Below are 267,518 nucleotides of genomic sequence, written 5' to 3' on the forward strand. Positions count from 1 at the left end.
CTTGAGGCCCATAAGCAGATCGAAAGGATGGTCTGTAGCAAAGAGGTGTAATAAATAACAGCTTTGTGAAAAGCCATCGGGCCTGTGTGTGCTTAGAAATAAAACAGTAAAATAGGATTTCACAGCATGACAAATACTGTCAATAAAAGCTGGGCGCACCCCGGCGCCAAGGCAGCGCATGAGGAGATGCATCGTGTCTCGCGGGCTGCATCTCGTTTGTAAGACGACGGTATTTCATCGGGGTGCAGCTGCAGGCAAAGCTCAATGGAGTGGAAAAGGAGACGGCGTGAGCCACGGCACAGTTACCATGTGGTTTAATTTTCAACTTCAATAGCTGTAGAAGGTTTTAATAGGGATAAAATGTAGTTTTACTTAACCTCAGTCCAGTGGAGCTGTTTTTCACTGCAACTAAAAATAAGGAAAATATAAAGCAGTTGGAGGCAGATAACGGGCATGAGAAATTTTAGCCCAAAGGGTTAAAGCCTGATAAAGGTATAAAGCAACAAGAATCAGTTTAGTAGTGCAGTATGTCAGAAAAAAGCTTAGCTGTCAAGGATGCAGCAATTCCACATGTCTGCAGATACGTTTGAGGGAGGAAGATGCACCGATGACATCGAAAAAACACAGAAACAAGAAAGATTTCAAAATACGTCCAAATTGGAAATGCTACTGTTAAAAGCTTACTTAGACGCAGTAAAATATTGCTGTAGCTCTTTTTTGAAGTCCTGAAGTGCTACTATAACAAAAATAAACATGCCGATAAATTATTGGAGAACAGCAATGCCAAACGCCCTGAGAAGTGAATGGAGGATTTGCCCGAGCTGTGCTTTAGGCCTGGCTCCAAAGCTGGCTTCACAGCCCAGGATCCGACGTTAATGGGTCACAGATGTTCTCCTCTAAGACAAAGAAACTGAATGTGTTTATTTCTTTCGTGGTACAGGCCAGAGGGCAGTTAGGGGAGCAATTGGAAACCCGCGAGTTGCAGTTACTTGATCGAATAACCCATTTGAGAAAAAGATGTTGCCGAACAAAATTATCCCCTCCCAGTTTTGACAGCAAGTAAGAGTTTCACTTCCATCTGAAACCAAGGGGGAAATTTAGGTAACCTAGAAAAACAACGTAATGCGGGCAGTTTGTGAAGTACCAGGGATTTTCACAACACGGGCTTAAGGCCACGTCTTTTTTTACACTCTTGAAGAAGCCGATGGGGCTGGCCGCTGCCCAGCTCGGTGCCCGGGCACCACGATGCACACGCAGGTCGGGCTCTCCAGCCCGGAAAGGTTCGCTGCCTGCTGTGTGAGAGCTGCAGTGGGAGGCATCGCCTCTCAACGTGATCAGTCTTCTTAGCTCGCTTACTTCCAGACAACTAGCGTGGCTGCAGCCATTGGTTTCTCACCAAGTGACCATCTCCACCACCTTGCTCTTTCAGTAAATTAAGTGAGGGGCTAATCCTTTAGGGAAAAGAAAAGCAGAGTATTAAGAGAGGGAAAATAAATCTGTCCCTGAGGACAAGGACCGCTATTACAAAGTTGCCCTGACCACCCCAAAGCGTTGGCATTTGATTTTACTGCTGTCAGGGCTGGTTTTAATGGGAGATGAGGAGAGGCACTGCCTCGCACCTGGGTTGCATGAGGAGCAGTGGGGTGGGTGGCAGGCTAAGATAGATGTCTGACGTGGAAATGGGAAGGATGACGGGACCCAAGCTCAACCCACAGCATCAACAACAGTCCTTGCTGTATGCCGATATTGCGTAGAGCAGTAAAATCCTAGGCAAGAGTTGAGTATTTCATAACAATCCCGCCAATCCAGGGTACTGAAGTCCTCTCCAGGGCCCCAGTTCCACCACCACTGAGGTCAAATGTCACACGTGAGCATGGGGTGCTTTTGCCAGGGGTGGCAGGTGTGGGTGCCCAGCTACAAACAAGCATTCCTCAAAGGGCACAAAATATACATGAACGCCCACACCCTGCTGACCTACAAGGGAGCGGTACCCCACGGGCGGCTCAGCTGAGGAAAGGTGGGGAGGTAACATCAGAAGCCACGTCAACCCCCGTCACTTGAAATGGTTTGATTTCTGGAGGAGTTTCTGCAGAAACCCTTGCCATGTGGCGGACCCCAGAGCACAGTGGGGAGCAGGGAGGTGTGGGCTGCCCTGGGAAAAGCCAGAAGAGCAACTTTTTTCTCTTACTTCTATAGCCAGGGATCAGCCTACATACTTACGACTTTCGAATCCATTTTCAAATGCTACCTAGAGAAGCGTTGCAGAAAAATCAGATGATTTGGACATTTTGAAGATTATTTTATTTCACAGAAAGCAATTTTAGGCTTGTTCATTTCTTTTCACAGAACATCTGCAGTTCCCTGCAACTGTAATTGCTGTCATTGTCTTCTGAAAATGACTTGTATGTTACTTGTACAAGCCTCCTTCCAAATAATTGCAGGTACTTTCAGTTCCTTAGGGGACTGCATTTTTGATGCGCAGGGCTTTACCTCACAGCACCTCTGCCCTTTCCCTAGGGATGTGCTGTGCCGAGCTGACATCCCAGGGGCCGTAGCCCTTCGCTCACCAGCTATTCCCAACAGCACAGCACTCACAACGGCATGGGAAGCGGTACGGCTCCAGCACAGTCTGGATGAGGAGCCGTGCAAATCCCATCAGCCGCAGGAGCCGGGTGCCTAATTCTCTGCATGCCATGCCAAAAACGTACTCTGCCGGGTGCCTGAAGGCCACGCAGCGTTGCTTTTCCAAACCTATCGTGTGTGCTGGGTGATGCTCAAATAAAATGCAACTGCGGTGTTGCTCTAAAGGGCTTGATAAAACATTAAACAAGTAGACCTCTGAAAACAATGCATCCGTCCTAGGAAATGCATTTTGGTTATTCTAATGAGTTGCATGTTTACATCCAAAATCTGTTTAGTTTCCAGCAAGAAATCAGAAGATGGCTAACATGCAGTATTTCCATAGATTCTGCCAAAACAGCTGTCTGGTGGCTGGGTAAATGCAGAAGGGTCGGGACGTTCTTTAGGATATTAAGAGTAGCATACAAACAGGTTACAAATAATAGGTTTTGTTTCTATGTAAAACTGTTAGCCTTTTAACATTCAACGCTCCAGCTTTGCTCTCTGCTTTCTGAAGCATTATTCCTTATGTTGCTGACTACACACTTGCACTTACATGTTTTCTTATTTTTTGGCTCAGTGGAGCAAGCAGTCAGCTTTTCCCTCATTCCTGAGGGATATCAGGTTACAACGAATGTTGTTCTGCTCTTATATACTTACCCAGTGGCATATTAAAAATGCATATTTTCCAGTTGATTTTCCTCCTTGCCAGAGCTGGGTTTAATGCCACTTTTCTTCTCCCACTTGCTAGGTACTGTTAACAAGCTACTAGCTTATTCCCAGAGGTAAAAAGGCAGGCAACACCACGTGCCCTGTTTAACCCCAGATGGGGATATAGTCCCTGCAAGTCACAAAAGTGCTAGTTCATCTTTAACTAAGGAAATTTATAGTGCATCCCTGCAGCTAAACTATTTTTAAGTATATTAGTTTTTTGAGGAGGTAGGCAAAAGACGGATATAGGGAGGCTGCCTGGTAATGCAACAGCCTCCTGCAGCCGCGTGCATTCCTGCCCCGCTGATGCACAGCACGTGTTCCCGTCGCAGGCCCCCAGAGGGGCTCCAGTCCCTGCTGGTGGGTACCACACCTGCCCCTCTGCCCTGCCATCGGGCCATGCTGGCCGGCACGTGCACAGCCACAGATGAGCACCTGCTGCTGAGCGATGGGGAATGTTCCGGGCCTTGTTGCTCTCGGCTTTGTTCCAACTCTGAGATCCAGTCAGTTATTAAAATTGAGCAGCAAGTTCAAAGAAAAAATGGTCAGAAATATGGCGCAGGCTTGTTAGAGCTGTGTGCTGAGGTCTGCGGGGTGGTGAATAACATAGAATCATAGAATCATTTAGGTTGGAAAAGACCTTTGAGATCATCAAGTCCGAATGTTAACCAAACACTGCCAACTCCATCGCTACGCCATGTCCTTAAGCACCACATCTACACATCTTTTAAATACCTCCAGGGACAGTGACTTAACCACTTCCCTGGGCAGCCTCTTACAGTGCTTGAAATGCTTTCAGTGAAGAAATTTTTCCTAATATCCAACCTAAACCTCCCCTGGTGCAACTTGAGGCCATCTCCTCCTGTCCTATCACTTGTTACTTGGGAGAAGAGACCGACACCCACCTCACTACAACCTCTTTTCAGGTAGCTGTAGAGAATAATAAGGTCTTCCCTCAGCCTCCTCTTCTCCAGACTAAACAACCCCAGTTCCCTCAGCCGCCCCGCAGAAGCCTTCCGCTCTAGACCCTTCACCAGCTTCTTTGCCCTTCTTTGGACACTTGCCTTTTTCCTTGCACACCGCTGCGTGGCTCAGTTTAGTAGTTTCATCTAAGCCCTGGAAGAAAAAAATCAGTAGGAAATCCCGTGGTGTAGGTTTGACTCCCCACAGGCATTATCCAGTACTGCTCCAGCAGCCTGCACCACCGTTCAGCTGCCCGAAGCCCGTTACCTGACCTGAGGGGAAGCCCAAATGCCACAAGGCCAACACCTGCCATTGTCTTCCCTTCCTGCTCTCCATGCTATAGAGGGGTGGTTCATCAACCCCACGCTCTCAGGTCAAGCACTGCAAACCCACCTCATGCACATGTGGTAACTGTGGGATCTTGTTCTCAGTCTCCAAAGCCTTTAGGACCCGTAGCAGGCTTACTGTCTTGCACATGTGTGTGCATTCATCAGTATAATAAACAAAAAACCCAAACACCTCACCAACTGATTTTTTTTCGTGTTTACAATTAGGTTAAACACTTTGAATCATTAAGTAGGACCAATGCTAATAATATTATTTTACAGATGTACTAGAAATGGTTAGTATAGGAATCTCAAGAGGCAATTTATCACTATCTTCATTCCCCAAAACACCAAGAGGAGGGCTGTAACTGCTTTTCTTACAGCAAAAAAACAGTGAAAGTTTCAGCCTGAAAATATATTCGTGACTGGGAAATTACCATGTTTGAAGAGCATGAACTAGAGGACTAGATAGACAGAGACAGTAAATCATACGGATGTAAAAGCACATTACTGCTCAAGCTAGAAACACTGCTTGAAGGAATAGTATTGTCTGTTGGCATAATATTTTCTTTTATGTTAATTGAGCATATAAAGAAGTAGATCACTACTTAATGCAAACTTCTGAACCGGTGCCTCACTACTTGTGGCCTTACAATTATGGACGATCAAAACCAATTAAATGCATTCATTAAGTAATGATCTTGCCCATGGAAAACACATGAGACCGAAAAGTAAAAAAACCACATAGGAGCAAATGTTCTAAAATTATTTATATATTTATATTCTGGTACAATGTACAATAGCAAGGAGGACAGGCTGGTATTTCTGAAAGGTCAATTTTTTGTGGAAGTAACCAGCAACAAAAACACCAGAATAACATATTCCACATGATTCATAGTCCTAGCAGCCAGAGGTAGAGAGTTTGCACAGGCACATTGTAACTCTTAACCTAAAAAGGGATACATCTAGGTTTTATGGCAACTCATGACTCTTCAGCAAGAGTCCTAGATTATCTTTCTTTGCTTTATACAGATCTAAGCATTTTAATTCCACCTATTTGGGAAAAATTCAAAAGATTTTTTTTTAAGTCTATTTAGCATGACCAGGATGTGAAAAGAAAACAGAGGATGCTTGATGAAGCTTTCTCAAGGAAAAGGAGTGCAAACTCACCACTAACTCTCCTGGGAAACCCTCCCATTCCAAACAAGAAAACGAGGAGGGAAGGGCGTAATGGACTAAGCCTGAAACTTGGTTTGTTTCACTTTCTGTTTTAAGTTGTTGAAGATAATGCATCCATCCTTCAAAAGCATTGAAAGCTGAGGAGACTGATTCTCAAACTGAAAAATGACATGAGACTTCTGTCAATTACAAAACAGTTATTCAGGGAAAAAAAAAATCTGCTTTACTGCTGGTCTCTGTTGAGACCCCAGATCCTACCCAAGGTATTTAGGCTCCGAAAACAGTAGTAAGCAAAATGACTTTCATCTAGATTGCATATTCCTTCTGTATTCAGAACCAGGCTCAATTGCTCCTGCAGTAAAGGATGATTTACAGTCCTGCTGTCTTTGACAACAGAAAGCTTAAGTGGAAAAAAACCTCACAAAATCTCCTTTATTTACTTGAATTCATTTAGCTACCCTAGGGAAGAGACCTGAGACTAACTCAGGCAGATTTAAGGCTCCCAGTGATTTCAGTAGAACTTGGTCTCCTGAAAAGCTCTGAAGAGACACAGATTCACAAGTGCTTTGCATGGCATTTAGCAAAGCTGTACTCAAAACCCCTGGGGATGTCAAGACAGATGCTGAAAAACAGGCAATAACCTGCTGAGGGGCTGGAAGGAAAAGAGGCTGTATTACGCTCAAAGCACTTCAGGAAAGCTTCTGCTGGAGAAATTGCACTGTGGAGTATGATCTTTTCCTTATACCTCCATTTTACCTGTGAACTAAGGAAAAATAATCCATTTAAAGGAAAAAAAAAAACAGCAATACTTTTCATGATGCTCATGAAAAGATATGATCAGGCTGGTCTGTTCCAGAGGCTAGGCTGCAATACAGCTGCACTTTAAACTACGTTTGCCAGAAGCACGTTTTTTTAACAAAACCTCTTCAGTCTCGAAGCCTTCTGATGCTGCAGAGAGAGCTACAGAGGCTGAAGCTGCATCTCACATCTCATTTGGACACAGGACAGCTGTTTCTGCAGCAAGGCATTACAAAACACGTAGCATTCAAGGCTCGTTTGCAGAGACTCTTTGCGTGACTAATCTCTAAGCAATCACAATTTTTCCTCGACCGAAGCTCCACAGCGTACAGCAGATTGCCAGGCTCTGCCTTGGCATCAAGTGCTCCTGCTGAAATGCGTCCTGGGGCTGAGATGGCAGAAGGTATCAGCAAGGAGGGGACGGCCAGAGGCACAATATCCTGCATCATCTTGCATTACGCCGCAGCCTCCCGCTGCAGAGAGGGCTCCAGAAAAGTTAGTCTGTTTTGATAAAAATTGGGTGAAATTCAAGAAGCTTTAGCCAAAAGGTAAAATGGAAGCCACGTGCCGTGGAATTCTGTAGCACAAACCTCCCAGATTTTTATCCCTGAAGCAAAAGCTACTGATTTCAGCTCAGAAGGCAGAAAGGATTGGGAGAGGGAAATTGTGGGGGTGAAATCCAGGGCAGACTAGGTGGAGGTATATGGAGACAAGAATCCTGATTCCCTAGAGGTGAATAGGGTCCAAGTAAAAAGGGAATTTTACTAGGCTGAGCAGAGGATTCCTAAAAAGGAAATTATTTTCCTCCTTTTCATCAACAAGAAGATTGTTCCAGTGACAGTTACCATGGAAACCGATTTTGAGAGTTACAAGAAAGCATTTATGGTACAGAGCTTATTTTAAAAGATGGCGAACAGCAGCATCCCATTCCTGTAACAGGACTGATAACCCGATCAGATGGCCCAAAGAACTAAAAAAATATATTTAAAGGTGGCATGGAACGGCAGTGCTAAATGGAACTATCACAGCTGCATATCGCTGTGCCTTTATGACCTTCACAATCGTGAACAGAGGACTCAAAGTTTCTCCCAGGACACAGCTTTAGCCAGGCTGACTGGCACCACATCTCTCAACGATCGAAAGCCAGTCTGGTGAGCACCTCAGTTAATTCAATTAGCCTGTCTCATTCTTTTGTGTCATTCAGTTTTACTGCGAAGGAGGGATTTATTTTTTTTCAGACTGAAAATTTACACTTGTCAAATGCAAGGAGGCGTGCAGCTGACCGGAGTGAGGAGGGCAGCACCCCTGCCCGCCATGGTGTTTCTACATTCACATATTCCCGTTTTGTTTCTTCCTGCGGCTGCTGCATGGACAAGGGACACTGAGAAGTGCCTGCTACCCCAAGGGCTGCCGTGATGCTGGCTGCAAACCTTGGTGGCAAATATTTTCCTCACCAGCTATGGGTAACCTGCTGACAAAAGCAACTAACATTACCCGTAAAACCTAGCATACATTGAAACAAGCACATAGCCCCGCACTGGTGAACTGAGCTAAATCCAGTTGGCAGCCAGTCACGAGCGGGGTTCCCCAGGGCTCAGTGTTGGGGCCAGTCTTGTTTAATATCTTTACCAATGATCTGGATGAGGGGATCGAGTGCACCCTCAGTAAATTTGCAGGTGACACCAAGTTAGGCAGGAGAGCTGATCTGCTTGAGGGCAGGAAGGCTCTGCAGAGGGACCTGGACAGGCTGGATCGATGGGCCGAGGCTTAACAAGGTTAATGAGGTTTAATAAGGCTTATGAGGTTTAAAAAGGCCAAGTGCCAGGTTCTGCACTTGGGTCACAACAAAGCCATTCAACACTCCAGGCTTGGGGAAGAGTGGCTGGAAAGCTGCCCATGGGAAAAGGACCTGGGGGTGTTGGTTGACAGCCGGCTGAACATGAGCCAGCAGTGTGCCCAGGTGGCCAAGAGCGTCCTGGCCTGCAACAAGAATTGTGTGGCCCTCATACTCAGCACTGGTGAGGCCACACCTTTGAATATTGTGTTCACTTTTGGGCCCCTTGGTATAAGAAGGACATTGAGTTGCTGGAGCGTGTCCAGAGAAGGGCAACGAAGCTGGTGAAGGGTCTGGAGAGCAGGTCTTCTGAGGAGCAGCTGAGGGAGCTGGGGTTGTTTAGTCTGGAGGAGTCTGAGGGGAGACATTATTGCTCTCTACAACTACCTGAAAGGAGGTTGTAGTGAGGTGGGTGTTGGTCTCTTTTCCCAGGTCACTAGTGATAGGACAAGAGGAAACGGCTTCAAGCTGCATCAGAGGAGGTTTAGATTGGATATTATGAAAAAATTCTTTACTTAAAGAGTGGTCAGACATTGGAACAGGCTGCCCGGAGAGGTGGTGGAGTCACCATCCCTGGAGGTATTTAAAAGCTGTATAGAGGTGGCACTTCAGGGTATGGTTTAGGAGACATGGCAGTGTTGCGTTGATGGTTGGACTCGATGATCCTAGAGGTCTTTTCCAACCTTAATGATTCTATGATTCTTTCTGTGATTTACTCCAGCCAAAGCAGAAACAGGTCACCCCTTTAAATTAAGCACGAAGGGGTTTTCCCATTATCCCAGTCCATTGATCTCTGAAAAACCAAGAAAAGCTGTGAACTTTCAGAAGGGCTCATCACCTCCTGAGTCTGCTCTTTACAAGGAAGGGGTTAATTTCTGCCAGAGTAGCCAAAGTCCTGATGAAGGAGAAGATACTGCCTTGCACAGCTGGAGGTATTCTCAATGAGAGAGCATCAGCGGGGAATAAAAAGCCACCATACTAATGGTTATTGCAAGTGTGAAGTCACTAGCACCAAAAATTTTCTTTCCCATTAAATGGAAATGCGAGCTAATAAAAGCTACTTTTATATACTGCCCGCAGGTTTCTATGATCTCTCACACACAGTATTAAAATGTTGACTTTAGAATAGAAGTCATGAGGTTTTTATTCTTCCCTTCATCTGCAGACTTTACTGTTTTGTATTTACTTCCTATTTTCATTGCCTAGGACTTCGAAGGCTGAGGAATGGGAGGCTGGACACGTGCATTATGTCTGTTCCAGACTTCAAAGAGAAAGAATACACGGACATGAGCTTTAAACTAACAGGCATAATGCTCTACTAACACTGCCACAAAATTTTTCACGCGAGGCTATCAAGAGCTTTTCAGCTTTACAGATACGAGGCTGTTCCCTGCACACAAGTAACCGAGGAGCAGTATCTCCTCTCACAGCCACACGCAGCGCTGGAAGGAGAACCTCGGAGCCCAGACTCCTGGGGCCAGCCTCTAATGGCTAAAACCCAAGATAAGACGACACTTGTCAGGTGGAGCAAAGACTAGAGGCAAACCCCGGGCTTTTGCAGGATGTGAGCGCAGAAACGGATGAGAATATAAATTAACTCAATCAGATCTGGATGCTTTTTGAGGCACTCAGAAATCAAGCAAGTCTGTAAAGGCACATGCTGCAGAGACGTTTCTTTTTCAAGTAGACTGATGCTGCTCAGAAGGTTCTTCCTCTACTGGCTTCTTGGCAAAACTTCTTTAATTTTAGTAAAAGCTGAAACCATGTGTCCCACCATCACTGCCATCATGCCTACAAGAGGTGACAGAACAGTTGCATTAGCATTGACTTGGTCAAAAAAATAAAGCCTCTAAAATATATTATTTTGAAAAAAAATCACATTGTCAGGTAGATAGCTTGACATCAAATGGTTTCTTTCAGTAACTGCATAGTAAACTTGCAAGTTTAGTCCTCTGAATTTTTTAATTTCATTGTAAATGGTTGCATACACCATTGCGTACTAGTTTGTAATGCAAAAGCACTTGCATTAGAGTACAACTATTCACCACTCACTTGCCAAGATAAGCATTTGTTATGGTTACTATGTCCAAAAAAATGTTGTCTAAAAGAGCTGAGAGGGGAACTTCTATCAGCTGTAGATCTAAGCGCAGATCTTGGTAGTGCTTTTTAAGCAGCGAACCCTCCTTCCTCTGGCCTTCATTCAGGACAGAAACATACTAACCGATAATAGTAGCCACGGAAAGACAAAACTTTACAAAATCCTGTTGCTATCGTTTTCTGTCTGCTCCCAAAAGCTGGATGATGCATCTGGGGAGGTTCGTGTGGGAAATATGTGCATAGCAAGTCAAGAATCAATGCTTTTCATTTAAGATTTTTCTAATTTGGGAAGTCAGTCCAAAACAGAGGTCAGACAATGCCCACTCCCTTGGTTCAAGACGGACTGAAAAGAACCCAAAATCTGCAATTAAATTCCGCTTTTTCATTTCCCAAGTTCCTATCAACTTGACAGCCAAATTTGCATATCAGTAAAGGGCACTTGACAGAAAACTCTATTTCAGTAACCAGCATAAGCATTGAAGAAAGAATAAGAACGAAAATACGCAATCCCAAAACGCAGATTTTATATCATGCCTACTCAAAAAGAGTGAAGACTTGTGTCCTACTCAGACGTGCATGGTTTTCCTAGGTTTGTACAATCTTCTAACAATTTAGTTAGTAATAAGGAAAGGGCCCATGACTTACTTTTTTTTCTGGTAAAGAAAAAGCTTCAAAAATGTGATAACCAATTTTGAACAAAACAGTTTAAATTCAAGGTTTGGTTTTGAATTATTTTAACTCTCTTAATTTTACCACCTCCAATCTAAGGACAGATCAGTAAACCAGTACTTCTATAACACCTTTACTTGAAAGGACCAGAAAAAGTTGATGGACCCGGAAGATGAATCTGAATCTGGTTTGTTCAAAATAGCTGTTAAAAAAAAAAAATATTACTCACTCACTGAACCTTTGACTGTAGTTGCACCCAAACCAGAACATATAATCCAGGCTTTTTTCTCCTTTTTTCTCTTTTTTCCTTTAATAGCTGAAGATGCTAATGATAAATAGCCAACTGAAATCAGAGCATAATGGAAGAGGAAAAATAAAGCTTCTTGCCTTTCACCAGACGATACTGAGACTGGTGTTTTGGAGCTCTTGGTATAACTCTCTTCGACGTTATTTCTTACATACCCTTCTTAAACAGATACGATGTTAATGACCACGGAATAACAAACAGGTCTGCTACAGAACCTTGACTTTTGCTTTTTAATACTGATCTCGGGAATTAACTGGCTTTTTAAAAACACAGGGAAAAGCATGTTCCCTAGAATATATTTTAGGAGGAAAGAAAACCCACAGAGGAATATAGTTTCTTATGAGGATTAATTGATGCCTGTGCAAAAAATTAATCAAAAAGCATTTCTGCCACTGGGGGTATATCTTTGACCAAGTACAGCATAATGGGGGGGACAACAGGGGACGACGGGGGGGGACCTGACTCAGTATTCAGTTAATTCTTCTGCAAAACTGAAAACAAGATACAAAAAAAATCTGACTTTCATCTTCATTCAGAAATCCTCTAGAATGCTAGAATCAGCCAGATGCATTATTTTGCATGGCTAGTAATGGAAAGGCAACAAAATATGATGGGACCGACTTTTTTCTGGTACTTTCTCTGGCTTTTTTTAAGAAGGCAGAAAGGTGAGGGGGGAAAGAAAAAAAAAAAAGGTAATTTTTCCCCGTTGTAGATTGCAGAAAGGAGAAAAAACAGCTTTTGCACCTCAAGATAAAAATCTGATCTCAGAATGCCACCGAGGCACAGCATAGATGCAGGTGACGCGAACGAAGGCAGCCAGGGAAAGTGGTGGATCCCTGTAAGACATGGCTTCTGTACGCGTGCAGTAACTCAGGCCCTCTTCGCATCAAACACAACTTCTTCCTCCACTGGCTTTCTCTAGGAGCCATAATTTTTAACAGCTTTTCCTTCTGAGCTTCAGCAGCAGCAGTTCAAATTCATCACCTCACCTGAAAAAAGGTACCCCTCGGACTGGTTATAGGATTTAACCAGTAGGGCAGCTTGACTTTTTGAAACACAAGGATGGACTACTTTTCTAAATGAAGTCTTTCATGTGGAAAGGCTCTTCATTTCTCAGAATAGCTTGAGTTTTCTTCAAACAACTGGAAACAGAAAATTGCCCAGCAGGTTTTGCTTGAAATCTGTTCTTTATAAATACTTCACCAGGATTTGATTTTTGTTTTTCAAAAGGAAATCTTTTTCAGACTAGATTAGGTGAAGTAATGACCAGAAGACCAAATTATCCATAATATAAAAACTGTTCATTCATTTGTAGTGCATTATACTCTTTCTGAAGCGACCCTGAGATGTTCAGCAGTGCTTGTGGTGGCGTTCACAGACGTTTTTGCCCTCTAATCTTCTTGACTTGCAGCCTTCGCACAAACAGTTTAAAGAGGCAAGTCTAATGTATAGATGCTTGCCTTCCTATATGCTTTTGCGCTGGAAGGTGTGCGCTGACAGGCGTGTCAGCAAGAGGAGTAAGACAGACAACCATCTGTACAGACTGCAGCGTGATGTTCGTTCAGCCTACGTCGTTTCTGTAAGCAGATCTGAAAGGGAGATGACAGTGGAGGGATGGGAGAGAAAAAGCAAAAGGAAGAAGGAGAAAAGGAAGCTGAAGAGAAAGGCTATCCCTGCTGTGAAGGCAGATCCCTAAGCACAGGAGTATTTACACAAGCACTGTATCCAGACAGCAGCTAATTGCACACGGAAGAACCCAGCCACTGGCACGACACCAAGGATTAGCCAAGGACTCCAGCTGTTGAAGCCACCAGACGTGCACTTCTGAGGTGTGCTGATTCTGTAGTGCAGGAAAGATATCTAATTGCTGTTGCAGTAAAGCCTTGTGTAAATTTACAGTGCTACAAACCCCCAGACTAATTATCACAGCTCCATAAGCAGCAGAAGTAACCAAGTCAGGCTGCCAAGACACCGGTTTTCTAGATCCCTGTTCCTTCCCACTGAAGTGATGCACACACCATCCCGTCTCATCCCCAGCAATGCTGCCAACTCCTCCACCAGCAGGCACCAAACGCTTCCAGGTCTCTTGCAGCCATCTTCCGTATTTTTCCTTCCTCCTCCCACCCCCAGCATGCTTTACCCCTTCTCAGGTCCTTAAACTGGCAGGTGGGAAAGGGAAAGCGAGCCAAGCGGAACAGATAGATCGCAAGCTCACACTGCAGCCCCTCAGACTAAATTTGGCTGAAATCCGCTGTGAAATTTAAGAACGCTGGGAGGGAAAAGAAGGAAAGAAATGACAGAAAATTGTAATCCTGTAAACCTCACCTCTACAAGAATCAAGGTGAAGATAAGCACGAGCCAGATCGAGTGGATCAGACTAGTGGATATACGTCTAGGCAACAGGAGGGCTCTGTACAGAGCTCTTGCATCAACCTTCTTAGTCACTATCACAGGTTGGATTTCTTTTCTCATCATTCTCCCAGTCAGTTTCAGTTCCAGCTTTGCCACTTGGTCACAGCATCACTGTGCCATTTGCTGCAGAGCCTGGATTTTCCCTTTTAAAACATGTAGGCTACTACACCCCCCCAAAAATTAATGATATTTCAGAGGGTGCATTAATGAGAGGTTTAGCAGCTGAATTATGTCAAAACCTAAACCCTTGTGACTGTTAACATTTCAGTGCTCTGCAAGTACCACAAAAGGAGCCCTAGCGTCCACGTTTGGCTAGTTAAAAGAAAAGCTGAGGAAGAATAGGTTGTTTCAGGGCAGATACAGTCAGCAAACGTTCTTTAAACTGGTAAGGTTTCTAAGTGGGTCGGGTACAAACAAATATTTTCTCCTGTGTCTATGTTTGCTTCACAGTAGCTAATCAGCATCAGTCCCAAAGAGGTTTACCCAACACCTCAGCCTGGTACTGCAGTGATAAACTCTTCACAAGATTATTTTGAAAAGCTGGACCTGATAGTGCTCCTGTAAGAGCTGCAGACCTGGCTAAAAACAGCTGCCTTTGATTTTCACACTTTGCACTAGTAGCTGCTTTAATTATAAACCTGAATTGTGATAAGGACCTAACCTCCTGACTTAGCTATAACAGCCGAAAATATTTGCCTTACATGGGCAAAAACCTGCAGGGCAGAAGGAAAAAAAAAAAAAAAAAAGAGGAAGACATATGAGAGAGATACATAATATAGCTGTGACATAACCACAAGAGTGACAGCAGAAGTGAGCATTTAAACCCCACAATTTTCATATTAGTTTCTTTAGAAATATCCCAGACTCTGTCTCAGGAAAACTCTGAAGAAACGAACTGGGGCACAAGATCAGATTGATTGTTTTCATTTTTGCTATAGGCTAATAGCCAAAAACATCTCTGAAATAAAATTATTTAACCGTTAGTGATTTTTAACTCAGCAGAAAACAAATGTCTTAGCTCCTTTTAAAAATTAAAGTGAACACACATCTCAAACCACATAATCATACATGGTTTCATACTGTGGGATTTAGCAGTCCACTGCATATCTTTTTTAAGAAAAAAAGCTTCTATAAGTGAGCAGACGCAGCAGTCTGAAAGTGTCTTGGAATATTCAAGACAAACAAATTGCCTCTTTTTGTTTCAGAAAGGGCCTGGATTTGCTTTTCCCATTGAGAGTCACCTACACTAAAAAGGTAGCATAAAAATACACCGACTCCACTAGAGGAATAAGCATCAGTTTCTGATTAAAATGCGCCTCTTCTTCCCTGCCTCTCTTTAGCTGAGAAATTTCTGTTCTGGCTGTTCCAGAATTGTGTCCTCACAGGAGGAGACGCATTCTTGCGTGCCAGGCTTGCTAACCAACACCAGAAGCAGAAGACAGGAGCGGAAAAGAAAGTATGATTGCATGTGTGTTCTAGTCCGTACCTGTAAAACAAAACCAAAACTCGACAGAAAATTATATTGCTAGAAATTCCTTGTGCTTGAACTGAAGTTTTGTGTCCAAAGCACAAGGGCTGCATTTGAGGTTTTAAAGGTATTGCTCGCGTTGGCTGACCGTCGCATCTCCACAAAAGTCTACCTCAAGTGCAGTTACTTATTGCTGCAAGTTGCTATTTATTACTTAATGCTATTTATTATAGTTAATGATAACGATATTTATTAAACATTTAGTTAAATAACTATTAGATAATTTATTTAATATATTAAGATAACATTTAATGCTATTTATTATATTAAATAGTTTTGTTGCCGTCTGCAATGCTTTCACCCTACGACAGGAAGCCACAATATTGCAGCTAAACTTACATAGCTGGTCATCTTATAATTTCCTTCTTGAATTTGGGAAGTAGCCAAAGCAATAGAAATCTGTAAGAAACCCTCATCCCCACAGGTACCAGAGGGAGTCTTTGTGCCCTAACTGCCACAGGCCGTGAATTACCAGAGACTCCTTGAGGGGTAGAAGCTCAGCCACATAAAAGAGATTCTAAGAGATAAGAACCATCAGCAAGTTCATGTGCTCAACGTTCCTTCATATAAACAAGCCGTTTGAATCATCATCATCATCTCTTGTGTGTGGCAGATACGTGCTCTCCGATGTATATGTACCAAGGAGCTTCTGGCACCTGTCAGGTGGGACAGAATAGATGCAGAGAAAAACAGCATTTAGCAAAAAAAAAAAGTTACTTAATTCCACAAAGAACAGAAGCAGCTCTTTCTTTAGTGTTTCACAGCATAAAATCCAAGAGCAAGAACAACCACCCAAGCTACACGTGCATCGGTACTTTGGTTTGGCACTGTCTCTTAGCTCTGGTGGACGGTACTCCAGTGCTGGGGCAACGCCAGGCCTGGTAAGAAACCCGGCATTCAGCTCAGTACTACCTACTTGCATTAAGCTTTTACCAGCCAGCAGCTGATAAGCTGTACTCAGTTCATAACACGTTTATGTTAAATACTGGATATATTAGGAATAAAATCTTTCCACACGCATAGAAGGACGTCTCCCTTTCTATTGTAAGCACAGTGACATTTTACTATGTGCCAGGCACCCCATACGTTTTCCTTAGGCAACACATGACTTGCTACGGTGCCTCCACGAGGGGAAAATCTCACACTTGGTATCTTCCCAATAACTTTTCTGTCTTCATAGACATGGAACGACAATAGCCAGGGGGATGCCTAAAATGCTTGGATTTTAACACATGCTGAACTGTTAGGAAACATTTTAATTGGAAAGGTCACAGGAGACAGACTCCCGAGTGTATCTCCAGCTGAATGTCACCTTTTCAGCAATACTCTCCTGAGAGGTTACATAAAAGGCAGGCAGACAACACACCCATCTACCCTGCAGCAGGCTCACCTGCTTTGTAAAGGTAAAGCTCATACCCTCCAGAGCTGTACAGCAGAAATACGGTCTTGCAATCTATAGCTGTGGCAGGTAGCAGACCAGTCTGTGCTCTCCACCCCCTTTGTAGCCACGCACTGATCGGAGCTAGAAACCAGAAGCTGATAAAAAGCGAGGAGCTTGTGAAATTTCACCAAACACAAGTGAGACATTTTGAAAATTGTTATTATTCTGGTTGGCTGCTTTTTTAGTCTGAAATTGAAAAGTGTATATGAACCCAAAGATGTTCAGCATCTTCAATTCAATTTGAACAGCAAATTTAATTTGGTATCCCAGATTAGCACCCTAAGTCTTGGTGCACTGTGGCGCGAATGGATGGATGCTCTTTGCTGCCGCTCCTAGGCAGTAACAATCTTGATCAGGGAAGCTTTCTTGGTGTCAAATCCAGTACATTGGGCTGGAAAAGATTTAGCTCTGATGAACTAGTATTTTCCAACAACAAACAAAATTTTGTCACTAAACTTACAAGTAGCTCTAGCAACACAATGAAGAACAACTTGAAATCAGACCTCAGCCTTCCTACTCACATCCTTACTGCCTCCATGTTTTCCATTAATGGTTACGCATCTTTTGAATTTCATTATTGAGATGAGGGAAAAATTCATTCTATTCCATATTGTCCTGTTATTTCCACTCCAAAGTCTTCAACATATTTAAACATAAATCTCTGGAGCTTCTAGCTCTTAGCACTGCTCCCAATTAAGCAAAAGGGGAATGAAAACCAGTCTTAGGACTTTGTGATAATTATTCCCCATAACCTCTGTTCATTCTTAGTCTGTCTCACAGAAGTAACCAAGTGATTTACTGCCTCTCTGGAAGTAGAAGGAAAAAAAAGGAAATGCAACAAATTTTTTTAGAATTTTATTAATGAAACCTGTAAGTGAAAGAATGGTCAGTTGTTTGGAGAGGATTCAGACAGACTTAAATGCCAACCAAGAATATTTAACAAACTATGTACAACTGTGTCAGCTATCAGCTGAACACTAATCAATGTAATCCAAATCTTCTGGGATTCCAAAACTTTTGTCAATTCTGCTTTCTTCAAATCCAAATTTACGTTTGGCCCAGGACTTTATTGAAAAGATGTTATCTGTAAACAGAATTAAAAACATTACAGACTTTAATGTTTAGGAAAGCATGGATTATAGCCTTGGCTACAACAAAATCCTTCCATTTGCACTCTCTCTGTGTATTTGAAAGAGGTACGGGGAGGGGGGAGGTGTGTGGAGGTGCGGGCCGGTGCGTCGTTACTACGTAGATTTAGAACAGAAAGTGGGAGGAGGCTTTTGCTGATGACATAATTTTACTCAGTACCAAGTAAAATGTCTTCTTTTTTTGGGGGTTACCGTTATCTTTTCTTGCTCCTCCTCTATGAGGAGACTGAAAGCTACAGTTACAGCGTAAGCCTGCTATAGAGTGATGAGGAAAGTGTGAATAGGCATAGTAAGTATTTCATAGGTGCTTTTTCAACGATATCTTCTGTGTGACTGTCTCCAACTGGGAAAATCAGACTGAAATTAACTAAAGGTCCTTTCTAGTCCTGCGTATGTTTGTTCAGATAATGTACATTTTGTCTGGAAGTTAAAAGACATTCAAGTAGCTTTATTTTAGTCAGCATTTCTCTTTTAGCATCACATTACTATTATTTTAGCATATACATTCTCTACAATGTAACATCATTTTTCACTGCAGTATTGATTGAAACTCACTTCATTGCTAACACCCATAAACTGCAGCATTCCTTAAAACAGGAAATGTTCTCTGTGAGCACACCTTAAATATTTTATTTTCTTTAACCATCAGACGCTTGGTTTAAAAACTGTCTTTTCAAAAGAAAAATATGCTACAGCATATAACCTAATTGTCTAATTAAACAGCAAAGTACTTTCTACAGCCTGTGGCATAGTTTTTAACTCTCAAGACCTTGAGAACATTCTGTCATCGATAGTAGAAAGCCCTGACAAGAGTACTCCCAGAAGTTATTTTCAAATACATAATTTTATTTCCCCATACACAGTGAACAACCCAGTGCAAATGAAGATATAAAATAATCATAGTCAGAAGACTATGACAATGATATCCTGCTGCACTTGGCATAACTGATGATAGTGAGCAGTCCATCAGTGGTAGATGAATTCTAAACAAAAAAATTACAAGCAATATTCTAAAAAATTTAAAACAAAAATAAGGACATACATACCGCTTGCTCTGCGAAATGGAAATATATAGCAATATAGCAAAGCTGAGCAGCAACAGAAAATTGAGTTTAACTTCCATACAAGTGTAACCTTCCTCAAAACCGTGCAGCATTTTTCCTCCATGTCAAAGCTGATGAATTAGTTTTAGAAGTACCTACTTTATATTAGCAGCCATCATATGGTAGCAGCAATAAGATCCCACAAAGAATTCTCTTTAAAAACAGATGAAAAATCAGAAAAAAACCTTACAGTTTCTGAATACCTGGACACCATCATTTCCAGTCTCTTTCTTTTAATGTTTTCCTCCTCTTTAGAGGTTTTAACTCAACCAAGAAAACGAGCTGCAGGTTTTAACATGGTGTGCAAGATAGCACCAGAACAACAAATATGTTATGTGAAGTACATTCAGTAACTAAACTGAGAAAATGTATTCTTTTTTCGAATCATGACCATTTATAAGCAAAACATACTTCTGTGTGTTTTTGTAAGTGAGGGCTATCCTACATCAAGTCTTAATCAAATTTAAAATTCAAAACAATGAGTTGTCTTTTACTGAAGTCGCACTAGCCTGAAGCTGTGTTAAGCAATATAAATGCATACATACCAGTCCATCTATTGGCTGCCTCCTTGGCTATTTTATTTGTTTGGCCTGAAATAGAGAAATAAAACAAACAAGCAAGTATACTGTCAGAGCAAAATCATACAATAGTTTCAGGGCACAGAGATAAAATTTTTCTTCTAAACCCTTCTTCTGTTTTAAACTTTGAAGGTTCCAGCAAGCACGAACCTATGTTAAAGAAAAAGAGGAGCAAAGGAACATAAAAGCTATGACAAGAACAACCGTAAATTTATTTTAAAATAAAATAATCCTAGTTTGGTTTGCCTGGGGGCTTAATTATCTGTACCAAGACTGGAACTAGACACACTGCCTGAAGATACTAGAGGCAACCGAGATGGAAAATATTTTATAATCCTCTCTATACATAAGTAATCCATCACATAGGTATGCACGACCCTACACAGATAAGGAAAATGACAAGGGTAGCAGTCTATCCCATTAATCCAAAAGTTTATCATACAGCTCTGGAAGGTCTCCCAGGCTTTGAGAAGCCCCTCAATGAAACGAGACAAAATAGTGCTCCTGGTTATTAAACTTGGCTTCCCTCCCTTACCACTGCTCCAGATCTAAAAACATAATAGTAAATTATCATTGCTACAAATAGCTTTAATATAGTTTCCATGAGGCAAAACAGTATCAAGAAAAATTCCTCTCAGATCACCTTGCTCCCATTAAAATAAGTACTGAATCAAATCAAGCAGGTTGTTTTGCAACGTGGGAATTTATCAGAATCATTATGGTTCTCACGCCTACACATAACTTCGTTATTCCTAGTCAGTCTTGTTAGTACTTGCATGATAATACTCATTTGAACGGTCAGCATGAAATTTGTCTCCAGGGGTACTGAGAAGTGAATGTGTGATCAGGTATCCATTGTTATAAAGATTATACTTGAGGCAAAATTAAATTATGTTGAAAAATCATCTGCTAGTACACAGGAAGATAAGCACTAATTATTCTACTCTTAATACTTCTGCAAGTGACCTGAAAAATGTTTTAATCAGAGTAAAACAATGTTTCAAAACCAGTCCAGTTTCTAGAAGTGCCCTACAATTAGAAAGCCTGGGCATAGCATGAAGAAAAGTAAAAAAGAAATATGGGCAAAAAAACAGGAGTGGGTGAGAAGATGGCATTTTTTCTCATTTGCATGCACCAGAAATTCAAGTTATTCCTAGCTCAAGAGAGATATTCTTTATTTCCTTCACTGACTGCTTGTTGCCACCCCCACTTGTTCAGTTCTGTGACTAGCAGCACTGACAACATACTGGCAGCCAATGGCATTTGAACAATACTTTACCTAATGCTGCATAAAGCAAGTCTGTGGAGTAAGGGCTTCTGCTGGTCAGGATTTTAAATGTGTTAGCTATGATACCTCACTCAGCATTTTTCTGAAACTCTAGAGTAAAATTGGAAAGCCATATTTGACTCCAAATAATGAAGTCTGAAACGAAGGCACAGAAACCAGATTAGTATTAAACTCCATGGATCCAGAGCTGCAGGGTGCCAGCATCCTGATGGCAGGTGAGCCAGCCTAGTCTGGACAGCACTTGCTAGGTCTCAGCAGAAACCTCTGCTTTGCTGGAAGCAGCTAACCAGCTGAGTCCTGTGCTTCTGCATCACACAGCAGCTCAAAGTTCCTGCAGCTTTCAGCACACAGCCCTGTGCTTAAAGCACAGTGACTGTATGGTATAGTGCATTAAAAAATATATAGTGGCAGCATGGTGCATTGTCACCCTTCAAACATTGCTTATGAATGTTAAAATACACACACGCAATCACATGCTTTTAAAACGTGACTTCTTACCTATGGCAAAGAAAAGGCCAAGGTGACCAACAGATAGAGGTTGGGCAACAGGGTGGTTAGAATGGTGGTGGCTGCCTATAACTGAGCTGTGGCTAGAAATGAAATCATGGTAGTAAGAGCAGGAAGCTACAATGGGGAAGTCCCACAATGGGCAGTGCCTTCCATGACTTAAGTAGCAGAGAAATAAAAAAAAGAAACCCAACAAAAGAAACTCCTGAGAGTAAAAGTTATACAAATAAAATGAAGAAATGTTTTAACCATGTCATTCTTTCCACGCACCACCTGGGACTGATCACAGACTGGCAGCAAAGTGTCATGGTAGAAGTGTGGAAGGATCACAAGTGGAGGCAGAACTTCAGGATGGGGAAGGTGACATTCGGACGATCTGGCTGAATATCAAAGGGGAGGCTGCCTCAGTCCCTCAGAGGCTGGGAACACACATCCCCCACATTACTCTGTTGCCTGGGGGCTCAGGTTTGGGGAAACAAGAGCCACTTGTAAAACCTCAGGCATGTGACACCTCCAGGAAATGCATTCACAAGAGGCCGGGGCAAGCGTTTGCTGCTTGCCATTTCCCATTTACACTGGCTGGCCCTCATGCCCATATACATGATAGCACCATAGGGATGTGGGTATGGATTTATTCTGCCATGTTGAAAGTTGCTTAGACCACCAGGTATATTGTACCAACAGCAATGCCAGCTAGCTTGGCAAGTTGCAAGGCACCCACGCATTCCTCGTGCTCACATGAGCTTGCTCAGGCTGGCCAAGACAGCTTGCACTGCCTCTTGTCATCAAGTGAGACTGTCACTGCCACTGCTGCAGGATGGCACTGCAGTCTGCTTAACCACTGCTTCCTTCACTTACATTTTCCCCTCACATTTCATTTTTAATTTGGGGGTGAGGGAAACACGTCATCCATTCTCCAGAAACTACTGTGTCATCACCTCAGCTATTGCTTCATGGCTGAGAGCTGAGTGTATAGATATCTAAAGGCAACATTAATCCCTTGGGATCAGGGTCAACTCTTGCCTACAATTCCACTGAAGGATCTTGTCTACATGCTGTATCCAACACCAGGCCTGAAAGAGGAAGGAGAAACAGGTATTGGCAGTTATGGACCTGCATCACCTAAAGACACCAGCTACATCTGCATCATTGCCAGCGTCTTCCAGAGGCCCCCGACTCCATCACAAGAACTGAGAGAAACGAAGGGATCTGCACCTTGACTACTTTCTGGAAACCTTTTACAGTTTCTTCTTGGAACTTTCATTGGCTGTGTCATCTGTACGTGAACAAGCATGGAGGGTGAGAGAAAGGAGGAGTAGTAAAACAGACATCCCTCAGACACACCTACTTTATGTACTGATGTTACTCAAAGTCATGCTACTTCTGATTGCCAGTTCTCTAGCTCCACAGGATCATACAGCCATCAGCTTCATGGTTTTTAGATTGCACTGAAAAAGAAAGTTTAAGACCTAAAGAAGGCAATAGCATGGGAACTTAAAAATGTATACACCAAAAAAGAATCAGGACACAAACTGTGTGAACTGTAAAAAGGAAAAACTCAGAGACAGAACTGAGGGCAAGTTGCCAAAACCACCACAACCACTGGGTCCCAAGCTTAGCTGGAGTCCCACCTATCCTCCTGCGGACCACAGCTGCTCTATCAGAACTTAATTTTTTGCAGCTACTAAATAGTACTCCAGTATGGAAGCTGTGCAAGACAATGGAAGGGCCAAATGTGCAGAAGAGGTGAGCAATACAGGAGGCAACACATGTTCCAGATGCTTCCAGATGTTCTCATTACCACTATCAGGCACTAGTTACGCTCTACTTTATATCTATATATCTGTACGTAGGCTGACAATATAGATAATTGCTGCCTGGAAGCAACAGAATAATCCATTTGTTCTGGACATTACATATTTGTTTCACCAATCCGTGTGACAATGCATCAGACTTTCTCGCTCCCATGCCTGCAGGATACAAGTTGTTCACTTGGCCGAGATGCACACCTGTATCCTCCGCTGGCCAGTTTCTGGCACACTTGATATTTTCTAAGCAGGAAAAACAGAAGCTTGCGTTTTCTCTCCAGAACTGAGCAAAAGCAACCACTGTGTGTACAGCAATGCAGAGCCCAGGAGCAGCATGGCTTGCAACACTAGTCTGTTATGTTAGCAAAACACACGTGGAAATATGCCCTAAACAGAGGAAGGCTAAGGGTCAAAGAGTTAGTTTTGACCAGTCCTCATGGAAGCCTCTTTTCCCCTTCAACTCCGGGTGTCTCTGGAGAACTGCAGGGAACTCAGAAAGCCCAGATGCTGGGAACTGAACCACTGTCCTAAGCATCTGTGATTGTCCTTATCACAGGGACAATCCCCTGTACCCCCTTAGAGGAAAGCAAAGGTAGGGAAAAGAAGACCCAGCAGCAGTGAATGTCTAAAAAGAAAGTGAGGGAGGGTTGGAAACATGCTTTTTAATGCAGGCAACTGACATTCTGCCATCAACCTGCAAAGATTCAGGAGCAGACCAGGAGACAGCTGACAAAAGAGCATGTGGACAGCTACAGGAGGTGCAGCAAGAAGCAAATGGACAGCATATGGTCAGGAGTGAAGGCCAGCAGCACAAAAATGTTAACACAGCAATGTTTCTGCACAAATCTGAACTGGCAATATATGCTGGCTCACATCTTAGCATTGTCAGGCCACATTGCTTCTGATCTGACCCAGGAAGCCCTACAGTCATTCTCAGCATACTGCAGAACTATAGCCTCCTCCTCTTATCTTTCCTCCTTCCCCCAGATTTGCTCACTGTTTTCCTGGAAGGGGTTGTGGTGAGAATTAAAGGTCCTACTTGCATTCCAAAATGGAATGGCCAAAACCTGTTGAAGCCTCAAATATTTCCACAGGAAGGGAAGACCACTACATGCCTCATCAACACAATATATATGCTCCAGGAAACTAAGCTAGTCTTTCTATCAGTCTTCAGACACTGCCACGGGTGAAAAACAATTGAGAGTGCAACAACCACCACCATCTCCTCACAAACATTTTCCAAACCTACTTTCAGGTTCTTTAAAAAAGCTTTTTTTAAGTCCTGCACATATTAAAGGAATACAGAGGAAGCAGTCACTGAATCGTATTCAAAATTGGACTGAAAAGGTAACATAGTCCAGCTCCAACAGCTATACTAAAAATATCTCAACAGCCAGCTCTCAGAACCAGCTCACAACCACCCATACACTTGGAAATTTAGAAGGAGCTGTAGTTATATTTCCTCTCCTAGCTTCTATTCCGGCATTTTCAGGATAACTAATGATTATTATTAGTAATGTTTTTATGTGTAAACAAAATTTTCAGTTCCAGGAGCCTCTATTTCTACGAAACAACAAAATCTAGTTACATTTATAGAACTAACACAGTCTGGTGCCAGTTTTGACCTACCACAACTAATGCCACAAGAAAACTGTATGGATTTCCTCACTTAAAAGATGCATGACTGCAGAGGGAACTAGCACCTTTTCAAGGAGACAGTCACCCACCAACCTGCAGGACTGATAGCAGATACATGCAAAGTACAACTGCAGCCTTCAGCATGTGTGTGAGGGAATAGTTTTACAGTGCGAATTGCAATTCTTCTGCATGAAATGCAGAGAACAGCTGCAACTGTTCTCACGGGCCAGTGAGGATTATTAGCCCAAAGATTCCCAACCTCTGTCATGAAACTGGTCAGGGTAAATTAATTGCATTAGGTGGATTTGAATTCCAGTAATAATTCTGCATCCACTTAAGAGTGAATTTAAATATGAAAAATGGCAACTACCATAAGAACAGTATGTGAACTTGCATCTCCAATGACTCTGTTTATCTACTGCCTTCTGCAGAGTTATCCATTCTGCTCACAGACTGCCCTCACTTTCCAGAAACCCTGATTACCTTGCTATCACCACACTGTGATAGATTTGTGTTTCCCTATCTCTCTGGCAGGAGCATCATTATAATATCCTGTGATGCACAATTTTCAAGATCATTCCCATTAACAAAAACATCTCACACAAATAAAGATCCCATCTCTAAAGGCTAGGGTAGGAAGGGTAGGAGGTGAACATAGAAATTATACACCTGTCACCCACAGAGAGTACAAGAGCTAACTGCAGAGTAACTCCTATACTCACGTCCATCCACAAACTGACACCAGAGATGATCAAGAGACTATAGCTTGCCATTGGAGACTCTTCATGGCAATGATGTGATCAAGTGGCTTCTTTAAAGTCTGTCTTTGAGTATCCTTAAGACCAAGTAGTCTACAACACCGTCAACAGGGTAACACACAACAGAAGAACAGCTTTAGAAGAATGTTTTATAACCAAGTATCAGGCAGAGATACCACTACACTCTATGCAATCTTTACCTTCCCCCATGCTTCCCAATGAGGTGTTTCCTCGTATAAGCAGAATAAGGAGCTCTTGTGTAGAAGAGTGATAGTGCATCAGAATTCTGTCAACTCCTTTGAATCCAAAATAACACATAATTCTTCCCCCATACTCCAGTATCCCACGTAACACTTATCCCCATGATATTAATCAACAAGTCACAATGCTTCAGAATTCATGACTAAATTCAACTCAATGCATAGATATGATTTCTCATTTAAATGACATCAAATGTCATAGATTTATACTGACATAATAATAAAGAGTATCTTTTTACATTTAGACTCTGAATAAAGTTTCAGAACTACAAGAAAAAGTGTTAATGATTACGAAACCTACCTACTGATCTACAACTATTTTGAAAAGCACAGAACATAATATAAGCCATTTCTGATAGAAAATACTCAAGAAATTTTGATATACGAATGAATTAAATCAGCATTTCTGTTGCAACAGCTCTGTGTGTGTATACATATAGATATGTATACATATATGTATTATTGGAAATAAACCTGAGCAAATACATAATAGTGTCAGTCTTGTCTACTGTGAGACACAGCGGTGCATAGTAAAGCTACTAATCAGCTGATCCACATCTCTGGGAATATGCTTTTAAAGGGTCTGCGATATCTGTTAACGTGTTAGAAAAAAAGTGTCAAGTCCCATCAGCAAAAGCTCCCTCTGTCCCACATGAAAAGGTCACACTGTCAAATTTCATCAGTTTGTGCACAGCTTCTCTTTGAAAAACGTCCAACAGAATTTGTCAGAATTGCTACCAAAAGATTCCTCTGTGCAAAATACATGCTCTTAAGTTTACTGCATTCACATACGCACACAAAAAGACCATTTACCTTTCAAGTATTCTACCTGAAAGCCCACACTGAAATCCTAGTTGCATAACTAAAATACATCTATTCTTATCCAAAGAAGAGAGGGAAGCTATGTGCTTATAAAAGGGAAGCAAACACACTGGCTTTCTGGTTCAGGGCTCCCTAACAACACTTTGGTTTTCTTTCAGCAGACAACTCCTCCTTCCCCACTTCATTTACTAGTAAAAGCTCTCTACTCCATACCCACAGCAAAGTGCTGCTGAACTGCATTTCACAAAGAGGCCCATCCCAGCGCACTATGGTCTTCACCCAGATTGGGATGTCACTCTGCTGCACACCTCCTGCGGCACAGAAGTTGCAGAGAATTGTCTGGAAGGCATCGCTGGAAATCCTCTGGTCCCTGTACCCGTGACTCAATGCATGTCTAACCTTACCTATGCCATTTCTGGTTTTAAGGTTTCTAGTGTTAGAGCTTTTACCACCTTCTCAGGCAATCCAGTTCTGCATTTGATTATTGTCATCACTAGAGTAGTTTTTCATCTAACTTCCCTCTCCCCCCTTGCAATTTAAGGCTATTACTTACTGCTGAGTTCTGCATGAACCAGAAAAATAGGCTATTCCTTTCCTTTTCTGAAGGAGACATAAGTAAGTGAAACTCACCAGAAGCAATCTTCTTTTGAGCCCTATTTTTGTAAAATTTTTTCTCCTAGAATGTGGTTCCTCAATGTCTGTCTTTTTGTTCTCCTCTGAATTCTCTCTAGTTAGTTATATACCATTCAGGTAGGATATCCAACAGTGAGACAGTGTTACAGCTGAAGACTCACTGGTGCCAACTTGGGTAGAAAGATATTTCCGACATCTCATTGCTGGCTATACTTCCATTTCTGTATCTTAGTACGGTGGTTTTGCTTTCTGTTACAAGCATGTCTTACATCCAACCTGTAAACTACTATAACCCTGATGTCTTTTTCAAACCCTCCCCCCATAACTATCTGTTCCAGATCATTTACCTAACATAATACCCTTGAATATGTATAAATCCTTGCGCTTGCCACTACTGGATTTTATTCACTGTTTTTTAGACTATCTTTGCAATTTGTCATGCTCATTTTGAAATCTCACCTTGTCCTTTGTCCATGCAGTCTCTTCTAGTTTTGTCATCTGCAAATGGAACAGCATAGCTTCTATTATCCAGCTCATTAATGTAAATACTGAGGAGATGTACAGACACGACAGACTGTTAGAACTTCATCAACTCTACCTCCCTTTCTGATACTGAATTACTAATGAATACACCTCAAATACAATTATAAAGTAGTTTGAGATTCACACTACTACAGTTTCATCAAGATTGTGTTTCCCTAGTTTCCTCACCACAGTATCATGCAAAAATGAGTCAGAACACCAAAGACAAACTTCTCCCAATCGACCAAGGTCTCTTAGAGTGGCAAAGACAAAACCTCTGTGTCTTCTAGGTGTTTCCAAATTGTTTTTCTGTTCCAATTTCCTTTTCTTCCCTGATATCCTGTTCTTTCCAGGGAAACTAGCTCACAAGATGTTAAAGTGAGCAGGGAAAAAAAAAAAAACAAAACATTGCAAATACTCTCAAATATACTACCAGTGCCAAGATAAGTCTTGCACTCACACAACCTGCCCTGCAAAATGTCTGCAGTTAAACAGCACAGAACAAGGTATCTACACTGATAATACACAGTCCTAATCTAGATAAACCCGTAACAAAAACATACTGTACCATCCCATAACATATGGGAGGTTTCCTAACATATGAGATTGGCAGCACATTTCTTTAAACAAGGCCATGGAAGACTACATTTGTCTTTCCTGCATCTTAGCACTGAAGACAACAAATTAAAAATCCACAATACCTTTCCTGACAGAAAGTCATGAAAAGATATAAATAAGTAATTCTTTTTAAAAAATCCCTTTGAACATCCCTGTAAGTTTATGAAAACAGTTTGAATGAACAGCACCATACATAACTCACATAGCAGGCCTAACACTGGGAGAGAGAGAAGCAAAATAATCACCCCACAAAAGCCTTTTTGTTTCTTATATAAATGATCTATAGATTACTTCTATACTACTAGTAGTATTCTACTACTTTGATGCTCTCTTCATGGCTTTAAAACATGGCCAAATGGGTTGCTGCTGATTCATTTCTAAATCAAGGAATATCATAAATGTAGTCATAAGCAGCCATTTTCCACATCACAGATTTTATTAAGTGTCTACCATTCCTAAGCAGCTCAACAACTTTTGCCATGAAGATTTACTAGCCCAGACAGTAAAATAATTCCCACATATTTAATCCATCAGCCTCTCATCCTACATATTTTTTCTGCTATTCCAGTATAAACAAATAAGAAACAAAATAAACAGAAAGAACAAAATAAAGCCTTGTGAGCTTTCCCATATAATTTTGAGAAAAGGTAACTTGCCAGGGTAGTCAGTTTATTTAAGCAGGGTGTTACATATATTAGCTAAAGATTTGATCTTCCAGCTGCCCCTTTTCTGAGTGTCCAAGTAAAACCCTACTGGCAAAAGACAAATGATTTTAAAATTTGTTTGGTGGGGTTTTTTTGGGGTGGTTTTTTTTTTTTTCTTAACCAGCTAAAATGCAGCTTCATTTTAAAGCAAGTTGGCTTAAGTTGTAGGTCTCCAAGAAGAATAATCTTGCTAGAGTCTGTTTGAGGTATAAAAAAACCACACATGAGTGTGTCTAAACATTTATGACAGTTTTTCATTACAAGGTAACCTCTTAGCTTGAATCGAAACTTTAGGCCAAACAGAGACAGAGAAATTCTCTGAAACACAGAGAGTTAGGGCCTTTTGCTGAAGGCCAAATGACCCTTCTGAACTTCAGCTTCCGAGCTTCAGTCAAAAGCCCCACATTTCACTTCAAGCTTTGCGCCTCAGAACTATATGTGCTGATGCACCTTAAGCTGCAGCAGTCTGTCCTGGTGGACCGTCACTCATTACTCTTTGTGGCTGTTATATTCTCCTTTTTTTCTAAGCGCCAGAAGCTGCTCACCCATTTATCTACCCCTGTCCCTCTCATTCAGTTCTTTCCAAATCCATTTTCTACACAGTTCGACTCATTGCAGAGTTCGGGAAGATGTCCTTTGAAAATCTGTCACCTGATGTGCTGATGTCACCTGATGTTGGTCAGAGGATCCCTGGTTGCTCTTCAGGGCAACTACCGCAAGACAGACCATCCTGGGAGATGCATGACAAATTACCACATGTACGAAAGCCTTCTGAAGAAGGTGGCAAAAGACTTCATCAGACAGACTGTTTGGTGGAAAGAGAGATTTCAAAGACCTGATGAAAGCCCACCACAAGACAAGGATATAAATACCATCAGTTCCTAACTTGAGCTGACAACTCTAACTCACTTGCTGTTATCACTGGTGAACTGCAGTGCAGGAACGAAGGGCCAAGGTGGGAATTCTTTAACCTACTTTTGTCAGGGAAGGTCCTTAAACCTACCACATTATGACGGCCCGTAATCACAGCTAGATTCTGCTCTGCAAGTGTTTGCTCCATCAAAGGACCAGCAAGTGTTTTCAGTAACTGAACTGCAAACGAGCCTCCCTTGATTTTCAAGGGAAAAATAAAATTGGAAAGGATGAAGGTAAAGGTGCAGAAATACTGCTTAAACTTGGAATTACTTCTCACTTGCTATGATTACCAAAGAACCCTGGAGCATTAGTGATCAGGTATATATTTGTAACTCCACTCCTGTTCCTTTTTCAACTTAACAGTTAAAACTTATATTTGCTGTTACTACATGTAACTATGATTACAAACAAGTACATTTATGATTTTCATAAAGAATTAGCAATAGTTATGTTTACTTTTGGCAAAGCATTGTGTTTTGTCTTTAAATGTAGCTTTTGAACGGGTAATTTAATTTGCCAACCTTCCAACCAAATGACAAGACATGCAAAGAAAAATATAGGGAATGGGGGAAGCATAAAAAACCCCTTAGCTTGATGCAGTGATGCAGTTCGCGAAGTAAATGTGTTCTTTCATTACTGATGCATATCTACATAGATTCTGGTACCCCATGGTGAAGGAGAAAAAAAGGAAAGAAAAAAAAGGTGGGCTTTGTGGTTTTGGTTTTTTTTCAGTAGCAGATAGGCCACAAATTATGTACCTGAACATACATTGTGTATTTCCTGTCATTACTCAGGAGTTGAATATATTAAATACACAATTCTCAAAGATGAGACTGAGTAAAAAAGGAATGCCTGCTTTTAAATCTATTATTTTTCTGTGTACTTTTAAGCAAGTGTCTGGTTCACTCCAAAGAAAGCTCAGTTTAACCCTAAGGCTAACATAAGTGTGGGTGGAGACACTAATCTAACTTCAACAGAATAACTAATTTGTAATTATAGACTCTTTGTTAATCATACTGATATCTAAATCAGCTTGTCTCTCAAATGCCAGGTGCATATTTCATGGTCAGTAGCTAGAAAACATCCTCTTAACTGCAAACTGAACTTATTGGATCTATAGGTGATTAAAAAAACCACTCTCTATAGGCTTGATCTGTACCCTATTCATCTTGGTGACACCTAGACCAGGCTTAAAATTATTTGTAAACATTCACTTTTCCAAGTGAATCATTACATTTATAAAAGTAGCTACTTAATAGTTCATTAACTGAAAACAATGACAAGGCTCTTCAGTTTAAATAACCTTTCTGATACGTTTTCTGAACAATAGTCTTTGCCACAAAATGTAAAAGAAACCCCATTAAATAATTTTTTTAATGATCAGCGTTTTGATGAATTTGGAGTAAGACTGATGCAACTTATTTTAAAGCCTCTCCATTAGCCAGAATAGTCTAATCTTCATTTCCTTTCTTCACTACTGTTCCCCCTCTGGGAACAGGAACTATTCCCATTATTAGTAAGAAACTCCCCCGAAAAATTTAGCACTTGGTACTAAGTTTTTGTAACATTAAATACATCTGTATGCATAACACATTTTCAAACTGATTTGAACCTAACAGTTAGAACGTAATAGCTGGGTGTATAAAAAAAACCAAACCAAACCAAAACCACCAAACAAACACCCAACCAAAACACCCAACCATAACTCAAATTATCCACCCACAAAATCCAGCAGCTAAATCAACATTACCTTTTCAGCATTCAGTCTCAAGATAATAAGATGAATTAAGAAACCCAGAACTATTTTCTCATACTGTCTGTATACCCTGATATAATTCTTCACCACAGTTTGTCAAGCTGAAATTTTCAGTATCTAGACACATCAGAATTAGAACTTTTTGAAGCATCTACAATGAAGAGAGATACTTTCAAGTACATACTACATATAGCATGACGTTTTCATGGTATTTAGTAAAGTTTGGATGTTTTCACAAAATTTATTTTCATACAGCCATGTGAGTATTAGTTTTAAAAATAATGTAACCCTGAACTGGACTGGTGGTGGTGCCTCTGAGATCACACTCCAGAAGGATAACTATCTGATATTTGCAGTTTGAAATCCTATCCATTTGAGCCTCTTGCTTATACCTCTTGCTACAGGGTAAAAATAAACAAAGAGAGCAAAAGTAAAAAGGTTGACACCAAAATTGCTACATTACATGTGTTATGTCTGACAGTTTGCTAATTTTTGAGAATACAGTTTGTCTAGACACAGTCAGATCACTGTTTTAAAGGTAAAAGCCTAAGACATGAAAATTATCAGTAACTGGACATTCTAAAAACATGCTAAATAAAACAGGAATGCTGACAGGCAACATCTAAGACCAGCCCCATAAATATTAGCAATCACAGCACAGAGAAGACACTTGCTTCAGTCAAGATTTCTGAGATTACTGTCCTATGCAAAGGCACAAAGTAACTGCAGCATGGCTACTGTGAAAAAAAAAAAGCTAAGATGCAACAATGTATTAATATAGTATAAATCAACATTCCTCTAATTACAGTGGAAGAACAAGTTGTTTGAAATTCTAGAAGTGCTTATTTTACAGTGAACACTGAAAATCTTTAGCCATTTCCAGTTACAAGATGGCCAACAACTCTGAGCAAAATCCGGATCTTTCATATGCTTAGGCTGCCAGACCAACCTTTCTATAAAATTAATTGTCAGAAAAACTTCATTAGCTGCCTAACATCTCTCTCTGGCAGGCAGCAGGTTAATCTTGACATTACTTGAAGATTTTTTTGTTAGCCTTATGAAAACCTGGATAAATTATGAACTACTAAAAGCTTGCCTTCTCCAGGCCCCTGTCCTCTACAGTAATCTTTAGGGAATCTTGCAGCACCACATGTATCCAACTTTGCATAGATACATGTTATGTCACATAAGCCTTTCTCCTGGAGGAACAGAGAATCTCTTCTCTATAATGGCTGCTTTCCCATGAGAATATCCTCCAGCCTAAGAAAATCTGCCTCGAAGCTGAGAAACAAGGGCTCTGTAATTCTGCTTCAGCTAGCACAGGATTACAAGTTTGAGAGAAGTATAAAATCCCAGTATTGATTATTTTTTTCTTTCACTTCCAATGACTATTATCAGTTTTACTACCTTTAATGTTGAGGAAGTATTTATTACTCAATCCTAACTCACACAAGATGGCTTAAACAATATTTCCAAGTGGCAAAGACAAGCTTCAACCATTAAACTGCAGTGGTCACTAGAAGAAATCCATTCTTTTGCAATTCTAGATATATTTTTACAATACCCTACCTGTAAAATGGAATTATCCAAATATATCCACAAGACCAGACTATTATGTAGCTTCCTCTAGTGGTCAGTCCCTAAATTTTGTTTCTCCTGCTATTTACTGCAGTTAATTGTTATACACAAATAGTGACATTCTGTGTGCAAATGCTGTAAACTTGGGAAGGCAATAGAGTTTATACTTCAGCTCTCCAATACAAAAGCCAAGGAAATTAAGCCAAAACATATAGCAAAACATTTGTTACTGATATTAAAAGGACAAGCAGTGGAGTCAGCAAAAACCAGAGTTAGTATTTTAGTATTCTGGTTTGCCCCCTTGTGAATATGCATTATAGTATATTTAGTTACATGGTAAAACATAACTTTCCCACCACAAGACTCAGGAATCAAGACAGATGTTCAGCTTTTAGTTGAGTCTTCAGATAAGATATTTGTTATGAGTCATCCAAACTTTTTTTTCACCCTGTAATTAGTGTGTGTGTGTGTGTGTGTAATGAGGCTCATCACTGTACCATAGGTTTGTTTCTGCAATATTCCTTTGAGGGAAAGGACAATTAAAAAGGCACAGCAAAGCACTCACCAAATTTGAAGGCCACTGAAATCGGATGACAATGTGATACACTGCTAAAATAACACAACAAAAATCAAGGCATCTGTATGCTATGGGATGGGAAATTAATAGAGTTAAATTTTAGACTGAGCATCAGATAGATTTCCTTACAGGTTGAAGTCATTAAGGAAGAAGAGGGAAAACGCGAATGTAGAAAGTGACAACTGCCCATTCCAAAACATATTATATTGAACAAGCCAACTCTTCAAAAGAGTGCAATTATATAACATTACAGCCATCTCTGATTTCTTACTCAAAATTAAAATAAGGTAATTTAGAGTTAGTAATCTGTTCAGGTGATCTAACAGAAAATAATCACAAGCTTTGTTACCTACATCGTACAGCTAGTAGAAAATTTTATCACTCACATGCAGTTTGAAAATGCTTTAGAATCTGAACCAGTAACTTTAAGCATAAGGTTATTCTGTGAAATAACGATAGTAACTTTCACATCTAGCTGAACATCTTCCATTGCCTGAAATTCTTTATTGCCTTCTTACACTAAAACCCATAGCTTCCTGCATCTTGTTTTGCCTTTGAGCTTCCTTGCACTCTGCAACAAGAGAAATGCTCCCCAACCTTCCCCCGCCGCTTAGAGCCTGTAAAATCCTGTTCAGCTCTGACAAAGACATTAAGTCCCAAAACAGCCATTGCCATTTATTCATTTATACATTGCCAGATACAATGTGCACTGCCAGTGCACATATAACGAAGCAGAAACTTTTTAATCAAAGATCACGGACAAATTATTTTTGAAACACTACTGCATATTCCCCTTGGAATCCTACAGGTAGCCCAACAAGGCTAACCTCACCAACTGCCTTAAATGCTCATCCCTCTATTGCAGAAGCTCACATGGAGCTTCCACACGTTTTGATAAAACTAAAGAGAAGGGCATGACTGAAGCAACTAACGATTACATTTCTTTCCCTTTCCCTCTTTCCAGGATATTAGTCTGTGTTGCCAGCTAACGCACTTTGCCCTAGCATTCAAGCTATGATTTGCCCCTTTGTGCCTAGTATTTAGGAACGTGCTCACTGCGTCTGCTTCAAAAGAGAGGCTCCTCAAATCATTCAGTGCAACACTTACAGTAAGAGTATTTCAGCAGTTAAAATACCTGGCACTAAGAACCCCTCTGCTGTCAGTATCTGCCTAACTTCATTCACTTTTACAGCTGGAATCAGCTGGAATGTGTCTGTTACTTGTCCTCAGGAGAGCACACTGCAAGGGATTTACAGCACAGTAACTAACATCGGGTCTCGGGTTTGCTTATTCCCTGGCATACCATTACATCCTTGGGGAAAGATAACGCAGCTGACAAAAAATGTCACAGCCCCTCAAAATAAATAATATCTGTCTGATTTTGGAGCGTGCTGCCAATTCTGTTTATGTTCCTGGCTTTCTCTCAGCACATTTCTAAAAGCTGTGGACTTTGCTAGAAGAATAAGGAAAGAGAAAGACTCAGCCAGCTATCTTCTCAGAAAAAGGTCTGTGCCTGTTCCTCATCACTCTGCTACGACATATTGGCATTACAGCAACTGAATATGCAGTGATGTTTGGGTAGCCACCTAAGAACCTAATAAATAAAACATGGAAATTGAAGTAGAGAAAATTCAATAAAATTTCATGCATGCTTTTCATTTTTCATGCTAAGGATCAGAATATTAATACAGAATTGAGCACTGAAATGTACTTGAGTATTAAAGTCACTCATCATTCCTCACATTCCATTAGCATTAGAAACTCCAACCAAAACCCAAGCATGTCAGAGACAGTACCAAGAGTAAGTCAACAGTGTAACGCCATACTTACATCTAAGTGACAATTAAGTGTCACTAATGAAATGCTTATGTTCTAAACAGACAAGACAAAGCAGAATGATACCTGTTTTGCCAGCACGGAATTGAAGGTAAATGGGAGCCAGAGACTACTCTTCCTACACACATTCTAGGGTTCAGCACACTTAGAAGCTAAAGAATTCGTACGGTTCTAGAAAGAATGGCCCTGATATTAATTCTAATGCACCAGTGTATTTCAATTTTAGGATTGTTTGTTAACTGCTCAGTTGCTGGTAGAGTAAATATCAGTAAAAACCCCCTTATATAATACAACAGAACATGAAAAGAAATGGTCAGTCTACCTGTATTGTATTGCTTACAGCTTTAAAAAGAAGAGCAGCCACCCTTTGGCTTATCTCTGCATACCAGATTTTAAGCTAAAGTAGTGCAGACCTTTTTGTGCAGAAGTTCACTTTAAACAATATACAACTTACGCATTTCTTCAACGACGTCTGGATCACATTCTCTGTATTTGTCTATTTCTGCCTTTAGCTGCTCTTTTTTCTGTCGAAGGGCAGCAAGCTCCTCTATTAAAGCTGCACGTTCTGCCTGAGGATTCAAAGTATATTGGGAGATATAAAAAAAATACAAAAATAAAAATCAGTAATTATTGCACAGAACATTTTTATACAATATAAAGCTGTTTTCACTACTGCTTTCTGTCAATGAATCAGCTGAGCATTTTATGCACACACAAAATGCCCAGGGAGACAAATGATATCAAGTACAAACTGGAAGGAAAAAAATTTAGGGCCAAAATGGATAAACAAAAGAACAATTTTCTAGAACCTTTGAACTTGACATGGTTTGGGAAACTCCAAACAGATCTCTTAATTGTTGGGCTTAAAGCTTAAATGATATTTAGGAGTGCTAGTCTTGTAATTAAAGGCAGTGTTACAGAAAAACCTACCATTCGCAATTCTGCAAATTGGGATGCTATGTATGAACACCCTCTGAATTTATTTTTCTGCTTTTTTCCCATGCCATTTAAGAGCAGTGGTCTCAAAAATAAACTCAGATATTTATGACATGGTAGTCTTTGCGGGGAGAGTATACAATATCGACCTAAAATATTCTATTGATCAATAAAAATCTGCAGACACTGACTCAACATAAGCTCTCCCATAGCCAACTCAGCACATTCAGTCTGTAGTTACAGCCAGACACTGTAACTGGCTGATAATCAAAGAAGTCATGCTAGGGCACTGGGTAGCCTAAAAAGCCAGACAGCACGAGTTTGTAAAACATCAAGTTTTTTAGCCAGTGGCAGTCTCCACAGCAGCCCAGCAGTCTGAGGTGGTTTTAGGACGGGTTTGATTTTTTCTCCCTCAAATCTCCATATTCCCCGTGCTTTTGCCAACCGTCTGGATTCAGCACATTCTGAAAATGCTGGCTGGGAATCAAAAGCCTCCAGATGCTGGGCTATGGAGGCCAGATGCTCAGAGACCTACATCGTGATCTAGATTTCTCAGGACTTCTTCCTGATGTGTAACCCAGAACCAAGACGTTGGAAGCACCAGCCAGAACAGAATTTCCAAAACCAAGACCTTCTTGTGATGAGGGCAAGCCACCTGGTGTAGAAGCCCAGGTCTCAAACAGTCCCAAATCTGCCTGTGATTCCCTGATTGCAGTCAAACCCAGAGCATTTCTATAGAACATTTCTGATTCTAAGATTTGGCACTTTCCTACAAAATTCAATTCCACCTGAAAGCTCCTGGCCATCCCTGTTTATGAATTTATTTGAGCTTTAAACCACTTTAGACTGAGCATCTCAAAACAAATCAGCAACTCAGAATACTATATGAAATATTTCTAACTAATATGCCACTTCATGTGTATGGTAAATATGAAGCCTAAGTAATATTTTGCAGTGTTAACAGCTTCAGCCTGCAAAGAGCACCAAGCTTACATGGCTGCTCAGAATAGTAATTTAGAAATCTAGATAATAAATAAGAGGGAAAAAAAAGCCCCCAATACCTAAGTTTGCAGTTACTTGATATGGCAGTTCAGCTAGCACTGGCAACTTTGGTATACACCTCTGCGTAGTTCAAGTTTATCTGAAAAAGCCTGGAAAATTACCAGACTTTAGGCAGTCACACATTTTCTCAGCCTTGGAGCAGCCAGTTGTCAATATTTTACTCATCAGTGCATGATGAACTAAGGAATAATATCTTTTTTTTTTTTCCTGTTCCTTTCTCATCTCCAGTATTTAGATCTCTTAATGGATTTCCAACAGCTATATTAGTGTTTATAAACCATGCATACTTTTAGCCCTATTTCCTGGTAGGAATGCCTTCCCCCCAAAGCAACTTACAGTATCTTCACGTCCAATTTTTGATTTCTCAATGCTTTTTTGTAAAGCCTCTTTTTTCTGACTGCTTTCAGCAAACTGATAAAGGAAATAAAGAAAAAAATCAACCTATTTCATTAACATATATTAAACATACCTATAAAATGTGTATACATAGACATACATTTAAATAAACAGGTAGATATACACTTAAGTACATAAACTTATACATATTTATAACTCATGTCATAAAAGCAAACACAAAATAAATACAAAAGCACCCCAGCGTAAGTCTGAGGCTCTGAACCACAGAAAAGAAGTACAGGAAGCAACTTAAATTCGAAGAAGTTTTCACTCTTGTGGCACATAATCTTGTTACGTACTGCATGTTCAACAGGGGACCAAAATCCTGTTTCATACCATAATCTGGCATCTCTATGCAAAGGACTCCATGACATGGAGGCTTTGGATTAGATGATTGCCTTTGGTCTTTTTCCAGCTTTCCTTATTCAATGGAAGCAGTGACAAAAGTTGTAGCAGATCCACCTGCTCAGCTGCTGATACCAGTCTTCTCAAAGTCTGGTATGCCATTGGCATGGCCCCAACCCCTTTTGCATACTGGTGAATAGAAGCCTCTGTAGCTCAAAGACATGTAAAGCCATGGCCCCCTTTTTCTGTGCTGCAGTCACACTGCTAGACCTCAGAGTTCCCCTCCTTCAGGCCTGAGGCAGAGGAATCTCACAGAAGTTGCACCTCACAGGGCTGGTGTGAATATTCCCTCCATTTTCCTGTTGCTCTAGGAGGAATTGCTTGTAAAGAGAGATCTGTCTCCATTAACCTACCACCCATCTTGAAGCAGGCCCTCCCAGTTTAGTTGGAAGTTTTCCAGCGACACTTTGGAAACTCTTATGCTGGGCAGGATGTATGACTTGCCCCTCAGGGACACAATGCTCAGCATTAGCCAAAGCACCTTAAAATATTAAATGAGATGAATGAGAATGCAAAAAAAATATTCTAATAAAATAGAGTTTGGAAACTAGTTACTGCATTTGAAACCAACACAAAAGAAAAAAGACAAAAAAGAAAAAATTGTATGCTTTGTAAGTACTTTCTTCAGTTTAGCTTTCAGATGTTCTGAGCACCAGACTAGCATATCAGACTAATAGTGAAGATGATGAAGGTGACTGTCAGAGCCCAGGTTCCATTCTGCCTTCTCCCAAAAACTCTTACATGAAGCCTCCACTTCTACATTCCCTTTCTCACTGAGGAACCCACTGAGTGGCAAAGTTTCCCTAGACATTTCTTGCAATCCCTAGCCTTGATAATTTAACCATACCATTTATATTCTTGTGCAGCTGAAACACCAAGACCACATTCATACAATGCAAACAGAACTGTTTTGGGGCTATAATCCCTTCTCAGTTCCTATTTAAACTCATGTTCAGTCCATATTTTCAGAAATACATATGAAATGTAAATGCATGACAAATATCAGGCAGAGCTTACTGCCAAGTCTTGGAGATCAGCCATAACGGTAAAAAGAAACTCCGTACTGGTGGTCATATAGATTAGGACCCAGACCAGCTGCAGCACACTGGGTTTTGGGGTTCCTTTTACAGCACAATTTTTTCAAATTAATCACTCTTTCTCAATAATACATTTACGCATGCGTGAGCATACATACAGACAAGGTGGTCTCCTTTCAAAAAGGATGTTTTAGTTTTTCTTCAATTTATATAGAAATTACACTAACGGCAAGGCATACATAATTTGGGGAAAAATATGTCCAGCTGCTTAGTCATTGCTCTCAGTGCAGATAACCACAGAGGCAGTGTTGGTTTCAGTATGCGGCTTGAAGTACACCAACATCTTAATGTTGGTGGATAGTTAAACAGTACTCTTTCTGGGATTTCCACAAAATTCTTTAAAAAAATTGTGTTAGTCCCCACGTTACGCCGTACTAAACAGAAGTATACAGTTCAGAAGAGGACAAGTACTTAGGTGCAGTTTGCAGTTCACAAAGCCCAGGGAAGATAAACACCAGAGCACACATCATTCAGTATCTCTGAACAAAGAATTTTTCTGGAACAAAACTGGCAGAGGAAGCAGAGAAGCCAAGGAGCTTACCTAGGCCCACATACCGCAAGTGCAAAGAATAAGCTGCAAGAGAGGCCATAAAGGTGTCACTTTCTCTGTTTTTTTTGTATTGATGAAGTTCTTTAGGAATGTTTCTGCATTCTCTAAAATGGAAGCACAGAAGGAGCTCTCGGGGAATTGCAATAAAATCATAAAAGCTAGCTTCCAGCTTGGAAGCACGCTTCCTAGTATGGCATCGTCTTATTTTCTTGGTCCCCTGTATTCCACAGCATTTAATCATGAAAGAGACAGTAATGAAAAACACCGATAACTACAGAAATTTCTTAGATTCTGACCTACATAACTTAGAAGGTTGCCGTGCCACAAGGTTAGAAGATTAGATGATCTTCCTCTGTCTAAAAGCAATGATGTTTGATAAAATTTTAATCAAGATTTTGCTTTCTTCTCTCACAGATTTTCATTTCTTGAGTGTTTTTTTTTAATTCTGTCTTCACAATCAAGAATTTACAAAATAAAATGAAACCACAGCTCTTTGTATATTTTTTAGAAATTACAGTGGGTATTCTCTTGACAACAAATAAAAGATAAGGATAAGGAAAGGAACAGCAGAAGGAGGCGAGATATTTTAAAAAACCAAACCAAAACCAATGAAAACCAACCAAAACCACGGACAAAGATGCAAAGGGCAAGGAACAGATGGCCCAGGTCCATGCAATGACTCTATGACAATGGGAGAAGCAGGAAGGCCTGGATATAGAGGTGGGTACACAGCTGAAAATAACTGTATATTAAAGAAGGAGAGTCAGCAAGGATAAAGGAGTTGGAGGAAGGATGAATTCAGATGATACAATACTTAACTGGCAGGTAAGGGCAAATGGCAGATGACAGGGCACTAAAAGAAAAAAAAGTGTTGTGTATGTATGACAGCAGAGGATCATATCTGGCCAAATACAGTGACTTACTTTCCCACTCACCAGCTGTAGAAAAGCCTGATAGCAAAGGAGCACAGTAGCAGATGGATAATTTCAATCCGTGGAGCAATCTTGGGACTTGGGAATTTTTTCAAGGGAATTGGCAAATAATTTCTCAAGGAACATTAACCACCCTGAGAGAAATCTGACTCCTGCCAATAGCAGTGATATTGGTCTGGAGAAAAAGATACTTATTGTCTCCCCTCTATGTTTAAGAGAGATGTCTGGTCTGACACAACCTTCTGTCACAAGTGTAACGGATCAGGTGTGGAAAACAAGCACAGAAATAGATGTTCTACTGTACAAGAAAGCTTTGTGTCTCCAGACTGTCTGACTGCTCTGAATCAGCACATGATTAAGCAAGATGCAAGAAAGCAGGAAAAATGTCATCTAGGGGAATGCTGCTCAAAGAAGGAGGGGAGACTAATTAAAAAGTAAAAAAAAATTCTCAACAAGAGCATTTTCAGTGTTTGCAAAACATAGTGGTAGCCTACAAGATGACAGATTAATGAAGTAACTAACTAGCAACTATAAAACAGGAGCTTTGGGAAACGGTTCCTTTAATTTTACAGACCACTGTGGTCAATTAACTGACCACTGGCCTAGCTTCAACACTAATTCAATCCAAAGTCCCCCAAAGGGATGTTCCTTCTTACTTTACTAAAGCCTCACAATGTTTAACTATACATTCGTGCAGCGGTTTGAGTGTGCTAAGTGCTATGTGCTGATGATAACCATCAGTTCCATCACATGCCTTGGGGTCTGGTTTGTATCAAAGGATACAGATTAGATGTACGCAGGTAATTTATAGTATACTATGCATGCATTATTGCTAGGGTTCCACTTTGGCAAGTCGGTGATGTACATCCGGAAGAGGAACGTTTAACCCTGACACAACAACAGCAGCACATTTCAGTTCTCTTCCTTCTCAAAACGTGCCTGATGCTGTCCTAGCTCTACATGGCTTGATTTTCATTCTCTAGCAAAAGTTTTTGTTGGTCGTATTCCTTCTGGTTCCTCGTTCATAACCACTCTAACCACCAATATCCCACCAAGCATGCAGCTGGTCTCCCTAGCATATTAAAACATCTATAAACCTGGTGTGAGCCATGCAAACACAGGCCCTAGTATGTACACTGGACAAGAATCAAACCAAAGTCTCATACGCTAACCACCAAGAGCACTCACAGCTGTTATCCCAGTGTCATTATGGTCTTAAAGAGAAATATCATGTGCTCAGTTTTCCTTCAGCCAAAACACTCAACCAAAAATGGTATTTAAAACTATTACTATTGTGAACACCACTCATTGTGGCACTACAGAAGAATTCAAGGCATCCATTTTTTAATTGTTTGTAACTTTGCACAGTTACTTACTCTGGGTTTGACACTCAGTATGCTTTGTTTCAGGCCAGAGGCAAGGGCTTGTTTGCTTTCAGCTTAAACAAAAGCAGTTCAAGAGTTTTAGGGTGACATTTGCAGTAGATGGGTGTATTTCTTTCCTATGTTAAACCTAACCTACCACTGAAAAATTTAAATGGAATTGACAGAAGGCATGGAGAGAAAGTACTTCAAAGCATTCCTTTAGATTTTAAAGAAAGATAAAAAAATTTGAAGCCAGAAAGCAGACTAGTAATATAGAGAGAGTAAAAATGCAAAGATTAACAGCCAAAGAACAATCTGAAAATATTGAAAACAGGCCTGTTATGTTAAAAGAAAGGCAGAGAACATTACTTAAAGAAACAGCTCAGCAATCACTGTTGACTGAAACAATAAAACTTAAACGGCAGGGGCGAGCACATCGATGTGCAGAATTGCTTTCTAGAAGTACTACACAAAGCGAGCATACAACTACTTCTTTTACAAACACGGTCACAAATACACACTTACCAGGGCCTCCAAATACACAGAAGTAAACTTAAGTTAGCTAATTACACTCGCAGCAGAGTAGAGAATACAACCGTGAGCTGCAGTATCATCACTTCTGCTCTGCTCTCAGTATGCCTGCGTACCACTCGTGAAATACCATTTTTGCATCTAACCCACCCAGTGAACTGACCCACAGCAGGAGCAGGTCCCACGTTCACTGGGACTTTAGGCAGGGACACGGTGTACTCTTAGCGAAGCACAGGCAGAAAACACACACTTGTTATGTAAATACAACTAAAAGATCTTCTTTTAACATTTGTGAAAGGAAGAGAAAAGAAGCATGCAATATCTTACCCCAAGTCATTACAAGACACTTCAGCAATATGAAGTAGGGAATCGCATTCCTGGGAATTAGAAGGAGCATGAGAGAAGCAACTAGGAGACTGCAGTGGTTCAACAAATACAGGTGAGAACAAGAATAGAGATTAAAACAATATAGAATAAGATTTGTTAACTCTGAAATCAAAGAATAGACAAGATTTTTCAGCAAAACAACACAATAAAATGGGAAATAGACTGTAGAAAAAGAGAAGAGACAGTAGGGCCCACCATAATTCTGTACTCACAGGAAGGCTTTTTTTTTTCTTAAATACTGCACTATAGGAATACTGGAGAAACATTCAGTACAAGAACTCTCTTCTCTTTATGCATGCTACAAATTTTACCCTAAAAAGATTACTTCATTTTTAACACAATCTTTGAAAAAGTCAATTCAAAAACTTGAGAGAAGGTAGGGAATAAATATAATTTTCTGGAGAAAAATTAGTCCCAAACCAAGTCATTTTTGCTATTCAAAATGAAAGGCTGGTGCACTGATTCTTTTAAGTGAGTAACACTTGTTCCAAAATATCATGCTATTAATTCTGCCAGTGTGCAAGTTCTATCTTTTTAAAGTACTGTAGAAATAACGAGTGGGTACTTTTTAAGTTTTGGATTGTAACTTATATCGGTGATAAAAAAAAGTATCAGACACTCAAGCTAAGTGAGCAAAGGTTTTTTTCAGGGAACTAACTAAACAAATATCTGACTATACAATTGTACAACAAAGCACTATAAGGTTCTCAAAAAAAAAAAAAAGAATTCATTAGATCTCCACCCTTATTAACCAGTATTTATATGTTTTGCTAGAGTATTCATGTGGGTAATCCTAATTTATTTCCCCCTCCCAAATTTTGTGTTTCAAGATTACATTTAGGCCTATAATCCTGACTTATTTAGCATGCTTAACATGCAAGAGTGAGACTGAAACATCACATGGTAAATTAGGCATGGCTCTATTCTCAGGTCTCGTTGAGTATGAGATGAGTTTTTCCTGCAATTGCTTTTGGATAAAGAAAGGAGAGCGTGCAGGGTATCCAGAAAAAACAAGTTAAGAATCCCTGCTCCATTGGAACCTTCACCCAATCATGTACAAACCTTATATTGCTAGCTGCAGTTATTTTAAAGACTATTACTGTATGGTAAACCCCTCTACATGAAAAGTAGCTTTTAATTCAATTATTTTCCATCTTTTTAGATTTGCCATAATAGTTAAGTTAAAGTTTACTTAGAGAAGATGTCTTGCTGTGAGCTTTTGTTTTTTCTTCATTCATTTGCAACACCACTTGGTAGGTTCTAGTTATGCAACAGAAAATACCAACCCAAGGCCAATCTCCTTAAAAGACAAAAGGTGAAAGAAACAGTTGTGCAGACTGAATGAAGGAACTTAATTTCTCTGGCTGCTTTCAGAGTTGGCATAATTGGCACGACCTGAGGGACAGATGGCTGTCTACTCAGATACAAATACCAAGTATGCCCAATCAACCTAAAAAAAAAAAACCCAAAACAAAACAAAAAAAAAAACACAAAAAAGCTGAAACTCCTCATTCTTCAGCCCTGCTTCACAAATAAAAGCAGTCTAACAGGGAAAGCTGAAAGAGCCAAAAGGCATTTGCATGACTGACAGAACTATAGAAAATATTAATACCTGGACATGAAGGATGTTTGTTACTGCACATTAGTGTATTTACTAAACCGATGAAGTCCAACGTGATAGTTAACAGGTCTGTTCAAGGCAGAAAGAACACCAAAAAAAAAAATTTTCCCTTGGAAAGAAGGGGAGACAAAGAAGTTCTAATTTTTCCCTAAAGGGCTTTTAAAGATTGCCATCCTAACCAGCTGGGCCATATATTGACAAAGCCTTCAGGGACTAAGCACAGACAATCCCAAGGTAAAACACAACATATATCTGATATTCCCTGAGCTCAAGTCCTGCCTTAAGAGTTCAAAAAAACAAACCACAACAACAAATCAAAACTTTATTCCACAGACTTTTAAAAAATGCCCAAATTCTACACTGAGATATTATCAGTAAAATAAAAAGCTTCAGTAAATTACATCTATCAAATTTCAGAGTTTTGACAGCACTCTTACATATTCATTCTTTATGCCAGTTTCATAATTTTTAAGTAATGCTCAGAGAGATAAACATGTAATCTCAAATTCCTGATAAAAAGAATAGTCTTTGATGGAACTACCATGTGTTCAACAATAATAAGCTGTTTGACTATGATGAGAAAAAATAAAGTCTCCCTGCTTCAAGCTAACTTCACACATTTTGGTTTTATACTCTGGTTTTTATCGTTTTTATTTCATTCCTTTCAGAAGGGAAACATGCTATGAAGTGAGACTTATATAATTGCATGCTGCTATTTTTATTTCTGCACGCATGCTAATTTTCTGAAATAAAATATGCTATATTAATTGAATGACAAGGTCTTAAGGTGAAAGTCAAAGTTCAAATTAAGCTTACAACTTGCCACCAAATCCAGCTTTGAAAGCAGTATTGCCTCCACCTTATCGCCAGGCTGGAAGCTCCTGGCCTAACAGCAGAGCCAAACTTACAGGGCTGCCAGACAGCACAGAGCATCTAAGCCTTTAAATTTCCCAGAATGCTGGGTTTCTGCCAATATACTGAACTGCCACTTACACCTGCCATGCCTTCTGTGGGCCATGGGGAGATGTGCAGGGGTGCACCTGTGACAGATTTGACTGGGCTTCTGGAGCGAGCACCCCATGTTTATTCCTAATTTCTTTGCATTTCAGATCAACAGTTTCATTGCAATGTCAGGAATGGAGCCAGCAGCCAGTATGCAAGCCTCTTTGAAAAGGAAAGGCAAACTGCATGATGACATTACCTAAAAAATTCAGTTTCACAGAAAACACTGTTTGAAAAACCTAGTATTTTTTCCTGCATTATATCGGAATGAATATATAATGTACACTAATGGGACACAGCAACAATACATCCTTTTTAATGTAGTAGGATTATTCCTTCAAACCCACTTTATAATCTTTACAGCTACTACAGAGCCAGCTTTTTAAAAAAACAATTGCTCTTAAATCATGCCAATTTTAGCTTGTGCTCATCAAGAGGGCAGGAAAGGAAAACCTACACTTCACAGTTGCCATCAATCTAGTTACATATTAACAGCTAGTAAAAGGAAAAGCATGAAATTCAACTAATGAACACCAAATTATGAGGTTGCTTAATTCTAACAGAAGCCTCCAGAGCACTGTATTTTTAGAAGTCTGCCATGACAGCAGTAACTAAGCATACCCTCCAGGGCTTTGTAGCATGCCATTAAACATAATTCCAGAAGGCTCTAATAAGTTACAGCATTAGAAGAGTATTCTCTGCTGGACATTTTTAGGACTTACTAAATTCAGAATCATTTCAAGACATCAACATTTTTTAAATGTAAGATGCAAGGAGGTAACAGAAACCCTGGACTGCTTCAAATAAAACTTTATTAGCGTCTTCCGGGAGACTGATCCAGAGAATAAGTTTTACAGGATCAACAAACAAACAAGCATTGATATAATCAACATTCTCAATGTTTAAATGATGCAAAACCTCACCTCTTGCTTTTAGGATACTTCTTACTGCTACAGCTCCCGCTGGATGGTATGAAGTTAGCTAGTCATACCATATCAGCTTCACAGCTGGTCATTTCTTTACGTGTCTAGTCCTTTATTTCAAAGAAAACATACACATCTGTGAAAGGCTGCAGGCTGAAAATAGGGAGGGGTCACTAACTGCCTCTGTTGGGAGAGTCATTACCATGCAAGGCGGGGGCAGGGAGGAAGCAAGCCAGAAGGGAATGGAATCACCCAACAGACTGGGGCTGCAGATTATCAAAATGGCCAGGCCAATCCAAGGAAGAATAAATAAATAATGCAGAAAGCTAATGTGATGCCCTCAAATATGAGGGGGAAAAGGGAGGTCCAGTGTGGACATGGGAAGACTGTTGTAACTGCTTAGTCAACACATTGGGATCCTCCGTATATATTACAATGGGCATTAAAAGAGAGAACACTTCAGCAATTAGACTTTTCGTTTTCCTGGAAAGGGACAATTTATTACTTTTTCTGCAATCTAATAAAATTATACTGTAAGCATAATATTAGAAAAAGTCTAAATAAATAATTCCTAACACAAGTCACATGCATTAGTTGCAAAAGTATTGCTGTACTCTGGTTTTAGAGGACAAGTCTTTAACAACACTATCTATTCCCTAATATTCATAAAACTCATACTAAAAAGACAGTCCTGAGTTTTCTAAAACATATTTCAGCAAAGCTTAAGACCATGATAAAACTTAAGACCATGATAAAACTTAAGACCATGATAAAACTTAAGACCATGATAAAACTTAAGACCATGATAAAACTTAAGACCATGATAAAACTTAAGACCATGATAAAACTTAAGACCATGATAAAACTTAAGACCATGATAAAACTTAAGACCATGATAAAACTTAAGACCATGATAAAACTTAAGACCATGATAAAACTTAAGACCATGATAAAACTTAAGACCATGATAAAACTTAAGACCATGATAAAACTTAAGACCATGATAAAACTTAAGACCATGATAAAACTTAAGACCATGATAAAACTTAAGACCATGATAAAACTTAAGACCATGATAAAACTTAAGACCATGATAAAACTTAAGACCATGATAAAACTTAAGACCATGATAAAACTTAAGACCATGATAAAACTTAAGACCCTTTATGCATGCAAGTGATTTATGTTCAATAAATGAAAAGTTTTTTTAAAAAAACTACTGAATAATAAGCTACAGCTATTCAATTGATCATAATGCGAAAATTTTGCACCCAAAAATAAACTGTTCTGTCAAAAGCACTAGGCCACAGATTCCAAAGGTGTTGCACATGTACCTCTAGGGATAGTCCATCCCTGCCATTAGGAGAAAAAGCAGTGAGACCCTGCTTTCAAAGCCATCAACAGAGGCTGAAGATTGAAATAGAGATCTGAGGTGTGTAAGGAGCTGTTAAAGGCCGGTACACCATCTACTATGGAGGACAATGCTACAAAGCAATGCAAAAAGCTTGCATCACAGCACTAGGTCCCACAGGCGCTCCCCAGCTGATTCAAAGCTCCAGCCAGGGTACACATCTTGTCCAGCATTTTCAGCAATGTCACCTGACTCCAGGCACCATCAGGCCTGTTACCCCTCACTGAACATCTGTCAACTCTACGGATTTGTACCTCAGTTAGGACTGATTACTTTAAGCCAGCCACCTCTGAGCAATTGTACCTACTTGCAGTCCAGAATCAATCTCTAACTGTGTGGAAATACACTGAGTGAGTCAGCTGGATCAAGGAGGAGGCTGCTCAGGCTGAAACAATGTGGACAGCAGAAGAGTCTTGTGCTCCAGTGAGTGGTCTCAAGCAGTCTCTATTCAACAACTTTCCATGCAGTAATCCAGTCAGAGTATGAGAAGGAAAAATCTCTCTGTCTAAAAGGATAGAAATCAACCAAGCAGCATCTTGAAAGAACCTTCTGATGGTTAAAAGTCAAAATTGTCTGTATGCATTCTGAACAAATAAGGTTCTCTCCTGTTAGTTGTGTTGTCAAACATCTCCAGGAGGCTTCAAGCCAGATTACTCACCAATATTATTATTTCCCATTAAATATTTTCAAACAATGTGCATTCCTAACAAAAGCATTTCCTAATATAGCATTCCCTGAGCCTTTATTTTTATAATAAATCCTTTCTCTTTTCATATTTCAATGCTTATAGGTACAAACAATTTGGTATGTGTGAAGTCACTATTTTGACAAGTTCAGTCCTGGGGTTTTGCGGGGGGGAGGTTGTGGGGTTTTTTTGGGGTGTTTGTTTGTTTGTTTGGCAGGGTTTTTGTTGGTTGGTTGGTTTTGTGATGGGTTTCTTGTTTGTTTGGTTTTGTTTTTCAAGCTAGCTGCCAAAGGAGAGTTAGAATGCACTGACTTCTAAATTCTTCCCCCGGTTCAGTATATGAGTCACAGGAAGTGAAAATCCCTCCTCTTACCAACCCTAAGGCAGGGATTTAAGGCATGAAGCATCAACTAATCCCTTCTATTTTAACTAACACTGGCCCAGTGCAATGCTTAGTGGGAGAAAAAAAAATTGCCAGAAACTCTCTCCAAGTCTCTGTTGTTCATGTGGATCTTGAGCATGGCCTAAAAAGTCCATCCTGTATCCTGCTCTAAAAAGACTGTTTAATCTTTACAATCAGTACAAGGTGACACCACCCTGCTCTCAGTCCTCAGAGGGAACAGCAGCTGTAATACTGTTTGCTGTTAAAATTTCTCTTGCAAAGCCTAAAAATACAAAAGAATAACCCCCCGGAAAGCAACGTCATGAGAAATAAGGTGAAAAAATTAACAAAACTGAAATGAACAGTTTTGAACTAAACAGTGAAACGAACTGTCACAAAACCAGATGTCACAACTGTTAGGCATGATGGAGCCCTGCCTTCCTGGAGATGGCTGAACACCTGCCTACCCATGGGAAGGTGATAATGAATTCCTTGGTTTGCTTTGCTTGCGTGTGTGGCTTTTGCTTTACCCGTTAAACTGTCTTTGTCTCAAGCCACAAGCTTTCTCACTTTTACCCTTCCAATTCTCTCCCTCTTCCCACCATGGTGGGGGCGAGCAAGTGGCTGTGTGGGGCTTAGTTGCCAGTTGGGGTTAAACCACGACACCAGACTGGGGAAAAGGAAGTAAAATGGTTGTTTCCCGAAGTTACTGAATTACTGTGCTCACAGTACTGTCAACAGTTACACTAATAACTGCAAGATCTTTGAAACACTTGGTATTTCAGGTCCCCATCTCTTAAAAATATATTATTCTGTGGCAATCCTCTATGACCCTATGGTTTGAGCATATACCCCTGTCATACTGAAAGCCAGACACTCTTTGATGTCAGCAGGGATCACTGAAATTGCTTCTGCCTCCCTTAAGCCCTGTAGTGTCAGTACTAAACCTGCCCTGTGCAACTCCAGCTGAGATGACCCTAGTCACACCGGCTATGGCAGACAACATGCTGGAGAGGTGGGACACTCCTTATTGATTCTGAGGGTTGTGGTCTGCCAACTTGTCAGCCCTTGGGTGAAAAAGGCCTCGCTGTTACCAGTTTCTTTTAATTAAAACTTAATTCAAGCCACTCTAAAGCAAAATACAAGCAAGCATTAATTCACGTTATCTAAAACAGACAGCACAGTTGCAAGTGTTTTACCAAAGATGTAGATGAAAAAATTAAAGAAAACCTAAGCTAAATCTGTTTATACTGAGGTTACATCAGAAAAATTTCTCTTTTCCTCACTCATTGATATGACATTTTCTGCCTGATAAAACTGTTATCAAGGTTTTGGTTGCATACGTGCCTTCTCTTCTTCAGCAGGTAATGTATCCTTCACATCCATATCCCTTCTGTAGCAACACATACATCAGAAGAAAACAAAAATCAAACATGCAAGAGGGCTAATTGTATGAAACACGTTAGCAGTTCCTGCCTGAGATTGAACACGACTGTGGTTAACATGCTGGAGTGGTTAATCTCCAGTCTCCTCATCTTAAGCGTGCTATGAAATCAACAAAAGGCAGCAGAATCATCAATAAATTACCTTTCTGCTTACACTGCATAGGTCAAATTCTTTGTTAGTTTAATAAAAACCCTAAGGTTCCAGAATTCTTATGCCAAGAATAAACATCTCATTTTGTCAGAATATAATTGATCAAATGTAATTCAAAACTTCAGAACCTGACTGTCAGGAAAATATTGTTAAAGAATAAAACAGCATCTTTCCATCTTTTCTTATGGAACGAAAAAACCAAACCCCGTCCTCTCAGTAAAGCTTCCACAGTCCCCTTGACAAAGGTGAAGTCCTAGTAAAAATTTCTCCGCTTGCAAACCTTGTTAAAACAGTACTTAATCCACGCCCTTGCTCTAAATTCACCACCTCATAGCTGTACTGATGCAACTACAAACCCATCTAACTAAAATGCAACTTCCAACATTTTTTACTTTTTCAGTGGTCCAATTCATAGCATCCAGCAGAAGGCATAAACCTTTAAGAGCAGCCATACCACTGCAAAGCAAATCAATTAAAAAAAAAAATCCATAAGGACCTACTTAGCAATTCTTACTCTGTGAGCTATTGGAGAAGAAAACTGCAGCAGATGCTACACTGAAGATATTCGCTGTCCTTGCTTTTCAGAAGAAACCAGAAAGAAGTCCAAACAGTAACTGTGTGTTAGCAAGCAGCGCCAAAATCCTGATCAGATCAGCACAAGATTAGCCATATATGTGAGTTCTCCAAACACTTGCCCCCCACAAAAGCAAGTTGAAAGATGGGGAATGGGGGGGAGAAAGCTATCTCAACAGAAACTTTATTTCAAGCATTGTTTTTAATCGCCATCTCTCTGCACAAGGGGATCACACTGATGGCATAATAAATCCTTCCTGAAAAAAATCTAGGGTATACACAACCACTGTGAGGTGTAACTTCAAACATCCAGACAAAACTGGCTTGATCGTCATCATAAATACTGGGTCAGACTTCTTTGCTACTGAGTCTCCAAGTTGGGGTGTGGCCCAATAATTGCGAAAAAAAATCTGAAAAAAATATTTTGTTTTGAGAACAGTTCCTAAACCAGCCACGATCACAAGCTCTGTAAGATGCAGAGAGCTACGAGCAACTTCGCTAATACATTATGAAGTACCAGAGTACGCAGGCAAAAGGTCCTGTAGCAAGCCCAACTTGACAAACATAAGCCTCGGTGCTATGAATTAATAGGAGGATTTGCATCATGGAGAAGCTTTTCTGCTCTTCCACATCATTTTCAAATATCTCAGTTCAGCATTTGGGATCACCCGTTTCCCATCACTACTTACACATGCCCTCAGTAAACAATGATATTGCCTCCTGGTAAAAAGCTGTAATTGCAATATGAGCTGAACTACTAGGTTTTTAAACTTTTGCTTTAAGTAAGGCAGCTTGATTCCAGCTTTTAGCTGCTTGAGAGAACAACTCATATAGTTAACAAACCGTCTGGACAAGACACAGAAAGAAAACATGTCTCTCAGCATGCCACAAGCTGTAAACGAGAGTGATCAAAGGCAGGCAACATGTAATAGAAATAGTACAATAGCTGACTTTTTTCCCCCCTCTGCTTTGCATGTTCTGACAAGAAGTTTTGTCGTTCTCAGGGCTGGGTTTAGGAACCCTTAAGAAAATCTATATGTGTTCACATCAAGAAGAATAAAAACACTAAAATAGCTAATTTGAACTCACAGACAGAATCTGTTATCATCTTGTAAAAATGTTCAGAGTGCTATTCATTGAAAATGCCACCTTTCCACTGTGTCAACAGAGAAGTTATTTTCAGCTCGTGGAAATGTTTTTCCCTGAAATCCGGAAACGTTTCCATTCTCATCAGAAAAGCAAGGTAACAAATATAAGTATTTTTAAGGATTCATAACATGGTCTAAAGAGAGCTCTTACATCAGTAAGCCCATGTGTTAGGAGCCGGACTTGGTGTGCAAATAAGGGTCTAGTAACAAAACTATTTCTTTCAAGTGGAGCAGTTCTATATTGCAAAACTGTTTATATCAGCATAGTTTATTTCCTACACAGAAATAACCATAAAATAACATTACAATAACTGCATGCCTATTATAAATCTATAATAGATGGTTTTATGTTTAATAATGTAACAGTACATTTAAAGCAGTGCAGCATAAGTTTGTAGATTATCCCTAGATACTTACAGTGGAGCACATTAGGCAGATTCTGCAAGACATTCCAAGGAAGATATTCATCAGGGTATGCCAGAGACCTGCTGCTTGATCAAATATCTCTAAAATTCATGATGGGACCGAGCCCAAGGGCAAAGGCAACAAATATCAACTCCTTCATTCAACTACTTGGCTAAAATATGTAGGATGAGTGAAAACAAAGTATTGAAGAGCAAATCATTTGCATTCAACAAGACAGTGGCACCAGGGTGTTTGGTGAACAAAGCCAGAGTTTCAGCATGTATTTGTTCGATTGCTCAGTTGGCATTCGTGTTCTGGCAGAGAAGCAGCCTGGTCTAAATCTTGTGGAAACTCAGTTCCAAGTCAGTGCAGAGTTAAACCAATCTCCTGTTTCAGACAAATCAAACTTCACTAGAGTAGGGATCAGTGCATTGCTATTACCAGCCAATAAAAATTAATCTAAGCCCAGTCATGCCAGACTCTAAGCCCATGCCTGAAAATAGTACAAGTGTATCCAGCTAAATCAAGGAAGTTTTTAATGTCTGGACTCATTCGAGTTCTGAAAACAAAGGCAGTAAGGGAGCAGACAAAATTGTCAGTGGGACAACTTAATAGTAACCAAGTCTCAGTACAGACAAGGTACAGTTTATATCTGTGATCCTAACAGGTCATCCAAGATGCTGAGAAAGGTACTCAAAACACAGAGCAAGTCAGAACCTGAAATTAAAGACAAATTTTGATGGCCCATGCAGTACCACAAGAGCAGTATCTCAAGCAGCACCTTCCAACTCATCCAAAACACCTGCCTGAAAGGTTGTCAATACACAGTTCCAGTTAATGATGGGAAGACCTGCAGTACTTTCTCCTTACTGCCACAGACCCCCGAACGTATGTATCACTGGCTCATAAAAATGAAGTGAGTTAGTGCCTAAGGAGAAAGGAAGTCAAAGTTCTAGGAAGTCTTACTCTTGATCTTGAGAACTGCAGCAGACACATCAGGCATGCAATAGAGTACCAATACTCTCCTCCCTCTGCCACATCCATGCAAGCAGACACACAAAATGCCTTTGGACAGCTGTCCAGAGCACCCAGGCCAGTGACGAAAACATTCAGGGCAAGGGGAAATGATCTTATGTTGGTTAAAACAGAACAGTGGACTGGAGTCCTTCAGTTTAGTAGTGGCTGAGATTTACAAGCTATGACAGCATAGCAAGAGATAACTGACAAGATTACCTCTCAGCTGGTCACACTACATGCTATGCAAAACCAAGCAATTTCAACTGCATTGATCAGGCTATTCGATTTGCTTTGGTGAAGAGCCTTCAGGTTCACAAACTGCTTTTTCAATTCATGTTAGGGAAAAAAACATGCTTTTATACAATTAATTTGGAGCTTTAAAGAAGTAGCCTAAGTTGACAATGCTGTATGTACATAAGGTAGCAACAACGATGCCAGAGCTATATGCCTGAAGAAAATAATGTCTGTAAAAACTTTCAGATGCTACCAATAATTTTGCATTAAGTCGAATGATTCTTTGATGAATGGACATAATGCTAAATAAGCATGGGAAAAGTTGGCAGTGTTGTGATGCAATCAGACCATAAAGCTAGTTTATTGATCTTGTTATCGTGTACTCCAGTTGCAAATAAACTGATGAATAGATGCTTTCCCACTCCAATTAGAAGAAGCAAGAAAGACAATTCCTAAAGAGTAAGAAAGAACCAGATCAATAGAACAGCAGTGTTGCAACAAAAGATGCTTTGCTCTTCTGCAGATGATCATGACCAATTTGCTCTTCCCTCCTAACAGAAGTGCAATATGGGATTATGCAAGTGCTCACAAATTAAGCTACTGATCAAAGCAGACAGGAAAGCACAACGGCCATAAGTAGAAACCATTGGCACAGTTACTTGGGATATCCATTTCAGTTCTCTCAGGGCTTTTAGGTCATTACCACATGATGGTCTGTTATATAAAAGACACATAAAAGCATATGCTGCCTAAATATTTAGACAAAGTCCTGAAATGACGTTTTGCATCATGAATAACATGCTTCCAGCAGCAAGCAGACAAGAAGGGTTCTCAAGCTCCAACAGGAATAACTTCCAAAACTTTTCTGAAGTGACAGCAAGATAATGAGAAAGAATGTCACACTACACATGCCAGATGATTCCTACAGTAAAATCTGTGTGTGCATGTGCGCGCACATACGCACACGTGAGACAGCATGATATGAAAAAAAATTACAAGAGGGTATAAGGAAAAAGCAAACTCATTCAGTTGAAGAAGTACTTTCCTTAAAACAGATTTACCTGAGACTCCAATTCTTCCAGTTTTCGTTTCCTGGCATGAAGGGCTTTACTTGGAAAAGCCCAGAAATAATTGGAAGTTCCAATTCTATCAGTGTCCACCATGCCATCATCAACTAAGCTTTGCAGAATCTCTTTCACTGACATTGAGGCTAATAAAAGCAAAAACACCAAATTAGAATTGCATAGCATCTGAACTATGGAGAATTATGAATACCATATGCCATCATTTACAATCCTCTCTATGAATATTTTACTATAATGTCAGCTAGCTAAGCTATTTCGAGAGGACACCATGCCTGATGCTTCACTTGAAGGAAAGAATCCCTTCAAAATCAGCAGCTTATACATAAAGGCTATACAGTCTATACAGCCTATTCTATACAGTCTGCTACCAGATGTTTGTAAAACACCGCTCATGAGTATCATAAAACATACATGCACATTACAGTACAACACCAGAACAAACTCATGAGAGGGTACTTCAGAATTTTTGCAATCTTAATTCTAATATGGATTAATTTATTTCTTGGTTAGGAGTGTAATTACATTTCACTTTGTAATGCTAATCAAAGCGTTAAACAGTAGCAGAGGCACTAAAGCCATCTGTCTACACTCAGGAAGGGCAGATTTTACTTTTGATTTTATTCAGTTCCAATACAGAAAGTCATCTGCACTCAGAGGGATCCAAAACATTTCTGAACATAATTGCTCATATTCTAGCAAATGTGTGGTATAATTCACCATTTTAAAAATAATACCTGTTCAACAAAGCAGATGTAAAGACTTTTGAGCTAATTAATGGTTTTCAATGTCTTTCAATTTCAAGCCTAAGGGGAACTGGATCAGGAACATCCAATCTTTTGGAAGCTATGGGCTGGATGCAAGTATGGGGGCATTTCCACAGGCTGGGTGTTTTCCTTTTCGGAGTAACTGGGGCTTGGGTTATGTGGCCAAATGCCTTCCTATTCAGAGGCAGGATGAATTTGGACTATTCAAATGCATTAATGGTTTTAGAAACTCTACGCTCCAGATTTTTAAATATGAAATTCCATTGCCTGCATTTACTCTTTTGCATCCTCTTCTTGCAAATTACAAGTAAGCATAGGCATTGACGAACGAATCAAGACAGCTTCACATCTCTTCAGAAGCCTATGAGTGCCTCTGTTAGCTGCTGACATAACAAAAACACTGCTTTGTCATACTCACCTTTGTCTGCAGTTCCATCAACAAGTCCATTTACTCTTGCAGCGCCACAAAGAAATGCTAGTCAAGGACAGTGGCAACTACACAAACATTATGCTTCATCCCCCTTTTGTCAATGAACATCGAAAGAAGCAGAATGAGGAACATCTAAAACAACTCAACAGCATAAGATAAACCCTCTGGGACCTGATCTGAAACCAATGGATCTCATCAGGAAGGCTTTCATTGAAAAGACAAACCGCTTTCATGTACAGCTGTCCAGCCATTTTTTTTTGGGGGGTGCGGGGGGGAGGGAGAAATCTCAGAACATTGACCATGTACATGTAGACTAGTATTTTCAGATATTTGTGGCATTACAGACAGACACCCGGATCTTCAGTTCACCACCTGAGTACACACAACAATTTCGCAGACTGAAAGCCACTGCAAGTCTGGCACCTCAGAGCCTAGGAAAAAACCCATCCCATGTCTTGGTGGTTAATTTGGGAGATTACTAAAACGTCACAGCTAACTCCATTTTGGCCCTAACAAAAGTGACAACATGAGAAAATCAAGGTAGGAGTATGCTGTTGATATCACTTCTAACACTACGGCCCTGCTGCCATTCCCTTTCTAGCTGTTTCTTCCATTATTATTACAGTCACAAACCTAAAACTGTAGCCCAGAAAATTTACACTGTACAACCTGTCCCAAAAAATGATTAGTGGCTCAGGAGAAGCAACTTTTGTAAACACTTACTAATCCCTTTTTCTTTTGGAGCAATCTTCTCTATATCCTTCAGCTGGAACACATCTTTCTGTGCAAAACATAAAAGACACTTTAGTTCCAAATGACAGCATCATCTGAGCTTCATAGTTTTTACACTAAATCAATGTGAACAAAAGCAAGTAGGAAATACATTGCATATTTGTGCTTTCCTAGGGAAATAGGCTGCATATCCCTCAATAGAATCACGATGTTCTGACAATTAAAAAAAAAAAAAAAAAAGACTACCGTTGTAACAAGTCCTGTTCTTTTCTTTGGTACTCTAAAGTCACTGTATTTTGCCTGAAGTTAGACTGTAAACCCCTTAGGGCAGACAGAGCCAAGGTTGGATTGTCAGCACCAGATGCACCACATTGCTCAAGTACTCAAATGTCACAGTAGTTTTTTTAATAGGCAAAACACTATGAGTTACATATGTCACCAGTACAACTGTAGCTCTGCTTTTGGATCTCCAGGTTTCTTCTCCACAGTGACCTCTTCCACGTCTGCTCTCGTTTTTTCTAACACGTGGATTTCTTCCTCCTCCCATAAACAGCAGTGAGACACTTCCTAATCTCTCTTGCTATCCCCCTTATGGTAACAGACTCAAAATGAGAGGATTTGAATAGGGCACACGTGAAGCATTTAACACCACCTGTGCATCTCCATGACTTGGCTCCACCTAGGGATGAGCCACCTGATCAGAAGCTACATGAATCAAGCTCTGTCCCAGTAATTTATACACTGATGATACAGGGCATCAGTGAATGCGTAGCAAGATATACAGAGTTCATCTACAGTTAAGCTCCTTTTAGGACCTGTTTTCCCACCAATGTGAATGCAGGACAATTACAAGTTACTTACTGTTTCAAAAAAGATCTCCATCATGCGAACCCTCTTCTCCTCAAAGCTCAGACCTTTTTTCTTGGACTAGAACAGGGTGGGGAAAAAAAAAGCCACCACATTCAGCCATTTGAATAATTAACATCTGCTCAGAATTCAAATCTATTTACCTCTAAGTTACATTAGCCATGCTTTAAAATACCTTACAACTAACCTCAGAATTTCAAATCAACTACTTCCCAAAGAATCATTACACCAAGCTAATCCACCTGCAAACTGTTAAACTGATCGATCTCTACTCTAAGCTTGAAGCTGACCTTTCACACAACCTAATCCAGCTGAGGCCTCAGTGTTCCCTGGCATACCCAAACAGTTCCTTGTTTTACCTTACTAGAGTAAAAATGTGTATTTATACCAATTTTCAGCAACTCACCCAAAGGTTTAATAGCCCTTAAAAACATAAGAAGGAATATCTTTTGGGTTTTTTGTTTTAATCTTGTGATATAGAGACACTAGCATGAGATGCAGGCCATTTGGGTTTTTTTAAGGCAATAAAGTACATTTTGAGGTACTACCTCTGTCTTCAAATTTCCCACCCAACTTTATAATTGCAAGGTCATGTTTCAAAAACAGTGTTTCTTTTATTTCTTTTCTCTGCACTTGCATGACCAAGCAGTAAATAACATGGATTCAAACAGAAGCAAAAGGCAGAAGCGACTCCTCACAAACTGCTACCAGTAACACCAAACTGAGAAATATCCTCCTCTGATCACTTTCAGAGACACTATTTTGACACGACCCTTGTAAAATCAAGATATAAAATATTTCACAGAGACTCGGAGTTTCATTACTAGTGTTTAGCAGAGCCCTCAACAACGCAAACACATGGGCCACAAGGTGAATCAGGGATGTTTCCCCTTGCCCCACTCATGGCTTCGCAGGCTGTGAGACCCTGCGCTGCTGCCTGCAGCTATAGAAAACCGAGAGCGAGCTAGAAAGAGCAAAATAGGGTGCTGGCAGAAAAAAAAAGCTGCCTTTAAAAAAAAAAAAAGGCTTAAATATTGTTGCCATTGAGTCAATGGAAGCAGGGAGTCTAAAGGTGCTTTGAAAAAGACAACACATGTTCTTTTCCAAGCCCAAAGAGAAGCAAGTCAATACCATTTTTCACTTCTTGCCTCCTGCTTCCTTCTGAAATAAATCACATGGCAGGGCAGCATAAAATTTAAAATGTGCATCAAGAGCAAAGTGGCCAGACTGATTTAGATTTTTAAAAAATGAATTGAAAAATTGGTTTATACAGCTACAATAACACAAGAGATGTGAACAGAAGCAATTTAGAATTACATTTAACATAAAGCACTACTAATGTTTTTTTTAAAGACTCCTCCCTTCTGCTTTAACCAGAGATGCCCTATGTCAGCACTGACATCACAGCTCTCTGTCCTTTGACATCAGTTATGTCCTAGAATTAGAAGCTCTAGCTGCCACGTACATGCAAGTAGAAGCGCAAACAGAAACCGGACTGATCTTTAACTTCTCCCTCCCTGCTTCCCAAACAGCCCAAACCCCCATACGTGCACGGTGTGAAATTTAAGCAGCATTTCTAAAAAGCGCCTGCTTATTAGCTACATAACCTCGGGCACCACGTTTCACACCAGCGCTCTGACGGAGCGAGAGAGGTAACAAGTCAATGCGCTTCCGATGGAAATTTTATTGATTTTCACATTGCTCGCTCGCTCTCTCCCCCCTACCTCTTCGCCAGGTGTTCCACACCACGTACATAAAACACCCATTTCGCTGTCGCTCAGGCTCCTGAAGGCAGCCAGCGGTAGGCACTGCTGTTAAGCACACCCGGCCAGGCTGCAAGTCCTTCTGCTCGCACAACCGCGGCCCGGGTGCCGGGGCGGGGGGCGACCCTCAGTGGGGCGGGGTGCCTGGAGGGGGGCTCCCGGGGGGGGGGGGAGGGTGGTACCCGGGCGGCCGCTGCCGCCTGTTCCCCCCGGCCCGCCCCGGGTCTCGGCGGGACCGGCAGGCACCGTCCCCACCTCACGCTACAGTGACAGGGCCTGCTCCGCTAGGTGCCAGGTAAATTTACACCGCTCTTCAAGAAACCAGGCACAAAATGCCCCAGGCCATGGTGACGCTGCACCCCCAGAGCCGGCATCTTGGGGGTGCGTGTACCGAGAGTCCCCGCCCGGCGGCGGGCGGGCGGCTCCCGCCGCTCCCCCTCAGCGGCGGAGGGAGGGCGAGGCGCGGGCGGCCGCTACCCGCAGCCACGGCGGGGGGCGCCTCCCCGCAGCCCCGCCGCGCCCGCCCCGCCGCTCCCTCATTCACCGCCCGGCCCGGGCACGGCACCGCGCCGAGGAGAGCGGGAAGAGGGCGGGCGCCCCGCCGCCGCTTACCATGTCGGCTCCAGAGGCGGGCGGGCGGCGCGGTTTGATTTCGGCGCCGCCGGGAGGGAAGAGGCCGCCTGCGCAGCTCGCGGCGCCGCCTGCCGCCCGCCCCTCAGCCCCTCAGCGCGGCTGCGCCCGGCGGGCCCCGAGCGGCGCGGAAGCAGAACCGGCCGCGTTGCGCCGTAGGATAACGGCGTTAAGGGGGAGTTAAAAAAAAAAGGCATAAAGCTGTGTTCTGGGTTTTATACCTTGTGCAGTCAGTCCAGAAATAGACCTTTGCGTTTCTATAAAGCAGTCTTGCCGTACCAGAGAGCAGGTTGTCACTTCTCTCAAATCCTGTGTTCAGTTTTGGGCCCCTCACTACAAGAGGGACGTTGAGGCGCTGGAGCGTGTCCAGGGAAGGGCAAAGCAGGCGGTGAAGGGTCTGGAGAGCGGGTCTTATGAGGAGCGGCTGAGGGAACTGGGGCTGTTTAGTCTGGAGAAGGGGAGGCTGAGGGGAGACCTTCTGGCTCTCTACAACTACCCGAAAGGAGGCTGTAGTGAGGTGGGTGCTGGTCTCTGAAGTAACTAGCAATAGGATGAGAGGAAATGGCTTCAAGCTGTGCCAGGGGAGGTTTAGATTGGGTATTAGGAAAAAATTTCTTTACTGAAAGAGTGGTCAGGCACCGTAAGAGGCTGCCCGGGGAAATGGTTGAGTCACCGTCCCTGGGGGTGTTCAAACAGGTGTCACGTGGCACTCCAGGACACGGTTTAGGAGGCATGGGGGTGTTGGGCTGACGGCTGGACTTGACGATCCTAGAGGTCTTTTCCAACCTTAATGATTCTATGATTCTCTCACTTCACGTATTATAATACTGAGGTTGTTTTTTGTTTGGTTTTTTTTTTAAACATCTCTCATAGGCACTCATGGACAGGTGAAGCTAGGAAGCAAAACTCAGCTTTTGTCACCAACTACCCATGAGTGACATGTGGTGCAAGTTACAGAGAATGTGCTAAGATGTAGGGGCCATACTTAAGTTTTGCATTCGGCGTCGCCCAGGCTTTAGAGGAAAATTTTCTCAAGTTCTCATTCTGTCTTCATGTGATTCTCAATACCTACCCATTTTATATTTTGTGTAGAAAGTGCCATTTTCTTGACAGATGTCATATTCAATATGTATTTGCTGTATTACTGAAATGAATAAAAATTAACAAGTTTTAAAATATTTAATACCCACCACTATTGGCTCTCATCACCCGGCGAAAAATACTTGTTTTGAATCTCTGTCTACGGCTGTGAGTTTGAGAATCTGTGGGATACATGCTTTATGACTCCAGGTAGCTACACCTCCAAGGTGAGGCACTGGGGCTCCGTGCTAGCGCTGTGCAGTGTGTGCATTGTGCATTCATTTTCCTCCAAGGCCCAGCAGCACAGGTAAAACATGAACATATTAACAGTGGTCTAAAACAACGGGTATTGTACAACTAGCCTTTATAGGGGCAACAGGACATGGAGAAACAAAACCCTCTCTGCCCATTGAAGCAAAGGACCTAGGTACGTCTGGTGCTGCTTGGAACAGTTCTTCATGACAATGACTGTTCTAATGACTTTAATTACTTATAGTTTGTTTTAATTATTATTTGTGCTATATATTACTTTCCTTCAGCTACAGGAGTTCTGAGAAATCGCTTTGCAGTGTAATAGCAGTGGGTTCATACTGCGGTACTAATTCTAGAGTCTAAATTCAAGCAAATGAAAGTGTTCAGGCAGTCCCCATGAAGGTTTTCCATCGCCTGTGCGAGGTGCCCCTGTTCCTGACACACGAGGTTCTCTTCCACACAGACCTGGCTGTGATCCTTTTCCTCATTGTGCGTCCCAGTGTATTACTAAAAATGAAATGCAGGTTAGAAAGGACGTTATTAATACAAAGCTTAATATTAATACAAAACACATAGCTGCTTCTTTCATACTTCCTTGTGGGCTGCATTTTCAGCTCACTGTGATGAAATCTGTCGGCCAGCCTCCTCATCTGTTGAGAGGGCTCATATTCTGTCCCCCCTCTTTTCCCTTCCTTTGGCCAGTCCTCAAAGCAAGTATGTCCCCACGCTCCCTCTGACAGTTGTTTTCCTCCCGTCACCATGACCTCCTCTCCCCCAGGATGTGGGCCCCTTCCTGCTCCTTTACAGCCTGAAATAAAGCCAAGCTCCGCTCCTTTTTTTACCGCTGCCAAGCAAATGGTTGCTGCAAGCACCTGTTGTGGCGTGGGTTCTCTGACACATGTGAGCGGCAGAGTGGGTGTGAGAGCTGAACATGCTGCTGGGAGAATAGGAAAAGGAGAGGGAGGAAGGGGTTTCAGGAGTGTGCTCACTCAGAAGCGGGCCTGGGGCACATACCTTGTGTCTTCTTTGCAGCACGCGTGAGGCAGCAATGCTCCCATTTCCCCATCACACCTGAAAGTAGACTGGCTGCAAACACCCAGGCCTCACCCACGGATGGAGCCAGCACACGGCCAGAGTACACACCTGGAGCCACAGCTGGAAGGTGTTCTCAGTTTCAGCAGTTGAACCAAGCAGCAACCAAGCCAGCCCGGCACATCCGCCTCCGAAATGTTAGGTCATGCTCTGGAGCAATGGTGGGGCAGGAGGCTCAGCGGGTTTTCTCTGCCCGTGCCCCCTGGGGACAGCCCTGAAGCCCTTTCAGGACTAAATCATTTGGCCTGATTTACTCTGTAATAAAAGGCTCCTTAACATTTCCCAAATTTTGCAGCACCAGATCAAGCCTAGATAGTTTGAAAGACCACAGGGTGGAAGAGGTCCCAAACAGAGGGAGAATACACAGGAGTATCTCATGCTTTGTCATGGGAGGGTAGTTTTCCATTACCGGGTAAAGTGGATCGATGACTGCTAAAATACATAAATGTCTGACATTTTTAATGGGCTTCAGAATGTCTAAATGTGGTATTTCACAAAACTTCTGATCATATAGAATTAATATAAAAACAATAAAATAGATGGAAACACTGTGGAAGGGGGACTTGTAACTGTGCCTTTCTATTAGAAGATTGTTCTCATTTCCCTGTGATTTTCTTAAACTTTAGCAGTTTGGGATGGAATTTTCTATGCAAGGTGTCTGACTGAGATTTTAAGTACCAGCCAAAACAGTTTTTCGCTGTTACGTTATGCTTAGATGAGATGAAATTTGTACCCTCCTTCATTTTGCTCTTACAAATCTGTAATTGAATTATATTCATAGATTCTGTTGTGAAAGGATATTAAAGCGACAGTGCCCGGCAGGAAGGTATGGAAGGAGGAGAATGAAAATTGTCCTACTTCAATGTTGTTCCTTTCGTATATATGTGCCATACTGCAATTTTTATTACATGAGCTTTTTTTTTTTTTTTTTTTTCAGCAGGAGGGAAGAATTCAAGCTGAACAGCAGATCAGTTTATTTCCAGAAAAGTAACAGCAAACCTTCTGAGTCCTGTCGCTATCTCCCCCAATATCTGTATGACTGACAGCAAAGAGATGCTCCAGCAGAGCTTGAGGATGGAGGACAAGGAAAGCTCTAGGAGATGCTCACCCGTGGGAGGCGATACCAGCTCCTCTGAGGTCCAAGCAGCCTGCGGTGGGATGTGGCTGCATATCAGGAAGCAATATGATCCACGAGTATCCCACACAGGCTGGTCTCTGCAGCATCTGCTGCCTCGTTTCCTCCTCGGGTGAGTGTTTGGACTGGAAGCAGACGTTCCCCCTACAAATATCTAACCCGCTGAGAAATGCTAGCTGGCCCTCCTCCAAAACTTACTGCTTCCACAGCTTTGCTAGCAAAGCTGCTGAAGTAAGCACTTACCAACTCATTGAGGTGAGTAGCTTAAATACTAGGTTTTTGGTAATGAGGCCTTTCACTAAAAGAACAAGTGAGCATTCACACGCCCTAGCTCAGCCAACAGATCCAGGGGTCAGCAGCCTTCAGCTGGAGGTAGGAATGAGCAGCAAGTGGTGGGTATCTCTTCCACCAGCACAGCTGGGGCCTGGGGAGAGCATCTGTCCACAGAAATTATATTGACTCTTCCAGTTCACTGAGATAGTTTTGTCTGGTGCAAATTAGGGAGCATTCACATGAACTGTCAGCAAAACTATGGGGATAGTCAGCTCCAGAGCAGCACAGCTGGATGCGAAAGAAAAGTTCAGCCTAAGGAACAGTGAAACGTTTTTGAACATGCGATGACACATTAAGTGGTTAGCACTCTGAAGAGAGAGATCCTGGCTAACGACAGGTGCCCAAAATACAGACACCTTTAGCTATTTTGGCCTTACTCTCCCTGACATTGTTTCTCATCGGTGAGACTGGGCTCTGTACTCCTCTTTACAGAACTTCTAAAAGATCCTGCTGCTGCATTTGGGTCAATATTCAAATAAGTACCACCGGAAGGCCAAAGAGGAAGTTGGCCATTTGCTGCAGAATTTTCCTGGTAAAGGGTAGCGTTCCCCAGGCTCAATGTCCTGCCTGCCGGTCTGATTTTGCTCAGTGATGGAGAGCCTCTGCTGTAATCATCCAGGGGACAGAAAAAAATTCTAGCCTATCAGTAAGAAAAGACTGGGAATGCAATGAGAGTCTTGCCTACTTAGCCCTGCGGCTTCAGGGTATCCTGTGCTGCTACTTCTGTTCTTCTTCACGGCCTTTTTGGCGTGGGAAGGAACAGGTGCTCCACAACTCTGAATGTCAAGCCAACACTGCTCTGCTTCAAGCTGCAAGGTGGTCTTAGCTGGCAGCTAAATAAAGCCTCTTGTAAGCATCTGAACTTCAGCGCAGATAGATAATATACTCCAGAACATTCAGCACCAAGACTGTATTTTCTGGACATACATTCATCTGGAGACTGACAAAGAAAAACAAAACTTGTTTTTCTGCAGATGTAGTGAATTTTGTAATAAGTTTGCCTCCAGGAGAAAACAAAGGCCTCAAAATGTGGCTGACGACATTCCCTATGACTTGCAAGAAAGAACAGAACAGAGATTCCTTTAGAGGGTTTGGGCGCAAGATCCATGAAAAAGGATAGCTGCTCTGTGTTTCAGCTGTCTTGTTTCTGAGCACCCTGCCACTGACCAACCACACACAACAGAGTCTGGCCTCTCCAGTCCCCTCCAGTGAGATTGTTTCCAAGCCAAACGATGCGCCTGAAGATTCTCTCTCACTTCGTGAGCAAGTTCCCAGTCGCTTCATAAGCGAGTTCTCAAAGGATCCAGGTTTGGAGAGTTTACCAGTGACCAAGATGACATAAGTAATATGTAAGATGAAAGGTAACACGAGCTGAAAATTTATGCTTACAGGAAAGGAGTCAAATCAAACTCCGAAGATAAATTTTCTGTTCTTCTACAATAATTTATATTTGGTTTTCTGGAGCAGTCCCTTGAAAGATTGGAGCACAGCATAGCTGAAAGGTACTGTATACTTCCATGATGCAAATGGAAAAGCTTATGACTCATAATTTTACTGCCACCAATTAAAAGGTTTATTTTAATTACTGAACTGAAGAAGGAAGGGAGGAGACAAGGAAGCTTCAAGTCCCCACCTTCTTCCCAAGAAGAACCCAAGTCCCTCTTTCCTCTGTGTCTACATAAAAGCTTAAAGCGTATGAAACAATCACAGTTTTCTTGGCTTGTGACCTGTGGTGTCAGGGTTTCCTTTTGGAAAAAATTACCCATCTTCCTGCATTATGGGGCTGTTTTTAGGGACAGTGAGTATGAGATATCTGAAAAATAAATCCTCAACCATGAAAATAACAGAGGAAACAAGCTTTATTTTTATTATTTGAAATTTTTGTGCGTGGTAAAGGTACACATTTGACTCTGGTTTTCCTACATTTCCAAGACAGAGTAATTCTTTTTAATTGTCGGCTAAAGCATCAAGAATACCGTGGCACACAGGAAGCTAAAACTACACACACACACACAAACACTTTGATGCGCATCTTTCATCCTTGACCTTAAGGAGACAAAGTTTGTATTTAGCCTCACAGGGATTTAAAAAAACAAACAAAACAAAAAGTGAGAAGAATATTTCATTATGAGTGTCAAGAGAGTGCAAGGCTTACATGTACACAAAACATACGAGATTGATTTACAAAGATGGAATGTACAAAAACTTTAAAAAAAAAATAAAGAAAAAAGACAGACTGACTCCTAGAACTGGAAAGCTGCAAGGTATCAACTGGTAGAGATTTCTAACAGGGTCTACTGCCGTACACTGTGCAGCGTAGGGAACATTCCCGTGTCATAAAGCCAAAGCAAAAGTGTCAGGGTTAAGGCCGTGTTGCTCACAAACATCAACTGAAGTGCTGTACATTCATCAGAAATAACACAACCCGTTAGGAATCTTCCTACCCCGTAGCACAAATACCTTTCGCGCGCTCTCCACAAACAGGCCAAAACAGTCACTGCTCACAATTCTTGAAGAATTATCTTCCATGTACATCATGACTTCATAACTAGCTGTCACCCACAACCACAAGCCATTTCCTTATAACAAACACAACATATTGGGCACTTGTAGTTCTCATTATGGCAACACTAGATCCTTAGTTATAAAAAATATCGACATAAAATCAAAAGCCCACTAGCTTTTACAGAAGAGAAGAGCATTTACTAAAAAATAGCTCTCCATCTACATTAGGCAAAACCTTGCCTAAACCATTTTCCTTTTCTTTTTCAGCTACATTGCTGATGGTTTAGCCTATGTAAAAATCCCCTACTGTTTATATTGGATTTTTCTGAAGAGATCCTTTTTATTCTATTCACAAAGCAATGAAAATACAGTTGGCTAGTTTGTCCTAAAATGCTCCAAATTACACAAGATGTGATAACCTTCTGAGATTACTCTTGAGGTGAAGATTAGTTAAATGAAGCACATACTTTCACCATTCATGCTGAGCTGCTAGTCAATTAGCATTCCAGGGAAGTCAAGGGAACATTTGGTTATACCTGAAACCTGGCAGCAGAATGCCCGTAAAGCCTTTAATAAATGCTAACAACTCAGCAAATCAAGTAGTACGATTCTGGCACTCACTTAATTGGATGAGAAAAAAATCTGCCAGTTTTTTAGAACAGAATTTCTGCTTTGGTTGCTCTTTGTAAGTTTGTAAGCCAATCATTTTAGCAAAGTTGGCTTCAGAAGCACACCGTAAAAGCAATGTGTTTCTCGGTTTCCCGGTGCCAGGCAGATAAGGTCAGCCCTTGGAAGGGAATGCCCAACGCCACTGAATATGAAAGTGTAGTTGGCAGTACTTGCTGTGAGAAGGAACTCCAAATTAGTGAAGTAAGTGCTGCTCTGGTGATAATGTCTGAAAACCCAAAAGGCTATTCAGTCTCAAGAAAAAATCCACATCCCCCCTAAAAGCTCTTAGCTGGGTTGTAAGGGGGTTGTGTGCAGAATTCCATATTTCATCAGGATGCACTGGGTTGACATAGGTTATATAAAATCCTGGTAAACAATACTGAGTCAAAGGGACTGGAAATCTTCTGAAGAAAAGTGTACGTATGTAATAGTACAGTCTTAAGTATATGTTTTGACATATAGATTAGAGGCTGACTTCTGTGCTTCTCAGAGTTCCTGGCAATAGAGGATTTGGCAATGTTTCCTGAGCGGAAACCATGCAAGTTTAGTAAAATGTTATTATAAAAATCCAAATCTGGAACTAGGTTCGATTAATATTATCCATATCTGACAGCAGCAGCACATTTCTCATTTTATTTGTACGTTTTTACCTCAGAGAACCCGTGCAACCTCTTCTCTTTGTTAATAAATACAGTTAAAATGCTGCATACCTTTTCTTCATTGATAAATTTGCCATTTAAGGGCATTCCAATGTTAGAAATTGTTTGCCAGAAGGTTGTTTATAAGGACACTTAGAAGGACTTTTGATCTTCAGAAAATTTAATCTACAACTTTGTTAAATTTTGGTAGGACAACGTATTGTGTACTGACTGAGATACCATCTTCAGAACTTTAGGACAAACTCACTTCAAGCAGAGGATATTTTGTTCTCTTGGTAATAACAAACTTGAGTTTAACATTTCAAAAATGTTACCACCAGTTTCTTAGATGCATTATATAGTCCAAACCTTAAGCCTTATACACAAAGTATTTATTCCAATTAAATAAGGAAACTTATCTTTGCATGAGAATTTGTAAATTGGCTCTATGTGCAAAAAAATAAACAAAGGAAAGAAGAGGAAAAATCTTTTAAGAAACAGTAATTAAAACCCAGGCAAACTCCACATTTACGAACCTTGGGGCCTGCATTTTTACAAGTCAAATGTATCTTTACAAAAAACCATTAATTTCTCTCAAATTCATTGAAACAACAACCTTAACCTTTTAGAAATAAGACAAATACTTATAATGAGTAATTTAACAAAGATTTCTTTCCATTTTGCAAACATGTTTAAAATACTCCCTTGCTTCTGACTCAATGCCCTTTTGTTTCAAGGCCCTAAAAATGAGAAAAGAAAGACTTCCCAGGCTATTGTAGGCATTGGCAGCAATCTCACCCGCTCCTCCAACGAGGTTTAAGAGTGAGCACCACTCTATATTAGGCTACAGTAGCAATTCATCCTTTGACCACTGGATTTAGAAGTAAGAACAAAGCCAATGCTACTTTTAAAAGGACAAGTTCACTCTTAAAAACAAACAAACACATTAAAACCAGAACCAAGTCATATGATTGTAAGTATTTCCAATTAAATTAATACTTCAACAAAGACCACAGTAGAGAGATCCGGCAGGAAGAAGGACATTTTTCAGAGTACTGCCATTGTCAAATGGCATACCTACGTTCCAGTTTGCTGAAATAACCTACATTTACTTTTTTTTATTTTTGCGTCAGTCAGTCGTACATACATACATACTAATAAATCAGAACAAATCTCACAGTCCTTATTTTGTGTTCTAACAAAATTCCCTTTGATGAAGGACTTCAGGAATTGGTTCAGATTCATTCTTATTTGTAATGTATTTTTTCTCATGTAAAAACAAGTAGCTTTGGTAACCCTTGGCTTTCGTATACAACCTCTGTTTACCACAGTTCCTTTGGTTGTATAATGCAGGCCCTCCATAGGGGTACCTCTCTGGCTTTTGGCCCTGTGTGATGCTGCATTTTATTTTATTGGTTAATACAGCGAGTTGCCTTAAGGAAACATGGCAATGAACACATACAGAAGAGTGGCATACATGAGGTTAATTGAGTTGACATTGTAATAACCCTGATCCTAATGAACTAGTTTGGTGTCAAAAGGTCTGTCGTTATACAGAAATTCAGCTCTCACTAATGTATCGCTACAATTAAGTTTTTCCAGAGCTTTAGAAATGTCAGGTCTCTGCAAAGTCCTTCCAGCACATTGAGCAAGGGGAAGAGTGAAAAACAAGCACATGAAACAATCCTTCGTTAATCCCACATGAGTAGGGATTGATTCTCATGGTGCTAAACATAGAGCGGTGTTAGGTCTGAGGGTTCGAGCTAGACAGATTTTGTGAGACTTAACCTTATACTAAAAGGACCTACTTGTTATAGATAGTAAGACTGAAGAATGTTAAAAGTGTCATACCTACCATGATAATGAGATCTAGAAGATTCCCAGGATTACCTCTGGGTTAAATAATGCATAACAATGATACTTCTTCAACTTTGGAAGCTGTGAGCAGGAGCTAACCTTCGCAGTCTTCAAAAAGCTTTGGGGACTTTTCCCAAATTTTTCTCATTTTTGCCTAATTAGTTAGTTCCAGTTCCTTAAGTTGCAGTTTGCATTTAATATCACATCGTCTTTATGAATTCAGTTAAAGAGTATTTTGTGTATTAACCCTTACAACAAAAAGTTCAGTGAGAAACGTAAGAGGTGCGAGTCCTATGTAAACAAGGTAAGTTTGGAAATTAACACGAGAAGTCCATAAGAGACTCCTTCATTATTAAAAATGAACTCAAAGTAGGAGATATCCTGCATTGGATCTCTAGGACCAGTCTTTTCTTACAGGTGGACGATTATCCAGCTCCAGAGCTCATTGCTACTGTAAGTATCGATAGACCTTGAAGCAGTGATTTCCAGAGTCTGCAACTACAACGTGGCCATCTGAAGTAAGGGCCAGACCTTGGGGACCATAAAGTGGGTCAGCAGAGGTGTTAATATAGGATAAAAATGATCCACTTCCATCAAAAACCTTTGAGGGTGAGAAAGCACAGAATAATTGTTATAAATAAAAAAGAAAAATAGCGGACACAAGTCTGCCTTCAGTTATACCATTATACTTCTCATTTCTGAAACAATTAACATACACTAGAATAAACAAAGGCAGAATCTGATCTGTTATTCACAAAATATACAGGTTTATATACAAATGTATTTTCTTATTAAAAATAACTAATTAAAGTTGCCAGGATCTTTGGCAAGAATTAAACATGCAGTGAAACAGTAATAAAAAGAGCACCTTGGCTGTTCCTTGTTCTAAAAACGGCCAACTACAATAAATCAAATTCAGTCAGGAACTCAACCAACACCTTGTTTTCCTAACAAATATTACTGTTGTGGCTAGCATGACTCTCAGGTTCCCACACAGCGAAAACCAGGAATTGGTTTGCACTGCTGACAGTGCTTCCTGAGAACAACTTACAAGCAGCTCCCTCATTCTTATATTCAGTGAAAATAATACATACACTTAGCTATTTATTAGGTATTCTTTGGCAAATAAGACGACTTTGTGATTAGCACTTGAAAGATAAAAAGAGTGTGACTCTCATAACATAAAAGCAGAATATTTTCTCAACATTTAAAAAAGATGATAAAAATCCTGCTCCCTTTGCCTCAGGGTCTATAGAGATCGTTTGCTTTTTCATGTTTTCCACCATGTCTCCAATCTTCTGTTATGTTGATTTTAAATTACTGTCATCTCAGCAATGCTTGTAAGCCTCCTAAGTCACCAATTAGCTTTTGGGGAACTACTTGGAGACACGAGCCTTGGTCACAGCAACCATCAGAGTTGCTAGCAGTCACACTGGGAAGCCCACGGTCAGACACCACCACTTCCAAAAGTGGACAGACAGCAATGAGGCATATAAAAGGCTGTATTAGAAACAACATCGCTTCTAATGCTGCTATCATGTTTCTTGGGAAGTCTGAAAACTTCAGTGGCCAGAGTTATCAATCCATTAGCTTTCCTAATCAAGCCCCTCTGAAATACACAAATCTCTACCTGTATTCGGCTGTTTCCCCAATCTGCTACGATAATATTTCCATTAGAATCTACAGCTACTCCAGTTGGTGCATTAAATTGTCCGTTTCCTTCTCCATTTGATCCAAACTTCAGTATGAATTCTCCCTCCTGGTTAAATACCTGTATGGGTTAAAATAAAAACCTGAATATGGCATCATATCAAATATTAGTCATCTGCCACTACCAGTTCACCTGTTACCAAAACTGGGAATTGAATTGTTCCCAGAAACACACACAAGCACAGAAGATGGGAGAAAAGGTGCCCATCTCTCCCTCCAGCTCCCATTACACCATACAGTATTTCCCATCTCACTTAAGGTTCAGCTCGGACACAGAGAAGGGCCCCAGGAACATCTCTGCATCTTGTGCATCTTCAATTAAATAGAGCTGAGTGCAGATACGGCACTAGGAGTCAGTCCTATGGAAACACATCTGAGCAGATGAACTCTTCTCCGACTTCCATAATCTAACACATATTGAGAATCACAGCATGCTGCTCTCTGTATAGACAGTTCAGCAGCTGAATTCTCTGTGATGGTGAGTAACAGGTTTAGACACCAGAAGGATGGAAACTATCAATGACTATTCTGTCAGTGACTTGGATGCACCAATGGGCCAAGTGAGATACAGGATGTGCCATTCACATAGTACCATAGCCATCTCTATTTGGTTTGGTCCATCTTGGACCCAGGCACAGCTGTGCCACAAGGTGCAGCAGCATTCTTAGAGACCGGCCGTGGCTTGCACAAGAAAATGCAAAGACCTGACAAATGTGGAGTGCACACTGCGGTGCTAAGAACAAGGAAGGTGGGAGGAAATCATCCTATTCATGAACACCCACAGTGAACAGAGAAAAAGCATTTGGGGGAGGAAATTAATGAAGTACCATGTTGGTGCTTCAGACGATGAAAGGAAGTAGAAAAAAGTTCATTAATAAGAAAACAAACAGGCAAAGATATGTTGCTCTGTCCCTGGGTTAAAATGGGGATGGTGAGTGACCGAATGAGAGAGAAGCCTACATTGAGCAGGATTTTCCATAGAAGATGCCTGAAGGAAGGAACACGCTTGAAGGTTAATGGGGGAGGGAAGATAATGTTGCTGAGCGAGGATGCTTAATTCAAGACACTGGTGGCAGGAACAGGCTTTGGGATGCACAAGAATGAGATTTTATTTATTTCTAAATATATTTATTTTTGAAAACAAAATTTACTCTCTGCTCTTTCCCCACCATCTAACAGAAGATAACAGCGCCATCCAGATTGTAAATTACTCTCCAAAGTGTCAACAATTATCTGTACCGATTTAGAGAGCACTCAAAAATAATAATCTTTTCCAGTTAGTACCAAACTGTAACAAATAACATTTTTATCCCATTGAGTCACACCAGAGACAGACGGGAACGCTCTGTTCTCATTAGGAATGCAATAATTATAAATCTGCTAAGATGCCACACTTCTTACATCTCTTCACTTGCTTTTTTTCATTTCGGTTTGCCCTTGTTGTTAACTCTCTCCAGGCATTTTTGTTACCACGGTAAGCCCCACTGGTGGAGGGGTAATTTATGGAGTCATAGGCCTCCTGCTGCTAAACCAGGTAAACAGTCTGCTTTAGGGCTCCTGCAGCAATATTGGTTTCTTTGTTGTAATCTAAACCACAAGAGTTTCTACTTCCTCTCTAATTCCAAAAGGATACAAGAGCAAGGTCACTACTCAAAATCTAGATGATTCAGCAACCATCAGGACACGAGGGTGTCTATCCTCAGACAGTGATTTTCCATTTCAGATGAGTACATATAATTTCAGTTATGAACACTGAAGAACTGGACCGAGGGTTTATCTTTGTGTTCAATCAGGACAGGCAGCCATTAGGTGAAATCCCAGGGATTTCACCAGTGTGTGGGACTGGGTAGTGCAGCATTCTGCTGCCCATGTTCTCTTGCTGCTTCTTCTGCGTGTTGAGGGAGGGAAAAAGAGCACAGAAAGTGACTGAAAGGGAATGTCACAGCCCAAAAACAAACACAGAGAGGTGAGTAATTTCTGAAACAGCCTGTAGCTCCTTCATATACTTTTTCCACCACATGACATCTCAACATGTATCCTTGTTTTGGTTTATTACTGGGACAAACAAATATACCACCCTATCTTACCGTGACTGTTTAACAGGCCATACATCAGGACTTCCCATGGGTGTAAGGACTAGTGGCCAGTTCTGCCCAGTGCAGGAAGTACTGGATGAAAACCGATGGTCTGTGTTACACCCTTCTTAAGAGTATCGGGGTTGTAAATGGATTCAGTAATCTTAAAGCTTACAGGTATGAGATTAAAGCTTGTCAGGTATCTTTTCTTCGTTATAATTTTATTCAGCTAGAAATGTGGGAAGCTTTTATTGGGAAATTCAAAAGCAGTTACCAGACTTACTTAAAATAGGAGAGAACATAGGGTAAACAACAGGTTTGGCAGAGAGCTTATAAAAATAACTAAGTTGATATTACTTATCTCAGGTACAACTTATGTTTAAGCAATTGAATTAGAGAACATTACAGTGGCACCAAAAGCAACAACAGATTATATCTTCATGAAGCAATGCACTGCATGCAAAGGTCTCCCAATGTGCAGTCCTTGTATCAGACTGCCTACATACAGAGTGGGATCTCTTTGGTTTTAACAATACTTTATTTTCCCCAAGAAAGTACCATGATAAAATGAAAAGCTCTCCAAGTCACCATTAATTGACAGTACCTTGACAGAATGGTTATGAAAATCTGTAACGATAATTTCATTGTTGCTGTTTACAGCTGCAAAATGAGGACCTGCAATGCAGAGGAAGAAAAAAAAAAATAATACCACTAAACCAAAGAGTTTGCTTAAATTAAAAAAAAAATTATTCAGCCTGCCAGAATATTATATTTGGCTTCTGAGTCAAATTGGGAATATCAATTTCAAATTAAGAGTAATTTCATTTCATATTTTAAAAAGCTCAGCATGCCTTTTTGTAAACACAAATAATTTTTTTCAACCAGTTGTCAGCTAGCATTATCAATAAGCATTGTTCATTCCTTCTTCTCTCATATACAGATGACTATGTAGATATTTATGTGCTTAATTAACAAGACAAAACATGTAGTGCTTAGGCATAAAGTTGTGTATACACTGAAAATAGTTCTCAAAAATGTCCATGTAAAGTCTTAATTGAAATAACCTATGCTTTCTGTGCTCACTTCCTACAACGATTTACGCACGTAAGTTTTAGGATAAATAGAAAAGTTACTTCTGAGAACACTGTCAGGGGAAAAAGTGCATTCTTTGCTTTACTTTGTATATTGAAATATGTGTTCAAACTTGAATAAAAAGGAAATGGTAGCTTGAAAAGAGGCAAGTGCCTGAATCAAAATATTTGGTGCTATTTTTAGTTATTAAAGAGATCAGAACTCGGTTTCAATTTTCACAGTACATCAGTGTATACTATAAAAGGGTGAAAACCTATACACTGAAAGCACTCGAATAATGACAAATCACCTGGTTTATGTAGCCTGCCACCAAGAAGAGGTGATACATTTCTCAAAGGCACTCTTGCAGAGTATTTTCAGGAGGTATTCTTACAAATTTTAAAATGAAAGAAATTTGACATATCCAGAAAATTTTGGTGATGCTTAGCTGTGTTAGAGCCAAAGCTCTCATAAATTATATATATGGCACTTGTGCCATAAGACATTGCAAGAGAACTCAAGTAAGATAAAAGCAGTTGATGCTATTTCTCTCTTGTGCTATGAAGCAGTCAGATCAGACCAATCTATAACTACTAATTCAGAGTGACCCAACACCTGCAAAATGACCTGCATATGTAATTTGACATCTTCATTTCAAATTTTCAAAGAACAGCTATTCACTGAAAATACATCAGTTTTTTTTTTAAACTTAATTGCGTCGTCTAATTGAAAGACACCATGTGCGAGCAGTCATTTGAACGTAAGTGGCAATTTCCCCAAACTGGCATTTTCCGTTTGCATAACTGCATCTTCCTGATCTCAATCTTAACAGTATCCCATTACACTAATTTTCTAATGGGAAGATACCACTTAGGGCATTGGTTATTTTGTATCTGATCATTGGAAACACAAAGCATGGTGTTTGAGTTGATTATCATGAGCAGCTGAGTGCGGGCATTACAAAGCATTTATAAAATGCTAGTTAAGATCAGTCTGTCTTGGGTCACTGATCTGAAATGCTTCCAGGCACAGAGGGGTAAATAAAACAATCTGGTTACAGCTACATTTGCAGAACAGATGTTGCAGTCTTCCTAACCAATTAAACAAATGGTGAAGTGAATAGGAGCTGTATGTTTGGTAGAACCTTTCCACCCCAGGAAAAATGAGTAGGATATAGCGTCTTCAACATGCTCAAACATCATGCAAATGTGAGCAGAAGAGGCAAGAAAAGGGGATTTACATATTACCATCAAGTGTACCTGCAAACTGCTTGTCACCATTTCCTCGACTACCAAACCTGGTGACTATTTTTCCGTTTGGCTGGAAGATGAACACACAGCATGCTTTATTGTCCACTACAATGATGTGTCCGTTACGATCCACAGAAACACCTTTAGGGCCCATGAGCTTTCCAGACCCAATTTTGGCCTGAAAAGGAGAACACAAGACAGGAAAATATGTTAGCATGATAGAAATAAGTTAGTACAGTTCAAAGATTGCATTATAGGCACACAGCAGGACAGAGAGACGTTTTTGTCATCAAAGGTTTCCCAGAGGGAAGTGATTGTTTTTATCAGCTCCATCATTTTTTCTTCAGCTGAAAATAAAGACTGCTTTCTGTATTGTCCTTTCTAGAATGGAAAATCTGCCATGTCAGCAGCTGAGTCCAGATAAACAACTCATGACAAACACAATCATCAGATTTTTATGTCTTGATGAACTACAGCATCTATCGGAAACCATCACAAATGGCTGTATAGGCAGCACCAGTGTACCAGTAGGACAGGCAGACAGGCATAAAGGAGTTCTGCCTCCTATTGCATACTGTTCCTGAATCCAACGACCACCTGGTTATGGACGGGGAAATATGCCTTTACCACTGCCTGCTACATGAAAGCAGTTAGAGCTCACTCTTGGAAACTCAGAGCTGGGTGGCATGTAGGCTATGATGTCCTCTGTTGCCTGCCTTGGGTGAATGAGACACCATGCAGCTTCTGAGTGCACCTGGAAAGAATTTGAGCAGACCTAAAGCTCAGGCTAACCTCAATACCTTCCATCAGATCGACATGAGATTGCTTCACGTGCTGCTTAGACACATGAAGTGTCAGCTGAAACCTGGAAAGGAGATAGGACTGTGCTGCCAAACAGCAAATAAAGTAATCTTTGAAACAGTAAACAAATCAAAGCTTGCTCCTGTCTTAGGTAAATAAAAATATTTCCATCATTTTAAACAGGCCTTGTGACTACCAAAACATCTGCCAGCATAATAAGCAACAGCAGGGGAACTGTAGAGTATTCCATATTGTATCAATGGAAAAAACTTCAGTGGGGATGAGATGGATCTTACACACAATGAATTATCTGGAAAGACTAAAGAGCTGCCAAAATAGATCAGAAAATGTTAGAACCATTGTTTAGTAGGATCAGAAAGAAGGTAATCTAAGAAGGGGATCTACGAAACAGCATCCCATTCAGCCCAGAGCAAGCAGAAATAGAGCCAAACCGTTCAAAGACCCCATGAGCTACCTGGGCATATACCCAAGAAGATTCTAGGATCACCTTGCAACCCATTTCACACTTTTTACCATTCTGCTCTTTTTTCAGGCAGAGATACTAGAAACTGGTTTAATCTGCATAAAATCAGTTGAGTTTTGACCTTTCAGTTTCAAAAAAACTATAAAAATACCACCTAATTGTTTGGGGGGCGTGTTGTTGGAATGCAGCAACTTGATTTCTGTTTGGTTTGGTTTTAATAATGGACAGATTTGGAAGCAGTTATCCAGGCTGGCTCCAAAAGCCTGGTCTCCTGTGAGCCTCTCTACTGTGCTGGACAGGCTACCCACTGAACAGACTGTGCTGAAATTATGGATCCCAGAACTTTCAGATCCTGTAGTAATTTGCAAGGCAGATGTCCTACAAACTGAGGTCCATCTCTTTGGTGGTGAACATAATTTCCTGTTTCCATAGGAATTTGAATTAGATACTAAGATATTTGTCTTCTTTATGAAACAAGTCCATTTTTCCTCCTCACTGCCTTTGCGGGGTGGGACAGATCACCACCTAGAACAAGCAATGATTCTGACTTCTCTGCCCCCATCCCTTCCCTCTTGCAGGTGGTGAGGAGTAGCTGAAGCTCTGTTAGTCTGTAACTAATTATCAATGTGGGACAGATTACAGGGCATGGAGAAGATCCATTACCTAACTCATTTCTCTCAATTCCCTAATGTTTTCAAAGCAAACAACCACATTAGTATCTGAAGGAGCTCAGCTACCCTTAGTAGGCCCCATGCTCATGTTCCAGAGTACCTTCATGTGGGTGGAGTTGCAGGTAAAAATAGGAGCCATCCCAAAATAGAGCCATCCCAAAATAAAGCCATCTAGGTTCCCTGAGGCTGACTGGTAGAAAGTCACCACTAGACAACGTCTTTCAGTCTCAAATAGAGATAACTCCAGAGAGTAAATCTTGCATCTTGAAGATTCAAGACTATGCTTAGCCAACATGCAATGATCATGCGTCTGTTTATGGTCAGGTACATATGTTCTTATAAATTGCTAAATATTTAGGCAGAAACCACGTAACTAAATCATGTGAAAACAGCCGCAGGGAAAACTATTACAAATGTCTTTGTGTTCTCCAGGAGAAAGATATAAGCAGACCTACAAAATCTATTCAGGTTTTCATAATAACAAAGCATCAACAACATAAACCGAATGCAAATCAGTAATTTATTTCCTTTGGGGTGATTCCTTCTTTCCTCTGGGATGCCCGTGTGTTTGTCTGCTTGTGCCATGCACCAGCTCCTTACCATCCTTCCAGGATTCCTATAGAAAAATGACTCAGTCTCATGAGTACAGTATCTTCCTGCTCATGTAAACACATGTAAAAAAAAAAAATTAATAAATCATGTACTACATTAACGGGCACTCAGTGCTGAGAAGAGTAATAAAAATCACTATTCTTGGGCCAGGATTTAAAATATAATTTGCAGGCAGCAATAAATTATGCCCAGCTAGAGTTTGCAGTGCTTTTTATTAAAAGTCTCTGTTTCCAGTTTAGATCAAAATATGCTGATGACACATTGCTGGGTCTGGCTGAACATATGCTTTGTATATTTTTATTTCAGAAAGTTTCTTAGAATTATAGGTTTGATTATTTAGAACAGAACATTATGAAACCCAGTCACTCCTGTTAAGTGTATGAATGGAAGTATTTTCAAACTTTTCTGCCATTAGAAATGAATAAAGTGTAATGAATCATCTGAACCCTTAATACAAATAATGTGTTTAACTGAATTCAGTCAAGGACATTATGTCCCTTATTGGCTCATATGAATTTAGACTGGTTTTCAAATACATGTTTATAAAGTCACCCTACCCAGATGGAAAATACTCCACTGTGGATTATTCCTGGAGCTAAAAAAAAATCAGCTAGCCTATATAAAAATTTATAAAGACTTTTCCACTGTAGAAGGAGGTGTGTTAGGGCTTTAAGTTTAACGCCACCAATGTTGTTGCTGTGTGAAAGGTTCACAATTGTCAGGAATTAACTTACAGACTTTGAGCATACCTTCTTTTCCTGTTTGAGAACTTCCCTAATGTGGAGATACAGCTTTGTTACACATTGCAGTGTCGCACAACAAATGGATTTATCATTCATGTGACTGTCTTAATTCAACTGTGACCACTTAATCACACTCCACAGAACTATTACTATCTGAACATGCCATCAGCTTCAAGCAGCTCCCTTCTTAATTCTTCTAATGAGACAAGAAAAAAAATAAAAATCTGACAGATAAAATGTTTCCTTTTGTCTTTTCCCACTCATCTAAACTTGATCTTGAGTTGCAGCCCTGTTTGGCTGATAACAAGCTATCTTATATAGAACCCTTCAAGACTAGAAAGAAAGTCATTTTCTCCAAGAATTGTTTTCTTGGCCCTGTTTTCCAGTTCCTTCACTAGGTTTGAGCACCACCACAGGCACAGAAGCTGATACTGCTGCTTCAGCATGTGTTCTCTCTGTAGCCTAGTAATGTCTTCTCTAACAGTTTTCTTATGGAGTTTCAGAGTAATTTACAGAGGAATCCAGCACTGTTATCTGCCTTTTATAGATGAGGAAAATAAAGCACTGGGACGTGAAAAGGAAGATCACTAGTCACCTGTGAGACTCGTGGCATAGCCAGAAACAGAAGCCCCAGCTCCTAAGACCCTGTCTAAGGCTGTATCATTCACAGGATAATACAGCCTTTCATTTTAAGAGACTTATGTTTTGGGGTTTAGGGTTTGTCCAGCTCTGGATTATGCAAATTTTCCAGCCTTGAGAAAATGAAGCTCTGCCTCTGTTGCTACCAGCGACTGAGGAAGGTGACACTTTTCTGCCTGGCAGTGGAGGTTGCTGGGGTGAGTCAGCCTGGTGCCGTAATCAGGGAGATGCCTGGGCCTGGCTCCAGGGGAAATCTGCCTTCTGGCTCACAGGACTATTAAAATGCCGCTAAGGCAGAGTAAGTGTAAGTAAATACAGAAGGAAGGGGACAACAACAAAAATAGTTAGATTAAGTTCAAAACAGCCCCCTGATAATGCTGAGTTACCAACTATCAGACCACCTGCATCAGACATCACATACAATGACTTGCAAGCACAGTCCTTTGAAGAGAAACACCATTATCCCTTTATCTATCTCTCTGTGTATCTTAGCAACGTTGCCCAATTTAATCTGACAAAGCCCCTGTAAGAATTACCATTGCCAACACACAAGAAATTACATGGCTTTGCCCAGATGCCCACGGGCTAGATCTGTTATATCCATGTCCTGTGCTTCAGCTGTATGATTATGCCTGCCCTCCACATATAAAATGCTTCTACAAACAGTTGTGTATTTTTCTCTCATAAATAGAGCCTGTTGCATTCAATCCAAAAATAGTATTTTATATCATTGATGTTTCATCTCTCATTTAATCAGTCTACTCCCAAGAACTATAAAGTCCAATGCATTAACTTGTATTAAACCACACAAACATCGCCAACTTTACCTAGCTCTTGCAATCCAACAAAAACCTTGACTAAAACCAAAGCTAGGCTCCACGTCAGAGGAACTACCTTAATTCATTTCTTTCAATACCTGTCTCCCTGCTGGTAGTGTATAGCACATAGGGTCCCAGTTCCTCCAGAGCCATGGCTTCTTCCTCCAGAGCTGGCACCATCCAAAATGCTGGATTTACAGCATGTCTTGAGAAGGAACGAAAGCGAGCCCTCCATGCTCTGTGTCCAGATCAAGCCAGCTCACATTAAAGATGTTACTAATTATTTAAAACACACTTAGGTTACTCAGAGTATATGGATTCTTAACTAAATTACATCTTTCTTTGGTTTTGTTTTGGCACCTTCATTTCATTCAAGGACCTCAGCCAAAACCAAAGTTTTCCTGTGTAGCTGTGCATTTTCAAAACTACTTGACAAGGAAAATCACACACTCTGCAAATGCAAGTCATTTACATTTTTTTAACACTTGCATTGCATATTAGTTTATTATATTGTTTTATTTTAGCTTCAAGTCTACACGGGGTCTGGATACTTTTAAAAGCACACACGTCTGTTTCCCAGATGGAGGTCACTGAGGACTGTGCAAGCACAATTGCCTATTTGCTATAGCATTTGTAACTTTGCAAAGACTACTCGAAGGCCATTTCTTGGTACACACAAAGGCAGCTCAGGATCTGAGCTTTTTCATCATTAGGCAGCCAGAAAATTAGCCAAACAGGCAATTTCTCTCCAATGCAGAACTCTAGAAATAAGTAGCTATGGTAGAAATTTCCCTGCAAGTCCTTTATCTTACTGAGCAGTGTGTACTGCTAACCTCTGCTATAGGTGGCTATTTCTAGTGTGCATCGTCAAACTAGGTAACATACATTCAGAGAACAGCATCAAATGGAGGCAACCATTAATTGTCTCTGGAACTGCACCTGAACCCAAGCAAAATAAATATTGCAGGCTGGCATGCATCAGTGTAGTATAGTAGCTGCCTTCTTATTTTACTCCTACTAAAGGGATCAGAGTTGCTATGAAATTAAGAGGTGTGCTTTTCTCAGAACTTCTGATTTCTGAAATCTAAGACGTTATTACTGCCTTTGAGTAACTCCCATCTCAAACACTCCTGTCTATGCTGTAGCACTGGAATGACATCCTAGGTTGCCCTTCCTTGCATTTATTACCAATAGGATGATACATGAACTGTACACATGATTTGCTCATATGTATGGAGTAAATAGAGGAAGCCATCATCAGTCTGCTACCTTATTTTTCTCCTCCATATGTCACTGAAGAGCCTCATGTCCTCCTCGTAAGTTGTCATCTCTGTCTGTGTGTATATACATATATGTACATACCTTTCTGTATAATCAGAATACTAATGATACGAAGGTTGTTGAGCTAGTCCAACTAGACACGATTACATCAGCTATCCTTGATTATAAGTTACAGAAAGGCATCCAGGCACCTAGTACATAGAACTGTAAAATGGAACATATCATCTGTGTTTGGTATAGCATTAGCATCACAGCTGTGACCTCTTCCTATTAATTATACAACATGGCTGTGTCATGGGTTTCCACATCACAACAATGGAATTTGGACTAACTTACAACCAAACTGTGTAGTTCTTGGGAAAAAAAAAAAAAAGACTTTGCATTCCTTTTTAAGACGGAGAAATCTCAGGAGAGATCATGGTAACTCGTACCTTAAATTTTCCATCTGAAGAGAATATGCTAACCCATTTGTTATCATAATCTGCAATAATGATGTCACCACTGGGATGCACAGCCACGCCTGTTGGCCGCTGCAACTGGCCGGGAGACCTTCCTCGTATGCCAAAACGGCTTTTGAACTGACCATCATTGGAAAATATCTGTAACAGAAAACATTCAGTTTAAAATTAAGTCTGCATAATAACATCATCTATTTCTTGGAGCCTAGATTTTAGCAAGTTACTAATGAACACAAGCCAGGAAGAGAGTTAGGAACGTGAAGCACTTACACAGTACATAAGCGATATGCCTAATTTAAGAAGACATTTCCATCTGGACCCTAATTTTAAGATAAAGGAGTTCTCTGCACTTACACTGCACTGTTTCTTCAGTGTTCTCAAAGTACTTTATAAACTGTAGTGAAATAAGCTACACAATGTCCCTCTCAAGTGGAAGGAGGTGGTATTATTCCCATATTAGAAATGTGGAAACTGAGGCACTAAGTGACTCGGCCACAGTGAAACACTAAGTCTGTAGAAAAGATAGGAATAGAAGCTAAAAGAGAATTTCAAAATTTAATTATCTGACTTAGGGATAAGTACCAGGCCGTTTCCTGAGAGATGCTTTAGCCACGCAAAATCTGGTCCACTGGTTGTGCCCCAAGCCAGGTAATTAGACACTGAAGTTCCTCCGAAGTGACTGCAAATTACAAAGTCTGAGGGTGCTGATGAATATTTGACTCTCTCTTTGAAAAGGCCTGGAAACGAGTTCTTACTGCACGTGGCTTGCTGGTTCTCACATACTGAAGAACGAGCCACACACTGCTGCCTTGTTCATTGCTACCACATGGGCAGCCTGAAGTGTGATGACAAATTGTCAATGGTAAAGAAGATTCATGGCAAGCAAAAAAAGCACAGCTTGATTTTCACACAGGTTACAGAAGCCAAGAAATAATGGGTGCCAGGGGTGCTACCACAGAAAAGATTTGATCATGATATCAGACAGAAAAGTCAATTAAGTAGACTAAAAGCCATCTGAAAATGACATCTACATGTTTATTTTTGTATTTGTATTTGCTTAAGAAATTATATCTGTGGCACCTTGCCCTGATTTATATTTGGAAACACGGAGTAATAAATTTACAGTGTAAAATGATATGTACCAAAAGGCATTTTTCCAGATTATTGTACTGCTTGTTTTCTTCATTCATTGTCAAACATCATAAGGAAGGGAAATAAACTCTGATATACATACTAGATATAGTGTAGATCTGAAAAAGATAGCTGCAGGTCAAGAAGATGGAATGATAATGGATGATAAACAAGCTGAGCTTCCTCTGTATTTTCTGTATCTGCTGGAATTGTACAAAATGTGTCTTTCCTGGACTACAAAGAAGGCAGAGGTGTGGGGGCGGGGAGAAAAAGAAAAATACTGGAAGTGACATATCCTCATACCTGCACACACTGGTTGTTACTGTCTGCTATTAATATTTTTCCATTTGTAGATGCAGCTACACCTTGAAGATTTGTAAACTCTCCTTTGTTTCTTCCTTTGGTGCCTAGAATTGAACACAAAGCACGTAAGAAATCAGGTTAGACAGGACTAATCAGTTAGGACCTAAATGCCAACACATGCATTTATCACATCCTTGTTCCATAGATTTCTATTTTGAAGAGTTCTTATCACTGCTACAACTTCAAAGAACTATCTCAGTAACAGATCCACAATTCTAAGTACACAAAGGGATTGTTCTTACTCTTTGGAACATATGACATCTAAGCCCCCATCAACATAATTACCTCTTTGGCCTTCACAAATCAAAGTGTTCACAATTTGCCTCTTGCATGAGGGAACTTGTAAAATGTTTTCTCAGAAGTGATGAACTTCTTTTTTAAATTGCAGATTTTTATTCAGCTGAGAAGCTAATGGAAGGGGTGGTACTGCAGGAACATACAGACAGAGGCTAAGATAAGAACCTGGACAGATGACAAGGTTTTAATACAATTAGCTAAATCTCCTCAGTGAAGTCACAGAGTTGGAATAAAACATATCAGTGATCACTTTGGATGGGGCCATTTCAAGACAGGGAAGTTTCCTATTCAATCATACTGTTTTCAGTCATAGGCTTTAGAAATTCCCTTAGAAGGGAAACTCAGATGAAGAACTGGTTTTGAATGACTGGGACATGTGGGCCAATGAAGGCCAACACCTGGAGGCTGAATGCTTCTGCAAAGACGTTAGATTGTCCTAACAAAGCAGTATACACACGCAGAGGTCCAATTTTTACCCAGGACAAATGCAATAGTGATTTACATAAATCTGTAAGTCTTGTCCCCAGTGGCTTAAGGGGATAAGGAGGTGTAAAATGTCAAAATTTCACAAAAGTTCATTAAGTTTAGATGCCTCATTACTTAGATGTTTGTTCTGAGACATTCTGAGGAGAGTCACACAGCAAACTGATGTCTTTAAAAGGTCAGGGCTAAAGTGGCTGGTGTAAATTATACCTGGAGCATAGAAACAGTATACAAATTCTTGCTTTCTTTGTAAGGGAGGCTCAGGGGTCTGTAGACAAGACTGCAATTATGATCTTGGACCCCAAGGTTATTCATAATGAATGAATGAATTTTGAAACAAAAAGACTCTGTAAGCTGTTCTTTCCAAGACTTGGATACAGCACTATTTTTCCTGCTGAAGTATTTTACAAGCATTCACTGGCTGCATATCAGACGCTAATTGGTTACAATATATGGTTTTAACTTAAAAACTTGTATTTTATTTTAGTCAGTCCAAAATATCCTGGAGCTCAGTGATTAAAACTATTCTGACTGTGATACCCAATATAAGACATACATATTAGCTCTAATTTGTATTTAGCTTTCATTAGGGATGCATACGCTCTTAACAACCCTTCTTTCTGCTGTGGTGATGGCTGTGGGTTGCATATTTCCTGTCCCTGGCTAACAAGTAACATTTAATTCCTCTGCACTTGGTGCTGTGAGCATGCTTCTTTGTTTCAAGGCTTGTTTCGTTGAACTTCACGTGCTTACATCCTCTGAGCAAGGCAAATACTTTTCAATTTTTGTACTCCAAGGGAAAGGTAGATATTCAGGGAATAGTGAGTTACACACTAATTACACTACCCACGCTTGAGCCATTTCTGTGTACTCTTTTAATGAGCAGTGCCTGAGGGATGCATGCAGTAATTTTTATCCACCATATGCTAACGATAAGTTTCCTTTTTGCCTCTTAGCCAAAGACAATGGATGAAAAGGGAGAAACATTCCTTTTACTACTGAGAGTAAAGGGAAAACATTTGTTAGAAAAGAGGAGGCGTAAGCTACAGCATCTGGAACCAACTAGCACAAATGTTATGGGATGCATACTCTTTACGCTTAGAAAAATGTTCTTGAAAGTCAAGGAATTTCATTTTTAAAGATAAGAGAGACCTATATAAAGAGTTGCTCAGTGTTCTTCAGTGGGGCCTTGTAAACATACATCAAAGAAAAAAATAGAAATTACTCAAGAATGCCATAGTCACATTTCACAGTAAGTTTAAGAAATAGTAATTTATTAGCACAGCATGCAGATGAAATACAGCTCCCTGCAACAACCTTGTACATAGCGCTTTGCAGCTATTAAGCCCATCATATAGGTCCTAATTTGCACACAGGCCTTTATACAGTCCCCTCTGCAGTGGCACAAACTTCTCTGAAGAAAGCTGAGGTTAGTGAAACACAGTTTATTTCCTAATTTATGGTCAAGAGGAAAACACATATCTTTTAACTCTTTGATTTGAATAATTCACTATGCCAGCAAAGATCTGAATCCAAGCACAGGCAGTGGCAGCAGTTCAAGATGATGAGAAGAAAGCTTTTAGTAAAGTATGTCAGCCTCTGGAAAAGCAGGCTTCTGGAACTGACTCTGTAATACCAAAGGATGATAGCTTCTTCCTCTTAATAGAGATTCCTGCCTTATAAACATACCTGCCTGAGAGAGAGTCTTCAGCAAATCCTTCACTGCAAGATACCAACCCCTGTATCAAGGCACCCCATGCTTTGTCTTCTCTCAGTCATGGGCAGTCACCCACCACTCCTTAGCCTAGGGAGACACCAACATTTCAAATGCACAGGGGTGGGGCTAGGATACAGTTGTGGAATCCTCATTTCAGTGTTTCCCCAGCAGACTGGTTTGGAGGTGAAAGCCTGCATCTTTCTTGCCTGTCTTTGCCCAGCCTTACCTCCCTCCTGTTCTGAGCTACTGCAGGGCACAAAGGAGGAAAAGACAGATGTTTTACTGCAATTTAGGTGGCAAGCTGCTTGGGATTGGGAAAGGACAGAAGAGATTTCAGAAGAGCAGGCTGAAGAGAGTTATTAGGAAGCAGATCTGCAGCCTGTGGAATAGCTCCTTTCATACCATCTTTGTATACAGTTCTCTAAATAAACAGTCAGATTTGCCTTAACCCTAGCTAATTCCTTCTGGTATTACTGAGCGTAGCCTGCACAAACCAATTAATTTAGCTTTGAAGATATGTTTTCAACAGAAGAGTATCCATTTTCAGCTCAAGACAATCTAGCATACATAAAATGCTTCATATTTTTAATCTTTTATTCTTGCACAATACAGGCCAGATTGAATTTCACCAAAAAGGAGGGGGAAAAAAATCTAAAAGCCCATTAACTTAACATCACGTAACTGCAATAAGAATCAGCTCTGTAAGTCCTGGGCATCTGGACAAACCTGTTGTACAAGATACATTTTTGATATTCATAGTAATAGAAGGAGCTTTTTTTGCTTTCGAAGTTTTACTACTATGAATAATGATCTCCCTGCTTGCTAACCTAGTTTTACCAGCTTCCTAAAACACAAAGAAAAACCATGTCACTGCCCCCACCAGGAAGGGAATGGGTTCAGAGAGACAAAAGCCCTGTGGAAAGATCACAGATTAATGGGGAGACTGTAGAGGTTGCAAGCAGCCATAATGTGTTATGTAAGTACTGTATCTTTCCTGCCTACAGCACTTCAAATACTTTTTCTTGGACTGTTCTCTATGTGATACTGAAAAAAAGAATAAAAGTCAACAGCATGCAAAGGTCTACAAACATACTGCATTGACAGGTATCAAGGAGTTGTTTTCTTGTTCCCTCGCCTTGCTTCTTTTTTCCTCATAGTGCCAAAAAATATTCAAACTTTACATGTTATTAGGATGTGGTGCCCTCTCCCATAACAGGTACAGCTGAAACACAAAAGGCTCTGTAGTGAAACTGCATCGAATCAGATTGTTAACAAGTTATGTGCTTATTGTAAAATAACTGTCAGTGATTCTAATCCAAGTTCCCATGCAAATCTAAGTTTTAAAATCAATCAGTCTGTTGGATGATGGTACACTATGTTTGTAACCTTTAAAGAGGAATGAATAATTCAGTAGGAACTCTGGCAGATACTCCCACACACTGCTGGTAGTGAAGTTTGGGCTGATTTGTATTAATTTGCTTTACACAGCATCTGTCCCTAAAAGCTTGGCCAAGACACCCTCCAAACCTTGCTTGTGCAGCATATCCCTGCTGCCACAGCTAGGTATGCACAAATCCTCAGGGGAGGTGCACCTCAGAAGCAGTTCTCTGCTGGTACAGCAGCAAAACCCCGAATGACATGAGTCGAACCAAGACCAGGTTGCTGTTGTCAGGACATCAGACCCATGCTGGGGATTTTGCCAGTTCTTCAGCTTCTGTCCGATACAGGTATGACTGCAAAACTATGCAATGTAGGTCCGGCCAAATTTCACACTGGCCATTGCAAACCCATAAAGAGTTTATGACAAGCCTCAGGGGGAGTTGAGCTAATAAAATGGAAAATGAAATTCTATTTCCCCATTACTAGGCTTTGCTATTTCTACAGAAATAGACATTCTGTATAGAAAACACCTCACTATTTCAACACTACTTATTTATGAGTTTGTTCCAGAGTTCTGAAATAAAGAATGAAGAACAACTGATTAAAGTGGGTCAGAGGGGCCTCTGAATTTCATGTATCGTACTTCTGCACTACAGGAAACATCTGCACATATACATCCCTTCCTTCTCCAATGTCCTTAGCTCGGCTGTAATTTGTCCAGGACAGGACCTTGCTGGAAAGGTAGAGAAGGGACGGGGGAATGCGAGGAAGCAGGTGCTGCTTGCTACAGGGTAGAAGGTTCCTCTGGACCATCCATACAAGTGGGCTAACTGCAGTTGGAAAAATACACATTTTTTCAAGATGATGATGTACCCATATAATTCACTTGCATTTTTGTAAAAGCTCAGAAAGTATATATCTACAGGCAGCCCTACTCCTTTCAAACAGGACAATCCAATACAGAGTTTCAAGCAGAGGCCTTCAGAGAAAATTAAAGAAGCACCTGATCAAGAATCCATTTGCTCCCCCTAAGCCTCCTTTTAAACTGCAGTAAAGATATTATTACACAGGCCTTGTTAATGAGGTTTTATGTGGAGTAAATCCAGTTTTGGGCCCCACAGTTCAAGAAGGACAGGGAACTGCTCAAGCAAGTCCAGCGGAGAGCTACCAAGATGATCAGGGGACTGGAGCATCTCCCTTATGAGGAAAGGCTGAGAGGCCTGGGTTTGTTCAGCCTGGAGAAGAGAAGACTGAGGGGGGATCTTATCAATACTTATAAATATCTGAAGGGTGGGTGTCAAAATGATGGGACCAGACTCTTTTCAGTCGTGCCCAACGACAGGACAAGGGGCAACGGGCACAAGTTGGAACACAGGAAGTTCCACCTCAATATGAAGAAAAACTTCTTTCCTGTGAGGGGGCCAGAGCAGTGGCACAGGCTGCCCAGGGAGGTTGTGGGGTCTCCTTCCCTGGACACATTCAAAACCCACCTGGACACAGTCCTGTGCCCCTGCTCTAGGTGTCCCTGCTCAAGCAGGGGGGTTGGACAAGATGATCTCCAGGGGTCCCTTCCAGCCCCTGCCATTCTGTGATTCTGTAATAAGGCTCCTATTTGCTCTCAGCATTGATAACAGACCAGAAGATGACATCTGCACCTGTTACGAAGGCTGACAGAAGGTACTGTTAAAGGCACTTTTTTTTTTTTAAATCAGAGTGCATTACACATGTTAAATGTACAGCTAAACTTAGATGTTCAGTTACATGACTGAACAGACAGCTAAACACAGTCTGAGGAAAAGAAAAATTGAACTTCCTAGTAGAGAGCCAACTCTCCATCTGGCTGTATCTGATGCCAATCCCAACTATAAATAAATGAAGCAAAAAAACCAGTTAAAGTGGGAAATAACACCACTACTGCTAAATGGTGTCAAAGAACCCAGTCATGAAAAGTGCCAGAAGAGAAAAAATACCAAGGCACAAGGCACAGCACGGCAGAGCTAGAGCACAAGATGGTGTCCTAGGCAGAGTAGCTGATGCCACCCACGGCTATTAACCCTCCTTTGGAGGACGTGGGAGAGGTTCACCAGGCAAGGTGGAATTGGCTGACACTGTGAACATCCCTCCCCTCCATTTACCTCTGCTCAGCATGGGTCTAAGGCACAAGAGCAAGGTAATGGAAAAGAGCCTTCCTTCTCACTTCAGTGCTTCCTACCACTTGTAGAGGTAGCAAAAACCATTGCACAACAACTATTTTCTGGGTATCGTAAGCACATTCTTGTTTTCATTTGTACAAACTAAGTACATGCTACCCAGACCCAGATACTGCATAGGCACACTATTGGAGATCAAGCATGCTATAAAAAAATAAAAGGTTCAGGATATAAATTATTGAGAGAGAAGAGGAGGAAGTAAGAAATACTCTTCTTGTAAATAATGAATTACATGAATGTATGAATGTGCAGTCAATAGCTTGACCTTAAAACGTCTGAACAGAACTACATGCCATTTAAAAAGCCATACATAACATGGAATTGGCAAAAGACACAATACACAATTCCCCATGAACAAAAGCACTTAACTGTACTAATGTTGTATTAATGCTATCTATGCTAATACTAGCACAAGAACAATCTTCTGCTAGGAGCTGATCAATTTACTTGTGCATAAAAGCCCATATATCAGCATATATACAATAGCATGCTCCATATACTTGGATGCCCATAGGAATATTACAGTATGGTTCTCCAGCACAGCTGTATGAGCTTCTGGCAGCCCAAATACACGATCTATCTTGCCCAGTTTAAAATACAATTCCAGATTTGGCCAGAGAAATTCAAGAATGGGTTCAAGATAGAGATACACAGTTTTGCTGGAAAACAGTAATAAACTTTATTCTACATTACCTCATCAACAAATGAACCAAACCTTAACTTTTTGAAATGAGCTGAAACTGGAACTAAATGAACTCTGAAATCCATGAAGGCAAGCCCTGTGAAAATGTCAGAAGTTTTACCTGTCTTCATTAATTTTGCATATTTTGGAAGAGTGTAAAAGCTAGAGCATTACATCTGTAATGGCTTAAGGGACCTTTCAGATGACCCATACATAATCCTACAGAAGCACAGAGGGACATCTCTATGTAGGGTCATTCTGTGAAATGAGTGGCTGAGAACTGAACATGCCATAGGATGAAATATTACTCTCAGCTCAGCTCAGTGTTTCAATAAAATAGTGATCCATAAATCCCAAACATGGACAATCCTGAGAGATTTCATGAAGCAAAAGCTCTGATACATGTGTAGCTCTTGTTCTAATTATTTTCTCTTCTTTTTGGGGGGGCTAGATTGGTGAAGAAGGGGAGGAGGCAGAATTCCAAAATAAAGCACATGGTCATGATTGCATCACAATAAAAAGAAAGGGCACTGTGCTTTTTGGAAACCATTTAAAAGTTCATAATGCATTGGAGAGAATAGTTAAAAGAAAAAAAAAATCCAACAAACCACCACCACCACCACCACAACCCAAACCAGAGTCGTACCATTATTTCGTAGTCAGGCTAGAAACTGATCACTAGAAGCAAGGGATACAGAAGGAGAAGTTACAAGCTGAAATCACTTTAATCCATACCTAAAGCTTCATAATAAGAATATTAATAGTTTTTTAAAAATTTCAGGACAACTCTGTTATTTAGATCTATGATTTTCACAGTGGGACAAATTGATGCTTGACATATGTGAACAAGAGGACTTAGCATTCCATGAAGGTGTCAGCCTATTGCAGTGGATAACAGAGCTCCCCTGGTATTCACAGGCTGAGTGTACCCCTGCAGGCTTTCCTATCCTGCTCCTGCCTGCTACAGACCCACAGACCCTTTTTGCGTGAATCTGTCCATCCAGCTCCTCCTCTGTCTAGCATACAACATGTCACAGCCATGTCAGAAGAGATTAGACAGGGTTCAGACATTGTTTTTTAACTGTTTTGTTTAACCCTGTCTCAAAAGAGGGCACAAAAAAGATCTAGGCTACACTTATACTTACCTTCTGCTACTCTTACCAGTATCAGCAGTGAAACTGCATTTGGGAAGAGCCATGGGTCCCTTTCTATTTCAGCAGGAGCCTGAGATTGATCACTCTGCCCTACGCAAGGGCTTCCCTCCCCATGGGATTGCTAACAGGGACTCTGCCAGTGGTGACTATGGCAATAGCTTGTGCAAGAACACGCTCCTGCTAGAGGAAGGGCTATGTCTGGGCACTAATTTAACAGAAGTAGCCCACCAGCTTTGGACGATAAAGCATGGTTACTGCCCAGTAGGGCTGGCTCGACCTCAGTATGAATTGTTCTGCATCATATTTCTAACTTTTGACTCAGCAGTCACCATAAAATTTAGTCGTAGCGACAGAAAAGCTGGGTATCATTGCCTTTGTAAAAAAGGCTTTGAGTTGTTATATTTATGGCGTCATTTTTCTTACTAGGAAATGCACTGGCTATTTGGGAAAGGCTGGTCATTTTATGAGTGGCTTCATCCAAAGCTTACATTGTACTCCTATTCAGCAAGCAAAGCACACTTGCTGAATACATTTTCTGATATAAAACCATTATGTTATTGCTTGTACTCTCTATCAAAGCAAGGAATCTATTAGAAATACTGACAGATGAGAAATCAGATGGACAGGGTTAACCAACTGACAAATGGTTTCCAGATGAATTTTCAATAGAATTACTAAAAACCCCTCCAGGATTAACTGCTCTCCCTTCTCTGCTACAAAGGGGAAAGCCACCTTGCCGACTGGCTGTCAAACTTGACAACACATACATTACCTTGATAATACATATTAAGAATTAACTTGCTTTTTTCTTTAGCTGTGCAACGTATTTTCTAACTATTTAAGCAGATATTATATAAATACAACACACCGTGGTACAAACTTATAAAATGATGGATTATTATTATATAGCTTAAAAACAGAGTACATCAAAAGACCTGAAAGAAAATCACAGTAAATGACACCAAGATGTTATATTTCTACCAAGCATTATAAATCCACAGATTTAGAGACAACATTACACTATATAAAGAACCAAGCATATTTAGATATTGGGGGAAAAAGGCAAATAAAGGAAATGGTAATTTTTTCCCATGCTGACATAATAAAATAACTATCTACAACCACAGGATTTAGCATGTATAGTTCCAGGTTAATTAATTAGATTACCTTTAGGGCAATTGTTTTAGAGAAGGAGTTGTCTTACTTCCCTTCTTGCCATGCAACTTTTTAAAGAAGTAATTTAATCTAATCTGAAGCATTGATCTTATTATATTTTCATTTTATAATGCCCAATAGAGTACAGAAGAGGTGGTAAAATATTTTATCCCAAATCAAATGTATTTCTCAACCCAAATTCCAACTAAATATTTGCTGCAGACAGAATTTCTCAAGTATGTGCCAGGACGTCTAAAGGTATTACCAGGCTGCTCTACTTACAGCTTTAATCTTAAAATAATTTAACTTCTAGATTTTTTTCATCCAGTTTCCCTGAACTATTTTTAAGTATGTCAATAGGTAGCAGACAAGTCACCTACCTACTCTGAAGATCAAATCATCTTCAATGGGATTCTCTTTTCTTTTGCCAGTGCTGTACATGCTGGCAGGTCTTTTCACAGCTTTCTGCTTCACATGGCCACTGCCAGGAGATTTAACACGCCTCTTAACCCCTTCAGTGGTAGGGGACACATCTGCAGATCTGACCACTTTAAGTTTGAATGGGCTTCCTTTGATATGCTGATCATAAAGTCTCAGTGACAAAGTGAAGTCCCCTTCTTTCTGAACAGTATACAAAAATTCATAAGTGCCATTTTTATTGTCAAGTATTTCTCCATCCGCTACGCTCCCATCAGGTGTGCTCAGTTCAGCAGTGAGGTAAGCATTCCCAGATTTACAGAGCTCCCCATCTTTGTCCTTAGTTGTGATGGTAACAGACATGGGCTGCCCGATCACTGTCTGCCTCAGTCCCTCACCTGTGGCAACTGTTTCAGAGGCAACAGCATTGGTGGTTAAAATAGTGCCCAGATTGTGAATGGACTTCTTCAGGCCTTCTGTCTCCACTATGAAATCCAACTGATCATTTTCACGTGGCTGCAATGGGAAGTCCCGCTCAGCCAATTCATTCAGCTTGTCGCTCATTTGCTTCTTCACCAGCAGAACTTCGGTTTCAGTGCCATGGTTGAGAGCTTGGGCCGTAAAGTTGCTGCAACTTTTAATGCTTTCTTGTCCTTCAAGTAAGGTATCCAGCTGTGTCTGGAGGACCTGTGTGCATTACCAAACACCAGATTAGCATCGTGTTACAAGAACTATCCTAGCAATATGTAGCATGCTTTATATCTGAAGGCCTTTGTAGAAACTCAATTCATAGTGCTTCATTTTAAAGATTTTTTTTTAAAGTTTCATTTTAGAAAAAGTACCACAGTGATTGCTACATGTTCTTGGAATATCATGCTGCAACACAGAAACTGTACCCTGTTTTGGGTCTTCAAGGTTTCACAGATCCACTGTAACACTAGACTGTATTATTGCCCCACCTGTCTGTCTTGCCTGGTTTTTGGTTTTTCTTAAAAAAAAAAAACCAACACCCAAATGTAGAAGTTTGAACCCTGCTCCATCTAACTCTCAGCAGTCAACAAGACAGTTACCGGGAATTGAGCTGTGTGCAGTGAGATAAAGAGATTTTGGAGTCATCAGGCCCACTAATAAGGGAGGCTGCAAGAAACTTCTTGGAAGTATTTCTTCAGAGCCAAGGGAAACCTTGGGTTACTCCTCAGTGGAGACAGACAAGAAAGCACTCTCAAGATCTGTACATCCATCCTGATGAAAAGTGCGATTCCTCATCTAAATAAATGAAGAAAGGAAAAGTCTCCCCAGAAGAAGCAGGTAAGTTGATTCCCCAGTTTCAGCAGGCAGGAACGCAAAATGTAAAGGATGGGTTGTGGATATTGGGAAAAGTTGGGTTGAGTAGCCTGAAATTTTGGTGGGCAGCAAGTAGCTGCTCTATATTTAAGACTGAGAAAGGCTTTTTATTATAGGCTCAGTTCTGGCCCTGTCTAAAATCCTTAAAACAGTATTGACCTCAAAATTGTTAGGTGTGGGCTGGCAACAAGGCTAACATTTTGGTTTTTTAAAACCAGTTTTGCAATGAATTGGAAAAAAGATCCCTGAATTATAACAACCTGGCAGAGAAATTCATGACAGTCACAAAAGCCCAAACATTCCAGCTACCCCCCACGCTCTCCACTGATGAAATCTCCAAACCGAAGTACCCAGTCACACATGCGGTATGTTTTTCCTACAGAGAACTAGAACTCTGTGGGTCAGAGAAGTTATTTTGTTGATGATCACTGTAAAGTAAATATTTTTGAAACTTTTCAATTTATTTTAAAGTAAACTTAGAGACTGGGTGTATTTATTGCTATGAGATATTCTTCCCTTGCTGAGACACACCATGTAATGACCCTGCATTCTAAGGGCATTTTTGTTCTGAATTTTACAAAGCTTTTCACGCACTGGAGGAAATCCAGGCTGATGAGTTACTGATACCGGAAAGTGATAACAACACAAAATCTTTTGCAAGCAAATCAGAATGAACAAATTTCAAGTTGTTTGTTTTTCTAGGCATCTGTAGACCTCTGAGGATTCAATACAAGGCATTTCTAATCTGCCTTGTCTTTGTTCCAGGACACAAGCAGTTAAACAGATAGCATAGCTAATAAAGACCCAGGATGGCAAAAAAACATATGCTTGGGATAACAAACCACAAACTGAGGACAAAGACAATTTGCAGCTACATTTTAAAGCCGTTATTTTCCCAATATAGTTTTCTTTCATTACAAAGATGGAAAATATTCAACCCTACCATAACTAATATTTAAAATGTGTCTAGAGTATTTTACATGAGGGCTCATTCAGTCTATTGGATAACTGAAACTGAATTACCAACTTTCTTTTGGTAAAGCGTAGCCCTTTCATCTTTCCATTTTTGCAAAGTACGTGATCAGAATGATGGAACATTTGAGTTTAAATTATTTTGCAGGACTACTCTTCATTCAAAAGCAAAATCCAATTCCAATAACTCTTTTTTATACAAACAGGAGATGCCTCTTTTATTGCTTATGTGCAGCTTTGTAAAAATTTGGTTCTCTAACACGCAAAATAGCTTTTAAGCTATTTAAATCCCTTTAAACAACATTAAGATAATTTAACATTATATTCCATCTTGTGTGAACTTTGTATATACCCTGAGTATATATTTGCTTGCTAAGAAAATAAGGTTTTGTGACATCTTGGACGTGTTTAGATGAACCTGGGATCTAAGCCCAAATTTCTGATGCTAGAAGCTCCTCAGCTGCTTCTTAGCTCTGGAAATTACTAAATTCTATGCCCCAAGGGTTTTGGGCTCCCTGTATTCCAGAAAGTACATGACTTGTGCACGTTAGAATTCCATCGTTTTCACAGCCCCGGCAGTTCAATACCTTTCTAATGGTCAAACCTGTTCCAGATCCAGGAATGCAGCATTCTTCCACTTTAGACATCTGGAGATGCTCAGGCTGCTAAGTAATCGAAGAGAATGCCCAAAGATGCCAACATTATCAGGCACTCTTGAAACTCCAGTTATTGATGCTACTTTCTTTTAAAGGATACTTTGGGGGAAGAGATCTTTCTGTCTATATAAAACAGGCAACAGATGCCCAGGATGATAAGGGCTGAATTCTTTCATTTGCCTGATTCAGACTTACTAATCTTCAACAAAAACCATACCCACCAGGCTACAGGCTTCTCTTTGTAAAAGGGCAGATTTCTGTTTTCTTCCTCTGAAGCTTAGTCTACAATATAGGGGGAAAAATGCAAGATTCAATCATCCAGATAGACAGGAAGTAAAAGAGTGAATACAGCTCTGGAATCTATTGCTCTCTGCATTCCCCTGATAAAGTGAGATGTCCTTCCAATCTTTGTGTGTTTCAACCAGTGACATCTAACATGAAGTATGTTAACAGGCATTTGAAAGGAAAACCGTGCTTTAAAGCAAAGCAGTAAGCCTTGCTCCGTTCTTCAGAAGAAATTGTTTGGCCTGTATCTTCATGGGGGCATTCATAGGATTGCAGCCCAAGGATTTCACACTTCCCTTCAGTCTTCCCTTATTGTCACCTGCACATCAGCATGTTGGTGTTAAGCAGATGCCTGCTTAGTGTGTTGGCCATTTTAGATCCTCACACACCATGCACAAAGGGCTGCCTGCCCATACAAGATCTGGATTCCATTTATAAGGCTGGGCACCCATATGTGAGGTTCTGCCACACTTGATTTCAGGAAAACCAAGTTCTCCTCTGGATCTCAGACAATTTGTCAAACCGGCATCCTGCATCATTTGTATAAAACTGGCTGATTAAATTAATAGCTTTTCATTGAAACAAAACATGCATCTTACTTTGTGTTTAAGGCCATAATTCACTTCCAGTTCCATAAGCAGCACGCTCTTTCGCACATTTAAAGTCTTCTGGAGTTCATCAAAAGTGGAATGAATGTCATCTACAATGCTAGCCTTTTGGTTGGTTAACTGGTGTATGATTTCAGATATAAAATGAAGTGCTGAGTCGATCTCTGGAAGCCTAAGGGAGGGATTAAATTACAAAGATTGCTGTTTCAAAAGTCATTAAACATTGGCCCTTGCCCTGGTAACTTCTGATGAAATAATCTCATCAGCTGGCTGTCTTTAAACTCGGTCATTTCCCAGAAGGAAGTTCATTCCTTTTATAACCACATAGTGGTTTTAGTCTGATAAAATAAGGCTAAGACAGGGCCCTCCCTTGTGGAAATCCATTAGACTTTATGCATTTCCAACAAAGAGGCCTTGGATCCTCGGTCCTTCATGTAAATATGTCTACTCAGGAAGACATAGCCAGATCTACCCCGCTTTTTCTTTTCTTTTTAGCCTTTCTGCCACCATAGTGTTTGTACTGGCCTTTTAAGCATCCAGTATTATTTATCTATCACGGAATTCATGACTGGCTAGTACTTTTCTCCTTAACATTTTATGCCCCTTCTTTGGAGGACGCTTGCATTTCTAGTGGCCTCTGTTTTGTGAAAGACAGAGAGGAACCTTTTTCTCTTTTCTCTTATACCTCAGTGCATCACACGCAATGGATTTTTTTTCCTTATGCTAGCCTCACTACTCCTGTTTTCTAGGTAGAGGTCCATGGCACTGACATATTAAAACATCTACCCAAGGTAACACAGGAAGCCAGTGGTAGAACTGAAAACAGAAAATAATCAGTGGAGCCTCCATACCTTTTGTTGACAGCATCCAACTGGACTTGGAGGGAAGCCTTGTGTTGCTCCACCACATCCTTGAGTGGTACTGTGGGATGCTCTGCGTGTTCTCCCTCTGTACACTCCCGGCACATGGCTGTCTCGCAGGACTGGCAGTAAAACTCCATCACCTGGTAAAGTGCAACAACTCTAAATTCCAACATGGCAGCAGTAACATATCTCAAAGGATCTTACTGGGTCTTGAACTCATGCTGTTATTGAAGCTCTGAGACAAAATTTTTCCTTTCTTAGAAGCAAATAATTTGCTGCTTAAAAAGATGGCTGTTATTCATACACATTTGATATCGAAATGCTGGTTTAAATGCATTTTATTTGATCAGAAAGTGTCAGAACAGCAGTCTGAGAAACAGAATGTTGGATTTCAAGGCTGGCCCTAACATCGTCTTTATACTGTGTAATAGTAAGCTTTGATGTCTTTCACAAGTACTCCATGAAACAACTCAAAAAAGCAGGGCATTCGAGTCCCCTTGCAAACTCGATGCTTAAGTCTCCCCAGAGGGTCTGCCAAAGAAAGTGTAAACTTAGCCTGCTTGTCATAACAGGGCCACCTGCAGAACATGAACTCGATACAGCTCACCAAACAGCACGTTTATTTGCTAGAGAAAAGCACCCTAAATGAACCAACGTGCTGCAGGGACAAAAATCTCCATATCCCATTACTAATCCCTTAAAACCATCAAAACCTTGTATCTGAGATTATAAGTGCTGATCTACACTTGAAAGAGGAGGAGATTCTGTTATGTACTGTATGATGCTGTCTGGAGATCTTTACATGTAATAAATACCGCAAATTCTGAATATATTCATGAAGGGAAAGAAACAGAAAAGTGCTGCACCCAAAATCATATGTTAGTCAAAATAATGTACATATATGCAAATTCGGCATGAGACTTTCCTCTACAGCTAGGAAGTCCTTGAGCACAAAGCGTTTTATGTTTGTTAAAAGTATATAAGGAAGCTCGTAGCATATGCTTCAAAGCAAGACATTGGCAGCTCTCTTGCATTCAGAACATAACATCAGAATCTTGAATAACTTGGCTGATACTTCTGGCACTCAGACCTCTCGCACAGACAGTTGTGCTGGAGATGTTTGTTGACAAGATGGTTTGTGTAGAACTGGCTGTTTTCAGGTGAGCAGAGGGACCTGTAACAGCACCGTGCAAGGTAGCTGGCTGCTCCAAGGTAACTTGAGAATTAGGAGGGAGCCACGATTTGCATGTGGCTATCAGCATTAATAGGGATTTTCCTCTGATAAGCTTCTTTCCGCCTTATTCCCATTCTTCGCTCTTATCTCAGTTCACAAGATATGGGATTCACATGTGACGAGCGTTTAGTCATTTGTTGGCCATTCGTGTAAAACACTTTAAAGAAAATTTAAAAGCTGTTCCAAATAAACCAAATAATAAAAATATATCAGCAAGGAAAAAAAAAGACCTTCTAAACAATGACAACCCCCATCAACACTACTCCAGTGACTGTGAATTTAGCAGTCTCACAGCAGTAGATCCTCTGAGGCCTGACAGTTACTTTAGTAGGCACTAAGATGTGATGTAGTCTTACAGTGCATAGAGGAAATGAGTTAAACACAGTTTAGGATTTAAATTCTTTTCAAAGGCTTCAAAAATTTGCAACCAGAAACAACCAGAAGGAACAATATTTTATTAGGAAACTGTTAAATCTTTTTATATGGTAAAAAAATTTCTTTTGAATGAGTGACAAAAGTTCATCTGTCTGACTCTTCATAATTTAATGCTTAGGTTCAAGATATTTTAACGAGCCCTTTACTTATTCAGTATTTTTATCTTTGGATACAATGATTAGAATAATCTTATATTTTTGTTTCCTATTGAACACCTCATAATAAACATCATCTATTTGCAGCAACATATATAAGAAAGCAAGCATCTCATTGGCATGTTAAAGTTTAGCCTAATCAATATTCTTCCTCTTTATTCAAGCATCAGAGAATCATATAACCTAGAATGGTAACAGCAAGCAGAACCACAAAGACCGAATGTGTATGTCTGCAGAGAAATAGTCGTCTTTGCCCCAGTCAAATTCAAAATGTTTTGAGTGAAGCAACTTTCATTTCCCACCTGAAACTTTGGGTTTTGCCCTAGCTGAAGGAGAAAGAAAACCTAATATTAATATAATTCAGGCTTCAAGTGCCTAGATAAACTGATTTCCTGAGATTTTGTCTAGCATTTATTTTTCAGGTAAGACTAATTTCTAACTACAGACAGGCATGTATTACTGGATTTTCCTCTCTCCCCTCAATGCTCAACATGGACATCACATTTGTGGCCTTCCCAGAAAGCTTTCCATGATAACAGATTTGCTTTACAAAACATCTCAGAAAAAAACGTTTGCCTGAACCCCTCCTTTCCAAATTGAAGAGGGCTCATGGGCAGGATATGCTTTGGCATCCAACACTGGTTTCCATCTGTATTTCCACTGAAGTCAGCGAGAACATTCCCATCAGCTGTAATGAAATGTGAATTAATACGCACTCGTTCTGAAATCCTACCCACTATCTCCCACCTTAAACCAGACCAGCATATTTCAGCACAATGATCTAATTAAAGACCCATGCATATCTTCACTACTGTAATTTAACTGAATTTAGAGAACATCTTTAATTTGCAAAATCAAGGATGCAGGTACTTCTGAATTAGATTTCACAAAGCCAAAGCACACTAATTCCAGCCCTTCAAAGTTCAAGTCTTGAGAAAAAGGCTTTCACCAATCACAAGCCCCCCTTATCTAAAATCACGTTTGAATAATCACATTGTTTCTCCTCTGCTTTCTATTTGTTTGAATTAAAACAGCAGTCTGGAGAAAAAGGATGAGTCTGCTCTTTGCCAGCCTTCTTCCTCACCTCGCACACATGCTTAATTCCTCTGTCCCAGGGCTAGTGTGTACCTTAGCTTTGTGTGTTTTGGCTTTCAGAAGAATATAAGTTTGGATTACCTGAGGGCACTTCCCAGATATCTGGTAAAATTTAGAATGTGGGCTTTTGTTCTCCCTAGTCATAGCTTTTGCCTTATCCATGCAGTAAACCTGAAAGTTTAACCAAATTTTTAAAAAACTTTTATAAGACTATCATGACTTAAACAACATGCTTGCATACAAGTGAACCACCCAAATCCCTTGTACGCCTTTCCAGTTTAGTCAGATATGATTGCATCTGTCACAGTATTGCTTCTTAACTGTATTAAGTGTTCCTTGTAAGGCAGAACAAAACCTTGCCAGCAGTGAGCTCAGTTTATTAGTTCTAATGTTCATTCAGAGTTAACTCTGTCATTCTGAATTTGGTATTTAGCCTCAATGACACACTGAATATTGCAGAGTATAGAAAAAATTAATTGCACTTTAATGGCATACATGAGTAAGTGACATGGTAGGAAGTACAGAGGTGAGGAGAAAAAACAAGGTTTAAAAGGTACGTTACAAATTCACTTCATCAGAATGTCAAGGAGAGGTGCTTTTTTCTTTGCCTAAGAGAAGCATACAGGCAGTAAGCAACACTTGCACAAGTTCAGGAAATGTTTTCTAGACAAGATCTTACACCTGTCAAGTTGCCAAGCTACTCTGATCTTTTGAGAAAAAGCTAATGAAAGATAAAGCATGGTCTCCTGTTACAAGCCTTTAATTTAATATTGGGTATGCTCTCTTGTTACACTCCATAGGCAGAATATACACTACACCTGTAAAAGCATCGATCCTGTACTTTGGGCTGGCTTTTGCTTCAAATTCAAATAAGACCCAAGTATGGACTTTTCAGGATGGGTGACTGGTAAGAAGCTACACCACTCATTACACATTATAAAGTAACAGACATACAATTTTACAGCCTTCTTGGCTGTTGTACCTGGTCCCTAAATGATTATAGACCAACGTTTCCAAACCAGGATGCTTATATCCAACAAGAGCTGCAGGTGTTTAGCAGCTGAGAATAAAGCCAATTTTATTCTAATGTGCAGATAGGCGATAAGAATCTTCTGTTCGGTTCAAAAATTCCATCATGTATGTGCCGTGCCCTATTACTCAGATTTAACAAGAACATATATTTGTGCTCTACATTGAGTGAATATGAGGAAGCATTTGTTTATAGTTCAAGCACAGGAAAACATCTCTCATGTTAAGATACTACAAGCTAAGTTTCATTTTTCATACAAACACACGCAACAAAGATACCACAACAGAGGATGAGAAGATGTACACAGAAGGAATAGGATGCACACGCACGTATGGAAAATATGACTGGTGGGAATAAGAGACCAACTGGAAGGGAAAGTATCTAATCTACACGGCCTGAGGAAGGCTAAGTTACAACCAGACAGGCAAGCCAAAGAGAATGTATCTGCACATTAGTTTCTATCTGATCTTTAATCAGAGAGGTTTAAATCCAGCATGGCTTGAGAGTGTAAAAAAAAAATAGTTTAAACAGAAGCTTATTTCCAAGCTAATACAAAGAAAATCTGGTAACATTTAAATGATATATCCTTGGTGCAAATTTTTCCCTTGACAGTAAAAATACAACGGATCTGGCCCTACCCCAAGTAATATGTAAAAATTAATGGAGAGAGGATTCAATGCAGAATGACTGCTCGTTCTGGGAAGGCATTCTCCTCCAGCTACCACCCCAGTCCTCTCGCACTCCCTGAAGCCCCCAGCAAAGCTGCTAGCAGCCAGTCACCTGCCACACAGTGCCCTCATGCTGTGTACCCATAAGGCTAGCAAAAACCCCTTTCTTCAGTCAGACCTAAGGTGCCTAGTACTTTGCTCTGTGCCCCCTGCCCTTCAGCCAGACCAACCTGGCCAGCCTCAAGCAGCTCTCCCCAAAGTTCATCTCAGCTCCTCCCATCACAAGGACTAATGTATGCACTTTAGCTTTTAATTTCCTAGCTCACAAAGCTTTAAATTGGAGTCATGCTCAGCCTGTCCCCAACCCTCCCAGGTACTTACCAAAGCAATAAGATATTCCTATCACACACTATTCAGCATCCTAAAAGGCATGCTATGTTTCAAGGCAGGACAAGTAAGTTTGGTTTAGAGGACTTAACAAACTCACCTTTTTCTAGAAAGGAGTTCTCAGAGAGGTATAAGGTGACATATTTTTAATTGTAGGCAAGCTAGTTTTTTCTAAGCACACCCAAAGAATCATAAGCTGATAATGTAAAATGCAAAACAACAACACCTCATTTTCACTTTTTTCTGCATTTCACAATCAAATGGCCCCTATCACGATTGCTATATCAGAAAAGAACTATGATTCATTTTAAGGAGAGCCAATGAAATGCAAATAAAAACTAGAAATGTATTAATCAGTAACCACTACACACACATAGGTATAGTACACATTTTAAAAGTAACACCAGTTAATCATTAATCAGAGCGTACAGGAAATCAGTTCTACAAGTCTACCTAATTCCAGCAGGTCAGTAAAGGAGAGGGAACTGACCTGCTCCTGTGTAAGAGTTATCATCACCTATCAGCTGAATTATTCCTATACAACCTATATATCTAAACTGAATATCAAATAAAACATTCCCCAAAAGTAGTCTTAAAATACTGGCACATATTTCTTGGCTTGCATAGAAGCACAGCTTTCAGTTTACAACACAGCATCGCTCAGCTTTGCAACGTGGTCTGCTTGCATGTTTGCATAAGCCTGGCTATGAAACAGGAGTTCATATGCCTACCACAAAGCCACACAGGTTAACACTGGAAATTGTGAAGTAAGCAGAGTTACAGCTGTTCTTGTAATAATCCAGGGATACTTACTCAGTTGGGGATACTTGCCAATGAATACACTGACATGATTTGACGGTGTATGTGGAGGGATGCTGGGCAAAAAATGTAGATGGAAGAAAAAAACAAAGCAGCCTCCAGGGACTAATACATGAGATGCACAAAACAGTGCAGTTTAAACAGAAGCTCTCTGTTTCTAGCCTGTGCTGACCCAAAGCATCCTAAGCTAGGACACCCTTTTACTTGGCTCCATGTTAATAAGCTCACATAGCTTTTGGTACTGCCTCAGCGTGCAGGTCAGTTAAGCTTATAAGGTCCCTGACACAGAATGCCTAAACGAGCCCACATGTTCCCATGGCAATAGTCGAGTCTGCAAATAAAAGAGCTATGGAAACTCATCCCAAAGAGGCAAAGGCAGAAGGTTCAGCACTTGCAGGACAACAATTTTGATCAAATGTGCTAAAAGACAGTATCATCCAAGATGACTGATAAGATGAAATAATAACCTTGCTCTTTTACAATGCTCCACTACGAGCATTTGAGTTAATTTTAAGAATCCCTTTTGTTGACATAACATCAAAGAACTGGTGTGATTCTGATTCCACCACTATCGTTTTAGAACAACATATCCATGACAAACCAGACCAGTCAGTACATATCAGTACCTGTACATATAACAGTTCATCTCACTTACATTTCCATCATGATTGGGGCAGGAGAGTGGTTTGCCCGCAGCGACAGCTGTGACAGTCTCCAAGATGGAGGACTCTTCAATGCTGTTGTCCGGCGTTCGTTGCAGGACATCCATCAGGTTGGTGATAAAGAAGTTGTTCTGGAGTGCAGAAACCCCTTTCTCTGGCAGAATGGAGGTCTGGCGGCACACGGGGCAAGAAAGGGTTAAGCTATGGGCTGGAATGTAATTCTGTAAGCACCTATGGGGAAGGGGAGTGGAAGGGGAGAAAGAGGGAGGCAAAATGTCAGCAAAGAGGAAAAAAACTCCCTTCAGTTTAAGAACTGGTTTGAAAGAGTGCTACTCGTACTTATAAAAGGAAAGGTACCTCACCAGGCTTCAGAAGTAAAAGTGGTTATGGGGATTTTTTTTCCTTTCCCTTTTTTCCTTTTTTCCTTTCCTTTTTTCCTCTGACACATGAACAAAGGCTCAATAATCTGATATAACTTTAACAGCTATGGGCCTTTCTGAGAGATATTTGTGCAGAGGGGATCTATGCTTCCAGCCACGTACCGCATCCTGCTCACAGGATTGTAAAAATGATGAACTATCAGAGAAAGTTTGACAGATACTGTGAGAAGTTACTGCATCAAGAGTTTGAGCCTGTGTCTGACTAACCTGTGATTGACCCCAGTCTTTCCAATAGAATCTCCTTTATTAGCTTGTATCTGTGGGTTTAGTGTTTCAGAGCTAAAACCTGGTTCCAATGAAACCAATGGAAATTTTTCCATTTATTTCAATTAGGAAAGTTATTTGGCAGGTAGCCAGAATCAACAGAGCTCTCTTTACTACATAGAGGAGCATGTCCTAGGTTATTACAGTTATGTTAAGGGGAGTTTGGGGGAAGATTTTTGTTTGCACTTGACTGGGGGGTGGGTGGGTTTGGTTTTGTTTAACAGTTTTGTTTTTACAAAAAACTGTATTTCATAGAATATAAATCTGACACAAAAGTTCTGTGATCAACAATGTGCAGCAGACTGGTCTAGGTGGTAGGTAGTGCTGCTTTTGGCCTTGAAAATCAAGTTCACAGCTACTGGGCATGCAACATTCAACTGTAATTGGCAATTCAGTATGGTCCTGTAAGCTTTGCAGAATGCAGTTCTTCAGGAGTCTAAAATTCCTCATGAGATGCCAACCAAGAAAGTGTGACTTCACTTAGCTAGACAGCTCTCATCCACTTCCAAGGGCTTTGCTTGCACCATTCTTCATCCTCCCTTAGCAGTCCTCCGCCTGACCCCCCCAGTAGGGCTCTGTGAAAGGAGAGCTTAGGCTCTGTACACCATCAGTACATTGGAGGAGTTCTTCCAACCTCTCTCCATAACCAGATCAGCATAAGAGGATTACAGGGAAAACCAGAAGCTGACCTTATGATTTACACATGAACTGAAGTCAAGAAACTTATGACATGATGGCAAAAATCTTGACTTCTCTGACTTCAGTGAGAGTTTCACTGCTGACTTCAGTAAAGTTGGCGTTTCCTATTCTTCTGCGAAAGACCATTCCATCTGACACACTCAGAGATCCATAATTTTTCTTGCAGCCTGTCCAAAATTAAATTTGCACTCCACAATTCTATGAGGTGGAAATCTACTGAACTAAATGTTCACACAAAATACCATTTATTAAAATTCTTCTGCCATTCAATATATAATCCAAAGAGTTGCATCCCATCATCAGATAGAGAACTCTAACCAATAATTCTTCAGCTAACTTTTCTGCAGATGCTGTATTTTCTCCACCATTTGATGGATAATGTAACATTGAAGTATCACTATGTATATTCAATTCATTCAGCTGAATACAGTAGAAGGCAGGTTGCTGGTTTATGACATCTCTTTTCAGAGAATTTTTCCACTTCAGTCAACCAAGCTACATAATAATGAAGACATTTAATCACAGTTTATTAATAATGTATATAGCATGTCTAACCCTTGGACATTAAAGGATGGTATAATTATTTCACTGCTTAGTAAATCAACAAAGAAAGGTTTTTATTGTTTCTAATTATAGGCTAATCAGCATAAATTTGAGGCCATTAATTTGAGGTCCAAATTCTGCCTGCTATCACCTTTCACACTGTTGTAACTGTATTCATTAGTTTAACTGGATTTACTTTTTATTTACTCTTGCATAAAGGGAATGTATTCCAAATATTCAACTGCTGTCTCTTCTTCCTGCCTGTCACAAAAAACAGTTTTTTCTACATCCCTGCCTCTCCAGCCTTCCCAGACTTTATGATGCCTTAACACAACTATTACAAAGAGAAAAGTCCCCGTCCACCAAAGCATGCATTGTTCTGTGCTTGTTGCATGACACAAATATGTAGTTACCAGCATGAGGAAAGGACTTACCTCTCACAGAAAGTGTGCAGGCAGGGAAGTACTTTGGGGTTCTTGTAGCGGTCCAGGCATATGCTGCAAATCAGAAACTGCTTGTCAATCTGACGGACCACAGGACTTGGGATGTTGGAGCCTTCACTGGCCATCCTAGACCACTGACATATGGGTCCTGTTCCCTTCTACCCTGCACACTGCTGGAGTGGGGTGGGGAAAAGAAGAAAAGAAAATGTCTTATAATCTCCATGAAATAACAAAATCAACAACTAATTCACTCACATTTCATCCTTATGCAGGAATTCATATTCTCATATAAAAGCAAAACAATGAAGAATTAAACTTCTAGAATGATTTATCACTGATGAGAGCCTGGGAAACAGTCAGCCAGGTCTACACCACCACACAGAACACCTCTGTCTGAGCAGGCATACTGGAAAGGCATGTTGCCTCTGGACTGAAAGAGTTACAGGGCTGTCTGGTTTTAAAGAAATCCCACGATAAAAATGTTCTTGTGCCAGTAGGTTCAGCCAGTGCTAACAAACAGAGGATTTCTTAAGTCTACAGTACCACTGGCAAAATGCTTAAACTGCAACTGCACCAGCCAGTCAAATGGCTCTGCGTCACAGAGAGTTTGAAAATGGTTCACCTAACATTTTTTAACCTTATCAGCGCTCATGCTGCCAAAGATACGGCAGGTTTGGACTCCAGGAAGCCCCCAAGAAGGAACCTTAAGAACCAGTCAGCCCCTGGGAAGGGAGTGCTCAAATTTTGCATCAGCAACAGGGGCAAGGTAGGTGAAATGAAAATCCTCATGATAAAATAAACTGAGCAATGAAGAGGCAACCGATAGCTGCTGAGAATCAGCAAAGGTAGGGTGAAGGATACATGAAGCACACCCAAATAATAAACACAAAAACAATGGCATTCTAGGCAGAAAAAGTGTAAGAACCATGTTCCTAGGACTCAAGACTCTTCATAACCCTGGCATATAAAGCATGAAATAAAATGGTAAGAAAAAGGCCTACTGACTGACAGAATTAAAATTGCAGGTTAAAGGAACACCAGCAGGCTTGGAACTCCTCCTGTCCTGGAACAAGGCACAGGGAGAAAAAAACTTTGTTTCTTTTCAGATGGAGGTACAGATTACAGCCAACAGAATTAATATGTGGGAAGAGAAGACGGGAGGAAAAGGAAGGAATCAACCTCAGAGAAAAGTAAACTGCCTGCTAAAACAATTGAGGAAAACCTGACAAGCAAAGGTCCTGGCAGGGTGGCCCAGCAAGAGCTCCTCTCCATCAGCATTTCTAACAGGCTGGAGCACTGGGAGGCGCAGGCTCCGTCCCTGGGGAGCTGATCGCAGCATCTCTGTCGCAGCACTTTATGCCACAGAGCAGCACCCACAGCGAAACAAGGGCTCCTCTTCCATGTGAGCAGCGAGCCCAGCTGGGGTCCTTCACTGCAGGTACACTCCTGAGGTAGTAACTTCTTCCCTAAACATTTTCCACCCGTTTTTTTGTCATCCATTTCAGACATTCGATATTTGGCTTGAGGGCAGTTCAGGCTTTCCAACACAGAAATAATAAGCCCTCTGCGTTGGTGCTATTCATGCTTATTTAAAGGTCACTCAACTCCACAATGATTTGTGTGACCCATAACTTTATTGGCAGCGTTACGTCAGCTCTCCTTCCTGTATTGAATGCACGACGCACTACTCTGGCGGAGTTGAACTCACGCTGTTCTTCCCGAGCTGTGTATTCAGCCGTACAGGTATGGTTTACTTACTACATTGAGCAAGTGGATATTTCTAGGACAATGACAGTTATTATGGAACATGCTGTACTGAATTCCCTGATAACAGGTTCCTGGGGAATCACCTCTGTGCTAGCAAGTACAGCAGCATAAAGTTATTCACAATTAACACCGACAGCAGTAACTGACATGTAATTCAATGCCCAACACTTACAGCGGGCCCTTTTTTCCTTGTTTTCCAAGAAAGGGAAATCTACAAGGTTAAAAATTGCTGTAATACTTGTAAAATATAATATTTGTTCATGACCCAAAAATGCATAATTTCAGAATTGATCATTTGTTTCACTTTTTAAATATCTTTCCCCATAGTAAGATAAAATGGAAATATTACATAAACACAAATTAATTTCACCTACTTAAATGCCATAAATCACACACAATAAACCTTAGGAGATCAGTTAGGAACCTGTGTTACTTTTTAAAAGCTTGAGTTAAAAATGGCTTTACAAGAAGTGGAACCAAAATATCTAGCTTTCACAAATGGGAGTAGAAAGAGCAGACTATGAAATATGAATTAATGTATTCATGCTTTTGGCAGTATAACATGCAGAACATCAGTGATGTGTTTCAAAAGAAAATTAATTTCACCCCTGATGCAGCTGTGTTTGCTGCCTACTCTCCCTACCCAAAAGTTTGGGGTGGGGACTCAAACAAAACAGGCAAGATAATCAGAAGCAGGAAGGCTTGCTTGATAAGAAGGACACCGGTAGGTTAGGAACAGTGTAATTTTTTGGTTAGACTGAGCACAGACTATTAAAAATAAAATTGTACTTAAGATATGAAAGGTCTCCAGTGAACGCTGCCGGTTTTTTAACAGAAGAGAGTTCTCTAGCAACCAGATTATTTTCTGTAATTTCATCTTTCTGCCATCAAGTACAGCTACACCAGCAAATAGTGTTTATACAACAAAAACTCCTGATGCCTGAAAAATTTCATATTGATTTCACCTGATCTTCAACTTAGTCTTTTACATTCCCCCAATCTCATTGCAAAATCAGGTCATTCTTAGTGTTTCATACACAAAGCTCATTCCAGCCGCTTTAATTTTCAAATGTACATGCTTTAGGCTTTGTCAGTGAAAGAAACCATTAACAATTCAGAAATAAGTGCTTTTAATATTTGATGTTTTGTCTGGAACACAGCAAGCCATGACTGTCATTTATCTCCTATGCTCACATAAATCAGGTTTAAAACATGCACCTGAAAATAGAATTTAATCAGAACATTTCAAGCTTTGGCCACTACCTGAGACAATAACGTCTTACACAAGTTGCTCATTTTAAAAAGTTTTTTGAGTATGTGATTTCCAGGATTCTGCAGCCTCCCTGAGCTGACTCCACCTTTGATGCAATTTTGATGAATGTGATGTGGCTACGAGAAGGATGATTTTACCCATTGACTCAATGAAAGCAACTGTATAACCAAAGACTATTTGAGGAAAAGCTGTAGATTTTAGATGATGCTTTTGAATTTCACCAAAGACACCATTTATTCTGATTCACTGTGGTACTCACAGCAGTTCCTCAAAATAGCATCATAAGTTCCAGATGTATTAGCAGTAGGAGATTTTGCAACATAACACTATTTTTACAGGAAAAACATTCTTTTTTGTAGTAGCATCTTCTGAGCTCAGAATCTGCCAGAGCTCTTTCTGCAGGTTCATTCTGTCTCACAATCTAATAAACAGCAGCTGAAGCACGAGCTTTGAAAATAAGTCTGAGAATCATTTCTTCATAATTTAAACATGAAAAGCCAAGGGTTGTGCAACATTGCACCAAGCACAAAACCCCACCCATTTATCTATAAGAAGCACACCGTGGAAACGCAGTTCAGGTTTGCTAAATCAAGTGCAGAAAAGGGTTCCAAAATGTAAAGCCTTTGTCACCCCTTTGAGGCTCAAGGGTCGTTACCTTTTCAGCCACCCCAAACGTAACATTGTTCTTTTTCCTTCTGCTTGGAAATACAACTATTGATTTTCATTCAAAATATCCTATACAGCAAAGAAAGGAGAAAACAATGGCTCTCTACTCTAGCAGAAAGCCTTCCTGCTACATATTCATGCCTTCAAGAAGGAAAGTCAGGATGTGGCCCCACCCATATGAAAAGAACTTCCCATAGTATTAGAAAACGGGGAAAAAAATGTTAGGGTACAGCAAATAACAGTTCCAGAAGAGTTGTTTCAGATAAATATAGCCACGTAATAGGAAAGCGCACCCTTTCCACAGGTATCTTCAAATGAGGTCCGTAATTCCTCAACAGTTACCAAATTCCCTATTAGTCTCTGTGGCCTGGCTGACAACAGGACATTGGGAAAACTTAAAACTGTCTGCTCAGTTCCCAGGATTTATTCCTAAAAGAGCAGAATTCCCTGTTGCTGATACACCGCTATCACCGAACTCCACCCAGCCAGAACTGCAACTAGCCTCAAAGTACAGCCTGAGGAGAACAAATTGCTTGCAGCTTGTTCATCCTCTTCTTATCAATGGTATTCACAGCCCAGAGGGTCTATTCATGTATTATGAATGAATAGGTTTCCAATGGCAACGTTTCCAAAGGAACAGTTAGGCCTTGAGAGCTGTATGAAAGGGTGGGGAACCTCAGTAATGTTGCTTCAAGGACTGGGGGAGCTGGGGTTTAAAAGTCCTTAAAACAGATATATCGCCTCCCCACAGTCTTTAGGAATAAAGAACAGATTCAAGCCATTTCTAACAGCAGCCCCAAAATTAGCCGATACAGAACACACCCAGCAAATTAATAATCATAACCACCACACAGTCCACTTGTGTAAAAGGCTTCATAAGCTAAATTTGCATTCCTTTATCTCCCACTCTTGCAATCAGCTTGGTGCCTTGTTTAAAACACAGCAACCCTCTTCATTCTTACAGCATGCAGAAGCATAAAGAACGATCAAGGGCCGAAACAGAAGGACAAACCCAGCAGCAGCCATCAGGAATAACACTGAGCAAACTTGAGCATTTTAGACCTACCCATCTTTGTAGAAAAATAGCTTAATCAGTGCAGTGCTGAGGATAAAATCCTTGCAGGGACGGAGCTGCAGTTCCACAGTAATCCAAACGAACAAACCATCATCTGTTAATATTTCAAGCCTCACGCGTAAAACTGCTTAAGAATCCCTATCACAGCATAGTCATTAGTAGATGCACAACAGATTTTGTGCTCTAAGGAATGACGCTCCATTCCACGAAGAGGACAGGTGGAAAGAAAAATGGAAGAATAAGAGGAGGCCCAGTAAAGTCGTCATGAATTTTTTTTTTCCCCCGGGTCATTTACAAGTGGGAGACCCCTTCGGATTCAAACCAATCAATCTTTATTTAGCACATCTTTTTCTCACTCAGCCTGTGTAGAAAGACTGCAGCAAATGGTGCAAGGGATTGTGGGATAGGGATGCAGCAGAGAGCTGCAACGAGATTCGCTGGGTTATTTTTTTTTCCTCCCTACTCAGCAATCAGCTGTTTCGAGGCTCGCGCAGGGCCATTGAATTTGGTCACCAGAATGTTATTACAGGATTAGCAGGCGGAGACAGCTACCACCGTGCATCTGGCATGTCAATGCAGCTAAGACAGAGATATGCAAATATTACTCGCAAATCGGAAAAAGAATTTAACTCCGAAGGGGAGAGTACACGTTACGTAACATCCATTGCCAGGACATTTCGCCACAGATGAAATGAAAGCACTTTCGTTTATAAAGGACATAAAGCTTAACACTTAATGATTCTACCCCGATTTTTCCAGGATTCAGGGTGTTTCTTGGAACACAGTTCCCTGCTACAACTTTCAGCAACAATAAAAGACCCCACAAACGCTCTTTGTCTCTCCAGATGTTTAAAGCAGAAGCAAAGAATGTCTTTGGAAAGCTGTGCTACTGACACACAAACTAGTAGCAGTTTCTTGTACTACAGAGATGTGTGTTTGACCTGACTCAGACTCAAGTAAAATATTTAAGGCAGCAATTATTAAACTCATATTCAAGGAACGTGAGAATCAAAGTTAACAGTCTGTTCCACTTTTGTACAAACATTAATGCAAAAGTGTATTCTCTTAGTTAACCCAGTTACTAAAAAAAAAAAAAATCACAGATCAGTTCAGGTTTTACTAGGCTATTACCAAAGGAAATAAATAGAAATTTTTTGTCTGGTATTTTTCAGCTCTGCAGAGAAGGTTGTTAAAAAAAATGCTTGTGAATACACAGAACTCTACTGAAGTAAAGCAACATAGAATTAGCTTTGTCTTCCAGTATAACAGCTGGTGGTTTTTGCAGACAAGGTAGTATTTACATCTTTAAATACAGTGAATGTTTTCTTTTGAAAAAACAAATCATATGCAAGTATTTCAGCTAACTGAGGCTAACAAAGCCTCTCACAAATAAAAGGACACAAAGGTCCATTTGCATCAAGAAGAAAAAACCATGGGGTTTAAATACTGTCTGTGCTACTCTGACTTAATTAGGACAGATACAGTTATTTTAGAAGTTTAAAATGTTGCCCTAAGCTCTTTAAGCAGTTTCCAAATATAATATTTATTCCCTTCTTGGACTGTTGAGGTAAATAATATTAATAATAATTTAGCATGACTGAAATGTAATCTAAATTCCTGTTAAAAATACAGATTCTGCGTACATAATTTACTTTCCACTTGGCAATCATTTAGCCAGATTGGTTTTATGCATCAGGCGGATCCAGCCTGGTTTCCCTGGGTAATGCCCACAGGGCAAAAGCATGTTGTAATCCAGTTTATAACCTGAAATGAAACATCAAGCAGCATGTGCGCGTGTGTTAGGATTTTGGGTGCTTGTGCCAAAATAATGCTCCTCTGACTCCCTCAACATGTGCTGAACTCTGTCAAAGAGAGAGAAAAAGGTATGTTTCGTTCTACCTTCAGCATGCAGCAGGTCCGAAGAAGCAGGCATCTGCACAGCAGGATTCACAGTTTAAAAAAAGGCCAGAGATTTCAGGTATATTTTTGGAGGGATGTTTTTTTACGTTTGGTTGGGGTTTTTTGTTTTCTTTTTAAACTGACTGGAGAACCCCCATTGCAAAGAGCAAGCAACATTATTTCACTCCCACAACAAGGAGATCCAAGGCCTTTTGTTTCTGTCACTGGAACAAAGATGCACTTAAAACAAGAAACAAGGGAGAAAATTCAGGAGTGGCACTCCCAGAACAGAGGTGGAAGACTCTCAGGCAGGAGCATGCAGACATCACTTAACTGCTTGCTTTTCCTTGCTCATTTCAAGCATCAAATTTATGTACACTACAACAGAATGACAAGCATTACTATTTCCATTAACAGCCAGTACCCCTTGAATCAGAACCAATCCCATAACGTACCTCATGGTCAAAGACGACTGCAGAAGTCACAGCTACAGCCACTCTCATAGGCACCTACACCTCCAAACAAGAGATTGCTTCAAAGTGCAGTTATCTTATAACTAACTCTGAGAAGCTGCCTGCTGACAATGAGCTGATATTCCACAAATAATCCTGCTTCTTCAACAAAACAAAAATGTGCTACTGTGGCAAGGAAAATTAGACAAAAGTCGTAACGCTTCCCTTGAGATTTTTGTTCCTACATATTGAATATTGATATGTGGGTTTCTTTTCCGTAGTGAAGAGGAAATGGATTCGTAGCTCAGTGAACAGTCTTGCACTTTACCCCACAGCAGTTACTACCAGCCAATTTGAAATTGGTTTATTGTATGTGTGTGTCTTTTGAAATGGGAGATGGGAGTGGGGGTTGTTATGTGCCTGGTTTTGTGGTGTTGTTTGGTGTCTTTTTTTTAAAATAGAACAGGCTACTTTCCCTCAGAAATTTGCTGCACTCATCATTGCTGCCGACTTATCAGTGAAGTAAGTTCTGGAGAAGAAATATAGCATGTGCCATCTTCATAGTTCCATGGAAGAGTGGTCTAGCCCGTTATCTTACCCTGTAATTGTCAAGTTTTTGGAATAATTTATTCTTTTCCCTGTTCCAAACACAACCTGAATTCATATTTTTAGGGAGCCCATAAATAGTAAGTTACCAAAAAACCCCACAGCTAATTTAAAGACCATAGGTAGATATTGATATATCCTTCCCTAATATTAAATAAATCATCCAAACACTCCAGGTTAAGATTAATGGTCTGCACTGAAGCCTCTACTATAAATTGACTGAACTCTAACTCAGCCTGCTGTACGAAAAACATTGTAAGGTCAGCAGAAAAAAAATTATTGGGTTAGCCCAAACTAAATGGCCAACTAATACAGTTCTGGCAATTGAGACTGACTGGAAAATAAGAGGTGGGAGAGACAAGATCACCCAAATCCAAAATCACCCAAAGCCAAAATGCTGGGAATGAGGACTAGTTTGGGAACACAAATATAGGAGAGGATGGGATGCTACAGCCATCAGCCAGCTCCAAGTCCTTAATTTGACCCTGGTGCCAGAAAGGCAAGTGGAATGAAACAACCAAGCTCTGTCATTGTGGGACCACACCCACGCTGGAAATCAAGAGGCCTTAGTCATCCTGTCAAGACAGCAGCGGTGGATGTGCCTTTACCTTTCCCCACTGCAGCTGAGCACCCATGCAGACCCAGCAGCTTCCACAGAGCAAGTGCAACTTCCAGCCCTGACCGCCTATTCTTCAAAGGCCCAGGCTGTAGCTCACATGGGCTGGGAAGAGCCACAGCTTCCTCCCACGGTGGACTTGCAGCTAGAGGGCACGTCTGCCCCAAAAGGAGCTCTGCTAGGTCCTGGTTCCTCCCCACCAGCCACAGCCTGGAGCCACAAGCACTCCCCCATCTTGTGATCCAGTGGAGCAGATGCATTTCCCCGAAGCTTGTGACCCAACACATGGCTTGTCATAGCCTGGGAGGCAAAGAACTTGAAAGGTTTGCCTGGAATGTCATGCTGGGCTGCTGGAGACCTTCCCATCCCCCCCAGCACACATCCTCCTATGCCTTTGCCACCTTATTCTATTTCCTTAGATGATCCCAGAGGTCCCTTCCAACCTGTGATTCTGTGATTCTGCTTATCCCTAGTTTAGCCTGCCAATGTTGCGGCTTTTGTAGCACAACTGCAGCCAGGCTGGGACAGCCTGGCCTCCCTGCTTAGCCAGCCCAAGCTTGGCTGATGTGACTGCACTCCCTGCCTGTCTCCAGCACTGATGTTCCAAGTCAGGCAGCACCTAACACAAACTGCTTTTCTCCCCTCTGTATTATTCTTTCCCCTTCTGGGTATTTGCCATTTAGGTGGCAAAGCCAGGCACTATGGTCACTAGAAACAAGCTCCAGTGTTTCTTCCGCATGGCAACAGGCTCACCTTCAGGACCACTGTCAGATGCTGATGCCATGAATTAGGCTTCTTTTAAAAGCTTTCAGCTGCTAAAAGCGCAGGAATAACAGGAATAGAAGCCACTGCTATAAATTAAAGCCTTGCTTAATAGTTTTACATGTTTAATGCTTTGTTGCTTTTTCCTCCTTCCTTTCCTCTGTCTGTAATCAAAGCTGTAACAGGGTGTACACCCAAAATACATGGGTGGGCCTCTTAAGACGTCAACGTACTAATGCTTTATACTCCAAATTGTAGAGGAGGGGAGGGTTATGGCTGGCATCTAATACCACCTTTTCTTCTCTCTCCCCATCCTCATGTCTGCCTCCCTCTGCAGTACCCCTTCTTTACCACCTTTTGGTGGTGCAGTAGTCCTGCTTCCTTCCCCACAGACCGTCCTGGGACACAGAGAGGGGACCTGCTGGTGGCTGCCCTGCACACACCAAGGGACAAGACTGGCAGGTTAGAGCTCTCGTGATCACACAGTCATCACTCAACTGAGATTTGATACCTACTTTAAGGCGGTCTGCCTGAGGTTTTCAGGACCTCATTGTGGGTCAGGGCCTTGCACAATCACCACACTTAGAGCACATTGTATTTATTGCATATGCAAGAATAATTTGAGTGTTTGCAGTGGAAGCCCAGGAATCCCCAACCAAATGGCCAACGTCCTCACAAAAGAGATTTCAGAGAGAAGGGGTAGGAAATGAGGGGAAAAGAGCATGCCAAGGGAAACGATAGGATCAAACTGTCACACATCAGGTTAAATGACAGCCTCAGAGCTGTCATTTAGGACCCTTTCCATGTTTAATAAAGTCTCATATTCTCAGGTGAGCTATTAAAAAAAATCTGCAGTGAGGTAGGTCCAAGTAATCATTTCAGGGACTAGATGTTGTGCAGGCCTAAGTAAAAGGATTTTAAATTGTACACTTGCCATACAAAGCAGGGAGTCAGGAGCGTCTCCACTAAAAAAAAAAACCCTACCCTGATTACTTAACTGTTAACGTCACCCTTACAATTGTACGTCTTTGACTCTCTAGGCCTACCTATTTTGTTAACACTGACAAGGCTCTGTTCAGCTTTTATAGTCGCACAGGCTCAATTAAAACCAAGCTGAACTGACAAATAATTAAAACTGCACATCAGATTACTGGTACTTACGTAAACATCTGCTCTGAAATGCTACCTGAAATAAAAGTGCTCCATGGAGACTCCATACTAATCACTGTTAACCCCTCCAGGCACAGGATAACAGGCCGTACAGACAAAAGGCAGGAGGCTGAGCAGGAATCTATTTGGAAGGAGATCCCTGGCCTTTTCTACATACTGTTAGATATAAGGAACATCAGAAAACGCTCTAGGCATTTTCTTCAGAGTTCCTGAGCGATGGCAAGAAAAGGTGCTCAGTGTTTTTGGTACTGAGCTGTGTGGTGCAGGTTGAACTGCTGAGAGACCATCCCCTCCATTCCCTCCTGAGGCACTCCTCAATCTGCCCCATGCTACATCTCCACTTGATCCTAGAGTTTTGCAACTCTTCCTTTAGGAGAGGTGATACACATCAGGTACTGGAGCTTAGTAATATATTCTCTGTTGACCACTGCGAAGTTATTCTGCTTCTGTTTCAATTTACTTCAGTAGGATTTTGTTGAACTAGCACTAAGTTGAAATCAGCAAGGGAGGAGGCAGCACCTAGCAATCACCACATGCCATGTAACTTTCTCACAAAATTAACTCAGAGACTGCCAGCCCTTTAGAATTTTTTTCTTGCCACCTTCAAAATCCCACTTCCCAGCAGATACAGCATATGAAAAATAAACTGGGAGGGGGAAAAAAAAGGCATTTCACAGCAAGAAACAGCAGATGGAATCTAAGCTTAAAAAAGCAAACAATGGAGGCAGAAAGCAAAGGAACTCACTTCTTAGTGCAGAGCATGCAGCTAGCTGCATGAACAGGTAGGGTTTCTGCCAGAAACACATCTGGAAGAGGGACTAAGAAGGAGGGGGAAGGAAGAGACCCCCTCCAGCCTGTGAGCAGGCAGACTCACATCCTCTGCAGCATTTACATTGTTTAAAAGGTGAAATCCAACTCCATATTCACCTTAGCTTTTATACAGTACCCACCTCATTTTCTTGTCCAGAGCCCAACAGCGATGTTACATTCTATGTCTGCTAAGTTTTCTTCTGAAATGTCTTTCAAAAACACAGAGATATGTCTAAACATTGTATCATCCTTGGGTTCAGAGAAGACCTTGCTCAGGTGTTAAGTGGCAGGCAGAGGTTTACCCATGCAGGCTCTCTGTGCTGGCAGAAACACAACACTGAACTTTCACAGCAAGCAGGTAAACACGTAGCTGCATACAGCAGGTAGTCTGGCAGCACCAGCAGCAGTGAGAAACAATGTCAGAACAACCTTGGCAGAAGGAGTTCTGTGGATTTGAACAATGGTTGTAGGCACAGGAGCTGAAATGCCCAAACAACAGTAACAAAAAGCCATCTACAGCTCCTGTGGGGAGCTCCAAGCATACAGAGCCTGAGCATGCCAGCTGTAACGCTGTGTCCTCCTGCTCTGCACTCACAGGGTCACCCCTTTTGACTTAGTAGTCAGCTCCAGCACTTCAAAATTTGTAAACACCCAATGGCTGAACTTCACCCAGCAAACACGTCTTTCCAGTCCTCAGCAAGGACACTTATTTGCTAATTGCATGCCAGTGCTCCTATTTAAAGAACAGTTGTTATGGGAAAAACCTGAAACCTTTCTAACAGCACAGACTAAATGCTCCCTGTATCTGCCTTATCTGCAGAAATGCATCAATTCCCAGTATGTGTTTCTGCAGCGGAGTTTCAGTAGAGCCACAGGAAGGTGCGGTTATCTGACTGCAAAGCCAGCTGCCATGCTCCTAAACAGGCTGGATCTCAGCCAGTTCCAGCGGCCCTTTCTCAGGACCTACCAAGCAGCTACTGTTAGAAAACAACATCTAAAACTACTAGCCCAGGTTTTCCTCAGACCTTTCCCCTGAGGTACAAGGTTTTATACCTGACACAAGCTGCAAGGAAGGACAGTAGTAAAAGGTGTCCACCTTTATCCTTCAACTCCAAAAATAACTCTCCTAAGGTTTCTCTTGGACATCTTTTCCAGGTTCTCATCACACAGGGCAGGTTCAGGCTAGATGCCCAAGGCTTCTCCAGGGGCATTGCCAGGATTGCTTGTAAGCAAATGCCTGGCACTGATGTAGGTCAGACTTCTGCAAAAATTACATTCTCAGAAGACCTTCCTGCATGGATATCAGTCTTTTTAACTGACATCACAACTTATGAAGCAACAGCTAATGAGGAGGAAAGTAGAACCACACATAACACAATTTTAAGACTCTCCCAAGCTGAACTGGGATACACAGCACATTCACTTCTATACGAAAATACATGTATTTTACTTTATAGGAAAACCATTACTTTTTTAAGTACATGAAAAGCAATTTAGGGGACAGTCTAGAAAACAATAACCATGTGAATGCAGCCTCATTTTGAAATGAAAAAAGATTTGGAAAAAACACTGCATCAGGACAGCTAAGAACAAGATTGCCTTAAATCAGCCACATTATAATTTGGATTGTGGTAGCACCTGGAAATCTCTTCCAAGTACCAGAATCCCACTGTGATAGGCACCAGCTGCACTGAACACAGATCCTCTGCGAGCATACGTAGCCTGTGTCTTAACACCTTGCACAATTCAATTATTGCCATTTAACTGCATCTGTGACACTAAGTGCCTTTGTACACTACGAAATAAGTTTTCACAGCAATCCATTAATTTGGATAAGGGCTATTTTTTTAAAGAAAGAGGTAGAGGATAGTAGCTTATATAGCCTGAATCTTTGCAGTCAGAGGACAGGTGCAGGTCTTAGCATCCTCTTCCCTTTGCAAACTCTATGACCAGACCTAAGAACTGCCTGACACTTGAAGTAGTCCTTGCAATGACTGTGACAAGATGTACTATGCAGTTATTGATACAGGTTATATGTAGTAAACCCATTAGAGGTGTACTTAAAGTAACCAGCTCTAGGCACCGCTATTAAAAGTAATTGAGAAATCCTAGTGGAAAACCAGTTACAAATAGGCCATACAGACTCTGCACTATCTCAGGTACTGAACTTCTCTCACTCACATACCACAGTGAGGGGCTGTTAGGATACATTTCAAATAAGTTAAACACTTTTGGAAGCCTGCTGAAACAGCAATCACTAGGGTTTTGGTAGGTGGAGCATGCTGTACTCTGAGTTAAATTTTATTCACAATTTACTTTTTATTCACAATGTATATCTATTGCTTTTAACTCTTCCTTTTTATTGGCCACAGATGAGAAACCTCTTTTAAGGCTACCAGTAATGTGCTGGATACTCCTTAATCCTGTGAGCTGTGAAACCCAGGATGATACAGTTGTTAATATTTTACAGGCATTCCAGGAGAGAAGAACAAATCCAGGGTGGATAAATTGATTAAAGGTTTTAATATACAAAGACACCACCTCTACCAGAAGCAGAACTGGATGCACAAATCATTGAAGATGCAAGTGCATTCTGGAGAGTGCCATATGTCTTATCTATTCTTACGCCCTTCTGTAAGCATTCACTGACAGCCACCATCCAAATTATAAGGCTAGGCTACATTTACTTTTGATTAGACCCAAACAAACCTTCAAAATACTGTGTAGACATCACAGGAGTTGTCTAAGTAGCCACTCCCTTTTGGCTTAGTTAATGGACAATAATGGCTCCACAGGGCTGTTTTTATCACATTGCAGAGCCCTGCCATTTAGGGATGTCAGGTGAAATGAGCCCATCAGACAGCTCAGTGCATGAAGAATGCCACTAAGGGCCACCCAGTACCTTTAGCACATACGCCCATTTAGAAGTCATATGAACAAGACACACAACAATGGAGACTGACTAGTCATCACCCAAGCATCACCCCTTTTCATAGCGAATACAATACTAACCTAGCATTTCTCCACTTCCTCCTACCTTTTCAAATTCACTTTATCCTTAAGAAAAAAAACAAAAAGAGACTTCTAGTGATATTTCCTTAAGAGTGATATTTGTCTTGTTTCTCTGCAGAGGTACTCTGTATTATTCCAAAAGCAATGCCATCAAGCTTGGGCAAATCATGCCTTGATCACTATCCTGTTTCTCCTTGTTTGAAAGTCGTCCACCTTCCACAACAGAGGTCCCTCCAGAGGGTGCATACCTTCAGAGCAGGCCTTCTGCAAGAGCACAGCCCAGAGGTGAAACAATGATGGTTGTTCAGAGGGTAAAGGCCACCCTTCAGAAGCACAGATAAAAATCTACCCCAAAAGTTAAATACTGGAAGAAGCCTACTTACTTGTATTCAAGACTCTGCAAAGTTTCGGCTTCTGATACGACAATCAAAAATTTTGGACTTTGCAAGCACAGGAAATGGAACTATTCAGTTATTTTTTTTGCAAAATCACCTTATTATACAGAAATATTTTTGCATGCACCAGTCTATTCTGGTAGTAGTAAAAAAACTAATTAGAATGAGGAAGCTAGGGGATGAGGGGGTTCTCTGCCTACACAGAACGTGTAGCATTCTTATAAAACAGTCCCCTGTTATACAGTCTTCTGTTTTCTGTGTAATAAAGGATTGCACTTAACTCCACTGAGAGATTTTAAGTAAAGGACTACATTTGTGAATTAACGGAAAATTATTCCTCTTTAATTAGTAATGAAGTATCTCAGAACATGTTTGTATTTCACAACCTAAATTTATTTCCAGCTATTTTAGATGCAAGGCAAAACAATTACCACTGAATATTTGATAAATAGGATGAAATCTTCCTGGTGCAACACTTAATTTTGTCTCTTTATTATAAAATGTTTTCTGAGCTGAGATGCAGAAAGATCAGTTGTTCCCAAGACTACACAGAGCAGACTAAGAATTAGGTAATAAGTAGAGAGAAAAGCCTGTTCTTTGCGGAGGGTCCAGCAAGCCTTTCAAGCATACTGTGAAGACCACACACTAACCCATATCATAGTATTGTCTCAGAGTAACACTCAAGACAAAAAAACCTCAGAGGGTATGAAATTAGGCTGTGGCTCTACCTGATTTTTGGGCCCTAGGTTTCCCAACCCCAGTACAGTGCAATTACTTGAGCTCTAAATATCAAATAAATCTGCTTTCAAGATAACAACAAAAAAACCCCACCTGCAGAAGCTTACCTTGTGGGAGTTAATCCCTGAAGGTTTACATTAACACTGCCACTGCTATAGGGATTACAGGAGAGAAAGTTGTAGAAGAGTATTTCATGAATCCTGTTTCTTCACTGGAAAAGGAAGAAAAAAATACGATGCAGGTGCAGACAGACCATGGCGGGTTTTCCTCTTGAACAGTTTATGTTTGTTGTAAAAGCCTTGTTCCACAGTCCTGAGTTTTCATTCCTTGGGTCATCTTAGTTCCTGAGGAATTCTTAGGCAGCCTGATTTATTTACAACATACAGCTGTTCTCAGAACAACCAGGGTGGCCTTGAAGATACCCAACATCATTGAACCTGGTGGCACCTGCTCTTTTGGAAGTCCTGTTTCTCAGAGTATGCAGGTTCTCTAATAATATAGATCATGGGGCAAATATGCTGGGACTAAATACGGTACACTTACTAAATCTCTCCAAGGACCACTATACAGATAAATGCATTCAGAGGAACACAGAAACATAATTGTTGGGATCTTTTCAAGACCATTTCCAAGTTCAGCAAAATCTTTTGAGTACAATCTTTGTTGTTGTTGTAAGTAATTGTGTGAAGTGCGTTTGCTCAAGATTCCATCACTGCTTTGGAGGTTTTTGTGCTGCACAAGCTGCAGGAGCATCTTCGCACATTCATATTTTCATACTAGTCAAAGTTATGTAACTCAATAATCTGGCCACTGCTCTTTCCTTCCTAAATCAACTCCTGAGCGCTTCACAAAACACAGTGGTAGATACCACACACCTTCAAGCTCACAAATAACCAAGTTCTACTAAACTTTGACATAGAAAGAGGCAGGCACAGTATAAATCTTTGCAGAGACTACAAGTTTCACTTTTTCTTTAAGCCATCACTCCACATATGACAGTTTGCCAAATTACAAGTTCAGTGAAGGGACATCCTCAAACCCAGCATTCAACACCCATTAAAAAAAACAAAACAAAACAAAAAAAACCACACCAGAAAAAGAGGGGCTTATCACTCTACATTTCCAGAATTGAAAGAAAAAAAAAATAAGAACAGAAGCTCATGGTAGGTCAGAAAGAATAGCTTTACTTGACAAAAGAACAGAAAATCACCCAGAAATAAACTGATCATACACATGTTTAGGCAGACTAATAGACACTAGGACAAATAAATCCGTGCTGGATTGGAGCAGGCAGATTGCTGAATATTCATCTCATGCATTTAAAACATGATCAAAAGTAATTGCTTTTACTCCAATCTTTGTGTCTCTCTCACAGAGGGCATCCTCCCTGGCATAAGGACTGAAGATCACCATCCGCCTAATTAATTGCTCCTAAAATGCATCCAAAACTGACAATATTCAGAAGGTGTTAAAGTGAGAGAGAATCATTCTACACATGAGCAGAAGCGCTACCCATAAAAAGCAGAGTTGTCCAGAGTTCTTCCAGGGAAACATTTAAGGTATACATTGATTACAGTACATTTTTAAGTCATTTGTCTTCTGCTAGTGCCATGGCATATTCTTATTGTCGCCTAGATTTAATATCTAACAGTAAACCATCATAGCCATTCCGGCAGCAGTTCTTTGTGAACTATTGTAGCAGCCCAGCTATACAAGATATATTTTGATGCTTGTGTTAACAGGATCACCATGTAACGTAAGAAGTGCCAGAATACATGCTGCTAACATTTTTCACATGTCTATGATTAGTCTCCTTAATTTAGCTGTGCCTCTTTTAACCCTACTGCAGCTAACTAATAGCAAGATGGATGGAGCCAGCAAACACCTACCTGCCACTCTATCTGTTCAGCACCTCAAGAACTATATTCCAATTGCTATTTCCTCCTTTTGAATGGGATTTGTATTATTGCCCTAAAGTCCAGCTGGCAAGTGGGAAGGCTGCCTGGTTGCCAGCAGACTTCTCAGCTGACTAGATCCTTGGCTGTCCCCGCACAGAACATTAGAGTGACATGTTACATCATTTATTTAACTTTTTGCTATTCCAGTTACAAACTGCTGTTCCTGTGATCAAACTAAATTACTGACTTCCAGCTAAATTCACCTTTTAAAATAAGCAATGTCCTATCCAAATATAGCCAACCACCCCAATTATTAGAAGGAATGATATGCAATGCCAAGACATGCCTACAGATTCTGTGACAGAAAATGCCCAGAGAGTCTATGGTAGAAAACAAAGACAAATGTCTTTAATGTTACAATTTATACAATAAATATTTAGTTATTTAAACCACAGAAATAAAACCTGGTCTTTATAGAAATAAGAAAATTCTGAAAGTCTGACATAAAATGCCATCTTCATCTCTCCAAACTTGAGTTTTGTTCAGTGGGAGGTGGACTTTATTCCAGTTGATCAAAAATAAAGAGGAAGAGAAAGAAATCTTGCACAATTTTTCACAAAACAGGCATTCTTCCAAATTGCATTTGCTAAGTGTTTGCAACCAAACAGCTCTTTCCATTACAGGCACATGTTAACATAAACCTTATAGCATACCAACAGGCTGCCTCCAACCTGTTCATGTCACATAACAAATACAAGAGCAGGCCCAGTTCTATCAGAAGCAGCAAATGTGTCTTAAAAAGTAACCTATCGAAAATGGAGGTATAGAGAGGTGAAGTCTATTTATGTGAATGCTAAGCCCTGTTCTTTTCCCTTCAGTATATTAGAAACCTCCAAACAACCATTATTTCTTTTTGAACATTTATTCTTTTCAATAACTACTGATTTTGTCTCAGAGGCTTTCTTTTTAACAAGTCATGTCATGCGTTTCACATGGTTAGCTTCCCCCCAGCCCCCTTGTTTTTTTAACCCACAAACATCAGCAATAACATAACCACAACCTGCAGTCTCTGGAAATAGCATATCTAATTTTGGTTGAATGTGTCAGCCAAGTGTAGGATCTGCAATAGTGGACTTCAGTCTGACAGTCACTGGACTTCTTCAATGTAGCCCCTGAAAGCTGACTAAAAAAAGGAAGTTCATATATGTTACCCTGCAAAATATGGATGGGCAAAATTCCAGGAGAACATTTTTAGGGCTCAAAAATAATTTTAAAAAGGTGGAAACCCACTGTGTTGGAGTTTTCAATGCATTTGTAGATTCTTTGGAATTAATGGCTCTTTATAATACAGAATATTGCACTGTCCTTAACTATTTCAATCTGAAGAGCAATTGTATTAAGGATCATTCTTTAGAAACAGAATTTATTATTTGGAGTAATATATACGTTTGCTGCTGTGTTTAAACAAATACTTCAGACTAGCTATGCTTGTATCCTCAGGCACATTTCATTTTGATGAGACAATATGCTTGCCAACTGATCAAATCCAATCGTTTTACATTTGGCTCAAGGATTTATCCTAACCTACCGTACACTGTGCCTTTGCTTTTGTATAAATAGTTCATGTGTCTAGACACAGTATTACACGTTTCTGCAAAACTGTGTATGTTTAATACTTTATGCAGATAATTAAATTTCAGCTTCACTATAGTAATAAACAACACTTTGTTCTCTGCATTAGGACACCCAAAACCTTTTCAATTCATTTAATTACTTAGTTTTCCTCAAAGGAATCAGGAGCATCGCTGCGTTTATATAAGCTGTCCAAATCCTAGTTTTGTTATCAATTAATGAAATTCCATTATCAGGCAAAAACAGGCCCGGCGTGTTTTCACGATGGCTTCAAGCACCAATTATCTGGGATTTTCCAGTAAACAGCCTGTCCTTCAAGCTAAAACTGGGGTTGCCAGAGAACAAATACTATCATGAGCTGGGGAAGTCCCCCAGCAGTATTGTCATCTTTGTCCAGGTAAGATCTAATTTTCTAAACACTGTGCACGCTGCTGGACACAGCAGAATTTAGACAGAACTCACGTGTGCTGCAGGCCACGGACACTGCTTGTCTCAAACCTAGACTCAAAACCAAGATTTCACTGAACTCATATATTCTAGTTAGCACATGGAAAATAACTTCTATGAAAAAGAAGAACATCTGAGACCCTAAGACGTTAAAAGGCATTAAAGATAGATACACTTCTAGTTTTTATTCTGTATATGGCATTATACATTTGCTGTCTCCCTTTACGAAATACACAAAGAAACCAAAAGATTTTTCCCAGTTGGCTGAAATAAATGTTTCCATGATTTTAATTTTTCCCTCTTCCCAGAAACCCTATAATCAAATCCAGAATTGGTTCTACCATAAAACCTACTTCATGTTTCCTCTAGCCCTCATGTGTTAAGTGGTGCTCCTTGAAGCAACAAATAAGTTCTGTTTAGCCTTCTCCCTAAGGAAAGCCATGGTGTATTAAAAGTGTATCAAAGCCATTTCTCATGAAAAAGGATGAATCTCAAAGACTGAAATGAGCCCTCAATGAAGAAAACCCCAAGCTGTTCTTTATAGCCAAGCTGTGGGCACTGCAGGTCTAGATCAGACCAGTGGGGTTTTTCACAACTCAAGTTTGTTAAATGCTTTGCTGAGAAGTCTGAGGAAACCTTTGGTTTATGGTAAGCAGTTTTGGATGAGGGCAAAAGCACAGACGCCTTATATTGCCAGCAGCCAACAGAATGATTCCCCCCCCAGAAAAACTCTCTGGAAACAGGACTAACCTCCTCTTTCTGCTGGCTTTGTTTTCTAGCAGGATAATGCTGTCCCAAGACCAGGTACAGTAGCTTCCTCGTACCTTCTGTCTATAACCACCCCAGGCTTTAGATATCATGAGTCTATCTGACAGAAAATTATGGGACTGGCTTTAAAATAAACAAGTTTATACAGATTTTAATAAACCAAACCTTTTAATATCCTTTTCAAGCCCTACAGTTTATATTTGCAAGCTTATTCCAAATATTCACATTGTCTAGAAGCTCTCATTAGTATTGCTAGTGAATTTAATTTCAGTTCTCACACAAGCAGCAATGAGGAATTTTAAGAAAAAAACATGATGATTAAATCACAATAGTTGACCACAGAACCATTATCCAGGTAATAAATCCATTGCTCTCAAAGACTAAAATCCAAGGCTGGAACAGAAAGCAACTTTTCTTATGTTACATCCTCATCTAAGAGGTATTTATTTAGTCATTGTACTTTCACCACAATTTTCTTATTTGTCCCCATATGAATGAGCATTTATGTAATTGTTTTGGCCTAATGAATGTTTGAGTTCAGGGTGATTTTTGTCTTATTCTTGGTATATTATCATGTACATTATCATTATAATCCCTTGTTTTTACTTCTACCTAGCGATCTGCCTGACAGTCTGCCTAGGCTGCATCTTGAAAATAGTGAAATAAACTAAAAGGGGGGAAATTAACCAACATAAGTAACCTACGGAGAGCCACACACCAGGTAATGGCTCAAGTTATGCTTCACAAGAGCACAACAGAATACGGCAACATTAATGCCAACTGCCAACTTCAAAAAAACTGAACACCTGTGAAAAGTAAACTTTCTCTCTCCTAACAGACCTTGACGTTGTGCTCTCAAATTTACAAAGTCATTATTTTGCTTTGAATAAATATAACTGTTTCTTTCCTGGGCAAACTCCTTGGTTCTGTTTCAATTATTTCTTTTAAATATTAAAGAGAAGAAATATTTGTTTTCTCTTGTCACATCTTGTCCTGTTTACACAGCATCACACAATCTCCTTTGAAATGCCTGCTCTTACAGCAAGCCTGACACACGTAGTTCAATCAAAACACTTGCTATTGTCTTTTGCCAACTACGAACGAATTTCTGCACAAACGCTGAGAAGGTTTAAGGGTTTCTACAGCCATCTAAAGTCGAGCTAGCACAACTGTCAAAGAAAGGTGGTGTCAAACTGCTCCGATTCCCCGCTACCGCCCTGACTTAAAGAAGAGAAAGAAAGACAAAGCGGTTCACTCGCTCACACAGCGGAGCTCCTGGCAATAGCTCACTCGCTGTAAAACCACTGCCCTCACAAACTACTCGAAAGCAGAAAAAGCACACGGAGAGTTAGAAACGAGTGTGAAAGGGTAACTTACATTATTTAGAAAGACAGTGGGAAAGGACTGCTGCAGTTTCTTCGTTATTTTACACTGCTGTTGGCAGAGCAGACAACCAAAAAAGTTCACCTAAAGAAATCTCTCTTTCTAATTCCCTCTCTCCCAGTTCATTTACTCTGGAGTCTCTCAGCCTGAAGAGATCCGACAGTCAAAAGTTTATCCCTTGTATTTCCGAATTATATGGCCGACTTTCCTTGGACACATACCAATGATGCAGTAAAAATAGACAGAAGTGGGGGAGGGAAGAAGCAATCTAGCTTGAGCCTGAATCTTCTTAACTCAGTGTTTTCTGTACGAGCTGCTCTTATGTCAGAAGCTCCCATCCCTATACTAACTTGCAGAGCACGGAGTCATCCATCTGGTTTTCATAAGCTGCAAATTACAGGCAAACCAGGGAATATATATAGTCCAGTTTTAGCAGAACTCCCCAAGCATCAGCCTTACAAGTAACCTGAGGTACAAAGGCTTTGAAAATAAACAGCCAGCCCCATGCCGGGAGAGTCTCCCGCCTGCAGATGACTGACTGCTCCCCCAGGCAGCCCCCTGCAGCCCAGAGCACCACACACCACTCAGGAAGGTGGCAGCCGGGCTCCCCCTCCTTGTGGAAACAAACCAAGCCTGCAGCCCTCCCTCCCAGCACAAACAGCCCCTCTGGAAGTGCGAGGTGGGGGGGGCGGAGGAGGGACGAAATCCAGTGCATTATGTGAAATAGTTCAACAGTTTAGCAAGTCATTTAGAGCAACCTGGTTTTTATAAACAGGGAAGTGAATGCTGATCCACTTACGTCCTTTAAATGCTTCCAGGTGGGAAGCAAATCTATTGTGTTGGTAGGTTTCGTTTTGGTTCAGTGGGGTTTTTTGAGTTAGCAGGCAGTTGCTTGATAGAAAATCCATTAATTACAAGAATGGCCATTTTACCGAAAGCATCACAAGCAAAATTTGGAAAAGCACCCAGCAGCCCATGACTTGAAACTCCTATCACTTTCAGTTCCTATTTGCAGCTATTAAAAGTCTACTGCCCTGATTAAATTCAGGTACCAGGGGCTTGAGGGGTCACCTATATTTCTGAATACCTCAGGGCTTTTCAGGCAGTGCTGAAGAACACTGTTTTCCCAATAAAAATTGGAAAAAACAATTTTATGGTGGATAAAAAAAGTTTTGCCATTGCTTAAAACTAAAGCTGTTGTTATCTGAATGTTCTTTTACTTTAAAATATGCAGCTTTATTTAGCATTTACTTTTACCAGAGGACTTTTGTAAGCTTTTCTAGTGGGAATAATCTCAGTCTATCTGAACAGGCAGCTTTGACTAAAGCATGGGTGAATCAGTACAGTGAGTCATTAACATTATAAACACTCTGCCTAAAACTCCCGAGCCTTGTCACTTGCTCGGTTTTTCATCTTTGCACAATAAGGATTGTGCTGATTGCCTACACATCTCGTACCTGGATCCCTGGATCCAGGATTGACGTGATTGGACTGTTAAAGACAAAAGCAGTTGAATTAGTTAAAAAAAAAAAAAAATCAAGACTCTCTAATCCATAGAAGCAAAGAAGAAAATTATGAATAAATTTTATTTGTGTGTATTTTTGCCTGTGCTGTCACGATTCCTTCCAATAGTTGTATAACCCATTGAATAATTTTAGTCAGCTCAGGTAGAATGCTAGAGATCTCAAAAGTTTTATATTCCTACAGCTTTTGCAAAAATGGGCGGCCCTCCAGATGAGTGAAATACAATCTAGTGATCCAACATAAAAGGCTACACATGAGCTCAGTTATATTAGACACCAGAGCACCCCCCACAAATGGATTTCATGTGCCCTACTGCTCAGCTGCTACCACAGTTGTGCATCTTTGGCTTGCATTCTAGCATTTTTCCTCACTTCTGTTCTGCCCTCCCATCCAGGTGATAAGCAGTGAAACACTTGAAATTCACAGACGTCAGCTGAAGCAAATAATCTTTGAAATAGCAGTAAACAAGGCTTATTAACAGTTATTCTTCTCCCACTTCATAAACAAATGGGGCAAACTGACTACATCTTGTTTTTATCAGAACTTATAGTTTCCATTAAATCAAAGGACTTGATCCTGGTACAGCCAAATTCTAGGTTTGGAGTCAGAAATTGTTTCACGGGATACAGCAGAAGTAGCCCTTGTGTGGTTTTCTAGACATGTAGGCTGTCTTCCTCACTGTACTGTCAGAATACAAGAGAAGTTGAATGACTGTTATCTTTGAAATAAGAACTCTTTTTTTTTGGTAAGACATGGTGTTAAAGTGGAGAGTAGGTGGAAATAACCACTTTCAGTTTGTGATGCTCATGCTGACTGAATGTTTTTTTCCCCTGAGGAGTAAATGCATCAATTTACACTGATCTCTCAGGTACTCTTCAATATATCTTTTGTCTCAGAAAATCACTCCAGTCTATGTACATCGTAGGCTGCTTTCACAAGTAACAATTGTGTAAGGAAACTTCAAGAAAATTCAAAATTCAGAAATAGAAGACTGATTTCATATGACATTTCATTTTCCAGCCTCCAGCGATCATTCTTATTCACCATCTTTTTTTCCCTTCTTTTCTGTTCTTCATTTCCTCCTTCCTATCATCCATGTGGGCTACCAGCATCCTACTGTTCGTAAATGGCTCCTGCCTCCAGGCAGGCTGGCTGTGTGTCCCCTCACTGTTGCATGCACAACTGTTCCCTGGATATTACTAAGGCATCATTTGATGCCCAGTTTCTCACACTTTTTCTCCATGAACTTTGAGGCAATCAAGCACCATGTTCCTATCCAGCACAGGGATATCAGTTCTCTAAAGAAATGAAGATGGAAGATATTCATCAGTTTGATGGTAAAAGAAAATTTACTGTAGAAAGCTTCATATAGGAAAGACTGCAACAAAGAACAGTTCAGATAGGGAAAACAACTCGCTAGAAGCAATTTGCCTTCTCAGAAAAATGGCAGCTTCCACTTAGGATGTTTTCAAATGCCAGGTACAGAACTACCCTGTTATTTTCCACGTAAGTAGAAAACAACCCTGATTTTTCATCAAGATCAACCATGTTAGCAATGGTAGTAGGACAAGAGCAGAGAAGGATGCAGCTTAGATATTGATTATACTTATTATATGCAGCTTTGTGCGTAGAATTTTGGAAGGTTTTTTAAACCTCACTTGATTGATGTTCATTAAAGCAAGGAAAAGCACCCCTCAGTCAGTGACAACAGGTTGTGATGCACAGCAGGTGGCAGAATATATATCTCTCTTGGCCCGGATTCTGTTCCCATCTAGTCTAGTGTGGTTGTATTGGAATTGGTGAATTGCAAAGGTATAGATGAAAGCAACCTGTTTTCAATCCTGTTCTTTTGCAGTTTAAATAGTAAGAAAGCAGCAGGTGAAAGATCTGGGTTTGGTGGAGGATGCACCTTGCCATTTAATCTGAATCTGTGAAATTGCCTGAATGATAGAAGCTCAGGATGGCAGATTAACAAGCCAGGGATGCACCACAGCTATGTGTTTATCTTTCATTTTAGCAGTAGACTACTTGGTGTAGGATTTTAAATATGTTTATGCCGATTTCTAGTCAGTCATAGTTTAAGTCCTAGATGATCTTCTGGTGCAAACAAGCTGGCAGGCTTTGTACAGACTGAAAAACCACAAGTCTGATAAACTGAGACAAATCTACCCTTGGAGGAGTTCAAGGCGAAGCTTCAGTTAACTTACTGTTGATTAAATAAAATACTGTAGATTTTGGCACTGACAATTACCCATTTTTTAGAAGACGAATTATCTGTGATATTATAAATCATTTTACCACCATCATTTTAAAGCCAGCACATGGAATATCTTGGATCTGGGTTCAGACGCTAAGCTTGTATTCAGCTGGTCTGGCCTCACATACCATGTATTTTATTTTAGTACTTCAGCTTGGTGCCCAGTGACTTGAGCTTGGCAAAAGCTTGCTGCCCTCCAGAAAGGCACATAATTGTGAGCTGATCTTCCAAAGAGACAATATAGTGTGATAATCCTTTGCAGCCTGCTCCTACTGTTAGATGAAGATTGGGCTGTTTCAGTGCTTTTGGTATTTTAATTTATAATGTATCACTTCTTTTTCACAGAAAGGAAATGTGCAGCTCAGATAAAAACACAATGCATTATAACCTTGATGTCATCGTTGGAGAAGCCCCATGGCTGCTGCTCTTTTCACTATAGCCTGCAGTAGCCCCTAGCTGTCCCCAGTAAAAAGGGAGCATAAGCATAGCACTAAGCTACTTTTTCCCATCAACTCTAACATCTGTGACTGCAGGGATCTAGCCTTGCCTTGGGCACATGATTTCATTCTGACAGAATGAACAGAGTGTTTTCAAAGGTTCCCTTTCCCCCTCTGACTGTATGCTCCCACTTCTTACCTTGCACTGAGGTGCTTTTTGGACTCTGAGTGAACAGAGTTCATTGCCTGGCAGAAAACTGACCCATGACCAAATGCATCAATTTTCTGCAGGGTGACTGAGGTGTATTAGCTCACAGGGGTCCGCTGACTGCTGCAGCTGAGACAGATGTGGGGCATTACGGACTGGAACAGGAGAAGAAAGACGACTGCGAGCCAAATGCTCAAGCTGTTTATGAAAATATACAGTGAAACAGCAGATAAGACTCACATTCCTCCTGACTGTAATCTTACTTCAAGCTCTAAGTGGTACTTCTGTGGCAACCATGACCCTTAAACACTGGCATACACTCAGTTTGTGCCAGGCTCGCGCTTCTGCTCTGTACTACCCTGAATCACAGCTTGCTACTCTCAGAAATTAACCACCAGCCCAGACTCCTATAAAATCGTGATGCCTCAGTATTACTGTTTTTCACAAACTTTCATTCACATAAGTAAGCTTTCTTTCAATAGCAAGTATCCAGGAAATACTGATGTAATACATTTTCATATGGCTGCATTCATGAAAAGTTCTGAACCAAAAGTAATGTGTCCAAATCCCACTTTTTGTTTGAAAACATGGTTCATCCAAGAATCAGAAATGTTACCATGTGACCAGTAACACAAAGAAATGCGCACATGAAGAATCACAGCAAACAGTTCAAAAGCAGCTCTGGGCCTGCAGTTGGTTCACAAGATGTGTGTTGCATACTGGACACTTTGTTTGCCAAGAGAAATAGAAAGGGCTACATTTTCTAAAAAATATACCATGCTTATATATTTCTTGGCTCAGTCTTTCTCTGACCTTGCCTGGAGCTATCCATTCTTACAGCGTACAAAGGGCTAGTATGTGCCTGGTTTACCCTGGACCTGTCCTACTTTCCTGCCTTCAAGTACAATGAGAAAGAGGAAAAAGAATATTGAGGCCTTTGCACTGAAGAACCTGAGACTCTAGGGGAGAAGAAACAGCCCCGTTTCTGAGACTGCAAACACTGATCTGTAGCGAGGAAGACTGAAAGTAGGAGGAGAACAGGGCAAAGAGTGAAGGGCTCTGGGGAAGCTTTCAAGGACTGCAAGGCAGGGAGAACAAGCATCTTAAATGGTATGGAGCAGAGAAGGAGGATGGGATCTGGGAGGCCTGGAAAAAAGGTAACTCTAGAATGGCAGGAAAGGAGTTATGGCAGAAGGATGAAGAGGCTGTGAACTATGTGGTTAAGGCGGGGGGCATGGACCGCAGAGAGGAGCTCGATGCTCTGGCAGTAGCTGGAGACTCGGTCTAAGGATGAAGGGCCTCAGGCTAGGAGACACTAAAAGCCAGAGTGAAAGGCTGAGAGAGGCTCAAGACCGTCCAGGGCTTTGGAACAGGTAAGAACACAAGACATCTCTGCTGAGAATACCCTGATTTAGGTACCTCCACACATATACAAGAATGCTGCCCCCACTCTTTTAACCCATATGGTCATCTCCTCCTACTCCTGTATCCTCTTTTTTGCAGTCAGAGACACAGTAGCTCTGGCTCACATTTTTCCATCTGTGTATTGGAATGTGACAGCATAACATTTTCCATAGCCACTGTGAACCAAGGAAGTGTTCTGCTGTAGCTCTGGGTCCCAAAGTATATATGAGTGTCAAGCACAGATTTCAAACTGATAGAGAAGAGTGGATATCAGGAGAAAATGATGGGGAAAATGGAGAGGAGACAGCAGATTTCTTTAAACAGATGGTCTCATGAAGGTAATGTCTGAAAACTGTAATATGCTGAAAGTTCAGCCACTGCAGTGCCAGAGTTAATATTAACCTCATCAAATACCTATCATCTTGCTCTTACACATTCAAAAACTAATTTAAAAGAAGGTCAAAGGTACCGCCCTGAAGTTAAGCATCCCAGTCAGAAGAAGAAATTAAACCACATATAGAAGAAAAGACTAATTCTCACAGTCCCTTTTCAGCCCTTAAGTAACTAGTCCTCTTATTGCCGTAAGTGGGAGTTTTGCCAAAGACCTGCAGAATTCCATGGCAGGATATTACCGTAACTAACATTAACATCTGACTGTCATGGTACATTAGGGGGTTATACCATAGCTTAGGGAGCATTAGGTAAAGTGGCAATGGAAGATGCTGTGTAAAGAGGAGGAGGTCAGGAAGAAAGTGAGCTCCAGCCTGATTTGATTTCATGAGGGAAACTGCAGTGCAATCCTTGAGTATTAACAAGTACTATGCTTCTCAGTTTCACATGCTGTGAACCAGCAGTGATAAGAGGGAAAGGCTGATGACAGCAGTGATAATTCTTTTTAGACAGCAGCAGCCAGGACAGAACACAGCAAGCTACCCACTCAATTAGGTGTACTTTATGCTATGAGCTTAAATTGCTGCTTTCTTAGACCTTTGGTCCAGCTACACAAACTGCCTGCTTCCTAGGCAAGAAAGAAGGAAACTGAAATATTTAAAAGCTCCTTCATAGATGAAGGAGCAGTGGCATCTATATTTCCTGCCTACTTGAGCAAACACTGGGATACAATTTGCTTTCTGGGTCTTAGAGGGGTGAACTAGAGAGAGGAATCTGGGTGGGCCATCCAGAGGCTGCAGTTACTTTTATACCAGTCCTGCATGTGCCCTGAAAAAAGGTAGCTTGCAAGACTGTCTATTACACACTATCAAAGCAATGCAGCAATGCAGAGAGCCTGTTCTATAAGCCAGTGATTCCAGTAAGAAGAAAGCTTCGGGGTCACTTACGGAGTCCAAGGAAACATCTTCCCAGCATAGCAGCAGAGCACAGCCAGTACAACTACCTGTATGTCCCTGATGCTTGTTTCTTTCAACGTTGCTTGCCAGCTGGGAGGCCAGGCATATCAGACAGGGAGAGAAGTTAAAGAAACCAGTGGACTCTGGTAGATACAGATTTAAGGCAGCACAGACCTGAAGACCACTTAACCACTGCAATTCACTCTCTGCCACAGGCAAGGAAGGTAGAAAGCGGTCCCTTTTCTTTCTGTCTTGACCTGCACTTTCTATTATATTTCAGGCAGGGGCCACCCTACAGAACTGGCCCTGTGGCCAATTCCTGGTTGAGAAACTTCCTCTAGTCTCCTGGGGCGAAATTTGTACATATAACCTGCCTTGTAATCCTTTTCTTTCCTAAGTGCAGTGCTTTCTCTGAGCAACACCACCAAAATAAAATGCACGTAGTAGGAGACCCTCTGCTTTTGATGTATGAGCATGATCTGAGTACTACAACCCTGCTGCTTTTTCTTTATTTTTTTTTTTTTAATAGAAAAGGCTGCAATGCTTAACATTTTTTATTGTTCAGAACCAACCAGTATGTTCCACTTTACTGGCAACAACATCCCTTACCTAGAAAAGGGTCTAATACTTAGAAAAATGGACCAGGGAGGAAGGGGGGGTAGAACCACAATGAAAATTTGAAAAATTTTCACAGGTGTGGGTGAAAGTTGAGGATATTAGCATGGAGGATATTAGTCAAAGGTTCAGATTTAAGAGAGAGGCTTGGGGAAGGGTTGTTTGCAAATCTCAGCTTCTACCCCTACAGAGACCTGAGTACTGATGGTGAGTGATTTCACAAGGAAGTCTATCCAAACCTGACAGAAGGCTGCCACTGCTTCTTTCAGGCACTGACAGTTCAGTTTTCTGGTCAGACTCAAACAGATGATGGGAGGGGGGCACATGTGGTATTTCACTCACAGGTTCTCTCTTATCATAACCTTAATTAATACATTTCAAACATAAAGGACACGTCAGCAGAGCACCTGCTAATAAGCTGAATCCCCGAGATGAAAAACACCCTTGAAGCCTCCTGTTTTCACTAAGAATTCAAATGCTCAGTGTCATGAATTACAGCTCTGGTAACTCAAAACTGTTATTGATCTAGAAAGCTGTTCTTTCCCAAGAGATCGATCAGCTCTGGGAGCTGGTCTGACATTCTCAAGGGCAAAGAGGGGAAATATAGTAGATCAGATTCAATGTTACAGGCTTTGTAATCCAGTAGTCGTAAGTATGTTTGGGAAGTACTCGTAAGAGGTCATGACAAGAGATCAGAGTTTCAGTCAACCCCAGATTAATACTTTCCATTGACTGCTGAATAACTGAACACCACCTATATTGCCAATGTGCCTGCAGACTAAAGGCTCAACCACAGGAAAATGTTGGCAAGGGACCCCACAGTCAACATAGAGTGTACCTACAAAGCCAGTGGAAAAAAATGAATTGCAGTAAAAAACACAGCCCTGGGAAGCAGATATTAGTTCTACTTCCAGCTTTCTTCCATATTTCATTACCCTCTTTTATAGATTGAGGACGATATGCTTATCTGCTTCCCAGGCTATCTGAAAGCTCAGTTAATGAGTATTAGTAAATCATTTTGCTTTCACAAACTGCCTACCATCTCAGAATCAGAAAGTACAATTATAGCATATGCTGTTCGGAGTAGTCAGGGTTTTTTTACGAAGCAGGTTGATTCAGCACCCTGTTTTAGCAAGACCTGTGAATACATCTTGAAAATTATCTCTCTGGAAGGAAGACAAATCAATTTTAATCTTCTGCCTGTTTACCCAGATATAAATCAAACAGGCATAGTCTGCCCCTACAGAGCAAGCCATGTTGTGCTGAGCTTGTGATACACAAGGGAGTTCTTTCTTTAGTCAAGAGAGAGGCAATGTGGTAAGCATATTGATAGTTCCAAAATATATACTGAGAGAGCACAGCAAAACTCCTAGGTGTGTATTTATGCCTGATATATATCTCCTGGCTTTCATTGTTACTTAAGTACTGAGATCCTGCTTTCTTAATCTATAGACAAAACACAATTTCATTTTCATCTTTACTAATCAAGGCTTAGTATCTATCTGCTACTTAGAGGGAATGACTGAAAACCCCCAGCTTGTGTGCACAACCTGGCACAGAAGCAGCTTATTGCTGTAATTAGCTTCAGTTCATACACTACCACACATGCACTGTATTGCTGTAGAGGAGGCTCAGTCTCAGAGCTGAACAACTGTGAGCATCAAGACCCATTCAGTTATAACATCCTAAGTACAACAGCTGCCCATAATTTGACCATTTTTATTTGAAAGTTTCTGTCTAACTGTCTCTTAGCCACTGCTTCCCACAGATCATATTGCTTGACTGGCTCTAATTCAAGACTCACTGAATGATGCAGTCCTTAAAAACATTATAGATGAGTAGGAGAGTTGAGCCAAAGGTCTCCCTCCAGACTGCATCAGGGCTGTCTGTAGAAGCTGTGCAGAGCCCCAAAACACAAGAAGCATGGCAGAGATGAGGCCACAACCCCCAGGGCATCCCCCTATTGGGTGCAGCCATAGAGGGCAAGTTAGACAAGCCAAAAAGAACATGGCATCAGGCCTTGCTTTGGATTTGCCTTTTTCTTTTTTTTGGCATGACTCAAGGCTAACAGACATCTGATTGAAACTCAGAAGTAAGGTTATTCCTGTGATTTTAAAGAGAGGCATAATGAACATGCTTATTTACAGTGACAGCTTCTTTTTTCTCCCCACATACCTTTAACTCAGAGCCTGAGCTGAATTTTCTGGAGATACTGGCATTTCTGGTTCAGGAGAGACCTGAAGTAGTACCCTGCAAAAAGGACCATCCTGGCAATATCAAAGTGCTGTCACAGTGCCATATGGGGCACTTCGAGCCATGCCAAAAGAAGGAAGAACTAAAAATATTGCTGCAGCCTACTCTACTTGAAGCTTCCTACCCACTTTTGGGCTCAGAGTAGTTTGGATAAGCAGCCAAATCATGAGGTACTTCACTTAGCCAATCTGAACCCTGTGAGGTGCACAGAGTCATCCCTAGAAATTACTATTCACACTGTCCAGTAGGGTTTGTAAAAAAAAATGAAAGGAAGAAAAAGAAATAATATAGTACAATGACCTCAGTAATAGACTGCTGAGTGCTGACACTTACTTTGCTCTATGGTCATGGCAAAGCCACTTAACCTGTCATATCTTTTTCTTAATTTATAAAATCAGATCTATAGATGAGTTCCTCAGCTACCACATTAAACCTCTACACAGACTTGCCAAAACTTCGGGGGCAGACTAGTTGTGAGATTCTGGACTGCGTACAGCTCTGACAGGGACATTAAGATTTTCTTTGCTGGTGTAAAGGGTAAAAGAGAAAGTGAGAAAAGTCCATCAATATAAGTTGAAGAATACTGTCCATACATGGAATATTTTATTTAAAATCCTGAACATCAGAAAGGACATATTAAGACACACAAAGTCAAGCTCGTTCCACCTCTGCAATCTTTTGCTCTGTGGAGCTGTTAACATTTCCTAACAGCAGCCAGAAAAGAGGACCAAAACCTCTGAACATGACTCTGTTTTTTTCTGCTGCTAGGTGTATATCTTAGAACATGACAGCACCTATCAGCATTTTTGGGAGTATCCCATCTCTAGCCCATTTACACTTTTCCAAACAATGCTAATTATGACCTTGCAAAAACTGCTGCTGTTTGAAACATGACTGCATGATCAAATACTGGAAGTGCAGCTAAAAATGAGAACTAGATGCATAAATTCATATTAAAAAAATATAACCTGGCAAGTTTAAATGGGTTGTGTCCCTATTAACTTCTTCCCTCTTGCCTCCCAGGAAGGTCTAATTTGAGATTGAAATAGTGTAGTCCTTGTAGTCATGACAGTGCATACAAAGTAGCTGCTCTTTTAGTTCTAGACAGAAGAAAACACTTTAATAGCTGCCTCTCTGAATGACAGCACCTACCTGCCTTGCTAAAACTTGCCCTTAGTCTTATGAGAAAAGCCACAACAAGACAGAAAGCTACTTACTAGTGTTCCATAGAGTCCACACAGAGGTATCAGAGACTGAAATTCACTGTGCCTCTGATCAGAAGATTTAGCTCCCTGCAGCATTCAGACAGTTGGTCTCATTATGGCCATCAGGCGGCTGAGTTAAAGGGTGGCCTTGCACAAACATAAACAGCTTGTCAGCACAAGCCAAAGAGGCGGGCCTGCCCTGCCAGCCACAATGCAAGCCAATGATTAGCTTCTTCGCATTCTGGGTGTTCAAGATATGTATTTCATTGTTAAGTAGGGAAGGATGAGGGACTAACTAGGAAGAGCTAGTGCTTGACAGTTTATTGCTAAACAGTAAAATGCTTAAGGCAGAAGGAAAAAAATCAGTAAGCCTCTTCAGGAGAAGCACATATTTGCTGTGTATTTGCACAAAGGCTTTCAGAAAGTCCACAGGCATCCCCAGTGCATTGTTCTGTTTAGGTCAATCAAACAAACTAACAAAAAACCTGTGAATTAAGTTTAGCCCATATTCACTCTAAAGAACTTTCACGTGTAAAGTCTCTGATTTTTCTTCTCATCCACCCTTTTTCTTATTCTCATCCTTCCTAACACACTTTTCTGACACTGGGGTTTCTCAGTTCTCTGTCACAAATGTCTTACCCTGACCTTCTTGACCTGACCCCCCAACATTCATTGATCCTCCTATGATTGCTTCTCTTCATTTCTGTCTTAACCACTTGTTCTTTCGATCCTGATCTCCCCAAAAGAGCACAGCCACAACACAGGGACCTTAGGGTAAGGTTCTGTGAGACAACAAGCTGATCTAGCAACTTACTGCTGCGGAAAGAGGTGGTGTTGGATCTTCCCTCTTTTCACCACTACACCATGCCCAGCTCTGTCCTGTGTCATGTGTCCCATCCATTCCCCTGCCATAATTTCAAGGCAAGATAATGTAGCACAGAAGCAAATACTTCTGTCAGTTTAGTGACGTTAATAGAGAGACAGAAGAGGCATTGCACAGAGTGAATACTCCCTGAAATTTAAGCTCCTTCTGATCTTGCCTCAGCCATCTATGATCCCACCTGTTTCCCCAAGTTCCTCTCTGTTGTTGGAACTGAATTGTTCCTAGTTAATTGAATAGCCTGCTTAGAGCTGCTGATCCCATTTCATCCCAGTTCTGTCCTACTTTCTTGTGTCTCTAGTTTGGCCGTGAGGCCTGTCTGCCACCAAAATCAGTCTCACCAAGTCTCTTATAATAACTCCCTGCATAAATATCACGCTTTGTACTTCAGCCTCAGCCTCTTTGAGCTCTTTTCTGCTTTGGAAATAATTAAGATCCACCTTAAGAAACACACCATCTTTTTTTGCTTTCACTGTTTTTTCTTGGACCTTTCTGATTAATTCTCTCAGCATCTACCTCTTCCTCTCTCACACTCCCAAGACATCCTACTTCTTGTTATATTCTATCCAGCTTTTACTATTTGCTCGTGCAGGTTCCTGTTATGTCAATGATTTATAAGCATGCATTTCTATTGTTCAGTTTTCTGCTTTTCTCCAGTCCTACATTTTACCCTGTGTTTTAGGCATACTGTATTAAATGCCTTGACAGCTCCTAATTTTAAGATTCTTTTCTGGGGGCAATTTAAAGCAGTCCAATTACACTACATCCATTACTGTATAGTCTTGGCACAAGTCATTCCCCCCCATTCCACCCCCCGGTTTTGTAAAGGAGCTGAGTCCCCTGCGGAAGCAGATGCTGAAGTTAGCACCTCGTTCAGATGGGCAGGCATATCTCAGCTCTCAGGCTTCTGCTGACAGGCTGTGTGAGAGTTCTGGCACATATTGCTGCATCACAATGTGCTGGGGTCACGTTTGCAAGTTTTCTTCACAGTGAGAGGTACTAGGCATGTTCTTCAATATCTGAGGTTCTGGTGCAATTGCACAGCTCCATCAGCTGTCACCCAAGTATATAACCTACACTGCCTATACTTTTATCCAGATTTCCTGCTTAGTTAACCCTGTGCTATCCACATTGTTTTACCAGAGCTCTCTTCCAGTTTTTAACATGTAACTCGCTGCCCAGATCCACTATGTGATCACAGTATTTGATTACTTTATTTTGCTTACTGAGCCTGGATCTTATTCCCAATGCACCTACATTGTTCTCCACAGAAAATTCAGCAACTGGGGTCATCTTTTGTTCCACACCCCAGCCACATTGTCTACATCCCCATGAAAGCCATGCTTTCTTGTCCTGAGCTTCAAGGCCTTTTCAGAATGTCTCCTTTCTTATTGATCCACTCCCACAGCTCTCTTGATCACAAGGCCTGTCTTTTCTGCCTTCTCTCTTCCTACAAAGCTCTCTTTTTTTACCTTGTCCTCTATGCAGAGAATGCCCTCCTTCATCAAACCAAGTTATCTTTTCTTCTTTCTCTTCTACAATCCATGTGTCACAAAATACAGAAAAAATGTATCAGAATGAGAGCGAAAAGCAATAAATAGGCGACAAATCACTCCAGAGATGTTTCATGTGTATATATAAATTATATGTGCCAGAAATTTTCTCTCAGTCAACCATATACCATCCGTTATGCACCTTACACTGTTAGATTTTTTTACAGAACAGGATAGGCATCAAAAGCTCTTGATAGATATAGATCAAGTGTCCAAACACTGTACATTAGATGTGAAAAGACTGCTATGAAAAGACTGTTTGTAGATGCGCAAGAAAAAGCAAGCTAGCTATTGCATCTCTGATTCCCATGGCAATTTATTTAAGATGCTAATTCAGTGTAGCCACAAATAAAGAAACAAAAGAGAGAGCAAGAATGAGCTGATTTAGTGGACTATGTCGAAAAGGCACACTTTAGACAAAGTCACCCTGGGTATAACTCCTCCAAATCCTCTCACAGAATTATGCCAAGGGTGATGCTGCCTCTTTGTCCTTAAGCCCTGTATGACACAGGAAAATTGTTAGCAGCACTGCCAACGGCACCAACCCAGGCACCAGCTAAGTGAGATGGCCAAGCTGATTTAACAGTTTACTTGCCCTCTTTCCTCATTGCCATTACCAGCTGCACAGGCCTGCCCCCTCCCTTACACATGTTCCAGGAATAGTGTGAAAGCTCACAGACCAAATTTGTCTTGCTGGATGTTTTTCAGACAGGTTAATGATCTGACTCATCTCCCTGCCATGTTAAACAGTGCAAGAGCCAGCAGAGGGAAGCAGTAAACACAGGTGGCTGGAAGCAGGAGAGGGAAAGAGGTAGACACCAGAATCACCTTCTTTTTCATAAGCAGAAAGCGTCTGTCATGCCCAGAAGCTACCATCCATTCTGAGGTGAGGCTCCAGAGCCCCAAAACCATGCCACTCAAACACAAGGTCCCAAAAGATCCTGTAACCCCTTGTTTGATTTCCAGCAAGTACTAAAATGTTTTACTGAACTGTATTTTCCAAAGGAAGGTGAGACTTTATTTTAATTAAATGCAAGTTTCTGAAAACATAGTAAAAATTTGATTTCCTAGGAAAAAGATTCACTAGAATAAAGATTCTGATGGGCAAAAAGGGAAATATTTAAGTTTCCTGCATCTGAAAACAGAAAGTATTTGGGTTATGGATCACCAGAACTTAACTTTGCCCACTCCCTGGGTTGCAAGCTCCATGAGGTAACATTTTGACTCTGTCCCCTTCCACATTATCATCCATGCATCTGGCTTCTACCGTTTATTCTTTGCATGGTAAAACTGTTTTTCCCTTTTCCCTCTTTGTGGCCTCAGCCTAGCCTCACTCTGCCCTTTCTTTTCAAAACACAATCCCATCTGTATGCCTTTTTGCCTGTCCTCTGCTTCTCCTTTGGGGGCCAACAAGGGATCTCTGGCCCCCTGAGGCTCAGCCTGACTAGTTCATATCTATGCCTCTGCTGGGAGGAGACCTCTCCTGCCCCTCCAGCAGTAGCCTCAGATGCTGCAGAATGGAGTGGAACGAGAAGATTTTTGTCGTGTTTCACTGGCCTGGTTTCAATTATAAAGTGGGTCACAAGTTATTCCCAGAAAGCACACAAGCTCAAACAGTGAAAGACTCTAGACAGTGACAAAGGAAGTGAAACTCTGTAGATTGTTTCATTTTTCTTTAGAAAAGGAAAACAAATTGCAGAAATGGCAAGTGGAAGAGATCATGTGCAGATGCAGCACGCTAACATATGAGGCTGCGATCAATGGGAACTTGGGCTTAGTCCCAGCTCAGACCATGTGCATTTTGAACTTTGAGCTCTTAGACTATTTCCTAATTAGAGAGTGAACGACACACTGTGGAACTATTTAACCCTTTGGTGGTGCCTCCTGAGGTCTAGCAAAGGCCAGAAAAGACTCTGGGGATGTGTCTGACCCCTGGAGGCCAGATCTGCCTACAGGAAATACTCCTGTGCTCCAAATGGCTTGCTGAAACAACTGCTATCAGCACCTCACTCTTCATGGCTCTCTACACAGAAAGGTCAGGCTTACAACTACTCCTTCCTGCACTGCTGAACAATTGCTGGGATCTCTCCCTCATCTGCCAGCTACCCTTCCAGAATATGCCTCTCTTCAAGGCTTGTCATGTCTCCTCCAAGCTCATCAGTAATGCCACACCAAGGATCAGATCAAACAGAGATACCTGCCTGGAACTTAATAGTGTAAGTAATGCCACATTGCACACAGAGACCTGCTTCTCTACCTCACAGGAGTGGAAAAGCAGCAGACTATTATAAAATTGTAACTGCAACCAAAAATATAGACATATAGCATTAAAAGCTGTGTGGAAAGAAACAAGGGTTATGTAGCAGATGTACATCAACATCTGTCATATTATTTCTATCTTATCTATCACTGGTGTTCTGGTTAGATCTGGGCTAGTGATTTTATCTTTTATACCCCTCTATAAAGTGGTAATATTATGTCTATTTCACAGAAGTGCTGTATGGATATATTTACAGTGCTTTGAAGCTCTCACTGAAGACATTTTGGGCATACAAATTACTATTTTCATTATTGATTTGAGAAATACACCCTTCAAAAGCCAATAAACAGGATAACTACTTTGGTAGGATAAGTTTTGTTTAAAATTTCACACACCACCTCTATGGTCATTCATTCCAAACATAACACAAATATACTAATGAAAGGAGAATGCCTCCAAAAATACATGCACTGTGGGTAAAGATTAACTTTGGGGTTGTAGAGCACAGTAAGCCTATAAGCTTAAGTTCCACCTCTGCAAGTTTTCTCCCTATTTTCCTCAAGTCCCATCTCCTGGTTAGAGGTGGCTGACAGGCCAGAGGAAACCTTTCAAGTACAAACTACTTTTTGCACATGCCGTGTGATCTACCTTACTTGCAGACTAAGGGCCTCAATTTCCCATCTGACCTGACAGTCTGGTAGTCTGAGAGTTTTTGAGCCTCAAGGTTTGTCTAGACTACACTGTGACAGCAGGGTAGCAAGAAGAGCCACTGACACCAGCACCACAAACATCTGCCCTAATTTCAAATTACAAGATGACTCGTCTCCAAGGAATGCTTTTCTACATAACAGTATAAATATTTCCAGCAGTATCTTTGGAGCAGACAAACCTGTATGAAAAAAACACTATCTCTCTTATTAGGTATGGCCTTCGCAGTGTGGGCTTGTTCACAATGGAAAAGAAATAGCTTGCCCAGTTCCTCACACTTTGCTCTGGGCTGAGATGCCCCTGCTGACACAGAAGAACTCAAGGGAGGTATTCAGAATTCTTTTGTGAAGACCTTGCTGTCATAGAACAAATAGATATGATTAATTAGAAGACTGCCTTCAAGATAGCTGTGGCTCCTGCTCCTGTTATATACCCTATTCATCTTGAAGTCAGCAATAAATATCCCACTTGCTTCTTTGGCACAGAACCAAACCTCTGCATCAACAAGAGCAAAGGATGCTCACAGATCAGAAGGTATTTGCCCATGAGAGGAAAAATGCTCAGATTAGCAACGCAGTGACCTTGGTTCAAAGAAAGCACTTTAATACGTGCCTTCCTTTTAAGCACATGAGACCCCCTGCTGATTTCACTGTCACATCAATGAGGTCAGCCATGGATTTATCCAGGAACTAAAAGGAATTAACTCACCTCACACACACACTTACCCTGAATAATGGCCAGAGCGGTCTGTGCCTCACAGTTCAGATGTGGCTTGTCCCTCCCCACTCCCAATGTAGATCAGCAGTTTACCTCCCCTTGAATGAGACTACCCATGCGTTTTATGTCATCTGCCTACTTGTTGAATTGGAGTGAGTGGGATACCAAGAAAAATGTTATACCCAGCTTACTTCTACACCCCCTTTCTACCCAGCAAGCCTAGAGAAATCGCGCTAGTTACCTAGCATACGGAAACACTTCAATAATTTAATCACTTGAAACGGAACTGCAGAGGCACAATAAAGGTCAGAATCATTCACTTGAATGAACAAATGCTTTTAAGAGATGGTGTTGTGTACTTATAGAAGTCCGCAAGCAAACACGACAGTCCAACAGGCTAGTAAGAGGGAATTTTAATGAATTCCAGGTGTTCTCAAGTCAGGCTCCTGGTGATTACCCGTTCCCCTATAAAATAGGGCCTCACTAGTTCTCAAGCAAAGCTCTGTTACAGAGGTATTCTGAACAGTAGAACAGGGGAAGAAGACCTTAATATCAACAGAAATTACAAACTTTAGTCATGCAGGAGAACCAATTAAATTATAGAAGTCCCCTGATCCATGTAGCATATGGCTAAAGCTGTCATGTAATCAGAACAAAACCACCCCCATATCTGGATTTAATTATGTCATGCCATTTTATAGCAGCCTAAGAAAACTGAACTGGGGGTCAAAATAATCCCAGAGTAATTCTTCAGTCAGTCACACATGTAAGAACCTGGGTAAAAATGGATAACAGACACTATCAGCAGACAGAGCATACAAAGGTTCTTACTAAAGGCAAGAACAACAAGCAAGTCCACAGACAAATGGCTCACTGCAGAGTGAAAGCACCAATGCTATCACAAATTTCTGGATAGTCTATAAAATTCAAACAAACAAACTAAGCTAATGCATATTGAAAGAATGGAGTTCTGTTCAATATGCTTTCACTGATTTAAAAATAAATGAAGTTTATGGAATGCTATAATGCTTCAGAAATATATATTTTGTTATTAGTTCTGCATGTATTTAAAAGAAATTCTCCATAAGAAAATATTTGTATGAGATTGTATGTTTATATAACAACTGTAAGTTAGGGGGAAAAACTACATAAGAATATACTTGTAATTAATATGGAAGTACAAAGGACATGACAGAATTAAGCATAATATTTAAATTTTTATTTAATGTGAGTCTAAAATAAACTAAATTATATCTTTTTATTTGCAAACAAAAATGTCTAGATGGATTTCTTGCAAACGTTAAATGGAGGGAAGGAAATTTAAAGTTTTTGGAATATTACCTAGCCAGCAAAGTAGCTTGGGATATTGTATATTCTATCTCTAGCCAATAAATAAAGTGTATATGCAAAAGCAATAACAATGCTATCTAAATTAGTAAAGGTTTTCTGAAGATACACAGAATGAAACAAAATTAAAAACTCTATAACCTGGATCCAGCATCACTTTGATATTTTTATAGTAATACGGAATCAGTTCCATCTCCGTTTGCTTTTTGTTCTATTTTTTTAAGTGCAATTTTAAAACCCCCACTTTCAGCATTCCGTCTTTTTATTGCTCTAAAAGTAATGAATATGCTGCCTCATTCTTTGAGCAAGGACTCCCTGATTTCTGTTAAAATAGTCACAGCTGCCTGACTGCAGCCCAGTGCTCTACCAAGGCCTTTGTGTTGACCCTGTCTACAACATGGATTAAATTATAGCTAGCACACTGATTCTATTTGCATGCAAGGAACAAAATCTGTTGTGAGGCAATATTGCATAGTACCCAGTGTCTGGATGAATGGAAGGCCTTGAAAATTTCTGTGCATTTGCCTGTTTTTTTCTGCGTACTTGTCAAGATCAGCAATGTGGCATTTTTAAAGGAGGCTTCTTGCTTTGAAAGAATTGTTGTTTGCTCTTGGTTGCTTTCTGACTCAAGCTCAAGCTGAAAGAGACCTCACACAAGCAGGCAATGATAATCACAATATAATTGCTAAAACGAAGCAATTGCTTGGATTAATACATTTTTTTTTAAAACTATATTTCTTAGTCATTTTAAGGACTGGTTAAAGACAGCAAAAAGCAGGAGTCAGCCAGAAAGGAAGCTTATCTTGCAGTCAGTCCCACTGGCATCCCTAGATATGACGATGCCTAAAAGAAAACACATGTGAACCCCTTGATATTCCAGAAGATTCAAGAGCGGTAATGTGCACAATTCAGAATAACAAGACACAGGCACTTCGTAAAGGAAATATTCTGCAGATTCAAAAATCTGCTTAACTTTTGAATGAGGGAAAAAGTTAAATCTTCCCAGTAGCATTTCAAACCATGAAACTGAAGATGTATAGCCCAATCTTTTTGCCTTTCACTTCCTTTCTCATCCATGGTAATCTCAGCCTCCATAGCAAGTTCCAATACCACTTTTTAGAAGGGGATGAACTCACAGGGATATTTAATTCCATCCTCAACAGAATGATTTACTATTCAGATTTTTTTCTAAGAAATCTTGTTACAGCTATAGCTATGAATCTCCTTGCTACATGGAGGTACTGAATGCCATGATATCTGCCCAGAGCAGCATTTTGTTGTCAATTGTGCATTTTGATAGTATCTTCTGTAAGCATAGTAGTTTCATATTTCTCCATTAAGTGACCCTGCTTTCAGCAGTTAACAGATTGAGAGTCTTTAGTGGCTGGGGTGAAATTTTTCCTTCTAGATAATTTTCCTCATTAAAAATCATTGAGTTGTTTTTTAGAACAAGACTAGGAAAAAATCAGACTGCTTTGCACAATAGAAATTCTGGTGCCTTTGAGAACTATTAAAATCCTCTGCTTTGCAGTAGGAGCCTAAACACTAAACAGCAGCGAAAGGCTTTATTCCAGAGAATGCCTTTTTTAAAATCACATGAATATGTGCACTAACTTCACTGTATCCTGATGCATACTCATTTGGGAGATAAATTTTTGATGTGATATAGGCAGCTTGCTTTCTGTCCTTCCCTAGTGTTTGTGTAGCATACCACTGATGCCCTATTTTTTTTTATGCTGACAATGTATTAGTTTAAGCACATTTGTAGCTATTTGTGTTTAGTCTTATTATTTGATGTTAACAAAATTACAGAAACACAGAACTACAGAATGGCTCAGGGCGGAAAGATCCTCTGGAGCCCGTCTGGTGTAACACCGCCTGCTCAAGCAGAGCTGTCCACAGCCAGCTGCCCAGTACCATGTCCAGCCAGGTTTTGAATATCTCCAAGGGCGGAGACTCCACAACCTCTCTGGGCAACCTCAGCCAGCACCTAGTTACCCTCACAGTGACTAGTGACAGTGTTTCCTCATGTTCAGACAGCACCTCCCGTGTTTCAGTTTGCGCCCACTGTCTCTGGTCCTGTCACTGGGTATTACTGAACGGAGTCTGGCTCCACCCTCTGTACACTCTCCCTTCAGGTATTTGTACATGTCAATGAGATCCTCCCCAGGCCTTATCTTCTCTAAGCTGAACAGTGCCAGCTCTCTCAGCCCTTCCTCATAGAAGAGAAGGTCCCATCCTTTCATCAACTTCATGGCCCTTTGCTGGACTCTCCAGTATGTCCATCCCTCTCATATACTATGGATCCCAGCACTCCAGGTGTAGCCTCACCAGGGCTGAGCAGAGGGGAAGCACCACCTACCCCAACCTGCTGGCAGTACCTCTCCTAATGCAGCCCAGGGTACCATTCACCTTGTTTACTGCAAGGGTAGTAATATTTGAAGAAAGCCTGCTTTGGGATGCTAGCTTTTGAAGCCAGCTAAAGACTTGTGTCCTCATTGTAAAAACATGTAATGGGTCAAATCCAAACTGCTTTTCTTTTCCAGGTGCAAACCACTATAACATCTACAGTTTATATGAATAACACACACCTGAATTTGGGCACAGAATTTTTGGTCAAAGAGAATGGAACAAACCTCTAGAAGAGATCAGGTGAGACCAAACAATGCACACATTTCTTTTGTGAAAAGTGCTTTCTTCTCCATTCATAACACTGATTTCTCTTCTAGGCAGCAAGCCTCAAATCAACAATTACAAAGAGAAGACTGATAACATGTAAAGAGACAAAAACAGAAACCCCATTCAGGTAGATATTTTGTTCCAAAAAAAACAAAAAAAATACCAAATACTCTGTAAAGTCCTCTAGAGATATCAGTACTGCAGTCAATTTTACATGAAGTGTTGCATCGGAGATGGCCTTAAGTATAAACCTTGCAGCAGAGGAAGATATTAAACAAGACACAGGAAACCCAGTTTGACAGAAGAGAACAGATTACATTCACAAGGCACTGAAGGAAACTCTCTGGTATGACGATAAGCATTCCCATGGGCAGCTCTCTCAGAAAACAGTATCTTTACATATTGCCCTACAAAAACTTCCCAATATGAAATACTGTTCTTTTTATTGCATATTCTACTAACACTATTTGATCATTGTCAGGGGTGTTCCTTCCCTATTTACAGTTATGTTAGCCAGCTTGAGACCTCATGGTGGCCAAGAAGTGGGCTTTGCAGGTGAGCAATAGTGAAAGGTCTTGGTCCACACAGAGCCGGTTCAGCTGAATCTGTTCAGTGAATGAAGCCAAGTGAATGTTAAAAAAGAGATTCCCCTGTCACTGTAATTTCTCTGAGTTGGATCGTAGTGGGATCATAGTTTCTCTATAGCAAATAAAATGGCCAACAGTTGTTCATAGCAACAACTAAGTCATTCATTGTGCCTTTTAGAAAATGATGGAGTTTTTTGTTCTATCGACACCCCAGCTGCACTCTTTTTCAATTCCTCCTTCATGAAAGTTGTGCTATTTGAGAATCAGTAGATAAAGACACCACTATGGACTTCTTTGTACACATATCCATTGACAGACAGTCCTATAAAGAAAGAGCAATCCATTGACCTAGAGAATTGCACTGTCAGTGTGATAGGCAGCCCTACACCTACTTTTAATGTCCATACCTGATTAAACCAATCAGTTGAAGGGCTCTCTTTATAAACACCTTTATTTAGCTAGTTCACCAGAAGCACAGAAGATGACACAGTGATATAGTGCCACTTGTTGCTCTGGCAACAATGAAACTCCTCAGTGACAAATAGAGGGGAAGTATATTAACAGGGAATGGCTTTCCAGATGATAGGGTCAGAGGAGTGTGGGGTCTCTGCTGCTGAAGGAGCTAAGCAATCTTTTCCCAGTTCCATAAACCAGGACTGCATAACATCAGCTCTGATTTCTCCTAGGGCTAGCTGGCTGAGGGTCAAGGAGCATCAAAGAGCTTTCTTCTTACTGCCCTCCACAACACTTGCAATCAGGTGAGGTCCGCTCTGTGTCTAACTGCCCTCACATCTTCAAGAATAAAGCAAAGCAAAACCTTTCAGAAGACATTTTAAGGACAGAACCATTTTAAAAAAAGCATTACCCTAAGCCAACGATGTGGCCTTTTGTTGCCCCAAGAGGATAAACTCATACTTCCTGAGAAATAAAAATAACAGTGTTTTGCACAGTGGTCCTCCCTTACCTACACTCTCTGACACTGACCAAGAAATTAACATTTCTGGAAAAAGGAATTAGCTGCAATTATTATTTCAGTGCATGAGCAATCAAGGTCAGAACCAAAGCAAACCATCATGAGTCTCCTAATAATTACCATCAAAATAGTTACTTCTTTCCTCATCGAGAATTATTGATTTCTAGAAGACCTCTGGTGTCCATACCATGGTATTCTTATAAGCACTGTACAAAGCTATCCATGTTACAAGTTTTACTCAGTTAACTCTCAACATGCTCTTAAAAAAGAAAACCCAAAACTGAACAAATTCTCTGTTTCTCATTTTAAATTGCACAATCTTAATTTTATAAAGAAAAAGAGTACTTTGGCTATCCCACCTGGTAGGAACACTATGGTTGGAAACCTTTGGGGTAAAATTTTGCCATGAGAATATGCAGTATAAGTTACATTCACTTGTAGGATGGCTATGTCTTAGCCCAAGGTTAATATGTATATTGCCCTGGGAACTCCAAACATGCTAAAATAATTTGGATGTTAGTTGACCTAATTCTTCAATCAATTTTTGGCCTCATTGCTTCACTTTTACATAGAAATTACCTAATGCCTCAGCATTAACAAATGACTAATTAAAAACCTGTCTGAGGGTTCCACATACGTAGCTATAACAACCTGTGGATTCAGATATGTCAGTAGGGCAACACTCAGAATGTCAAGGGAGTCAATCTCAACCTCTTTCAAAAAACTAGCCCTGCCAACTAGGAGGAACTACTTCTCTGCATTCTGCCAAGACAGAGCCAAAGGCACATACTTCAGTGAACCTATTTCCATCCAAAGAAGAACGGAAGCTTGTTCATTACAATGCATTCAACAGAGGTAGCTCACTTCCAGTCTGTAGACTCTCTCGGTTCTTAAAAAGGACCCCTGTGTGAGTGAATTCCCCCTGAATTGAAGGGGAGGGGGAAAGAGAAAAGAAAATGTATTTAACTTTTTTTAATGACTCCCCTAGATATGAAAAGGAGACTCAGAAATACTGAAGCATTTAAATCAAGACTACCCATCTTTTAGAAAGCCAAACAAGCTGCAGTGATTTGGTTATTTCTGATTTACTGTCTTTAAAATTAGGTCATTACTTTTAGGAATGCCTTGAAATACAGTAATAATAGGACAGGATTTCAGAATATTCTTAATAGTAATCCATCCCACTCCTGGGGATAAATTATTTTGCTTTTGACCTTCTAGCTTATCCATTTGGGAATCATATTATTGTCTCATAAAAAAAAGAGGCACCTGTCTTAATATTCCTGAACTAATGAGTTCTGCAAAATCCTTTCAAAGTACTAGCTAACCAGATTGATGAATTACTGCTTCATCCATCCAGATCAAGCTGGATTTACGATTAATTGCATGCTTGCAAATAATCTTTCAGACTTTTATTCATTGTTCCCTGTATTTAAAAAAAAAAAAAGACGACATTTGATCAGTACAATAGCCCTTCATGTTTGTCAGCTTGCATTTGTTTAGATTCCTTCAACTGCTTTATGGAAGGGACAACAGTGCCACCGACAGAATATATTTAAATTTTGGCTGACACCAATGCCCACTGTTACTTTTTAATATGTCACCACGGTTATATAAGTTGCAGTGTCAGTGGAAAAAAGAGATGTTATTGCAAAGTGTAGATTCAAACTGAAATTACAAAAATTCTGGGAAATTCAGGATATTGTATCTTTCCAACTGCCACTTGACCCTCTGGGATCCTTTGGATTTTTTATTCCTGCATATACAACTAAGTTTATGACCTCATAATAAAAACAGCATTTAGAAATTAGTGGTTGGCACAATATAAATTTCCAGAAAGAATAATTACGCAATTTTGCTCAGTTATGTCGGTTAAATTGTTCAATGAAGTTATAGCCTGTATTCACATGCTATAGCCTTGCCTCATGAAGGATGATCTGAAGATTGTAGAAACGGAATAAATAAAATACCTTCAGAATGCAGTAGTGTACGGATTTGTACACTAGAGAGCTGTTCTGACTGATTTCAGATGGCATATTCAGTCCTAGTTTATGGGTATAAAAACTACTCCATACCTTACACCATACCGTTCAGACAAAAGGTAGCAGAAAAGGTGACATTAACAGATATGTGACTTCTCCTGAAATCTACTTGTAAGATGGGTAATAAGCAGAGATGTTAAAATTGGTCTTACAGAAAATACAGATGAAGACTCTCATCCCATATTGTGATCCCCACTGTTCACCTGGCCGAATGACAGTACATGGTCCATGATGAGTCAACTACTGTCTGATGGTCATGTGTCATGTTGCTGCTATTACGTGTCAATAATTACCAGTGAAATTTAGATCCTGTAAATAACCGCAGGTAAACATGCTTCATTAAACTTAATAATGAATATTATTACCTTAGTAACTAAGTTTATCATGAGCCTTATTAACTTAGTAATTGACAATAGTGTCTTAATGATTTTAAGGGGAATCTTCATCAGTAGCCCACAACTATTTTGGAATTGTAGTCATGTTTTCGTCAGTTGAGTTAATTTCAATTAATATACTTCATTAACTTCATAGCTAAACATTAACTGCCTAAGGGATATACTCCAACTGAATCAGTAAGACGGCTTTGAAATAAGGTCACAGAAAGCGCATGTCATTTTCTTATTTTAATTACATGCAATTTCAAGCTGATGTCTACGCAAACTCTGGTTTCCTGACAACCAATTCAGTTATAACATACTACTGACATCTGTATTCTGAATTCAGATAAAAAGCCAAACAAAAAGGGTGGTAACTGTATGATAAGGGGGGGTTTGCTTTATTTTTAAAATAGTTTGTAAGCAATCTGGGGCCAAGGATTACCTTCTGTTTCTATGCAGTACCTAGCTCAGTAACCTCCCAGAAAAGTATTCCTAGATGCTACAGAAATAGTAAAGAATAATAATAATATAATGCTATTGGTGCAAGTCAGAATTTCAAATCAGGTGTAATGACTGATGTTTAATGAACTGATCATTGCACAGGTTCTCAGGAAACAACCAAACCTTGTGTAATTGGATTTAAAAGGAATTGCAGCTGCTAATAAATATATTCCGTTATTTTCCTCAGATTTTTTTCTTCATGCAAAGCCCACAGAAAACAGCAGCATCCCTATCTTATTCTTTTCTTTAACATTATCAGGGATAACTAAGTAGATTGTGCCTACGTGTGGTTCGCTGTTTGAAGATCAAAATCCAAAACTCAGCCTAGGTATCTGAGTTGTTATAAGTTACCTTAATTGGTACCTCAGTTACCTTTTTATTCCTCAACTAGATGAGCATAATGGATAGAAATTTAAAGACAGGAGGAAGAGAAAAAGGAAGGGAAGTAGGAAGGATTAATTTCTGTAAGATGTTTATGGCAATTTGTCCTCACTTACCTCATTCACTTCATAATTCTGCTTGTAGCGAACTGGAGGAAAGGAGGAGTGATCATGGAATGCTAACTGGAAAGAAAAGATCAACATTGGAGACTCAGTCTTTCCTACAACTACAGAAGAGAGGGGCAGGACACACTTCCTCTAGGAGTAGAAGTGAAGAACACTAAAACACAGTTACAAGAAGTTGCTTGCTTGTAGTAAGAGAGAGAACTTGGGAGTGACACAGAACTCCTGTCTCGAAAGCGAAGGAAAAACGAAATGAAATATTGGAAAGGACTATATTCCTTTTCAGCATCTTGGTAAGTAACAATGGATTTGGCACCATTAAATCTGGCCTTTGACTGCTTTGCAGGCGTTACCTGTGTTGGCAGCTCACCCTGTGCTTTGCATGGAGAATGCTGAGAATTCTCTTGAACTGTGGCCAGTTGCAAACTGGCCAGACAAGACTGGTCTGGTGCATTCACTAGTGTACCCTTTCTTATTCTCCAAGTGAGGTCAACCATGAGGTGAACAGGTTGGTTCCTTGATCAACCATGCACACTGCCTGGCTTTCCTACAGGCCAAGGTAGAGGATCAGGCAGTTTTACATCTCCCAGAAATATTTATGTGGCAGAGTGAAAACCAACCAGGCAGGCAACCACAGTGTCACTGACCTGTAAGGTCACACCTCAGTGCCCCCAAATAAAGTTGCAAAACATCGATGCATGTAATAGCAAATGAGGTTTCAGCTCAGGGCTGAAGCACCAAGAACTGCAGGGGATTGTTTAATATTCAGCGATTATGCACCTAAAAAGTCAGTGCATACACTACCAGAATTTCAGCATCCTGCTGCGCATCAATGAACTTTGCTTAGGCTTCATCAGGATCCATTTACATTGTGGATAAGAGACTTGTGAGGAAAACTGGTATACAATGCAAAGTGCAAAAGAAAAGGCAAAAAGCTTCCATCAGGAAGATGCCTTAGAAGATTTTAAACAAAACACCTCTGAAATTTTCCATTCATGTCCCAAATCTTCCCAGAAGGACTTCTGAAATTATTCAGGACACACATGAATAATTTCACTACATTTTAGAGACTTAGGCAGGGGCTTTCAGTGTTTAATCCAGGCAAGAAGTGGATTAACTGCCTTCAGCTGAAAGCCTGCCAGCTGACAACCCTTCCGCATGCACATGGCATTTGATGTCTGCCATTTTAATATTTTGACATTTTTGTGAGAGACATTGTCCTGAAAGGTCACCACTTGTCTCAGCAGTTGGCTGGCTGCCACTCAGGCTTGGGACGCTTTGCTCCACAGCTGTCATCAAAAATGACCATTTTCACAGCTAAGTTTCAGGGAAGCTACAAATTTCTGACCATATATGAAGGGAAAAAGGAGACAAGAGGAAGGAAAGAGAAACTCCAAAATCACCTTTCACTTGCTACAATGAAGACAGGCATTGCTACATATACATCTGTAAGATGAGGCTGAAGTATTGCAAAAGCAGCTTATAAACATGCCTGTGTTATAGCAGCATTATCAAGGAGGTTATACCATGAATATGTTTAGCTCTCTATGTGCAGCAAACAACAAAACACATATACTCTCTCCCTAGTCACTTAATGGTAGACACCTGTTAACTGTGATAATTACATTTTCACATGGCTCATAAACAGCTTACAGTACCACAATGGTCCCTAAGAAATAACAAAACCTGTAAATAAGGCAAGAAACATGATGCGGCAACACAAACTGGCTGCAGCCTGCATTTCTTGTCCAATTATCTGACATTAATACTTGGTACTGATTGCAGGCTGTTTTCAATAAGCAGATTTCATTCACAGCACAATAAGAATTCGCTAGCCATAGACTCAATAGGAGAATGGCACTGCAGAAGCTTTAAATTAGAAAGGAGAATAAAACCCAAGATACTGTTTCTTCAGTGCTGAGTCCAAAACACATGAACAAATACCAATTCTCTTCTTTACAGTATCACCGCAACACTGAGAAACCTTCAACTCCACTGCTTCCCAACCACCTTACTATCCTGCCTTCATGCCACGTAGCAGATAAAGGTCATCTTCATGTACAGACAGATTGAGATTGGTGAAAAACATGCATTGCTCACCGTGCTATGTTCATTGTTCTTATCAGGTCAGATGCAGACTTATTGGTGCCCTTATGACGACTATTTGTTTGCGCTTCTGAAAATAAGGTACTGTCGAGATTCTTATTGAGAAGTCCAGGTCTGCATTTATGGATTTTTAAAGAAAATATTCCAGGTGAAAAGTACCATGGCAGATTTCTCCCCTATGCATTCACAAGCTGTCTATTACTGCTGAAGTATCTTTCTCACTGTGTATCTAACATTATCTAATCTAAGCAGAAAACCATCCCTCTAGAAGTACCTCCTGCATTTGCTTGGCTTGTCCCCTCACAGACAAAGTGGCAAGCAGATGTCCCAAAAAATCAACACACACAACTGTAAACTATTTGTTCCGGAAAGCTTTCATGCATCTCTCTCCCTCAGTAGCTCTTCCACTGAAAGCCAAAACAATACTGCAGAGAAGCTTTCCCTGTCAGGATGTTTTCAGCTTTCATCTCTCTGCTTTTTCAAGCAGAACACCGAGGTAGAAACCCTAATTAGCAATCTGAAAGCACCACACAGGCAAGGAATACTTACGTTTGCAACTGTATTTGTGATATTTGCGCACTGATCCAGCGACTGGTGATTACAAAGAAGAGAAAGAGCTTTTTAGACTGCCTTTCAAGCCTCGCAGCAGTGAAAAGAAGGCTGTTATCTGAAAGCTACTCATTTTCTATATGCTGTGCTCTACTTGCTCCCCATGTGCATATAGCACAGCTGCCAGATTTAATAACCATGTCAGCCTGCTTTCCCCATAAAGCAGCAGAGAGATGACAGGATGAAGATGAAGTAGCCAGAGTGTTAATCTGTAGTTATGGCTGCACTAAGCCTTGAATGAATGTCACAGTTTTATTGCCCTTGAAGAAAAAAACAAAACAAGTCACTATTTGTGAAAAAATGTGCAAAAGGATTTCAGAAATGTTAATCCATACTTGCCTTAGTGACATCAAAGTACATTAAAGAAATTTCTCCTTTTTCTTCCTCAGTTAACAAATCCTAGGACTTGAGTTAATTCCTTTTTACTACATCCTGATCTTTCAGAATACATTTTTCCTAGTAGTGCATGCTTGTACCCGAAATGAACAAAACCATTAACTGACAAATTAGTCAAGCTTCACTCCTCTCCGGTTCCTCTCTGAAGGAAGTATTTCCATACCTGTCTGTCTTTGCTGACTTCTTTCAGGGGAAAAAAAAAAAGTTAATAAAAAAGGGGAAAATTCTCATTTACCGTTTAAATTCTTCCACGAACAGTAGTTCCTAGAGCACTGGACTTTAGTATCTGATGTGGTCAGTTCACTGTCAAGGTGGAGCATTGCCGTACCTCCAGTTGCAAAACCAGTTCCATGTGAGGGAGGGGTGGCCAGAGTTTACATGACAAGACAAGGTGCCAGTCATGCAATCAAAACCAACAAACTAAAAATAAACCCAGAAACGTTCAGTTGAATTTGCAACAGCGTGGGGATGCTGCAAAGATCATATGACATCTGTGCGCGTCTTTTTCTCTCTCTCATTTATATTCCCGTCACTTCCCTTGGAGGCACCTGTCTCAGTGGGGAGTGGTTTCTGTGGAAACTATGGACAGTCTGCTTTCCCCTCAGAGAAACTGTTACTATGGCAACCTTACATAATGTATATGGCCTAGATTCTTTTTTAAAATAATCTAACACTGAAAATCTCATTACAAAATTAGAGCTGATCTGTCGGGGTGGTGGTGTGGTGGTGGAGAAATATAGCTCTTTAAAAATTGCGTTAGAAATGTAGGATAAAAAACCCCAAATGGTATTATGAATTAAATGAGAGTATAGGGGGCACTGTCATTGCATCACTCGCAAAGACAAAATAATTTGGAAATTCCAGCAAACAAGGTCTATTACTTAGCATTTCTGGGAAACAAGGAGGAAGGGAATAATTTACTTGATATTATGGCTCAATGTAGCAATCAATGCTGCATCTTATAGAGTAGAGCTTTTTTCTATGTTTATTCTTCCAGCAACCAGGACCTCACTTAATGATGTAAGCCCAAACACCGCTTACATCTACCCCATTCAAAACTGAAATATCAGCTTCAAAGTCACTTATTCTACATTATGAAATTGTGCTGCATTAAAGCTCAAAGAAGTGTCTGAAAGAGCCTGAAAGTATGAGTCAGTGAGGCATAGTGTGCAGTGGCACAGAAGCAAAAAAGGCACACTGCTGTTTATATGACTTTCAGATCGAGGAGACAAACCTGCCCACAGCCATAGTGGAGAGGGCAGATCTGTCAGATCATATTGGGGAGACAGGGAGGTTAGGGCCCTGGCAATGGGTCTGGGCAGGGTGAGGGGGCTTTGGCTTCTAAGTCAGCAGCTGAAGACCTGCCTGGGTTGGCAATGACATGAAGTCATAGTCATGTCACAGATGTTTTGTGACCCCTGTGAAACAGGTAGGTAGAGATCTCCCCTCTCTCCCCTATCTGCAGCCACCCTTGCATATAACCCTTTTATTGGTAATACAAATCAAAAGTCAAATGGTTAAGAAGGTAAAGCTACCTGTTTACACATAATCAGTGATTTCAGTTCGACAAATATTGTTGGGGAAACTTTAGTAAAACCTTACCTCTGAGGTATCTATGTTGTGAATCAGTGGATCAAGATCTCTCCTGACATCTAGCAACTTTTATTAGCATGAGCTACATTACAAAAATCAGTTGAGGACTGATCTTTTCTTCCCTACTCCTATTCAGAAGATGAACAAGGGGGAGCACCCTGCCTACAGAACATTTCCCCAAAACTTATGCAAGGACCTCCTACACTCCACTGTGCAAAGGGACTCTCCAGGTGGGACAAAGCAGGCAGGAAGCATTGCTTCAAACCCCACAGCATTTATGTTCCTTTCTTGTGTAGTGGAGACACTTTTACAAAGGAGACTCATGCTTCCTGAGGTGAGGTGTTGTTTGGGATGTTGCTTCTCCAGGCAGGTGTTATTGCACTGAATACCCAAACTGACCTATACAGGAGATCTACTCTGACCATCACACAGAGCAGTATTCCGTCAGAGGCACACACCTTTTTGTCTGTGAAACTCAAGTGTTATATGAAGATATGAAAGCATTAAAAATTATTTCTCTCTTATACAGAAAGACAAGGGAGGTCTGGTGCATAGTGCTAACTTCATTTGAATTTGAGAAAATTCAGCACCACCAGGACACACTCTGTACCTTACCTGACCGAAACTTTTACAATTTATCAAGTATCACATTCCTAGTCAAACATTACACAGCAGTCAGGCCTCCCTGACATTTGACTTTTGAACCCCGGGGGTCTCAAGTTCTATCCCCAGGACCTACCAACCACTACATGTTACAAACAACCTTTTGCCTTCTAAACCTAAAAAAAAAATGGAAATGAGGAAATATTTTCAACAAAACATCTACATCCACTTCTGAATTAATCTTATATACCAAATTACACAATAATTAGACAATATTAGTGAAACATGTATTTAGTGGCCCTAAAATAGACAATATATTCCAAAGTAAAGCACTAAAATTAAAATTTCTTAAGCAGATTAGAAAGAGCTAAGCTGTCACTTAAACTCACGTAGTTCTGACATTTTTGCTATGTAAAACCTTGAACTTCAAAGAGTACATGCACATAGACAGCAACAGGGACAAATTGAGAAACAGATATTACAAAAGGTAAAGCAATGAAGTTAACAGCTTATTTAAAAAAAAAAAAAGAAGCAAACATCTGACATAGAATGAGAAGGCTTAACTACTTTTCATAGCTGTGCCAACGTTCCCAACACAGAAACGCATAGCACAGCAAAAGCCGACCTGGTTACGTGGCTTCTGGACTGAGCTAAGTAACATCTAGCCAGCTCAGTCTGGAAGCAGCATGAACTCAGATCCCTCTCCATTTATCTAGGTAAATATTCTGTGTGTATCCAATTCATGGACACTTGCGGCTTCCTCAAGCATAGGACAAGGTGTTTGGGCACCAACCTCAGGAGTGGGCATCTCACTAGTACCAGCATACTTCCAGTAAGTTAACTTACAGCACTTCTATTTCTTACCTTAAATTCTGCCTTTACCTACCTGGGAATCTCAAGTTACCCAGAATTCTGATCACACTCTAAGGGGCCTGGCTGAGATACTGCTGAGAAGGCAGTTAGACTAACAAAAGAAAGATTTGTGTTCACAGCAGGACTCAGGCATACAGAGATGCAGCTGTAACCTGTGAACTTGTTGTTAGTTTCCTTCCAGCAGGGAGTTACCTCACTCTAGGAGTCCAAGCTTCTCTTGACAGCCCAGGATCTGCAATAATGGTCTCTCAGTGAATAGATTCAGAAAAAATGTAATTGAGCTGTTATGACCTGGACACTGTTTGGTGCATGTCACTGGACATAATAGCAACCCTACAGTCTACGATATAGCTGAGAAAGGCAGACTTCCAGTGGTTATTTAAAATGGCATCGACCCACTCCAGCAGTATTTATTATGTTTCCCACATCTTTTCCCATGTCATTACATCAAGCCTATGAAGAAATATATTAGCAACAGAGTATTACATATGGCTTTGCTCAGAGATAGAAGTGTCTTCAGAAACCCTTTGTACAATATTACATTACTTATTCGAAAAGAAATCTCTAGTTGACACACCACCTCACTTAACTCCATGCTAGGCTTTTACATAGACAAGCTACTTATATTTCCAGGGTGTTGACTGCTCATCAGATTTATACTGGTTTTGATACTGCAATCTCTTTCCTCCCATGGTCCTATTACAGAGAAAAGGTCCTCCTTTCTATCTACTTGGATTGACATGCTTTGGATGAAGGAAAAAAATCTGAGCAATAAATAAAGGGAGAGAGAGATTCACAAGGAGGCACAGGCAGGGGGGTCTCTTCCTAACCACAAGGTGCCTTGCAGTCTGCAGATCCCCCTGCCAAGAGTTCTGTGCTTATGCAATCCACAGGAGTGACACCCACAAAAGTCCACACATTAGGACCGAGATGCCTAACTTAGCTGCTGTGAAATGCTAAGATCTTAAACTCTCTCCATGAACTTGGTATCCTCATCAAGGCTGCAGGAAAATGCCCGGCCCCAACTGGGACTGATACATACCCATTCTCTTGAGTAAGTTAACTTACTCAACTTCCCTTTCTCGCAAGAGCTGACTGGGGAAGAGATGAGAGGCAATTACAGTACTCAAGTACTCTACAGTACTCAAGCAGATTTGGGGCTCAAATCTACTAGCAGCCAGATGAAGGTTTAACCACTATTCCTTTATTTAATCACATCTTTTTAGGCTACTCTAAGGTAGGAACCCTCCTGAAGCTGCTGTCCTGATATTACTACATAACGAAGGGAGTGAGGGAGAGAACAAAGACTGCTGTGCAGCCTAGAAGTCAGGCTGCTGTTCAAGGCACTAACCTTGGAAGTCCAGTTCCTGCTTCGGTAATCGGCTGTTCATTAGGAGGAGAATGAGATTTCTGTGTCCCTGATGACAGAAGCTATTTGGTTGGGGTTCAGCAGGTGCTTTCTGAGCTCTGCCACAATAGCCGCTTCAGACACAACAGGCACAGAGTGTCTTCTGTGATGGTCCTGATGTGTCTAGGTATGAGGGAAATGCGCAGTTGTTCAGCCCTTGCTGCTGTTTAGCATCTCCAGACACCTGGGTTACGTGGCGGATTTCAAAGACCTACATTTCTGCCTGAAGTGTTTAAGGCAGCCATTATGTACTTAAGGCCATGTCTACAATGTGGGAGTAGGGCCACCTCAGCTGGCAGGGATCTGCATACTGACTCACAAACCATAAGTGCTGGGGAATTCAGTGCAGAAACACACAGCCTGGCTCTGTGCGTGGTCACTAATAATCCATAGTGCTGTGCACAAGGCTACACTCCACTGTGACTTTTCCAGATCAAGGGTTCCTGAACTCCAGCCTACCCCAGAGAGTAGGCAGGCCCTACATCTGGCCTCAGTCCCTGCACAGATCTTGCCTGAGTTCAGCCAAGGAAATAGTCATTATAGGGATTAAAACTAATCTGATTTCATCAAGCCTAGAACACACAGGAAACAGATCAAAGGTGGATTTCTGCCTGGGTTTCTCATGGATTTCAATTTCAATTAACATTCCCAACTGCAGGCCTGCCTATTTCTTTCCTTGTTTTAGAAGCAGAAATCATTGCCAAGGCTGTGGCAGCCAGGCCAGCAAATAGTGACAAATAGTGTAAGCTGATCTGGCAGGCTTCATTAAGGGCAGATTAAACACTGACAGTCCCCAAGGTTTTTGTGATATGATTGCATGACATGGCCAATGAACTAGTCACTCCCTAGGGTGAGAAGCACAGATGATATTCAACTGCCTGGAGAGTGGAACATAGACCGCTCTGTGAAACTACATGTTATGACAACACATAAGATGCAAAGTCCCATCTCTAAACAAGGTGCTTCAACTCAGATAAACCCTGTGAATAGCTAAATACAAGTCTGTCTATTCCCAAGATGACTGAGTGATATAGGAAAAAAATAAAATAAAAGAGACCTGCGAAAGGCCGACATAGGAACTCAACAGTCCATCCCAGTCAGGATGTCTTGCCTTTTTCCCCCATGCAAAGTCCATAGATCTCATCTTTTAAGAATGTTTTTAAGAAACATTTAGGAATGGTCCCCCATTTACTGGGTCAAGTATTATTATATCAGAATGTCAAGAACTCCGAGTCGTGTGTGCTCATGGCAAGGTTGTCCTGGACCTAAACCAGCCTCCTAGTTTCTCTACTATCTAATTGTAACCTGATGGTTTTCCTTGCTCTACAGGGTGGTGGATGTATAAGTTTCTAATCACAAAGACTGCATGATAACATTTCCCTTTTCAATCCAAAATACTCCAAAAGCTTCCAGATTTTTTTTTTTACATCACAAGACCAAATAAATTGATCCTACCTGAAATGTTGCCACTTAACATTGTGGAACTTGGTTCTTACATTGTGTAACTTGGTTCTTTCTGTACCCATTCTATCCAAATAAAATGTATGTGAAATCAAGTGCTTTTGAACTGAAATTAAACAAACAAAAAAAAGGCAAAAAAGCTGCACTGGGTTGATACAGCTACAGCACAGGAGGATCCATTAAGATAATGACAAACAGAAGAGTAAAATTTTTCATTGACCATCTGAAATTATAGAGTTCTAGCAGCATAGAAGTGAAAGGTGAAAGCCTTATCTGTGCCTCACTACTTGATCCAGAAAGGCAGGAAATTCAGATACATAACCATTAACATTATAATTGAAAAATGGGAAACAATTCTGCAAGCTTCCACAGAACAGGTTTCTAATTCAGGCAGAAAATTATCCTAGTTTCCATATTTCTCTGCTAAGGTCTGGATTGTGTCCATTGACATAAGTTTGTAAGAGAAAAAGGTGCTGTTGAATGCACCTCATGCCCAGAGAGCACTGCATCCAAGAGGCATAGTACAGCTGCTTAGCTATCTCATAGATTTAGAGTCACATGGAAAACCTTTTCTCAGTGCTGCAGGTTCTGCCTTTAATGGCCATTAGTGACTTCAACCACATCTGGACACATTTTAATGACATTATATCTAGCAAAAGCCTCTCAGACACAGTACATGCAGCACCCTGTTTGCAGGGGTCTACCCTGCCTTTATTATTAAAAAAAATAATTTGTTTTGCTTATGGTTACTACAGGACAGCAGGTAAGAGACAGCAGGTAAGAGACAGCAGGTAAGAGACAGCAGGTAAGAGACAGCAGGTGGAACTGAGGTGTTGGTATACACATGGGAAGATGTATGTATAAAAGGGAAGTCAAATATATTTTTATTAGGAAAACAGATGAGCAGCTGGTGGCACACTTTGCTCCTTGCCTTGTCCACCTTTCCTATTCTTCCTGCATTTTAGTACCCCAACACCATCACCATAACCAGCCTTCATGACTTCTCTGTTTAGCCCTTCTCGCACAGGGAGCTCAAAAAAGAACAATAAATTATTACCTTTACCTCTCCTCCTTCATCGAGTCAGTGCAGAGACACTTTGTCATCTGCTGTGACACCATTTGTGCCCTAGAAGATCTGAACTGAAATGGATGTCTCCAGGCTCCAGGGACATCCAGAGGGAACTTTCCACAAACAGCACTCCTTACTTAGAATGTCTTTGTTTGTTAAATACAAGGAAACAAGTTAAAACACACAAACCAAAATTATCCACCAGAAGAATTATATTCCAATGTGACTAACACATTAAGCTAGTTAGACCTCTTTATGGCTTTACCTCCAATTTAGAATGAATTGAGTAACTTTCTAGGCATGTGGGGGTTCCAAGTGGAGTGGAAATGATGAAAGCACTTATTCAAAACACTCATTAGCAATCTTTTCCACCACTCCAGTCCAAATAAGCTATTTGAGTGGATTACTTATAATTTAGGAACCACACACTATGTCATGCCTGAAAATATGAATTCCCAGAGACAACCAGAGTGCTGCAGAAATCACTGTGAATTAAAACAAAGATTGTTGGAAGATGGAGGAAAGAGCTGCGATGATGTATGTTAGCAGTATCTTTTCTCTCCTTCAGATTTTACAGAATTCCTTTTCCATGCACAGAGAGTTTCTTGGTTTCTAGAAGTGAGAGGGCTATGACTTGATGGGAAGGAATCAAAGGTGTGAGTCTGCTCCTACCACAATTTTCCCCAAATAATACAGATATTTATTTAGAAAGATCTCAGATAAACCCAGTACCTTGAACTAATCTTTTTACTCTAGATGTTGCAAGCTTCCTCCTGCTCCCAGGCTGAGCCTGAAATTAGGGAACAGAAAACAAACCCTTGATTTTGCAATGTAATGCTCTCATATCCACCCCAGAAACGGGCTTCTGCCTTGACCTGCACAGCTTTTTTGGCAATATACCTCATTGTACCCTTCAGCCTGAAGCCAGAGAATTGAAACTACCACTACTTGTTTTGCCTTCTCCTGCTGTAGATGACATCCATAAAGTAATCCTCAGTAGAAAATTGTGATACTGTGTTGCTTTCAACCACACCTTGGTTCCTGAAAGCAAGAACATTTGGACAAAGTCCTGTTCTCGCTGTTTTCTTTTGGCTACTTCTGTGCTGAGCCTGAAGGCTCTTCACTGACTCCACAAGGTGCCTAATTCTGGCACCTAGGCTTAACCTGCTAGAACTACACAATTTTTACAGGCACTGCAGTGCAGAACTAGAATTTTTGAAGTAGATATTACACATCTAAAAGCAGAGGACTTACAGGATCTCAAGTTTAGTCTTATTTCAAAGCAGATTCATAGTAGCATCTCAGTGTGTACAGAGGTACTCAATATGTTATTCAAGCACACAAATGTTCCATCACAATCTTTGCACACACTGCATGCAGCCATGTTCTTGCTTTCCCAGCTCAGATGCAGTATCATATGCATCTAAATATTACTGTGTTAGGAATATTAGATCCTAAATGATTATACTTTGCTGAAGAACATCATGTAACCCTTGTGTAAAATAAGCAGTATGCCCAAGCAAACAACTGCTCTAACAGGGTTCATTACACGCGAAATGGGATTGAAATCCCACTATTGACTAGTGAAAAAAAAAGCAGATAAATAGTTCCTTTCCTTTAGAACCAGCATCTAACTTGCTTTGTATTCCTAGAAAATAAAATGTGATGGGAAGAACCCTCATTTCTCAGGGAACAGCCTGTCTTAAATCTCTGTTTGGGCAGTTAGTGCATGGTGACTTCTTTTTAAAAGAACTCTAGTACTCTTTTCCACAGAAGCACTATTTTCTTGCTATGAACAATTTGCACCTCACTGTAAAATACTGTGAGATTAACATTATACTAATCAATAGTTAGGCCTAATTATAAACTTGCTGCTTTAATTACATCAATTGTTGCTTTGAGAGATTTTAATGAAAACATCAGAGATGGTGAGAAGGACATTTTAATTTCATGCTCTCTCAACCCCCCCAAGCCTTTCATTAAGCCCTTCATTGCAGATGTCCACCCTGGCACCAACTGACTTGATAGCTGTGCTAGAGCCAATTAAACCTGGCCATCATGGCCACAGTCAGAATTACTGACTACCAGAGAAGATCACTGTCAGAGCCACTGCCTGACGAACAACTGGTTGTTGTGATCTCATCTACGATTTTTACCCTTCTTTAGTTCCCATATCCCTTCCTACAAATGCAAACAATGGATGTGTAGCTATTGCTCTGTGTTGCTGGGCCACTTGGAATAGAAATTGTACTACCATCTTTTGACTATAAGGAGAACTACACCTTTAGAGAGTCTCCTTTCTGTATTAATTCACTGGAGGAAGTAATCTTTAATTCAGTGAATAAAACATAAAAATCCATTTAAATATGGAGACACAAGATGAACAGTGTAGTCTATGAGCTGAGTCCTTTACAAAAAGCAATTCAGTTTGAACATATCCATAAGAAGGCTTATAATTCTGGACAATCACAGTATACCCAAGAAAAAACCACCAGTTTTAAACGTATCAGCCACAGTGCACCTACATCTATTTCACATGTCCTAGTAAACTGTTTGGAGGCAGCTCCACTATTACAGCTCCATGTTTCCTCTGGCACTTCCAGTCTGTACAACTACAATGGTGCTCAGTTCTTGGGCAGATCAGTACAGACTGGAGTTGGCATTAATCACGACTCTCTTATTTTCATTGAGTAGTTTATATCTAGATCAATTCAGAAGTGATGGACAGTACCACTTTCTGAAATGTACAGTGGTCTATACAAAATTATTTCAGTTCCCAGGGAGGCGTCATACAGAATTACTGTTAACTGTCCTTAATAGAATTCAGCACCAAGGATTCTTCCACTTCTACGCCTAGAAAAAGTTCTTCTGAAACAAGTCAGAAACCCATTGGAGAAGCATATAACAGGTATCTTCAGCAGTTAGTTGTCCTACACTGTGCTCATACACAAAATTGTGATACTTTGAAACCATGCTAAAATACAATACTGACATTTTAAGGCAATTGCAGATGAATCTCATTATTCATAAAAGGCAAATTCCACAGCACTGCAAATAGGCAAATATACTTAAAACCCAAAGTAACAGGTAAAAATGTACACTGTCTGTTTGACATTAAGAACAGTTTTGGGAGTGGAGTGTTTAAGAACATTCCTCTGCATACCAGCAAAGATTCTGCTGGATATCTGACAACAGAAACACTGGTTTAATACCGCATGATCTCGCAACAGCATTTTTGCCAATCCCTGAAAAGAAACCACTGGCATTTTTGGTGTGCATTATGGCATGTGTGGTTTAGTAGTGTTTCACCACTTTATAAATTCAGGGGAAAATCTTGGTTTCCATGAAGTCAAGGGGATATTTGCTACAGGCCTCAGTGGAGTTGGCCTTTCATCCACAATATTTAAGAAGTGGGTCTATGGTCTGAAGAAGAGCAAAGGAGAAAATAAAAAAGTTTTTTTCCATTACGAACAAAAAAAGTTCCAATAAACACTAATGGATAAAATCCAGATGTTTCATAAGACTCCTTTCCCTATCAATTATGCTATGCTGTATACAGTTTTTAAGCAGCTCTCAATTTATTTATGTACATATGGAAAGAAATTGGAAAGTAGTGTGTGTGTATATATATATATACATACACACACAGGCTAAAGTCAAGATAGGTGGGTTTTTTTCATTTTCTTCTCTCGTTAGCATAGTTCCACTAACATTCAGTCCCTCTGGTGTAGCTGAAATTATATACAGTAATAAAGAGCAAAGTAGAGCTACTAATTCAAAGAAATCTTCCTGTTCTCACACGTAATGTTATTAATTGGAGCTATTACAAAGTAGTGGTCAAGGGTCTTCACGTTTCATTTTGTCCTCTGATCTACATCATCTCTGTAATAGACCACCATATACCATAGTAATACAGTAGCTAATTCCTTCACACTGGAAAACCAGCGCACAGACTTAACTTTCATACCTGCTGGAGGGAGATAACACTTTACTGCTGAATAGTTCAACAAAATCAAAAAAATCCCTCGTATATTCCATAGCCCTCAGGCAGCAATGGAAGCAATCCTCCCCTGGCCCGCAACTCCCTTAAATTATGTAGAATAAACTTTTATCCTGGGTATATTTAAACAGAGCAAGAAAAATAATTTTTCTGTCACTGGCAACAATGTTTCCATAGTTGTACCCAGCACCTTAAAAGTTGATCGCAATAGTAAATCCTTTCCATCCCCTTTTTTTCTGAACCAGCAGACAATAACTTGTTATTCTATCTCTCAAGGCCTGGGAACCCTTGATCTCAAACCCACTGTCTCACCATAGGTGCTGGTTATTGGCATGATGAGCCTCAAGAATTTGTAATGTACCTAACTTCTGATCTCTCTTACATGCCTGTACCCCATATTAATGTTGGCTTATAAGGACATGTCTTTATGAAGAGCTATATACAGAGGCTTGAGCATCATCAATCAGCTGAAAGAATGTTTGTCTTGCAATGAGCTAATGATTTGTTTGTAGTCCAGTGAAGAAATCAGCCTGTATGCCATCTGGAAAGGAGATGACTCTGTCTAGTTAACATCTGAAATACAACAGCATTTCTACAGTGAGGTGAACTGTCACTTGTCCTGTACGAGAATACTCAAACTGACCACTAACAGTGATGAATTACAGGAAAACATGAAGCAAAAGAGAGGGAATGCTTGAATCTGAACATAATGCCAAGAAAAGTTTGGTCAGTTATCACATACAAGTAACCCCTAAACAGAGTGTTTTCTCAGTGACACTTAAATCCAAAGCAATGGGTTTTGTCCAAGAACTGGATCCTAGTCATAAAGCACCAAAGCATTCTGACTGCTTGTTAGCTGAAGATGAGCTAAAATACAGGTAGATATGAAGATTTGCATTTATTTCTTTTGGCTTGCCTCTGCACCTAACTTTGCTGTCTGTGTTTGACTTACATAAATAAATTACCCTTCGGCTTTTATCTTATGGGGGATTTTAGGTTAGCTGGCAATAAATAAAACATTCTGCTCTGATGGGTGTGGATGATCATGAAGACAGGGTTATTGGAGCCATTTTCAAGGTACCAGTGCCCCACCACAAGTGATCATACAGAATAAAGTAAAAGTGATGAGGACCTCCTTTTTCTAAGCTGTTTTGCCTGGCTAGGAAGCTGGCAGTGCAGAGTGTCACTGTGGAGGAAATGTCATCCCCACTGATTAACACCGGCTGGAGATATCCCAGCATGCAAGAGACCTATGGGGAGAATGCCAGGATCTTGGTTATCACCCAGACCTATTCAATGATTCAAGTCATAGTACTCCATCTGGGCCAGGCAGTACTGAGCAAGAACCTGACACATACACGTATATTCCTAAACGGCATCAGAAACGTTTTGAACATCACCTAGCATTGAATGTTCTGGTTCCTTGCCCAGCAATGACAAGAGAGACTTCTCCCTCTGAAAAAGTAGTCATAAACCACAAGTTTAATGCATGACAAGACTGCAATGCAGGCAGCAATTTCCCATGCTTCCCCTCTTTAGGGGGCATTATTAGCTTGCTTATCATCACTGTTCCTTCCTAAGATCATCAATACAACACAAACATCCATACAACTGGAAAAACAAAGGTTTGAAAGGTTATGTATTAGGGGGTTCATGATTTGTAGTTATGTATGTAATCTGCATCATGTTTAATCAGAGAAGTATTTTCTAACAATTTTAGACTTTCCATTTACAGTACTCAGCAGAAATATTTGTGGTGACATTCCAAGTGTTCAGAATGTGTATTTCTTCCTATTTCACCGGCAACTCTGAATTAGACGTGTACTGAAGAGTCTAATCCAAACATAATAAAAACCATTTGCATAGAAAACTGATCCATAAAATGGCAGTGTTCACTGCGTGGGCAAAGCAATATTTCATGATTTTTCATTTTCACAGAAACAATTTCCATGTGCTCAATTACCAGCTACAAGTGAACTCTGAGACTTCTCTGCACGCTACAGCATGAAACTGATGGTCTACATTTGATCCTAAATGCCCAGCAGGTCTATGCCTTTGTCTCTCACTCCATTTTTCTTCAAAAACTCAGGCTTGTTTTTGAAAAGTGTTTGCTTTATGCATATGTTTTCAAGCTTTTATTCTACACCAAAAATACCTGGAAAACAAGATGACACACAGCACAAGAAAGAAAAAAGACTATGGAGTTTTTTAAAAAAGTCAGGGTTGGCAGCATATTTTGAAAAATGCCAAAGGTTTTGTGGAATAAATTCCATTTGGCACGTTTAGAGATAAAAGAATCCAGCTGCTTTCAAGCACCAAATGCACCACTAAGAAGTTTCTAAAATGGCAGAAACATCTTAAATCAACGAAACATATCATCCTCCCACACAAAACAAGAACAACAGCAACAAAAGAACCACAAAACATTCCTATTTAGATAGACTTCAATGCTAGCCGAAGTATGTCTGTTCCAGGCAGCTTGTCAAAGAATACACTTATATACAAAAAAGGGCATAGGGTTGAGGGATGTTATGATGCTTCAGGCTATCACAAAGCTGGGCAAAGAGATTAAAGCAGTCCTGCTGCTGAGGCACCTAGGATAAGGAACCAAGCTGAGCCATATGATGATTGGAATCCTTTGCAAAAGCGTTTCTATCCACTTGATTAGTGTCTTTCAACGACTGTATAAATGAACAGGAGTTATTGGTTTAGGGCTTGATTCAATGCTTACTGAAGTCAGTCATGACTTTCTACCACCTTTAAAAGGTCTTTGGCTCAGACGCTAAAAGAATAAAACCCACCTACTTATGTATCCTTTCTTCCAAGTTTAGGTACAACCTGTTCAACTCCTTCATGACATGTAGGACATGTAAAACACACTTCTAGCAAAACTGGAACTTGGAAGTACATAAGTCAGGGACTAGCTCCTTCATTGTAATAGGAGAAAATTCTCACAGAGGAGCTGCAGAAATGGCAAGAATGCTGCCCTTTTAATTCTAAAGAGAATCTATATTTTCAGGATGCTTTTCCTTGTTGTTCCTTCAACTGAATATCCACTGCCACAGGTTCCTAGCTCTGCTTCTCTCAGCCACAGCCACTTGGCAGAGGTTAATACCCTGCACAATACAACAACGCGTGTGACTGCATTCCAAAACAGACTTGCAAAATGGGTTGGCCCTACTGAAGTGTGAACATATTTTATTCCCTTTTTAAATGGACCGTTTCACAGATATAAGTTTGAAGTCAGTCATGCTAGCACAACTGAGGATAAGGTACCTTCCAGTAAACAAAGACAAAGGAGACACTGGAAGGTACTGACAGAATACTATCCTGGGACAACAGTCTGGATGTCCAAAACGCCAGCGAAGAGTCCCTATGGAAAGGGTCCTCCTTGCAGGCAGCTAACACTCAAAAGTAACAATTTATTTAACTAAGAAGCAAAATGAATAAACATTCTATTGAAAGTTCATTTCATCTCTCCTCATCTCCTGATAATCCTACGGTATCAGCTATGAAGAGCTTTGAAACTCACATTTCAAGGTGGTAATTTCCAGCTAGTCTTTAAAAAGACAAACATTAAATCTAAGCAAAGGCAGTTCAGTAACTTTGCAGTACGAAAAATAAACTTTTCTGTTTCTAAGCATACAAACACAAAGAATGTAAAAACCGCTTGTGCTGAAATGGCTGGAGCTAGAAGGCACAAATTTGGCAGGCAAGATGACTAAATAAGAAAAGCCTTCACATTTTCCAATTAAAATGGGATTTGCTTTGACTGATCAGCTGCAAATCAGTCTTTTTGTCCTTTATCAAGTGTTTTCCCTCAGCTTGAAAGGAAGCAGCTAAGGAACATCATGCTGTGCTTGTGTACAATTAACTTAGCCAAGCAATGAAACATTCAGAGAAGAAACAGAACAGCCCTGTCTGTGATATGTAGATTTTTATCCTGTGCTTACACAGGGCTGAATATCCAGTATGGTAAAAGCACTGCAGCTCCCAAAATCTGTGTATTTATTATACCCTATTTACATATCATGTCCACAGTCTCTGTAAAATATCTGAATTAATTACAAAAGCCATAACATCACAGAAAGTTGTTTTCTATTCAGTAATCAATGTAGGCACTAGGGCTTCAACCCACAAAGGGATGCCTGCATGTCCCTATGAATCAAGCTGTTTATAATTAGGGTGAGAAACACCTCACTACAGAGGGTCTATTTAATTTCTTACACATCACTTTGGAACTCTTCAGACATCTGAAATCATAGGGCCAAGGTAGTCTATTACAGATTTCATCTTGTACTTCCTCCTGCACACGACACGTCTCTTTCCAATACTATACTTGGCCTTTATTTTGCCAGCAACTACTTTGTTAAGAAAAAAAAAAAAGGTCTTGCTTTTATCATTTTGTCACATCCCATCACTGAAACAGCATTACACTGATTCAACATCAAGTTGACATGAAGCACCTTGCTGTAACCATACTGAAGTAACTTTGAAGTTTTTCCATGTAGATTTCTTTTAGGTAATAATGAGCTTTAATTTGATGCTCCAGTCTTTAGTGTTGGACATTTGTATGCAAATGGACAGTTGCACAACGGCAGAAAATAAGCCTTGGTATTTTTTTATATTGATTGGACTCAATATTCTCAGCACATCTACATAAGGTTGACTAAAAAGAGGCATTAGCGTTATACAGTTAAGTCCCCTACAGGCAGACTATTTTCTACATTTCCAGGAGTTTAGCTTCTTTGAGATTTTAAGCGCCAGTGTTAGAGCTGGCTGAATACTATTTGTCAGCTCACATTAATTTTGAACTTCTCTAATTCACAATCATGCACAAATATCTCTCACTTTGAAGAACATATTTTGTCCCTGTATGCTCTTGCCAAGCAGTCTGGTGGCCCATTTTGCAGATGCTTGTTGCTCATCAACATACCAGCTATTGACTATTTGAGTTATGTGTATGTGTTTTGCTGAGTGGGTAGCTGAAACTTTCATGGAGAATAATTGATAGGAAACAGAGAATGGATTTCCATGACTAATCTTTTGGGATTTGCAAACATCTCCATGACCACTCCACCATTGTACAAATATTAAAGACTGGCAAACAGCAGAGCCACCACAGTCTTCAAGAATGTAAAATTAAAATGATTTAACTGTTATTATATTTACAAGAGCTCCCTTTTCTGCTAACTTGCCAGCCTTAACCACTATTTTCCATAGCAACAGTGGCTAAAAAGATGGCAGCAGATCCATGCTAATGGCCTGCAGTAAAAATATTGATAAATAGGCTTTTCCATCCACCCTCAGTTAATATGAAATCTGGAGGCTGCGCCCATATTCTTTTCAGATGGGGGATCATAATCCAAGTCTTTCATTATCTCCAGTTTGGCCTACTGCAAATGTCCAGACTCCTGCTGCTTGCCTTCCAAGCAACCTACAAGAGCACATTAACTTCAGTACTGTGGAGCTCCTGCTAGACTCCCATCTCATGAAACTCCACACGTTTTAAGCTCTTGTTCCTAACCTAAAAGGAACCTTTATAATTATTAGGACCTGGCTACATGGAAACCATTTAATTTTTTTTCCCAGCACTCCACTGTGATAACAACAGGCCTTGCAGATACTAAAACTATCCAAATCTTACCAGGAAAAACTGTCAAGATGCTAAGGGCTGAGCATTTTTAGCTGACATACTTGAGCTATGGAACATAATATCAGGAGGGATTGGCATGAGTTTAAATATACAAAGGAAGATGCCTATGACCCACCTCTCCTCATATTGCAAGCTTTTCCGTAGGAATGAGCGCAGAATACACACTAATCTCACAGAAGGAGAATGGAAACTCTAAAAACACACCAGAATAGATATCAAGAGCTAACAACAATGATGGGTAATGCGCTCTCAAAAAGGAAGGCAGAGACAGAACTTGAATGCAGAATGCACCGGGTGTCTTGCACAGCTGATCTAGCTCAATCTGCTAAGGGTCTCTAGACCTCTAAAGCATGAGTGTGAACTTGATTATCAAAACTAGAGATAAATGACATCACAGGATGGTCAGGGTTACAAATCCTAATTTACATCAACATCAAATGGAGCTTGCTACTGTTACTCCAGCTCAAGAGCTAGAGCTCTGTGCTCAGTTCAGTCAGTTAATATGTATTCAAATAAAAAGGCATGAGAGTCATCCCCTTACAATGTCTATGCCATTCACAGCAGGATGAGTGCCTGGCTACAACAAAACTTTGGGTAAGGTTACTGATCATGGGCCTCTGTGAGAGTGTCCGTTAAAGCTGTTTTAGTAGTTGGAGTTTCACAGTATGAACATTCGCTACTATCAGGCTCAAGACAAAGCACCTATCCAAATACTTTCATTCACCCATTTTGAAAGGGTTTACAAGGGTGGCTGATAAGAATTGGCTGCGCTTCATGACTAAAGGCAACTGAGGCACTACAGACATAAGACTTGTTTTTCCAAAATGGCTTCTCCTTTGTGTGTCCTAATGTTTTTGTTCCAAGGTTAAGCTATTGAAAGATTGAATATTAGAAGTAGTGCTGTTCCCCTGAACAATCCTGTCATCACAGCAGGCATTTAGCATTTCTGAAAGTGTTACAAGAGCCTGAAGATTAACACTTCAGGCTAAATACCCAGATCTGAAGAACGCTTTTGAATACATAGTCCTACGTCTCTAAGACCACAGTCACACAGAAAGTCAGTGGTAGATTCAAACTCCATAATTCGCAAAGATGTTTCTCCTTCAGAGCAAGTGTAAATATGAGTAAATGAAACAAGCTATACCACATGGCTTGTTTGTTCAACAAAAAGGAGCAAGAATAATTTATATGTGGAAAACTTCTCAATAGAAAGGCATATGTTAGCATGACAATACATTAAAAAGCTATTGTGTAGAAACACAACAAGAATACACAAGGGCATTATTATGAGGACAGTACCCCAGAGTCTCATCAAATGTGGTTTGTTAGAAATAGGAACAAGTAACACTTTCTCTAGCTCAGTTGAATTTGCAGAAATGACTTTTAAAGCTAGTAATAAAATTTTCCAAAGACCTGAAACAAATAAAAGTTGCTTTTGTTGTGCGTGCTCTTCTGTAACTTTTCAAGAATATTTTAGGTGTAGAAAATTTACCAATTTCAACTGATGGGTTTTATTTTGCCTGCATTCTTTGTCATCCTGTATATATTTTTTCTTTCAATAATTTAATAACTTCTGTTTTGCTCTCTGATCCTTTTGTTTTCTCTTCTTCGCCCAGGCTTCAAAAATAAGAGTTTATAAACAAGGTAAGAGGACAGAGTGATGGTTTTCTACTTTCAAGAGCAGGGATAAATGTTTTGAGTGGGGATACAAGAATTAACACATACTGAGAAGGTAAGGAACTCAGAATAACAGCTGAAGTTCTCCACTGGCACATACGTAAGCTGCTTTGCATAAGTCAGATGCATTATAGAGTTTGGGATAAGATATTCTAAGAAAAAGTTACTTTAAAAAGGTAAAACAAATACACATCAGTTACTATATTCATGAAGGACTAGACTGAAGCTTTACCTCTTGTACTTGAAACAATATTAAGCTATATTCCAAGTCTTGACCTGAACAGATATTTTTAGAATCAATTACGCTAAGAGGTTTGAGCTACCTGAAGATTAATCTTTTGGTCTGAATGAAAACTGAATAAAGGAGTTGCTGACTACAGCAACTACTCTTCTACATGAAACGTCATTCTTCAGCTGGAGGCAGAGGAAATCATTTGCAGAAAACATCCTTTTTATGACCTTCACTGTGCTGGAGGATAAGATGATCATCTGACTGTATTCTTGTTCCTGCCAGCAAAAATTAGACTGCCCAGATTATGTTTTCCCATTAAAGCAAATGAAGGCTTTCAAGAGCTCAGGTTTCCCTCAGTAGTCAGCCCTGCTAAAATGGGGTGTTTTCTTTTGGCGCATAGTTTCCTAGCAGTAGCCTGGACTAGTGAGACACAAAGCTCCATCAGTGGTTGGAAAAGGAGAAGCAACTACATAGAACATTAAATATGTTGATTAGTGCATTTTTATAGATGTTGACATCATTCACACATCTATGAAGTTCAGTCCTGACACATCTGCACTACAGTCCTGCACCTGACTGCCATTGATGTACACATGGAAAAAGAGTAACAACAACAGCATAGGTTTCAGGTCTCAGACATTACTCAGACACATGCAGGCCACACTGAGGCTTGTGCTGCTTCAACCACAGTGCCATTTTAACGACATTCAGCCTGCCTTAAGCCATCTGGGGCATCTCTCCTCTGTGTCACGCTGCAGGCATACCCATACTGAGGAAGCTAGTCCTGCCAAAAATTAAATTCCTTGGGTGGCAGGCTCTCTGGGTCATTCTCCATATCATCCAGTGGCAGCCATAAAAATGTGAGACCTTTTGTAGAAAGGGCTATTTAAAAATATTACAGTAAGCCTCTCAGTGATTCTTCTACCCAGGAAAAGAAAATCTAAGTATATTAGCATAATACCTGATCAACTAACTTTCAATAGAGTAAGACTTAAAATTAGCTCTAAATGCGTGTAGTTTTTATTTATTTGAAAGCCTACTTTTTCTGTCTTCCAAAGGCTTCATTCCCCTTGTTGCCAGGGCTTGTGTTTCACCTCAGGCTTCTCATAATCCTCAATTCTTTACAATTTTGCATTTTTCTCCTTCAGGGGCATTCTGCCAGCTTAGCAAGACCTTTTTCATTATATATCAGCTTTTTTCCTCCCTCTTTTTCTCTCAGGCCCTCTCTCTTATGCTTATACTTACTACTTAGACCACGTTTTATACTTCCTCACTATTACTTTCCTAGGGTTTCTTTAATCCCACCTACCCCATTTTGTAAGGATTACATCCATATTGCTTGCCTCTGCCCCTCAGACATCCTTCCTCATCTCCATGCAGTTGTCAATTCGTTCCCTCTCTTTTTGACTCACATTAAAGCCCAAGAATTGTTGTCTCACAGATGTTTGAAAGGAGATGCCACTGTGGATGCAACCTGCTCTGAGGAGATTTAAGAAATCTGGGATTACAACATTTCATCAATACTAATCCTGTACTGATCTTCAGAACAACTGCAATTAAAAATTTCCATTCTGACTGATGTAACTTGGGTGACTACAAATTTTATTTGTTTCAAAAGCCTAACCTCAGCCCTATGAGAAGCCATTGGCTATAGCAGCATAATAGCAGTCATATCCAGACTAGTGTCTAAACAGGCAAGGGAGCAGCAGGTGTAAAAATCCAGTAGGCCTCTCACTTGGCAGAGCAAAGCTGTCAGGTCAGTACTCATAATAGGTGAAGGAGAAAAACTGGACAATCAGCTTCTGCAGATAGAGCTAACAAATATTATTAGAACATAAAATATCCATTAGTCCCAGGGAGTTTCAAGAACTAGAAGGTGCCATAAATGAACTGTAACTACTAATCCCAATGACAGGCATACATATGTTTTTCTCTATCAATCTTTATCCAAACAAATTGGCATGAAAGCACACATTAGATGGGAAATTCTCTCAAGAGCACAGAAGATTTACAACCTCTGACTTCCCAGGCCAGGGCAGGTGCAGAGGGCAGAATCACCATTAGGTGGGAGCTGCTGGCCTCAGCCTGGCTGGGCAGGAGCAGAAAAGGAGATGCTATCAGGCAGGGGCAGGGCAGCTCTTCAGACAACAGCAGCCAGTAGGAGAGACAGTTCAGGAACTGGCTGTGATCTTAACATTTGGTCCTAATCAGCTGGACTAAGCTTTCTCCATCACAGTTGTGCTTAAAGCTGTTTTTCTGGACTAAGGCTGCTGTCCTGGTCTAATTATTGTAATAACTCCAAACTCCCCTGCCTTGTGTAATTAACTTGGGTTTGTGGTTTTGCAGAGAAGACCGCTATTAAAACAAAATCAGGCTGGTAAGTGGTAGCAGTAGTGTTTGTATTACTGCAGCACCTCTAAAACCTAGTCATGGCTCAGGATTCCAGTGTCCTGAGGCTGTGCTGAGGAAGATGAAGAAACATAATGGAGTACACACTGTATGTCACAAGATGGAAGCACTGCATCTTTCTCCAGCTTGGCCATATGGCTCAGCCTTTCACATACGGTTCTTTGTAGACTACATGATTCCCTGTTGCCCACTGAATACTAGCCTGGGGCCCAACCCACAACCCTGAAATATTACTCATCATCTATTCAGATATGAAGCCACCTTCCTCAGGGCAGGGCCTGCTGCAGGGAGAGGCACTGACTAGTGTAGTTACTCACTTGGTTCCCATTAGAGCACTACTGAAGCAGCTCACTGTGCCTTACATACTCATCATTGCAATGGCCCTGTATAGAGCGGTAGTCTAGGTCTTGAGAGACCTCATTGACAAAGCACTTTCCCCTAGGTGACACCAAAACAAAAAAATCTGTGGCAAAGCAGGAACTGAATTCTGGTTTTCCTGGTGGCTACATGGCTTAGAGTCTACTATTCTCTGAACAATCTTTCCTTACATCACACTAGATTTGCATGCCATATTAAAAGCAAAGATGAAAATGTTTACACAGCACATCTAATCTCTTCCTTTTTTAAAAAAAGATAAATACAAGGCAGTGGTATGCTACCCCAAAAAATTTTGTATTTTCCCTTTTGTTTTAAAATAAGCCAAGAAGTTTTAAGCTTCTGGGGAAGAAAAAAAAATTCAAAGACATGAACACTGCAGGGTTTCATAGCTTTAGAGAAGGACTGAAAACTATCAGTGCAAAGCCTTAAGGCCTTGCCATTTTCTTAATCATGTTTCATCTAAAATAGCTACACCATTTCCAAAGTAGCTGCTATATAATCGTATTTGCACTTGCACTGCTTTTATTCCATAATTTTTACATAGCAAACAAAATTTTAATCACATTTGAGAAGTTGAAACCCAAAGAGAATAAATGCAACTTCATACAGCACGTGATCTGAGGCTGCAAGAAGGCAACCCAGCACTACAGAAACATCATGTGGGCCCTCTGGTTCCTGTGCCATGTTTTTTGCTCGACATGACAGCAGCGGGGACGATGTGCATAGCCTGATGGGAGGCCAACAGTCACAGCTAGGCAGCAAGTCTGTTGGTGAACATGCCAAGAAGCAGAGATTTAAGCAGCCAGAAAAACATACTTTGAAGACCAGAAAGGGAAGAGGTGATTTGAAAGCCACTGAGATTTCAGTTAAACTGAATTTTCAGTTAAAAGTATCTGTTCTTTTACATTTAGATAGAAGTGGTCTGTGAGCTGAAACTCTACCCACAGAGAAATAAGTATTAGGTGAGGATGTAGGACTAAACGGTAATGAGTTGACCCACTGAGGTCCTAATTTAAGGGAGTACCTGGTACAAACCAAAGTTTGGTTTCAGTCTGGATGTCTGCCAGATTTGGGTTTTTACAGTTTTTTCTCTCCCTACACACAGTTTTTCTATTCAACTCAAATAATTTTTTCCTCTTGCTTTTTAATTCTACACTCAGACATTTAACCTCTCTTCTTTGTCCAGTTGCACTGGTCTTTTCTCTCTCACTTTTGTGCCACCCACACTCCCCCCTCCATCATTTTTGTTTGCAGTCTCTAGAAAGAATTATAAACTAAAATTTTGGTGAAGACTTCATTCTGTGATTCAAGGAAATAATAGTTCTGAACGAAACAGTTTGACACCTCAGAGCCAGACACAGTGAGCCCTGATCTGAATGCTACCCCATTTATTTATCTAACAGTTTACTCCAAAAGATAACCATGCTGATCATATCAGAAAGTACACCTCTGCAAACACACTGTGGTTGCATATGGGAAGCACCTGAAAAAGTTACTCACACAATCATGCATCATTGGCTATGTGTTCAAGATGAAGTTTAAACACTGTTTATACCTTTCAGTTCATATCCTGTTATCCTTGTCTGCATACTAAGATTTTTAATCCCCAGACCATCCTTTAATAACAGATTAGCAAAAAAATAAGACTGTGAGAAAAGTATTTAACAGATACATTAACATGAATCCTGCATACAGTAAAACATAATGAAACTATAAGAATATAAATTACTATTAAAAGTATTTTAGTATATGTATCTTGCAGAACCCAGCTATTTTTAAAAATATCTGCTCCCTAAAAATGAAACCCATGATAACTTAAGTGTAATGGTACTTTTTATATGTTTTCTGTATATAAAATACTCCTGTGTTTTTGTAAATGAATCCCAGTGAAAACTAACAAACACCATGAAAACAAAGTAGTTGTAAGGTAAAGTAGGGAGTACTTGCTGAGCCAAGCCATTTCATTGGTGAGCACTGCAAACACAAGGAAAGTGTTATAATGTTTTATATGCCCAACATCAACTTTAAGCAACTCTCCTTTGAAACTGCAGACAAGAAGAGCTCACAGACCATGAATTCTCTCAATTTATGACCTGTCTCTGGTGCCACTTCTCTGCTTTCAAAACAAGAGGAGCAGGCAGTTTTAAAGGCCACATTCAGCTGCAGACAAGAGGTAAATAAGCTCATCTGCTCTATTAACAAGAACGAACGAACTTGTTAACTACCTACCTTCTCCTCATTTTCTTGGTTCCAGCTCCTCCACAGTCTTCAGCCTTGCAAAACTCCCCCAGCCTGTGTGACCCTGCAACAGACTCTTGAGTGATTCATTGTGGCAAACTTCTTTCTGTTCAGCTTCAGTTTATGTGGCCAGACTGGCTGAGGTGGGAAGAAAAAAAAAATAATCACACAAAGGAAAAAAATAAAAAGTGGAGGCATTGAAAGGAAGAGCTAAAAACCATCTTAAACAGTGGGTCTGGTTAAGGCACACTGTTCTCTCACCATGTCAGGGAGTTAGTTTACTGACTATTGACTTTGTAGGTCACTAGGGTGCTAATGCCAGGCAAGGCAAAAGGCATCTTGTCCTTTGATAGGATTTAAGGGTAATCTTCGGGAGAAAGAGTGAGAACAGTTATTAGCATTTGGGGGTGTGATTGCTAATCCAGCAATGATGCATGACTGATTTATTAACTGTTTCACTTGCAGAAACAAATGGAAGAAGGTTCTGCCAAGAATCTGCCATTCTTTGATGGAGACCACAATGTCTGAATCCCTTTCTCTGAGCAAAGCTGTGGCAAATGCTGAGCCTGTGTGTTTTGCAATGAGGGATTAATTCTGTCTTAATGCATAATCCTATGTGCTCCCAGAGGAGAGAGTGCTGCAGAGAATTTAAAAAAACATGCAGAAATATTCCTTGTGTGTTACATACATTTAGAGACAAGAAGGAAGAAATATTTCTGCATACATTCTTTTCCTGTTTACCAACATAATCAGTAGCTAAACTAGATCACATGTCAAAAGCAACCCATTACTGCTTCCCCTCCACCACCAAACGCTAATTCCACACGTGGCATTGCTACAAAAGCAGCCACACTGCATGTTATTGGTTACTCTTCAATAGAAATATGGGGCCTTGAAGAACACTGAAGCCTCTTACACGAGGAAACAGTCTCTGCCCCAAAAGGCTTACAAATCGAAGCACTCATCATAAAGAAACAGCTGCATTAGCAGCTCAGACAAAAATCATTCATTTGCCACATTCTGTAAATTCCCATAGGCACCTATTTGCACATTGCAATGATATGTCCAGGAAAAGACTTGCTACACAATGACCCAAGTACAAGGATTAGAGGTAGAAGTTTCCACCCTGAAGGGCCAGGTCTGCAACGCTTAGCTGTCACGTACCCATGTCCTTTATCATGCATAGCATTGAGCCTTTTAACTTTAATTCATGGCTCATTTTCAGAATTCTTCCCAAGTCTGAGTAACCTGCTCAGGTATACTAAATGATATCTATTCCCTATTATGACTTAAGACAACACTGCTTTTGAAATAAGAGCTATTAACATTTGCATTATGTCTTTACGCCAGGAGAACTTCTCTATCTGAGTTGTCAGTTTAACTGTTAATTTCTTGATTTATCAGATACTCATAAAAACAAGTCAAGGCACAGATCTTGGTTCAAACAGTCTGCATTCAGCATTATATAACAAGTGAGAATTGTTAGCTGGCAATTAACAAAATAAATGAGAGACTGAAACAGAAGTAGGCTGTGTTCCCCTCCTTGCTCTAACAAAGGCCAAAAGTTATCCAGGCCTTCAGCCTGATCTCTGCCTGTAAGAATTCCGTAACAGCTAAACATCATTGCTAAGCCTTCTATCACATTTCTTCCTCTTCAACTCCTGCCTTCAAATACAACAGAACAAGTTATTAACACCAAAATGCAACCCACTGCTCTTCACACAGCAAAACACCTCCATTCAGCAGTCCATTCCCTGGATAATTCAAACAATCAAAGTTGGCCTCAAAGTAGGTAGAGTTGGCCACACCCCATCAGCTGCACAAGCAGTGTGCAACCAGTGTGCCGTTATAAGACATCTACACAGAAAGATCACTTACAGGCAATCAAGAAAAGTCTAAATATGAGGATCCCCCTAAAACTGGGTCAAACCTCTTTTTAAAATTAATGTCCTAGGAAAAAAAAAAGTAAGATTTGAGTAAGAAGTTGCAAACTGTGGGCAAGAAAAGCATTTGCATACTGCTGCTTTCTCAGCAAGTCCTCTCACTTGCACTGTGGGCAATTTCACTGCTGATGTAAGAGCGCTGCCTAACTCTGCACCTCACCTTGCTTTGGCTTGTACTATGTAATATTAAATTGTGCTTCATCTCCACAATTAATCTCAACTACTTTTAGACAGATTTGGACCTGTCCTCTAATAATTTATGAATCCCGCAAGCTGATCAGGGTGTTCAGAATATCTACACAATTAATATATTGGCTTATCTTGGCTTAAGTAGTGACCTTAAAAAAGCAGTACAGAAATTACAAACTATTAATGGCCATGTGTCATTAAAAACTGGGATAATGGCATAATGTCAAGAAGTTTTACCTCCACTTTTGAGCAACTTCATAAGCCTGCTTTTGTCTAAGGAAGGGAAAGGCCTGGAAATAAATAGCTATAGAATAACTTAGCAGAGGGAGATACAAGAGCAGGGCACATTTCAGATGGAAGATGGCAACTCAGTGAGGGAGTCTGGCCTACCCCAGTCTCTAATGACAGGAGCCCTGCAGGGTAACAGGCTAATCCAAGTGGAAAAATTCATCCTAATAGTCTGGTTTCCCACAAAGTATATAGCCTTCCAAACCCCATTATAATCCTACTTTATTTTCTTTAGTACAACATTATCTGTCAAGAATTAAAGTGATTTAGTAGGTAAGGTAACTAACTCCTCTATATTTAAACTTCAGTGAATTTCTACAGAGAGTTGCTTAATTTTCTCCTCCAGTATTGATAGTCTCTTTTTCCTTACATAGCTGGTACTTGTTCAGCAGACTAATTTAAAACTCTGAGACCTTATCCACTGTATCTCCCTCCAGTAGTCCAGAAATACAGCACTCTTCCCTTGTTTTTTCCCTCCATGTTCACAGAAAGTAAAACACCCTTTTATCTTTTATTTGAAGGCTCCATACAAATTGTTCCTTCAAAGCCTTTATTGCCTTCAGAGGAGGAAAGCCATGAACTTCCCTTAGCTGTAGTGCCTGATACTTGAAAGCTCATGCTGACTATACGCATCTTGAGATACCAGTGTCCCTGGAAGTGTTGTCAGGAATCTCAGACACAAAACATCAAATTAATCAACATGTACACTAATTACTTGACCCCAAAATATTTAAATGTGTTCATTTAAATGGTATATCCCAGGACTCATGTCATATTTATTGCACAATGATTTTACCTTCCTGTTATCAGTCCAGTCATAGACTTGCACACATTATTTCTAGCAAAAAAAAAAAAAGTAGGAAAAATGGCCTAGTCTATTGCACCAAGTACCATACCATCTAAGAACTGCAGCTGGGTAATTTGCAGTTTACTCTTAGGTCTGAAACCAACTTACACTGGCAGGAAGAGAAATTGAGAAGGTTATTTCCCACTGACCTGTCAGTTTCTTCTTTACAGAAAACCACTGCATCTTCAGGGTTGAGCAGTCTTCACACATAAATCTTAACAGGTCTGTAAACATCTGCACCATGGTTCATCAATTGCCCTTCCCTGCCTTCTGTCACCAGCAAAGTTTGGGGAGAACTTGTTTGTCTTACTGGAGAGTGACTTTTTCTGGAATAAAACTCTACGTCTTTTCTTCATTCCATGCCTAGAAAGAGAACAAAGGAACATGGACAGGTTGTTAATCAATCAATTGCCTTACCAATGACTTCTTTCTCCATATTTAGTGGGCTTTGTTTAATTCCACTAGCTCCCTGAAGACTTTCAGGTTTGTTGTTGCTCAGTGCTTTGAAGCTGTGGCACAATGCAAGACAGGGCAGAGATAACAGTTACCTCAGTATGAGCTGCTTCCACTACCAGTCCAGGAACACCCCAGGATGAGTTTACTTAGCAGCTAGGTATACATCATGTCCTAGGGACAAACCCTACAGGTTTTCGAAGTGCAACTTTGACTCTGATTGTCATCTCAATTCTGCCCATGTAAGTGAGAAATTATTTCCACTAGCACTGAAGAACAACCAGCCTATAGGCTGGATTTAGTGAGATTCACACAAATCACTCGTCAGCCCTTTCAGGCAGGGTCCTTTTTTCCCTGGTTCTTTACAGCAGCTAAGCAGCCAACTCACACCACCCTGACCTGTGACAAGGTTTTCTAGGCATAAGAGAAGAGAGGTGGGAGAAAGGGAGGAACAGAAATATGTGTAGAGAGCCCCATCTACCAATCAGGAAGGAAAGATAAATTGCATTAAAAGGATCCTTGGCCTAGAGGAGGTTCTCACATTATCATTTACAAAGTGTTACAGCTTTGATCTATAATCCATGTTCTCTTATTCCTCCTCCTCCTTTTATATCCATGAGCAATTTTTATCCTTTATCTTACTTGGGAGTTAGAGCTGCAGGTATGGGGAGACCAGATCTTTGTAAAGTGCTTTGCCCTTTGTGGGAGCATTAAAAAGCCAGCTTTCCGTGACTGCATTTTTCTGTCTCAGGAGAGGATTCCTCTCCTGAAGAAGCATGTATTGCCCGCTAACTATCATTATGAAGCACTTGGAGATCCTGGACTGAAAACAAGTGCAGAGTATCAGTACATACATTTTAAAACCCAAGAGACCCTCTTCTCTCATTTTAGTGCAACTGATAAGAATTTCCCAGGCTCTTCAAGGACATCTCTAAAGCAAAAAGCACTGATCAGAGTTTTTAAGTTACCAGTGTCCCCAAAAGTAAAACAAAACATACCTGCAAACGAAATGTCATACAAAAATTAACCACTATTTCTTAAGGACTTATGGGGCCAAACCCTGCTTAATGAGGCAACCCAGGCAAACACTAAGAATCAATGAGTTTGACCCATGGCATTCTATTCTCTGCAACAACCCAGCTAAAGATCATGCTCACAAAGACATGCCCAGTTCATGTGTAATATGGGTGCGCAAACAAGCATGGGAGAGTGGATGGAAGGATGTAGTCAAGAGAAAAAAATTGTGTGAGAATCTAGGCAAAATCCAGGTAAAATAATTGATAGTGAGGAGAGTTCTTAAGAGAGGCTAAACAAGTTCTCAGTTCATATAAGAAGTTGTAATATGTTTAGTATCCCCACTGATTCATAATGTTGTGACATTGAAAGTGAGAGGAGGGATTTGCAATGGAAAGAGGCAATGTTTCCTCTCCCATTACACGGGAGCTATGCAGGAAGGAAAGAAACTGAGCTCAAGTCTACGCTTTGCTGCTCACAGCATTTGCTGACTGGCAAATAGATACTGAGTGAATGAAAAGGTTTGGGGATTTGACATCTGTTGGCAAGGAAAAAGCTCATCATCTGCATCCCTTGCAGCTGCTGATACTCAGCCAACACAGTCCTACTCTGATGTCAGCAGTCTAAATGAGGGCCTTACTCAAACTGATAGTTTAATCCCAGGAAATCTGTGCTGAATTAATAGCCAAGGCTCTAACTTCCACAACAACTGCACACTGCTCCTCAAGGACAGAGAATATGCTCTATCTTCTGGTTCAGGCAAAAAAGATTCTGCCACTGTTAAACCCTGGTACAAAGTTCAAACTCACTTTCAAGGCAGATCTGTTTACACATGTTCACCATCACCATGAGGCCTCAGTGAACAGAAAAATATCACCCAGTCCTGCAAGTGATTAGAGCTGGGCTAGGTCAATAATAATTATTAAGTGCAGCAAAATGCCATCTTGGCAATGAACAAACATATTCAGAAAATACCGCAACAGCATTTCATCTTCCCTTCTAGTGACTGGAAAGCTAAAGTCTGTTCAGCTTTCAGAGTCCTTGCGGATATAATAATTTTAAATATAACTGGAAAACTGGTTCATGACTCATCTGCCTGTATTACCAAGTGGATTTTTTAGTCCAATAGCCAGACGTTCATTATGTGGCTGCTAAATGATTTACATTGATTGAGTACACACTGCATGCAGCTCTCGCAAATTTTATATGCTGGCTGTATGGAGAATGAATGCTTGTTGATTATGCTCCAAATAGCAATGAACCCAATTACCTAAGCCACTAACTCCCAGTAAGGAAGCCAGAAATACAGCTGTTGCTTCACTCCCTTAAAGAAACATTTACTGCTTGGATCCTAAACTACTGGAAGTTGAAGTAAATGGGAGAATTACACTAGTGAAAAACAAGCCCATGAGTTCAGATCACCTCTTCTAGTAACTGTTGTTAATTCCTTATGCTCCTCTAGAGCTTGTATTCCAGAGTAAGGCCTCACCCCACACCTAGGAAAGTAGACAAGAATCCAGCTACTTTGGGAATCTGAATGACTTCTGAGATGAAGCCACCAAGATGAGGAGGCTGGGGGGGGAAAAAAAGAAAGGTAAATTCTGGGGGAGAAACATAAGGATGCTTCCAAATCGTCTGTGGTGAAAACCTTATTTGTATCATACACAGCCAGAATGAACTTTGGTATGAGGAATGGGTACTAATGACTGCAGAAGAACCATTTGAAAAAAAATTTGGCTAAAAGCAATGTGTGGAGGTCAACTAGTCCAAACACATTTTCCACTCAGGGCTAACTTCACATTAGATAGAGAGATCCTGGGCCTTGTCCACTCAAGATTCAATGTGGATTGAGATATCACGTCTCTGGCACTGGTTCCAGTGGTCTGCCACTCTCACAGGCAAGAATTTTTTCCATGAACTACTGGAACCTCCATCATTGCAACATACCACTCTTGCCCCTTATCCCTTCATTGTGTACCTCTAGGCACTTATAAGCACACCAGCTTTGTACCTGGTGACAGAGCAGAACCATCACCACATGTGCCGCATGCAGAGTGGTGATAGCACTGGGCCTGTACGGATGCAAGACCAAAGGGATATCACCACCAGGAGAAACAGCTGCAGTTCTACAGATTGAGAGCAGCTACAGATTTAGCCAAGAGCCTCACTCAATAGCTCTTATTGCATTTCTGGGCTCTGACGCACACGTAATTGTCTGACGTCACCACACAACCCTGCATCCACAACACTGCTGAGTCTGTGCTTCAGAGGACTTAAAGCTAGGACTAGAATAACAGGAAAAATCAGAGGAGGGTAAAGAACAAGCTTATTCTTTTAAGTTCACAAAGAACCCTTCTTCCTTTCATGAGCACCAGAGAAAGTTGCACAGCACATCACAGAATTAAATGAAAACACCAAAAATTACCAATGTGATTGAAATCAGACCTCTCTGCTCTTGTTCACCGAGCACGTTACGAAGACCAATGGTTAAGTGACTTTCCATTCCAATCAGTAATGAAATTGCTGTCCATTCCATAAGGTTTTAGCTCCTGTTCCAGACTCCCAGGTATACCCACAAGTACATTCACCACTGAAAGCCATGAGGGGGAAGGCACCCCCTCACACACATCACACTGGTGCACACCTCAGGAGCATCAGTGTAGATGTAATCTCTTAAGTTCAGCAACATGATTGATCCAATTAAAAAAATATATCTTTTTTAAAATAAACTTTTGCATGCAAGAATCATCTGTCTTCCAAAACTTTCAAATTAGTTTTACAGATATTAATGCATAAGCCTTAACCATATTGTGGAACCTAAGATGGCTGCCTGCACCGATGGGTAGGGTTTGGGAATGGGAAACAGTACACACCACTGAAATGCAGGTTTCCCAGTTAGTGAAAGGTACAGCTCCAACTGCTTAGAATCAGGCAAAGCAGAAAAATTAATTATGAAACTCCTCTTTACAAATGTGATTTGAGGGTTCAATCCATATCCCTTTCTTGCTGGAAAGAAAGATAAGGTACTTTGGAGGATCATTCTGGAGGCCAGTTTATCCACCCATTCTCTCTCCTGCTCTGCATATTTCAGACTACTTTGTACAGTGGCTAAGAGGGAGGATAAGAACAGATGGCTGTTCGCTCTGATAACTGTGTCTGTTCCTAGTCAGATTAATTGGTTACAACCCAGTTAAAGATTACAGTCTGATAAAACGATACACACAGTCCTTCAGTTACTCTTCACAGTCCATGTGGAGAGACTAAAATACATCCCTAGGAATAAAAAAAAAAAAATAAAAATGGAGTTTCAATACATGCTCTAGGGATTGTGCAAAACACATTGCTGTACAGTACAGTATTTGTCCTTCCACAGAACAGTTTTAAAGAGGATAAAATTTACAGGAATGTGAAGGTCAAATGGAGGTTTAGAGACACAAGGCATTTGTGAGGATAAACAAACCCTAGGTAATTTGACAGAATATCATCAGTGTCATGATACTTTTTGTTTATCCAGGCCTTTGACATCAAGATGCTCATGACACTTAGGGGCTGCAGTAGTATCTAATTTCACTCCTTTTCTGATTATGCTGAGAACAGATTCTCCTTCAAAAAAAGTGGGAATGTGCCAGAGGACTCAAGCATTGTACTGATACTGAGAGGAGAATGGGGTGACCTCAGCCATAACCCCCAGCACAAGTCAAGATAATGGCAAAAACCAGGTAATGCCATCAAAGAATGAAAGGATGGGAATGTAAGTAGGGCTGGCCTACCCAATTATATGGAAAATAGACACTGACTCACAAAACTGATTGTGTTCTCTGAAATGGCAGAATTGTTAAAAGTGATCATGAAAGTGTAACAACTTTAGTAGAGTACTTGACATAGTGCTGCAGGGTACTCTACTTTAGAGGGTAGGTCTTATCCTACACCAATGAAAGCACAACAAATGGTTTAAAATTTGGCTAACTGGCAAACTCACAGAAATAGTGGGGAAACATGATAAATGGAGAAAGTTTCTAGTGGAGTTCTGCAGGTCTTCATTCTGGGTCCACTGCCCATAACGGCAGGGGATTTTCTCCCTCTTCTGTGAAAGAGACATGTACCTAACACATGCATATATTTGTATGTGACACATACACATGTATGTTTATCATATTGAGACTGATAAAGAGTAAAAGGACTTGACTGTAAGTCAATTCAGCTCAGTAACACGCAGTACTCAAGCAAACACAATGCAACAAATGTAAGAATAGCAAGCACAGGCCTCACAGGATGAGACTGTATTCTAGAAAACAAAGAACTTGAAAAGAATGTGGGTTTACACAAAATTAAGAGGTTACAAACACATCTGAGGAAGCAAAATGAGCGAGTACAATCCCTGTGTTTGTACTGTGCTGCAGGGGAGGGGAGAATCAGCAGAAGAGTTTGTTTCTCAGGTCTTCGATTAAGAACTGGGAAGAGGCAGAAAGAACCACAAAGAAGAGGTGAGAGCTCAAGAAAATGCTCTGCAGGAGAGGCCTATGGAGCTCCAGCTGCTCAGGCTATCAAAAGGAAGACAAAGAGATGACTTGGTTACAGTATGTAAATCCTTCAAAAGAAGAAAATGAAAATTATTAGAGAGGTGTTTAACACAACACAGAAAACACCCCAGTGGTTCAAGCCAAGAAAATTAATTTGTGAAATCAGACAAAGTTGTAATCTACGAGGTGATTAACTAGAGGAGCAAAGTACCTGGGGGAAGATTTTTCATCTTTGCATGGTGTTCCCAAACCAAGACTGGATGCCTTCATGAAGAACAGAAGCTTTAGCCTTACTGTTCAGATTGAGGGGAAAACAAAATTGAAACTGCCAAAAGCACCAGGTTTCAGCCGGTGGTCTTGCCCACAGTTTACTTCAGAAGTTGCGTGATCCCTCTCACAGTGCTGAGATCCAAGCCTTCTATCAGTCACCTACACTCAGGGGAGGTTCATCTTCTCCCACTACCAAGCCTCAGGTTTCTTTACACATACTCCACATATCTTTAAGCATGTTGATAAGTAGGCATGGCCCATTTTTAATGCATGTAGTGAAGTAGTGTTTTCAAACAGGTATCTAAAAACCCAGGGAAATATACATCACCTGCATCCACATGATGAATAGCTACAACACATCCCTAAGACAGACTTTTAACTGCTCTCAATCCTGACCTCATCTCTTCATCTGCTACTAAGACGCACAGCTTTTGCCAGGCCAATACATGTGTTCCACACTCCCTGCCTCTCAAAATAAAATTAGTGAAACTGATGACCAAACTTTTATTAATCTGAAGTCCCAGGACCACATTAAAATGAACTTTTTTTCCTTTTTTATTAGATCACATCCTCCCCTGTAACTTGGACATTACCTCTGCCCCAGTGGGCAAGAACGCCTTCAGAAACACACCCTGCAAATCCTTCATCTAAAGACTGGTTTTTTTTCCCCTGTAAAGCAACTTGTGCCTGTTCAGAAACACAAGGCCAAAACGTGCCTCACGACATACTTTCTCAGCTCTTCGTAGAAACACGCAGCCTCCCCCTGGCTTTCACCCTCGGTGGAACCGCTGCAGGATTACATCGCCATTCACAGACGCACCGCCCCGCGCTTTACACGACGGCCGGGCGCGCCCTGCCGCCCCCGAGGCCGCACGTAAGGCGGCACACTGCCGCGCGTTACCCCACGCAGCGGCGGGGAAACGGCTGCCGGGCCCCTCGCCCCGGGGGCCGTTGCGGCCGTTGGCAGGGGGCGCGGCCCGCCCGCCCACCGCGAGGCCTCTGGCGCCACCCAGCGGGCGCCGCCGGCACCGGGTGTGAGGGGAGGGAACCTGCCGCCGGCCCCGGGCTGGGTCGGCTGCGGGACGGGGTCCCCCGGAGGGAAAGGCCGTCCCCAGGAAGCAGCGCAGGGCCGCTGGAAGGAGTAAATCCTCCATCTCCTCCCTGAGATTGCGAGGAGAAGAAGAAGTCGGCTCTCCTGTCAGAGCAGCTGCTGCCCACTGCCCCGTCCCCCACCCGCCAAACCACCATACTCCCCTTGCAGAGCAGTCCTTCCCCCAAAGAACAGAGAAGGTCTCATCTGGGGGGGATTTAAACCACAAGACCAAAGCCCCGTTTGCTGCCTAGGGCCAGCTGAGAAAGAGCTCAGCTGCAGCCTTGCAGACCCCCACCCTTTGTTAATTAAACCTTGGCCCAGGCTCTCTGCTCCTATTAACGAGCAGGAGAAGAAAAAGCTCTCAAGTGCTTTTGAAAGAGCACCGTAAATGCCATCTGCTAATGGGAAGCAATGTGAAAGAGCTGCCTCTGCTGGCCTTCTGTGACCTTTCTCTTTTCTGTGGTCGTTGATCATGACCTCTTCAGGCCGTCAGAGCCAGGGCAGCAATTAGCATGGCTGCGTCCAGGGCCTCCCCACTTTGCCACAGCCCAAAAAAGCAGCGGTAGTAATGTACATTACTGCTACTAAGTAACGCCCTGCTCCATCGGGATGGAGCTCTTCTGCTCAGCCCACAGCTGCATTGGGCTGGAGGTCCTTCCTAGCTTTCATGGACCCATGCTGAGAAGGAGCAAATAATGATGTATATGCATGGTGCACATTTTCATAGAGTTTTCAGGTTGACCGGGGGGGTGGGGGGAGCGTTGCATAAGAAAAACTGCTCATTTTCATGCAGGGTTGTATTTGTGAGGGACGCAGGTTTCAAAGTTTGCCCATTTCTAAGCATAAAGCAGCCAACCTCAGTTTTTCTCAGATTCCCCCTTCTGTCAAATCAATCCACAGAGTAAGAATTCACTTAGGGCAAATATTTTTAGTTCTAGCACCTAACCCAATTTTGACAGAAAAGTCAAAGGCAGCCCCTCCTCTGCCCCCAGCTGTGAGATCTAGGCCTGCATATTCACAATATAATAAAAAAAAAATATATGCAATTTTATACTAAGAATTACTGCCAAAACTTAGTGGTAGGACCACACTGAAGTGGGTGCAACAAAGAGATACAATAATATCTTCAGATGTCCTTGGATGCATTGCCTCCTTCAACCACTTAACTGATATAATGAGCTAAAGGAAAGCATATGGTTTTTTATATCACAGAGCTGCTGCTTACAGTAAGTGAACTAATCCATTTTTTAATGTAATGTCTCAACCCCTTATCTTGGCTCTCAATATCTGCAGGAACTAAGCTATAAAATCTAATGATGACTAACCTGCACACGTCAAACTTTGTCTGAATTGACTCCTGTTCTCAGTCTTTTCCACCCACGAAGCACACCCCTTCTTCTCTCTCTTCCTGGAGTATCCTCAGTCCTCACGCTGCTTCCTCACCTGCAGCACCAGCAAGCCAAACTCTTCCTTCCACGCCTTGTTTCTTCCCGCCACTGTATACTGTCTTCTTATGCTACAGGATTACTTTGGCACAGCTTTGTTTATGTCTTGTTTTGAAAACAGTGAACTGATCATTATTCACCAGGAAGACAGCATCTCAGTGTTTCACAGTTGGTTTTTTCATACTTCCTGTAACTCTTATGACAGGAGTTTTTATGGTTACCTGCAAAGTGATCTGATAATCTAATTGTATTCTTGGTTTCCTCAAGCCTTCTCAAAGGCTTTTGCTTTTTATAATCCTCTTTCCAAATCCTGAAAATAGCATTTTTTTCTTAGCACTGCTGTTTAATACTTGTCTTTTGAACTCTGCAAGCATCTTCCCTCTGAAGACGGGAATGCAAATACATGTTCCAGAATAGCCTGCCCTTCTCCATCTGAAGGGGTACCACCTGGGGTATCTAAGAAGCATTTTTTAAAAAGCTGTTTTCCTCTTAGCTTATTGTGTTAATGATCCAACAACAGCTGGCAAAGGAGTTGTTTATCAGGTGTCTCCCTTGCAAATTGCTGTTAATGGGCACACATACCTTATACCCACACAAAACCTTGCTTGGTGGGCTGTGTGGGTGGACCTGGGCCTGCATTCTTGCAAATACTTGCAGGCGCAACCTAGTCATATCCTTACACTTTAAATGTTGTCTTAAGATAAGTGTACATTACAGATGATCTTTTCTCTCAATTTTACACCCCTTAAAGGGTATGGACTATCTTGTCATCTCTGCTTGTTCAGTGCTTGGCACTTCGGTGTCACAGCCTGCTGGAAGGTCAGCCAGATACTCTGCCAACACACATATGCAACGACAAGTAATAAATTGAGGCATAGGAACCTCACTGGTAAGGTTCCTCTGGAGGTAGGACACTAAATATTGTATGTCCTACATATATAAGAGAAGGGCTTGAAAGGGTGTTTTTCAGTTATGATTACTTTGGGGAAAACAAAGGTGGGTTTTGGTTTTATACACGTCTGATTTTCAGAATTGCTAAGCATGTATAATCACCCCAGTAGCCAGAGGGAGCTGAGACTCCTACATATCTGCAAGCCTGTCTTGCAAGAGGAGTAGTAGCACTGTATTCCAGCACTGAGCTTGTTCTTAACACTGGTTTAGAGATGGAGATCAGGACCTTGATTTCACTTAATACATGACTTACAGTGCCATTTGAACAGCAAAATCCTCCATCCACATGCTTTTAAGGAATGAGGAGCCAGAGCCTGTCAGGTGGATTAGCCATATGTCAACTCCCCAGTGCACTAGAGCAGAGCCATTGTTAATCTGAAAACTTGATCGCAAGCCAAAGAGAACAATTATATAACCTAGAAATCTGAAAGGCAAATGGTACAAAAACAAACAAGAAAGAGCAATCATCCTTACTTACACATGTGCACATTTTACTACAACTATTAGGCAATCAAGATTGTCATATAATTGGCTTTTTTAAAATTACAAAAATGATGGAAGGGTTGCAGTAATTAAAAAGTGCAGGCAAGATGTTGAAAGATGATAAATTACATAAAGACAAAGTACAACTGAAGAAAAATCTTTACAAGTATTTATTTACTTCTCCACAATTTACAGAATTTGTGGATTTGCTGTTTGTCCACTCCTGACTGCCACTGAAAAACCAGTGTCAAATTGGTCAGAGGGACAGATAGCTGTCAGAAGGAATTGAGTCACCAGAGCAGAAGAATACTTTTAAAGAATGGTGTCAAGCCCCAGAAAGGATACAAGCCGTAGGAGTGGGGCTTTTCACCAAGATAGATTGCATGGGCAAGTTCTGTGGCACATGCCTGAATTGCCATGAATGTCCAAAGCAAACTTTGGAAAACTGACAACAGAAGAAAAAGGTCCACTAGCATTATTCCTCCCACACGATTAAAGGAGATGATCATGCAATTAATTCAGTTTATTTATTAGGTCAGTGCCTAGGGGCCCCTCAAGGTGGGGCCTTATTTTGTTAGGCCCGTAAAAGCAGAACAAGTCTTTGCCCCAAAAAGGCCTATACCCTCTTTGTACAAGGTAGGAGAGAGGAGGATAAAACATAAGCTGAATGAACTAGCTGTGGAAGTGAGGTTAAGATAACACTCTAAAACACACTGGAGGTTATTCTAAGAGGAAAGTATCTACCTAGATAGTTCCATACTGCCCCAAACCATCCTCCAGAGATCTGCTACAAAACTAGAAGTCAGTGTCAAATCCCACAGGAGGATTGCCAGCCTGTAGTAAACTCCTAGGACCTACCTGATCCTCAGGGCTGATTTTCCAGAATTACTCTTGGGAAGCTGATGGTCTCCCTGCTTCAAGGGTCCTGGTAGCAAGTCTCCAAATCTGGCACGCAGTTTAATACCCGATATCTGGACGTATGCTTTTGCACCTATTGTCTCCTCTGACATTATCTGCAACACATGGGTTGCAACAAACAAACTTATTTGTATTTGCAGCTTCCTCAGGTTTTCTTTTCTTCGTGTCCCCCCCCCCGCTCCCCAGATGCCTCAGGTTGCACAGCCCTCTAGCACTTTACATACACATTTCTGAGTTTATTGTGGATATATGACACTGCTCCTCACAGGCATGGGCAAATTCTTTATGTGAAGTACTGCTAGTAATGATAACATTTGTTGGTTTTCTGTTCTTTTGTGTCTTCAAAGCACTGAAAAAATTGACTATTTCAAATTTCACAAAACCATCCATTTGCTCTGAGCCCAAGCTCTCAAGACACTGCAGTGCAGGTACAACAGTAATCCATAGCAAAGAAATGTCAGACCTGACATAATCTCCACTTGAGCACATATGTATGTATATGCAACCCTGTAAATAAGATGCGTGAGTCATCCTGCTGAGGTCACAGACAGTGGACATTATAATTGAGGTGGGTTTTTTAATATGCAATGTGTAATGAGAGATTTCAATGAGAATAACCCTTAGTTTGGATTAAGGGACCAGAAGGAAACAACCCAAGCAAAAGTCTAGTGAGAGGATGTCATGTACAATTTTGTCTGTATTAGCCTGTTCTGAGCTAGAGACAAAATGGCTGTCAGGCTTTCTTGCCAACTTTGACGTTAACAGGAGGCAGGCAAGCCAAGGGATTGCATACCGGCTTCAAACTCAGAAAGCCTGCGCCCTGCAAGCTGCCGGCTGAGTGACATGAGGCATACTTCACTTCTTGCTTCTCTCTCCTTTCCCACACATTGCTACTTTTGTAGATAGTGAACTCATCTGGAGCGAAGCTGTTTTCTTATTCCGTCTATGCACGGCAGAGCCCTGAGCTCAGCTGGCCCTCTAGGCACCAGGTTAATATATATAATAATAGTGTGGTACAAAAAAACAAAGGCATAACAGTTTCATGATGGAACGCATCTCAGATGAGTTAATGTGTGCAAAGCACTTTGAAGTTGAAAACTTCTGCAGCATGTAAAAGCTGAGCATTACTTTCATATGGATTTGTTGATCCTGAGGACCTGCGAAGCCACTCAAAACATGCCTCTACTCAATGAAGGGCAGAGTGTGAATCCCTACTACACACTCCGATCTCCACATCGAATAGTATGTCCAAGAAATTCCTATCTGAGGATGTCAGTAATCAAACCCATGCCATTATAAGCAAATATTCTTACTTTTAGCGCCTCTCTGTATTAAAAACGAGCATCCCTGGGGAAAAATGCAAATAGGCTTTTCACAGTCCTGCTGATTTTGGCATTATCTCTTCTCCATTGCTTTGAGTCACTCTCACTTTCTGGTTCTCCTACGTTAAGTTGCCATGGAAAATACAAAAATTCAATGAAAAAGTGTTACAACCTGCCAACAGGTTGACATGAATCTTATCCATTTTGGCTCCTGGATCTGAGCTGACTTTCCAAGGTTCACTGAAGCCCAGCTGCTCCCTGGCCAGGAATAAAGAGCATTTTGTGAGTCCATACCCAGGCTTGTTGGCCAGGTCCTTTCCGGGGCCAGAGCTGAGACCCAGCCCAAATGCTCCCCAGACAGATTCCAGACCCAAACTGCTACTGAGGATCATGCTCGCTTTAGTTGCTTTCACACCTCACCACCTCTTTTGGATTATTATTTACTGTATTTCAGGAGCAGGGAGCACCTTAGTTCAGAATTAAGGGCCTGTCTCATGAAGTGCTGCCCAGTGGTGGTCCCAGCGCTCATCTTCTGACTGAGACAAGGTGCAGCAACAGAACAAAATATCCCCTAAAGAAAGCAGAAGGGTTACAGGAGAACAAGGGGTTACGCAGAGCAGCTTTGTGCCTAATTTTGGTGGTTCTACATAATTTCAACTCTTCTGCACTCTTTTGTGTGTATATTACTATAGAGACCCACACCAACATGCACGCTTACACGTGCATCTATCCAAAAGCAGAAAAGCTGTAATTAAATACGCCTCACAGACACCCACTGTCCCCACGGGCCGTGTACCCTCCCACGGCCACAGACATCTTTCCAAAGACAGTGCCACTAGGTGGAGCTGAGCAACAAAATTCCTGCCAGGCCATGTGCACAGCTGCAGCATCAGCTGCATTGCCTAAGTCACAGGTTTAAACATGTTTCTTGCTTACCGGGCACTAATGCTGTTTCCCTGGCCAGTTGATACAGGGACAAGCTGCAGCGAATTGTCATTAAGAGATTGCAAAACTGTACTCCCCTACCAGCTGATTCACCCTTAGTGATGATGTCAGTCCAGGTAGATCTGGAAGCCAGAAAGGAGTTTGGGAAACAAAAGGAGGGCCTTCTGCATGCCCCACAGTCTATGGGGTGGAAAAGCCTCCTCTGTAATAGCTTCTTTTGGTTATCTAGGGAACAGGGGGACTGGCAGCTCTTGGCCCTTAAGTGAAACACTTCTGGTTATTGACAGCCTCCTGAGAGCCTGGGAGACAGGCGGGAAGCGTCTCTGCTTCCCCATGGTTGCCTCTCCAGCCTTTCAAATGATCCAATGACAGCCAACTGGACACAAAACTGCTTGTCTTCCTTGGTGAGGGGTACTGCAATAGAGAGAGAGAAATACATGGAAAAGTGGTAGTAAAATAAAACCCCAGCCTCATGATCTGGACAGAGCAGAAATTTTAGGGAAACAATCAAAATGCAGGCACATCTGGTAGCAAAACAACTGTCACTCTCATCTTGCACAGGTAGTGGTGCCGAGAGGCTGAAAACTGGCACTGTGGAAACACACAGTCCTTGGACGCCCCACCTGAGAGAAGTGACACTGCCAAGTCTTATTTACACAGAGAGTTGGCAGTGATCTGTCTCCATCTCTTCGGAGGCAGGCAGCTAAGTATGCTCCGCTCCCCACAGCGGAAGAAATTATGTCACCATAAAGGTGGTTAAAACCATCCCCTTTATTTTGTAAACTAGTTTACCTATAAACGCTTCCATATCTAAACAAGTATGGTGGCAGGAAATCTGCTTATAACTTCTTAAAGATGTTATAAGCAGAGGAGCTAAACAAACGTGGAAATGAAAGTGGGGAAAGGTAAAACCAAAAGATATTAGCAAATCAGGTAATGGCAACATCTAAAAATTTTTTAAGATGCAGATTGTCAGGCTGTATTTGAATTTTATCTGTTGACAAATATCATGGACTGCAGCGAGCTGGGAGCAGAATGCAAATACAAGCACAGCTCGTAACATGTAACATTATTTAGGCTATGTGTTGAAACGGGAATGGGAATTAGCTAAATTTGCGCTGCAGTCGGTCCAATAGAAACTTCAGCGAGACTAGTGTGAAAACAGAATCAGATCTTAAACTCTGCAAAGCACTTATACAAATTACACGTTCATGTGAGAAAAAATGATCATTAATAAATCATTGGATTAATCTACAAACACACTGTTTCTGTCCAAGCCTAAACATATTATCCAAAATAAGCCTATTTTTGGATTTACCTAACGAAGTGGATGCATCTACAGAGATACAGTGTATCATCTCCCAGTTTCTTTATTCCACCTGTGTCATATCGTGGTAACCCCAGTTTTAGATTATTGTAAAATGAATGATTTCTGCATCCCAGTTCTTCAAGGGGCAAAAGTCTGCAGGCAACCACCATTAAGATGTTTTAACAGTACATTATGTAAAGCAGGCCGTACAGTACTAGGTTTCTATAATAGTAGCCAAGCGGCTAACCTGTCAGAGGACCACTTTTTGTCAAGCCAACAGTACTAAGATGCTTTTCAGTCAAGGTGTGTTAAAGCCTGCAGAAAAGGGTGTGGTACGCTCACTAAAGTGTGTCGGTGGCCAAGATGTTCCCAGGAACGTGGGATGAGTCACCAAGGTCACATTGCTTAGCTGCCTGGGACAGGTGACATTTGGTACCCTCATTATTACTAAACAAAAGTACGAGAGAGCCTTGCTACATGCAGGCACTGAAGTGTGATGTGACCATCCGATGCCTTACAGAAAGCTGCAGGGAGCACACAGGACTGAAGCTGTAGGATTATAGCCTGAGAAAAACTGGGCCCTCTGGACCTAGTGAACAATTTTGAGGAGATTGATACCTTTCAAGAGTCTGGCCACACAATACCCCGCTGTAGTGAACAGAAATAGCTTTTTAATGATTTCTAATCTAGCTTGATAATTAACTTTGTCTTCAGAAAGCAAATCAGTATCTACTGTAGTTGAAATTCAATGTTGGAAAGCTGGAAAATAAAACTTTTTTTTTCTACCCTATTGGGCTTTAAGCAAATTTAGATGGCATCCTTGGTGAAGGGTAATTCAGACTTTGACTTCAGCTATGCAACCTGACTTAGGCAAATGGAGGCCCTGATGTGGCACTGTCATGTTAAAGCCTCCTTGGCCATCCTTTAAAATGTGCAGAGGTGCTCCATTTCCCTGGCCCCGCATTGCACCATTGCCAGCGCCACCAAGGAGGCTTGGCTCCAGACCTGCTGAGACTCGTCGGCCACCCAGTGTGCTCACACACCAGCCTCCGGTCAGGACTTCCAGCTCCCCCAGGGCACCCTTTGGAGAGGGAAAGCTCAGGCACCCTCATGCAAGCCCAACCCATCACATACAGGGCACTGGGAGAGCCAGACATGGGTGGCACTGAGCCCTGTGCGTCCTGGCTGGGCCGCCAGCAGCCCAGGTGACTCTGCAAGAGCATGCAGGTCGCAGGGCTAAGCGTGCTGAAGCCTGCCCTGAGCACAGACGTGGCCCAAGGGGGTTTGCGATCTTTGCCTCTGCTCTGTAAGAAACACGTGGTGGCCTTGTGCTTCTGGGGGTCCTCTCTGGCTCCTACACTCCACAATTTCACAGGGCTCAGAGCAGCCAGTACACTGAGCCTCACTGCCCAAAAGCTCGGTTCAGCCATGGTGCATATGAAGAAGATCCTCCCTCATCCTCACTGGCACTGACTCAGAGGAAGAGCCACGTGAGTGTCCTGTCCAGGGGAACCCCAGCTCCCAGTCCCTCAAGCCTGACGTTATCCCCTGCACATCCACGCTGCAGCAGTGACAATGAGCACTTTGAGCTGCTGCCGGCCCGCCTGCTTTCCAGCATGGTGGATCCTGCGCCTTTTGACATAAATCTGAGCTGAATATAGCCTCAGGCTTCAACTCACATTAATCCTACTACAAGTTCTTACAGCGTGGTGCAGCCACAGAGCTTATTGCAAGAAATGGAAGAAGAAGGGTAGAGAGAGAAAAAGGGAATGGGGGTGGGGGAGCACCTGGTCTAGGGACATGGCAGGGGGCAATCCGAGGATTTCTGACAGCTAGTTTCAGATCACCTTTCATTTATAAGGCAATCCTGCCTATAAGCTGCAACACCTTACCCTGACTTTGAATAAAAAAGCAAGCATAAATCTGCTTTGCTGTTCAGAGGTTTTGTCTTGCAGCCCTGGTGGGGAATGAAAGAGAGCTGGTGAGTTGCAGCATGCAGGGAGAGACGCAAGGGGAGCTGGTGTCTCTGTTTCCACCCAGAGACCCTCACTAACACAGCAGAGCTGAGTACAGGGCATGTCCCTTGCTACAGTAAACTGAACTAAAGGTACTTTTTTCACTGAAAGGCAGTGGTTTGTACTTGCAGAAGGAAAAGAGGCTCTTTCAGCAGGGGGAGGACTTCTAATGCCACCAAATCTCTGTCATGTGGCCATAGTTTGCAGCACCTTCTAGTTAGTTAGGGAATTGGACAAACCAGTCTTCCTTGCTAAAGGGCAGGCTGGATTTATCCACTGACTGTTGTGGGGAGAAGAGAGACTAATAAATCCCTTGTCCTCAGACAGGTTTACATGGGTCCAAACTGACACCTGGACTCAGGGTGGCATCCCTCAAGCGTCCATGTACTGATGGGGATAACTGGGGCACAGTGACCCTACAACCACTGCCTACACACAGCTCCCTGCCTCCCAGCACAGGCGGCTGGATAGGGAGCTGTAAAAACAACCTCTGCCCCATGGCAGTTCCTTACAAAAACTGTGAGCCCAGCCAGGCACAGGGGTAGTTGCATGGCTGCTGCCAGGTCAGTGCTGTTGGATACCGGGGCTCAGCTGGGAAAAGTACTGCTCCCTGTCTGGGGGAGAGCAAAAGCTGGCTAAAAACTGCCAGCACATGAGAATGGTCACCTGGATGAAATGGGAAAGGGTTGTTTTGACTCTGCTGCTCAGCTTACAGGTGATGCTGTAAGAGGAGAGCTGAACAACCTGGAGACAGAATGACCCCTTGCGTTTTGAGTCTGCCAGAAACAACATTTTGTGTCTTGGGTTCTCTCTTCAGCTTCCAAACTCCAAAATCATTTTTTCAGCCAGCTTTAAAGATAATTTTAACATCTAGCCAGGAGAGGCATGAGGTGAGGTGTCCTTTCTCTATGTGTATACGCCCACTGACACTGTTCAGCACAGGTTCAGCACTAAACGTGGTGGTGCTGTTTTTAACTCCCTTCCTCCTCCTCTTCTCTGCTTTGAAACAACAAGGACTGGTTCCTGCACTTACAAAGAAGTTGTGTGTCCTCTCAGGACAGATGAAAGATCATTTTTAAGTCCAGCACCTGTTATTTGTTGTTTACTGTGAAAGCTTCAGCTTTGAGCTGAGATCAGTGCAGTTGCTCTAAGTGTTGGAGAAAGTGTTCAATTATCACAAATCTTTCTGTCATTTGTTCATGTTAGTCTGCCATGCACTCAGGCTCCAAGCCGCAAGCTCCAGCAAAGCCTCCAGAGCTGGACTGCAAAGGGAGACATGAAACACACACAGAGTTATGCCAAACTGCTGAAATTAAAGCTGGTTAGAGTGGTGTGAAACACCCTGCAGGCAGCAGGATAGTGTCTTTTTCCTAGGACCCTTTCGCTGGGTAATGATGAAAGCACAACAACTGTCAGGGAAGCCTCTTGCTTGCCTTTGCATACAAGAACTGTATTTGCTTTGCCAAAATAAAGCTGGTGCCTCTAAACAGCAGCAATGCTCATGCCTAGAAGTGGCTCGCCTTGCTTCTTCCAAGGTGTATGTTGCAGTCACATCCAAAGACCCTAAATCAAGATCGGAGCAGGGCTGTGGTAGATGCTGCGGAGTGATACGCTGGTGAAGGAAGTCCCACACCCTGCCACAAACCATTTCCACCCTGATGTGCAACAGGCCAGGGGAGCCAACAGCTGGCTATGGGGTAGGTCATGGCTAATGGGAATCCGATCAGCCTGGAAAGCATGTTCTGGGAACAATCCGATCCTTCAAAATCACTCAGTAATGAAACCAAACAAATGCTTGTACAAATAGAGCCAGTTCTCTTTGAAAGCTATTCTAGCCAGCTCTCAGTGTCCCTCATGGGCTGATGCAGATCATCGTTGCCTTTGCGGCCCTGCTCTGCACAGCGAGGGTGGCACAGACCCCTCCAAGCGGTAGGGAGGCCTGGGGGGAGCAGGGCAGGCAGCACCACAGGGATGCCCCATCCCCTGCTGCAGAACATGTGCCCTGTCTGCTGGCACCTCCTGGAGGGCTCCAGGTGAGAGCCATGGCCCCTTATGCCCTCCGTAAATCTGCCCCTGTCAAAAATTGGGTGGAGGTGGCCCAGCCCCACACAGCTGCAAGGCAGTTACAATGGGAACGCAAATGAAAGCCACCCATTTATGTAAACTACCTCAAAGTCCTGACTACAAAAGCAGATGCTTAGAATTGCAATACCAGTTTCAGGCAGGATCCACCAGAGCACAAGATGAATTATATACATATAGGATTTCAAAGGGGATTGCTAGGACAGGCTAAGTTCTGCTCATGTCTTAATGGCCTGAAGAGATTAGCCTCTCCCTCCCCACCACCTTGTGTTATCTAGCTGGGCACGGAAACTGCAGCGATTTTTGTTTCACTTCAGGCCTTAAAGCACAGCTTTACTTCAGGAAGAGGGCAGGGAGGTGATGATGTGGTGCTGCATCCCGAGGAGCTCCCATGACCCTGCCAGGGGTGGCTTGTTTGCAGAGACAAACCCCAGGGCCACCCTCAAAGCAGAAAACAGGCAAAGGAGCAGGAGAGGGGGCCTAGCTGAGTGCGCTTGGAGCAAGCAAGGAAGGACAAGAGGGAAGAAACTGCCTGAAATGAGTGTTTCTCTGGTGTTTCTCAAGCACCACTAGAAGAAAAAGAAAGAAAAAAGAGAAAACAACAGAGGAAAGAAAGAAGGAAGAAAGAAGTATGATATTAACTGGATGGAGAGTTTAAACCAAAAAGCCCAAGCGATGAATGAAGGGCATAGGAGATGCCCCTGTACCTTGCAGGTCCTTCCAGTATCTCCTTACAACAATTTCTCTCAGTTCTATGAAATAAATGCCTACTGTCCCTTGATGGAAAGGCTGAGCATGGCCTCCCCCCAGCCTGTGCAGGGTTTCCCTGCAAGGCACACACTGCCCATTCCTGCACGGAGAAGCTGTGCCCTTCTGGAGCACCAGTAAATAATCCCACGCTGGCTCACCTTGGGGAAAGTATGTTTTTCCTGGGTGAATACAGATTTTTCCAAGTGATCAAGATAGGATAACTAGGAGCAAGAGAGCAGATTATACAGCAGGGCTCATAAATTTCCATGGAAGCCCAGGAATGCTGTGTCACAGGTAAGCACGGCTGTCACCTCTGTTATTTTCCAAGACCAATTTCTGAAGGTAATTTTTAGTTTGCAATAAACAGCCTTGGAGTTGCTCTGGATTTATTCTTCATAGATCACATCCATTGACTGTCCCCTTATCAGGACAGCTGGTGTCTTATGACCCCAGGCCTATAGCCCCCGAGGGATGCCAGCTGCAGCCACAGCAAACACCCCATCAGGTTTCCCATGTCCTTCTTGCAGCACGGTGGGTCTGTATGGCCACATACAAAAGCTCACCCAAAACTGTGACGCCTCACAAAGCACCAGGAGACCTTTGGTAGGGTAGACTTAGAGCCAACGTTAGCACTGCTTTAACCCCAGGCAGGTGCAGAAGAGGTGACCTGACTCAATCCACGTCCTACCTCTCTCTTTGCCAGGCAAAAAATGCTGCCATTTGGGTTCCCATGCCATTTATTTTATACCCTTTTATCCTAAAGCTCTGGCTGTGTTCTTTAATATAATAAACAAATCACAGGTCTTGTTTTACATATCTCTGCACATCAAATCTCTTTCCAGCACTTTGCCTTTATGCTTGTCTAAAAGTGCCTAGCAAACTGCTGCATTAAACAAAAACTAAGTCAAGCTTGGGGCTCCCATACCCAGAGCCCTGGGGATTTACAGAGCCTTCTTTGTGCAGCTTCTATTTCTGTCTGATTAAGCTATCTAATTCTCAAAGATTAAGCTATCTAAACTGACTTATTACAGAAGCATTTAAAATGTAAATGCACTGAGCTTTAATCACAGCCTGCAGACTACCACTCTCTCTACATATGGGGGCTGTTTCCTCACAATTTCTTGATGTTACACCTGCATCTAGTGGCACTTTCACATCCCACAATTAAACAAAACATGCTGGGGTGAAGGACAAGCAGTGTAGGTGTGTGGACACGAGGCTGAGGGTGCAGCTAGAGCAGCTAACATGATCCTGTCTCCCCCCTCTGTCCTGCTGCACCCACAGCCCCGCACGCCCTGTGCTGGCACGCACACCGTTGGCTTTCCTGGTGGGTCAGCTTGCTGTTGGTCAGGTTGCACCGCTGCCAGCATGAAGTCAGGGAGCGGGTAGAAGGCAAACACACAGCTGCCCCAAATGGGGCCAATTTATGGTCCCACAGTAATGCACCTCAGAGAAGAGAGCGCTGCCAAATTCTCCTCACTATGATATTCAGAAGTCCCTTATTTTTTACATTTGAGAAAAATCCTTATAGAGGACTATTACCAGTCTGGTGCAGTAAGCCCAGGGAGGAGAAGACATACTACAGCTGTTCTGCGCCCCTGGCCCATAGGAGTTATGGGGTGGAAGAGCGGGGCAAGCCTGGCACAACCCTGCAAGCCCCAGCGCTCAGCAGCCTAGGGAATTCCCGAGCCACAGGCTGCATCTGCATCTGCATCTCTAACGGGCCTCCATAGACTGCTGTCCCATTAATTTGCCTAATTGCTTTTTGAACCAATGTATAGTTTTGGCACCTGAAGCATCCCGTGGCAATGAGTTCCACCAATTAATTACAGTTGTATGAAAAAAAAAGACTTCCTGCTCTATGCCTTAAAAAAAATATCTGCCTGATGATTTCATTCAACATCCTTCAGCTCTTGTCTTATGAGCAACTGCTGCCATTCCTCCTGCTATTCATCATGTTGTAGACTTCTGCTGTAGTCGAGAGTCCTCTCTTTTCCAGGCTGCTGTTGATTCAGTCTCATCTCATACAGATAGCATTGCACATCTCTCTGTAATCATTCCTGTCATACACCTATCTGCTTTTTCCTGTTCAAGCACAGCCTGAATTTCAGGAGTGCCGCACACCCACAACCCTGAGGCTGCTCAGTAGGAATTGAAGGCATTGGGAACTGCATCCTTTAAAAAATAAAATTTTCTGTGGGTTGTGCACCAAAAGTGACCGCAGCCTTCTCAGGAGGTGCCCTGGGGATGTTTGGTGCTAACCCTGCCTTTGGTGGAGGGGTGGTAGCACCGTGCCTGGCTCTCAGGCCTTCTGCAGGCATCAGCTCTGAAGTGCCACCCATGGCTGGCTCTGGCACTTGTTTATTGGCACCGCTGTCACTAAGCCCACAAACAATAGGTGGCTGCCACAACATTTGTATTTGAGATCAGGGGGACAATAGAAGTAATATGTTCATTGAGTAATTGTAAGTGTTACCTCAGTTAAGCAATTACAGCTGCTTGCAATAGAAATATTGCAGATAGGAAAAGAAATGACCTCACACAGGATCAAATATGCAAAGCTAACTGTGGCTGTGGACTTCTCCCACAAGATAAACAAGTGGCTTAGCCCTGGAGAGGACTAGCAGGAAAGGGGAATCCCAGAGAGCTATTCCCGTGACGGGTTTTTATTGCAGGGCTTTAGCAGGAACCATGCCTGGGAGCCCAGGGGATGGCCTCCCCCTGCCTGCCCGCAGCAGCTCTGCCAGCAGGGCGATGCTGCCGGACCCCCGCTTCCCCAGATCCCCTCACCCCAAGCCCTGCACACCACGGGGGGCAGCAGGATTGTGCCCACGCTGTGTCAGCAGTTGCTTTGAAACAGAGCTGGACGAAAACATAGGCAAAGGTTTTGAAAGGAGGAGGGGAATATTTACAAGGGCTGGGTGTGTATGGTGACTTTCTCTTGCCACTGAGAGGCAGAGGTGATTCCGGCTTTCCGTTCCTTCTGGGACAGCCACAAGGAGGAAAGACAAAATGTGGGGCAGAGGAAAAGCCATGCTTCAAAACACTACGTCCACCTCCCCATATCCCTTGGCTCCCTTGGCTGTGGGATAACAACCCGCCAGCCACTTCTCCCAGCGCCGCAAAACCCGGGGGGCTGCAGCATGCCAGCTTGGAGATTATCTTTGCCATCTCTGGTGCTTTTCTAGCTCAGCGTATAATCTATCTTTATTTAAGTATTCTGTTTTCCTTAGACAACATTGCCATTCCCTTCAAAACATCACTCTGTTTATTGAAAACAAGCTGGGGGAAGCACAGGGTTGGTATTGCACCATGCCAAATGGCAGCTGCACTGCGGCTGGGTGGCGCTTGACAGCGCTGAGCTGTGGGTGACAACTCCTGTTTCCAGTAGGTGAAACAGGCAAGCGCCAGCAAGGATATGGCCATAGTAAACCACCACTTATGTGCTGGGGCAGAGATTTTTCCTCTGGTTACCAACATGGATTACAGCCTGAATCTTCCTTTTCATTAGCAAAAAGCATTTACAGACGTTTCCACCCTTCCTTCTCTAAGGTTATTCTGCAAAAGATGAGCAAAACCATAAAATTGTTGTCTTAGCAGGAGCAAGACAGCTCTTCTTTTAAACAGAGGATTTTGATCGTGCCCTGTTATTTAATCTCTTTAGAATATTCACTAGACAAAGTAATTTTCCTGTCTCTGAGCAGTGCTAAGCTGTCAGACTCCTTTTCTATGAGCAAAAGGCAGTGCAGCATCTTCTCCCCACACAAGTGGTTTTTTTTTGGAAAATAAAAAGGAAAGGAAAAAGAAAAAGCACCCCTACCCACCACTGGTCACTTAGAGGCATACGGCTTTCCAGAGATGGCAAGAAGAAGAAAACTGTGGCTGTTCATGTAAAACCCCAGCAGCCAGGAATCGCTCCTAGCAGGATTGCCACCCCAGGAGGCTCGGCCCCACCTGGTAGCATAACATCAGGAGGCTCATCTGGCAGCTAAAATAACCTACCCTGCAAATATCCTCCCATTTAGATTTAAATGGCTGATGGGCTGAAATTCAGCCTCAAACAGGATGGGGAGGTGGGGTGGGGGTGGGAAATGAAGAATGGGGGCAGGGCAAAAAGAGATTACCCAGAGCCCTCCTTTGCAACCAGTACAGACACTGCCCGTGTTGTTTCTTTAATTGGGGAAACAATGTGCTCTTTCAGGGGTTGCAGGTGGCTCGGGGCATTGCAGAAAAGGGACATTATGGCTTTCCATGATAGTGCGGTTGAAAGGTTTGGAGCCCTATGTACAAAAAAGCCTTTGCTGAGGGTATTGCTGCTGCATCAAGTATCAATGAAAGCTGCATTTCTGCTGGTATGAATCTGATCGCTGCAGAAAATGAATGGGAAGCATTAAGAGTAGCAAAATAGTATTTCAAGCTGCAATGAACAGCATCCAATTCATCAGTGAATAGCAGGCCCGGGTCAGTGAATTAATAGCTCTGTTTGAAAGAAATATGGAAGAGCCTTGAGCAGTCTGCAGGAGCAGATGTGCAAAAGAAGTAACCAAAACTGCAGGCGCTTCTGAGGTCTAATGTAGAGTCAGTTTCGAGCAAAGCAGCCTGGCCAGGCGCAGGGTTTGCAGCTGCCCGCATGAACCATTTTTTGGGGCCTTTAGCAGTCCAATGGCTGCTGGTCCCTGAGCTGCTGGGGGTGCCACAGGGCTGGGCCAATCCCAGGACATGTCCCCCAACTTCTGTGCCGCTTTGGGCTGCACACTGGGCTTTTATCCAGAGATTTCTCTGCCTGACCTCTCCGTGGCAGATGCTGCCTTCAGGGGGCAGTGACACAGGAATAGCAAAGACAGCTGATAAGGGTTGATGGCTCTTTACTTAGAGGAAATCCTCTGGACTATTGCCCAGGGCAAATAAGACTCAGAGGCCTGAATTCCCAGAGGGGGCATTGATGCACCAGATCAAAGTCTGCTCCCCAGCTGTCACCAAAGAGGCATCACCTCCAGCCATAACAGGAGGTTATAAAAACAAGGTCTCTCCCTGACACATCCCAGGCTGCCCAAAGAAACTGGCTCCAAAGAAGGGAAAGCAAGAGAGACATTGCTGCAAGTGCACTGTGGACTGTGGGCCTGAGCATCAGACTCCCAGAAACACTGTGGGATGGTGGCTCCAGCTCCAGGGAAGTGCCGGAGCCATGCGAGAGCTGGGGCAGGGGAACACGTGTTGCTTGGCTCTGGCTATTTCTTGCATTAGCTCCCATAGGCAGGGGTGCTTCCACTGTTACAGTCTTGCACAAGGGAACTTAAATCCAGAGCACCATGAGGCTTTTGAGTTATTAAAAGTTCTGGGGTATAGTCCTGAGTTTTTAAACCAATGGGAACTTGGGGTCCTGCTGCTGGCGATGTTATTTCTCTCAGGTGAGCTTTCCAAAAAGCCTCGGCGCTGCTGGCACCTCCTCATAGGGAGCTCGACTCTAGGCAGGCACAGGCTATATCACCCCATGAGTTGCTTGCAGGGCACCGCGTGCTCTCATGACAGTGGGGCTGGGCTGCTAGCGCTGCTAGCCCAGATCATGCCAAGCCGGTGTCAGGAGCAGCCGGCAGCCCTGGGGAAAGCTCGCCTGGCATAGCAGAGGCCAAAGAGTTGAGCTGCATTAGTTGACGTTGCTTTGATAATTTATATCACATTTTATAGCTGTTGATGTTACAACTCCTTCAAGGTACTTCAACATGAAAGATGGCAAGGTCTCTGCCTTGGAGACCTTACAGTCTAGTACAGACAGGTAAACATAACAAGTAGAAACATTAAACCTTAGGTAGGGAGTGGGGACAGGTTGAGGGAGTATGTACAAAAATTATCTTTGGCACATCAAAGAGCTGGAAGAAGTCCACCAGAGGAACCTTTAGGCTATTTATGTATTTCAGGTAGCAAGATAAAATCACGAATAATGAGTTCCTGCAACCTCTTTGCAGCACCAGCGCTGAAACAATGCTTACAGAGGCTCTTCTCGGCTAATGTATGTCCTTCAGATGGGGAATGCCAAATCCTCCCCAGATTTACATTGCTGACTTTTAATAGCAGCAACAAAAAAAGAAATAACAAGCAGCACAAGCGCAGCCAGCATCCTTCCAGGTTCTGGTTCCTCTCTGTGGCTACCTGATCACAATGTCTATCTGCCCAGCACCATCCTCAGCAACTCTTTCTTTTCTTCTTTCTTTTCACCACAGACTGCTGCTTCTGATCTCCCAAGCTACCTCTCCCCCTAAAAAAATCCCTGTTTTGAAGTCAAAGTTCCCAATCCTTAACCCTGCTCTCTCTTGCTATACCAAATCCATGCTGTCCTCAGTGAAACATTGCTGAGAGAAATGTTGCACACTGAAGAGAGGAAGAGCTAGACCCAGCTTCAAGACAGCTCACTGTCAGCTTGCCTCCTGCAGCTGGAGAGCCAGTGCACACCGAGGTGCAGCACAGGGGCTGTCCCACAGCGCCGCTCTGAACAGCTTCTCTGGAGAGGGAGCAAAGGACTCGGACCCATCCCGTACACCCTTTTGGTGCAGAACCCAGGGTTTGACTAAGGAAACAGAAAGGCAGATAACCCGCTTGTGCTGCGCTGTCAGGTGGTGAGAGGCTCGGGCTCAGAAGCACGGGAGACAGCTTGAACACAGAGCAGGAGGTCTTTCTAGGTTTATTGTTCTCATTTGTGATGGCTCCCTCGAGCAGACTGACACAGGACTTGAACTCTTCCCAGTATGACCCAAAAATATATCACCCAAAAAATGAGACAAATATGGCAGCACTGTTAGCTGTTTCACTGCCAAACAGACCAAGCCAAAAATGTCAGTCAATCAGATCACAAAGGAGTCCTGTGCATACAGAGGCTGGAGACCCTTTACACCAGGCTGGTGTAGTTACTGCCAGCCTATGCCTCAGCAGTGATGGTGTGGAGCGAAACAGAACTGTTAGAGAAAAAAAGCAGCTCCTGCCTGCCCCCTGCTCCCCTCTCCTGTTCTGCCTCTCCCGCCCCACCAGCCCCAGCACTGGTGTGAAGAGCTGGGTGAAAAAAATGATCCAGCTGAAAACCAACCTGATGGAAAGCATTATTTCTTAGCCAGATAAATTCTGCAATCCAGTTCATCCTATAGCAGCACCTATGGGCTGCATCTAGTTAAAAGCTAGTCAGGCTCCATCCTTAATCATCCCCTGGGCAACTGAGTTATGACTCTTCTACTTGGTGGCAAATAACTGCAAGAGATTGCTGTTGTTCTGTTGTTTTTGACTCTTGCTGTTTCAGCCGCAGTTTGCTGGTCGCCATCTCTCTTGTGGTTGCTGGCAGATCAAGGAGCTTCGTGGCATTAGGGGACTTTGACTAGAGAAGGCTCTCCCCAGGTAACTCACACTGCTTCCCTGCAGCCTGGCATTAGGACACGTGGAGAAACATAGGCCAACCACGCAACCCAACAGCAACGGCAGCCACGTTATGGCTTGGGTGGTGAGGGGACTGGCAGGTCGTTTCCCCTTCGCACTGCTCGGGGTACACAGGGCTAGCGAGAGGCTGCCTCTGCCTTAGCCACCTGATAAACTCGAAAACAACTGCCAAATTTCTTTTTCCCTCCTTTTGCCACTTGTGTTCACCCCAGCCAGCACCAGAGACCTGCCCTCCCGAATCAGCCAGAGGGGACCTCCCTGCTCTTGCAGCTCTCCTCAGGCCTTTCCCACCGCGGTACCACCCACCGGTTATGCAAGCCGGGATACACCTCCCTCCACATCCCTTCCCCTCACCTACAGCGAACACCCCCTTGTTTCCCTTCTGTTTTGACGACCCTATCAAACTGCTGTGGAAAAGCAGAGGCAGGTCTCCAACACCTCCTCCTCGGGCTGCTGGGTAAACAGAGACACAGTGGCACGGAGGAGGCACAGTCTCCTTCAATCCCTGCAAGCAATCACTTCTATCTACAGAGGGCATACAGATTTCAAGACACAAAGTACTCCACAGTATATCACACAAGGAGTTACAAAAGGCTTTTAAGTCATCAAACATCCCCTTTCCCACTGATTTGGCAGTGGACACTGTAAATCCATGGTGCGCTGTAGGCTGCAGCTCCCTGAGGATGGGGTCATCTGCTTGCCCTGCTGGGACCGGAGCCCAGCACTTTGCACACAACCATTCCCATCCCTTCCGGCCTCCTCTGCAATAAAATAAAAATTTTTTTAAAAAGCACCATCTAAGCGAGTGGAATTACCAATCACTTAAAGGCAAAGTAAACAATAGGAGAGAAAATAAGAGTTTGTAAGTGGGTTGGCTTAATCCATGCCAAGAGAAAAGGATGTTTGTTGCACAAATAAAGTGTGAGGGAGCAAGACTTTCCTGCCTGACTGGTGGAGAGGTCCATAAATCAAGACTGGAACTCCTTGCCACGTATATGAATCAATGAAAGCACTCGATGAATCATTTATTTTCAACATAGGCAATCAGCAACAATGGTTTGATGTTCAATTGATTTCTCATTTGTCTTGCTTCCCTGAGTAGTGACGAACAGCTCACCACTTACATGGTGCATGCCTCAACCCGACTGCTTCTGGAGCAGCTTATTCTGCAAGGAACCGTGCTGTGTACCTGCTCCTACCTGCTGATATTTCACACCTCTTGGTCACTACCCGCAGATGCTTTTGTCCCTGCTTGTCTCACTCATCTCATGCCCCCTGCTCTTCCCCTGCCCAGCTCCTCCTCCTTTCTTTCTTTTAAACAAATAAATAGAAAAGCTTTGTTTTCAACATGTGGCAGTAAAATCAGATTCCTCACTAGAAAGCATCAGCATCCTACTTCTCAAAAGCTCAGAATATCAGCACAGAGAAGCAGCACGCACAGCAGATCATGTAAAACACTGAAGAAAGGAGGGAGTCTTTAGAATATTTTCTATTAGAGACCATATCCATACAGCATATTTCCTTCATCCAAAGTACCTTGTAAAGTGCTTTGTGTAGACCTCTAATTTGTATTTTGGATGCCTCATGGTACATTTCACTAGTTAAATTCGGGCGCATGCCAAAAGGAAGCCCTCGGTTCAGATGCTGGGTGATGCTGAAGTCGCAGCGATTAAGACATCACACTGGCAGCGAGGAGTCCTGTAGTCACACGGTTAATATTAGGGGTGTGATTCGCACGGCCCCAGATATCTGTGCTGAAACAAGGCTTGGCTGTGGCTGTTGGTTGTTCCTAACGGATACGAGGCACCGCTGGGATCAGGCCAAGATGAACATTAACATAATCCTATTATGACAAATAAACTGATAAAAGACAGGGGAGAAAAAAAAAATATTGGGGCACATTGAGTTTTCCCATTCATGAAAACAAGGTGCCTGTGCCCAGCTTGCAGGGCTGAGCACTGATCTGGGGCACAGCGGCTGAGTTTCCCTGGGGGTCCGAGGCCCCCACCACACTCACCCACGTGCTGCCCCCTGCAAAAGCGGAGGTGGGAGCTACACTGCCTCCTACGCCTGATGGGACCGCGGCCTCGGCTTGGTCACTGCCAACACACCAACGCCCAGTGGCACAACAAGCGGCACAGACCTATGGGTAAAACTGAGGCACTGGTGAAGAACTAAGAGCAGGCTCCTTTGGCTGTATTCAGTGAATATCAGGGATACATGAGCTGTGCTTCACCTCCATCTGCCTACGGTTGCCCCAGGAGCACCCTCTCCCCAGAGCATCCCCACCCCAGCACGAGGCCTCCAGGGTTCCTTTTCTCCTCCAGCAAGCAGGGCAACCGACCAACAGATCTCCTTGCTTCTTTGTCCTTACCCATTACTACGTAGCTCTTCAAAAATCAGTTTTGGCCATATTTGTGCATAAAGCAGGCCCGAGATTGCTGCAGGATAATAAACAACTTGTTTCCTCTGAGCTCAGAAGATTTTCAAACGCTTTAGCTTTTCAACCACTTCACTGGAGAACATCTCAAAAAGCTCTTCCATTTATAGCCATGATTCAAAGATTTCTGAGCTCCTTTGCCCACCTCCTTGACTCTAAAGCTTGCAGAGAGCAATGGCCACCTCAGGGACCAGCTGCAGGTGCCACACTTCCAGCTCCTGTAGGAGTGAGATGTGGAGAGCAGTGACCGCCCCGCACCCCTTCCCATGCACACACATGTTCTGACTTTTTAAAACCTGCTTGATAGGAAAATATCAGTATTTCCAAGATTATGCAACGCGCCGCACTGAAAGCTGTTGAGACACCTCTCTCACAGGGCAAGCCTTGTGTCATTTGCTGCATTTGGGCAGCGCCACGCATGCTGCGGTTATGACTCAAAAGAGTGAGCGCAACGGCTAAGGAAAGTCCTTTCAAAAGGCTCCAGATTCACCTCCAAGGAGCAGGCACGTTCAGAGTTCACCGAGCCTCGATTCGGCGTTAGCTGCCTGATGTCATCGCGATTGCAGCTCACTTCCTTAAAACCCTGCAAGCCAGAACAGAGCTGGTATTCACGGAGGCCGTGCAAACAGTGCCCTTGGTGCTCCGGCTCTGGCTTGGGCCGTGCTCAGATGCACGCTTGCACTAGCAAAGTAGCTGTTCTGGAAAAGGCAAAGAGCCTTTTATCTGATAGCTTCCATCTCACCTGCAAAATCATTAAAGAGCTTTCCAGGTCACGCGGTGCAATCCTGCAGGTGCAGAGGGATCCTTTGCCCCAGTTTAGCAGCCTGTCCCTTTTACCAGGGAAGCAATCGGGCTGCCCCGAGATGGACAAATGTTAAAACCAGACTGGGAAGATGAACGGAAGGAGGAAAACATACCAGGCCAATTTTCACAAGCACTTCAGATGTGGGGCTTGATACCTTTTGGACCAACGTGCTGCTGAGAACCACCATGTTCATCCTCAGCTGAGATTTTCTCAGGGCTTTTCTGTGATGCATGCCAACATCGGGCCTGGGGAAGGGAAAATTAACAGACGTGAGCAGGGGTGGGCTCAGTGATATGATCTGATGGTCTTCAGTAAGGAAATCTGATCTGGGATCAGTTTCTTTAGCCTTATCAGTGCTTAGCCCAACAGTTTCATTATCTAACCCGTGCTGTTAAATGTGGTTAGCCACCAACATACACCTAACAGAGCCAAGGAATAGAAAGCAGCTGACAAAATATTACTTTGGGGATCATCAGCACTACCCAATTAGCACCAACACATGGGGATGCCTTGCCCAGGAAGAGGGATGATAGCTGTCACGCTCACAGCTCAAGGAGCGAGCACGTGCGGGAGTTGGTCCCTGCTGACTGTTCCTCACCGCAGCCCGCTGGCTCCCCGCAGCCTGAGCGCACGCTTCAGAGCCAGCAGGTGCGGCACCTGGAAACCCCAGGGATCTCTGGGATGAAGTTTCCTCATCTTTCTCCTGAGGCCTGAGCTCCAGCTGCCAACAACAGAGGCAAGGAGCAGCTTTGAGCTGCTTCACTGTCACAGACACAAATTCCAGCTTCACCAAATCCACCCCACTAGCCTATCTTGACAAAACATGAGTTGATTTTTAATTTTTGTAAAATTCTTAGCTTTGTACAATTTTGAGAGGATAAAAAAAAAAATCTACCATTTTTCTGTACTGGTCTTGATTTTATGAGACCACATATTTTAAACAAATAACTAGCGCTTTTCATAGCATCTCAAGATTTGTCTTAGGAGGAGGAGGACAGGGTTATTATTTTTTATAACTGAAATCAGAAGAGACCACTTGATGCCTGCTCTCAAATTGGCAACCTCTTTGAAATAATGACAAATCCAATGGAAATGGAAAAAATGCCATGAATTAATTTTTTAGAAGAGGCAAAAGCATTTGATTTCAGCTGGAGTTAAACTTGAATAAATCCTTCGGCTGGGTTTGGCAAGTGAGTTTGAACTAGTATCGCGGTAACGCAGCTCCATGGGCAGGACACAGTATGCCGGGATTACATCATCAGACTTCACATCGTGATCACCCAGGATAGGCCATACCGCTTGGAGAATCATAAAAGTAAATGAAAACAGGCGATGCAAAGGGAAATACTTAAAACTAAGTCTTTTGTGGACCCTGTGCCCTATCATTCCTCCTTGCCTTACAGGTTTTGTTATGAGAGCCACCTCAGATAATTTGTATATATCTTGCAGTCTCTTTCTTCCTTCCCTGCAAGAAGGATCTTTGCCCTATTTGGTGCCATAACACTGAATCACATGCCTGGTTAGGTCACCTGCAAGCTCTTTGCTGGGATGCCATTTTCCCTGGCTCTGAGAGCAGAGCTCCACGTGACTTTATCCTTATTCCCCTCAGCAGGCTATGAGATCATCCTTCTGGTGGCCCAGGAATTGCTGCAAGTCTTCTCAGGCTGCAGTGATTCACAGGGAAGCTGCCGGAGGTGACTTTGGTGGAGCATGGCACCTGTGACTCACCGCCGTGCTGGATAAACACCCGCGCCGCAGCGAGCTGGCAGGGCGCCGGCTGAGCTGCGGCTGCTGGAGCAGGGCTGGTCCCAAACACCACTTCAGAGTCCTTCCTCCCTCCACCCTGCTCCAGCTCCAAAGAGTACAACTCCTTCGGTTGCCATAACACGGGGCTCCACAATAACATCAATAAAGAAAAATGACCCAGGATGAGGCCATCTGTTTTATAGTCCCCTTGAGGCGCTGCAGTAAAGGTGTTGTGCTCAACTGAGATATGTTTCACTTCTGTGGCATGGCAAACAGGAGCAATCGGGGAGTAGCATGGCTCAGGTAGGCTAGAAAAGGAAAAAGCTTGGGGAAAAAAAGGAAAAGAAATTAAAAGAGAGCCCACTCTTTCTAAATCGCAGCCTTAAAATAGAGAAAATGTTCAACCCAGTCAAAAAATGGTCAATTGAGAAGCAGGTGACATAGCTGCCATTTAATCTGCAGAATAGCTCCAGGCTCCTCATCAGCTTTAGCTTCAGGGAAGGAAGAAAGGAAACCCAGGAGAAGAAGGGACAGTCAGAGCTCCCTTTTTAAAAGATGTCAGTAAATTAATCATTAGATGTTATTGCTGTCTCCTTAATTACAGAACGCTCAACAGAGTTCCAAGGAGGGAGGGAGAGAGGTTTACTAAAAAATGCGTATTCCCAGCTTAAGGGACAGCAGAACAAGGCCAAAGAGCTGAACCCAGCTGCAGAAGACAACGAAGGGGTGAGTCAATAGGGTTTATCAGTGTCCACGTTGTCCCCATCAGGGAGAAAGGAACAGCGAGTACAATAGTTCTGACCAAAGACAGCCCTGGTGATTTGCAGCAGCATTTGGGCGGTGTAATTGGCCAGACAGTTGATGCCTAGTTAAAAAGAAATGTTAAACACAACCATCACATAGTTCTGAAACAAACCCCTTTTGTTAGTCACGGTTTTAACGTGACAAAGACTAAACTTGGGCTACCAGGAGTGGTTTTGGGAAACCACTGCAGCAAACACAGATCCAACCTTCCAGAGCTTCCAGCCCATGTCCAAACAAACTCTGCTGAACGGGTTTCCAAATAGCTCCTGTGAGACTCTCCCAAGGCCAGCGGGCAGGCGGCAGCCCGCCGGCCAGAGCTGCTCTCCCAGGGCAGCCTCCGGCCACGCGTAGCCTCGGGGGGACTGGCCAGAGGCTCAGAGCCAGCGCCTGCAAGCAGAAAAACTGCCGCCGATGCCAAAAGCCGCTGTGCCCCACTGAGAACGAGGTCCCCCCGCCTCGTCCCCCCACCAGGTTGGGATACCCTCTGCCATGCATTTCAGCACCCCTGGAGCACGGGCTGGCCTCAGAGCCCCTGCGGGTCTTCACCAGGGGAAATCACAGCTCCTTTCCTGCAAAGGCTTAATCCAAGAAGCAGAAATCCGATAATAAGAGCTTGCTGGTTTGGCACCCAGCATTGTAACAGATCCAGTTACCAGCAATTAGACACTCCACCCCGATTAATTTGTGCTAGAAATACTAGGACGGTTCTAAACAGAGAGCTTGATTATCTGTTCAAACTATTTACCAAAGGTTGGGGTGACTTCTCTGTCATTTAAAATGTTGTATATTAAGGCTGGACATCTTATTCAACGATATTTACTGTAGTTTAAATGAGACTTATTCGGAGAAGTTTTTTCATTAAACAAGAGTTTAGACTCAATCATACAATGGATGTCTGTGATTAGTCATGGACTCGCTTTGCCAATTCATGCTGAATTTTCAAGCTACACATTCTCGCAAATCTCTGCTTTATAGTCGTTTATTATGCTGTCGGTTGCCTCAACAATTACAAAACTGCTCTATTTCCACATGCCCTTCTCCCACGGGCTGCTTATGCCACATTTCACATTATTTCAGACACTGTCTTTGTGCGGGCTGGGGACACCACGGCTGCTGGGGCCCTGCGGGCGCAGGGCTGTGCTCGGTGGCCTCGCTCCTCCACTTGCTGTGCAGATGAAGAGCAGCCCGTGACTTCTGGGATATTTCTCACAGTAGTTTAAAGAGCTCCCCCTGTTAACACACTACTCCCAGCCACTCATCCCCGCCTCTGTGCTGTATCTTCAGCTGGAAACTCGTCTGTAAATTGTCTTGCAGGGGTCTGGTTTTGGCTGGTTATTTTGTTTAGTGGGTCCAAGGGGTCAGTGAGAATTGGTTATGCTCCTACTGCAAGGTACACACAGGGACGGCAGGGGCTAAGATTTGGCTTGAGCATTCATGTTTGCCCTACAGCCATCTCCTTGATGCCTTACTCAATATGAGGTCCTCCAGAGCACGAGCTCCGGTCTGTGACCATCTCCACCAGGGTATGAACTGTTGTCACATATTGCAGCAGCCACGAAAAGCACCAGCAGGAGCTGCCACATGATCCAGCCCACACTCCATGCAGTTGAGTTACAGGTCTCTGGCAACAGATTGCATCAAATCCTTCATAGCAACACAGGCAGTATTTTCTACAATGAAAAAAATATTCGCTAGATTTCTAGGCTTACCAGTTAGCTGCTGCTTTACATGCTCAGTATGAGCATTTGTATTACTTGGGATGACCATAGTGGCTCTATTGTAAGTGTGAGTGTGAGTGAGCTGATTTCATTAGAAAAGCCACCTTGCAAGAAAAGACATGGATCGGAAGTGTCACATTTATCAGGAGACCTGCTGCTTAGCTATATTCGCATAAACAGGCATCCCACCCTGGGGAACACAAGCCAGCCATCAGGAATACTTCCTGTGGCTTACTATCCTATTTGGTCCTTAAGTCCTTTAAGAACAGGGTAAGCAAATGTCTGCCAAAAAGGGTTGAGCTGGAGCTAGCATTGTCTTAGGGCAGAGGGACGGACTCGCCGAGCTCACAAGGGCTCTTCCTCCATTTCCTGCGGATCAATTATGGTGCTGCCAGCAGCTGCCCATGTTCACCTGTGCTCAGGCTAGAAGCCCTGGACCTGGCTACCGAACATCTCTCACCTCTCCTCTCTTTACCCAAAGTGCAACTGCCCACCCTTTCCCACAAGCCTCCGCAACTTTCAGCATTTTTTCCCTCTGATTTCCCTTAAGCCACAAATTTATTTTTCACTTGCACCCTGTAGGCTCCCTTCTGCTTTCCGGGTTTTCCTCAGGTTTCTTTCCCGACTCCTGCCTTTACTTGGTTTACTGACTTCACCACCAGCCACCTAAGGCAGACGAGCATTAAAAATCTCAATACATTCCTTGGACTAAGTGGCAAACATTTTTCAACCCATAGCCTACGAAAGACTAGCGGTTTCCTTAGTGTTTTCCCATCTTCAGCACCCTTATTTCAGCAGCAAAATCATATACCCCCCTCTTATAACCACTTTGTGCCAAGAACAACACCCTGCAGCCCTCAGCAAAGTGACCTACCTGTGAAGTTAGCCCTTCTTGGAGCAGGAGGCTGGACTAGGTGACCTCCAGAGGTGCCTTCTCAGCTCAGCTATTCAGTGGCTTAGGCTACAACCTCCTGGGAGGAAAGACTGTCTTAAATAGGATTCAGTTCTTTTTAGAAAGAGCACGTGTGAGTACCAGGTACTCGCAGCCATAAACTGTGCGTACCCTATATAAATACACTATGTATGTGTTTCAAGCGCTCTCCATTCTATGCAGTGATTAGTCACTTCCAGCAGAAGGAAAATCGAGTAGATATTCTCCAAGAGTCATCTCTGAGCTTCCTAGTGCTACCCCTTGTAAAAAGGTCTTGCCTTTACCCCATGAGAGAAAACCAAAATCTGCTGGAGCCTTAACCCATACCATAAAAATCTGCCTGTTAATTTTAGAAACAATAATACAATTATTTTGCTCTGATGCACAGGGAAACAGCACCAAACCGACTGCACAAACTTATTTCCTTGTGGTACCGAGATTACGGGTGGGGTTAGGAATCACTGTGTCAAATGGCTTTTTAAGCTGTTGTCGACAGTCTTTCATTAGGGCTTTTTAGACTCAAACCGCAAAGCTAAATTACTCACACCTTTATTTGAACAGACTTTCCTCACCCACCTCTGCAAAATCACCCCATGCACTCAGTTCCTCAGGTCCCCCTCCTGCCCCCCTGTAGGCTGCTCGGCGTAGGGGGCGAGTGATGTTCATATTAAAAATATGCAAAGATGCACTTCTGCTCGGTAATAGCCTCCTCCGGCTACTCGCTTGCAGTCGCAAGGCAAAGCTGCAGAATACAGACACGTGAACCTTAAAAGCTGAGTCCATTTTGTTGCTCTGTTCCCACATCTTACTGGAAGCTGGCAGCAAAAAGTCACAGCTTGCAGATTTTGCAGACAGATGTTTGGGGCAAGACTCGCATTGGCAGAAAGAAGAAAGCAAACGATGGAGCAAAACAGCCACTGGAGCTGAGAAACGAAGAGAAAGCAGGATGAAGTGAGCGGCAGACTACAGAAAGCCTGCCATGCAAAATTAAGATAAAGAAGAGGGATGAATTATTAGAGTAGGCTGGAAAAGTTAATAGAGGAGGATGGAAAATTATAATAGAGGAAATAAGAGTGGGAGGAAGCGGTCGTAGGACGTAAAGGGGCAAATACAGCTGTAAAAGGGTGGGGGAAAATCAAAACCATATTTACACCCATTTCTCATCCTAAAAAAGGAGATTAAAGATTTGCCTAGGGAATACGTCTGAATCAGTTTAAGATGCTGCGTGAGAAACACCAGAAACCAAAACACGAAGCTAGCAACGTGTCATATTTTCAGCCCCAGAACTCAAGGAACTCCAGCAGTTCTCAGTCAAGCGCTTTCTGCAGTGATTCAGTGCAGTCAGACTCAGGGGAGTCCCTATTTCTCTTGGAGACTGCGGTTTAAACCTGGACTTGCCAGGAACAGCAGACACTCAGGGAAGCGTGAGGCTGCTAATGCTAGAGAGAAAAGGACCCATATGGTTTTTGAAACCTTGTCTCCGGTTGTGCCTATCCACTTGTCGTCATCACATTTCTCCCTCATGCACATTCTCCCTAATTTCCATAGGCAGCACATCACTTACTGGGCTTCAGTGATCCGTAACACCTATTGCACGTGTTATCTGTCTCAGAAATACATTCAGTTCCTTCCCAGAACTTGGGATAGCCCACCGGAAAGACGTAAAGTCTTACTCTCGAAGCAACTACCAAAAGTGCACACAGCCAGTCAATTCATTCATCTCCCTGCCCCTCAGAAAAAGTCAGTGAGGAGTAAGTGCCCAGGAAACGATGCAGCTGGGGGTGGGGGGTTCGCGCCCATCAGCCCTGCTTTACTGCTCTCTCTTGAAGGCAGCTTTTTTACTTCTAATGGCGATGAAATGGAAAAGTAATGGGAAATAAAATTAGTTGTAAACAATTATTTAGAAGTGGAATAAAATATTTTCTAGCCAGCTCCTTTTGGGTGCCCAAATGAACATTGTCTGTGTTCAGTTCCTAGGATCTGTATTTCAGAGGAAACAGTCACTTGGATGTGCTCTGGAGCTAAATTGAGTCCTTGCTTTTATGCCTACTTTGCTGCTGCATCACTGTAGCTGCTCAAAATACCAGGTGCCCCTTTGCAGCAGAGAGTTATTTGAAGCTGCCAGCTCTATTTGTCAAAGTCCTTTTGTTTAAAAAACAACAAAAACAACAACAAGGTGGAGTTCGTCTCCTTCTTCCACTTGACCCAAGAGGAGACATCAAAGATTTCTGCTTTTCTTTTTTCCTCCTCTTTCCAATAAATAAGGGTGGAATAGGATAAAAAAGGAGCTATTGTTCAGACCTGATCAAAAGCAGAAAAGACATATCTCTGTTCAAAGAGAGTCTGTCCAGAGCCTCTGCTTCAGATGGGGTGAACGCTCTCAGAAACATGAGTAACTCCCTCCACTCCGTGCAGACGCCACCCTTGCTCAGCATTTGCTCGGCCGCTGCGAACCTCACCCTAAACCCCACCACTCAAGTCAATGTGCTAATGTCCCCTCCGTGCTCCCCGGCAGTTCAGTGCTAAAAGGAAGGACGCCAGCAGCTAATGAGGATTTTTCTTGGTTTTGTTTTTGGTTTTTTTTGTTTGGTCAGTTGGTTTTTTAATTGGAGCAAGCTGAGGCAGTGTGTTCCTGCAACCTCAGCCTTCAGCCTGAAAAGACACAGAAACCAACTATCTATATGGCAAGGAACAACCACTGCCTGGAAACAACTTTCTCTACGTGCAGGTAGTTGATGCTCCGGTGGTGATCGCCCATTGGGAAGAGAAACACGCTTTCTCGCAACAAGAACCTTCACACGTCCTTCGCCTCAATGTCACTTTTTTTTTTTACAGTTGCAAGGGTACTTGCTCAGCCGCCAGCTTTAACAGCATGTGAGATTTCCAGAATGCATCTTTCAGCCAGGAGAGCGAGACAGATTTTTGAATGTTGGCTTACCCGTAATAAAAAAAGTCCTGTATTTCTGGCTATTTAGCTAGTGACGTGGCTAAAACAAACTCCTTTGTTTTCAGCAGCTGTTAACAATACCTGTAGGGAGCTGTTCCCAAGGCAGTTATCTCTGGCACCAACAGCAGTAGGATGTAAACAGCATGTATCAAGTTAATGGAAAACATAGAGCAGCTAAATTTGAAAGGAGCTGTGTTGAGCTGGGCCTCTCTCACTGGGATTACGTTCTCACGTGTAGCAGCAGCAGCAGCAATGGCTTTGGGAGGGCAGGTCTTCCCAGGGGCAGACAGCCGGGGCGCTGCTGCCGCAGCGTACCGTAGCCCTGCCGGCGTGCACCGAGCTGGAGGCAGCGAGTCCGGCTGAGGGTATGCAATTACAGCCGCGGTACACGAGCTCGGGGTCAGCGCCAAGCTAAGGCGCCGAACGCCTCCGGCCTGGAGCTGCCTCGTGTCTGGTTCGGTCGGAGCCAGCGTGTGGCTGTCTGCATCCGTCCACGCAGACATACCCCAAGATTAGAGAGATACCAATGGGTTATTTTGAATGACATAGTCCGGACTTGTACACCGTGGGAGGTGTGATGGGAACTCTTTCTGTCTTTCTTGATAATTTAATGAGCTGTTGTAATGAGGGATGCACTGAGCCCCTCATTTGTATGCAGTTCCCACATGAGATGTGAATATTAAATTCCTCTAAGTATGAATCAGCACCTCTTACTCCCACAGCTCTTTCCTCTAGCTCTCAAACTCCTCCAGCTCCACGGCTCCAAATCCCCTCGTGGTCCCCTGGGCTCCCCCACTTCGCTGACACCTCAACAGCCACCAAAGAGGAGAGATGTCCCCAGTCACAGTCAGCAGCATCAGCCGTTTGGCAGAACAAAGCTGGAGGAAAGGTCTTGGTTCTTTCTTGAAAACCAACTGCAACCGGCCGAGCCCCGTGGCCTCTTCGCGTTTGGGAAAATTGCATGACATGGGAAATTAAACCTACGGGGCATCGCTGCCTCTGACAGCTGGTAGTTTAAATAATGAATTGGTAATTATAAACCCTTTTGAAATAAAAATGAAGTTTAAAAAAACATAAACTTTTGAGACACACCTTTTGATGGTGAAGGGCTTTCCCACGTAGATTCCACCAGCAGCCATCACTCAGCACTGGCAGACAGCAGGTGCTTGCCACTCCGTTCAGGGAGAGACACACTCACCAAACGAGAAAAGTCAGGGGCTAAACAAGTTTGCAAATAGCAGCAATTCCAGTCCAAAAATCATTTCCATAGCAGAGGGGAGGAAGTGCTCCCTGAGGACAGGGAGGCTGGCCGGCTTTCGCTTTTTTTCTGCTGAATAGATGTTCTTTTGCATGCAGCAAAGAAGGAAAAATAATGGCAGAATGGGATGAAATATAAAAATTCAGAACTGCGGTGTAAAAGTCACCACCTGCTCCTGCAGAACAGGCTATTTGTTACTTCCAAAGCCCTGGGAGTTGTAAACCAGGATGTCTCAATAAAGTGTGCTAAGCTAAAAGGCATGAAGATAGCGACAGATCCAGACTTGTTAGTGCCATGTAGATGAGTCTCGGCCACGACGTACGATGTGTACACAGAGCGCTGCCTCTACCACGTTATACCCAAACGTGTGCAGAAAGTTGCACCTCAGAAATGTTCAGAAACTGAAGTTAAGGTGCCTGCCTTAGTATAAAAACAAACCCAGCATTTTAAACACCAGGATTTCTGCTGTAAAGTCCTTCCTTTCGGGACCTTCCCACAGTCACCTACACCCAGACTCCCCTTGCTTGAGGTGTCCAGGACCAAAGCCAAGAGTGTGACAGGAAGGAGAAAGTACAAACCTCATACCCAATAAATGGGAACTTTATTAAACTACTGAGTTACTCCGAAATGTATAAATGTTCCGTTAAATACATTCAGTTTTCTTTTACACAGATTTATAGAAATTTATTTACATATTCCAAACACATTTAAATTATTTTCAAGCTTGCTACCAATAAAATTTTTTCTTTTTTTTTTTTAAAAAAAGGGAAAAAAGTCAATCATCTGCTCTTGCAGATGTGCATACATACACACAGATACAAATAAGGGAGATGCTTTTGTATCTAACCCACAAGGCAGGCAGTATCCAAAAAGCTTATAGGTTTTCAAGCAAAAACTCGCCCTTGCCGAAAAGTGGGCTGTATAAATTCTTCTTGTGGGACAGACTCAAACAAGAGGCCCTGCGCAATACTTTATGGTGCTGGGGTATGATGTCTGCATCAAGATTTGCTGGTATGTGGGAAGAGCTAAAGGTCCTTTGCCGAATTCAAAACACAAAGCCAGCTGTCCCCAATCCTAGCCCATGAGAGGCACGTGAGCAACTAAATGGGCCATTCTCACTGAATTACGCTCTCCCAGCGCTGAGGGATAGGGGCAGGCAAACAGACCTGCCACCAGTAACTCAATGCCACTTGTCTGAGGAGATTTTCCCTTTATTTTTTTTTTTTTTTCTTAAAATGAGGCTTCATTCATAAGTGAATAAAAAGGCAACTCTTTAAATAAGATGCTTAGGAGAACAGCGATCAGTTTCCCCACCTACACGCGTTTCTCTTGGGAAGATGCGCAGCATGCTGAACAAGTTTTCCCTCATTCTCTGTACCTTAGTCTGACAGGAGTTAAAATTTGTATCTTCAGGAAAAAAGAGGTGTTTTTATTTTGTAAAAAGCTTATCAAATACTAGTTTAATTTGTCCTTTAGAGTCTTTAAACATTAAAAACCACATTTGAAGCAACCAAGGAAGTCTACAAAAACATTGTCATGCTTAAGCTCTGTGTTTCATGCTAAATATTCATGTTGACAAAGGAGAGGGAGAGGAGGAGGAAGAGGCAGGGAAACTAATGGCTCAGCCAGAGCCATTGCAACATTCAAGTAATTTGGTAGTAGATAAACCAGTGGAAACATGGAATGGTAAGAAAGTGCTCGGCACTGCATCGCAGCCTTCAAGAGCTGAACCGCAAGCATCCTTGATATGTATCATAAATATATGGCACTTCTGTATGTCCAAAAGCTGGCAAGTTTGCTTTTGACCGAAACAAGTCAGGAGTAGTCATCATCCCAGTGGTTACTGACGGCCCTTCCAACAGGCACAGCCTCCAGCCGTGCTACTCGATGCAGCACCAGCCATATCTACTTGTGCGTGCGAGGCAATGCTGCCACATTCTTGGAGAATAAGCCTCCCGCCCAGCAGAAAGCCTTCTCCAGACACACACACACGTTCATAAAACATGCTATAAATTCTTCAGTGAGGTGAAAGACAGCCACAAACAGCAAATGTCTCGTTTTACTATTTTTTGGCCAGCAGTTCCCAGTCTGTCCAATTGCCAGCAATGGACTTCGCACCAGGCTAAAAGAGTTCCTGAATCCAAGGAATTGAAAGCAACGGAAAGCACAATCACTTAAGTTCTTTTTCAGTACTGTTCCACAGGATTCACTTTGACATCAAATAAGGAACCAACCAGCACAAAGGCTTGAGTCTTAGGAAGAATCTTATGTACACAAAAACTGGCCTTTATCCATGTTTTCTGTCACAAAGCGTTCCACCTTGTAGTTTAACTTCTTAAAGCTTTTTGGCTTTTGGTGACCTTCTGTATCACAAATATACAAAGATTTGCTGTTACGCCCGCATTCCATCACAGTAGCTTCAAATACATTCAAATTCATAAAAAACGATTTAGACCAGAAGACAACTACTCGCCCGTCTCCAGCGCTGTGCCGTACTTCAACGAGCACATGATGTTGCTTATTGACAAAGGTTACTGTTTCAAGGAGTCTCACGACAGACATCCAGTGCTTGAACAAGTGTTCACATTCCAAGATTCAAAAAACCTCCCCCTTATTTCAGTAATGGCTTCAGTATTTTACCAATTGTGGTCCGGTTTGCATCTTTCAGTTTGAGAGAGGCCTTTTCCACTGTTCCCTGCTCCTTTGGTGCAGGCTCTACTTTAGTGCTGACAGCTTCTCCCTGCAGGATGCTTCTTCCAACCACTCTGGCACTACTTGCTCTCTTTAAGGTACTCACGCTGTTCTCCTTTGGACCTGGATCATCAGAGGTTGCGGCTGGCTTCACTTTAGGCAGCCTCTGGGACACAGACCTTGTAATGGTTGGAGGTTTGGATGAGCTGGATAGATCCACTTTTGCACGCTTTGAAGAAGAAGCCACTGTATTCCTCGCAAAGTTTGGGACAGCGGCTGGTGCTTTGGGAACACTGACTGCGGCAACCTTGGTGTCATCTGTAGGGGCCTGGGGTTTTACGCTGGAGCGACACATCTTCATTTCATCTGTCTTTGACTTGACAGTGCTCCTAACAGGTTTAGAGCTTGGCTTCTTGAGAGAGACTCTGTCCCTCTCAAAATGAGCACTGCTCGAGGTGACAGTGCCCCTTTGTAACTTTGGCTCTTCTACTGACACGCTATGCCTGTAAGGACTTCTTGGCAGCGTGTCTGTTGTGCCTCGGACAGAGCTGCGGCGAGACAGCCGACTTTCCACTGTACTAGTTTCACGAGGTGCCGGCTTGGGTTCCGGCTTTTTCACGCTGCTCGGTGCTCTGTTTGACCGAGAAATAGGCACCACTTTCCTCATACTTTCATTCTCAGAGGCATTCAAAGTTCTCACAGTTCTGGAAGGAGCTGTGTGGCTAGGGCGAGTGCCGCTGGATTTTGAGGAGCTTGGAGATCTATCTTTCAGAGAGTTTCTCTTTAGTCCTGCTGCGTCTTTATTTTTTATGGGCTTTTCTTTAGGAAGGCTGTGCTTACTATTGGCATCATCCTTATCATCTGCGGAAGTGTGAAGAGAGAGATCCCTGGCAGAAGCAGAATTCAGGTTTGTGAAGAATGTTCTAGACCTGTATTGAGCATCATTCCCAGAAGGGTGTGCTTTGCCAGCTTCGCTTCTTATTTCATTACCTGCTGATTTAAAATCATTTCCCTCTTCAGAGTCCAATGTCAAAGAACAATCAGTTGTCGTATCTGACACGTAGAACATTGGCCCATCATCCCTACTTCCTGAAACACTTGTATCCATAGACATGAGGCTGCTGCTGCTGGGCTCTGAAGCTTCACTCTTGCAGCCCACTGCCTTGGCTTTATGGTCGTGGGCCTCTCTGGAATTTCTGCAAGCTGGAGGCAGGTCATCATCGGCAGTGCTAAGGGAATGAAAGCTTAGATCATCTAGAGTCTCCAAGTCTGTTCCACCAGCATCCTCTAAATATATTAAGGGTGTATCCTCTGCAGGCTTTGCTCCCTGAATATCAAACTTACGTAATCCTTTAACAAGTTCACGCTCCTCAATTGCGAGGGCCAGAGCATTTATCTCTGCGGACTCCTCGCAGGACGCATTGGAGGTGTGCATGCTGTAGTCGGTGCTTCTCTGTGAGTAACGGGCACCAGGACCGGTTGAGCCACTGAAGTGGCTGGGCTGAGCTGGAGGCACCTGCAGTAGGCCACCACTTTTCACTTTGGTTTCAGCCTGTTGGTGTAAGTGCAAGGTATTTAAGTTGAGATCTCTTGTTTCTTTGGATTCAGTCCAGGCTACGTTTGGTCTTGCTTGTCGGGTGTGTGCACGGGGAAGGCTGTTAAACTTGTTTGGATCCTCATCTTTTGAGATTTCCAGGAAACTCTGCAACTCCCTGTCTGCAGTAATACCCAGAGAAAGTCGGGAGCGTCTGGAATTGGGGTTTCTGTATGAAGGGCTTTGAGGTCTCTGCTGCAAGAAGGGAAGAAATTCTTCAAGTCCTTTTTTGGCCAACATCTCCACATCATTTTCACTGCTGCTCCGCCCAAAGCTCCCAAGCTCTCCAGCTGCCCAGGATCGACGCTTCTCCTCCAGCTCCTTTTGTCTTTGCAGACTATGAAGTTCCTGGATCTCTCGTTCCCTATTTTCCTGACGAGGAAAAGCATAAATACAGGTCTCAGAGGACAGTGTCCTACACGTGAGAACAAGTCACGCTCCTGTACCTTTCCCTTTATTTCTTCCCATTGAAGGTAGCTCCTACTGCTACCACCCTCCCCCACCCCCCAACACATACACACATAAGATCACCATGGCAACCGCAGCCTGCAACCATTAACCCTATGGCAAGCAGTCTCCTGCGTAACTCATGCTGGCGACACATCAGCGTGGTCAGCGTAAGAGAAAAAAAAAGCAATACTCCCCGCAGAGAGCAAGAACGTGACCTATCAAACCGAAGCAGGCATCAAGTCCAGCCAAAGAGCTCCTGCTATAAGATGGAGAGCTTCAAGTCCCCACTAAGTTTAAAGTTGGCAGTTTTACCAGGTGAGTAAACCTCTACCCGATCATTACATTCATATTTTAAGACATACTTGTGTAAGGAGCACACAGCCAACACGTTCCTTCCATCCTCCCTTATTACAATTGCGATTGTTCCTCAGCAAGCGCAGTTTCTACAGGGTGCTGCTTACCTCTGACTCAAACCTTCCGAACCTTCCGATTGGAAGTTTTGTGAAAAGACATTACTTAATTGCATATGAAAGCAAATAGAGGAGTTTACACAATGCCTCACAATCATTAGATGTCTCACTTAGACATCAACTGACACCACTCAAGGACCATTAATCAATGCCTCATTCCAGTTTTGGATCTCCCATTCACTGTTGTCTTCGAGAACTGGCAACTATTGCACAGAAATTGCCCAGGGCAGGCTGGAGATTTTGGCAGCTAGGCTGTGGGGTTTTGGTTCAGGAAGCCATAGAAAGAGGTAGTTTGTGTTTGAAAGATAACACAGTAACACCTTTTCACTATTCACTGTGAATATCAACATTTTAACCGTTACCTCTAGGCTTCAGATTTAATCTAGCCAAACCCTTTGGTTGACCTTTCCAGGTTATTTTCTGAAATGGAGAACCTGGTTTTCTAGAGCCAGTACAGCTGTAGCAAAAGAAAGAAGGGGGAGGCTACTCTTGACAGGGGATTCAAAAATTACTTAATTTTCCAACATGTTGTTAAATCCGTTCTGAGCAATAACACTGTTTAAAAAAACCCCACACCTATATTTGTCTGAAGCACTGTCTAGTTGACCTTCCCATTGTTGTGACAACAGATGTGCTGCACAACTAGAAAAAGTCCCCTGAAAGCCTTCAGTAAACAAAAGCCTAATGCTGAAGCTCTTTTTGATGAATGGGTTAATCTACACCTCTTAAAGTGGATTTAAGGCTACCCTGGGCTCTGAAAGATAAGATGCATTAGTTAAGAAAGGAAAAAGAAAAAACCTTGCATTTCAGGAATTATGTCTGCGGCAGGGAGCTTTCTTCCACAGGTATGGAATTACAGAATAAATTCCTGCCAAATGCTAAAGCTCAACTTTAAATACCCCATTGTAAAGATAAGTGGTTAAAAACAGTTGTAGATGTTATTACCATATTCCACATCAGACACAGAACATTTTAACCTCACCCAAAATAAGTTTCAGGAGATTTTATTAAAATGAAAAATCTATTTTAAGCACATATAGACATGTTAAAAAATTGCAAAAAATGTTTCAACATTTGAAATATGTGCACATGGCCACTGTGGTATGAAGCATCTTTTTAGCCTGCTGGCTGTGCTGCCCATATATCACATTCATCAGAACTGTAATGTTTATTCTGAACTGTTCTGTCAATTTTGTAGGGACAGAGGTTAATCCCCACAAAATGCTAGTAAGCAAATCTCCTCAATATTCACAAATAAGACTACTTTGTCATTTTTAGAGTGTAGCTACTTACTACAGAAAGAGGAAGGAAGATCCCCATTGGGCCTTGAAGTAATAACTATCCAACAACCACTTGTAATTTGTGACTATGAATTAAACCCCAGTCCCAAGTAATTGTACATGTATGCATGAAATGACCTCTCACTGAAATGTCTGCAATAGTTACCACCATTTAGTTTTATATATTTGTATAATGTTCACACACATGCATAACTACCTGCTATCTTGGGTGGTAGAGGGTAGGTAAACTGATGGTACAGGAGGCATGTTAGCTGAACATCCTGTCAGCTTGCTGTAAGTCAAGATTGTTCTCTCTTTTCTGAAGAAAAGCGCTTATACAAAGTGCTGTCAAATACAGATTGCATAAGGCAGAAAAATAGAGAAATCTGTGGATCCATCTAATTCATGCCTAAAAATATTTGTAACAATAGGCAGACTTTGCTGAACCAAAACTGTAACCAATGCCGATACTGCTCCTTCGTCTTAGTACACTTCTTGAATTATTTGGGACCTATTCACGGTACTTCGCAAATGAACAGTCACACCGGGGATGAGGTAACTTTACTCTAGGCCTGTTTAATTTCCTGAGTTTTCAACCACAAAAAGCATTTGAAAGAACAAAGTAGAAGACACAGTCCTTACTTTCTTGGCAAAGTGTGTGTAAAGGAGGACAGTGGAGAGCCTGAGCTAGTGCTGATTCAGGCTGGTGTAACGAGGTACCACATCTCAAGGCCTTTCCACTGATCTAACGTTACCAGCCCAGGGCCCGAACAGTGCGCGCTAGTCAGGAAGTCTATGCAGTCTGTTTCACTGCTCAGCTTAGCAATCATCAACCTCCTACCAAAAGAGAAGGAAGGAGCTTGTCCACAAGCGGACCAATAGGCTACCCTGACGTATCATCTCAATAGTTTATAGTCACCCTGCAGCAGAAGATGCGGAGCAGTGGGACTATGCACAGGGCTGGGCTGAACCACCATTTCCCACCCAGCTTCTGGCATGGATTGCCTGCAAGACAGCAGTTTGCTGTAGCCCCACAAGCAAATATATCAAATACCACAAGATATAAAACGTCCCTTAAGCAGAAAAAACAACTTAATTCATGTGAGCCAATATCTACTTTCAATGTGTGAGAATTAATTCAGTGCTCTTACCTTAACAGCCTTGTTGAATCTTATGCAGAAGTCCCTAAATATCTGGAAACATTCATCCAACTTCATAGTTTCTTTGTCCTCACAGAAAAAGTCAATGAGAGCATTTCCCTCCTTTTGTAATTCTCGTTTCTGGTGTTCAAGCTCCTTTAGATGTCTTATAGCAAACTGTAGCAAAAACATATATGGCATGAACCAGACAGAAAAATTATAGTCACAACAGGTCATGTATATATTAGGAACTTAGGAAATTCATGTTCCAACCTGTTACAGAGCCCAGGACAGCAACAAACCACTTGGGAACCCCTTGAAAGCTCCACATGCCTTATTTTCCCATTTTCCCTGCCACTTTCAACTAAGCGTAAATGGATTAATTCCTCCTCCTTACTTTTCCCAAAAAACCATGTGGATAAATTAATGGATATACACCACAGAACCAACTCTTTCCTAAGCTGACCCCAGACCACAATAAAAAAAGGGTTTTCATGCCAGAGAAGTAAGGAACCACTGGAAATATGTGTATTCTAAGACATCCAGAAGAATTCCCTTTGAATCATAAGTGTGGAGCTATACAGACAGCGTTGGAGCAGATTAGTGCTCTTAGATCCTTGGGAGGAAAAGAATAAGACTGTGGTTAGACTTTGAACAGCAGAACTGCTTAAAACTCTTTCAGCTGCTGCCCCTCTGTCTCCCCTATCTGCACCACCAGACATTCACTCCCATCCCTGCACAATCCCAGACCTGAGGCCATATTGGGCTCTAAGTTACCTGGGGAGAAAAGTTAAGTTTCTGACAGATCCGTTCTGACACTAACTCATGATCACCTAAATACTTTTGGTACTGCAGCACCGGGGTGGGAACAGGCAGCTGGAAGCAGTGGTGACCATTTAAGCCAACCCTGCTGCCACAAAGTTACTTGCCAAATTATGCCAGTATGGTAGGAACAAATCTTATTTATTAGTCTTTTTTTTTTTTTTTTTAAAAAAAGGGGCTCCAGTAAAAAGCTGGACAATTGATAAAAGCATACATAGAAAAGTAGTTCTTCCCACATATTTCAGTAATTTATTCATGATGAGGAGATAATGAGAGCTGACTTTTAAATCAGCTTGGTTATCACCTGTAATTTAGAAACAAAAACCGGAAGCGTTTATGTAAGGTATGCATTTGTAAAATTATTTTTCCCCCCAACATTTCTTTTGGAACGTGGCCTAAACAAGGTTGTAGTGTTACATAAAACCAGCTATTAAATAAAAAAAAAATCCCAGACATGTTAGAACATAACATTAAAGAGTCTGGGTGCTATGGATAAAAGCCAATAATTCAGAGTGAATGAGGACAGGTATTTCGATCTTAACCCGCCCCTTTCTTCATCAACTTCTCATCTCCCAAAAAAACTGCAGGGACTAGTAACTAAATTTGCAAGTTGAAAATCAGGGCAGGTTAAGTTCCAGATCAACATCTGCTTTCTCACTTTTAATAATTATCTATAGCATGAAACAGAAAAATAATTAAAGTATAATACATATTTCTCCAGGCACCACCACGTACTCAGAAAATACCAAGAACTTTGCTTTAAAGTTAAGTGCTATGCACGTTCATACCTATAAAATCACTGCAGTACTAAAAAAGAAAAGGAGAACCCACCCAGAAGTAGTGGTATGGCTCAGAATAATATGCCCTGTGCTAAGGGTAAATTAGTAGAGAAAACAGTCCCTTAACCTTCCAGCTTCTAACAATAACTCTTCAGTCACCCAACAATCAGGATTCATGTGCATAGCACAGCCTCAGCTAAAACTGACATGCGCCAGTATAATGTAACATGCAGATACTATATTTTGGGCAGCTGTGAAGTACAAAACCAGAGACCAATCCAAATTGTCTTATATTTTAACTACTGATCTTCATCAGTCATTTCACAGGCATTAAATACGCTTGCCTAACAAGCCTCAGGCAATGTACACTCAATATCCCTCCCTGTAAAAACAGTCCTTCCAACACTCTTACTTGACAAAGAGTGTGCAGTTGGAACACCTTTGTACAAATGATAGGGTAGATACATTAAAACAACGCTCCTGCTTATTAACATGTCCACACAAATTACATTGAGCTGAGGAATGCTCCTGTGTTCACGACATAACACATTAACATGGGTATCCTACAAACCTGGAGAAAGCTTTCCATCTGGTGAAAGAGTTTTGGGTCTCGCCGAATGCTGTCTTTAACAGATCTTGCCTTGAAAGACAGTGAGTGGAGCTCTGCTTCTATATTATCAATGGATAACCTAAAAATAGCATATACAGCGAATGTTTATTGAGGGGGAAGAAGCTGCCCACAGGTTAGCCACACTTTGCTTCAAAAATAGATGTTTAATATGAGGTGCAACCTGGTTCTCAAACAAGACCTGCCTGTTCAGGAAACCTCTCCAGAGCAGACACTGAAAGTTAGCAGAGAGATAAGCACATTTCTCCTTATTTGCAACCTGAAAAGATTCCCATGGGGTGTGGTTTCACAATTAACTCAAGCCAGTCCTACCCAACCTTACCACGACAAAGAGTAATGCTGCCCTGCCTCTGACCAGGTGTTCCTTTTCTCTCCCTGGTGCCTGTGCTAGCACTTACTACCTGTGTACTGAAAATTAACCTAGGAAAAGGAAGAAACCAATTTGCTTCCAGCTGGATCATTTGCTTGGTACAGCTGATGACATGACTGTTTGAGTGCAGTAGCTGGCACAAAAAGGGGGTCACAAGGGACTGTCAGCCAGGACTACCCGTTTTGGCAGTAGCATTTGACATCATGAAGTTGCATGTTATGTTCTTCTAAGCAGTCACAGCAATGCAGCCTACACAGTCTCATCCTCCTACCACATACCAGCAGCAGAGCTGCTCCTGTGGAGAGGTAACTCAGAAATCGAAGATCTCAAAGAGCTCTGATCTGATATAATCTAAGCTTTATCTTGGGACACCCAGGTTTCGTGCTATGGGAGCCCCCACCCAAATCTCTCAGTCACTTTGAAGGTAAATGCTTTTAAATCTATGGCAATTCCTTCACAAAAGAACTGAGCTTTGCCTAGGAATTGAAGCACTGCAGTTTCCAAAATGATAAAAACATGCTCCTAACGAAGGTCATTTCACCAGCAGCATGACTTTAAAACAGTAAAGCTGAAGAATTTGTGGCAGACTGATTGAAGTGCACATGGCAGCAGATGGTGAGAGCGTGCATAAGTTTGTCAGTGCACACACAGATGAATATAATGTATGCTGTTTTTTCTCTGCTTACTTCATCTACAAAGGTTAGTTCCCTGTTCTGGGCAGATCATGGGTGTCTTCACAAGTAAGAAAAGCAATAGAAGATACAGGCTATATTCTTCTTCCTGTGAAGGAAGAGGGTGGCCTACAAGTAAAGAAGGCAAGACAACAAGAACTAAAGAACCTAACAGTTGTAGTTTTAACATGCTCTAATTGGGAGGATTTATGAGCAACTTGTACATGACAGTTGTCTCTAATAAAGATCCTCCTCGTGACCAATGGTGAGACATGTACTTAATTTTCTTTCATTTTCCTGTACAGAGTGCATTCCCTGAATAGATTTCAGCATGAGTTGCAACAGAAGATTTTCAGCATTAACAAACGTGATCAAAGAACAAGGAGGTTAGGAAAAATATCACCAGATTTGGGATTCTGCCCATTCCCCTGCTGTTTGCCAGGGGGCTTGGATGCCGAGGGAAGCTACATTCCACAGCAGGCCACGTGGCAGACTGCCAAAAAGGTGTGTGGGTTGGATGGCAGAGAGCCACACAGGTGGTCCCTCAAAAATTTTGTGATTAACTCCATGGCCACTCCTTTCCTCAGAAGATTTCAGAGTCCTTTGCAGACATTACTTAACTCTGCATCAGATCTAAGAGATTGGATCCATTTTACAGCTGGTAAAAGAATGTAAATAGATTGCCCAAAGCTCAAGAGTAAAGAAGTAGCAAAACTGGGAACCAAACTCCAGCATTGCTAGCTTCCAGTTTGGTGTTTTAGATCACGCTGTCTCACAAAACCAAGTACAGTTACTGAGGTATGAATCAGGTTCAGTATAAAAATTATGCAGTGAGAGACCTCAAGCTGAAAACAATACAGAGCCCCAAACCCTTCAGTTTTTCCATCCTAATCCTAGAAAGTAATGGAAAAGCAAATGAAATATCAAAAAGCGTCTAACAGAATCCAGGGCCAGTACCTGTTCCTGGTACCAGATTTGGAAAAGTACTGTAGCCTTCTCAGAGACAGATGAAAATTGGTTTAAGGAAAGCCGGCAACGTGCTTTTGTGCAATCCCTTAAAAGTAACATCCCTGCACACGTATTTGACAGAGACAAAACTAGCAAAAACCTATGGAGATCATGTCATAAAAAACCTCATACCTGAAGGCACATTGCAGGCATACTTCTGCTAGCAAATGGAAATGAAGCCCTCAAAGCTACAGTAAAGATCTCAGGTTTTGTGCCAAGACTTCTCTGAATAAGTCTCATCGCTTCACAAATAAGAAAATTCCAAGTCACAGGCTAACCGTAAGCTCTCGGTTTTCTTTTGACTTACCTGGCGGCCTCATGAACATCCCTAATTTTTTCTGAAAAGTTGAGAAGAGCAGCATCTTTCTTTTGGGCTTCCTGAAACAAACAGAACAAAACCAAAACACACACAATCCATTAACATTCCACCACCATGCCAAAGTCCCTAAGTCCAGCAGTTCTAAAGCCTCTGGGAGGGCACTTAAAGGTTTCTCTCCTGTTTTCCTTCCAGTTCAATCCTAACACAATTGAGTGGAGGACACCCCTTAACGAAAGGCAGGGATCAGAGCTGGAAACTTTAAACAACAGCTTCCATTTTGCAGTGTACAACAGCTGCTTCTTGCCAGGGAACATAAGCCACATGTATTAATAGGGAATGTCAGGGAAAGAAGAATTTACTGATGCCCATTGTTCAAGCAGATACAATGTTTCCTGCACAAACATCAATTAATACCCTATTGTTAGCTGACTGGAAATCTGTTAAGCCAGTTTGTACACAGATAACCAAAGTCATATATAGAAGCATTTAAATTCTCTCCCCTCTAAAAATCAGGAAGTTTGAAAGGAAGGAAAAATAACTTGAAAATGTCTGCAGCAGCTTTAAAAATACATGTCAGTCACTGAGGGAGGGGAAAAAAAAAGAGACTCTACCAAATACGCTGCTTAAAAGATTCGTCAGGAAGATTGAAAGAATATCTATCAAAATAAGCCACTTCCACAGTGTAAGACAATGAAAGAAAAGCTATAATGAGGAAGTTAGATGAAGGCAAGCTTTTACACTATATGTAAAACTTAAGTTTTCCATGGGTTTCTGGATAGGATGACCAGACATAGGTAAACTGGTGAAATTTGTAGCAGGAGAAGAAAGGTGAAGATTATGATCAAAGCTGTACACAAAGCTGCTTTTTCTGAGGCACATGACCCTTCTATTGTCTATCATCCACAGCTTTACATTTGTAGCAGTTGCTTATACCAGCAAAATAGTTTTTCTATACCAGAGCAACAAAATGCAGCAGACTCATCCCAGGTTTGTTTGCTTTTGTGTCCGCCAGCTTGAGCAGTGACGACAGTTTAAATCCAACAGCATTGCCAGCATAACCTCCCTAAAAAGAAGCAAGCACACAGCTGAGGCATGACATCAATGGACTGCAATACCAACAAGGAAGTTCGGTCAATCAGCCACCTCCATTTTGGATGTCACTTACCGCATTCATAATATTTCCAGCCTGAAGGACCAAGTGCAATATAGAATGCAGTTCCTCACAAGTCATTAACTCTGTAAGGAACAAGAAAATTGCTGTCTAACTATTGTTTGTTTAGAAATATACAGTCAGTTACCAAACTCCTCTTCAACTCAAGCTTTTAACAGTGAAAGTTTTTGTTTTAGCAGGAAATTACAACAAACTGAAGAGGTCTTGCGGAAAAAAAAAATCATACTATATAATTCAAATTCACAAGCACGGTTGACAAACCTCAAGTATATGTTCAGAGTTTAGCTTAGCAGGCGTAGTATTTCCAAGGCAACCCCCAGCAGCTAACAAAACATCTGGGGCCCTACTTAATGCCAGCAGTTAAGTACCCTCACCACCTACTAACTCCAGTGCGAGGCGAGTGTTCTGCACCCTGCAGGATCAGCTTGCCATCTGCTGGGATTGAGCTTTTGAACAATTATTCTTGTTTTGGGAGACTTAGCCATCAGGCCTGAAAATATAATGGGCAATGTTTAAATTTTCCTTGCTTATCCCACTCCCACTATGAATCATTTCATTTCTGTATGACCACCAACGCAGAGCTGCATTTGTTCTACTTCAGTCACATCAAAGATGATTTAGTAAAGTTATATCCAGCATAATGCAAAGCGTCGAATGGAATAAAACTGCCTTTTAAAGCTTTTCCACCACAGAAGCCTGTTTCGTATGTATTTCCATTTTTTACAAAATGCACAGCAGTGCTCAATCTGAATTCACACACCTTTTTACCCAGCCACATATGAACACAAAGCAATACATGTGCTTAGAAGTCACCAGAGGGATTGTCTTAGAAATAAGATACAGAAATTCAGAACTGTGAAGAGTTAATAAATTAGCATTACACAAGTGGCACAGCAAAACAAATAACTCCAAGTTTGCCAGTGCCCATATGGCAAGAAGAATAACATGAGCTGGTTTTAATGTAAGTGTAAAATATAGTACCTGATGAACATAATAAAAGGTGGAACCCTTTTGACTGCAGTGTAAATACTTTTAAAAACTATTTTGCTTCGAAATTCACATTCTATAATCTACCCTGCGTTTAACTGCTCAACACAATACACTAATTTATCATTTTGGAAGCAGACAGCCCTTGTATCTTTGGATTTCAGTACTAGCAGCCTAAAACCACAAAACTAATTAAAAAACCTTTGATCTAACAAGCTATAGGTGAGGAAGCAAGGAGGAAGAAAGAGGAGAGAATACAAAAGAGAATACCAAACTTCATCAGGCCAAGAGGAGAAGGCAACTTCTAAAGATTTTGCATAGTAAGAGCCTGCTCAGTGCCACTATGAGATACATCCATTTGCAGGCTAGATGAGAATCCATCAGGCTATTTAGACCATCCTAACCCTTAGTGATTACCAGCGTTAGAATTTAAGTAAATATTCTCTCAGCTTAATTACAAGGAAAGAAACAGAGAAGATAGGAATATAAAAGTAGACATAATTCCTAAACAACTTCAGGCTATCAACAAACTCCAAAGTGAAAAGACCGAATGGAAAAGAGCACATGACACAAGTGGACTGAAAACAGGGAAGCTCAGTCAGTCTGATTTGCATGACTGGCCTGGCGCAGGAGCTGGAGACCAAAGCGTCTCCTCTGGAGGGATGAATTCATCAGTTCACAGATGTCCTGAGTGAAGGACATGAAGGACAATAGGGCGTGGCTGCTTTTATACATAACATATTCCCTCACATATGTCTGTTGCCCAAAACACAAAGAACAATGATTTGAAAGAGATCCCAATAAAAGGCCAAACTCACATCTCAGCCTAAGCTAAGGCACATTCTCCTGAGCCAGGAAGGACTAGTTCAATCCCCACTTCTGAGAAAAACACACCAGGCTTTTCTCCCTTTCTTTTCACTAAAAATGACTATCCTAAGCACTGGTGCTCACAGTCAAATATTTTTACTACTGTGCCTTTTTATACCACTAGACACAGTCTAAACAGTGCTCTAGTAGTAGTCTGTCAAAAATTTGCCAGCATGAAATAGGAATGGCGTATTGAGGAACAGGACAAATAAGCACTCAAGGCATTTGAACAGGTCAGCGTTCATGTTTAACTGAAACCAAGAAATGAACTATTTTCCTGCAGAGTAGAAGACACCAGACTACTTTACAAATAACAAGCTGCAGCATTTCAAAACTTGTGAAACGTAGAGAGCAAAAGAGAAATGTAGAGAAACATAGAGAACAAAACCAGAAAACAAAGGAATAGCAATAGTATTAAGTCTCTACAATAACAATTTTAGCCCATCAATATCTCCACCTCAAAAGGCAATGGCATATAGAGAAATTTGGAAAATATACAGTGATTTTCTCTATGGATCTCTGAAAGAGTGAGCAGAGAGGTGCAACAACCGCATTCAGAGAGAGTGATGCATGAATAAGCAAACTGTACTCAAAAGACGATTTATCCTAATTTGGCCATGGATGCCTTTGCTTCTGTCAGTTTCAGATACACTGCTTGTAGGCTTTGGTCATGAACTCCTTTGCTAGTGTGCCTAAAGTCTCCAGATTTTCAATTTTGCAAGCAAAGATTCCCCAGGCACACCCTGATGACATTTGTCAGAGGGGAGTTAGCTTCCTTTTAATAGCTAAGGTACCTGAAATTCAAGCTCTGGTCTTCATAATGCAGACTAATTGACATCCTAACAAAAACAAGAGTATTATGCATGTCCCAACATGCTTAATTACCTTTTGTTGCCCGTCTTATAATTTTCATGTCATCCTGTAGAGAAGCACAGGAGGGTGAGAACTCCCTCTCTAACACCATGGCTTCAATCCTAAGAGCATAGCTGGAGTACACAAACAAACAGGTTTAGAACTGACAGCTAAAAGAGAACATTTATCGTGAACAGAATAAATCTACTATCTCCTTACTTTGGCACCTGGATTAGTAAATACATGAAGGAATCAGCTTGAGACAGTTTTGATACATCTCCATCAAAGGCTTTTAATTTCTTTACCTAGAAAAGAAAAAAAAAAACCACTAGCAAAGATTTCTATCAAAGATCAAGATTAACTTGACTTTGGAAGAAAACACCTTGAAAAGCAGTAAATTTAACAGGAGGCATTAGAGTGTCCACTCAGTCACTGACTTCACTGTCCAAGCGCTTGTAATTTGCACACACCCGAGTCACAAAAAAAATAAAATCAGTACTATTCTTCTCCCTAGCTATACAGTCCAGCAGACAAAATACAATGCCATCATTCTGACTGGTGATTCTCATTTGTGATCAATGATTTCTGATTTCATATTCATCGTTCTGATTTCTGATCAATGACTGCTCTCATCTCCATGTTTAGGACACTGATTTTCCAGTTTCCCCAGGAGAACTGGCTCTTTTCTTTCTGACTGGTCCATTTGCTGTTCTCTAGCTCTTCACCCAGGAAATAGCTGCTTAAGTGATGACCTGAAAAATGATCCTCGACTCCTCAACAACTATGATATACACTTGGGCATAGCTTAAAGTTAACTGTGTTCAGCATTTCCAGCACAGGGCTGCCTAGATCTCTTTGAGACAATTTAGCTAAGGTTTAAAAGTTACGGGGTTTTTCCAGATACTTGCTTCAACCATTTCCTCTAAAACTCTCTCAAGGGATAAACTTCATGCTCTTGAGTTTGCTTGGTTTTTTTTCATTCATACGAAAATTTTAAAGATAAATGCCAGATTGCATTTTAAGTTATTTGTTGTCAGTACTTTGAGAATACCATTTACTTGCAGAGGAAATATCACTGCATTAATTTTGTTGGTCTTCCTTCCCAGCTCCACCAAAATCCATAAATTTGCATGATCTAGAAGCCACTGATCTGCCCACATACTTACTATTTGTTTACATAGAAGAATTGGAAAATACATGCACATATGTTTAAGTGTAACTGGAATTTCTTCCACATCTTCCAACACAGCAACTGTGTCCAAAAGCAGAGCACACTCTCAATTACAGTATTTCTTCATTCAACCAACAAGTTAACACCCAGTATCAGTTGTTTGTTTCCACTTATTTACACACCAGCCCATCATCCTTCCTTTTTACAACATCACACTTAAAGCCCATTCACAGTCACATTTAGACAGATGGTCTTCTGTTTTAGAAAGCGTATTAAGCTATCCTGGAGAGAGGCACACTATGTCAGGGCATCAACAGCTACCAGGTTGCCATGATTTCGCAAGATAATGACAGGTTTTTTAAAGCATCAGATTCCAAATTAATCACTGAAATTATTTTTCAGCTTTCACAGTAAAAAAGTAACTGATTTGTAGTGGAAGACAACATACACTACGCTAAATCAGGGATTTAAAATAAATTCTGGACTATCAAAAGAAAAGGATTATTTTAACAGCTTTGTTCTGTTTTATTCCCATTCTTTTCCACATCATGAAAAAACAGAAATGTTGCCAGCACATTAAGAAAGAGAAAACAAAAGTTACAAATTAAACCCTGAATAGAAAAACCTTCCTTTCCAAATTTAAAAAAAAAAAAAAATCAGCAAAAACTTATGACCAAGAAAGAGCACTCTGAGCAAAGAACAATTTTTGTTAGGCTAACTCCATTTCCTAACACCCAGCCACGTGTGTCCGTGGCCCTCCCCATCCCCCCCATTAACTCAAGACACTCAGACAAAGCTCCTTCTAAAGATAAACAGCATACCCATTTTTTGAGGCCTGAGAAAACTCCTAATTTACAGAGTCATTCAAGAAGTCTGCCAACAAAAAACAGGAAAGACCAGACTTTACATTCCTGATATTTCTAAGGTGTTAAATGAGCAAGAAACAAAACCAAAACACACACTTTTTCCTACACCATAAAGTGGGGAGCGGGAGACATCTACTCTCTCAGTCAGTCTTTGCTATGTTCTTTAACCTAGCTTCCAAAAAATAGTGGTCTGCAACCTAAACAACAAAAATTGCAAATTCTCCAACCTCATTTTAGTATGCTGCAAATATCAAAATTTGCCTGAAAAGGATACAGGCATTCAGATTTGGGGTGAGGGGAAGGAGAGAAAAAAAGAAAAGCAGCCCACCAAAAATCCCACTTCAAATCACTAAAATCAAGATCTTATGAACAACAGGCAATTATAAGAAGATGCAATTTTAAGATTTAAATACACAAAAAGTGAACAACAAGAGATCCTGAGACACTCACAGGAATATTAACTTATTCATGCTACCTGTACTATATTTAAACATACTTTTGACAGCAAGTAGCAATCAATGTTATCTATGTGGAATGTTAATTTTACAGACACTGGATGAAAACCTCTTTCTTCTACTCTGTTATATTAGGAAAAACGCCTGGAGCGGTACAGGGGAGTACTAAATCCTAGAATTCATCCAGCGAAGGAACCTTCCTACACATGCACAACAGAAGACATCAACGAGGCTGCCTTCTGATGGGTAGGATGGGGTGTGAATGTCACAATGCAAAAAGCTTTGGGCAGCCTGGTTACACTTGTTCCAGCCCACATCAGGCATCTTAACTCCCACTGTCTTTGCCTTAGATGTCCAAAGCTACCTTTATAAGAAGCAGCAAAGCAGCTCACCTGAAAAGCCCAAAACCCAAGCAAGGTGGAAGATAGTGACCCATTCCACAAACAGACAAAACAAACACAAAGCAGTTATAAGGTCCTTTTCATCCTGGAATCCAGCACACCATAGCCTGGTTCTCCATACATGTCTAGGTTTTTGACACAGGAGACTAAATCCTCTGTTAAATTGGCCTAAAACCAGTAAATAGTCTGGGGGATAGCTAAGGTAGTTAGGACAGCAATTTATTCTGTGTTTCCCTCTTTATTACAAATTTCGTAATTGAAAAAGACCAGTTATCTCTCCATGAAGCAGAAAAAAAAAATTATTTGACTCAATTAACACTACATATAAAAGAACAGCTTCTGAACCCCGAAGCTAAAAATGACTGAAACACATTTTGGATGGCTGCCCCTACACGTCCCAAGGGATGCTACTCTAACACCCGTGGGATTGGCCTCTTCCCCTCTGCAGCCATGTTGCCCTGGTCTTCCCAATGAGAACGGAGATTCTCTGATGGCTCCTAGAAGTGGGGGTCAAATTCAAATACCAAATCCAGCCAGGAGCTGCAAAGAAACTATGGGGATTGACAACAATGTTCACTATTAATCAAACAGATATAGTAGATAGGTTTATAATTAGTCTGAGAACACAAAAGAGCTAAAAAAAAATATGGCTTATTTTAAAGTTACAATGAATAACTCCATCAGTTCTGGCCTTGACCTCCTCTCTGCAAGCACAAAGAAAAAGATCTTTTCCACAACAGTAAGCAGCCACGTACCAGGATATGACAGTGAAACATATACATGCAAGAGAGCATAATTACATCATATGCTCAGTTCTGTATTACTCAAATTGGGCACAAAGCTACTAATTTAATTTTTCATTATATTTGTATATGGAACATGCATTAGCAATGTCCATGCATGCCCATGCACACTAAATCAGATTCTAGATACATAAAGTTCTCACATATGTAATTTGCTTCATTTTAAAAACAGTTATGAAGCAAAGAAAGACTGATCTTTGATTTGATTTGTGAACAATTGGACTAGATACACCTATTGCAAGTATCTCATCATTCCTCGCAGGCAGGAAAGCTACTGCATTCCTGCCACTCAAATTTTCAGTCATTTTTGAGCTACCGGTAGCACTTATTTACAACTGGTTGGATTTTACTTTATGGTATAAGACAGGTATGTTGCTCTCCTACGCAGGATCTCTGAAGAAGCATACAAATGGGTACACCACTCATCCTCAGATATGCTTGTAACTAAGTATTTCCCCACTATCTGATCAGCTAAGTCAATATTCCCCACATTACAACCTGGGCGTGCATGTGTGTGGGTGAGCTGATTAGTAGTATGATATGCTCTCTTCTGTATATATTTAAAGTACAAATTCTGGCTATTCTAGCTCATTAAGCACTGGACTCTCTCAACTTTTACCAGTCTGGGCCTGCTGAGGAGTGCAACAATATGCACATAAAAGCAGCTAAAAGCTTCTCCCCTGCTTTAGTCAGGATGCCAGTAAATGACAGCTGTCAGCCATTTTAACAGAAGATTGCTAAAAAACAGCTAGGAATCTTTTTAGAAGTGATATAGCAGAGAAGATCATTGCTTCAGTCACGACAAAGGCTCCCTGGAAAAAAACATGAGCTGCAAAAGGGATGAAGCAGATTCCAAATAGGCATTTCTTCCTCTTTCAAAACTGCTAACCGCAGTAAGGTACAAATAGCAAGATTTCTAACAAGGCTTACACAAAACCAGTGAGCTTATCTTACTTGTTAATGTATTGAGATTTTTTACACCTTTTTTTGGTCTTTTTTTTTTTTTTAAACGACTGTATGATGGCTAGGCTGGTGCCACACCCACAGCCCTGAACAAAACACTGAGTGGAACCTTGCAGCAAGCTCCAGGTTTACCAGCCTCAAGAACTTGTCAAGTTTTTCAAATTAAACATTTGAAAATACCCAAACGTTTTCAGTTTGACAAAAGACTTCACAGCAGCGCCAATATTTCAATAATGGTCTCATTCAGTTTGACAAAAACATCCAAAGAGCCAGTATTTGCCATTTATGTACAAAAATCCCAACAGCTTTCATAGCTGTTGGGATTTTTCATAGAAAGCAGCTAGAAAATTAATAGTAGTGACACCTATTTCTGCATGTAAATAGAGCTGCCACATTAGAATTATTCTTTTTGCAGTATTGTAAAGACAACAGACGTTAGATGTATTTGTCAGCGCGAGTACTTAGTCTCCATTGTCAAAAAGCTGTTCCGTCTCAAAGACCTGGAACGTCCATCAGGTGCCTGAGATAATACGGACTGAAATGATATAAAGTATGTCACATACGTCAAACTGGTGACCAGGGGAACATTCAGGTAATGTGACTATATATCACAGCACTTCTAGATAAGATAAGATTGGAGTATAAAGCCAGTGTTTATGCACACTAGATAAACTGTAAAGGTTGTTCGTAAAAAAGAAGAAACGTGGCAGTCCAGAGTTGCCCTTTCTACAGCTGTGACCAGGAACGTGTTCTTCTCTCCCTCCTTTCACTCTTACAAACTAGGATTTATGTACCGTATAAAAGAAAAAGTAGAAAACATCTCCAAACACAGTTATTGGGGTGGAGCACATGCCTGGCAGGGGGTCTTGGAAGTTGGATTGAGAGCCAAGTACAACTGTGCTGGTGGGAAATGTGACAGGCCAATGTGATGACACCTTGCCAAAGCTGTCTCATGCGATATGACAACCAGATAAAAAAGAAATTAGGGACTATTAAACAGAATAGGGAACAACAGAACAAACACCACCACTTCATCTGATATCTCTAGTGATTCGGGATTATTTATATGTGCAGAGGGACCGTACAGTTCTGATGCTTTCCCCTTAGAAAATAAATGGTCAATCACTATTCCAGGAGACAGGTATTCCGACTAGGAGGCAGATAATAAACTAACAAAAAAGAAAGGGACATACAAGAAGAACAATGAACATACATTTAGGGAAAAAAAAATGTTGAGAAAGATGAACAACTAAAGCTCTGAAGCTCCTAAACAGAATGAAATTTTTAACCGACTAGACTAAAATTTTAGGAGCCACAGTAGTAAACAAGTTATTGGACCCAGAGATTCTTTGAACACTTGAAGCATGAGGAAATGAAGGCACTGAAACATTTTTCCATATGAGCAACAGCCTCAGTCCCTCACACTCAGGATCTTCTCCCTGTCCCACATTCCCACTCCCACCCCCCCAGCTCTCACAGGGAAAACTCCCAAGAAGTTAAACAATTGGGGTGAGAATAACAAAGGGAAAGGGGGTCTTTCCTTTTCCTGAAGGTGAGCAATGAGATCACTGAAGCATGGAACTAATTAAATACATACAAATACCTGCACGCCGGGAACAAGCCTCTTTCCAGCCTTCTGCTGGGAAGAGCAACAATTCCAACATCTAATGCCCCTTAATTTCTAATACTCCTCTGCACCATAAAATCTCTTCTACTAATTTCTCAAGTGCCTCCTTAAAAGCACTTAAGTGCTCTGGCCCCACTATCTTGAGAGGCAGGCCTGCTGTCAAATCATCTGCTAGGAAAGAAATACATCTTTTCACCCTTAGCAGCACCTTCTGGATATCTAAAGCATCTAACTGAGGTTTGCAGACAAAATTCTGATAAAATTCAACAACTTAATTTACAATTCTAGATGAATTACAACATTTATATCACATCGGAGTATGCTATTTGAAAGATTTTCTACTTGTAACAACAACGAAGATCCAAGCCAGAAAGAGGAAAAGAAGAAAAAGTACCTTTCTTTCAATCTAATTTGCTGAATAAACACAAAGTTAACTAGGAGCCACTTTCTTTTAAGTTAGTACTTCACTGTTCTCTGACTCTTTCAAAGGAAGGAGATAAATTATGTTTAAATACAGGAATACGTACTGAAATTCAAACAAAGAAGGAAGGGGGAATAGTTTTGAGCTCCCAGAACTAGTGTTGCCTTTTTTTGTCAGATCAATTACATTTCAACTTGTTGATATCCCCCAACTCTAAAAAAATACAATAATCAAATATATAACATAGTTTTTACAAGATTCCTTGCAAAAGCAGCCCAATTTAGGGTTATGTATTTTATGTATTAGGGTTTTGCTGTTGACTGGGTCTGAGATTTGCTGCTGAACAGAGTGCTTTGGCAGTACGACCTTGAAGTGGTAAAGCATGTGAGTTGAGGTTGATCCCTATGCGGACGTTAACTAGCAACTTCCCAGGTTTCAGCCATCACTTTGATGTGAAGCACTCAAGCAATTCTAATGGTAATTTTGTCAAGTTTGTGGTATACATTTCTCTCAAGTACATAAGAAGGGGTCAGTGCAAATACATGAGCAGAGAAGGAAGTGTGCATCATTAAGCAGGGCTTCCAGGTCAGTCGATGAAGCTTCAACCTCTTTAATCATGTGAATGGACTTGAAGGTTGGGACTAGAAAGTGAGACAGCAGCACTTGCATATTGGTCATATGGTGAGCATGGGGACATTGCAGAAGGTGCTGCTGCTAATTCTGTGCCTTCTAACGTGTCTCCCTGGGAGCACTAAGCCATGTTAGCAAATTCTGTGGGTGCTGCACAGCAAAGCAGCCTTTCTGCCCTGTTGGAACCCAGTGACCTGGGCCCAGGAGCAGGCAAAGCCCAGATCCTGCCCAAGCAGGCAGCAAACCAGAAGGGAGAAGAGACAGTAGCACAGAGCTACCGATATTCATCTCACAGGCACTGCAATGGGAAAGCATGAGGCAGGTGCTAAAGACGTGAAACTTAATTTGTTTGCATTATGACAGACTTTGATTCTGAGTTTTCTGACACCCCCCCCCCCCCCCCAGAGCAGAGTTATCTGCACACAGGAGGGTTCCAGGTCTTGCTAAAATGTTTATGAGACAAAATAGACATCATAAGGGACATGAGAGGAACAAAAATACCTTATCACTACTTTCATTAAGAAATACCTCAAAAGTAGGTGAAATTACTTATGTGAAAGGAATGACTACAGTGCAACCTCAACCACATGTCAAATGAAGATTTAACCTTTGCACTCAGTCGCTTCCTATCCCCTGGCCTCAGGAAGGCTTCGGGATTCCTCTTTTACAGACCTTCAGGTTGGAATCCCAGGCATTAGAACTCTTAAAAAAAAAGAAAGCTCCATGTAAAACCATTATTTACCTCCTCTGCTTCTGGTAATAATTTAAGAAATTCACGCAGCAGTTCAGAACCATAGGGCTCACTTCTTCCATGATAAATATCTTCAATGATGGATTCAGCCGACCTTGAAAAAACAATTGAGCATACACATTTCTAACATTTGCAGGGTGAATAGTTAAACAAATTGAAAAAGCCATGCTGGGATACTCAAAAGAATTACAATGAGGTTATGTAGCAGTGTCCGCAGCAGCATCGTTCTAACACCACTTTCCAGTAATGCCTTTACTGAAGGGCAACATTATTAGCGAACAAAGACAGCACTGAAACAGCTTGCTCTTAAAAAACCAAAATTCCTCACCTCACCCCTTTCTACTAATTCTTTATAAAGAAAGGAAGCCAGCAAAAAGCCACTCTCGTGCAGTATTACATGAGATATAAGGGCTTCCCTTAACCATATCTGAAAAGTCACTTCAACTGGTCAACAGTAGCAAACTCTAAATGTTTGGTGCTAAGTCATAATGGCACTCAAAACTGAACATATTAGAAAACAAATCACAAAATGTAGTTACTTAAGACAAACCTGTAGAGAACTGTAAACTCCACAAGGAACAGAGCACGATATACAGCACATTCGATGAGAACTACAAAGAATTTCACGCATCTATAGCTTGCAGAAGCTGCATGAAAAAAATCAAATCTTACTTTTTGAATTGTTTGAGAAATATCCCGATGTTCATACTCCTTTTCGCATCCAAAATGGAAACCTGAGAAAGCAAGAGATATTAATCTACCCATACCTAAGAAAATATCATATAAAATAGATATCATTTCTTAACTTGCTACAGATAATTTTTTGCAATCGCCACCAAATCACAAGCCAAATGAATACACAGAGTCACTTCTTATCAACAAAGATCATATATTATAGAACTAGCTTTTACCAAGGAAATACACAGCACACCCACAACACCTTTTTCCAAGTGAAGCAAAAAAACCATAGCAACATTTATAGAAGGAAGGAATCAAGATAGTCTATTTCATTACACAGTAAAGACATTCTTCTTGCTTATTTCATAACACAAAATGTTGCTTATCAAGAAATATGTTGTATTGCTTTCAAAGGCCCCAGGGTTAGTGAACTTCAAACCCCATGTATTTCAGAAGTTTTGTAACAAATATGAGGATGGGCTTTCTAAGCAGAGGTCAGTGTGCACTACGGATTTCATTGATGCAAATGAACAGCCACACTGATCCACAGAAAGATAGGTAAGTCAATGTTGAACCAAAACCTGAGACAGATAATGCTCAAACCTGTTTGCTTTATCTAGAAGCAAACAGAAACCCATAATAAAAAAATAGTCTTCCCCTGCTTTATATTTTAAAGTTAATTTGCTGTATTGTCCTACGTGTACAATTCTGGAGATTAAGCAAAGAAAAAAAACCACAAACAAACCACTTTTTCCCCCTAATTCATTTTTTTAAAAAATTTAAATAAAAGTATTAATTCTTTTTATGCCAGTTTTACCTCCTATAACAGCACACAAGTTCAAACCTGAGATGTTTGCCCTGTTTTAGCGACTCATGTCCTTAAGGTTAAAATTTTACCACAGTTGTTTTGGTGATAACAGCTAAAAAAGTAATGAAATTTACAAGGACAAGAGAATTGTTTCATGTTAACAGTGCCACCTGACTGCTACCATAAAACAACTCAGTACACACAGATGTTTGACTGCTGTTGGACTCATACGATGTTTGAGGTTTTGACAACTGGAAAGGTGTCTTGAACTCTGTGACAGCACACAAATTAGAAAACACATAAATGCAATATCGGCATCGCCGCAAAATTGAATTAGCCTACTGTCAGCTGGTGCCAGTGAAAATATAGGTATGATTAATGTGCTGTCTTCAACATACACCCAGGAGACAGCCTCCTCATCTGCTGAAGAGTGAATCAAATTTCAAAGTTTTCTAAAATGTGGGAATTTTCTCTCTTCCAAAACCAGCAAAGACTAGAAAACACCGGAAATGTCAGTGTATTAGTTTTAATTAGACGATTGCTAGCCTGAAGCCCTTCAGTTTTAGCATATGCAAAGATAAGAGGACAGATTGTAGTTTATTCTCCTGTTATCTTAGGAGTTTAGAGGCCCCCAACAGATCATTAAGGGAAAGCCCCTTAACATAGGACAGGTTCAACTATCTCTCCCCCTGCAGTATCTAATCTTTTACAAATGCTTTACTGCAGGGACCTCTCACTGACCTCTCAAACTGCAGCTCCAGTCTCCAATTGCTCTGGTCACTCCTAATTCTCCCATCTCTCTGTACTAGTTTAAGCCTATAAGCTTTGCCATCATTATTTGGCTTTTGGCTTGTTGAGGTTTTCTAAAGTATATTCACAGTTAACCTTCTGTACATATTATTTTCAGCCACAGTCAGTAACTGTTACAATAAGACTCGCCATCAGCTAGGTGAACCTTTGGTTTCCATGGCACAACTCAGATTTACAGCACAACCTCAGACAAAACTAGAGAATTTTTTTTTAACATCTTCCCTTGAAGAAAAACCACAGATGGCAAGAGATACAGCTGTATTTGCCTTATCAGCACAACATAAAAATGTCATAGCAAGGCTCTTATACACACCTCTTGCTCTGTGTACAACTGTACTCTATTTTTTCTATTATTTCGTGTTCAAGCACACAATCAAAACATACGGCTTAGTTTTTGGTGACTCTTTGCTTGGTGTCCACTTCAAGATTATCAAGTGTTTGAAAAAGCTGTCACTACTTAACTACCTTCAAGGAGTTTCCAGATGGTAGCAGGAAGAGGAGAAAAGGGGAACCTGGCAGGTACTCCATAAATACAAGTTCCTACTCCTTGCACACAAATATGGTATCTTCCATCTCACATTCAGTTGCGTATCAGATGCATAATCTTGGCGTTAACATCTATTCGTAATGTCTACTCTTCTTCCCCATCAAGCTTTCATCCGATTTTGTCCTTGCAGAAAAAGCTCTCTGCATATGACTTCCTCCCAAGCTGTTGCTTTTTACCCTTTAAACGTTACCCAAGCTTTTTATAAATTCTGCTCAGTCTGCTCCTATCTTCTATTCACATGCACCTTCAGCTCAGGTGCCAGCACAGAATGTTCCAAATCCCTGTTCGCTACCTAAAGAGATTTTGAAATGCTGGCCACGGGCCACCCTTGGACTTCTTGACTCAAAAAGTTACACGGGCCTGTAATTAAGAATTGAGAACACTTTCCTAGTCTCATTGGAATTCTCTATTCTAAGGAACACTCTCATATGGTTTCTTATGATTTACTTTAGATAAATTCCATAGAGCTTTCTCCATTCTCATCTTCCTCAACTCTCCTGCCACAAAAACTATTACATTTTTGTTTATCCTTCTCTGGAAATGCTATAGTTCTCTCAAATACTTTGCACCATCTCAACACCTGCACCTTGCCAGCCCATCCAAGCGTCAATGCCTCACGCACTTGCCACCTTTCCTTCATAAACAGTGCAATCTTCCAAGCAAGGACAGCTGATTCACTTATGTTGTGCTTCTCATCACCATAGTATTCAACTCAAGTGTATTTCTGAACTCTGCAGCAGGCACAGATCATGTCGGGTAATAACAGCATCATTGTGACAAATGTTAATCCACCATTGAAATATTCACTGATTTAGATGTATTAAGGGAAGGGGAAAATTAGCTTGAGGACCATGGTGGAGTTGTGATGATGGTAAGAAGAAATCGGCTCCTGAAATCTGACACAAATTTGCAATCAACATGAAAGATTCAGAGGAGTGTTCCGGGAGACACAAAAAGCCCCACGTCAATACTGACTTTGTAGTGACTACAGAAATGCAATAGGATTTTCTTGCCATGAGGTTGTCAATGAGGAACAGGAACATGACAAAGTGGATTCATGACAGATTAGTGAAAGCAAAATATTACATGTATTCTTTGGATAAGAACAATGGGGTTTCACATGGTAGGATACAGTTGACAGATTACAGCAAGTGTGGCACAGCCTAGTGGCACAGGCTCAGCGCTAGAGGTTAGGAAGGATATAAACAACTTCCTACTTCAGCTTCCACTTCACTTTACAACGCACTAACCATCACTGTTGAGTTTAATATTTTGGCTTGTATTCTCCAAGCCACACGCACTGCCTGGAGTGGTTGGGGAAAGATGCACTTCCACAGTGCGGCAGAGTCAACCTAGCAGCTTACTAGAGGGCTGTCCCGCTCCATGCCATCTTCCCGTGTCATGGTCCTAGCCTGCTCTTACCCTTAGGCAGGCACTGGTACTCATCTCATTGTTTTTTTGCTGTACTAGTCCTCTGCTGGATTAACAGGTTGAATCAGCTCTCAAGAAGGTGGAGTGAGCATCAGACCCAGCACAGGGAAAAGAGAGAGGGCACGGCTAGAAGAGGGGAGATGTCCTGTTCACCCCTTCCACCTTCCTTCTCTCTCCTCCTCTCACTAGCCCCTCGCACAGGCTCTGGAATTCACTACACCCTTTCACAAGCCATCAAAACTTACCAAAATAGCAGGAAACTACTCCAGGAGAAAACAAACAAAAAACCCCGACAGCACTCTGCTGAGCTACTTACTTAAACCTGTTTACAGAGGGTCCAATGTCTGCCTGAGCCAGCGCACAGATGGGGGGAGGTGACAGACAGGAGCAGAGGAACAGTTCGAAGGAGGAAGCAAGACCAGCTCCCTTGGCTGGCAACAAGCTGTTCTGCCCACTCTGCTGCCAGGCTAGCTATAGCCTTGGTGCACGTATGTTGTGCCATACTGTGACACCACTAAGAGATGGGGAAAGTAAATTGGTGTGTAAACTTAACCCTACACCCCCTATTTTTCAAATTACATGAAACCATAGGGCAAATTAAGCCTTTAGTCAAGGAAACATGTTAATTAATCTCCCAAGGGTTTGGTGAGGGATTGTTTACAAAAAGGAAAGCATTTGCTGCAGGAGCTTGACTTAAATCTCAAAAGGGACTTCTGTTATAATGATGATGTTTAGTGCTAAGTCTCCAGAATTGGGATTCAATAACCCAAGCCAGACATCTAAATTCCCTGTATAAATTACTGGTGAGCAAGGAATTAAAAGGACATGCAGTATTGTAAGCTTCTACAAGAAGAGAGTGTTTTTTCCACAACTGCTCATGATTTCATAACCAACATCAATCTCTGGAGAAGGTACGAAGCCCCTACCTCCACCACAGTCTCTGGGGAGTGCCCTCAACACTGGCTGAAGTCACTCATCACCACCTCCCCTTAAGCTATGCCACTGCACCAACAGGAACCCCACTGAGCCAAAAGAGCAGGCTCTCCAGCCATGCACTTTTGTATGGCACTTTGGACACGTGCTGTTTTTTTCAGATTTGGATCTAAGCGATACTTGAATTTATGCTCTTGAAATTATCTTGAAAATTTGTTGTTGACATACTACGCCAGCTAGGCTAATGCCACTACTTAAAATGCAAGCAACATTTTTCACTACTAGACCATAAAGCACTTTCTAAACTCAACTGTATTTTACACAAAAGGAATAGAGGCACTGAAAGAAAAAACGCCTTGTCCACCTTCCCCTGCCGGGCCAGGTACTCAGCCAGAACAGAACTACAGCTTCCACAGCCCCACACTAATGTGCTCTCCACAAGGTCACACGGACGCTGCGTACCTCAGCCTGCCCCCAACACCTTTCAACCTCTGTAGGTTTTACGACAGTGAACGGAGGATAACCATCATACATTAAAGTGAGTGAGCAGCAGCTGACGGCACCGATGACGGAAATCGCAGACATTGCTTGTGCCTCCTGCCTCCAAACTCTTGCTAAATGATGCCTGGAGTAACGTCAAGCACGTGAGCTGTTGCGTTTCTGTGCTTCCGCACTTCCAATAACGCATAGCTCTTCAGGATTATCTCCTTCCCTCCTTGCTAAGCAGCTAGTACTGCAAAGTCCATTAACACACAAGGAATTGCTCATCACTGACACACTGCTGCGGTATGCTTGACAAAGCTTAGCAACGGAGTTGAATGTTTTGCCACTTAAGTAGCATAACTCAGAGGCAAGTCCTGTTGCCTCACTGCCTGCCATGTGCAAAGGCACCGTGGGAGCCCTGAACCAGGGTGGAAAGGCATCAAGCAGTAGAGAAGCACTGGACCGCTGTAGCAGCTCCAGAGAGACGCGCAAAAACATTAACTTACAGCAAGGCAGGTTTTCGTTTCCAAGGCACTGTATCTTGGAGAAACCCTTGTTTTGCAGGCCTGCAATTTTAACCTCTAACACTGCTCTTAACCTCCCCAGGATGCCCTGAATTTCAAGCTGTACATGAAAACGTGTGATGTCTGGAGCACTCTGGGGTTTTCTCTGTCCCGGCTACTGTACACCAGGAGCCACATTCAGTTTATGAAACTTATAATCATTTTTACTGTAACTAGAGCTTCACTACATGGCAGTCCTGAAAGGGGGAGCTTCTAAGGACGCACACGGGAGGGTGTGTACATCTGTATGCAGCACAGGAAGTCCAGTCACTGCAACCCTGATGCGAAGATGAACATACCCTGAAAACAGCGCAGAGGTTAATGACTACCTCTGAGAATGGCCCCGACTACTTCTTCCCCATGTCAGGGTTTCAGATTCAGCAATATACCCGCCTGTTTTAAACCCCTCATTTTAGTCTATGTACAGCATGCACACCCCTCAGTACGTTGGTTTCTCACCTTGTCCCTGCTGATCTTATTTTGGCATCTCCTGAATCCTGCAAGATACCGTCAAGGACAAGTCCCTGTTTTCTCACTAAAAACTGACACATTGTTACATCTCTTAACCCGGTGTCCTCTGCATTTTGTTTACAAGCTAGCAGGTATGTAGACACGCGGCAGTGACTAAAACTGCATTTCAGCCCTCCAGTTACTTCACAGAAAGATCACTTGAGACAATTCAATTCAAGCTTCACTAGGAGGCTGTCTATAAATCAGGATTTAAGAACTAGAAAAGCTACTTATCAGCTCACCGGAGAGTGTTTGAACCTGAAAGTATATACCTGCTCGCCACCAGAACAGAAGTCAGTAACAACCTTCAGACCTTCTTGGAAGGTTATTTTAGTCTCCAGAAAAAAGTAGGGTAGATGAAATAAAGTTTTCATTAGCAGGAAACCAACGTTTATGAAAGTTGACACTTTAAAATTATCTCAATTAAATAACAAATTCCCTTAACCGCTACATTGTGTTTTATTTCCTCACTGTCATACTGGCACTTCCCTTCCTGATGTCCCTAGGACATCAAGGGTACATACGGCATTAACCCTTGCAATAGGATCCTCTTCCCTCCCGCCTGGTGGGTGTTCGCACGTAGAACATTTTGTTTGCGCAACAGACGTTGTGGAAGAGCTGAAGAGAAAAGTTACAATACACCTACGTTCCACGCTGAAAACTCAAGGGCTATCCAACATGCGTAAATACAGATGCCTTCAGCTCCCTCCACTTATTTATATTTATTTTAACGGGTCATCGAATCACAGCACTTACCAACTTAAAATAATAAGCCATTAGCTCTTTGAAAAACAAATGCGTACCGCTGAGAGTTTATCCTCCCCGTCATTCCCTTCCTTCAAATCGAGACAAATTTGCCGCAAGGACGAACACAGCAGAGGAGGAGACAAAGGCGGGTCAGAATTCACAGCAATTCCTACAGCATTATGTGAAAGAGAGGTTTTACTTCAATTCTTACCTCCTCTTTAGTCTCTTTAAATGAAGATTTCAAAGATCGACTTCGGGAGTCCTGGGGCTTGGTTTCTTCCTGCTGCCCAAAAAGTTCCTCGATTGTCTTTGTATCGATCTGATACTGCGGCCTTGCAGCAATCGTCCAGATATTGTTTTTACCGCGGACTTGTTCCTCGGGGATAGTTTTCCAGAAAAAGCTCCGCATTCGTTTTTTTTTGCCGTGGCCGTCATGTCCATTTACCAGCTGCGGCGGCAGAGCTACGCTTGGCCCAGGCAGCGGAGGAGGGGGTGGCGGTGGGGGCGGGACCCCTGGGGGGAGCGGAGGGGCTGGGGGTGCCCCTGTCAGGGGACATGGCGGAGGGGGCGGCGGTGCTGCAGGCTGAGAAAGTTGAGATGCTGTTGTCGTATCCTCGTTCATTAATCCCGTTGCAACTGGAATAGCCCCATTTTCTTTATCGTTGACCAAGGAGAGACAATTCATAACATGCATTTTATGGCCTCTCCAAAAAGGAGAGTGTTACTTCCTTGGATCGGTTTGAAACATTGAATAGCGAGTGCAGCAGCAACTGATATCACGCTCTCTCAAACTCTAGTCTGCCAGCAGCAGCAACACAAGAGGGGACTGTACCATCTTCGCAACCTACAACAAAGGACAATAGGGAGACTCAGATCAGAGAGACTGGATGTTGTCCCTCGCACTGAAAAGACGCTAAAATTAAAGGTATAACAGCTACTGAGTTTTTGACCCAGAAAGGAAATCTAGTGGATCAACAGTCTTTCCCAGGGCAATTTTATACAAATTTATCCACACCAAGATTTCAAATAGCTTTGGGTACCTAGATTTCAAGAACATATATAAAAATAAGAATACCTCTTAAATCACCCACAGTCGACACCGAACACACCTACTAATCCCAGTTCAGCGCAATTTTGTAAGAGAACATGTTAAATTATTAAAACAAGTATTATTCCACTCCTAATTTTAGATTTTTTTTTAAAAAAAGGTGATTACACACAGAAAATATAAATACTAACTATGGCGCTGGATTAACTGGATCAAACAGACCCTGTTTGAATACTTTTAATTCACGGCTCAAATCCAAGCTGCGTTAAAATATTGAACAATATGTCTATGATTAAACAATCTAGCCTAATGTACTGTTTTTTTGTCTTTGTATTTTTCACACAATTGTTAATAAGGAAAAAACAGCGTGCGGTCCCTACACTCTTTATGTTCACTGAGCATAAACTTAGAGTATTTGCATTTCACCGTTACCTGTCTGGTTACGCTGCCTCCCAAAATGCACTCAGAGGAGAAAGACCACGGTTTGATTTAAGTTGCCCCTTATAATTTAGTTCAGTATATAGGCTAACATAGCCAGTTCAATAAGCAGAGAGAGAAAGAAAGGACAGAGGAGCTGATAGAAAGAGTAACCTACACATCCTAAGCACTGTATATATGCAAAGATTTAAATATTTAGGAAAACTTTTACATCTAGATTACCTCATGAAGCAACTTAACAGGAAACAATATTTTTTAGCAATTTTTCTTACACATTCACCTACTAAATGAAGATGCTGTTATTGACAGTAAACTTTCAAGTAAGAGTGTGACTTCCATAAAAAGCATGATTTTGACAAGGCAAATCTATTAAAGCAGATTTACTTCATAAGCCTCAGAAAAACACAAATTCAGGTGTTTCAAATATAGACCAATGAAGAATCCGCTGGAAATTTCTAAGTTATCTGCAAAGAAAAAATCGGGAATTTACAAAAAAAGTGAAAGATACCACACAACGCAAGCTCAAATAGAAGACAGACAGCCCTTAAGCAAAAAAATCAGTCGCAGAAAAGCTCAAGAGAAAATGCTGAAGTAATGCACTGGCACAAGAACAATATCAAACAGAAATTTGGCACTGATGTAGTCGTATGCCTCTTCAGCAGGGCTCACATAGAGCTAATAGCAACCCAGATCAATCTGACATTGTATAATAGCGATGAAAAATCTTCGCTATTTTTGCCAGAAATTCATCATTAGAGTGTACGCGAACAAACAGACCCAAGTCACAGAAACAAGCCTTAGGGCAAATTCTCTCTTTGTTGTGAGGACTCAGCCACTCACAGCTTCACTGAAGTCAATGGAAACCAACCCAAACTGATCCACTGTGCCTTTTCTTCTCAAAAGGTTGCACAGGTAGCAACAAACTCCTCTTCCCTGCTCCAGATTTGCTAACCTTATACCTTACGTTATCAAGGTATTCGCAAGAATACAAAACATATATAAAAATCTGTATGAGGTTTAAGTCATAGGAATGATAGGAGAATATTTTAATAGGAGGGTAAAAAGAGGAAGAGTTACAAAGTAGATCAGGATAGAGGGTTTCAAATTTGAATCAGCATTAATACCCAGTTGCTATTACAGAGCTCTGTATGTTCATGCCTCTCCTCCCAAGTTCATGATCATAGAAGCAGAGAGGCATAAAAAAAGCAGGTGCAAGGTGGTGGAAAGAGATTAACCACTCAAGGCAATTAAGTGTTGCATTAATTTAAAGAAATACTCAACTAGGAAAAAGTCTTCTCCTCCCTGCCACTTATTTAAAAATGAAAAACATATTAGCTAGTCTTCCAGCATCACAAAGCAGTATTCAACAGTTGTTATTTTTCTAACTTGGGTTCCCACAGATTTGGGGGAGGGGTTGGGGGAGAAAGAGAGACAGACAGACCGACCATGCCCCTGGGTAACATGCAAGAACCTCATTTTGAAACTTCCAATGAAGCTAGATGCTTTAAGAAAAAATGGGATGAAATCCTAACGAAACAAAGTTGTAGGCGATGAATCATCCGAGTCCCAGCTAACACACAGGAGTGGAAAATGACTGATCTCAGACCTGAGCGCTTCTGAGTTAGACAAGGGACGCTCCTAGTGAAAAGAATGGAGAACGCAAGGGGAAGAAAACATCCCAACCTAGATGTAAGGATAGATAGACAGGACAGGAACAACTGTTTTCAAGCCAATGAGCCCTGTACTGCTTTAGATGAGGTAACAGTCACCCAGAACCAGGAAAGGGGAAGAATCAGCATTTGGAAGGAAGGCATGAAAGGAAAGGCACAGCATAAAGGCTGGCATTCAGCTTTGTCTTCTGACAGATAAGCACGATGCAGGTGACAGAGGTCACCTGCTTGTAAGAGGTTCGGTGGTCTCAAGTTACCAGCTACCAGAAGACTGCTCAAGATTCCCTTCTCCTGCTGCCTCTCAGAGGAGCGGCTCGAAGATGTTCCCAGCGCCCCCGCCATTACCGTGGGTGGGACAGGAGAGAAGCTGGCAGCCGGGACAGGCTCCGGGCCGCGTGTTGGTATCAGCAGGTGCCTCCAAGCAGGAAGTACAGCGAGAGGAGGTGGGGAACAACGCACCCCTTCTGAGTGTGAACTACAGATTACTGAGACACGACAGGACTGGGAGGCGTAATAAAGCCCAGGCAAAATTTTAACTCCTCAGAAGCCTCTCTGCGCATTTCAAAGGATTAGAGAGAAGAAAAAGAAAGGGACAAACATTTAAGATGTCTCAATTATGCTTAATTATTGCACGTTTGTTATCCAAAACAGCCTAAGAAGTGCAAAAGCTCTCAAGTAACGTCCTTACCGCACATTTTAATTGTGCCCATATTTGGCATAAAAGAAAGATTTCATTTCTTTGTCCCATTCATTGTTTCAGCCAACCTAATCTAACTTGGAAATGTATTTCAAAGTTAGAGGGTGGGGACAACCTTCTCCCCGGGTAAGACGACAAACGCTCTAAAGTAATTTGTTTCTTGCAAAAAAGGCAGTTGCCACCCAGATGGACATACGTTATATTTGCGTGCACAAGTTAACAGGTGAAACGCACGACGTGCTGAAGGGCATCTTATAACGCATACTGCAAGATACTACTCCCTTGAACTCACGCCTTCAGTTCTCCGCTGCCCACGTCGCTATGTCAGGCGTCCTCCACATTCTCATGAGAACAACACCGATTTTGCACCGAAGCCCAGCCGCAGTATTTGGATGTCTGGCTCTCAACAACAGCTATACCGAAAGGCAAAGGGAGCGCGCAGCGGCTGACTGCGGATAACGAAACGGCGAAGGCCGCCTCACCTCGCCCGCCGCCGCTCTTGCCGACACGCGTGGGTTACAGGGAAGGCGCGGCTCGCGTTACCGCAGCGGCTGAGCGCCGAACCAGCGCCCACCCTAACCCCTCACAGGCACGGCCTCCCGGCCAGCCGGGCTGCGACGGCAACCCCACGCCGCTTCGCCCCACAGCCCAGGCGGGCGAAGGGGGGGCGGGGGGCTCCGTCCCAGCGATCATTTCGCTGCGGGCTCCCAGCCGGCCGCGCTCCCCCCGCCACGGGGCCGGGGACGCCAGAGGAACAGCCCCCCCCCCCCCCCCCCCCCCGCCTTACCGTCTGACCTTCCGCCCGGAGCGGGCGCTCGGCCGGGGCGCGGAGGGAAGGCGGGCGGGCGAGCCGACCGGCCCGCCGCCGGGACCGCCCGAGGGGAGCCCCCCACGTCGCGGCTCCCTTCCACAGAGGCCGCAGAGCCACGGGGGAGCGCCGAGGGCGCTGCGGGGGGGTGATGCCGACCGCGACCCGCTCACCTCAGCCTCCCGCCGGACCCCGGGCACCCCGCCCCAGCGGCCCGGCCCCGCCCGCCGCGGGACCTGCCCGACCCCCTCCCTTCCAAGGTTGGGGGGGGTGGGGGATTGTCGGCACTTGTTCCAGCGGCCCCGGCGGAGAGAGACGGGGGTCTCGGCGGCAGCCCCCGCTCCGCCCGGCGTGCCGGCTCCCGCCCCTTGACAGGGAGCGGCCAGAGAGGTGAAGGGAAGGGCGCGGGGCCGTTCCCCTTTCCTGGCAGCGATCTCCCCTCCGCCGTCTCTGGGCGGCCGCGACCACCCCCCCCCCCCTCCCGGAGCCCCCTCCCGCCGCCGCCACCGCTCACCTCCGCGCCCGCGGGAGCACGCGCCGCCGCGCGCAGCCGGGCCCGCTCCCGCCGCCTCCTCCCATCGCGCCGCGGCCGCGCCGCCGGAGCCGGGGGGTGGGGTGGGAGGGGTGGGGGGGCGGGGGGCGAGGGGGCGGGGCAGCGCGCAGGCGCGGCGCGGGCGGGGCCGCGGCAGGTGACAGCAGCGGCGGAGGTGGCGGCGCCGTCCGTCCGTCCGTCCGTCCCCCCGGCAGCCCTCACCCGGACGGCGGGACCGCGGCGCCCCGTCTCCCGCCCGAGCCCGAGCCGGTGGTACCGAAAGGGCGGAGGGCGGCCCGCGCCCCAGCGCCGGGCGCTGCCGCCGCGGAGGGCGGAGGTGTGCAGGGGCGCCCGCGGTGGGTCTCGGCCTAAGGGAGCTCCTGCGAACGTGGATGTAAACCCAAATACCGCGCGCCGCATGCTGTCACCGAAATCACAGCAGCTATGTCTATAGGAACAGGGCAGCAGCGCTGCCCGCCTCGCTCCCGGTCAGAAGGAACCGGCTCCCTCCCATGGCTGAAGCCCTTCGTCCTCTGCGCTCGCTCCCCGGCAAGCACCCCCCTTCTCCACCCCCGCTTCTGCCTCCTCACCCAGGCCCGGCACAGCCGAGCGGGTGGGAGCGGGCGGGCACAGCGGGCGCACAGACTCGCCTTCAGAGCCCCTCGTGTCACCACCAGTCCAAAAAAATCAGCCTCCCAAGCAGGCAGCGTGACACAACTTCAACCACATTTAAGATGTGATCGCAGCCCTGAGTTATGTCACACCAGGCAGCTCAAAGGACTCATGGACACCTGAAAGCCAAAGTACCACCTGCAGATTATACAGTGAACAAGTACGTTGCTCTAAAATATTCTGCCAAGAGATTCAATCACTTTTCAGAAATAAAACCACTTTCCTGAAAGGAGTAAAGGTGAGGAACTTCACTCCAGTAAATAAACAGCCTCAGCTGTAAGGCCCACACCCCCCTACACTAGTTTTTATGGGAGGTCAGTTCCGAGGAGGAATCAGAAACGCTTCCTTGCCTGAGAAAGGAGGGAGAGGAGGAGGAAAAAAACCTCACCTCCAGCCTTGCACAATCAGCTACCAGAGCTTCCAAGCTGAGTGCACAAGAAAGAAAATTACTCCTTGGCACTGCCAGGGGTGGGAAGGCAGGAGCAGGAGCACAAAAGCAGGTCTCATCTCGGTGAGGAGTGCCTAACCCGCACCCTGGGGTTAGGCACCTGGGGGGCAGGAGGCAGGAACCGACGGAAGAGCGGGAGGGCAGCCGCCCTGAGCCCCAAACCTGGAGCCCAGGCCTGTGGTGGCTGGGGTTACACCATCGTGGCTTACAGTTCTACAGCTGGAGATCTGACCTACCGGTCTGGCAATGCAGCCTGTCCGATTCACTCGATTTACAAGAAAAAAATTAGAACAAAAGGAAAATTTATGGAATGCGATGTCAGAACCTGGTCATTTAGGCTCAAAATTCATTGAGTGAAAACAGTTCAGCTGCAGTAAATGGCAATTTGTATCACGCCACACATCTCCGCTTGGCAGGGTTAGCGGCAGCTGGGGAGGACATGCTCAGCTTTGAGCCAGCACGGACATTCCTCGAGAGTGTCAGGTCACCCCTGAGGTCGTCAGCGAGGAAGCGCACTGCCGCTTGGACTGTAGCTGCTTGTGTTGGAACCAAAGAGGCTTGTTTTCATTGCTGCCAGTCATGAGCACAAATGTTCCCTCGAAAAGACGGAAAGAGCAAGCCAAACAAGAGACTTGCATAATGGCATTGTATTAAAAAAAAGCAAAACCAAAAAAACAACCCAAAACCCAAACGGGGCAGAAGACGACTTGGGAGCGTGTCCAGATGTAAAGTTAAACCCTTAACTTTTCCTCACCCTGTGTGTTTTTTCCCCAGACCTTTTCCAAAACATAATGTTAGCAAATTAATTTTAAGTTGTTAGCTGATCCATCTATCCCCCCCACCCCCCACCCCCCTGAAAATGTGAACACTCAGCAAAGATATTGCCCACATGGCTAAAATTCATCTGAGTTACAAACAACTGAAAACTGGTCTTCATAGTAGGAAGTATTAAGCAACTTTAATAATAGGTAGATCGAGCAGCCCCACCTATAATAAGCAAAACGCACCTCCCTCAAACAGACAGCCTTTAGATGGGTTGGTATACTATGAAAATGAATCCTATTGTTAATAGTTTAAGATTTCTAGTTAATGAAATGCTCAAGACAGTTCTCAAGATGACTTTCTTTTAAGGCATTACCTTTTTTTTTTTTTCTTATGAGAGAAAAGATGTCTTTCGTAAACTCTGCTTTTCTTTAGAGCACAAAGAGCTTCTAGTGCTTTAGGCTGAACACAAATTTAATGACCAAACAGATCTAATGGGAACAAAGTAACTTATACCACCCGAACAAAAGGCATCGTCATCTTCATCACAAGCCCTCACTTCTACAGTGTTTGGACAAATGCAGGACAGAAAGTTATTTGTGACGCTTCAGATACACTAAAACCAAGTTCTATTTGGTTTCAAAATTAAGCCCGGTGGTAGTTAACCTCTTGAAACAAAACCTTGCAATTAATTACTGCTATCACATAAAACTAGCATGATGCATACACGTATGCAAGAAAGGGAAATCAAGACCGAACAGGCAACACTAGTTTTTAGCATTATTTAACTCTTAAGTGCTTGAATTTACAGCCTTCAGTATGCTTTAAAAGGTAGCAAGGTGTATAATTATTTTTTTAATTAGCATAGTAAGACATACCATTTGTTAAGTACCATTTACTTGGAACATATTGCTGATAGCTGAACTGTTCCTGACTGAAACAATGGATTTATGCTGGCATACACAGTACTAACAGGGCAAACCTGAACTAAAACTTTGTTTCGGGTTTACTCTGTTCTATATCTGATCTCTGCACTTAATTAAGAAATGTTATCAGGCAGCCACACTGGTACCCATCTAAGTTCTACCACCCGGTGATGCAAGGGAACTCTGGAAAGATATTCTTGATCTTTTTTTCTGCTTCTCCTGGAATATCAAATATTTCCATTCCCCCAATAGCTATTAACTTTATAATGGGTTCTCAAAGAGATGAGACAGAGTGTTATTTGCTCAGAAAACAAAGTTTTTCTCATCCAAAATTATTTAAAAAAAAGTGGAATGTACATTTTGCTGAGCATAAGTACTTAACAGAGATACGCTACCAATAGTGGACAGCGCAGAACTGTTGCTGCTCCTGCCTCTTCCTATTTTTTCCCCCTGAAAGGCAGCTGAAGTGTAAAAAGCAAAGCTTTTGCGCCACCACTCTCAGCCATAGGAAACAAAAGATTTGCAAACCATAGACTTCTATGTCCAAGGCCGTTGCTCTGCAAGGTTCACATGCAGCTTCCCTGCATTCCAGTATAGGGGCTCTGATGAAACAGCAACCCATCGCTTCTCCTTTCCACCCCTGCTCTATCAATTTATGCCATCCTTCTCCAGGGCAGGCACAAGACATCCTACTTGCTGCTCTGACGCTACAGGGTAAGGTACTTCCTTAATTCACTTCAAACTCTTGCCATGGTGATACGACCCATCTACCTGGCCACTTGGCTCCCATGCAAGACTGACAGAAATTAAGAGAGAGGACCTTGACCTCACAGCACCTATTTTCACCAATGAGACTGCTGTCGCAGACAGAAACGTGCTTTCTATGCACCACTAGCTTTAACAGCACAACACCTGAAAGAACCCAAAGATGTCACAGAGCTGTTCACAATGACAAGTAATAAGAACAAAGATATACAAACCAAGGGACAGTCAACTCCTCTGTGGATCTTCTGATCAAAAACATAAGCTTCGCTGCCGGTAGTTGGATAAGGGTGGGGTGGGGGCAATCACAAAATATGAAAAGATTAATGACTAATTTAAAAAAATCTGTGACTAGTAAAACCTCCACATCAAGCATGGAGCACAGAAAAGATAACCAGACTAAAAAAAATCCTAATGATAATTGCAGATGAGGAATGCTAGGTAATTATAATACCTTATTATTCTTGTAACACCACAATAAGGAACAAGAGCAGATAAGCAGAAAATACAAACTGAACATGCCTCCACTTCAGTTCAAACAGAGTTGAGGGGAATGTTTAGCTTTCCTTTCATATTACTTCGATAATTTTTTGAAGCAGAGACAGAACAGAGATAAAGCTGCTGGGAAAACCAGTTGACAGAAGATTGAAATCAAGTTGTTACTTTAATGATACTTACGTGTTACTGTACTCCACTTGCATAGACCTCTCTTCAAATATAGCTGTAGATACACTTTATGACCAGAAAGGTTCTTTGTAAGGGCTTGACAAAGCACGAAGTATGCCAAAGAGCATTTTTAGAGCAGGAGAACTGTTTGTTGAATTCATACAAGCAAAGTAAAAGGAGCTACAAGTTTCAAACAAGCCAGGAGTGTAGATAATTTACAGTATGGTCACTGAGAAACGAAACAGCTCCCTGGGTCTCTGTTTGGTAGAATGCAGCTGCAGCAGCATATCTGAAATGCTATTAACTGCTTGAATTCTTCTTCCTGCAAAACCTCACACAACACTAGAAGCACTGATGTGTTAACTTGTAACTGAGGTGAAAAACTCTACTAGGTGGGTATGCCCCCCCTTGTCAAACAAAAAACCCCACCCTGACAACTCTCTATCCAGATAAATGCCAGCATTATAATCTTAAGATTTTTATACAGCTTTTTTGTTAGTATCAGAAAAGCTGACAACTGTAATTACTTCCCATTAGAAACCTCAGAAGTGTCTTCCTCATACGATCTCCAAAAGTACAAGTTTCTAAATTTGGTTAGATCTGAAGAGTTAACTTTCAATACGTGAGCTTGACTTATTTCATAAGCACATACATTTGAATGGGTGCAAAGAAGCCAAGTTAGAAGTACTCCAAAAGGCAATCAGCTTAATATCCTATCGATCGCCTGAACACAGAACCCTCCTCACTGAGGCTGTCAATTAGAACAATTGCTTTGCTAAGCAAAATGGAAGCAATTCTTCCTTCTCCCTGGTACTAAACAATACACAGATTTTAGTGAGTAACCTCTTTTGTCCAACCTTTTCTTCCAGGTGAAGAGACTCTAGCAGTTCTAAGCCACTGTAAAAGTTTGAGGGTTACCCATTGTTGCATGGGTCATTCCTGTATATAAAGCCATTTCAGATTCAAGTTCGCTCTTACCATTTCTGACAGATCCATTCCTTCTGGGCAGGGACCATCTTCAGCAGGAGACGTGTGAATCTGAGAAGCCAATGGCACATGATCCATATGTACAGTTTTCCTATAGTGGTCTGAAAGCTGATATTTCAGTTGTAGTCAGTAGGTTTGCAATCTTCATCCTTGCTATAACGCTGCTACCCGCAATTCCTAGCTCAGCTGTACAGTTATATAGCTAACTTCTTTCTTGCATTATCATATCATACATATGCCAAGATTCAGAGATGGTGGAAGTCAATGGCTTCATAAAAGTTGTAAATGGAATGAAATTTCCTTCAAAAATTTAAGTCAAGAATTACATCTACTGAAAGATTTGTTTCACTACGAGTTTCCATTCAAGTGGAGCTTGCTCAGTATTAAATCATCCTGAAATAAAACAGCATCAGTGTTACCGCCTC

At 41.8% G+C, this 267,518-nt stretch overlaps 3 protein-coding genes and 2 long non-coding RNA genes across 23 annotated transcripts; 1 reads left to right on the forward strand and 4 right to left on the reverse strand.

Annotated features, from left to right (window-relative positions):
• Positions 1-17,795: 17,795 nt before the first annotated feature.
• On the reverse strand, positions 17,796-60,954 carry MND1 (meiotic nuclear divisions 1). Of its 3 annotated transcripts, none has more exons than XM_064449847.1 (8): positions 60,844-60,954; positions 58,463-58,528; positions 57,593-57,650; positions 55,652-55,800; positions 38,268-38,342; positions 36,388-36,502; positions 19,681-19,725; positions 17,796-17,968 (listed from the first exon to the last, which is right to left on the reverse strand). In XM_064449847.1, the coding sequence occupies exons 1-8, from the start codon at positions 60,844-60,846 to the stop codon at positions 17,862-17,864; spliced, it is 618 nt and encodes a 205-aa protein (XP_064305917.1). In that variant the 5' UTR covers positions 60,847-60,954; the 3' UTR covers positions 17,796-17,861. The 3 variants fall into 3 exon arrangements, 2 of the variants coding, with proteins under 2 accessions (XP_064305917.1, XP_064305916.1); XM_064449846.1 differs by lacking the exon at positions 60,844-60,954 and adding an exon at positions 60,193-60,304; XR_010372687.1 differs by lacking the exons at positions 17,796-17,968; positions 60,844-60,954 and adding exons at positions 22,857-22,956; positions 60,193-60,324.
• A 1,353-nt stretch (positions 60,955-62,307) lies between these two features.
• On the reverse strand, positions 62,308-64,521 carry LOC135313274 (uncharacterized). The gene is made up of 3 exons (XR_010372893.1): positions 64,394-64,521; positions 63,208-63,348; positions 62,308-62,700 (listed from the first exon to the last, which is right to left on the reverse strand). It is a non-coding gene; the product is annotated as an uncharacterized LOC135313274 (long non-coding RNA).
• A 2,073-nt stretch (positions 64,522-66,594) lies between these two features.
• TRIM2 (tripartite motif containing 2) lies at positions 66,595-192,419 on the reverse strand. Of its 16 annotated transcripts, XM_064449848.1 has the most exons (14): positions 192,332-192,419; positions 185,496-185,709; positions 182,071-182,217; positions 107,618-107,799; positions 105,231-105,468; positions 98,741-98,892; positions 97,881-98,061; positions 93,988-94,711; positions 84,470-84,573; positions 83,009-83,176; positions 76,538-76,706; positions 74,812-74,882; positions 72,053-72,193; positions 66,595-71,023 (listed from the first exon to the last, which is right to left on the reverse strand). In XM_064449848.1, the coding sequence occupies exons 4-14, from the start codon at positions 107,749-107,751 to the stop codon at positions 70,871-70,873; spliced, it is 2,235 nt and encodes a 744-aa protein (XP_064305918.1). In that variant the 5' UTR covers positions 107,752-107,799; positions 182,071-182,217; positions 185,496-185,709; positions 192,332-192,419; the 3' UTR covers positions 66,595-70,870. The 16 variants fall into 16 exon arrangements, with proteins under 16 accessions (XP_064305918.1, XP_064305922.1, XP_064305919.1 ...); XM_064449852.1 differs by lacking the exons at positions 185,496-185,709; positions 192,332-192,419 and adding an exon at positions 182,341-182,408; XM_064449849.1 differs by lacking the exons at positions 182,071-182,217; positions 185,496-185,709; positions 192,332-192,419 and adding exons at positions 122,975-123,078; positions 140,257-140,382.
• LOC135313275 (uncharacterized) lies at positions 144,642-153,901 on the forward strand. 2 transcript variants are annotated; one of them, XR_010372895.1, is made up of 4 exons: positions 144,642-144,893; positions 150,256-150,361; positions 150,439-150,515; positions 151,662-153,901. It is a non-coding gene; the product is annotated as an uncharacterized LOC135313275 (long non-coding RNA). The 2 variants fall into 2 exon arrangements; XR_010372894.1 differs by having other exon boundaries at positions 150,439-153,901.
• A 33,138-nt stretch (positions 192,420-225,557) lies between the features above and the next one.
• FHDC1 (FH2 domain containing 1) lies at positions 225,558-261,967 on the reverse strand. The gene is made up of 12 exons (XM_064449865.1): positions 261,853-261,967; positions 256,889-257,521; positions 249,840-249,901; positions 249,159-249,261; positions 241,299-241,384; positions 241,113-241,213; positions 238,368-238,438; positions 238,158-238,265; positions 237,191-237,261; positions 234,778-234,895; positions 232,618-232,782; positions 225,558-229,638 (listed from the first exon to the last, which is right to left on the reverse strand). Exons 2-12 carry the CDS (start codon positions 257,369-257,371, stop codon positions 227,593-227,595), a joined length of 3,414 nt encoding a protein of 1,137 aa, XP_064305935.1. The 5' UTR covers positions 257,372-257,521; positions 261,853-261,967; the 3' UTR covers positions 225,558-227,592.
• Between the last annotated feature and the right edge of the window lie 5,551 nt (positions 261,968-267,518).

This window comes from Phalacrocorax carbo, chromosome 4 (assembly GCF_963921805.1).
Source record: "Phalacrocorax carbo chromosome 4, bPhaCar2.1, whole genome shotgun sequence".
NCBI classification, from domain to species: Eukaryota; Metazoa; Chordata; class Aves; order Suliformes; family Phalacrocoracidae; genus Phalacrocorax; species Phalacrocorax carbo.

What these genes read in the sequence shown, in the direction of transcription:
- FHDC1 (XM_064449865.1), bottom strand. Translation starts at nt 257,371, where the DNA reads ATGCATGTTATGAATTGTCTCTCCTTGGTCAACGATAAAGAAAATGGG. An exon ending in TTAAAGAGACTAAAGAGGAG is followed by an intron (nt 249,902 to 256,888) that starts GTAAGAATTGAA and finishes TTGCTTTCTCAG; the next exon opens with GTTTCCATTTTGGATGCGAA. An exon ending in GATGTTCATGAGGCCGCCAG is followed by an intron (nt 234,896 to 237,190) that starts GTAAGTCAAAAG and finishes TGCTATTTTTAG; the next exon opens with GTTATCCATTGATAATATAG.
- TRIM2 (XM_064449848.1), bottom strand. Translation starts at nt 107,751, where the DNA reads ATGGCCAGTGAAGGCTCCAACATCCCAAGTCCTGTGGTCCGTCAGATT. An exon ending in GCCCCAATCATGATGGAAAT is followed by an intron (nt 98,893 to 105,230) that starts GTAAGTGAGATG and finishes GCACTTTACCAG; the next exon opens with GTGATGGAGTTTTACTGCCA. An exon ending in GGGGAAACAGCCGAATACAG is followed by an intron (nt 71,024 to 72,052) that starts GTAGAGATTTGT and finishes TCACCCTCAAAG; the next exon opens with GTTTTTGATGGAAGTGGATC.
- MND1 (XM_064449846.1), bottom strand. Translation starts at nt 60,234, where the DNA reads ATGGGTGTTTTATGTACGTGGTGTGGAACACCTGGCGAAGAG. An exon ending in TGGAGATCTTTTTTGAAACA is followed by an intron (nt 57,651 to 58,462) that starts GTAAGTAACTTG and finishes TGTTTTGCACAG; the next exon opens with AAAGATGTGTTCCAGCTGAA. An exon ending in GGCAGCCAATAGATGGACTG is followed by an intron (nt 17,969 to 19,680) that starts GTATGTATGCAT and finishes TTCTGTTTACAG; the next exon opens with ATAACATCTTTTCAATAAAG.